At 39.2% G+C, this 288,358-nt stretch overlaps 5 protein-coding genes and 2 long non-coding RNA genes across 41 annotated transcripts; 5 read left to right on the top strand and 2 right to left on the bottom strand.

The window, feature by feature from the left end:
* Nucleotides 81,284-115,307, top strand: ZCCHC6 (zinc finger CCHC-type containing 6). Of its 6 annotated transcripts, none has more exons than XM_021380450.1 (29): nt 81,284-81,419; nt 83,688-84,214; nt 88,531-88,709; nt 89,251-89,367; nt 90,355-90,532; nt 90,945-91,033; nt 91,721-91,772; nt 93,576-93,645; nt 95,099-95,225; nt 95,978-96,097; nt 97,027-97,158; nt 97,942-98,122; nt 98,487-99,613; nt 99,739-99,889; nt 100,543-100,629; nt 101,861-101,961; nt 104,208-104,265; nt 105,004-105,107; nt 106,183-106,272; nt 106,362-106,475; nt 106,584-106,661; nt 107,264-107,441; nt 108,282-108,329; nt 108,441-108,532; nt 108,984-109,099; nt 110,778-111,100; nt 112,786-112,859; nt 113,024-113,087; nt 114,244-115,307. In XM_021380450.1, exons 2-29 carry the CDS (start codon nt 83,719-83,721, stop codon nt 114,309-114,311), a joined length of 4,614 nt encoding a protein of 1,537 aa, XP_021236125.1. In that variant the 5' UTR covers nt 81,284-81,419; nt 83,688-83,718; the 3' UTR covers nt 114,312-115,307. The 6 variants fall into 6 exon arrangements, 5 of the variants coding, with proteins under 5 accessions (XP_021236125.1, XP_021236126.1, XP_021236124.1 ...); XM_021380451.1 differs by having other exon boundaries at nt 113,442-115,307; XM_021380449.1 differs by having other exon boundaries at nt 113,024-115,307.
* Nucleotides 118,135-125,050, top strand: ISCA1 (iron-sulfur cluster assembly 1). Its single transcript, XM_021380882.1, has 4 exons — nt 118,135-118,298; nt 118,983-119,036; nt 120,688-120,793; nt 122,620-125,050. The coding sequence occupies exons 1-4, from the start codon at nt 118,218-118,220 to the stop codon at nt 122,766-122,768; spliced, it is 390 nt and encodes a 129-aa protein (XP_021236557.1). The 5' UTR covers nt 118,135-118,217; the 3' UTR covers nt 122,769-125,050.
* On the top strand, nt 127,886-140,968 carry LOC110389865. 4 transcript variants are annotated; one of them, XR_002433416.1, is made up of 4 exons: nt 127,886-129,193; nt 129,584-129,669; nt 131,443-131,965; nt 133,550-140,968. It is a non-coding gene; the product is annotated as an uncharacterized LOC110389865 (long non-coding RNA). The 4 variants fall into 4 exon arrangements; XR_002433414.1 differs by having other exon boundaries at nt 127,886-129,481; XR_002433415.1 differs by having other exon boundaries at nt 127,886-129,506.
* Nucleotides 144,514-182,363, top strand: GOLM1 (golgi membrane protein 1). 12 transcript variants are annotated; one of them, XM_021380399.1, is made up of 12 exons: nt 144,514-144,714; nt 154,457-154,522; nt 154,636-154,757; nt 155,683-155,776; nt 157,190-157,369; nt 168,785-168,839; nt 169,944-170,046; nt 170,771-170,909; nt 175,208-175,334; nt 176,574-176,861; nt 179,027-179,140; nt 179,448-182,363. In XM_021380399.1, exons 3-12 carry the CDS (start codon nt 154,744-154,746, stop codon nt 179,471-179,473), a joined length of 1,140 nt encoding a protein of 379 aa, XP_021236074.1. In that variant the 5' UTR covers nt 144,514-144,714; nt 154,457-154,522; nt 154,636-154,743; the 3' UTR covers nt 179,474-182,363. The 12 variants fall into 12 exon arrangements, with proteins under 12 accessions (XP_021236074.1, XP_021236076.1, XP_021236080.1 ...); XM_021380401.1 differs by lacking the exon at nt 144,514-144,714 and adding an exon at nt 150,050-150,192; XM_021380404.1 differs by lacking the exon at nt 144,514-144,714 and adding an exon at nt 150,245-150,263.
* On the bottom strand, nt 185,323-212,652 carry NAA35 (N(alpha)-acetyltransferase 35, NatC auxiliary subunit). Of its 5 annotated transcripts, none has more exons than XM_021379542.1 (24): nt 212,528-212,652; nt 212,157-212,216; nt 211,208-211,341; nt 210,104-210,137; nt 207,517-207,631; nt 206,504-206,578; nt 205,097-205,264; nt 204,286-204,352; nt 203,188-203,231; nt 202,527-202,577; nt 201,703-201,786; nt 200,006-200,120; nt 199,359-199,537; nt 198,265-198,324; nt 197,058-197,164; nt 196,769-196,835; nt 196,008-196,106; nt 193,392-193,570; nt 191,761-191,897; nt 189,420-189,487; nt 189,043-189,183; nt 187,408-187,530; nt 186,227-186,307; nt 185,606-185,665 (listed from the first exon to the last, which is right to left on the bottom strand). In XM_021379542.1, exons 3-24 carry the CDS (start codon nt 211,329-211,331, stop codon nt 185,606-185,608), a joined length of 2,178 nt encoding a protein of 725 aa, XP_021235217.1. In that variant the 5' UTR covers nt 211,332-211,341; nt 212,157-212,216; nt 212,528-212,652. The 5 variants fall into 5 exon arrangements, 4 of the variants coding, with proteins under 4 accessions (XP_021235219.1, XP_021235217.1, XP_021235218.1 ...); XM_021379543.1 differs by lacking the exon at nt 212,528-212,652 and adding an exon at nt 212,354-212,509; XM_021379545.1 differs by lacking the exon at nt 212,157-212,216 and having other exon boundaries at nt 212,528-212,645.
* On the top strand, nt 212,609-281,222 carry AGTPBP1 (ATP/GTP binding protein 1). 12 transcript variants are annotated; one of them, XM_021379538.1, is made up of 28 exons: nt 212,617-212,696; nt 213,750-213,831; nt 230,382-230,511; nt 231,519-231,589; nt 232,912-233,042; nt 234,784-234,851; nt 235,242-235,305; nt 235,652-235,798; nt 236,085-236,216; nt 237,954-238,047; nt 239,493-239,530; nt 241,714-241,922; nt 242,192-242,369; nt 245,591-245,682; nt 246,721-246,837; nt 247,302-248,011; nt 251,437-251,520; nt 251,685-251,771; nt 251,862-252,010; nt 253,496-253,583; nt 254,297-254,441; nt 255,865-256,018; nt 256,718-256,898; nt 258,372-258,501; nt 258,844-258,975; nt 263,237-263,413; nt 268,671-268,831; nt 277,748-281,222. In XM_021379538.1, exons 4-28 carry the CDS (start codon nt 231,558-231,560, stop codon nt 277,923-277,925), a joined length of 3,678 nt encoding a protein of 1,225 aa, XP_021235213.1. In that variant the 5' UTR covers nt 212,617-212,696; nt 213,750-213,831; nt 230,382-230,511; nt 231,519-231,557; the 3' UTR covers nt 277,926-281,222. The 12 variants fall into 12 exon arrangements, 9 of the variants coding, with proteins under 9 accessions (XP_021235214.1, XP_021235213.1, XP_021235211.1 ...); XM_021379534.1 differs by lacking the exons at nt 212,617-212,696; nt 213,750-213,831 and adding exons at nt 220,932-221,070; nt 221,449-221,547; XM_021379535.1 differs by lacking the exons at nt 212,617-212,696; nt 213,750-213,831 and adding exons at nt 221,142-221,239; nt 221,449-221,547.
* LOC110389327 lies at nt 217,646-220,667 on the bottom strand. The gene is made up of 2 exons (XR_002433147.1): nt 220,541-220,667; nt 217,646-218,398 (listed from the first exon to the last, which is right to left on the bottom strand). It is a non-coding gene; the product is annotated as an uncharacterized LOC110389327 (long non-coding RNA).

Raw genomic sequence — 288,358 nt, 5'->3', positions numbered from 1 at the left:
AGATGCCTCTTGCCAGGATCATCAGAGACTGTTATTCCTCATTAAGGCCCTGAGACCTTGGAAAAACCTGCCTAGCTCATTTTTTGAAAACAAAAACAAATAAGCCCTGCAAGTGCCTAAAGGGAGGATAAGGTTACATACTGTTGCTTAAAAATTCATTTGGTGCCATGTCAAAGCAGCAGTAGGTATATTTTAAAGTGACAGGTCTAAAAAATATTGTTCTTGCTCCCACCTGCCCCTGAACTCTCTTCACTCCAAAAGAAGCATTCTCCGTGGTCCCCAATTAGTGAGCTCAAGTATTTAAAATTCAAACAAGGACCTTCTTCTCCCTCTCCTACTCATTAGCTCACTCCAGCCCTCCTTAGTCAAAGGATTTTCTAAAGAGTCCATTTAGGAGTGCTAATAATAGTAATTAGAGGTCGAGAAACCATCTTGAAACTTGACCCAAATTTTCACCCAAAACTTGAAATGAACACAAACCCTTTCTGAGTTTTGAAGGAGCTAGGAGTTTGTGATTTGGAAAGATTCTTTTTAAAATATTGTTTCATTCCCGCAAACCAAGTCCTTGAAAAATTACCTAAGCAGAAAGGCTGCATTTTAGGAAACTTCTAGAAGTATTCATTCTGCTGATTGCGCTGTTCCTTTGCGCCTGCTTGAAATGCATACAGAATTAGTGAGACTATTGTAAATTGTGGGCCCCTTTTCTCTCTCACTCACATTTATTTTGTGCCAATGGGATGATATTAAATTTCCCCCTGCACCTCCCAGGAGCCCAAGCATTCTTTACACTACCTTCTTCATGTTGCAGATTCCAGGCTGCTCTGGTCTCATGCGTGTAGTGACAGCAGCCCAGTAGCTGCCTTGATACACAGCTTCTTGCTACAACTCAGTCTGCTCCAAACAGCCTAAGCAGTGCATGGCCCAGCCATTAATGCTTCTGCCATGGCAGGATGTTTAGCCACATTGCACCCTCCATGCTCAGGAGGGATGCAGAAAGCCATGCTGCAGCTGCATTCTCGTTCTGTGGCATAAGTGGGGCAAGAGAGAAAAGCAGACAAGTCCAGTGCTTCTAGGGATGGCTCTGCATCCCCTGCATCCATCCCTCTCTTGCATCTGTCTCCAGCTAAACAGGATGTCTGCAGAAGGAGATAACAATCAAGCCCGCAGAGTCTTCTCAGCGCTCAAAGAAAAGTTTGAGCCTTCCTTAACTCGATTTACGTGAGCGTGATTTAGATCTTGAACTACACTTTGACCTTCTACAAATATTATTAATCTGTTTTAGCTATAATGCATACAGTGGGTTTCATTATGACCTTGCACTGCCCGAATACTTTGTCTTATAAATCTTATTTTATGGCTGTTCCTTAAAGCTTCCATAAATTTATAATATATTTTCAATTCTGGCAGATTACTCTGGAACAAAAGGATTCTATATCTTGCAAAGGACTTTTAAAGTTATTGGCAAGAATTCCCTTGTAATTTGGATAAAATAGGAAGTGTTTTGAACCTTCAGCTACAGTTCAAACCTGCAGCAAAACTTCTTTGAGAATCTTAACATCTTGAACAACTTTACATATGGTTCGTTATCAGAAGCAGACTTGGTCCAAAATTAGAATTTCTTACTGCAGGGATATTTTAACATTTGGTTTTGTCCTGAACAGAGACAAAAAGGCAAAACAATGTACAGAATGGAAAGCAGAAAAAATGTTCAGAAATATCAAAACATTTCATTTTGAAAATGTCATTAAAAAATTGTTCTGGAAATGTCTAAATGCTTTATTTAAGAATTTTCCATCCAGATGGAACATTTCAGCATTCTTAAACTCAAATATTTCCAATTTGGCTCGGTTTACCTTGGCCATTTTGTATCAAAGCTTCACTATCAAATGTGATCACTTTACTTGCTGGAAAGAAAGCTGTTGGTTTTAAATGGTGCATGAACTGTGTGTTATTTTTAAAAGATCCTGGTTTTACTTCAATTACATGAGTGTATTTTCTTTCAATATCTAGGCACAAAATGTTTCTATTATTCTCAGAAAAGGTGTGCCTCATGGTAAGCAAGAGAAGTAAAACTGAATCCTACACTGTGTGAAAACTCCAAAAATGCAGCTGTAGCTAGTTTTTGTTTACCAGTGCATATTATTTTAGATATACTGGAATTCCAGCATGACAGTGGTTATATCTGGTGACAGTTTAAAACAGGGAAGTTCTAGAGAGAAACATCCCAGTTTTACACAGGTTTTGCAAAGCATTTCAGTAAACATTACTTTTCACAGCATTAAATATATGCAGATGTGTATTTATGCAGCTTCCCCTCTACTCAGATACCTTGGGCTCTAAAATGTTACTTGTGATAGAGTAAGATTCCATTAAATTGTATTTATATTTCTGTAGCAGTGCACTATGCCTGCATAAATGTTCTTTGAAGATAATGCCTTTTTCTCAGAGACTGAAACATCTTAAAGGAGCTACTCATGTCCCTGTACCTACAAAAATCTGTTAAGATATTGACTTGAAGATATTTGTTTGGACAATGATCTTTTGATTAAAACTTTTCATTAAAAATGTCAATGTCTAGAAAAATAAATGAACTAAGGTAGTCTTCAATTACTGGTCAAGTGCTAATTGTTCAAATATTCTTTGTCAATACAAACACCACCTTCTTCAGCACCAGATAGGAGTGCTTTTAGTCAATAAATTAACTTGCTGCCAGATTTATACCATTCCTCAGGTTTTCAGAGGAAAAAACGGAGCGATTTTGTTCATTGATTGCTCTTTCTATTTGATACCATTTAAAAAAAAAACATACTATAAAGCTGAAGTCGTCTACCTGCATAATAGATGACATGAACATTAAAGCCTGGAATCAGCCACACTTAGTTCAGGTTTTACATGTAATTCAAGCCTTAAATTAATAATATCCAGCCTCAATGTATTACTTCCACTAAAACTAATAGTACTGTTGGATTTAGTGAGACTGCATGCCAGCAAGAATCATGAAAATATTCTGTCTAAGCAAAAATAAAAAAAAAACAAACCCAAAACTCAAAAAGAATTATTCATGGCAGAATACAGCAATTTCATACTTTCCCTACCATTTTGAATAGCTGTGGTACAAAGAAAGACAGGAAGCTTGGTCAATGCAATTTTTATGCAATACTCAAGAAAAGCTGAACATTAAAAAGCCACTTTTCTTCTCAGTTGATTTTCCTCTCATTCATATTAATGCAAACCAAGAACTGCACCACTGAAGTCAGCACCAATAAGAAATCAGAGAAAGGTAAATTCAACTGCAAATGACCCATGCTTTGCAGTGTGCAGTTTTTACATCCTTAAAATCTTTACATAACAGACATTAGTATTTGAAGAGTGTGCTATCAATAAACTAAGCTTTGAGCATGAAATAGCATATCTTTGACCCAGTGTAACTAGCATACTTTCTGATTAGCGGTCTCTCAATGAATCACACAACCCTACTCATGTCGGCCAACAGAAGATGTGGTATTTTTTTCTGCTGTTTTTCCTGTCTCTTTCAGTATGATTGTTACATACTGCTCTGGATAGTCAAAAAGCCGTGTATAAACGCTTTTTATGCACCCATGTAGCCAGTACCACATCACAAATCAAGTTCATAACTACAAGCTACCAAAATCATGACTTCTTGGTCTTTTTTCAGATTTTTTTTTAATCTGTTTGTTTTACAGTGTGTAGTTTAGAGCAGGTAGATGGCCGGTGATGAATGAAGATCAGATGGTAGCTGCCCAAGCCTGTTCCTGCAGGCTTGAACATACTGGGCATGCAGAGGCTTTCATATGCATAGCTGCTGCCATGGGCTAACCCCACTAACTTCACTACAGCCAACAGAAGTCAAAGCATCTCCTGATTCTACAGATTGAGCTCTCTGCCAAAGTGTCTCTATTTGCACGTGGCTCCATGTCTTTATCGGGGGGTTATATAAGAAGCAAAGGGCAGTGTGGCTGCTAGTTGTGTGACCCATGATTCTTGAACCCTGGGGCCGGCATATACAGCTAGCCTGTGACTCCCCTGAGAGCAAGGGCAGATAAAGGCTGACTGTGATACAGTATTAGAAATCCTGCCATATATCCAAGCTCTCTGAGACTCACTAACAATGAGTAAATCAGGGTATTTATTCCAGCAGCTGAGGCGTTGACAATTTGGATGATGTGGGAATGAATTAGCTGAGTAACTCTCAGTCTTACATTTTCACTCCTTCTGAGGTACATATTCTCCCACTCTCCCTACATGCCCATCTGAGACATAATTATCTTCTCTAAAGGTTCATGAGGGCCTGTGTGCAGAAGTGGCAGCAGAGAGGAAATACTGATTGCACAAACAAGAAGCCAAGGCAGTTTTGAACATTTTGAATATGTTAAGGCCAGCAGCATCCTCATTAAACTCTGATTAGCAAGTGGATTTGATCCAGGCTAATTCATGGGTGAATGGGATTTTTCTTTTATTTTTTTTCACTGCCAGTTTATCAGAGGTAGGCAATTAAGAGCTCACACACCTCCAGCTCTTGTAGTTTTTTAGAAGCAACGATCTCATAGGAGCTTTGCAGTAAAGCCTTATTGTCCTTAGGACAATATTCTTCACTAATCTCACTTCTGGCAATTTACTTTTTCTTGCTGAGCAGATTTAGAAACAAAAAAACCTTGAAAGAGCATGGGAGGAGGAATACTCTAGGGCTATCTAATCCTGCCCCCAAAGTGGGATTTTTCCATTCAGCTTCTCTTTTAACGAGCAGTGGATAAATAAACTTTTACTGCAACACTACTTTGATTCAAGAGGCCTATGAGGACCCAATTATGCATCCAGTGGGAGCGGGATGGCGGTCTGGTTTTCAAAGCAAATGCAATGTAGCAACACAGGCCCCTTGTAATTATGGCTTCACTGCAAATTTATAAACCCAGAGGTGAGCTTTGCTTTGGTTGATTGTTTAAATGCAATTATTACCTTTCTTTCACTTTCAACTTGTTAATAAAGCTTTCCTAAATGCAATGCTTGGAGTTATTCTATCCAAGCCCTAGGATCCCAAAGGTTTAACTGGAAACCAATCCTCTGCTTCACTGAATAGGACATAGTCAGCTTTGGTCAAAGATTAGCTGAGGAGCCAAAATGTTTGACAGACACACTGAGGGGACCACATCCTATTTTCCACCTGAGAAAGTGGGAGGGAGCAGGAGACAGAAAAACAAAAGCTAACAAAGGAGGCAGGAGTGGCTCAGAGAATAGAAAGGAAGAAACAGAATGAAACAGCAGCCTGACTCACAGAAATCACCCTATTTGTGTTATCAGTCTCCATTTGCTGTTGACAATATTATATGCACAGCAGTAACATGCGTCTTGCTCCGAAGTGTATAGATTTGTCTACAACCCAGGCCCTGTTTAAAAAGATAAGGGAAACAGGCGCACTTAGTGACACATTTTGCATTTCTGATCTCCCAAAAGCCCAAAGTCAGTGAGACACAAGGGAAATTGCTCCCATCCCACTTGTAGGCTGGCCAGATAGGCATGAGCAGAGAATGAAGTGTGAAGTGTGATTGTGACAGGTAAGTGGAGACACGGTTGTATTCCACTGCATTGTGTCTTGCTTGTGGAAATCAAAAAAGTTACTTCAATCACATGCTTAAGTTTATACAGATAGAAGTACAGCATTATTTATTTATTTATTTATTTATAGACTTATACTAAATTATAATGTGCTTTACATGTGAAACATATATAATCATAGTATGGTTTACTTATCAAAGCTGTATGAAAACATAAATCATATGCATAAGTAGTATGACATGGCCAGCTGTACATAAGCCTGACATATGTAGAGACGAGTTTAAGAAGTGCAGCAAATCATCTATTTGTTGAAAATGCTGTTTGGGAACATGGCAGCTATTCATGACTTAGTACTGGACTTAGACGATCTGTGGGATTTGCACATGTATATTTTTTCAACTGCTGTTGATTTTAATGGAGTTACAGAAATGCTGGGTTGGTGGGCAGTTTTTTGTTTGTTTGCTTTTTTTGTTTGTTTGCTTGAATGCCTCTATCAAGGAGACTTCAGTATACATAACATTGCTCCCAAAACAGATACAGTGAATTCACTGGAATAACAGAAAAGCACAAGGAAGGAGAGGAGAAGTGATCTCCCTTCTGTCTGCAGAGCAATGATTTTGCAAAAGGTAAATCATGAAGTACACACTGTGCTAAGCCTTTGGAAATACAGACAGGTCTCATTCATTCATACAAGGTGCCTCTAGCCAGAAGAAAGGGATGGATAGGCTCAGGGAATGGCTTCACAGTGAGAGAGCAAAAGCAAGTTGAACAAGACAAACTGTGTTTCAGAAAACAAGACATGAGCTGTGCTGAGGACTGCAGTTTGACCTCATCACAAATAATGTTTCAGAGCAGCAAGGGAACTGGAAAGGGAAAATTAAGGAAAGCTTAGAATTATAGTGAATCAAAGAAATTGATGCAAAGAGACTTAACAGCAAAAGTTTAATTACTATTAAGCAGGTATTCTTATTGGCAGCACTGGATGTATGGGAGTAATCTTCCTATCATGCATAGTTTACACAAAGGATCTTCAGTTTATATTCCTTGCTTGTGTTACATATACAGAAGTTTCCCAGAAGTATGTTACATATTCAGTGACCAATTCCAAGCAGGACTTCCTATTTCCTTGGTACAAAGACTCAGCAGAACTTCCTTCTCTCCTTGGTTCAGACACACAGCTCTTTCTGTTATCTAAACAAAAATTGCAGGGCAGCGGTATTCATCAATGTACACTAGCAAGCTTAATTATATTGTTATAACTGATATCATGTTTATAATATTACCATGTCTTGCAACATGCCTCCCCATCTACAATGCTTCATCACAATTATCATCCATAACATCTAAAGGCTACTAGGGTGTTGCAAGCAAGCATTATTGATATTATGCAACAATTAAGCAGCCATGCTTATGAGGATATATTAACAGAATACTTTGTGTAGTTCTTCAAATCAGTCGAATCATAGAATCATGTTATGTATGCAGGTGCATATATTCTATGATATGAAGGACATTTTTTTCAGAAATGCTTTGCAAAACCTTTGTGTATGCATATATGTGTTCATGTGTATCTCATAGGGGTTTAAAATATGATGGAGGATTTTGTGAAGGGTGTGCTCAGGCTGTGTCAGAGTTTGGGTATTCAGTGTTTGTTAGTAAGACAGCAAGCTGGACTTTAATTCACAGCTCCCAGGAAATTAGGCTCTGTAGAGGACTTGTGTCCACAGGCATGTTTGTAGAGACCCTAACTAGGATACGATCCTGGACTCATTTCAGACTTCTGGTTCTTAAAGCATATTGGCACCTAACAGATGTGGAAGCTGAGCACAAAACCAGTGATTATCTGAAGAACAGTGGCACTTGTACTAGCTCTGCAGCAGTGCAGTTTATGCTGAATGACTTTGTCTCTTGAGAAAAGAAGGAAAAAAAAAGAGAGAAAGAAAAGAAAAAGGAAGTAATTTGGAAACAATTATTTCAAATCTACAAAACATTTCATTTTGGGAGTTCACATGGAGATACAGACCAAAGTCACAGCACTACAGAAGGAAAGCCGCTCACAGTGTATTCACATGAGGTGATTCACATCCCTTCTTACTGACTTGCAAGCAAGACATCATTTTCAAGAACAAGCTGCAGCCTTATCCTAATACTGGATTCCTTCACTAACTGCATGAAAGATGCCTCTCTCTCCAGTCAGATTTCTAGGCACCCATGCGTGGTGTCATTCTTTGTTTCTCTTCCTAATGGATTAACAATGGCATGAGAAGAGCCTGAGGTTAAAAGCAGTTTCCTGCTCGTCACCTTTAGATGAACGCTGGGAATAGCAGCAGCTTGTTTTCTAACGTGTTTTCTTTGTTTCTAACAGCAAGCGGTAAAATCCCTCGAGAGCTGCAAGTTCGCCTGAAGTTAATAGCTGTAAACAGTGGAGCTGGGGCACAGGCATCCTTTCCTGAAACTCAGGTTGGTTTCTGGATGAGTGAAATCGTCAGTCTGAATCCAACACAAGGTGCTCACAAGTGCAATCAAGTGATAGGAAATTTCCACTGAGCCGCTACTGAAAATCCAGGACACTAGGCTAACTCAGTGTGCGGCTGCGTGAATGTGAAGCTTCTCCAGGCTGGAAAACAGCCGTTTCAGAACGCTGAGCTGGACATCCATCTCAGAAGGACTTGCCTCCTTTCTCAGGTTTTACTCGATAGAAAACTGCGCAACACTACTATGAGCTATTATAATCTGGAAAATCTTTAGTTTTTCAAAACTCTGAAAGGGGGAAACTATATGTATCTAGCTTGGTCTTTTTTCAAAACTGTCAGAAGAGACCACAAAGTCCTGGTTTGTAGTCCACTGACCATCCAAGTTTCCTTTGTGAATCCAGAGTAAGCTTTATAGCCTCTCTGCCATGTTATTAAAAAAAAAATCCAGCAAATGCTTTGCACTGAAGCATTCCTTCAAGAATAAGATCTTCAAGGATTTGCCAAGTTCGGATTTTAATCAAGTGTAAAGTGACAAACTAAGAACTATCAGATGAGAGCTGTTTCTCATATCTTCTCCTGCTGAAAGAGTTCACAAACATCAGCCATGGGCTTGTCAAGAGAGATGCGCATCTAGTGACTGGAACAGAGCAAGCTCATAGTTCCTGACTGCTAAAGTGCGTGCTTATGGCAAGATAGCTGATCTCTCACTGCTTTCACTGAGATGTTCTCCATTTTTGGTAGGTACCTAACAGCAGAGTGATCACCTTGTTCCTGCCCAGGCTGAGAATACAGAGTATCAAAGCTCAGCCTGTCCTTCAGCTAGTGCTGCTGTCATACTGACCTCTTTTCCAGTGCTCTCTTTTTAGCTTCCAGAAGGATGTTCTCTGAATCAAATGATCCTTCCACACACCCAGACACAAGCTTACTTTAAAAAACATGAACACATAAATAAAACAGCCTATCTACAGCTCAGTTAGATAGAATATCAGTATTCCCTACTTACTTTACTTTTGCTTAACTGCTTTCCCATTGTCCCCAGTAGACTTCCTGAATCATGACACAAAGGAGTGTATCATTTGCCAGCATCCAGTCTGACAATTTTACCATCCCACTTGACGTGAAACTCTGACTTCATTAACCAGGACACAGGAAGGCAGAGGTACGTACATGCAGTAACAGTAACACAATGCGTGCTATGTCCAGCATGTTCCATCATCACATCCTGGTTTTCACCCACTTTTGAAATGAGCTTGATCTTTAAAATGCAGACAAGAGTGTCTGCAGCCTGCCCTGTTGCATGGGTCAATTTGCTGGGAAGCTGCTGGACTGGAAATTAAATCACTGTGGAATGAAGTCTGGGGCTGAATGTGCCCCCTGCTCCCTGGTGGTAGATGGGCAAATAACATAGGCCTTGTAAACCTGAGGCAGTTTTATATTTGAAGGTATCTTAAAGTAATGAAAAAAAAGAGAGACAGAGAGGTTGTGGATGTCCTGTCCCTGGAGGTGTTCAAGGCTGGGCTAGAAGGAGTGAAAATATATTGAAATCATTTTTTTTTAAAAAAAAAGTCTTTCCAAGCACAGTATGCTTCAGGAGTTAGAAGACCTTTAATAATAAATCCTCTCAGAATGAGAACCTGTTTCTTTAAGAAAAATGATTGAGAAAATACACCTCTTCCGAATTTTTATCCAATTCAAATTTGTGATAGTGGCCATATTTTTATTTAAATGTTCTGACTTAAACCATCAGATTTCACTCCCCAAGTATAAAAGTACAAAGGCTGATGTGCCCCATGATCACCAAAAGCAGTTCATTATGTAATACGATTTTGAGTGACACTGAGTCTTAGCAATTCCAGTTATGTCAGCAGGACAGAATGGATGTTTTGTGGTTGTGAAATTCAGTCTTATACTTTATAGTATTTTAAAGGCATATCTCCAATTATAATTTCACCTGGTTCTAAAAATTGCGAATAATACATTTCCTCACCAAAGTAAAACAAACATTTTGAATGACTCAAATGAGCCAATTTAATTTTTTTTTTTTTACTGTTTATTTAGTGTTTACCATTCCACTGGGACCTAGCTATTTAATTACCCAATTTTGGTTTTGAGTTATGTAATGACAAGATCAGAAGTAATGCATACAACACAGGAAAATCTGGACCTCAGTTTTTTATTTTTATTTTTTAACATACATTTTCACCGTATTATGGAAAGGGGAAGAAAGAATTTTGTTGCTCTCATGCTCTGTTAAGCTTTTTTCTTGAAACGCTAATTTTGAGAGATTTCCCTTTCATTTGATGCAATGCAATGAAAACTCTATCACAGCAAGCTTAAAGCGTTAAAGTTCCTTTTATGTCCTGAAGCATGCAATGAGCATCAAAAAGATACTGTAGGGAAAAGGAAGGCAGTGAAGAGAGAAATCAGCCAGACATCACAACCCAAAGGGTAGCTTGAAGTAAACCAGAACTAACAAAAAAAAGTAGGTTTCTTTCTGCTACCTCTTCTAGGATGCCTATTTCTTTCTTCGTATAATCATCGATTAGCTTCACATTGGAAGAAGAGACAGCTGAAAAAACTACAATCAAAAGATAAAAAAATATGATGGAGCTTTGATAGCCATAGGAGAACAGTCTAAAACAAGCTGAGTTTATTCAGAGAATTCTTCAGGCCTTGTTCACAGAAAGAGTTATGCTCCATTAACATAATATTTCATAGAATACTCTCCAATAAATACATCGTGAGCACTGCAGTTTCCCGTTGAGTGCAGGCTCCTAATCCTGAAGGCAGGAACAGTGCAGCAATTACACAGAGAAGGCACAACTACTTGACCATAGTGAAAATAATATAGCATTATAGAGAGACTAGGCAAACCTGGGTATCTGTCTGAAATAGAGCATAGTAAATAAGCAAAAAGAATAGTAGCTATAGAAATGTGCTGCCTTGAATTCAGCCAGCTACATAAATGCTCTTCAATGCCATCCTATAACATAGCTTCAATTTAAAATTATATTACCAAGAGCAGAAAGGACTGCTTCTGTTCTAAATCTTTTAGGCCAAATTATAGCTGGTGTAACAGATATGTTCATGGGCTTCTGCACTTTCAGTGTGCACAGATCTTTCCTAATATTCCAAAGTAATAGGCACTGTGAGGTTGGTGTTGATGTTAGAGTGTTGCCAAGGCAAAGTAACACTACTAGCAAGCATGGAGCCTAGAAGTCCTTGTACCAAAACAGATTGTATGTCAATAACACGATGAGCCAAAACTGCACAGTTTTGTCCCAAACCAAGATGGCTCTACTGAGTCCCATAGATATTTACCATGAAGTCACCAAAAACAGACTTTCAAAATGTCAGTACCTTATCTACATCCAGCATTGCTGCCATGCAAAGCATGGTTTGTCTCATCGGTACTAGTGTGGACCTGCTCTTGTGATTTCTACCTGCCCTGAGGGCTGGCTGGACGCCAACCAGCTCCATTAGACTGTAGTTCCAAAACTCCTAACTGCTTAGCACAGAGCCATGCTTGTCTCTTATTCTAGCAAATATTAATCACAGATGAGCTGCTGAGTGGGAGGTACTTTCTTTGTTTTAGTCTCTGTGTGGCTCCTCTTGTTGAATGTATTGGACTCTGCATCAAACATTTGACCTGCCACTAACCAATTTATTAACCTTAGATATGATCTCAAAAACACATAAGGACATTGTATAAAAAAGAGAGAAGGAATATACATATATACCTATAAGGCATGTGTATCTATAAGAGTATGCATACTCATATAAACCTACGTAAGCTAGAATCCTAGGTCTGACAGAGTTACTGAAAGATGAGAATTGAGCAAAAGCAGAATAGTAATTTCCCTGCCAAAATGCAGCTCCCAGCTTCCTGCAATTTAGAATGATTCTAAACCAAAGGCTGTATGTGCATTTTGATATTTTGTAGACCCTGAGGATTTTTCCTTCCCAAGTAGCCATCTCACCCCTCTTTGAATCCACTTGTACTTTTGGCCTTTGCAACACTCTGTGACAAAGAATTCCACTGTTTAATTGAGTATCATGTAAAAAACAGTGTTGCCTTTTGTTTTCTCACTTTATTTCTGCCTAATAACTGGAGAGCCTTTATCCCAATTTAGTCATAAACATGCTGTGTGATTTTGGACAGCACTTGTAATCTATGCTTCAATTCTCTAGCTGCAGAGCATAACAAAACGCATTTCCTCAGTCAGACTCCCACTGAAATCAAATGACAGAAAATACCACTTCAGCCACATATATTCTGCTATTACTTTAGCAGTTCAGCTTAACTGATAAAAATATTTGGTAGAAAGAACTTTTGTGAGAGTATGGTCAGGGAAAGACGAATGAAGACAGTGTAAGAACTTCAGGATTTGACATAAGAAATGCAGCAGGAGGTTGTGGATTGAAAACAAGGAGGTTTCCACCTTTAACTTGAGAGAATAAAAAGCTCCTGCTCAGTGTATGGACTTGTAGATGAGGAGCTCTGTATGGCATTGGCAATCCTTGCCTTCCAGTACCATGAGAGTGTGCACTTTCCATTTGGGTTCTTCTCAGTGAGGCACAGACACCAAACTCCAATCAGAGTTTCTGAAAAATGGCATTTTAAAGAGAGCCAAAGAAAAGAGAGACTGGTTTGAGGCTTTTTGTGTGTTCTGAATTTCTCTCAGCTTTTGCTTTCTTTGAACTCCTGAAGGTGAGATGGAGGTAGATCCATGGCTCCATGCTGAAAGGAGAGAAATGACTTGTTTCCCATCTTCAGCCTCCTACTCAGCTCTCTCCCATACATGCTCAAAATCAACTCTGTCATAGACAAGGGAGGAAACTGACAAGGGAAGTTCTTCAGGAGCCAATTGCTACCTCTGTTGGGGCAGTTGCAGGAAGGCCCATCAGTGCCTTCAGGCCATGGCAAGCAACTTGTTTTGGCTCCTGCCTCATGCTGAGGCCTACTAGTGTTTGCAGGCCCCTGATCCACGCTTACTATGCCCAGGTGCTTCTCTCCCTACGTGCAAGATACGAGAGCACATTTATGGGAAGAACCCGACACCCAAACACCATTTCTTGCCAGTTAGTTCTTAATAAACCAGAGACTTAGCCAGTGTGCTCGGAGCACACTGGGTGTCCTTTGCATACTAGTATTTTGAGTGTTTCTAGATGGTTTGGGCTTGGCTTAGCATAGTTTTATTTTTCCTTAAAAGTCCTCTGAAAGGCAGAGGTCACTGTGAATTTATCTGCAAATGTATCAACCAAATGGCAAGGACATGGAAGGACAGATGCAACTCCTGTGAAAGAGGAGGCATGAAACTCAGACACCTACCTAAAGGAGGAGTTGCCTGAGTCAAGACAACCTTCAGCTGGCAACCTGCAGAGGTGAACTCTCCAAATTTGAGATTTTTCTCTAGGGTGTGCCAATATGGATGCACGCATGTTGTCTACGACAACGTAATAAGGCTTCCCTTCCGTCCGCACCTCTGCGTGCGGGGCATACGGGACGCACACACAGTGTGTAACACCGAAATACCAATTTAATGCTGCACAACAAGGCTATTTATACCCGTACACGTGACCGCCCCAGATACTCGTGACCCTAGACCCCTCCCCGGGTGCACGCAGGCACTGCCCATTTTATCCCACACACGCATATGCTGGCCAAGAGCATTAGGTATTGAGGTTACTGTGCTTCAATCCCAGAACATGCTTTTACAAAAAATAGCAATCACACCAAGTAGTATCTGCTTAAGAGAGATTTTTTTTTTTTTAATTTTTAAATGAGCTGAATCATTCTCAGATTCAACAGATATCTCATCAAATGCCCATACTGTGGGTATAGGAAGAAGGAAAATCTACTTGTTTGCTAGGATTTCAGCAGACATGAAAATGAATGAGCAGTTTCAATGCTGTTGCCAGCTCCAGTGATGCCAATGGGAAGATTACTTCTGACCTTAAAAAACATGAAATTTCACTCTGAAATGGATGTTCTCTCACTTTAAATTATGAGTGTCCATTTCTCCTTCTGTTAAAAAATATTGCCCTTGCACACTACAGGAGTCACAGTTACTCTGTGCCATTCATATTATCAATAGCAGGGAAACTTAACTCACTGGAGCTTTACAAGCAGGTTTGAGCAACGTCTCAGGGCAATCTATCTTAACTCCCTCTAAAGTCAAGGTATATTCAGCTCATGAAGACGCAGTGCATTTTAACTTTGCTGATGCTCTTTGTTTGCAAAACATTTACATGTGTGGTAAAGAAACAGCCCTTTCTTTCAGACCAGTTTTCAAGACCTGCAGCTAAGGGTATACACAGACAGAGTACCCCAGCTCCCACATTATTGACTGTAAGGACTTCTGTTTTTCCCTTGTTAAAAGATGTATATACAAGTTTCCACAGTCTTTAAAGCCATTTGACTGTAAATGTATTGAAAGCACTGATACACATGTCAGTAATGTAGCTGTAGATAAGGACCAGATCCACCTCCAGAGCAGTTTTTGACAGTATGCAGACCGTGCTATTGAAATGCAGGCAGTTGCTGAATGTGGGAAAGGCTAAAGCAATGCTGCTTGGCTCAGAGCCCAGGACTGAGAGATTTGGATTCACTTTTCCAGCTGAAAAATGTAATGGACTTTCTCTCAGGACTTCAAGGGGTCACATACTCAGCTGGGGAGAATGGGGGTAACTGCAATGAAGTCAATGGAAATGCAAGCATAAATTGTAGCTGCTGATCTGACATGTATTTTCTCTTAGTAAGCAGTTAGCTTAAAACTCATTAAAGACAGATCAGACAACAATCACTAGCAAGGAGAAGAAACATTTTTCTTTGTTGTTCTTACATTAATCTGCATCGAATCTTTTTTACCCTTATGATCAGCTCCCTCTGTGAATTGTATAGAGATAACCTCACTGTTAGTGCTCAGAAATTCCACGGGAAATCTAGACAAAGAAATTGTTGGTGTGGAAATCCTTTACTCAGTTATTTGAGATACCACTGCTCCTACTTGCCTTGGATTTTTCTCAGTTTATAAAGTCAGCCTCTCAGTCAACGTTTTTCAGAACTATTACATTGAATTCAATACATTGAGCTACTGGGAAATAACCAGAATTTTACAACTAAAAAAGTAAAAGTATTTGTAATAAGCACAGTTATATATATGTAGCTCATTTTCTCATCAAGTATTTTATTTCACTAATGGCCTCAGCCATGCAGAAGATGGGTGTGTAGCGTAGCACTTAGATGAGCAAATCCTTGCTGTTTCATGTCTCTTCTTTCCATCTTACATGTTTTTTGGACAGAAATCAGCTCCCACTGCCCAAATGTGCAGCCCTAGGGCATTATGTGAACAGATCAGGTATCTCAGGTTCTTCTGTTAATCCAGGTCAGCAACCATCCCAGACACAAGCTTTATCCTGCAAGTCTCTACGAGGATGTATAGCAGGAAATGCTATGTTATTCTTTTACAGCTCTGAGTGAAAACTACACAAGGATGCAATAAAGTTAATTACTAGGCGTTGTCTTTCACTTAGAGGTAAATCTGTGGCTTCCTTGGGCTTGCTTTTTTACTCAAAGGAAAAAGTAAAGAGAAGGATTATTAGACACTAAGTGTATCTGTCAAAAAAAAAAACCAACTTACATTCATACTCTTTTAAACTTTCTGCCCACAATTACACAAGAATTACTTGACAAAGCAGAGAGTCTTCTAGCACACAAGATTTCTGAATGGTCTTCTGAACTTCATCTGAAGCGTTTCATTTATGTAAAACGCTTTATAGGACCATAGGATTATTGATGTTGGAAATTCAACTCCATGCTTGAAGCAGGTATTGGAGGGCTTTTAAAAAGTCCTCATGAAGCCTCTTCTTCCTTCCCCTTCTTTCTTAACAACCCCATTTTTGCACTGGCCTTAGCTTTGTTGTAAGTTCTCTTGTTACAGATCTCCTTGTTATTTCTGATGTAGACAGTAGATGGTACAGATCAGGTGTGCCAGTCTTTGAAGACCCCAAGGGCCTGTGTGCTCTCCAAGATCAGTGGGATTGCTTAAGCAGGAGGGTTTTCCTCAGTCCTGGGAAGTAATCCAGTGCCAACCAAACAATGTTTCTACAGCATGACTAGTTTTGCCAGGTTGTGTCCTTTTCTTAATGCAGTATTTTCACATAGGAGAAGAAAAGAACAGGCCTAGTACACCCATTCTTTCTTCTCTGCTGCTTAAGCAGAAGGTTGAGTGCAAAAAGCTCTCATGGATGTTGCTTTGTGGATGTCATGGATGAAAAGACCAGTGTCATCTCACTCTGGCCAAGACATGCACCCACTTCATTGCGATAAACATCCAAAGAGTCTAGAGAAAGGAATCTAGACAAGAAAGTAAGATGTGCAGCTTAATTATCATTTATCAGATGTGGAATTGGAAGGGGAAAAGGGGAAGGGGATTGGGAGAGCTGCTTTTACCACATAGAGTCAGTGTCAGTCACAGGCTACCATTCTCAGCAGGGTTTGGACCATAGGCTGGACCTCTTAAAGAGCTGGTAATGGACTACAAAATCTTCTTCCTGTAGGCCATTTCAGTCTTTCCTAGTTGCAACCACTGATGATCAATATCTAGGTTTCTTGCAGATTTTACTAAGAGACTAGTTAGAAAGCACTTTCTGAACATTGAAAATTTCTCAAGTATTGCAGTTTAATGGATTTTGCAGGTCTTTGAAAATGGTTGGCACTAACTTGGCAGGAAATACTCCTGAAATTGTTTTTCTTCTTATCCGTTAGAACTGGAATTTTCAAGTCTGTATAGCCATGGAAAGCACCTCCTTGAGCTTCTCTTCTGCAAAGCTGCTAAGTGCATGACTTAGCTGGCTAAGTGTTGTGTTTTAACCTGGCAGGTAGCTCAGTACCACACAGCTGCTCACTCAATCCCCCTCTTCCCAGTGGGATGGGGGAGAGAATCAAAAAAAAAGACAAAGTAGAACTTGTAGGTTGATATAAAACTATTTATTAAGATAGAAAAAAAGAAAAGAATAACAATTGTGACAAATATATATATATATATATGAATGTGTATAACAAGTGATGCAAGTCACCACACCCTGAGCACTGCCCATCTAGTTCCCAAAGCAGCAAAAGAGGGATGAACTCCTATACCCTTCAAAACTTCTTCCACATGATGTCATATGGTATGGAATACCCTTTTGGCCAGTTTAAGTCAGCTGTCCTAATTCTGCACCCTCCCAGTTCCTTGAGCCCTTCACTGCAAATGGCCTTGGCACTGTACAACACTGCTTAGCAGCAACTATAAACAGTGATGTGTTATCAACATTGTTTTTCTCCTAGAACCAAAACACAGCATCATACCAGGCACTCTGAAGAAAATAGTTTCTTCACAGTTGAAACTAAGACACTGAGTTACAAGCTAACCTCCTTTAATTCCTCTTACAGTCAATATAGAGAAGGAAGTATTCCTAGAACAATAAACAAGTACTTAAGCCAAACAAGTTAATGAAAGCTATCTCAGTATCAACTAGAAATAATTATGATGCTATTGCTGCTTAGTGACCTACATGAAATGACAATGAATAATGACAAGTTATATTAGAAAAACATCTTCCATGTTGTTATTTTAGTTCTTGTTCCTGTTGACACACTCACCAGAGAGGCCAAAGTCTGCCTAATTCTAAAACATCAGTAGAGTTCTGTTAACTATCCTAGGCCTTTTTGCACTTATTTCAATATCTACAAAGCAGACTAATTAGAACATTTTTGTCTAATTGGTGGAAAAGTAAAGGAAAATATGATGTGATGTGTAGCATCGATTTTACCGAAAAGGAAGTATTTGGATATTATTATTGAGGCAATAAGGCAACAAAGTGTTAGGGTATATTAGGGTGTATTAGAGTGAAATGTGTTTAAACCAAATACTGAGGATTATTAAAAAAAAGTCACACTGTTCTTTCCCCCAAAAATACAATCAGATATTTGTAAGATCACTGGAATCAGAATAATGTTGGTAGTACATTTATTTCTTACTCAGCATGGTAAATAAACAAGTATAACATTACTTAGTGTTCAGTTGCTCCACCATTATATTTTCTTTGACAAATTAACATATATGTAATATTTTCATAAATACAACATAAATCCAAACATTTATGAGCATGAAATAATAGATAATACTAATGTCCTTTATGTCAAGTTTAAGTCAATCATTGTACAAGGACATTACTAAAATAAAATGTTTATATGCTTACCCCAGGAGTCATAAATGGAAAGAGCTGTCAAATTCTAACTCAAAGAATCGTTTTAACTATCACACTTGCACTGTTCATGTTGATATGCTGAATAGCCATGGATCAGAAAAAAGACCCTAGCATCTAATTATTAATTAAAAGTAATTTGAGATCAGTCAAAGAGCACTGTATTTATTCTGGGCAAACATAATATCACATGAACTCTTCACAGACAAGCTGGTAATGAGTCACAAACACTGGGCAATAGGTTAAAATAATACCTCTGTTCTGATCTACCAAAAAGGGGGAGCAGTGTTGGTTGGTGTCATTTGTCTTTTGCACATAACTGCCCCCAGGGTGATTTGCAAATTTACCTGTGTTTTTTTTCTCTCTCTTTTTCTTTTTTTTTTTTTCCAAAATAACTTGTTGTTAGATGCCTCCAGCCCTGAAGCTACGTGAAAAGGAAAGTCTTATGTGGGATATATATGCTTTTCTCATCAATGTAGAGACACCAAGAGCAGCACTTCCTCCATTCAAAGGGCAGATGTTGTAGAAGCTCAGTCTCAGCCACATGAGGGACATAAACACTTAAAAATGACACAGAAAAAGAAAATATGACAAGAATGGGAGAGAAACAGAGGGTCAGCTTCATTCAGCTGTTACAGAAGAGGCTGAGAAACTGAAGGTGGATATCTGTCCCCACCTCTGTGGCCTCAGGCAAGTAATTTAATCCCTCCTACCTCTCTGTTGAATAGTTCACCCGGGAGAGGCCCAGTGAGTAATATGGGTCTGCACAGCTACTGTCACAAATGGCCTTGATTTCACTTGTTCACCTGAAGATACATCTAAGTTGTGCAGCCATATAAAGAATCAGAGCAAAACATGCTGTGGCTTTTCCTGCCACGTGCCCAGGATAAATTTAAGACATACTTTATTCACTCTTAAAATTAGGTTAATGCTCACATCTCTACTCAAATTAAAGAACAGGATGTTCTGATATTTGTTCTCCTCAGTTTCTGTTTTTTTCCATTCCCGATTACTCTGTGTATTTCCTCAACCTGTACAAGCCTTAAAAAATAGAAGTCCTTGTTGGGAGGAAAAAGCAAACAAACAAACAAACAAACTAGAATGTTGACAGTTTTCTGAAGCGGTGTGTTAAAAAAAAGTGTAACTCAGTAGGTTTTCGTTAGTTTGTTTGCTTGTAAAATTTAAAGTTTATTAGAATAAAGCAAATGCTGAATGAGGTCTATCTGTGATGTCTTATGGTTAACTTTGCTTGTGCAGCATACTAGACAAATACTAGGTCATAAAGATTTCCATGTGAAGTTTCATTCTAGTGCAGGATTGCTATTCCTTTAAGAAATCTGAATTTAAAAAAAAATCATGAGGTTGGCTTACAGAATATGAGGTTTAATGAGGGAAATACATTTTGGTACACTTTCACATTTTGTTTTTTCTCTACAAAGTGCACAGGTAACATTTTTTATCTTTTCTCTGAAACTATAAAGACTAGAAATCTATACTCAAAAGAGTGAAATCTGAGCTTCTTGCCTCTTAAAACATCTCTGGGATTTGGATTTTAAGAAAGAGCAGTAGAGACCAAGACCGAGGACAAAACCGTGAGAGTTTGCCAGGCTGCCTGTACTGAGCCAGCCTGGGTATTTTTTTTGTTTTGTTTTGTTTTGTTTTGTAGAAGTCATCTAGCAGAATAAACACTGTTGAAAGAGCTAAATAAAATAGTATTTGAATACTAAAAGCATAAAGATGGAAACATGATAATGTGGGGGGTGGGGTGTTTGTGATTTAAGCACTTGCTAGGGAAGTCTAATGGGAAGCAATGAGAAGGAAAGTTGGGGGGAGTGGAGCAAAAAGTTGTGGAATGAGTGAACCAACTCTTGTTAAGTTTATAGCCAATTAATGTTTGCCATACTTGGAAATCAAAAGTTTAGCAAGAGTTTCTCTATATTAAAGGCAGTTCTTTGAACAATAGAGGCCTTTTTCTGCAATTCACAGCTGTCAGAGATCATTTCACTCCCTATATAATTCAAAAAATTGATGCCTTTAATTGGTAACATAAACACTGCTGGGCTAGTGTGTACTGAGCTTGATTTAGATGCTCAGTGTATGGCACAGTTTGCATCTGTCAGGATTTGTAAGGAAAAGTTGCATAAATAACTCTAGGCTCACATTTGAAAACCAGAAGGAAAAAATAGGATTCTAAAATATCACATACACTGGCTTTAAAATGACATAAACCAGGAAAGGAAGAGTTAAATGTGAAACTCTATGCCAAAGACCCATTTAGAACAGTCACTTCCCGTGTGAAGTGCCCCTATATGTAGCATGGCTAGCATAAGGTGGAATGGCACCTTAGCCCAGCAGTTCCTGCTCTTTTTGAGTTTATTTTGCCTTTAATATTTTAACACAGTCTAAATTTAATATACTAATTGAGTTGCTGGTTTGCTTGTTTGTTTGATTTTACTGCTTCTATAAAACAATCTAGATATCAGTTCAAGAAGCACAGGCTTCTGTTACTGCTTCCATGCTATTTTGAATTGTATTTATTCAGCGTATTAGTGAAACTGGAGGTATATCTGGTCCATTCAGTCCATGAGAATTTTGCAACGCAGGCTCAAAAACAGTTAGTAAAAGAGCATGGAGTGATCAAACACATGGTGCCTGCAAATGGCCTCCAGCCCAGGTGAGGTTCAAACAATATTTGAGCAGAACTTGGAATTCAACAGATAGCAAAATGCTGAGAATACCATGAAATCCCTGAAGGAGAGAACTAGATTTTACTCTGAGTATAGTTTATAAAACAAGCTATATTTTAGTTAGGAGGACATTTTCAAAATTAGCAATGGCATTTAATTTAAGGAACAAACCTTCTGTGTTGCTTGGAACTGTGTTACAAGCACCACTGCCTGCTTTGGCATAGATCAATAAGTCAAGGTAAAAGTCCACTAAACAAAGACACTTTACCTCAGAGAATAAACGTGTTCATTAATCCAACAATGTCACAGGCGCTTTTGTAAGCTGTAACTGTCATCTATCAAAATCAAAATACTCAGCAACAGGTTTGGTGCTTTGCCTTCTCAAGTTTCCATGTTCGTCTTTTTCTCCTCTCCTCTGTTTCAACTTGCAGTATCATTAATTGGCTGATATCACTCTATCAGTTCATATCCAGTATCTCCTCCATCTTCTCTACCTCAATTCAAGGCATAATGTCCCAATGAACACATTTTTAGTAGAAAACCCTCATTTTTTCCACGTATTGGTGATATACAGTAACAAAAATTTCATAAAACTTGGATAAAATGGAATATTCTGAAATGAGACTCTCCTAAAGTGAGTTTTATCCGTGGAAATGGATCAGCTTTGACTTTGTTGTCCCAGAATAGCATTTAGAGCTGAAACACTACATCTCTTATTGAAACAGTAATACAAGCTGCAAAATTTTAGCTCCTGTTGCAGGAGTTCAAAATTCAGTGACACAGAGAGGTCATCAGTGAGCAGTGAAGGGAAGATCTGTATGATACTACAAAGTTTGTGACAAGCATCGAGTAGTTCCAAGCGACATTCAAAAATGAATCAAATGAGGCTTTTATGTAGAATTATGTTTGGGAAAGTTTCATGGTACATAGGAGCCACAAAGAAGAAAGCATGGAGATTTTTTTTAATGGGTGGACCAGTGGAACTTGAGGATATTTGAGTGGAGGCAAGAGAGAACAAAATATTAATTATAGAGTACTGAGAAAATGTAAAAGGAAAGCATGTGATGACATCAGATGGAGAGATGGAAGGACTCAAAACTTGCATTGATAGGCAAATATAATATTGTTAGTAAGTTTGTAAAAGAATGGGGAAAATCGGCCTAATGATAATGATATAGTTATTTTAGGCTTTGGAAAGACTAAGAGGATGATGATGTCCTTTGTGTAGAGGACAGAATGGCTCAAGACACTTCATATTTCTTGCATCTCTGGTATTCTTGGGTCTCTTATGTCTTGTACTCCCTTAGCAAGGATCCTATATAACAGGCACATAGTGTCACCACAGCACTGCCGTATCCCAGTGTGTCTCAATAGATGGGCTCTCTTAGTCTGTGAAACTGAGTTCCCAACTTGTGGAAAACCCAAACTATTTCAGTCCAAGCTTTCCTCATGAAGTAAAATCAAATAAAACAAAAAAACCAATGTATTTCCTGAGATCAAATGCTTGGGGGAAAAAAAATAGCTCAGAAATGTAATCCAGGAAAGACTGGATTTGATAAAGTGAGACTTTGGTATTTAATTTCAATTATCAGTTTAAGTAGCAACATTTGTTGGGATCTGGCAGCAATTTGAAGAACATTCCCAAATGAATCAATGGTTTGAATCTAACCTGAAATGGGAACATGTTTTAGGAAACACTGTCCCCTTCTTCAGTTATGCTACACTTATCTCTGCAGCGTCCCATATGCCTGAGATTTACATTGGCATGAAAGCCCAGTAAGTAAGTGCTCAAGCCAGCCTGGAAGTATCAGTTGTGAGCACAGTTCATGTCATTTTGAAACAGAACCTGTATTGCGTGGGCAGTGGTGAGACATTCATTGTTTACAGGCACATTCTTGATGTCAGGCCATCAGGCTGTTTTACAGGGAGTAGTCAGGATTGTACCATGTGAGTAGAAAATCCCATATGATTACAGAGCCTCTCTTTCAAAAGTAAAAATGTATTCCTAAAAGTGAGACATTCTGAAATGTTTGTAGGTTAATATGCAGTTCTAACCATTTCCTATTGGAGAAAATTTTACCCTTTCATTCAATTGCTATTTTCAAGAAGTTGATCACACAGAGGAAGTGCACTGAACACTGGAACCTTTGTTCATCCAGAAGTGAAGCTGTGAAGTGCAGAAGTGAACAGGTACCTGAACCTGGAATCTATTAACTGGGGTAGGAGATGCATGTCAGCTCAGTCTCCCCAAAGAGCTAAAGATCTCCTGACAGATGTTCAATAATGTTTGTGCAATTTGAAATAGGTGTTCAGTATCTCACAGAAGCAAGCAAAAGGAGTCCAATCTTATTCTCCTGAAATTAAAATGGAATTTTGCCTTCAGAAGGTTCTGAAGTTTGTGTAAACATACAGAAGTACTGGTAATCACTTTTCAAAAGAAAGTGAGTCAATTTAGCCTTAACTATGCAAAGTGAAGTCAAACTAACTGCACCAGCATAGTCCTCACATGATGGAACTCAGAACAATTCTATTCTTGCAAGCTGATCGGTCTTGCTGTACCTTTATCATGGTGTGAAATATGAGGGAACTTTATTATGCTTTATAGACCTTGCTATCAATTATACTGAGGTCAGTACATGAGAGTCCCTTTGTTATCAGTGACCTCAGCCCAGAGTTCCAAGGGTGAGTCTGGGAGTAGCATGGGCCCTATGCCTATGATCTTGTTGTTTTGTACTTTCTAGAGTCAAGAATGACAGAGGCAGATTCCTGGAATTACTTCACAGGTGATGTTAAATGGCCATTAGCAGACTACAGGCATGGCTTTAAAGTGATTCCTTGTTCAAAGGAATGGCTTCAAAATAAATAACTGTCAAGGAAGTATAGTACCTTGTGTGCCACAGAATAATGTGATGGGGAATAAAAGCAACCTTTATATATATACACATACACAAATATACATTTAATTATAGCATGCATAAAAAGAATTAGCACAACCTCCACAGCACAAATTTGCAGCTACAGGGTTTCTTAAGTTTGCCACCTCAGTTATTTTTCCTTAATTTCTTGGCAAAAATAAGTAGAAAATATTTGGCTATATTCTTTCAAACTTTCTGTCAAACAGGTCAATAAGTTGTCTGATTCCCATGCTAACAAACTGCAGAAAAATTCTTATATTTACTTGGCTCTGAAACCCAAGCAATCTCACAAATGACATCATGATGGTAAAAAAGCTTCATGAAAATGTCTGACTTCCCAATATCCCTCAGTGTCTCATTTGGCAGCTTCTTTTGCTACACCACATATCAAACAGGTGGAATCATGCGAAGAAGAGTTTTGCTTTGATGGGGCTGAATAAACCTTTCTCACAACACTGAAGTCTTCCTAAACAAAGGATTAGGAACAAGTGGAAAGGAAATGCAGTCTTGTGCTGGCAGTCATCATTCTTGCCAACGGAAGAGAGTTGGCTTACTTAGCTAAGCTTCTTGTTGCATGTAATTTTCTTAAATATGTTTAGCATCATCCAGGCTTTTCTAATTACAGCAATCTCAGAATTCTGTGCCCACTATCTGTTTCCTATGAGCTTTCTCCTCTCTTTTTTTTTTTTTCCCTTTACAGAGTGAAGAATAATATTCTGGTATGGTGAAAAAAAAAAAACAGACATAAAATTTTACATCGATAAGGAAAATCAATATTAGGTTGTGTCACAAAATTGTGTAGATACCTGTCTGCCAGCTTTCAAACTGGCCCCTAACCTGTAGCCTTGAAGGAAATGGGCATCTCACTAATCCCAGGTCTCAGTCTCGGTGAGCAAAGCTCCTAAAGTCAGTGGTGCCAACAGAGCTAACCCAGGGCCTTCTGAATCCTTTGGTGCCTTCGGCTTTGCTTAAACTTTGCAGAGTTGGGCTTTCTTTGCTTTTATCACTGGACAACATGGTTCCAATAGTATTACTTTATTTTTGTAATACACCCTTAATTGGCAGTTTCTGAAGGCAGCTGTGTTTCATCCAAGCTCTCTGGCTTCAGGAAGATGATTGTTTTCTGCTGTCAGGCATGATGCATGATGAAAACATGAAGCTCCCAGAATCTTTCCCTTCTTCAGGAGTACAAGTGTTAAAGATACATTTGCAGCTTCACATGTAAAGTAGGTACATAATTCTGGTAGAGTTCCACAGAGCAGTAATGAAATCCCATGGAAGGAGAAAGGAGATAGTGTACACCTTTACTTTTAAATCTGTTTTTAATCAAAGGATGCCTTACCCTTTCAGAAGGAAAGAGTCTGTACCCTGTGTCCTCCTTGTCTTGTAGCAGCTGGGTCAGAGGGGATATAGAATTCAATAAGGAGTTTAACATTTAAGCATGTGGAATACTGTTTTTTTTGTTGTTGTTGTTGTTGTTGTTGTTGTTTTTGCAAAACTGCAATCTAGTATTTCATGGATCAGAAAGAGAATGTGATTTGAGGGGATGATTCAGCACTCTTCTTTCTCAATCGCCACTGAACCAATGTCCCACCACAATATTATTTCCAGAAAGAAGAATGATGCAGCAGGAAGAATTTTTCAATCAAAAATTAAAAGGATACTCACTGCAGTTAAAATGTTACTAAAATATCCCCAGAAGGTTTATGCTTTGTAAAATTGTAAATAATTATGTTCTTAAGAAATTCAGGGGCCAGTATAGCTTTTTTCTGTGCTGCTCTTTAGGTCATCCTGGAGTGCAGGATGCAGCAGGGCATAGCCTAGGCATAGCAAAAGCTCAGTGCGAATCATCTGAGAGCCTGAACAGGGCAGGACAGTGATGAAGCCCTATTGTTTGTGAAGGTCACAATAGGCACCGGGAATTGGCAGATTAAGACACCCAAGACCAACAATATCACTTTTTCTATGTTCAAAGTAGGGATGGTTTTGCTGTCAGGAAAAAAAAGAGTTTTTCTCATTCCTAAAGTCTCATATTTGCTGACAAATGGGTAGATACAATATCATTTGTCTTTCTGGTGCCACAGTAATCCAGCTGGCATCCCCTGTGTCATATAGCATCAGTCCACATGCAGACTGTACCCTGAGTACACAAGGAAAAGTCAGAACCCCCATAATTGCTTTTTCCATGCACAGAGGGCTAGTAACATCACAACATCCTGACACCACACACCACACTGAAGCACAGAAAGAGGTTCATTTTCTCAACAGAAGGTTCTGCTCATATTCCTTGCTGTGGGGAGGTTTGTGGCCCAGATTTCCAGGATATTTTGCACCAAGAGCATTGCCCTGATGTGTTGCCGGGGACTAGCTGCCTCCGTGTGGCCAAATGGCTCATGGCCATCACACTGGACATGGGTTTTGGACCTAAGATTTGGACACCAAACAGTTGAAAATAAATGTATATTTCTTTTCTGGTTTTACCAGTCATGTTCAGAAATTGCAGGAAAGTTCTTCTTTATTAACAATATAATCTGCCTCTTAGTTTTCTGTTATTATCATTATGGGCTTTAGCCTGAACTGCTGAGCATCCCTTTTGACTTTCTATTTTCTTGATTTATTCAGGTCTCATTCAGTCCCTCCATCACCCTTATTCCAACCAAACTCATGATTCTTGAATGTAATTTTTCAGAAGACTAAGTTGTAATATTTATTCTGTACTGACTTATTTTACTTTTCATGCTGCTTCCTGAAATTCAGAAGTCAGTAAGGACAAAGAAGTTGTATTTAGAAGTAACACCAGTTTGAGAGTGAGTCAGATGTTCCCTTTGTTAAAATAATCTAATGATAACAATGTGTTCCTTTCCTACCACAGTGCAGAAGATTCCAACTCTTACAAGAACTCCTTCATGGTTATCTGACCTCTTGCAGTGGATTTGCTCCTCAGCTACAGCGCAAGTATCAAATTTTTGCAGGAGGGCAAGAGAATGTATCCTCGAGAAAAAAGAGTTCCCAAGATGTGATATCATCTTCTCACTCAGATAAGCAAGAGAATCAGAGCACAGCTTTGATGTTGTCACCTTTGGCTTCATTCCTTTAATCGCTTCTGAAGACGATCCAACTTCCTCTGGATCACATTGGGCATGGGTTTTGGACCTACGATTTGGACACCAAATGTTATTTAATTTGGAAGATGTTAGACGCTGCTCTCTGTGCAGTATTGGAGTAAAACAGAGTCCAAGAAAATTTTCCATATAGTTCTCAGTAACAGGGAGGTCTGAAAAGGTTCCAGGACTTGTGTACAAGGTTTAAACCACTTTTACGTAGTTTCTCTCCAAGATACTCTCCAAGATCCACCTTTTCTCAGAAATGCGTACGTACAATTTGCCCTGTTGCTAGGTGTTCACCAGCACATATAGCAAATTAGAACTGTTTTGGATTCTAGGTTGTCCTTCTCTAGCAGAGTGAAATATTGCTAAGAACAAAAATAAGATGGCCTATGTTCTATAAATAATCTCTGGACTAGCTGCAACCCTGCTAGAAGCCTTTCTAAAACTTGTATACAGTTTGGACTTTCATTGCTAGGAAGTTCGAATGATGCAGGGAAGTCTAAGAGCTTAACTAGCTGGACGGTGTTTTTAGTGGAATTCCACTGAAATTGATATCATTTTACAAGATACAAAAAATGCAGACATCAAATATATACAACAAACAGAATCCTTCTTAGCTTTTTGATATTTATAATTATTTCCTCATATATTATTTTGGTGTTATCAATTTGCTCCAGTAAAATCCTTGGGAAGCAGTTACGATTCATGTCTGTGAGGCTGAATTAACTTGAAAAACTTCCCATGGTTTCAGTAGCATTATACCAATTTGCTCCAGCTGAAATATCAACACATCCTTTGGAAATTTCACCAATAAAATAACATGTTCAAGAGAAATAAGTCCAAGCCACAAGGTTTGATCTCTCCTTTTACTGCAGCCTCCTTAAAATATAAATTTGTTTGGATCTTGAAATTTGGCTAATGCCAGGATAGAACTGTGGTGCAGCAGCAAACCTCAGATTTGTACCTCTATAACATTCACAATTCGTAATGCTAGAATTTGGCTCCATCTCCCAGTGTTTCAATGTTTCAATGTTTCTGTGTGCTCAGGTTGCACAACGTAAAGAAAAAGTCATATAAAACAATCTCTGAAAAGCCTGAGCCATTTAAGTGCAAATCCAATGTATTTAAAAGTAGCTTGGGACTGATTTTTCTCTCCCTTATCCTGGTTTTACACTGATGTTCTCTTGAATTCAGTGTAGTTCTTTTGGGGTTACATTAGTGTAAGGGAGAATAGAGTAAGGTTAATTTATTTAGCTACATGCCTTCCCAAAGGACACTTTAAGTTTTAGAGTGTATTCTTCCTTGACTTTTTTCCCTTTAATCCTTCCCAAAGCTCAAAACATCCAAGAAGGATGAACAGAGAAAGTTTGTGTAACTGGTGATCTTTCTTTAAATATCTTATCACAAATTCAGTGGGAGTTTTTCACTCCTTCTACCCTGTCAGTAGAAACTGGCTCCAAGATACAAGAGATTAATCGAGTTTTAATGACAAAGAAACACAAACCAAAAAGAATTGAAAGAAAACAAGAACCTTTACCCAGATCACACTGATGTTAATTTTCTCCCTTCTCCATTTTTGTTACAAACAAACCTCCTAAAAGCATGTATTGAAGAGGTTCTTGAGTGGATCTGATCTGCTGTGCAGTTAAGTCACTTTTCAAGATCTTCTACCTTATATTAGCTTCTTAAAAGTGTTTTTAGAACCACTTTGTTTCTTGATAGCTAAAATAAGATATCAGAGACAAGTTGTTGCTGTTTTCAAAGATGAACCATAAGGTAAGAGCATTGGAGCTAGCCCTTTGTAGTCAGCAGAAGTTGCTTGCAAAGACACCTGGAGTTAAAATTTCCAACTATTACTCAGTTAATCAGGCCATTGCTTTTGTACTCGCAGAGCTCAGGTAGTGTTTCTGACCGCAACATAATTTAAATTACTGGAACACAGTACGTCTCACACCAAAACAATGCATCTGAAAATACAGCTCAAAACAGCTGCGGAGTTGCCTCATTAAACAGCCTTTTGACAGAAAGCAGCCAGCCGGATGCTAGCACTCACCCTGGCAGGCTGTCACAGCTCTGCATAGCCATGGTACTTGAGCTCAGAAACCTTTCAGAAATGTTAACTCAAGTTAAGAAGCAGAAGTCACCTTTGAACTGCAACAAGTGCCTTGTTGTTTGATGGTCTCCGATGTGATAGTGAGCTGTCCTGAGGGAATGCTGGTGATACTGCCACCAAGCTGTGTGTGAAAATTAGGAAACGCTTGTGGATCCCAACACTTGCAATGGTGAACACAAATGACTATATCAATTTTAATACTGTTGTCCAGTCAGGAAAAAGAGACATACTATGTGGCAGGACTACACATGACCACATGATCTATTTCAAAATAAAAAATGAATGAAAAAGGGCTGACAAACATAGTTCAGACTTCAAAAGCTGAGGAACCTCTAGGAACAGTTTCTAAATCATGAGAGTAAGAATGATCTATAGGAGTTACCATTTAAGTATTAAACAATTTTCAAGACTCAGAATGTAGATGAGCATTTAAATAACCATTATTTGAGTAACTCAGCATTTGTTGACAGTTGATAACAACCTTCCTTCTGACAAAAAAAGATTTTCCTGATCATGATCCAGCTCAAGTAAGACTGTATGCACTACAGAGTAACAAAAAGTAGAAGATAGCTCTGAAGAAGCCTCTAGAGGCCAAGTAGTAGCTTTCTTCATCTCCTGGTGGAGGCAGCACAGGTACCATGCCCGGAGTTTCTGGAGCAGTTATACAGCTCCAGGAAAACAAACTCACATTCAAAAAAGTCATGACACAAACTCCTAGTTGTTGTAACTCCCCTTCTTGTCCGGCAAGATCCAGTGCTGCCCACAGAAGTCATTTTAGTGGTAACTAGCAGGGAAGGTTAACTCCTAAGGCTTCCTTGAGATAGGCAGCCTGAGCAGCACAGAATAAAAAGACTGCCACATCTCTCATGAACCCTCACCCTTGACACTGCACAGACAGTCCTCTGGGTCCTCCCAGCAAGCCACCCCATTCAGTGGGAAGGCCATCCATGAGAAGGCACAGGCTTGAGCAGAGGCACTGGTGAAATCCCAAGGCCATAAACTCATCCAGACTACACAGTTACCACAGGAGCTGCAGAGGCCAGCCCCATATGTTGCACCTTACTGACAGGATTGCCCTACTGAGTCCCTGCTGTGGCCTTTGGAGGAAGGGGAACTCCCAGCCAAGGACAGCAGAGTCTTATTTGTAACTGAGGCCACCACATCAACAAGGAAAGGCTTGAAAACCTCTGAACCAAGGGAACAACTACTCTGGAGATGACAGGCAAAATATTTCTCTATAGATGCTGCAGCAGAGAGGACCAACAACTTAACACTGTCTGGGTCTTTTGCCTTGGGAAAGAAATGCCAGTACAAAAAGTGATGCAAAATTACCTTTCAGACCATCTGGATGAGCAGACTAAACCCTTACAAGCTTATTGGTTAAAGCCAAGAAATGCCTCTCTCTGAAGTTGTGAGAATATCCACATCTTCCAGCATCCATGGACATGACAGGGACTAGCATGGGAGCCTGGTGCCTCATGGGGACAGCCCAGCACTGCTGCATTCAGGGGCATCACAGCTCTGCTGGGCTCAGTATGCATCTCACAGGCAGGAAAACACCAAAGCAATCTTGAAGATTGTGGCATTTCATTGCATGAGATCATTTAAGCTATTTTTTCCCCCTCCTAAAGGGTGTCCCAGCCATCAAGACAGCTTGGAGGTTAATCATGAGTGTAAGAAAGTACTTTAATTGTTTGCAAAGGTCCAAACACTCAAGGGATAAGACACACTATTCATTCCAGGAACATTTTAGCAACTGTTGACTAGTAGAAAGTAAACAGATTTCAAAAAGTGTCAGCATGCCATACCGCTGCATGCCATTCCAAGATGAACATTGTTCCTAAATATATTTCTTGTGAGTGGAGGAGGAAAGCAAATCTAATTTTAAAGAAATAAAACCAAACCAGATGTGCATGAGTAAATGTTCGTAGTTTTTTTAGTTTTCTTCCAGTAAAGCTTTTCTTTACTTTAGAGGTATTGAGTTAATAAATGTAATTTGAGATCTGGCATGGCATTCATTACCACCCCTGTGGTTTAGTAACCCTGCTGTCCTGTATAGCTGCACCCATTTGTCAGTTTCTCAGAGCATATAACTGAGTGTGGGAATGCAGCAAATACTCAAAACCACTTGTGCTTTCATGATTGGGCAAGGTGTGATGTTGAGCATTGGCATATTATGAAAAATAGTTGATGGTACACACAACTTATTATACTATTGCCAAGAACCATGTGCTAAATGTATTCTGTATTGAAGGCCATCTGTCTGCTCAGTTCACTGCTAATGGACATTTCTGTAGTGTTTTTATCTGGAATTAAAACTCCTGATTGACAGATCTCATGTGGGCTGATGGCCAATGCCCTTATACAAACTGCTCTATCACATCCAGAACAGGAATATGAATGTCTCTAAGTCTGAAAGTACCATTACTGCACTCTGACTGGAAATCAAAGACTTCTTTTAAACAGGAAGAAGCTTCAGGAGAGTGTGAATGCTTGTGCAAATTCCTTTTTTTCTCACAAGTGTTAACAAACATGTCAGTTCATGCAGATTGTCTCCATTCCTTGCTATTCACCTTCCCAGACTAAGGCTTTCGGGGTAGGGTACTGTGATGCTGTGGTTACTCTTCCCAGAGGAGATTTTACTTGATTTTCCAGCAGCCAAAGACTGGTCAAATTGGACTACATGACACAAAGGGGGAATTTCCAGGTGCTAGCACAAAAACAGGTATAGTGAGAAATGAAAGGGAAAAAAAAAAAAAAAAAAAGGGAACTGCAGAGTAATTCTATTGCTGACCCTCCGTAACAGCTATACAATACTTGTTTGTGATTTGGACTTCCTTTCTGCGAGACAGATCATACAGCTTCAGGGCAGACATGTCCACATGCACACATACATCATTAGCATTACCATGTTTGTACATTCGGTCTTAATGATTGCCCAGACAAATGATCACATGTACTTAAAAGGCATATGTGAAGTGCAATTTTGCACTCACTTCTGGCAAATATGTGCAAATTACAGAAACATACATTTATGAAATTTTTACTATCTGTACGTCCACTTCAGTTGAAGATCAGGCTATGAGAGTGGAATATGGAAATTCCTATTTAAGACTCTTGTCTCTAGTAATAGCCAATAGTGAAGAAACATTACAGATGGTGTTATATGGGCATTCTGATTAGTGTTACAGAAGGAAGAGAAGCCAAGAAAGTTTTATTATGGTAGTACCAGAGCAGACAGAGATGTGAATTCCAAAGAACTTAACCCTGTTAGCACAAGCCCATAATTTCTTTAATGTGAGAAGAACACTCCCAATAAAGTATATGGTGACCATAAAGCTGGTGATGCTGTAGTCCTTAGCCAAAAGGTCAAGAATCTACTAGCAGATGCTACTGCAGAAAGCTGTAGGGCTGGTAGCTGTGGGATGCAGCAGCCCTGGAGAGCCTTGCAAATGACACGGGGCATCTGATAAGAAGCAGGCTCTGCAGCTTCTAATCCCACCTCTTGTCATGGGTAACGTAACTTTGCTATTGATTAATGCTTACCAGGGCTTGGCTCATGCCAGGTGGTAGTGGATCAATAACTTTCTGGCTTTTATTGTGGCAGCTAAACTCCTCCTTGGGATTTGCACAGACAGCCACTAGAAACAAGTTCCTGCTCCTGTGCTCCTGTTTTATTCCTTTTGAGGGGTATGTTACCAAGTCCTGACCTCCACTGTGTCTTTAATTACAGATGGCAGGATATAATTCCTCGCTATTAGACAGGCAGCGTACTGTAGCCATTTAACAATCACTTTGCCCTGCCCGAGCTTTTCACTCTAGCACACAAGAAGTACTTAACACTGAACCAGAAGGTCATTTCTCCCTTCCCACCCATTTCACTCTCCTTCTCCCTCCCACTAAATTGTACAATTTAAGGTGAGGAAGAAGGCTGTTATCCTTCCATGAACAAACAAATAAAACCTAATTCAAGCCAGCAGCTTGATAGTGGGAGGCACTGAGCACTGAGACTTTTTTCTTCACCTGTCCAGTAAATGAGTCCAAGAACAAGTGGAGAAACAGCGATATCTTCCTTAAAAGGAAAACTATACAAAGTGCCAACAAAGAGTTAAGCAAATTTGCATTACTGTACTTATGTGCAAGCTTAATGTGACTGCAGGCTGCCTTGAGCTGTGCTTGGGTGGTCCTCTACAAATTCGTATGCAGCAATCTATTACTGGTATCTAGCAGTGATTTACGCAGCTGTCAAGCTGCCTTCATCAGCACAAGTGAATTGTGGGCACCATCAACTAATGCGAACTCCTTCATAGTATCTAAAGTAAACGAGGGCCAAATTAAAAGAAAAACAGCTCAAGGTACCACCCACTCATCTTCTCAGTTCTTTAATGACAAGTTCCCTCTACAGAAAAAACATACAGCTGCTCATATGAGACCACACTTACAGAGACCCCACTGTCTAATCACAGACAGCTTGTGAAAGTCAGCTTTCAGGGGTTTGGTTGGAGCAAGGAGAACAGGAAAATTTGGCAGAGTTCCACCAAAAACTAACACACTATTGATGGCAAATAAAATTGACATGGGACCAAATTGGTTAGTTTTCATAATAAATATTGATGCATTATTTTGTCAGGAAATAACATGAACCATCTGATGATATAATGTACCTTTGTAGTGTGTGTCTGTATCTTTGCTTTCAATAGCAACCAGCGCCGAAGCGTACCTTGGTCATGCCACAAATGCTGGTCTATGCTGGAAGGTGATCCAGGCCAACGACCTTGGTTTTGTCACTCTTGGTGCTCAAACACACCGCTGCTTTGCAAATGGTGGGGACAAAACAGCATCCCTGGGTAATGTATGAGTGAAATGGCAGTCCTCACCATCATTTTTAATGAGTTTATGTGAAAATGGAATGATAAATACTTCTTGCCCGGAATACTATCAATGAACAAATGGCTTGTAAGAGCAGGTATGGGCATAGGGCTTTCCCTCTTGTTGGAAAAGTTGCTTACCTTTGCTTCCAAACTGAGAAAGTAAGTGCTGCTGGCAAGACTGATACCTCAACCAATCTGAGAAATAACTAATCTTCACTGATTCTAAAGTTACAAAAAATATTTTCTGCATTATAATACAGCCTTTCTTAATCATAACTGTCGATGTACTTTAAAGAGCTTTACATTCTCTTGAGGAAGCAGAATGTAAGGAGCTTGTGATAATACAGACTGCTTGTGGCTCAGTCTTACAGATTACCTTTTTAATATTGCACTTATTGAGAAGGCAGAATGAAGGAATTACTCATAGAGATTGGCAGGGCAAAGAGCTGTCCATAACCAAAATGTCCACAGCAGCCCTGTTCTGCACAAAATGATCTAAGTCTAGACAAAGTCTGGCCAAAGTCTGGCCTGTGCTTGACTAAAATAAATGCATCAAACCTTAGCAATTCCAGCTGGACCTTCAGCAGACTTTAGCACCTCCCAAACCACAGACATTTAAGATGCTACCCTCCTAGAACTCAAACAGACACTGAGTTGCTCTTGTCCTCAATCTTCATAACAAGTTATTCCCATGTGGAGTGGAGGAGCAACTTATCATGATAATTTGCAGCATCCATCCCAAGGCAGTTGGCATCACAAGGGCCAGCACAGGATGCTGGAATGAGGAAAACAGCACTTGAGCCAAAGTCTAGCGCTAGACAGATGAAAACAGATGGATACAGTTGTCTTCACATTCTTTTCAGCAGCACTGAATTTGCTGTGCTGCCAGAGGCAGGAGTTAAATTCAAATTGAGAATTCTTAAATTAAATATTAAAATAATTTTCTTAATTTTCGCATCATGATTTTGAGTGTTTTTTGCCTACCAGATTCGGACTGCAAAAGTTTTTGCTGGCATATACAAATGACCTTAAAGGTCTGTACCAAGTGCTAATACTCCTTTCTTCAAGACATTTTCTTTATCTCTGGCACTGAACATGGTGTGAACAGCTGCAGGGGCTGTTAAAGCGATTGTGGCCAGCTTTCCCTTTTGTGATTCCCCTCTTCTTTTCATTATTGTTCAGTCCTGAATTACTGAGCTTTGTCCTAGGCTGAAAATTGCAAGTATTTGTCTACTCTCTCTGACAGGTCTCAGAAATAGCAGCACAAAAGAAATCTCCAAGCCATCCAAATTTTAGAAGGCACTCATTTGCTGGACAGTTCCCCAGTGACACATCACAGAGAGCAAAAAGGAATTGGGAAAGGCAATTTCTGATGTTTTGAAGCAGGCAGAAGCACTGAAGTGTCCCTTTTTGATGCATTTAGTGTGCTGCTAGAGAGTGAGGGGGACAGAGGCATATGCAAACACACATAGCTGAGGTATCGCAGAGTGCAGCCCACGTTACTAAGACTGGTCAAATCTGAGCAACGGAAAACTGTTTTGTTTTGTTTGTTTGTTTGTTTGTTTGTTTGCTTGTTTGCTTGTTTTGCCACTGAACTTAAACATCAAACAATTTATTCAAGTAAAAGGAATTCCAGTAGACAGGCCCTTTGTTTTAGTGTTGGTTTTGCTTTATATATTATCAAAGTATTTATTATGATTCATGAACTGAAGATACAACACATTGTCCTGCCATGATGGAGAAACTCCCAGTGTGAACAAATATGGGTGGCTTCTACATCAAAATAAAGGACAAGGTACCTGTGAGCTCAGTCTTGCAGGATGATAAGCACTCTACCCACAGCTCTGCAATGAAATAATTAGGAGCATAAGTTGCTGACTAAGTGGTGTTGAAGTAGAAGAGACTGTGTCTAGTTAGACATGGTGGCTTCTTTTTTAGGCTGTCTCATGCACTCATCAACATCCAACGCAAGTCAACTTGTCACTAAGCATCTTTTCCAGACACCATCTAAAACATATTGATGACATAGTTATACAGAGGACCAATTAAATCAGCAAAATCTACTTTCCCCATGGCTAAAGTTTGTTAAATTCATTTTGATACACTGGAGCAATTACAGAGAAACCAAACTGTTATCTACCATGCTATTTTCATTTTCCAGCCACCACTGTTTTTATAAAGCCCTAATAAATCATACTTCAAGAAGAGGAATTTTACTGAAATCAGACTGGCTTTTGACTAGACTATTGCAGGCAGAAGCCAACATGAAGTGGCCAGAGTTGCTGCAGGACCCTGCTGTATCTTAGGGACATGTCCTGGGCAGCACTTTTCCATTGCTATATATAACAAAGAAGAAGGATGTTATTAAAACCTACTGAGATTTACTGTCTCCTGGGACATCCACAAAGGTCCTCTGTTAGAGAAGATGAAAAAAGTTAGTTTGCATGGTGCTTGCAGCACCACACATATGTGCGTCTATTTACATGGTTTGGCAAGAGAAGCTGAGGTGACAAATTGTAGGATTTATTGTTCATACCTGCAGATCTGCACTGCAGCACAGATTTAGGAATATGTTCAGGAACATGACCCACACTATGGAAGATGAAGACACATATTAACTTAATTTTGTATTTCTTGGAGAGCTACATTAGTTTTCACAATTGTATTTATTCAGATGTTCATTCTTCCCCATAGAAAGAGAAAGAGTTGCCTTATGTAGGTGCAGCAAGTGTTATAAATTGCATTTTGGTGAGTTTTAAGTGTATTCTTAAATATCTTGCCAGGTCAGGATCCTTAGAAACAAAGATTCAAATTTAAATGGCAAGCCCAACTTTTATGTCTGAAGAAAATTCATAAAATGTGTGCATGTGCATGTGCATGTGTATGTACAGGTGTGTGTGTGAAGGAGGGACTAAAAGTTCAGGAGAGTGTCCACACTAAACAGCAGAGATCAACACAGAGATCCCTTGAGTACCATTAGTGTCTTGATATCCAAGACCAAAGAGCATAGCTGTGCCAGCATAGAGCCATGCTTGGGCTACTCAACCCAACAAGGTAAGACTGTCTAGTATGGGTATGAAACCGTGCTAAGGTACCAGCACTGCATAAAAGATAGTTCAAGCATGTTTGGAAGAATTTCACAGATCTTCACCGTGGCTGCACTGGGTCATGTGATGACTTAGAGCTGTTAGACAACATTCACAGCAGAGTGAATGCATATGTCCCAACAAGGAAAATTTGTGTTAGAGCTCAGAAAAAGGGGATTAGAGTCAGTTAGGGTAAAACTATGAGTCCACCTGAAATCTCAACTGGAACATTAAATGGTACTAATGATCCAAGGCAGATATGATTGAGATAATGTAGTTAACAGAAAGTAGATGAACTTAAGTATGGAGATACACTAGAAGGACCTTAAATGGGTGGAGATGCCAAAAAGAAAAGAATTTACAAGGGGTGTGTTGAGTAAGAGAGGAAGAAGAAGTAAAAAAAAAAAGAATTTAGAGCACAGAAGGTAAAGTCTTACTCTTGGAAGAAGATAAGACTGTCAATAAAAACAAGGATAATGTCTGAAAGTCTAAGTGACCCTGTTGAAAAAATCAGCAGCAACAAAATGAAAGGAGAAATTAAGAGGGTTGAGTTCAGTATGAAGTATGTTTTCAGGGGATATAAAAAAGATGTCTAATAAGAAAAGTAAGGCCAGAAAAGTTTGTCAGAGTTTCCACACCAAACAATTTGTTCAGCCAGCAGAACTGTAAATCAGAGACTATTTTATTTTTGGCACAGATATAAATGAAAACTTCTGGTCAGGAAAATATTTTTCATTGTGTGCTGTATAACCTCCCATCAGTAGAGGCATGCTTTATCCAGGGCTGAAAACCTGTCTAGAATGTTCCGTAAAACAATCTAATTTTACTAGCAGTTCTATTGATATATCATCTTCCCCAGCTTCTCTTGCTCATGTTTATTTCCCACATCATCACACTGAAATGGGACTGAAGGTTCTGACATCTTTCCAGTAAAAGAGGTCCATAAAAACGTATTTCACATTACTTAAAAATGGTTTACACTGTCCTACTTAAAGCAGACATGCAAATAAATTATTTAATCTGTTAAAAGGGCAGAAATAAGCTTGAAGTTGTGAATTTGCATCTGAATACAGCATAGTTTCTTCTAAGAGCTAATTATACCTCTAAAGACATATAAAATGAAAAGAGTCTCCCATGAAACTCCCCTCATGATTTATGAGTGGATTCCAGAGCAGCAGTAGGATGAGAATACCAAAAACAGTCAGAGCTCCAAATACTTTGTTATGAGGCATTTTAAGTCTTCAATATGTTTATTATTTACATCACACCACACTCTCATGAAATAAACAGGCAGTCCGTAATACAAAGCTTTTTTCTTATTGGAGCAGCAACAGTAGCTCTGATCAATGTAAATACATGCATATATATTTCTCCAACAACACTACCCACATCTTGACAAAAATATCAGATTTTGATTAAACTCCAAATTTCTTCCCATGCAATATTATTTTGCATGCTTCATGACTCCTACTCACAAGGATTTAAGACTGGATTTTGGGCTGTTTATGCCGGAGACACTGAACGCTAGATAATACCACCCCTACCAGTTTCTTTTGCAGTCCACCTCAAGCATTTTCAGGAGACTGCAATCACAGAATCACAAAATCATTTGAGTTGGAAGGGACCAGTGAAGGTCAGACAGTCCAACTCCCCTGCAGTGAACAGGGACACCTACAGCTAGATTGGATTGCTCAGAGCCTGATCCAGCCTCACCTTGAATGTGTCAAAGGACACATCTGTGTCATCAACCACATCTCTGGGCAACTTTTTCGAGTGTCTCACCACACATATTGTAAAAAATTTCTTCCTTATATCCAATTTAAATCTCCCTTCCTTTAATTTGAAACCATTTCCCCTTCTTCTGTCAGAGCAGACTCGGCTAAAAAGTCTTCTTTCCTGTAGCTCCCCTTTAGATACTGAAAGGCTGTTGTCAGGTCACCTCAGAGCCTTCTCTTCTCCAGGCTGAACAGCCCCAGCTCTCTCAGCCTGTCATCGTAGGGGAGATGTTCCATCCTTTGCATCGTTTTTGTGGCCCTCCTCTGAACATGCTCCAACAGGTCTGTACCTCACCCTTTACAGAGGACTCCACATCTGGACACAGTACTCCACGTGAGGTCTCACCAGAACAGAGCAGAGGGGCAGGATCATTTCCTTCTATTTGCTGGTCATGCTTCTTTTGATGCAACCCATAATATGGTTGGCTTTCTGGGCTGTGAGGGCACATTGCTGGCTCATGTCCAGCTTTCCATCCACCAGAGCCTCCAAGTCCTTTTTGGCAGGGCTGTGCTCCATCCTTTCATCCCCTGTCTCGTACTGATAGCAGGGGTTGCCACGACTGAGGTGAAAGACACTGCACTTGGCTTTGTTGAACTTCATGAAGTTCTCCTGGACCCACTACTCGAGTTTGTCTGAACACCATCACCTCCCTCATGCATGTCAACCACACCTCACAGGAGCTTGGTATCATTAATACAATACAGCCCCTGATCTCAGATGTGCCACCTAGCTGGAGCTCAGTTCCCCACCAAGCTGTGGTAGCAAAGATCTTCTTGGGTTGCAGACTGTGCTGCTTCCTTGTACTGTTGTGTGGTGTGCCAGCTGTGGTCCCAACCCATCCTCCTATGCCAAGAGCTGTAGCAAATGGGAAGCTTGAGAACCTGGTGCTTATGGAGTGAGTTTCATTTCCATTTCATCTCCTCAGTGGTACACTAGGAACAATGTTCCACCATCTTCCCCAAAAGTGGACATGGCAGCCCCTTAGGGTTTCTGTGGTACTCTCACGCTCTCTCATGCAGTAGCACAGAACCACTTCATGCCAAATAGGTCCCAACAGTAGTCTGAAGGATTTGCCAGTACATGTTTATAACACACCCTAAGCAAGTCTCATCTCTCTGTTGTTTTATTTCCTCAGGAGTGGAACCACTTTCCTAACACCAGTAGATACCAAAATGCCTGAAAAGATAAAGTTACATTGACCAAAAACACCTTCTTGGACTTAAAGAAAGCATTTCACTCAGCATAGTTTGTTCTTGAGTGAAGTTGGTTTAAGCTGTGAAAGAAAATCTCTGCTAGCATCATAGAGGTTTCTGCTTACCTCTTTTTTATTAATGACAGTTTACTCTGTATTTAAATCACATTCTTTACTAAAGGCCTAGATGGAAACCTACATTCCTAGTGTGAGTAACTGTAGGAAAGGGCAAGGGGAGCAAAATCTAGCAAAGTTTGAGGACTGTTTTGAAATGGGAGTTACCTTCCCTGCGAGGTCTTCAGCTCCATGATGCAGTGGTGGTATGCTCCTCTGACCAGGTCAAAGGCTGAGTACACGTGGGCAGCTCATGTGTGTCATGTAGGGTAGATTACTCAGGGCTGTGTCTAGCCAGGTTTTGAATATCCACAAGGATGGCAACACCACAGCTTCTCTAGGTAACCTGTGCCATTATTCAAACACTTTCAATAAAAAAGCCTTTTCTACGTTTCAATAGAATCTCCTGTACATGACTTGTCCTGTCACTGGACACCTCTAAGAGCCTTGCATCTATCTTCTTTGCACTCTCCCATTCATAAACATGGATGAGATCCCAGTCTCCCACTGAGCCTTCTCTTCTCCAGTTGAACAGACACAGCTCTCTCGGCCTCCCCTTGCACGAAAGATGCTGCAGCCCCTCACACTCCTTCAAGGCCCTCCACGGGAGTTGCTCCAACATGCCCGTGTCTCACTTGTACATGGGAGCTCAGAACCAGGCCTAGCTCTCCAAATGTGTCTCATTAGTCCTGAGTAGAGGGGAAGGAACACTTCCTTCAACCTGCTGGCAATGCACTTCCAAGGAAACAGTTGGCCTTCTTTGGCAGGAGGGCACATCATCTACTCATGGTCAATTTGGTGTCCCCTGGCAAGATCTTTCTCTGCAGAACTGCTTTCCAGCCAGTAGGTCCTCAGTGTGTGCCCAGGCTTACTCCTCCCCATGGCCAGGTATTTGCATTTCTCTGCATAAGGCCCATTTCTCCAGCCTGTCTGAGTGCCCCTGAATGACAGCACAACCATCTGGTTTGCTAGTCACTCCTCCCAGCTCTCTATCACCTGCACACTGAAGATGCACCCTGTCCCAGTGTCCGGGTTATTTATGAAGATGTTAACCAGCACTTGGTCCAATATCAGTGCCTGGCGTGTACTACTAGAGACTGAACTGCAATTGGACTTTGTGTCACTGATTAAAACCCTCAGAGCAAAGGGTGCAGCTAGATTTCAGTCCACCTCATCTGGTCTGCTTATCTAGTCCATATCTCATTAACTAGGCTTGGAAGATGTTACAGGAGATATCACTGAAAGTCTTACTGAAGATTAACATCACTCATTGCTCTTCCTTTGTCCACTGAGCCAGTCACTTAATTGTAGTAAGCTAGCCATTTTGTCAGCATTATTCCTGTTTCCCAAGCCCATGCTCCCAGTCATCTTGACCCTAATATAAATGGTACTTACTATTTGCATTAAGATTAATTACTGAATAATATTAGTAGTCAAATACCTGACTACCACGAATTGAAAGTTAACCAGAAACTTGCTGAATCAACAATCAGTGTCAAAAATCTTAAATGGTCTCAAAAGAACTGTATTAGATTGCTCAGAGAATCCAAGTATGTGCTACACTTAATGATTTTTGCTATGTGGTAGTTCAAGTCTGTATAATTTGTCAAGTTCGTTTCAGTTTCTTTAGATGATCACAAATTTTGTTCTAACATCCATTCTTTATGCTTATCATGGGCTTTCTCTCCTGGATAATTTGGACTACTTTTTGTCTTATTGTTCATCTCTATCTAGAGGACTGGAAAGTGTCCCTATGGAATTCTTGCCTCCAGTGGGTTGAGAAAGCAATGTATCCTTACTGACATACCTTCAAAATCTTCAGGAAGAAAATGTAATCTGCTTCAAAGTCTCCCATCTCTTGAGGAGTGATCTAGGTAGACTATTACGTAAAAGGCAACAGGATCTACTCTTTATCTCCAATTTTAACACGTAAATACATTTATTTTAATATGAAACCATGTCTACCACTGTCTCTGTTAAAAGTTTTGTTGTGGAAGGTCAGATATTTTCTGCAAATGCTTTACAAAATTACACATCTTTGGTAACTACAGGAAGGATCTCATGGATTAAGGATGGGTTTTGCTATTTATGTTGTGAGCTGTTTATCACTGTCATGTCAGAAATGCATGTGAATGTTCACCAATGCAAGATGTTGTGTGCCATGGGCACTACAACAGTATCAAGGGCAAAGGATTTTTAGGTATCTCTATGTTGTGCTGTAACTGTCAGGAAGTTTTGGGGCTGAACTGGTTACCTCAGCTGTAGTTCAAGCACCATAATCCATTTTGATATGATCTGATACGTGCTGTTGTCTGTCCCTGCCACCAACAGGAAGACACACTTGGATGTAAATAAGAACTAAAATAGGCTCTTGATATATTCTGTGCTTCTGTGTATTCTTTATCGGAAAAAAAAAAAGTGTTTTTTTCTTTGTATATAAGAAATCCAAAGAAATGCTTGGTTAATGAAGGGTCCAAATTATTATTTTTAAAAAACTGCAGGCACAACATGCAAAGCTTTATTTCTTAAAAAATTCATGCAGCTAGAGGTCCTTTCATTTATTCCAAAGGATCTGGCTCTGCTGCTAAATACTGCACTTGTCATACCTTTCATGCCAGACATCATTCCTGTGAGAGAGTAGATCTGGTGCTGTTCTCTGACTGTAACTAGGACAAATTAATGCTCTGTTTCTTATCAGAGTGCTGTTATCTGTTTCTCCTTTCAGAGAGCTTGTCCAGCTGGCCTATGGTTCTCATGGCTGAGCCAAGAGGCTAGGTGGAAGAGGATTAGCCCTATAGTTTCTGTACATTACACACATTCATCAGCCTCTTGACTTCTACACTCAAGTTCTTGCCTTTTATGGCAGACCAGGGAAAATGATATAAGGGCATGCCATTCAGCATATGTATGCATAGAGAGCTGGGGATATAATTCATATTTCTTTACAGGTCTTGTTCTGCACACTTTTCTAGGGGATTTTTGAATTTATGGTCTGAAAAGCCATTTCACTACAAAGTGTAACTAGATCTCTATCATAAGCTACATACAGCATAAGAGCAAAAGAAAGCAAAGGTGTGGGTTACTGAATGAAGCCCTCATCCACATGCAAGTGTGCATGCACAGTCCATAAAATTCTGTCTTTGAAAGTCAGTAGTAAAATTCCTACTAGAGAATTCTGTGCTAGAAAATGAATTTGCATAGCTGTTATTGTTTCACAAAGCAACAACCAAAAGAAAGAGTGGTTTTTGAATGAAATGATAGTAGAAAGACATCATTGTCTTCATGTGGAGTGGGCTGTTGTTAAAGAAACTTGCTAAATTAAATCCTTAGCACTGTTTCCAGGTTTCAATGTGAGTTTTGGGAGGAATGGGAGATATGTTCCAACAAGCGTTCAGCTTACTTTTGTATTATGGAGGTATAATCATTTGGCTTTCTCCATAGGGCTTCAATGGGGCATCTCCAATTCCTGCTAAATATGGAGCCAAACAGGTGGAGTTAGACAAAACAACAGCAAACTGGGGATAATCATGCCTAAGTACGTGGGCACCTGGAATCTCGTCCAAATGAATCCAAAGAAGAAGCTGTATAGGCCTGATTCTCACCTCACCCTTCTTCTGTCACCAAGTTATGCTGTTATAAATCAATAGGGGGTGATTTATTTCATTGCTAACTTCTTGCTAGCATGCATACTAGCAACCAAATGCCTTAAACACTTCCATTTTATGCTTCTTCTACCAAACAGCTATAGGAACAGCACCCCCCCACAAACTCTGAGTACCACATCTTTAAAACTGTATTGCAGAAAAAGTAGAGTAAAAGCAAGGCTTATTTGCTGTGTCCTAACTTGATTTGCTAATTGTCTTTGATCCCATACAGCAATTTAAGAGGATAAAAATATTTTAAGTGGTTAAGAAAAACTGTTACCCAACTGATCAATAAATGAGGAAGTTCCAGGTAATATAACATAAACCTCTTGAGAATGGATTAAGAATGTATAACAGGTGAGTTGCTGACAGCCTTTGCCACATAAGTCATCCAAACATAGTATGGGCAACTTAGCTTTCTGAAACTGATTAACAGGAGTTAATGGCTGAAATTAGCAGTTTTTAAGGTTTTTCCCACCATAATCTTCCATAATTCTTCTTCAAACTACACTGTTCATTATGGACTATATCCTATGTAAGGTGAACTTATGCAAACATCCATAGAACTACTGATTTTTGACCTTTGCTTTGGATTCTTTGAGTGAGGAGAAGCTGGATTTGCTCAAATCCGTACATTTCTACACTTTAGGACCTGCAAATTCGCATAAATGGTTTATGACAAAAAGCTGGCAAGCATGTGCTGGTAAAAATAAGAATGGCTCACACAGTTCCATCATAAAACCATGCTTTTTCACCCCAATAAGTAAAATTTCCATTATCTCTCCTTCAGTCTGAAAGGTGGCTAAAAACAAAAATTCATTTTAAGCCAGGTTAGCTTAGAACAGTCATCCCTTGCTAAATCTGCCTGATTTTTTTCACCAATATATTTTAGCCTGATTTGATAGACTCTAGAAATGCTGATTGAAACGGATATCTGGACATCATTGTGTCCAATCTCAAGCTCAAAGCAGGACTACTGACAGCACTAGACCAAGTTTGCCCTCTTCCTGTATTGCTGTTATTTTTCTGGGAAGTCAGATTATCCCACTGTGGTACCTTATAGCCAGAAATAAAGTAGAAGAAGAAGAGACCCACTGAAAACACTCAAAGACAGAAGAGAAATACTTTGGGCTGGCTTTTAAGAATTTCTTATTCCCTATTATCAAGAGTCTCTGTGTTCAGTGATATCTACTTAGGGAACAGACAGGTCAAAATTGCTTCACAAGGCTGGTGAGAGAAAAGTAATATGTGTCCCCTGCAGAGAGGACCAGAAAAAAAACCAGTTAAAGTACATCACAACTTCCAGTTACTAGGTCAGTAGAAAAACAGCCCTCCTCAAAGATTTATACCCTGTGTCTGTAGTTCACTGCTCTTTTAGAAGAAATGTTCTAAACCAGCACAGAAAAGCCTATGAGAACAAGCTATCACTTGCAAACGCTAACAGAAACATTAAGAATGAAAAACTGTAGGAAATATCATTTTTTTAAAACTTCAAATGAGCAGAGTCATCTTATTAAAGGGCAGGTAAAAAGAATTCTGATTGGAATTCCAAAATCATGATGGGTAGCATCTGAAGGATGACAGATTCCCTGTGACAGTCCTTAGAGATGGCTGGCACTGCCATGCAGGTTATTGTGTGCTAGCAGGACACTGGGATGTGTCGTAAGTATGGCCTAAACCACCATCTCGATCCCACAGAGTCTGTGTGTCTCAAAAAAGTGAAAAAATAAAGCAGACTTGGAACTTCCATGGTAAAAAACTCAGCCCTTCCAGAGGAAGTAGCAGGAGTCTGATCAGCAGAGCTTTGCTGAACCTCCTTGGATGCCAGGAGCCTGTTCCGTGAAAGTGCCCTTCACCCCAGGTGACTCCTTCTTCAGCAGAAGCTTTGCATAGATTTTGGATCACCTCTGCCCCTTTGGATCATCTGTTACCATCTCACTCATCTCCCTGCAGTGACACAGGGAGGATTTGAGTACAGGTCAATCCACTACTTCCACTGCTCTGTCAGAAAGCGGATCTGCAAGGGGCTCCCAAGGAGAGTTTCTGTTTCGTGGGAAGAGGACAGAGCAACACTGGTAGGAAGTTTTGGGTGCACCAGTGTCATGAAGAATGTCTTGTCTCTGAATCATTCAAAGTTTGGTTTTGGGTTCTTTTAGTCATAAATGATTGCAGTAGACCATCTGTCTTTATAATATAGAGAGACCAAAACTGCAGGAAAAAAAATAGGGATTTGTACTTCAGAAATTTTGCAGATTTACTGTATTTTGGACATAAAATCCACAAGCATATAACTTCCATGCAATCACTCAATATATTTGTACCTAGTCTTCCAGTACTTTCTCATCTGTTCCCCAAAAGTTCTTAAAGTACTTTATACATACACTCAGCTTCTAGGGATTAGTAGTGGGATATAATTGAGACATATTGAATTCAAGGATGTTAGAGACATCTGGGAGTTCCTGTGAGTTCATGATGTTAAAGTTCACAGTTCATGCATGAAGCATGTGAATCCCATTTTAGTGAGGGGTGCCGCAAGACAAAGGGCTTGTCACACATGCTGAATCATTGGAAACACGATCACATGAGGTTAGAATAGTCATCATAACTGATGTTAGGGTCATATCTTGTTTCTGATGAGTTTCAGCTGGTCCTGTTCTGAAAATATGGAGCAGCTGTTTTTTAAAGTTTTGTGAAATGCCTTCATATTTGCAACATAGATGGAATTTTAGACTAATTTCACCTCGAAGTTCTTTTAAGCTTCAAAATTAACCATAGATCCCCTTTGGTTATATTTCTGCCATGTTCATGTGGCCAACAGAAAGAGCCTGACACCTAATAGGAGTATTAGGATCACACAGGATTACCTTTTTCAAGCCAGAAAAGCCTTACCTAGTATTTTCTGCACTGAGATTGTAATTTCTATTTGAGTTTAAAGCATATCTTTCAGAACAAATACCCACTTATGACTTAAAAGCATTAGGTGCGTGAAAATGCACCACAACCATATCCAACTCACTTCAAAGACTATGCAGTTTCCCTTTTAAAAATTTGTGCCTCATTTTTCATCTGTTTGTCTCACTCCAGCCTTCAACAATTTGATCTCAATATTATTTTTTTCTGGTAAATCGGAGTCTGCCATAATCTGAAATATTTTTCCACATAAGCACTTTTGGGCTGGACTTAATTCACTTCTACATCTTGGTCTGAATAAATAAAATAGACTAACATTCTTAAACCTTAATCTGTCAGGTCTGTTTTACAGACACTGAGTTGTGCTTATAAACCTTTTCTGAATATACTCCAGTTTTTCAGTGATCTTTCTGAAGTAGGAACATGAGGTCTATGCTCTCATAATACCTCTTTTCTGTTTTCATTACCTGTTCCTTCTGCAATCAAGGATGGTACTCAACAGTTTTGTTGCTATGCTGCCACAGGACCATACACCTTGTAGGCTGCCCCATACGACTTCTACATAGGGCAAGTTCTATATTTTATGAAGATATTCTATCCCTCGTGTTTTTATAATACCATAGTCCAGCACTGGTATATTGCTGTCCTTTTCCAAGTTTTTCTAGCAGTGCTTTCCTATGTTTGTGCTGCTCAGTGAAAAATTTATTGAGCATCACTTGGCCAAAATCAGGCCTCTGAGAATTATTATTATTATAACAGCACACTGTTTCTTCATTTTCAGTTACCTGCGAGCAACTTTAAATGTATGTTTATTATTTTCAGTGCTAAGTCTGGAATGTGTTTCTTTTATCTGCACATCAAATGGGTCTAAGTGAACCATTCTGCTGTTTCATTCTTGTTGTGCAACATTAACAATTAAAAGCTCATGTATATTATGCAGCGTCCTAACCATGCTTACTGACTGCAGGACACAGACATACCAGATCTGTATCTTTTGGGCTTTGATCACTCTGCAGGGAGCCATTGCTTTCTGCATTGAAAGACATTAGACCATAGATCGGTTGACATGCTACCAAAGTTTAAACAGCTTCTGCCAGTTCTCACATATTTCACTTACACATGTCGTAGTAGAGCAAAGAGTAGCCCCTAGGGCTGTTTTGGGCAATTATGATGAGAGACAATGATGATGATGATGATAATCTAGCAGCACTGTTATCGCTATCAAACATCAAATTTCCTCAGAAAAGACACCCAGATTATGTAATGAAGCATGTTACATAAAAGCTATCCTAAATGATCTGCTATAGCAACCTTCCTGCAACTTCACCAAACACCTATGCAATGCCTCCCACTGACACACATATTGTAATCATCCTGCATTTTTTTTTTCAAATATAGTCATAAAATCAGAATTTTCATTCCTCCACTGCTCTCTCAGGTACTGTTTCAAAGAAAATCAGCATTAATTATTGGAAAATTTCTCTTCAGCAAGACAACTGTTAACATCATCCATTCTACATGTTCTAAATTACTATTTCACAACTGCTGTGAGATTTTTTTTTAGTTACTCCCTTTAGCCTAATCTTTTTACTCTTTTTTTTTTTTTAACTAACACTTTTAGCCTACAATAACAGTTTCCAACTTCTGATTATTCATGAATATCACAGGTGATTTCCGTAACATTTTTTTGTTTGGACCAAGTAATTTATTTGTCATTATGGTATAATAATAACAAATTTGCCAAACAAAAATAAAGGGTTTATTTTAGTAAAGAGCTGCCAGTAGGACTCAGTAAGGAGGCTCCTGCAATTCTAAAAGAATGCCACAGGTGTCAGTGCCTGAACCCTCACATCACAACAGTTTAACCTGAGGACAGATGGTGGGGGGATGGCATGTCATGTCCCATGTATCACAGTGCTCTCACGTCAGGCTGAGGGAGAGCCCCAGCACAGAGCTGTAGATGTAACTTGTCTCTCAGGCACGACCCTTCCTGCAGGCTTTGCTGTCGTCAGTCAATCTGATCACATGCCACCCATAATCTAATCTTCACTTACTTTGGATGAACACCCTGCAATCCAAGAGCTTAACTAACCCAGTTCACACAAAGCTGTATCCACCCGTGCCAAGCTGGTGAATGATGCACCACAGATCTGTGCTTCCTCCATCCATAATAGAAATGCCAACAAATGCCATGGAGTCTCAGCTATGCTGTGCCTGAGTCCAGGCAGGAAATGCCAGCATGAAAAGAACCACAAAAAACAGGTAGGAAGGCATAAGCACAAATCCTTTTTTGCATGAATTAATTCTATTCAAGCCACTTCGCTTATTTCTACCTCTTTACATAGTTTTGAGCTTTTATTTAGTCCATTGGTAACAAAGCACCAGTTGTGCCTTCATATCATAGGTTCAGCCAAAATTTGGAAGTCTCCAGTAACCTTGAAACTGAATCAGAAGGGCCAAATAACATACCTAATGCGCAGTCCTAGTGAACTGTATCAGAAAACTGTACAATTTCATGGGCCAGCTTGCCATTTTTTCACCCACGGGGACTGTCAAATCCCTTAAGAGATGGGTGGTAGATCAAACACGTGGTAAAGGATTCAGCAAAGCTGAGGTTACCTCTGATATTCTTTGCTACTCAGATGCTCCATTTAATATATCAGTTGATTTGGTTAGATATTCTAGAGGTAATTATCTTAAATCAGTTCAAGTAAAAAATACAAAGATTAAGATATATATAGCATGAATATTTAACCAGTTGCAACGCAGTTTTGTGGCATTAAGTTGTATTATTAATTAGGATTGATGATCAAAAATATTTTTCTTCAGCTAGAGGCACCAGATAAAGTTTAGTATGTGATATCATGGAGAGAGTCCACTGTTTCAACTGTACAGTACAGGTTATTAAAATCACCCATCTGTGATGTAACTGCACCTCTTCTACACAGACAATTCTACCAGTTGTTGGTAAGTATCCATTATGTTTAAAGTTTTGCAAAGGATCTGATTTCTTGACATTAAAAAACATATCTTCCCAGACTTAAGGTAATACCATAGTAAAATGCAGTACAGAGTTCACTGCATCTCTTTCTGTATATTACCCTGGGTTGTAAGATAAGCATCGTGTCTAGACAAACAGTGCATTACTGAATGCATAATGTGCCATAAATAGTAAGTTTAATTTACTGGATTAAAGAACTTCTTGTAAGTATCAAGGAGCAGAAGGTAAAATAATTGGTTTTGTTTACTTAAATAAGTTGAGCTGTTTTATTTAGGAACTAGTCTTAGGCAATAGTTTCCTTTTCCCAAATACCAAGCTGATTACATGATTTTGCAAGCATTGAACAGAACTGAAAATTAAATTTTTCCCTCGGGGAACTTGCGTAAAATATTTCAGTATGTTGAACCAGAGATAAATGCTACACTTGGGAGCAGCTTGACAGCAAACTGTGGCCGAACTCTGCAGCTTTTAGCAAATTGTGTTTCAGTTATATGATGCATTTGCTCCTTTGAGATTGGGTTGTATTACCTATTATATACCATAATAAGACTGATCCCTCGTGATACATTACAGAGGGATTTTATCCATTCTGCATTCCACCAAGACATCTGGACAGATGGGGGAGCACATGTAGCAGCTGAACAACAATTTCCATAAAGAGTCACAGCCATGTAGGATTTTTTAATATTGGATGGGGCAAAAAGGTAACATTTCCCACTGGGGATGTAATAAAAAATTCCTTTTTATTAAAAATGTTTTGATATTTCCAAACTGAAAGAGCTGCATCCACCTACATGCTCACATTTTCAGGTTCAGGACAAAAATCTTGCTCAAAGAACACTCTTCACAACTTTAATTAATATCATTAAAAATAATCATCTTTACTAAAAAGGATTCTAATTCTGAAAAATCCTAGTTCTGAAAAAGAATTCACTTTCTAATATTCAATCTACATTTGTTCTACTGTAAAATCTGGAATGGTTGAAGACTCTGGAAAGAATTACTCCAGCCTAGAGTCAATGTATTTTACCAGCCAGAGTGGATACTGGGTTGGTCCCATCCATCCTTACCAGTTCATCCACATTGAAAGTTTAAGAAATAAAAGTATCTGGTCCAGTATGGATAGAGCTTAGAAGTTTGATAGTGAGGTGAAAGCCAAAATTTATCCTCATTATTTATCAGCAGAAAACTTCCATTAAAAATGCATGATATCTATCTTTTCTTCCCCCAAAAAATAGTGGGAAAAAAAAGCAGTATTTTTCACACACTCATGAAGACATGACCTTCACCAGAATAATTTCAGACCACCAGAAACAGTCCACAGGCCACACACTGAGATTTCCATTGCAGTGCACCTAGACAAGTTTTAGGCCTACCACAAAGCAGGGGATCTCGTTTTTCTTCCACAGAAACTTCAGGTCTGTGCCAGGCAAGTACCAGGGCCAGGACTGAGTGGTGCTGACCCACAGCTCCTGCTGCAAGCCTTCACCCCAATCCTCCTCAGCACAGCTCCTCCCAAGCAGTGAGCCTCAGCTGGGGTGCAGGTCCTGACACTCGCCTTCACTCTCTGAACTCTTTCGCCAGTCATCAGAGGCCTCTTCCGATTAGAGATTTGCAAGAGTGGCTGCAGTTTGCATAGCTGAACTACCACGGTCCAAATTAGGGATTATGTGCATTACTGTAAGCCACAAAGTGAGAAGAGAGGGTCTTAAGTTCTGGGTATTTTGTTTAAAATCTGTATATAGTAAGCAAACATGCAAATTTCTGAAGGAAGCTTATGAGAGACTGGCTTGGTCAAGACTATTGTTTTTTGGTTTCCTAAGACTGACCTGCTGCTGTTACTTAGCTGCCTTGAGACTTCACCAGAATGATTATGCGCAGCGCCTTCCTGCCAGAAGCAGATCTTGAAGCTGCTATGGGAAGAAAGAAGACTATGCCTTCGCAGGAGCTGCCCAGAACAGCAGAGAAGTGTGATGGAAAACACTGTCTGTTCATTACAGGCACAAAAGCTGGGAACAGGCTTTGTGCTGTAGCCACCATGGTGCAAGCTCTGCTTTTCTCCTTCCATCTCTGCATCCAGTTCTGGGCTCCTCAGTTCAAGAAAAATAGGATACTACTGGAGAGAATCCAGCAGAGGGCCACAAAGATGTGTACTGGAGCATTTCCCTTATGAGGAAAGGCTGAGAGACCAAGGGCTGTTCAGCCTGGAGAAGAGAAGACGGAGGAGTATCTTATCAATACCAATAAGCATGTAACTGAATAGAGTCAAGTGGATGCAGCCAGGACCTTTTCAACAGAACAAGGGCAATGGGCAAAAAACTGGAACAAAGGAAGTTCCATAAAACATGAGAAAAATCTTCTTTACTTTGAGAGTGACAGAGCACTGGACCAGGCTGCCCAGGGGAGCTGTGGAATCTCCTTCTATGAGATATTCAAGACCCACCTGTAAACTTTTCTATGCAACCTACTGTAGGGAACCTCCTTCAGCAGGGGTGTTAGACCCCTCTGGATAATCTCCAGAGGTCCCTTCCAACCCCTATGATTCCGTAATTCAGTGATCTCACCACACCTCCCACAACCTGCCTACAGCATGGTTTCCATTTGCTGCTTCTAGAGCCAGCAGGGAGTTTCCCATTGGCTTTAATGTGAGCTGAGTCAGAGCAAAGGGATCCTTTCAGCAGTGTCGGGGCTGCATGATCATGATCTGTACAAAACTGCACTAGACCATCATTCTGCTTTTCCTGAAGTAGGAATGAGAAATGTCAGAAGTAATTGTCTCACACTGTGTTAATCACCTATCTAGAGGGCATTAGCATTGCACAGGCAATCCTTCTTGTCTGCATCTGTCTGGACACAGTCAAGTGGAATGATTGTGTATGTTCTGAACCCTTAGGCTCTCTCTGATTTTGAAGTACACATGTGGTACTGCACCAAAATCAAAGATTGGGGAAGAATCATTGGCTAATGGCTCAAAACACTTTGTTAGTTAGTTCTCTATTCTTTGCATGAAGGGACTTCTTGTGCTAAACTAGGCCTTCCAAACAAATAAATAAGATCTATTTCACTGCTGGTATTCACTTAAGAGTTTTAAAGCAACTGAAAAGAAATGAGGCAGCAGAAGCTTACAGTTTTCTCATAAAGCCTCGTTCTTTTGAGAAAGAATGTAGAGTCCTCTCTTTTTATTGAAGCATGCAGACCTAGGCTTACCAAAAGCGAGATGAGCAATGTTTTTATTCCTTCTTTCAGTGATGTTAGTTCTTCTAACTCAATTTTACAATGCAATGAAATGCCTTCTGTGTGAGAATTGGCAGCTCCTGCAGTCTCACCTTCTCCTTAATGCATCCTCATGTCTTCTTTGCAGAGACCTGGAAAGAAGCCTGTAGCACAGCACAAACCTCAGAGAACGCATGAATACCTGCATCACCATCCATCCCTTCCTACATCATGTGGTGATACAAACAGCACTGGGATAGAGATTTCCATGCCCATTGAGACTGTATTTGTCATTGTGACACAGAAGTGAAAGATTAATAAACTACCCCAATATTTCCATCTAAATGACAGTGTGATGCCAAGAGGCTCATTTCAAAGACTCCTTCCCTGTTTGCAAGTGTTTGTTTGGAACAAGATGTATGCAAAGGGACAATGGAGAATACAAAGTGCATATTCTCAAGATAAAACGTTACAAATGAAATATTCCTAAAATGACTGCTCATTAAGCTATCATTTTTTTAACATAACGCACTGTGGCAATAGCTGGTCTGAGGAAAAGGCTTGAAGGAAAAGCCACTTGAAGCAGAGCTAGGAGTACTTCATAATTCGTGGCTGGGATGGTGCAGAGAAATCTCTGTGACAAATAGACACCAATCAGTGTTCAAGCTCTACTTCTGCACAGAGCAGACTGAAGCATTTTTGGTTTTGTCTATAGCATTCCTTAGTGCAAGAGCAGCAGATGCAGTTAAAGCATTTTCATAATACCAAAATAACACATTTCAATTGTTCTGCTTAAAATAATTCCCTGAGTAAAAATATATTTCATATTTAACTTTATTTCAAGACGCTGTAATCTTTCTAAAAGAGATCAAATGAAAATATCTAATTCCACAAAATACATACAAATTTTACCCTTTCCAGCTCCCTAAAAATCTTCACAGTTGAAAACATTTTTTCATATTTCTACACCAGTCACAAATTAAGGAGCTAATTAACTGGAGGAGATACAACAGCAAAAGGCACCATCAAACAAGCTGGAGTGCAAAACACACACACTTGAGTGCAAGGTGTGCCAATGCAATGGAGTAAAGTACCATGCAAACACACACAAGGAAGCTGTGAAGGAAGCATAAAGCCTACCCAGTCCAAGTGGAGCAGGGATAGGTGACAAGAAATGTCATGGAGCCATTAGGACTACACAGCTTCCGACCTCCAATTCAACCCATTCTGAGGACAGGGTGAGAGGAAAACTGATAGCAGGTTGTCTCTGTGCAGGTGATGTGACCCACTGGTGTCAGTATCCCGAGTCCAGTGAGAGGGGAACTGCACCAGCATATTAGTCAAAGGTTGGAGGAAACATAAACTGTTCACAATAATCTGGGCAGGAACATGCATGCAGTCTTCTCATAGCTGCTCACTGGTTAATCCTGCATTTTTTTATAGAGCCTAGGAAACTATGGGAAGACATTAGTTATCTGGGTGCAAAAAAAACTCTTGAAATCTTTATGAGAAACTTCTCACCTTACAAATACATGTGCTTCAATGCCATACTTTCCTCCAGAAGAGTAACAATAATTTCAGGAGATATAAATTCCTATGAAAACAGCAATAAAATTAGCTTGTAGTATATAACTATGGGATTTGTGAGAACTTTGAGAGGACTAGGTGCTTCGGGCACGTCCAGAAATCCATTTTCAATGGAGTAATGCTCAGACAAATGTTGCCTCAATAACAAGTTACACAGAATTACTATGAAGTGCTGGAGACTTGCCATGGTGAATAAGTAAAAATTGAAAAGGTGTATTTGCTCGAAGTTTGCATTTGCATATTTTCAAGTTTAGGTTAAAGCATATGCCAGTGAGTATGTGTACGGGACTGAGATCACTGTCTGGAATAGGAGACTGAATGGCTTCTGAATTGGAAAATACAGATTCCTTTGTCCTACTTCCAGCTTTTCACATCATTCTTCCTCTAATAGTCTCTTTCCATCAAAATTCTGTCAGAAAATTTTCCAAATATTTCAAGACAAAATATCTTCACAGGAGTATTTTTGCACAGTTCTAGCCAAAATGCACATTTCCCAGTGAAATTTTGCACTTTTAAAGCCCTGTCCAGTCATCAAACCATGAAGGAGTTAATTCCAGACCTGTTTCTGTTTCTTAATTCCATTTCAGAGAAAATGTTAATCCTTTAATTATATAGCATGTTCAACTGACAAAATGACTTTCCTGTTGTTGAAAAGTACCTTGTTATAATGAAGGCTTTTTGATAAAATGTGACCACAGGGAAAAATGATAGATTTGCTATTGAGATGATTTTTTTATATTAAAATTCAAGGGAATATGCAATCCTTTTTAAAGAGATTATTATGTGGCCACAGTGGTTTCCCACTACACAGAGCCAGCTTCCTGTATTCCTGGAACTGTAAAGCCTAATGTTAAGCAAACTCTGCCCTCACAGCTACAAAGGGGAATTTTCAATTGTGCACAAGGAATTTAGCTTTATGTCCCTTGTGCATCTCTTAGAAAATGACCTCCTCCCTCCTGATGGCCAGGTTACACAGGGCTTCCAGCACTTGTGAAGACAGCATGGAGTATGCTGCAAAAGGCATAGCAGGAAATAAGCTCAAATCCTGATTCTGTAACAGCACTTCCGAGACAACCATGGCAAGCAGCAAAATCAGATCATGTGCAGCACATGGTGAAAATTTCCAATTACCACTCCAGGGCTTCAGGAATAGTCAGCTATGGGTATTTTTTCTTTCATTACAAAGGGTTACAAATGGCAACAGTTGGCGACACGAAATACGGTCTCCAGTAGAAACTGGAGTTGCCTGCCCACCATTTCTTAATGCTGTATGCAGGGTAATCAGATCAGACCTTTCCTATCCCAGAATTTTACTGAGTCCTGCTCAGTAAAGTTGTCCAACCATTAAAGCTTTATTATCCTCCTTGAGCTAACAGCCCAGACTTGGCTGGAGCAGCACAAAAATGTAAAGCACAATGAGTATTGCTTCATGACTAGTCAGTTTTGTGAAAAATAATGGTGACTTTCCTACTGCGTGTGAACAGGTATTCAGTTTCTAGTCTGCTAGATCTCATCATGTGTTCTAACTGGTGGAAAACTGATTAAAAATTAGCACTGAGTTAAGCTCCTACTGTCTAATCCTATTACGTAAGGTTGATTGTGTTTCACACTAATAAGCTAAAAGGTTAGGACATTAATCTACTATAAATGAAATGCTCCTATGAAATGTGATGGAAGAGACAATATGGAACTTACTTTACTGCACAGCAGCTGACTTACTGTATTGTGTGCTCTGCTGTTGACAAAGACGATGTTACAGCCCGTGTTATTTGTGCTTTGAAGTTGTTACTGATTTTGTAATTTTCCTTCAAAACTTAGGGACAAATCCCTGAGAATACTAACAAAGTCATTAAAAATAATACAACTTGCAACATGTTTGTGTTATTTATAAGTTCATGACCTATCAGAGAGACATGTTTTGACAAATGACAGCAGTGGAGAGGGAATAAAGGTGACACAACAGGGTGGTTTGGGGCTTGTCTTCTGGCAGCATGGATGTTTGATTGCTACTGAGTTATCTATCATAGCTGGTATTGAATTTGATCTGAATTTGTTAGTTATACACATATGTGTGCAGGAAAACACAAGAATTAATTTCCCTTCTGCTTCAAAAGCAGCACCTTTTATTTCAGGCTTTTTGGAATTAATAGTTGATTGCCTCGTGGGTAAAGATTGGAGGTAAGCTGAGCAGGATCATTAGCATTCAGTTCTTTGCAGACTTGAGAGCAATTTAAAAACTGGGATTTGCTCATCTAGATGTTGCTTGGGACAGTGGTGCTAGAAGGCCAAATTAATGCTGGCAAAGCTCTTTGTGTGAGGATCACTCTGCAGGTGCATAAATACAACTACTGATCCCATCTGAAACTATTTTAACAAGTCTCTATAACATCACTGTGAGAAATAACCATAGGATTTAAATGACAGGTGCAGTGAAAAGAACATAATTTTCAACTAAACCAAGCAGGCAGTATTGTTCTCAAGTTTCTGATGCTGCTTTATTCATTGGGAAGATTTTGTGTGTTACCAACATATAGCTCACCTAACTACCTCTGCTGCCATTAAAAAAAAAAAAAAAAGATTCTTCATTCTCGTAAATTATGCAGCTAGAGGCATACTGGACATGATTCAGATTGACTAAAGTCACAGAAAAACTAGAAATTAGACAAGTGCTTCTTGTTCTCAAAAACAAGAATTCACAACATGGATGTTGAGTCCTGAAACATGGACCAAAAGCGAGTCTCCAGATGTCATGACAGTATATTGCACAACTTGGTCCACACCAAACATCCAGAGCCAGAGCTGCAGCCTCTCTGAGATCCTCTTCAGTGTGCCCAGAAGAGCAAGGAGAACTCAGAGCTGATGCCCAAAGGAGCCTCCTCCATGCCTCTGATGAAGCAGAATTCCTCAGCAGCGCTGAGCTTTCCATCCTCTGCTTCCCACCCCGTGTAAGGGCAGGAAGAAGCTCCTGGGGCAGAAGCTGGAGCCTGGGCTGAGACCATGTGCTGGGTGCCCAGGGAAGGCAGCTGTCCTTGGAGGTTCTGCTCATGGTCCAAAACAGGGATGGCAGAAAAGGTCTCTGTGTTAGCAAAGGAGTTGTGCTGGCCCCTATCCAGGCAGGGTTAGCAGAGGTACAAGGGCTGCCTTGTCTTCACTGCTGGTCACAGCAGCCGGACCTACCGCACATGGCACGGCATGGAATTACCCTTCTGCGTTAGGACTCTCTGAGCTAATGCTCAGGCGCATTTTGAGGACATGTTCTGGTGCTCATCAACCACAACCAGTGGTATAAGGAGAAATCGAGGGTTCACAGCTGGGGTGGGCAAAGGGGGGAGGGGAAGAAGAAGAAAAAAAGACACCCTTCTGACTTGTGCCTTAAAATCAAATCCACTTTAGTGGATTTAGCTCATACCAACATTCTTTTAGCACGCCTCTGGAGTGGGTGCCGGGGTTCCAGCTGTTTTATGTGGTGTTCATTATATCAGGCTACAGCCTGATTTTTATTGCTTTGAAAACATGTAAACCTCTTCTCAGTACATAGGTAAGCAAATCCTGGATGATATTACCCAGAGTGAGGGGAAGGGAATGGCTTAGTGGCTAACCTTAGCACGGAGCTGAAAGGCTGCGGTGCAGAGCAAACAATCTCAGTGGTCGGGGTCTGTCAGTCAAATTCCTCGTGGACAACCAGCCCTTAAGATGTGATTCCTGTCCCGGAATAGCCCACACTTATGCTCTTAAGAGTTCATAAAAACTTGCGGCTGACGACTTGCCGCGGTGGCGCGGGCCCCCCGGCGCGGCGGCGTTGAGTGAGTGCTGCCTGCCCCCTAGCGGAGTGCCCGCACCTCGCGCCTGCCGCCGCGCTACTCCAGCTCTCTGGTACGGGAGGGCCGCCTCCCAAACGGCAGGGGCAGCCCTGGCGAGCGGGCACCGGGCCGGCAGCAGAAGCATTCTCATCACCAGAGAGTTTATGACCCTCGTCGTAGACGGTTACGTTTACAAGAAACACGCAGCCCATAGGGGTCATTGAAACAAGCTATGCTCTCAGGGAGATTGTTTCATGCCCTTTTCCCTGTGCACCACCAGTCCAAGATGTCTGTTCACAGCAAAGGAAATCACGGGGCTGGTTTCACAAGGCACCCAGATGCGTTTCTGGCGAGGAAACCAAGCTCATGACTTGCATTCAGCAGCAGCAACTAAGAAGCTTGAGGGGAGCTGGGAGCTAGTTTTCCTGCTAGTTAACAGGAGTGTTAGCAAGGACCCTCAGCTCATTAAGTTTGCTGATGACACCAAGCTGAGTAGTGCAGCTGATACAAAAGAAGGAAGGGATGACCTCTGAAGGGACCCGGACAGGCTCAAAATCAGGCCCATGAGAATCTAAAGAAGTTCAACAAGGCCAAGTGAAAGATTTTACACTTGAGTTGGGGCAATCCTGGAAACGAGTATAGTCTGGGAGAAGATCTCATTGATAGCAATCTTGAGGAGAAGGACTTGGGTGTCCTGGTGGACAAAAAGCTGGACATGAGCCAGCAGTGTGCTCTTGCAGCCCTGAAGGCCAGCAGTATCCTGGGCTGCATCAAAAGAGGGGTGGCCAGCAGGGAGAGGGAGGAGATTGTCCCCCTCTGCTCTGCCCCTCATGAGGCCCCATCTGGAGTACTGTGCCCAGGCCTGGGGCCCCCAGCACAAGAAAGATGCAGAACTGTTGGAGCGGGTCCAGAGGGGGGCACTAAGATGATCAGATGACTGGAGAACCTCTCTTAAGAAGAAAGGTTGAGAAAGTTGGGCTTTTGGCCTGGAGAAGAGAAGGTTCTGGCGTGAACTCATTGCAGCCTTCCAGTGCTTGAAGGGAGCTTACAATCAGGAAGGGAGTGACTTTTTACACAGTCTAACAGTGACAGGACAAGAGGGAATGGCTTTAAACTAGAAGAAGGGAAATTTAGGTTAGATGTTGGAAGAAATTCTTTACTTAGAGGGTGGTGAGGCTCTGGAATATACTGCCCAAAGAAGCTGTGGATGCCCCATCCCTGGAGATGTTCAAGGCCAGGCTGGATGATCAGGGCGAGGCTGCCCTGGGCAGACTGATCTGCTGATTGGCAACTATGCCCACTGCAGTGGGGTTGGAGATAATTTAAGGTCCCTTCCAACCTAAGCCATTCTATGATTCTGTGATTCTGTGAGTAGTTCCAGGGCTCCCACAGTGCTCCTGATTTGTTTCCAGACCTACATGCAAATCCACCATGGTGGAAGATGCGCCTGGACCTCCTGCCTCCTAGATGAGGTGGTGGTGATAAGAAGATTTAAATCCCAGAAGGCAGAGCCTCTGCAGAGGGGGTACCCTCATCTGCAGTTGTTCTGGCCAGCTACATGCAGTTTAAATAACAACTGACCCCTGGCACATAAAGCACATGGGTGTTAAACTGAGATAACCAGCTGGCAGCTGTGGTGGGATGAGGGGCTGGTGGTGGAAGGAAGTTAGCCATGTTTGGCCATGCAAGACAGGGCATGACCACAAGCTTGAAACGGGGCCAAGGGGCTTAGAAAGGCAGTGAGGGTGAGGAGCTGGGGCTGTGCAGGTTTGGAGACCAAGCAGAGGAGTTTGTACTGCCTGCGTGCAGGCTGTGATGGAGGCTGCCACCAAGATGGGATGGCCTGGGCAAGGAGTCTGGGGCTAGAATAAAAGAAGACTGAGGAAAACTGAGCAGAAAACCAGCTCGTGGGCTTGGTAAGGAGAGGATCCTCTGAGAGCTTCCCTTCTAGAGCAGCTGTTGGTGTCCCAGAGCTCCTTCAGCCACCAGCACAGTGCAGCACCAACCAGGTCCTGCATACCTCTCCTGCCAGCCAGCCATCAGGCAGGGACATTGTGAGGCCCAGGGATGGCAGGAGCCCAGGAACTGCACAAGGCCCAAAGAGAGCACAAAGCCTAGGTGACCACAAGAGACCCAGGGGACAGCATGAGGCCCAGAGGCCCTCTCAGAGTCCACGTAGGGAGGACAGCTCATTGCTGCCAGCTGTTAGCAGAGTTGGCAGAGCCCCTCAGGAACACAGGCCTTTTAACCAGAAAGATCTTTCCACTTTGTAACAGAGCTTTGTGGTCTGCAGTTAGTCTCCACAAATGGCTCCAAAGGTAAAGACCTCATTTCTTAGCACTGTAAGTATGTGCTATTTGGGAGAACTCTGAAGCAAAGGGTGAAGCTGGTCTTGTTTTAGTCTTAAGCATCACACAGGAGCTAATTCACCTCAGGTCAGGACTCATGCTGCTGAGTAACAGCTGGATTTGACATCCAGGAAAGGGGACACTGCTTTATACATGAGGGACTTCATTAAAAGTATGAGGTTAGATACAAAGGATGTAAAACCCCCAAATATAATATTGACCTGCAGTGTGGCTACTGAGTCTGTAAAATGTTTGCAGCAGTACACACAAAAGGAAACCAGAGAGGTAAGAGATGTATCAATTTAACCAGATAGCAGCAGGGTTCTTTGAGGCAAAGAGAAAGTTTTCAGAGCTCAGAAATTTTATACAGATCCAGTTAATAAACAAGAACACAGAGTACAGTGTAAGAGAGACAAGGACTGAGGTGGATTTTGCAAAGTAAAAAGCATACGGTTTTAAAACAAGCAACATCAGATCATCTAGATGTATCTGAACCAGGGAACCTGTGAAAGAAGTGGGAGAGGTCTGATGATTAGACATGCTATGAAGAGTAATTAAGGGAGATAAAGATATTGATGAGAAGTTGCACAATTTCCCTGCATTACTCTTCATTACTATAATATTGGCATGGCTGTTAGCTAGCAATAACAATGAAATATCAGCAAAGAGAGAGAGAGATCAGAAGAAGATTTATCATGGAAGTAAATTTGTCATATGTCTTAGGTTTATGGAGGAGATAAGGAATGAAGTAGTTAAACAGGGAACAGAAATAACAGTTACTGACCGAGAAGTTGGAGAGTACATAGTGTATCAGTATTTAGGCCATAAATAACAAAATAACTTAATCCTAGTCATAAACATTTGCATTATATCACTACTAGCATGGAGGAGATGGTTTGTTTCTTTCTCTGTGCATTTAAAAGCCTGAATCTGGATTTCTACTCAGTGCAGCCATAATCCTGATTTATGGACACGATAGGGTGACTTTATAGAGACAGGTCTTCCCAGGGGGGAGAATCACTCTCCTAGGCTGAATGTTCCTGGAGCACTTCACCCTAAACCTTTGAGTCTCCTCGTCTTCCTGCAGAAAAAAAACAAAGGGCATTCTTCCTTAAAATTATGAAAGATAGAAAGCTTCTAAAAAACTCTCCTCTACACCTTTGGATTCCACTGTTGTTGTATTAAGCTTTTTCGCCCCTTCCACCATTCTCAACTCCTCTGTAAACCCAAGTGGTTTTATTCTTACTTAGTGTTTTATTTTCATTTTTTATATCTTCATTTCCCCTTTTGTCTCTGCCTGTCTTTCTCTCTACTTCCAGCCTATGCAAAATAAAAAAAATTACCTAAAATGTAGGGAGATCCAAGTTTATATTCATATGCTAGGGATTATATATTTAAAACCCTGGATATTAGCCAGATATTATTAATGTATATCCTGGAATTATATGCTGCAGCATAGTTCTGAGATTAGTAAAACTATCAGGCATAAAATTTTATGATCATGGATTCCGTTTTCTTACATTCCATACAACAATATTGCTGGGGTTTTTTGTTTGTTTGTTTTGTTCACATGCATTTTTGAAGTTTAAATCCAGAGTAATTTCTTTTTCATTGTGAAAGAAATAGATGCAGACTTCTCTTTCCAAAGAATTAAAAAGTGTTTAAAGAAAATTGATTTCAAACACAGCAGACTGGTCTCCTGCAACTGAATTTTACTCTCCTTCCTTCTGCAATCAACCAACAGCATTTTTTTTCCTTCTTCTGCAGATCTGCCATGTATCTAGTGTTGACAGATGCCACACTCTGATGTGAAGTTCCGTACCTGGTGAGTGAATCTCACCCAAATCCCCCAGCTCACTTTTTGATGGTATTAAATTGAAGTTCAGCTGGAGCAGGAAATATTTCCATAAATGAGATTATTTTTCCCTCTGCAAATTCTGCTATAGTAATGAACAGATAATTGATATAACATCCAGCTTCTGGTGTCCTTGTCTGGATCTGTAAGCATCCCACACATGTGATTCATACAGAGGGTCAGGTCGCATTGCTGGCTCTTCTCGCTTTCTGCCTCTGTCCTTCCCTAGGGCAGTGATCTTCAGCTGGCTCTCAGACTGCACCCCCACACCTCACCCCAGGTCCTGGCCAGCTGAAGGATCACATGCCTCATATAGCCCTGTGGTGTCCCCACACTCTCCATGCCATGAGCTCTCCATAAACCTACACACAGAGTCTAATGCTGCTACCAAAAAAACTTTGTTCATTCAAAACAAAGCCACCTGATACAACAGTTCCAAGTGTTTCGTGGCCAGTTCTCATTTGTTCTGATGGCCTTATCTGCATGGGCCTCCTGCATCCTGCAGCAGGATGAGGCAGCAGCCAGCAGCAACAATGGCCACTGGGTGTAGGCAGCAGGCTGGAGTGCTCCCTCCTCTGCCTTTAACCAGTACAACCAGCCTACAGAGGCCTGGGCACAGCACTCTGAGTTTCACTGCAGCCATGTTTTGCAGAAGCCGCCCTCTGATCACCAGCACTGAAGCCTAGGGCTCCGTTCTACAGGCTTTGGGGGAATTTGTCATCACACCCACATAAAATCCCAAGATGTCAGAGGAACAAAAGGACACAAACTGCGAGTGAGTTCTCATGCCTCCATTCCAAGCATGCAGTTAGCATTCACATTTCTGGATCTGAAAGCTCCCTGGCAAACGTCCCTTTCACATTTTACACCCACTGATGATGGATGTAGGCGTGTGTGTGTTACTGCTAATACCCAGAGAGAGCCCATTTTTGTTGTATGAGAGAATTCTGCTGAACACATATTTTGGAAGTCAGCTTGCCAAACGCTAACATTATTTTTCTTCACCTACATTCTGCTGGGAGCCAGGGAGTGAGATGCTGCCTGCCCCCTCCATCACACCACAGGCTGGCACCTTGGTGCTCACAGCTGACTACCTGCCTCATCTAGCTCCCATAATTAATGCCAGTGTCTCAGGGTCATATTGAGACTTCAGTCTCCTTGGAGTCTTTAATTTATTTGCTGAATTAGACATATATTCCTGTCTAGAAGGAAGTGCATCAGCTTAGCGTGAAATCTGTAAGAATCATAGAATCACAGAATCATAGAATTGCTCGGGTTGGAAAGGACCGTCAAGATCAAGTCCAACCACAACCTAACCATACTACTCTAACTCTAACGACCCACCACTAAATCATGTCCCCAAGCACCTCATGCTTATTTCAAGGTAAAGGTTTTCATCAAAAATTGGAATAATATCAACAGCTTTATCCAGTGTGCTTTCTACACACAAATTAAATTTATGATATGTTTTTATTTTCTACTTTTACTTCAGTCAAGTGTATTCTGAGTTGTCAAGGTCACACAGGACTCCCTGTCCTTTCCGCAGTACTGTTAACTGATGTTAGTTAATTACTGAGAGCATCCGTAGCTTCCACCTATTGTTCTCTCTCCTTTTACCTAACCAAATGTTTGAATAACAAACAGACTAAGCTATTTTCCTCAGTTACTGATGCATGTAGCTCACCTGTTGTTTGTATTCCTGGGATGGTTCTGTTGTTGTTTTGCTCCTGGTTAAGATATTTACAAAAATTAGACAACAGGAAGAAATTTAGCTAGGTTTATCCCAAGAGCTCAAAGACTGGACCACAGCTTTTTAAAGGCCTTAGAAAGAGAATTCCTACATATCAATCATCCTGACACTTCTCTCTAGCAGAGAGCTTTAATAGCCCATAAGGTTCCAATTTGTTGTTAATTTTTTTAAAATTCTTATTTAGAAAGCCAACTTGGTTAATTTGGAAATAATTGTGGGTAGTACTAAGCAACATTTCCAAAAGGACATCTTACCTAAGACAACCAAATGAAAATGTGAACAGGAGAAAAAAATTATTTCAATCTTCTCTTCCTTAGCTGTGCATTTTAGAAAGCAGAAACATGTAATCCCCAACTGCTGTCACTGATAAATGAGGTATGAAACAGCTGGCCAGCATATTTTGGGAGCGATTTCTCTGCACACTTTTGCAGCCCTGGGCCAAGCCCTGAGAAGATACGGTCAACCAGAGCCTCCACATGTATACATAGGCCTGTTTCCAGTCAAATCACCAAAGCTGTACCATGACACTCAAAAAAGACCTGGTTCATCATAAACATATATTTCAAATGAGTGCTTTTTGTGCTTGGAGTTCTGAAGGACAGAGAGGAATGTCTTTAAAGAAAAAAGGAATTGTAGTAAACAATGAAAATATCTCCCAAACTCCCAGGTTTAAGCTCCATCTCTCCAGGCTGGACTTCCACATCTTACACCTCCCCAATCCAATCAGAACAGGGCAGCCATGTCAGTGCCATTTCTGAAGAACCCTCCTGGGGCCACTTGGCTGCTTCTGCAAAACAGAACTGTGCAAGTGAGGGGCAGCTCTGTACTGCAGTCCCAGCAGTGCAGTTTCATTGACTTTCAAAGAGCTGCTTTAGGTCTACACAGGATTAGGGTGACCGGGATGGAAGCATTCCAAGAATGGTCAATATTATTTAAATTTGTTGATGTTATTGTTGTTGTAATGCTGTTTAAAATGAGCTATTTCTGTACTGAAGCTCTGCTCCAGGGCAAATTATCTACAAATGTTATTTAGCCTTCCTTGGCAGTGAGGCAGACGAGTCTGCCAGTTGGGAGCAGGTCAGGAGCAGGGCAGATCATCACACAGATCCGAGCCTGCAGTCACTGCCTGCTCCTTGCAGCCTACAGCCAGGAGATGAAGGAGACAGAAGTAGCCCAGGGGGCATCAGAATCGGTCCCAGGGATTTAGAAGCCAAGGTGTAATCTAGCAAGCATGCTGCTTCAACCAAGTCCCATACACTTTTTCATTGTTTTCCTTTTGCCAAATCAGCTTATCAGCCATTTTTCTTTTCCATTTAGATCTATCATATTCTGAAGCCCTTGGAAAGGATTCTATTGGTTTCTCAAAGGCTTGGATCATGCCTTTAACAATCCACCTGTGGAAAAAAAAAGAGGATAAAAAGAAAGCAGATGTTGTTTCTTTCCTTCCTTTCAGATTTGTATTTAAAAAGAAAACCAAAGTTGATTTTTTTTTTCTCTTTTCTAAGCTAGAGTTCTTAGACAGAGCTCTTAGAAAAGATCAGTGCCAGCATCCCACTATGGTGGTGCCTACACTTCAAAATCCTTCCCTAGCAGACAGGATGCCAAAGGACACTTTTGGGTTTCTTCTTTGGTGTTTTGGGTGGACAGTGGCGCATATATTTATGACTGACACAGTGAGAAATGTTTTCACAAGTAATGGCTGAGAGCTGGAAGAGGCTGTTCATCTATCTGCACTGTTCCTTTGCCATGTGTGTGTTTAAGAGAGCACATTTTCTTTGGTAACAAGTTCAACACAAGTCTAGAGGAGAGGTGCTTTCTTCTCCCAGCACAGGCACAATGGACATCTTCATGTGTCATACAACTTACAGCAATAAGATACTCCAGGGCAAGTCACCTTCTTGATCATCGATTCTCAGGACAGCATTGTTACCCATGGAGCAGCTAACCATAGTGCCTTGATGTTCACTCAGTGTGGTCTTGTAGGTGGATGTGAATACCACATCCAGGCTAAGTGAGGGACCCTGGACACACAGAAGCTATAGTTACTCTCTGTTATATAATAATATTTGTATTTACAGGATGAACAGCAGGCCCAAGCATCTGTGTGTGATTTACTGATTACTGACCTGTTAAATATTTGTTGCTAGGAAATGCAGCAATTGTGATTTCACACAATGGAAGTGCCCTGGTTGTAAAAATCACCTTTGTACTACTTATAGTGCAAGGAATGTCATAGTTTCTAAATCCACTTAACCATCTAAGTAATATTCTTTAACATGAGAATCCAATTCATTTTGCATTTTAATAGGTAAATGCAGTGAAAATTTGAGACATAGCAACAGGCATTGCATTTGTGGCTAATTAAGGAAAACTGGATTGAGCCCAGATGTGGATTATGCAAAGTGATTACTGGTATTCCTTAGAAGCTGATAATTTTGAAAGCATTTCCTTGTGTTTGTTCACTTTTTCAGTATGCCAAGATAAAAAAGCTTCTGAAGGGGAGAAAATAGGCTTCTACAGAGTAAAGCTATCAATGGCAATTATTTCCATCATTTCAAATTGATGTGTATGGTAGTTAATGATTGCATTGCAGCCATTCTTTAAAGCAAAACCTGCCACTGACATTTTCAAAGTGAGCGCAACAAATAGTTTTCAGCAACTGAGTGTTAATAAATGTAGAGCTTGGCACCCATTCCAATTCCCACTGGAACAATTTGTGACATAATGATATTTCATTTTTGTTCTGGAAAGAAAGACAACATAATACATGTTAATTGTTAAAGACAAGACTGTGCTATGTCTAATGCCACCAAATAGCAGAGTAGTCCACCTGCGGAAAGGAGGCAGAATCTGGCTTCCTAGAAGCAAAAGAATGGTAGCACTATGTTAGGATCTTTAATACAGCATTAAGAGATAGAAAAATCTTACTATGTAAATAAGCAACAAAAAAGTTTTAAATTTATTTTTTACAAAAAACTGATTTTAATATTTTTGATAGGTTATCAAATATCCATCAGAAAACTGGGGGAAGAAACTGCCAAAAAAATATAAGCAGCTTGAAGCTTGAAGCTTGAATTTATGCCGATTTTGTGGTGGGAAACTTGCCCAAGTGTTTGATTTTACAAAGCTGATTAATGGTTTGGCAGTATCCATAGAAGCTTCTGCTTTCTCATTTCATTTTCCTTTTTTTTTTCTTTTTTAATTTGTATTGATCTTGCTGTTAAATGCTAATGATTCTGCATAACTCAGCCTTAGACACTTTCCAAGTAAAAATATTGCCATTCTGCAATGCAACCATTATAAATTTATATGATCTTTAAACACAGCATGCCCCTCCTGGGTCTTTGTAATCAGTTGTTGAATTATTCTACTCTTTTTATTATGATTATGTTGACAAACATTGCAGCATACAAAATAAATTTTGGTAGTGAAACAGAACAGACAAAATTTTCCATTTCCATTCTGTTTTGTTTGCACTAAATTGGACTCTCTTATATTTTTTGTTTCTGTTTCTAAAAAATATTTACGATGTTTACTATCGTGCAAGCAAAAGGGAAATTTTTCACTCTGCACTTTTTCATGTCCCTCACGCACAGCTCTCACTTATCAGTCATGTTCAGCCCACAAATGCTGAGATGTCAAAGCAAACGTGAAGGGGTAGATACACCCACACAGCTCAGTGCAACAGGGACAGCGCTGCCCAGTCAGCCTCTGCCTGGAAAACTTTGCAGCCAAGGAAATAGGCAGGAAAGGAGATGCAGACAGTGAGTGCAGCACAGCACATCTCAGTGTCCCAGAAGCTTAACTGCTATCAGCTTTTTGGATGCACTAGGGAAAAGGATGGTCTTGAAAGAAAACAAGAATGTTTTGGAGCTGTTTCCCACAATTCTTCTTGAATGAGAGAATGATATCAAAGAGAAAGCTCGAAGGCACTTGTTGGTCATTTAGGAAAGTGTTGAAATCCTAGTCATCTGGGAAATTTTCAGCTAGTCTGGACAAGATAAATGTGTGGTAAGACAGGATCATAGGGAAGAAGGTTGTTGGATGTTGGTAACTGCTTCCTTTAGTTATTTTATTAAAAAGGGACAGCAGTGGACACAAATGATTCAAGTTGCACACTACATATATTTGTTAAGATTCAGAGCAAAATCATGCCGCATAAAAGATGTGTTAGCAACACGGATTTCGTTATATCAACTGAAACCCAGAGGCATTTGCAAGAAAAAAAAATGTAGTGACAGGATAGTAAATAATTTTTGCACACAGGCGTGACCTATGTTTAATCAAAATGAGTGAGGATGAAAACACTGCAGCCTTAAAGAACTGTATTTCATCGGTGAACCTAACTATTTTCCTGACTTTGCTGGACTCACAGAACTGTACTTACAAAATATTCATCATTAAACAGGGAAATTATGCACTGCATTCAGTAGCCTGATATGGAGCTATTACCTTATACACAGACATATGCTTTTTTTCTGTGTACTTAGAAAACATCTGCTCTTTTCTTTGCTTAAATTTTGGCCTCATGAGAAAGCAGCTTTTACTTTCTCAGAAAAATACTCCCAAACATAACAATAAATATGGGAAAATATCTTGCTATCTGTGTGCATGCAATGAAGAAATAAACCTGTCTATAAATGTAATATTTTCTTCCAGCTCTATTATTAAAGCCTTGACTGTAAATTTTCTGGCCTATTTTTCAGTTCTTATGGTGTTGGAATTTTTAAAATCAATTAGCAGCAAAGACTATTAAAGGTAAAGTTGATTTTAAACCTTTCCAGTTTCAGTAACCTACAGAATTATTAATAGCTCAGCTAAAGATGTTTCTAGGAGCACACAAGAAAAAGTACTGTTCTGCTGTCCGTCCCAGCAATTCCAGAATTTAAATTCTGATTTCTGTTTTGATAGCATCTCTGGAGTCTGAGGCTGCAGCATCAACAAGTTTCCTAGATACAGCTCTTAAAAACATCTGTACCTGTTAACGCTGATTTCCAGCATTATTATTGCAGGACACCAAAGCAAATATCCTTCACAGGATTTGGCCTTTTCAAAGATTTCTGTGGACATGATATCATCACAGATGGTAAGTGTTTCTTAACAGTCTTTCACTTTCTTAGTCAAAATGATCTCTGTAAGTAAAACAAAGCTGTGCTTTCCCTCTGGCTTCAAGGATATCAACAAAAGTCCTATGGAACACAACATAGTGTGGGTGCAGTTCTGAAGAATTTGTGGCTTCCTAACTTTTACTCTCCAATGTGTACTGGAAGCACCTGTAAAGGAAGAGTGGAATGCTCTATGAGGGCCATGATGGGAGCCCCCCAGCCTCTCCAGCAGTGCATGTTATCTGCATTTCAGAGGTTGTGTCCCCTCACTGACTTCAATACAACTTCTCACTACAGCACACCACATTAGGAGACCCACCAGCACTGTGTTCACTGTCGCAGCTCCAGTGCTTCTCCCAGTGCCCATCTCTCACCTGCTGGGCGCCACTGAGACTTCTCCCCAGGCCTTGCTAAACTGTGATTTTGAATGGTTTCATCTCAAAACCAGGAATGTTACCAGATTTGTTTGAAAATGGGACCAGTTTCATTCAAACCATGTCATAAACTTCAACAGAGTCTGGGTTTTGACTTTCTTGTGAAACTTGAAACCACATGTGTTCCACATGGTTTAGGTTTTTGTTGTGAATATCTTACACAGCTCTCTGGGAATAACCTTTTCTTGTGGGTTTTTAGCATTTCCTATCCCAGCCAGAACCATAAAAAGCAGAGACTGGAAAATATGAAAACTACAATTATGTGGGAAAAAATAGGACTTAACGTTTTAAGCCGCAGACAAAGTTTGTGTTCATTTAGAGCTCAGAGTAAAGTTTTGAATTAATTCATGTTTTATTTAAACTGTTAGCCTTAATTAGGTGCACTCACGAGAAATCACTTCCGCTCTAATACAAAATCATGGAGCTTGCAACACATGGAAATTATAAACACTTTGGAGTGATTTGAGAGATGGGTGTTGGCTCCGCAGCAGCAGAAGAGCAAATATTTACAGTACACTAGGATTTGCTTCGCTCCTAAATTATTATCTTCCCCTCTGGAATAATCTATTTTAAAAAGGCAGATTGCTACTAATGCCACTCCCCTCCCCATGAGTTCTGTGGCAAGCAATTCTTTTTCCTTTATTTCTATATTGAACTTTCTTGCTCTAGCTCTCCACAGAGTGAAGTGAGAACTAAGGAAATTCTTAATTTGCTGTCTCTTTTGTCCTTGAATCACACTTTGGCCTCTGGCCAATTATTGTACTCCTCTGAGCTTCAAGTTTCTCTTTTTCAAAATAAAGATACCAATATTTAACCTCCTAACAGAGGTGTTAATTCATATCCATAAGAGGACTTTAAAATAGAAAGTGATATATAATGTTAATTAGTGGTATTATGATTGCTTATTCCAAAAGCCGAAAGAAGCTGTTACTTTACAGATTACTTAAGTTAGTGTTAAAATATTCCCATCTTTGGTCTCACAGGACTCAGCTATGGAAAGTTAAATACAATGAAATCAATACTATGGCGTAATGGGGAAGAAATAATTACACATAGCATTTTTATTCCCCTGTTATAAACCTGCAGTGCATGATATGCTGTTAGGTTCTGCAGTAAATGTACAGCAACCTGGCTTTGCGCTCACAATAGCTAAAACCATCTGTGTACGTGTAAAACCTTTGCTGGCAGATTTCCAAGTGTGGTTCACGCATTCCTTTGCCTGTGCAATTTGAAGCTGTCAAAAACTAATTAAATAATTATGTGGTTGTTACTGCAGCTGTGTGTATTCTTCATTATGCTATAAGGCTGCGGTTTGAGGCACTCTCCTGCTCTGGGTTTCAAAATATTAGTAATGGAAGGTGTGTTGTTGGTGCATGTCCTGCTGCTGCCAGAAAAAGCAGAGAGGGAAGGGAACCATCTTTAATATCAGTTTGTCACTGCACTTTATACTGTACATTCCTGGTACACAACACAGACGTGGAAATAAAAGTTAGCTCTTTCCGGCAGGCAGAATTCGCATGGCCTGCCCTGCATGCAGGATCTCAGGAAATCCCCACAGGGCCTCTCTGGCAGGTGTGTGACCAAAGAGCAGCTCTGCAGCACTGCCAGGCCTGCAGAGGTGGACTGTGGGTTGACAGCAGGAGGGTAAGACCACAGAAGGGACACATGCTCACCTCCTAGACCAGGCCTAGGCCACTCTTGGCCCCGCTCCTGACTCAGCCGCAAGGCCCCACCCTCCCTGTCACTGAATCAGGGGTGATACTGTATCACCTCCTCCAATAACAAATTGAGTGGGTTTAATAGCAATTGTAATTGATCTCAGGCAGAGGATGCTGTACAGATGCAACACAGCATTGCTTAATTTAGTCTTTGGCCAAATTATGACACTGCTGCTCACCAACATTAGTTTTCCATTGAATAACAAGAAACTGTCTCTGCAGTAAAATAATTCCTGGCTCCCCTACCCAGTGGAAATAACCCTTGTAATGATGAAAACTTTGTCATTTACGTTGACTAAAACAGCATAATTGGGCAGCAGAAGGACAGAGTCAGTGCAATGGACATAACCCTGCCTTGCGTCTGTTGACCATGCAACAGAAGAAGGGGAAGCAGCCCACTGGGAAGGCATGTGAGATCTCCTCACCAGGGAAGGTACTTCTCAGGACTACTTAATGAAGTTGCTGAGTCAGTCTATATGCAGATAGAGCTGCTATTTCCGTACCAAAGTAGCAGATATCAGAGATATTTTCCACTGCTGCGGAAGAAATGCCCTGTGGAAGAAATGCCACATGCAGTGGCATTTTAGAAACGGCACAGCTATTGGAGTAACAGCAGCAGCAGCAAAGCTGACTATTAGAGAATGTTTCCAATTTATTATATTTATGGAGCAACTTTATTTTTAATAAGATTTTCCTCTAATTTGTGGAACTATCTCATCACATCTACAGTTGTCTGCTTGGCTAAATGTTCAAAAATACTAAAAATGGGAAAATTCCAGGTGCTGACTTTTTTAAAAGATATTTTTCTTTTATGCATGCACAGTATAATATACCAGGGTAGATCCTTTCCTCCTCAAGTTTTCACATGATTTATAACTATCGGCCTAGAACATACACAGTCTTTCTCTGTGTGCTCAGCAATCATTCATTACCTAAAGCAGATTGTTTGGTAAGAGCCCTTCTCAGATTTTCCCACAAAAAGCTTGGAGGTGAGTAGTAAAAAATTCCTGAAAACTAAAGGTAGGAGACAAAAAAGCTGCTTTCAGAAAATCCAGGCTGGAAGCTAACGGCTTTGAGCAGTGTATGCCTCTGGGTCCCCCTCGTGGCCCGGCACCAACAAGCTCTGTTGCTAACCCCTGTACACAGTCCACCACACCGACACACAGGCAAATCCCACGCACAGGAAGGACAAACATGCTGGTAATCTGCGTGAGAGCTGACCCAAACCCGTTTCTCATTAATCTTGCAGCTATTGAAATTCCAGGGAAATACCACATAGTGCCAAATGGCATAACTTCATTTTCGTGTTAACTCCACATGGTCATATAAACGTAATGAAACTACTGCAGATTACTATCCAACATGCTTAAAGGGTTTCAGGACATGATTGCGTTTCACATAGCTTCCAGATCTATATTTGGGGTTTTATATTCAGTATTTCTGTACATTCCAGACTTGTGTGTTGTATTCTTAACAATTTGAAGACAGTCCTCTTCCTAAGCACAGTCAAAGCATACTTTGACTGGGGCAATGTACATTTGTTTTCTGGGGAAAAGCTTCAGGCAAGCAGGCAATAGTCTGAAATTGCAAATTTGTGCAAGACAGAGGGAATATGAAGAACTGACAAAATATCTTTAAAAATAGATTGCTCTGGCCAAAGTATCAAGGGGCTTTTGGCACCTGCCTCTGTCCAAGCAGTAAGAGCTGACACCAGAAAAGCAAGTGCTGTGCCAGCATGTGTTGGATTCTGCTGACCAGGTGTTTCAAGGGCAACAGAAATAATAGAATAATAGAATAATAGAATAATAGAATAATAGAATCATAGAATCATAGAATCATAGAATCATAGAATCATAGAATCATAGAATCATAGAATCATAGAATCATAGAATCATAGAATCATAGAATGGCCTGGGTTGAAAAGAACCTCAAAGATCATCTAGTTTCAACCTCCTGATGCATGCAGGGTCGCCAACCACTAGACCAGGCTGCCCAGGGCCACGTCCAGCCTGGCCTTGAATGCCTTCAGGGATGGGGCATCCACAACCTCCTTAGGTAACCTGTTCCAATGCGTCATCACCCTCTGTGTGAAAAACTTCCTCTTAACATCTAACCTAAACCTCCTGTCTTAGTTTAAAACCATTCCCCCTTGTCCAATCACTATCCACCCTCATAAACAGCCATTCCTCCTCCTGTATATACACTCCCTTCAAGTACTGGAAGGCCACAATGAGGTCTCCTCGGAGTCTTCTCCAAGCTAAACAAGCCCAGCTCCCTCAACCTTTCTTTGTAGAAGAGGTGCTCCAGCCCTCTGATCATCTTGGTGGCCCTCCCTGGGACCCATTCCAGGAGCTCCACGTCTTTCTTGTGCTGGGTGCCCCAGGCCTCGATGCAGTACTCCACATGGGGCCACACAAGAGCTGAGTAGAGGGGGACAATCACCTCCCTCTCCCTGCTGGCCACTCCTCTTTTAATGCAGCAAGCACACACTGCTGGCTCATGTCCAGCTTCTCGTCCACCAGGACCCCCAATTCCTTCTTCGCAGGGCTGCTCTCAAGGAGTTCTTCCCCCAGTTTGTATAAATACCTGGGACTGCCCCAGCCCAAGTGCAGCACCTTGCACTTAGCCTTGTTGAACCTCATTAGGTTTACATGGACCCACTTCTCCAGCCTGTCCAGGTTCCTCTGGATCGCTTCCCTTCCTTCCAGTGTATCGACTGCACCACTCAGCTTGGTGTCGTCTGCAAAGAAACTTTCTCCTCAGTCCAGCTGCTCTCACTAATGCTGAAGATGCTCATTGGGCATGAAAGAGCCAAGCAGATACAAAACAGAAGCTGAGCAAAAAGACCAGTGCAGCATCCAATGCTGCAAAAGTTAGCAACATGCAGGGGAGTATGTGCCAATGATGGAGGGTCATCGGAAAAAAAAGGCTACTATAGGCAGCCCTCACTTCACCATCATCCAGCTGCCAGCACCAGCTATGAATACACTAACCTCTGCTAACCAGAAGAAAGGGAACTGTGGCAACCTCACGTCCTTCTTACTGCCTGAGGGCCCATCTTCACAGGGCCTTGGAGAGCTCTTCATTCTCTCAGATATAACTCTGAGTAATTTTGGTTGTGATCCTCAAGAAATTGTACTGAAATGTCACTTGCCCCACCTTCCACCTCCAAGAGGTCCCTGAGCTGCCAGTGACTCTTCTGTGCCACTTTCTCCTACCCCCAACTGATTCCTCCCAACTTTCTTCTCCTACCTATATCCCCTTCCTCAGCAGCAGCTCTACCACTTCCAAAAAATCATTTTTTTGCTCTATTTTGCTGTCAGCAAGTAGAGAAGCAAAATTCTATTTCATCTATGCTATGAAGAAGCCTTAAGCCACTCCAACTTTATTTACAGCATTGGCTTGCTGTACTTATGGCAAAGAAATTGACAAAGGCAGAATTATATGCTTGAGACCGAGGGCAAATATACTGGTACATTCATCAAACAGGCAGCATCATGTGTAACAACTTACATCTCCAAGTTTGGCAACAAGACTTTGTACATGATTTCTTGGAAACTATAAATAACAAAAAATATCAAAATGTCTAGACAAAACCTCATTGTTTCTTTCCAAATAATCTATAATCCAAATATCTAATGACACACCAGCAAGAAGGCAATCTAGAGCTTTTGGCTTAAGAGCGTCCACTTTGTTTGTTTACCCATTTCAGAAATATTTACCTCTTCTTACATTCCTCATATACTCAAGGGTCTTTTTAAATCTGCCTAAGTGCAAATAACCTGACTCGTGTGAAAAGATAATATAAGTTATTTCTAACACTGATTCTTCTAAAAGGCCTATTTGGGAAGAAAAGCAAAAAACAGCAGAATTTGCTTTATTCTCATGTATAACTGTTGTTCTGCTTCCTTCAGAAGGAGGGCAGACCTTTTCCATACAGAGATAACATGTCTCTACTAATTGGAAAAGATCCCATAACAATGCTAACAATTCCCTAACTGCCTAACTTCCCTAACTGTAGTAAAAGCTGACTGGAGCTAAACCTAAACTTCCTCATTCCAGCTGTTCCCTTAAGGATACATAGACTAGCAAGAGAAAACAATCCAAATGTGTCTGTATTCAGTAGTTCCCTTTACAGCTTTTTGTAACCTCCAAAAATAGCTCTTTGATTTTCCAAAGGTACATCCCCTTTTACACCCTGAGGTCTATTTCCAGGGAGATTCCCAGGACTTTGGATATTGATATTAGATTTTCAGGCATCCAACAGCTTAGGCAGGGAAGCACTGCTTGTTCCAAGTGTGTTTCAGGACACCTGAAAATCCTGCACACACCTATCAAGCACAAGCAGACCATCAGGCATCTGGCCTCAAAGCCATTTTCAGTGGAAGTGCTTCCCTTTTTATTGAAAGCTGATGGAGAAAGAAGCTGCAGCTGCAGGGACATGGAGAATATGCTGTCCTACCACAGGGGCTGGTGCCACAGGCCAAAATGCAGGTCTTGACATGAGCCAGTGGAGACCATATCCAACACAGCTCTGTTCACCTACTCCAGAGATATGTACAGGAGATACCGCTTGAGAGCAGAATGATTTTCTGGGTCCTCCTTTTGTGTAGATGTGGATTATTAATGCTCCAGAGTGTTTTCTGGAGGAAAAACAAAGGAAATGATGAAAAAAAGAACAATATTACATAACATAATTCTTCATCTGTCTGTACTGTCTCACTAATAACGCAAAAGCACTTTAAAACATAAACAAACATTTTCAATGTAAATAGCTGATGATAACATGCAGATCTTACATAACTAGTCTGATTTTTAGAGGTACTAAACACCACCATGTAAAGCAGAACGGACTGACTCTGAGGAAGACCAGTACTCAAGGCTATACATAGTGCATGACTTAAATTTAACAGCCCAGTTGTTATGGATGACCATTTTAAGAAAATCTAGCTGTAAAAGGATCCATGCTTTTTCCTGAATTATGGTTATTTTCATTTTCTGAAGTCAAAAGAAATATATCAGTTCCTGTGAACTGAGTATTCAGCCCCTCATATTTACACGTTCACATACAAACAGATGTATATATCTAGCTGTGTGTATGTGGGCTGTGTTTAATGAAAGTATTTCATTTAATTCCTTTTACAAAGTAATATTTATTACAAACAGTGAATTAGTAAAGTTAATACTATTTATGTACTTCTTGAAACAAGAAATTTTCACACTGAACAACTTGTCAAGTTCTGTACTTCTAATTTATGATGATGTTCAGAAATTCAGTCAACCTGGGAACTAAAAAACATGTGGGTGTTGTAAAACTATCCACTGTAATAAAACAGTTGCAACATTTTTAGCCAGCTGAGGAACTGGGAATTAAGTTGATGGAAGGGATTATTGCTTAATATTTTCCGTAACATCAGCAATCTTGTCAAAATCCCCTAGCTGCTCTGAGAGAAGGAGACGTCTGTTTTATGGGGTGAGCACATATCCTGGAATGTCTGCCATGAAAAAGCGTCACAGCCAGGCTTCATTACCCCTTCACACATTAAGCATGGTTTACACTTCAGAGTGCCATGGAAAAATCACACCTTTGGTTAACACACTTATGCCAGAAAAAACCTCATTGTAGATAGTTCTGCAGATTTACAAATCCTCTTGCCAGTATCATGTAGTTCAGGTTGAGAATGACTACAGGCTGTACCAGCAGGCAAATCATTTTGCCATTTACACTGCACTGTCTAAGCTTCTGCTAGAAGGATCTCCCTGTATAGCTGTCTCTTACCTTTCAGCTCTAGGATTGTAATTGAGGGCACAAAGTCCAGTTGGAGGCCAGTCTCTAGTGGTGTGCCCTAAGGGTTGATATTGGGACTAAATATACTTAACATTTTCACAAATAATCTGGACACTGGTATGGGGTGCATCCTCACCAAGCCTACAGAAAATACAGAACCATGAAGAGAGACTGACACAGCAGATGCTGTGCTGTCATCTGAGCTGGAGAAATGGTCTGAGTGGAACCTCCTGAAATTCAATGAACTGAATTGTTCTTTAAAGAATTGAATTGTTCTGCATCTGGGGAGGAATAACCCCATGCACCAGTACATTCCTAGAGTTGAAGGGGCTGAAAAGTAGCTCTACCAAGAACAGCCAGAGGGTACTGGTGGATGCCAAATTGACAATGAGCCTGCAGCGTGCCCTCCAGGCAAAGACGGCCAACAGCTAACAGCACATTGCTCCAGGTTGAGGGAGGTGATCCTTCACTCTGCTCAGCACTGGTGAGTCACAGCTGGAGAGCTGGGCCTGTTCTGAGCTCCCCAGCACAAGACAGACATGGGCATATTGAAGCAATTCCTTCAGGGGGGCATGAATATGATATGGAGATTGCAGTTTCTTTCATACGTGGAATGGCTGAGATGGCTGTGCCTGTTCAGCCTGTAGAAGAGAAGGTTCTGCAGGAGATCTTTACAGTGTGTATAAATATGTGATGAGAGAACATAAAGAAGAGGGAGGCAGACTCTTCTCAGTACTGCTTACTGATAGAACAAGAGGAAGTGGGCACAAACTAAAACATAATGAACTCCAATAGAACATGAGGAAACACTTTGTTACTGTGAAGGTGGTCAAACTGGCACAGGTTGCCCAGAGAGGCTGCAGCATCTCCATCTTTGGAGATACTCAAAACCCTACTGGACAGTCCTGTGTAACTTGCTTGATATTAGAGCATTGATCTTAAGACGATGATCTCAAGAAATCCCTTTCAGCCTCAGCTGTTCTGTGATCCATTGATTCTGTGACAGTGGTATTCACAAACCTTCAGGTCCTGTGTACTGAGAAGTTTAAAGATCTGAGTCCCTGGAAAGACAACTTCTTCTAACTCCATCTTTATTAGTGGAAAGGGTTATGCTTCGCATTTACGGTATTTTTCCTGAGGCTTTTTATTTTTTAAATGATCAGTTTTATAAAAGTTATAAGCATTCTGCATGCCGGAGCCTAACTGAGACCATTCTCAAGATAAGATATAGTGGTCATCTAGTGATTTGTTAAAATAATGCTGATTGTTAGCTAAATGCATTTTACTTACCTCATTTTTACAGCCTCTGTGTTTCAGAGAAAATATTCAAGTGAAACTGAGGGAGAATAAGAAAGGCTTCCAAAGAGCGCGATCTATTCTGAAATATTCCCTTAGACAATGTTGACATGGAGAACAAATACTTGGAGGTGGTACTGGGAGGCATAGACTTGCTAGCTTTAATCTAGTGAGTGTGGGGAATGGCAGACACATCAGCAGGAACACAAGCCTGAGAGTGCTGGCAAAGTATGACTCTACTTGCCAGACCAAGCTGAAGCCTGTGCTGACATTTTTCCCCCACTGTTGTCCTTTCCCAGACTACCTAAATTTGTAATCACATGTTGTTATCACACTTTTATTTTGCTGCATGAGAATGTTTTTAAGCCTTGATTTCACTGACAGTTCATTTGAGTCACAGCTTTTCAGCAATTCTTTTGAATCTGCTGCCATCTACTGAACAAAAATCAAGATGTAATTTATGGCTTTTGTGGTCAGCAGTGTATTTTGAGTTTCTAAGACATTCTGGATTTTGTCCCACTCCCCTTCCACTTCAAGGTGCAGCTTACAGTGTGGTAAGTTTTGCATGCATTTTCCTACTAGGTTGCCAGATGTAAAAGTTTAACTGATAAAAGGCTACCTCTGAGTTATACCACATACCCTCTCTGTCCAAGTCTAAATCACTTTATTTTCAGCACCTGGAGGTTTTCATTAGATTGCTCTCCACAGGTAGATAAATTTATGCTTGAATATCTCAGTCAAAACAAAATAATTCTTAAAAGTTGTGAGCATCTAGAACTTTGACTGGGCCAAGATGTCTACACAGAATTACATTAGTCAGCTTCAATGTCTTCAGGAAAATCTCATTGTAAAATATGTAGCTGACAGGTTTCTGACTTATTTGGAAGTGGTGCAGTCTTTCATTCACATGGACAAGCAGCAACATTTTCAATACTTCTTAGCAGCTTTTGAAGCTGGGAGTGATGCAACAGCGAAATGTAGAGGTGAGAGACTGCAGATGAGGGACGAGGCTCCAAGAGATGGCTGATAGTCAAAACACATGCTTTGCTTCCTGCCACTCCTGTTCTCAGGCAACTCCATCCCCTTTAGTACCAGTATGACAGGTTTCTGACTGGCTTAGTTCAATTTAGCTTACAAAACCAGAGTAAACCTTGTTTGTTGTTTTGTCATTTGTTTTCTTTTTTTTTCTTGCTGGGGAAAGCTTTCCTAATAGAAAATATTATGCTTCACAACACAAAAACACTATTTAAAAAAATGTACTAAATACTTGTTTGAGCATCCTTATTGTGGCTGAGATAATAGCTGGTATGTTCCGTGTTTTGGATTTTCAATGAAAATAGTGGTGCTAACACACCAATATTTTCAGTTGTTGTTGTTAAACAGTGCATACAAAAAGCCAAGGACTTTTCAGTTTCTCATGCTGTTCTGCCAGTGAGGAGGGTGGAAGTGTGTAGGCAGCTTGGATGGGACACAGCCATGACTGCCAGCACAAACTGGCCAGAGGGATTTTCCGTACCCATACCACATCAAGTTCAACCGTAGAACTGGGGAAAATTGGCTGGGGCATTTGCCTGGGGGCTGGCTGGGCATAACCCCTCTGGAGGTGAGCAACAGTGTTCTGCATCAGTTGGTGGGGCTTTTTCTGTTGTTGTTATTGTAGTTTTTTGGTGTGTGTGTGGGAGGGGGTGTCTTTTGTTTTCCTGTCCTTCTTAGCTATTCTGTCCCTACGTCAACCTGTGAGAGCTCACACTTTTTTCCAATTCATTTCCTAAAGAAAGAAGAAAGGGCAGGTGAGGAATGGTTGTGAATGAATATTTAAAAGGTGCTTAGCTGTCCACTGGGTTAAAGCACAATATGGAGCTAAGTATATGTAATTATGGAGAAACTGGAAACATAATGATTGGCTTAAGCTGGAGCAAAAAGTCTGTGGCAGATTCAACATCAGTGCTGAAGTAATCCACAAACTAGATGTCTTTAAAAATAAAACGTGGTTCTGTGATAGCTAGCAGTCTGACTTACACGCGTCTGGCTCATCATTGTGAGATTTGGTGTTCTAGTATTTTATTTATTTATTTCAGGTGAATTTAACAAGCTCTGCTAATTCTCTTTCCCACCCACTTATGACAGAGCACCTTTCTTACCATTACTATTCTTCTGTTTGTCTGACAGTCATTTGTCTCCCCAGCCCTCCTGAAAGGACATGGGGATACTAGTGGATGGTAAGGTGGACATGCGCCAGCAATGTGCCCTCGCAGCCCAGAAAGCCAACGGTATCCTGGGCTGCATCAAAAGAAGCGTGGCCAGCAGGCTGAGGGAGGTGATCCTGCCCCTCTACTCTGTGCTAGTGAGGCCTCACCTGGAGTACTGCATCCAGATGTGGGGAGAAATGTCTCCCCCTCGATGTGCGAACGGCATTGCATTCGGTGACTATTCTCCACATTACTTATACTGTGCTGTTTTCGTGACTGTTCATACTGACGCATTTACTCTTTTCTTATCGGGATAACGACCAAAGTATCGCAATCTCTTTTCAGGTTAGCTGCGCTGACCTTGTCGAGGCTGGCTGTGACACTGCCCGTTTGCGGCAAGGTGCCTGCTCTGCGACCGACATTAGAAACGCCGTGATCCCCCAATGCCGGCCCGCTGCACCGCGGGCTGCCCGGGCCCTGCGCGAGCGCAGGCACCGCCCGGCGAGCGGGAGGCGGGGTCGGGCTGCCGGAAGAGCCGCGCGGACGGCGGCGTAAAGGGACCGGCAGCGCTTCCGCCGCGGCGTAATGGCGGGGAGGCGGTAGGGGACGGAGCGTCGGCGGCCGGTGAGTGCCCTTCTCTCGGCGAGTGGCGGCCAGGAGAGGCCTCCCGCCGGATCCCCAGGCGCCCTGTCGCTGTGTGTGTCCTCCCGACCGAGTTCCTGCGCTTCCGGGGGCCCGGGCCGTGGCTCTTACTCCTTCCTTCCCTTCCTCCCTCCCTCCTCTCAGCGCCGGAGTGGTTGCTGTGGGGGCCGAGCGGGGAGGGAGGAGGCGGGCCGGAGCCGTGCGTGTGCCGCGAGGAGGGCTGGAGGAGGGGGCTGCGGGGTTAAGCAGGGTCCCGAGCCTCGCAGCGTGTCGCCTGTGTGGCGGTGACGGCGTCCTGCCCGGCAGCACCCGGCCGGTGGCTTGGCGGCGGTGCCCGCTCCTCCCGAGCCCGCGGGGGGTGCCTCCCGCCCCGCTGGCGTTGCTGCCGACCCCTGGCCGCCCGAGCGCCGCGCCCTGCATGGTGTCAGCGGCGGGGTGAGGCCGGGGCACGGCTCCCTCCCGGCGAGCGTCCCGCCCGACCTGTGCCTGGGCGTTGGCTGGGCGCTCGAGATGACTGCGGAGTGACCTGTCTGTGGGCCGTTCCGAGATACAGACTTGAAGGCGGCTTCTTTCCTAACATAAGAAGCAAGTCCACTTTGTACTTGTTAAACTTTATTGTTATTGGCTCCTAGCTAGAATAGTTGCACCTCTGCAGTAATGTGCAACTGACTGAGTTCAGGTCTTCGGACAGTGACCCTAGAGTTGTCACTTGTGAAAGAGCCAAACTCTGCTTATGTGGGGGTTAAACTCTGAAAGCTTCAGGCTGGTAGAAAGCAAGCACCAAGGTGTATAACAGTGCCTTTGAGGCCTGCAGAACTTTTTTTATATGTATGTCTATGCACACATGTATGTGTATGTACATACACATGTGAGTGTGTATATATATATATAGGTATCTATAAAAGCAAGTGTCCTGCTCCCATACTGAAGACTGCAGAAGTGAATTATCTACAGCTTAAGTAGTTCTGTAGCTTTCTCTGCAGCCTTAAGCACGTACATCTTTTTTGAAAGAGAAAAAAATTCCGGTTTGGTTGCATGTGGCTGTATTTCAATCATGCAGTATACAGTGTAGTTGCAGGGACTGCTGTTTGTTTATTTGGGTTTAACATCTCTTCCAGATAACACTCCTTTCACAGTCTCCCAGGTTTAAGTTAGCACCTGAATTACAGTTCTCTGAAAGCCTTTTACAATAAGAACACAAATGTGGCCAAGTCTGGGGGGCAAATTGGCAACCCAAATTTTTTACACAATACTGAAGTAGTATGAAATATGCACGTTTACTACCCAGTAATATGAAACCTCTTGAGTGTTGGAAGAGGTAAAAAGTGCAAAGTGCATTGGGCAGCACAGGCTTTTTTCTTAACCACTGGATGATGTTTGCCTCACAGACCGATTGTTGCTCAATGCCTGTACCTCTGATCACAATTTTAATTCTTAACAAGGTGAACAGTGTCTGCAGTGGTGGTGGGGGGGAGGATATTTGGATTATGATTTTAAATGGCTTTTCATTGAATCATAGAATGGCTTGGGTTGGAAGAAACTCCAAGGGTCAAGTTCCAGCCCTCTGCCACAGGGCGGGCCACCAGCCTCCAGATCTGGTACTAGACCATGTTGTCCAAGGCCCCATCCAACCTGGTCTGGAGCACCTCCAGGGATGGAGCATCCACAGCCTCTCTGGGCAGCCCATTCCAGCACCTCACCACTCAGTAAAGAATCTCTCCCTGTCATCTAATCTAAACCTTCCCTCCTTGAGTTTAAAACCATTCCCCCTTGTCCTATTACTGTCTACCCTTGTAAAAAGTTGATTTCCCCCCCATTTATAATCCCCTTTTGGAGCATTCACTTTATTGCCTCTTAAGTATTCCACATGTAGCAGAGTTTCTTTCGTGACTCTTCAAAAGGTTTTCTGTACTGAGCTGAGACTGATGAGGATTCTTAAAGACTTCATCTTTTCCAAAGGCACCTAGAGTTTCATATTAAAAAAAAAAAAAACAACCATGGACTATCAGTTCATCTTGTACACCACCCCTAGGCTTTAGACATTTCAAGAGGAGAAGATTATATTAATTTTGAAGTGCATTTTATTTGATTGGTGGAAAATGAAATTTTATTCCAAGATGTTCTTGCCTTTACAGTATTACAGAGCCAGGGCTTTTATTGTTGAGATTTTCATAACAAATAATAACCAGTACATCTGTATTTATTGGTTGATTATTTTTAAAATACTGCTTTTAACTTTTTATTTTCTAGGTGTGAACCACAAAATTGAACAGCAATAACCATGGGAGATACTGCAAAGCCTTCCATTACGAAACAAAGTAAGGAAGCAGAAATGTTATTTGAAGAAGAATTCAAAGGAGGTCTCTTACGGAAAGACTACCAAGTGATGGATGAATATGGAAATGGCCATAGCAATAAAATAGATATCAGCCTGCAGAAGAAGAAGGGAACACCAGGTCATTATGGAGGTAGTCCCAGACTAGGACCACGTAATGTTTTCAGTAGCCCAAATTCTCTTAAAAATACAACTCACAGTCAAGGGTCAAAGTTGAGTGATACCCAAAAAGACCAAATAAAGAAGTGGATATCTGATGACCACCGTGGTACTTCTGACAGCTGGAGAGACTACAGATGTGGAGCGTGGATTCCCACACATAACAGGACAAGAAAGGACTCTTTTCACGATGTTGAAGGTGCAGGAAACAGAAATGTAAGACGACAACTTCAGAAAGACTTAGCAGATGAAGACATGCCAGACATGCAGAGAGGAAGCTCTGGTAATCAAGATGTTTGTTATTTTACATAGCTATCTGGTAGCTTTCTGTACGTTACTGAAAAGTAAAATTTCTACAATCGCTGTTAAATCAAAAAAATGTTTTTGTTCTGTCATACAATGCAAATTTACTGTACTACATTGTAGCACTTTAAACAAGTTGTTACAGTGTGTGGTGTAGAACTTGTTTTATAAATTGTGTTGGCTTGGTAAATTAGCTTTTAAGTGGTAGTACAAAAATTACAACAACTGTGTGTTGTCCCTGTTTGCAATTTTCCAGGTATGGTTTGATTTAATCTGTTAAGGCTGATGGAGATGTTTCAGTTAGGTTGGTACAGGATAAGCTTTTAGAGCTGCCAATGAAGTCCATAAAAATATGTCTTAATGAAGACTGAAAACTGTGTGCCAGAGATGTTGTGAGAACTTAATGCTAGCAAGTAGTACAATAAGAACAAATAACTTATTTCCCATGTGCATTAAACTTTTCTGGGGCTAGTTGATAATAATATTGAAATGCAGGGGATGAAGACATCAGTATAATCAGATCTTCAGTGAGTGTGAGTATGAAAAGGAAGTGTAAGTGGACCAAAGCAGTGAGAAGCATCATAGAGTCATTAAGGTTGGAAAAGACCACTAAGACCATCTGTTCCAACCATCAACCCATCCGCACCATGCCCACCAAGCATGTCTCTCAGTGCCACATCCACACAGTTCTTGAACACCACCAGGGACCGTGACTCAACCACTTCCCTGGGCATCCTGTTCCAATGCCTCACCACTCTTTTGGAGAAGAAATTTTTCCTAATATCCAACCTGAATGTCCACTGGTGCAACCTAAGGCCAATACCTCTCATCCTATCCTTAAAAAACAGGTTATAGTTAGGTAAAATGAGAGAGGTTATGGCCCAGCTGAGGTGCTGCTAGCAGGGATCAGCTGCCCAGTAACTAGACGTATTTTATTTTAGCTGAGACTATGTATTGGTCTGCCCCTTTCCTAAGGAGGACAGGCATTGCTAGTTGATATATAGAAGTCCAATCATTTACTGTCCTTTCCCATGACATCAGTTGCAAGAGGGTGAACTGTGAGCAGGTGCCCAGTGTCTCTCACTGTTAGAAGTCAGTTGCAAAGTTAAGCTCAGTCACACAAGGAAAGAGCAGAGCATAATTTACTCAGGTAAATTGAGTTAGTGGCATGTATGAAAGGGCAAGCATCTCTTTGCATATCATTTTAATTTCAGTTTTAACTTTAATTTTGGGAATCCATTGTGGAACAAATAAGGTAACCTATTGTTGTTATCTGCAAGATAGCAAAGAGACGAGTAGCAGTAAATGTGGATGTGCTGAGAAGAAAGTATGAAGTCTTTGTAATTTATTTCTTAAAAATGACAACAGGGAGAAGGATAAATACTGTTAGTAGTATTCTCAACACTTGCGTGATAGTCCCAGAATAAGTAAACTATAGGAAAATTCTCTGGATGAAATTAGTACAATAAAGTTGCAGAGCTACAGAAAGTACCAGTGATCATGTTAAAACAATAGGAAGCACTCACCAAACTTCTGCAAGAGCTCTGCTTTTTTGAATGTTTATTACGCTGTTCTGATGGTGAGTGAAGACAGTGTTCTTATTAATATATATGTGCTACAGAGCTGGTAGGAACTAAATGCAGGAATGCAGGAAGAAGAATTAAAGTTATTTTGCAAAATTGAAGAATTGACCTACATACAGGATGAAATTGTAGAATCATAGAATAGCCTGGGTCGAAAAGGACCATAATGATCATCTGGTTTCAACCCCCCAAATACCAAATGAATACATGCAAACACTGTTATTTAAGTTTGAATGCACAAATGAAGAAGAAAGAGCTATTAAGTAGCATTTCTTCAGAGAAGTATCTGGGATCATAGTGAATAGGAAGATGAAATGAGTAGTCAGCATCAAGGTGTTGTGAAGTGTATGAATTCAAAATTGTACCTTGAAGTACTCTTTTTCTTGTATGTCTTCGGCAAACTTAGTTGCAGTGTTGTTTCTAGTTTCAACAGCCTTCTTGAATAAATAAAGCAGGAACAGTCCAAAACAATGAGATTGCCAGGACACCTAGGAAACATCAACTAGCACAGGGTAAACCTTTCTTCTATACGCTGGTGGGGAACAGGCATGATAATAATTTTGAGCTATCTAGAAAGTTATTAAAAATATGGTAATCTTGTTTGAATCTTTTCCGTAGATGAAACAAAAAGTAGTGGGCCTAAAATTCAACAGGAAAGATTCAGATGAAGAGTACAGGGAAAGTTTCTCTATGCGAAGCTGGTGAAGTACTTGGAATGTTGTCTTGGCAACTCATGCAGTCTTTGTGAAGGCCTTTGAGAATAGGTTGCATGAGCATCACTTAGCACTGACAAAGTTCATCCTGCTATGAAGCACAGGCATGGCGTAGCTCACCTCTTGAGGTTCCTGCATAAACTAATTGTATGTCAGATAGCAAACAGTTATTAATAATGGGTTTTTTTGATATTTCCTTTTATTTGACATCTGTGCAGTTGTCTCTTCCCTTTAGCTTCATGCCTTTTTACTGTTGCTCACACAGAGGGAGTTTACCAAATCTGAGGCACTGATTTTTCTGCATAATCTTTAACTTGAACACACCTTTAGTAATTTATTTACTTGCTAGCCTACAGTTGGATTGTCACTACTGCAACTTATAAATAATACTAGAAGTATTAACTTACTTCTATTCAGAAGTTACTTAGTACTTACGAAGGTAAATGATAAGTAGGTGCTTGTCACACGCCTTCCTTCAAAGACATTTATTTAAAACATAGTTTCTCCAAGTTCCACCTGCATTCATCAGAAAAAAAGTGGTCAAACAACTGTTGCAGGTCTTAGGATTCTTAGCAGGAGAGGCAGTATGGAAAATGGAAAGGATATGTAAAGATGAGGCTAAGACTTCTGTCTCTGTTCTTTGGAACTTCCTCTGGAGTACTATCCGTATTAAAACAGTTCTCTTTATTCCAGCATACGCTTGTGCTGCTGCTGCTGAGAGGAGTTACATTACCATTCTTGTCCTGTTCCTGTTTACAACACCAGCACAAACATGCTATTCAGTGAATGCAATCAGACAACTGGTTGAAAATTCACAACCAGCTTGTTTTGCTTTGCCAATTATTGGAGATAAAAAATGCGATTGCTGGGACAAAACCTTACAAATGTATTTGGTAGAGCAGGTGTCTTTTTTTTTTCTGACTATTACAAATAAACTTCATGGTATGACAAGAGTTTTGGAGTCTAAGGAAGTTACAATAAATTTGTCAGGAGCAGGCAGATGTTGAAACTCCATGCATCTGGACATCCTGTGTAACTGTTCAAGTAAAAATTAATCTAAAGTCCTACATGAAAATCCAGCCTATGTGTTTTCATTCTTGAGGTAAGCTTTATACATCTTCTTTGGACTAGTAGTAATTCCTCCTTCAAAATGACACCAGGCCTTGCTTAAAAGAAGTGGTATTTGGAGTCCTTGCTGTAAGAACTTGCTGTAAAAAGCCTTCTAAGCATGTTTATTTTGCAAGTTATATAGATTTATTAAGCAGTGTGTACGAATAGTTAGCCAGCTCTTTATTTATTGTTGTGGAGCCAAAAGGTGGTGGTACTTTTTTTTCACTTGTTTTTTTAATAATGCGAAAGCAGTAATGATCCATGTGTTCATTTAATTTAAAGGCAAGTACATACTAACAGGCAGTTACTACTGATGATTTTTATTTGTTTTGTGTCAGCTAACCCATAACTGCTCAGTCATAGTGCTGTTAGCTCTTATGAATGATTCAGATTAGCCTACAGTCCATTATTCAGTATAGTCTTTAGTGACCTGTGTGTTGCTTTGCTTTATTATTTGTTCATGTACCTAAGCTTCATTAAACATCATCAATCTTAATCAAGCATCATAATCACCAAGTATCACCAATCCTTGGGCATGTTCTATCTTTTCTTCGTAGTGTTATACTGGTATGTCTCAAGTAGTCACTGTAATCTTTTGCATTTAATTTTTTTCTTCCTACTTCAGCAAAACTAAATAAGGATCCCAGTTGTTTTCAGTGAGACAGCAAGTATTTCATAGTCATTTGTAACTAAAGATAGTCTAGGTTCTTCATAGATACACACTCTTGCTATTATCAGACTTGCACGAAACAGGTTATGATACCATGCCAAGTAGATGATTCTTTGACTTGCACGTAAGTAGAATGGAAATTAAAGAAGAAACAAAATCCAGAATTTTGTGTGGTACTTGGAATTTATTTGATGTGTTTGCTCTCATAATTCTTTCTAAGAAATGAAGAAGCTCAGGAAAACAAGGAGATCAAGAAGAAGTAGAAAAGATGAGTATGATCAAGATGATGAAGTGGATGGCCCAGTCATAGATGAATCTGTGCTTTCAGCAAAAGAGCTTCTAGGGTTACAGCAAGCTGAAGAACGATTGAAGCGAGACTTCATTTATAGACTGAAGAAGGTGCCACTGTTTTTAATTATGTAGTCCTCCCCTGTATTTTTAATCTTTGATTAAGATGTAGGGGGTGCATATTGAGCAATTTCTCTGACTATAGCTAGAAAGTCGTTATTGATGTAACTGACAGAGTGGATGAATTGTCAAGAGAAGGCAAGATATCCTTTGGTTTTTGTTATATTAAGTCTTTATGTGGCAGCAAGATAATTACAAAAAAGACTTCCGTTAGCTCTTCAATTAACATCAGTTCACTAGAGGTTGGGGCAGGAAATCAGAAAAATTTAATTGTACCTTCAGTTAATATATTCTACAATGGTTTGGGGGTACTGGACAACAAGGTACTGGACTTAATTGCCCAGCAACACTCTTCTTCTGGCATTATATTTGAAGTTTGAACTTTTTGATTGTAAATATAGAGTTTGGAAAGCTGGAGTGAGCATTTCTAGATTTCAGAGTTAGAGTCTTCATATTAGCAAGGGTACTGAACGAAATTAAGTTAGTAATATTCTTTATTTTATGGTGGTTTTTTTCTCTGTCTTTGTTTTAGCAACCTCGAAGCTACCCATCAGCAAAATATGCCTGCAAATTATGTGATGTTTTGATTGAATCTGTGACTTTTGCTCACAAGCATATTAAGGAGAAAAGGCACAAAAAAAGCATAAAGGTGAGTTAAGAACAGTAGAGGAAGTATAAAAGGCAGGCTTATGAAACTGTCCTCCCTTGCCAGTAACTATGAAACTGTGCTGTATCAAAAATCATTCTTCATGTATTTTTTGCTGTATTTAAAGCTCCTTGAAAATGATTACATATTGAGGCTCTTAAAAAGAGTAAACTTAATACCTGGACTTTATTTCCACCCTCAGCTTTGGAATTTAATTTATACTTTTTAATTAAGTCCTCATTTAATTTGTCACTCAGTAGTATTTGGTACTGGTGGTTCAAGTATAACAAAAAAAAAAATGTTTCAACTGACTTCTACTGTTCTATAACTATTCTAATAGAGTAGTTATGTGTATTCCTCTTGGTGTATATTTGATGTATCTCATCAGTTAAGTTTTCTGATAAAGTTCAGAGCAGTGAGGTGTAATAATAAGCAAAGATAATTGGTATAGCTTAATTGAAAATCATTAGCTATATATCTGGATGAAGCTTGCCATTCACAATGCTGTAAATGAAATTAAGTGCCTGTGGAGTATTGCAGGCCTATTTATATGTAAAGGAAATATGTTTGATCATGTTCAGAACAAACTTCAAAGTAACTTCCAGCACAACTTCAGTGTTACTATTCTTAATTTTTTTTCCTGTTCATTCTGCTTTCTCAGCTTGAAGTAGACAATAATTGTCTTGATTGTGTTTTCTGTTTCTTCCTCATTAACTTCTAGCCTTTATTCATAGATTTTTGGAAGAGTTGGTGACTTTGTTTACATTCCAGATGCATACATGTACACCCATACATACCCCTGCACGTTACTGAAGCTTCCTGGAATATGTTAATGTTTTATACCTGTTCAGTTTCTCTCTTGTTGTTCTTTCTTCCAATTATCTTCGCTGTCTTGAAAAGCTGTGGTTACATTAATTGAGATGAGTTGCATGCATTCATTCTAGCACATTAAGCAACAGAGCAGTATCATTAGTCTTCTTATCTTCAAAGGAAAAGCAAGAGGAACAGCTACTGAGTGCCCTGCCTCCTCCAACACCTTCACAGATTAAAGCTATTGGTTTTGCCATTGAAAATGTAGTACAGGAGTTTGGCTTAAGCAATGCTGATTTACAAGAAAGGCTCAAGATTAGAACAATAATGGAAGACTTACTGCATCAAAAATTGCCAGGTATTATTTGCAATTTGTTCTAATTGCTAGATATGTCAATTTTTATAAGTTCACAAAGGTGGAAACTTGTTTAAAAATTTGGCTAGTTGGATACTAAAATACTGTATTTATACTATATTCAGTTACTAGTCTCTTTAAGCAATATGATATGGCAATATCAGAATTAAATTACAATGATGCTCAAGTAAAAAGTAAGGATGAACAGGATGTGGGGAGTATTTTACCTTCATCATAAGCTTTTGCTATCTAAAGAGTGGAAGGTAGGATTTGCTGAATAAGCACTATGCTGTTGGAAGATCCTTCTTGAGTTTTTGTGGCCATCAAATCTGGCATTAGGTGTAAGATACATTGCCAGTGTTGTAAAGTAGCTACAGTTATGTATAAAATAAAAGGAACATTCTTTCCATTGCAGAGTGTACCTTAAGGTTGTATGGATCCTCCTTTAGCAGATTTGGTTTCAAAACTTCAGACATAAACATAGACATCCAGTTTCCTGCCAGTGTAAGTAAGACCATTTTATTAAATATGTTACAGTGGTTATTATTTGTCTTCTACTACAGCTGGATCAAATTGCATTTCCATGATCTTGCTTCTGCACTCATCTGTGCTTCAGAGTTTCTGATTGCTATGTCATTTTTGAGCCATTAAACCATCTTATATCATTTGTGTGTGAATTTATTTATTATGCTAGTAGGTGTTTTTATGTTGTTGTGCTTGAGACATTGCAAAAAAAAATGCAGGACTGTGAAAAGCTTCTGTTTCCACGGTTAAAGTTATTCCTGGTTTGACATTCTCATAGCAAAAATCTGACATCTCCTCAGATGAATATTGAAGTGTAATGGGGAGAAGAATGATCTGTATTCATAAAATACTTACAGTAAAAACTGTGATTCCAATCTTTGATGTGCAACAGATCCACTGCTTTCAGGAGGCAATCTGATTAAACAGACTGAAAAAGTGTTTTTCAGTGTTTTTGATAGAGGTAAAAAATATATTAACTTGCAATTGCTCCAGGATGTTTTCCATCCATGTTCCTCCTGATGCAGCCTTGCTCTCTGTTTGCCTCTTGTTGTCTCTGGAAGAAAAACAGAATTGACCTAGAGGCATCGTTTAAAAAAAAAAAAAAAGTGATGTGGGAAATCACCTTTTTCACTGCAGTGAAAACAACTTGATTATTTTTATTTACAGATGAGTCAGCCAGATGTTCTCTTACTTGTTCAAGAAAGTCTACAGAACAGTGGTAAGAAACAATTGCTTCCTATTCAATTCCATTAAACAATTACTGATATTGAATTCCATCTCTGTTGAACATGTAAAACGTATGATTACAAAGGTTTTTTAATTAATTTAAACCTGAAAATTATTTCAGAAAATAATAAACTGGTAAAGGCAGAAATTACTCTTGTTTTTATAGTCAGTTTTACGACTTCTGGAGTTGCTGTTTCAATTGATGTGAGAAATTCCTAATGGGATGTTTTCTTCTATGTCACAAGTGAAGAAGACAGAATGTGGTGCATTTCTTTCCCCATCTGCTATATGAACCATGTATAGTACCTAAAGTAAGCTGAGCATTTCTAACTTGATCAGACTGCTTTGACTGTGGTCTGTTTTCTTGTAACTGTATGCGCTTGTCTGTTAATGCAGTGAGCTCATGTACAATTGGCTGCATACAGACAGGTTTTTTCAGGCAATGAATACAACTGTGTGTACTAATGCATAGTCATACAATATCACTTTCCTAAATGGCATTTCACATCTTAAATGTACTCAAGCCAGCTAGAGCATATCCAGGCTAAATAAATAAATAAATGGGAAAGAAACTCTATTCTTTTAAATGCAAATTTTGAGAAGTAAATTTTTTACGTTTTACCTTGCTTTATGTTCACAGGTGAGAATTCAGACTGTATAGTTCCAGGCAAATACATTAAACTTGCATGTATTTTCTGGTCTAGACTTTCTCATCCCATCCTTCTTCCCTCTATCTCTTCCCTTCCATTGTATGTGTATGGTCTTGTCTGATCAAATGACTGTTACAGTCTTTGAGGATAGTAGTATTTACTACCCAACGAGAGTTGAGAAATGGATGCCCAGATCCCATAAGAACTTGGAATCTGTGTTTTGAAAGCATACAATTTTTTCTTTAACATCTTGTGCAAAGCCTTTTTGGATGAGTCTGGAGATGCAAGGAACAGAGTGTTAGGCATTTGAGGTACCTCAGTGGCAAAGGCAAAGTGGTTGGTTGTCTCAGTGGCTACAGTGTAACAGGAGAACTTCTGTTTCACAGTCTTTGAGTTGGATATCTAACATCATTTCATAGTTTTCTCTGCGCCTAATATAGTGAAACAGTGAGGCATCAAGTTTGGATCAATACACTCCAATTGGAAGAGAGGCTGCAGTAGCGTGTATACTTCTTGGTGCTAATGAAAAAAAAAAAGAGAATCTGAATTAAATGTGGAGAATAAGATGGGGGAAAAATAAAGCCTAGCAGGAAGACATTACCTCTTGTGAGCAAGCCTAATATTTGCATAGAGCATTTCTAGATTACAAGGGAAAATTAAATGAATTACCTTATTTCCACCTATTACAGAGATAAAGTTTCTATGTCTTTAATCTTCCATAGTACCATTGTTTTATGGATGTCATTGGTCTGCCTGTATGCCTGCGGTACTGAAGTTGTTCTAGAGTTTCATCTACCTACATTAAAGTTAGCACAACCAAAATATCCCTACTTAAGTATTTTTACTATGTGTATGAATTTTGTAAAGTTCATATTGTCTTAAGTATTTTCTTTAATAATAACTCTTATCATGCAGTATAGACCACTCTCTTCCTATCACATGTGAAAAACTTGCATTAAAAGACTGATGGCGTTGATTTATCAGATCTAATGTACAGCATCCTTGGCTGAATTAATAAAATAACTAATTTTGAAATAATCAAGAAATTGTGAGAATATAGCTGAACTCCTCTAGTTTCATCCAGTTCAAAATATTTTCTGTCAATACCATACTTAATGTGCCTTTTTCTCTTTTCTCCCCCCTAGAATCTTTTACTGGAGTTGATGCAGATTTCCATACTAGAATTCCAGTGGTGGTATGCAGAGAAAAGCAAAGGTCTCAGTTGTCACTTTGCGTGTTCTAATAGTATATAGCAATGTAAATTATATGTACCAACATCTGAAAAATGATGTTTCTTTACTAAATTGTTACAGTTCCATGGATCTTGAAACACAAACTAACATTCATGGGCAAGTCATTCCTAGCCTAGAATAAGAGGGTAAGGGTTGTTCTGTCCTCAGCTGCATATTCCCCAGTCCTTTCAACCACTGTGGCTTCCAGCATGTGCCTTTACCCTTCCATTTGGGATAAATGCTTAAGAGGAAACTCCCTTTGCTTCCTTATAGATAACATAGATGCCATATTAAATTAAAGATTTCTCTAAGGGCAAGATCAGCTTGCTTAGCCTCACTACTATTTCATGCACAAGTTAAAGACATTTTGTTTTGCCCATTTAATGGATATCACTTAAGATTCATGAAACATTCTATAAATACTTTCTGGTACAGGAATATTACTAGTTGTTTGCTGCTACCTTATTCTTACACTGTTTGAAAATGTTTCTTGTTATGTGGAAACAGCATAGAAACTGTTTTGGGTGTGACATGGGAAAATATTTTTGATACATAAGGGAAATCAGGATTGAGGTTTTACAGTTCAATGATTTAATAGAATTGAACACATTAGAAACAATTCAGAATGTTAGAAAAACTAAAAATTAGAAAAAATTCAGAATGTATTTGAACACACTTCTACAGAAAATTACAAGGCGTGCTCCCAAAAGTAATGTCCCCTATTTATTATGTTGGCCCACAAAGTCAGAGGCATGTATTGGTGATATGGCAGTAGAGGCTGAACTTTCCCAGCAAGACTTTGTTGCATTTTGTTGCCATGCGCCAGATGGCAGCAGTCTGTATGAGGTAAAGATGTGGAATTTAATTCCCTAATGTGGAAAAAATTGCATCCACTGACACTCTTCAATGCTTGCGGAACTTTTATGGAGACCAAGCAATGGACATGAGCACACTGAGGCAATGGGTAGTACCTTTCAGCGGTGGCGACAGCCATGTGCAGGACAAGCCGCATTCTGGACAGCCATGCACATATGTCATCTCTGCTGGTGCAGATTTTTACAAGACCAGTGTGCTGACTCTTACCAATGAAGATGCATAGGTGATGGTGCTGATTCTGTTAAGAAGTAGTATTTTATAGCTGAGAATTTGCTCTATCAAGTAGTGTTATTGTGGTCTTTCTATCTGTTGTAGTTTCCATGGAAATAAATAGAAGACATTACTTTCAGAGCAACCTATGTATAATGCATTCATTTTCAATTTTATCATATATCAAATTGGTTTTCATGCTTCTTTTAATATAGATACGCTGTCTTGGAAAGGCTGTTCAATCTTCCCTTACAGCTGCCTTCTACACTGTTTTGTGAAATGTATTCTGGCCTCTGTCTCTTTTTACAAGGCCTCCGAGATCTTTTACTTTGTTTCTCTTTGGTTTTTAGTGGCCTTATTTGTAAAGTAAGTGCGGGGAATGAGAATGCTTATCTGACAACAAACCATTTGGCTACCATTGGAAAACTAGAGCCTACTGTTGCATCTTTAGTGATTGCCTTCAGGTACTGGGCAAAGGTAAGAGTTATTTTTATTCCCCCATTTGTGAAAATATTTAATGAATATTGGTACTGAATATTGAATACTGATGAGACTGCAGATATGATGTAGAAAACCATTGTGAAACTGTTTTAGAGAGAGTACTGGAAAAATGATATAATTTTTTTTAAGTTATAAACTGTATAAATTATATAACTATCATTCGTTGCCCTATCGCATTCCATTAAATTTTAGAAGTGGAATTTTCAGATTGATTCAGTGGGTAGCATGCAGAGATCTAAATGTTGTGTTCTTTTATATTACCAAACAAATCAGAAAAATGTCTATGAAATGCAGTTAACATAAACTTAATCCAGCATGATAAAGACTGGAAATAAACAGTTTTTCTTTCATATGTAGATACGACTTCTTTTTGAATTAAAAAAAAAAAAAACTTGTTCAAAGACTTTGTGTGCATGCAATTAAAATACATTGTTATGAAGAACATAGAAAAACATTTGAACCTTGGTTACATCTATGTAAAATGAATCATCATTTAGCAAATCTGCAGTATGCTCTCTGTTTCGCCAGTTTGTGTACTCTGACTCTGCAGTATATTTGCAGCAGGACTCTTAACAGACCTTGATAACAAAATCAGTCTCACAAGAGGGGCTCAAAGATACCTGAATTTCTCTCACTATATACAGTGGCAGATTTTTTTAACAGGAAGTAAAAGAATATTTTGTACTGTATCTCTTGAAACTGCAATTTCTGCTCAATTTATTTTACAGCTGTGCTGTGTTGATCGTCCTGAAGAAGGAGGTTTGTCACCTTATGTGTTTGCATTAATGGTTATCTTCTTTCTGCAACAGAGGAAAGAGCCTTTTCTACCTGTCTATTTGGGATCATGGGTACGTATATTAGTAAACAGAGTACTGTGAGTGAGTGAGTGAGTTAGTGAGTGAGTGGAGGATCCATCTTTTCACTTGTGGTGTAATCTGACAGCTTCTTGCTATGCTGCTAAAGCTGTAAGCTGCTCACTTCTGCAGGAATTCAGAGAGAAAATGAATTCAGCCAAGGTATGCTTAACCTTTATATAAGTATTTGCCTGTAAGAATGAAATTTGCGATCATAGTCACAGAATTAAGAGCTGCTGCTGGCCCTTTAATGAGTAAGGTAATTGAATAATGCAGTGCATAACAGTCTACTTTCTTATTTCTTCAGCTTTTCTTCCATACTCTTGATAACTCTGAATATAGCTATATCACAAAACAGTGTCTTGATATCTGGTTTTCTGGTGATGAAAATGTGGACTACAGCTCAGGAGCACATTTGGGCATTGGGATCAGACTATCGTGGATAGAATCTAGTTCTCTAGGACGCTATTCAGGTTTTATACCCATGGCATGTATTTGTGTTCATACAGTCACTTGTTTACATTTAATGAAGATGTTTCAGTTTCCATAACTAATTACAAAGGCCTTGCAGTTAACGATTTCCTTTGCTACTTGACTGACTCTTTCCCAGAGTCTCTTCACTCTCTGCACTGAATGTGAGAAAAAGTTCTATACAGTATGACTGTATAATTAAAACACGTATACTTATGCTTGCGCAGTATGCTAAGCAAGGTTCAGTGAAATGTGGACACCCTTTCAAACACACTGCTCCTCAAGAGCTTTTTGTAGAGGAATTTAGGGAGAAGAGAGAAGGAGGTTGTGATATCTTCTAGGGCCTGAAAAAGCCGATTTTAAACTTTGTTCTAGTTTGGCTTACTATCCTGGGAAGAATGCTTTAAACTTCGCGTAATGTTAATTTTTGTTTCTTTTCCTATCTCCTTTAGATTGAAGGCTTCTCATTAAACAAATTAACTAATTTTCATCTTAAAGAAGTTGAGAGTGATGTTGTGGTTTGGGAACATAACCCTGTTGATGATGCTGATTTGCCACAAGAAACTTCTCCTAAAAGAGACAAGGTGTGAAACATCTAACATTCCTTCTGTAGTAGTGTAGTAGTTTTTACCGTTCTTGGGGAAAAAAAAATTCTTCTATTTTTGCTTTGGTTTTGATGTTGCAAAACCATAAGAGGAAATGGAATATTACATAACTGCTTCATACAAAGCTTGCTGTGCTTATCTCTTGGTACTCAGAAGCTGACAGGTATTACTTCGAGTCTCTTTGATAAGGCCTTGGGTTTTAATCTGTTAAGGGAGAAAATAGAGTTTATAGACTTAAAGCAACTTCATTTCAGAATTAAGTCAAGCATATGGATAATATTTCTTCTTAGTTTTAAACTATTCTTACACATCATTTATTTTATAACCGCTGTGCAACCCATAGTGTTACTGTATAATTACATGTGCAGCAGTTAACAATAAAATTTAGAATCTGTAATCTATTTTTGTCTTGTAAGATTTTGTGGTGTTTTCTTGGTAATTTGTAAATTATAACAAAGATACTTATATAATCAGTTGCTGTTAATCATTGACACTATTCTTCAACTACTGCTGCAGCCTTTTATTTTGAAGACTTATAATAAGAGCTTATGATATCTCATCCTTTTTTTTGCAGCTATTGTTGCAATTGCTGTTTCGTATATAATTATAAATTTCATAGCATTACTTTACAAATGGAATACAAAGAAATCAAACTATATGGCATTGTTTGCAAATGCATGTTCTAGATCAGCAGATGTTTTTTAACTAGCTGAATATCTACATATGCATTAAATATTAAGGTTTTTTTTCTGTAATTGACAGGTTCCCTTAGTATTTGATTCAGTACAGCAATGTTCAGCACCTGTAGGGCAGCTCTGGGTAGAACTGCTTCGTTTCTATGCCTTGGAGTTCAATATGGCTGATTTGGTTATTAGCATACGACTAAAAGAAATAGTGTCGCGTGAATTGAAGGACTGGCCTAAGAAGCGCATAGCTGTGGAAGGTAGGTTGTATCAACAGACTTTAAAGAACTGTTACCATTAACTTTCTAGGCTATTTTCTTTGCTGTTGAGATAACATGCAATACCTTTGAATTTTTTAGCTTTGGACTGTTATTCCCAGCAGTGTTACAGAATGTTTTAAAAAAATCAGCATGGGGCATTTTTTCAGTGCTATCAGAAGTAATGTAGATGATGTAGATGGTCTTTAAAAAAAAATAAATTGTCTTCAGTACGATTCATACATCTATATTCCTAGACATTTTAGTGTAATTAACAATAGTATATTTGAATTTTTTAAGTATGTAAGTATATTATTTTTAAAAAAGTTAATTCCTGCACTGCTGGCTCACTTTTTCTTTCTACTAGACCCATATTCAGTCAAAAGGAATGTTGCAAGAACTCTGAACAGCCAGCTAATGTATGAATATATTCTTCACTGCCTGAGAGCAACTTACAAGTATTTTGCTTTACCTCACAAAAAAACTGTGAGATTGAGAAAAAAGTCCCATCCAAATGCCAGCGAGGAGAAATCCCAAAAGCTGGACAGTGGAAATGATACTGTAAAGCATGAGAATTCTGAGTTGCAAAACGTCAGTGGTAGAATTAACACAGCAGTAGTGGAAGATCATGTATTTGAAACTACAGATATTCCTGAGGTACATGGAACTTTTCATTCTAAGGTGTGTGATGGCTCAGAGAGCGTGACAGAAGAAGAACTGGCTGATGATACAAGTCATTTGGGAATTGCTCATGAAGATTCAGACTGCATAGTTGAAGAGGTTATTTCTGGAGATAATGAGGGCTTTAAACCAAGTTGTGAAGAGATGGAGAGCGGAAATGAAGAGGAGGAAGAAGAGGAAGAACAAGAGCAAGAAACAAGATGGAATAATATCTTGTCTACTGAGCAGGGAATAGATGAAGACAGTGATGGTGGAGATGTCCCTGTAGCAATGACTGATCATGATATAGAGACATGCAGTACTTCTGACCTGGAAGGTTTTCAAAACACAGCACTTACAGAGAGTGATGAGTTTGGCTTAGAGTGCACTGGTATAATGGATAACAAGATTGATGTTGATGAGGAGAGTACTGAAGGTACTGATGAACTGGATGAATCCCCCCAAAAATTCATACATTCAGCACAGAATCAACTACCTGAAGTGATTAACTCGGAGGAGGAAGAGGAGGAAGAATTGAGTCTTCCAAACCAGACAGCATGTGGTGGTATCATAAGAGCCAAAGGTAAACTAGACAATACGTACCCTGGATCTGGAGATGAGAATGCTCTGTCTGAGGAAGATGATGATTTGTCCACCAATAAATATGAAGAGAAGTGTTTCAAAGACAATGTGCATGGTTCTCTGAGGATCAGTTTCAGTCAAGAGGATCTCACTGAGAAGGGAGGTCTTTTTGAAGAGGACACAGCATTAGGAAAGTGTTTAGAATCTGAACTCTTTTATGAATTTAGTAAACAAGCTTTTACAAAAGGCAAGGTAAGCAAGCTTTAACAGAACATAAACATGTTGTTTATGTTCTCTGATCAGTTATTTGAAAGTACTGCGCAAATTCGTTAAGGGGTTACGCTTTTTAAAACCAGTTTTGCCTTCTGTTCATGCAGTCTCCTACAGTGGTGTGTAGCTTGTGCAAACGGGAAGGTCACTTAAAGCGCGATTGTCCAGAAGACTTCAAGAAAATTGAGCTAGATCCACTGCCACCACTGACACCCAAATTTTCAGTTATTCTAGATCAAGTTTGTGTCCAGTGTTACCGTAAGTTTTTCTCCTTTTTGTTTTATTGTGGGGAAGAAAACAACTGCAAAAAACAATGAAATAACCAAAAGCTATTGTTATATAGGTGGCTAGTTTATTTGCCACACTAGCTACAGTATGGCTACACTTTATAAGATATATAAGACTACAGTAGGACTGTGTCTAGAGTTAATATCTTGAGAAATAAAAAGTAGTTAGGTTTGCCTATGTGGCAATGACTGCCTGACTACTAGTTTAGGTATCTTAATATAAATCTAAGAGTTTGTGTTGGGGTGGTCTTTTGAGTGATGCTTTTACATGAAACATTCAAGTAATGATTCTCAGCAAGACTTCAATGTTCTAGAAAAACTAGAATCAGAATACTGTTTTATAATACTTTTCCACTTTTGTTCTTTTCAGAGTGACCCAACTTTCCTCCTTTCTCTCTCGCCATTTCTGACCAGACAAAATGCATTATTTGTCTAATTAATGTTTTTCTTTGAACAGGTATTTCCCTTCTACTTCATCCTTGTTATCTTTCCTTCACATTTGAATCTTCTCTTGCTTTTCTCTCCCCCTTGCTGTGCACCCCTCCCTTTTTCATTTGAATCTTTGTTGTTGACTCTTTTCTACAGATCAGTTTACCTTAACTGTTTGTTTGTTCATTTTTTAAGAGGATTTTGCTCCAAATGTTGTAGAGGATCAGGCTCGGGAACATATACGACAAAACCTGGAAAACTTCATTAGACTGGAATTCCCAGGTAATGAAGTTCTGGGTTTATATTCATGCTCTGATGTGTTCATACTTGAGTGTTTTCCAAGAAAACAAGTCATGTCAGCATAATAAACATTTTAGTTTTGAGCATTTAATCTATATTGTTGGTTATTGTATGTCTTCTGTTACAATAGACATATTATTAACACATCTAAATGTCTCAATCTTATGTATGATGCTCTGGTCTTCCTTCTTGTTGATGTGAATTTCATTTCTTTTAACAAAGAAGGAAGACTTGAAAACTATGTCGGTTGTGTGGTTTGTTTGCTTAAAGAAAGGAATAAAAGCAACAGCCTCCCCACAGATTTTATTTTAACCCTTCTGTGACTTAATCATGCATAACAATGCATCTATATAAAGGAACAAAGGCACATTGAAGAGAAAATAAAAGCAGTAGTAGGACAGCTTCAAGATAGCTGTTTTACCGTAATTCATTAACCAGGCTTCTTATTATATCTGCTCTTAAAAAAAAAAAAAAAAAAAAAAAAAAGCTTTTTTTTGGTTTTTAAGAACCAAAATAGTAGGGGTCTTGATTCCAAGGTTAAGGAACAATATTTTAGTTTATATGCATGTTTCTGTTTTTTTTCCATCACTCCTCTTTGATTTTATACTTAGTAAGACGTGGAAAAGTTGGTTATGTCTCAAAGTCTGTCTGACTGTCCATATATATGTGCACTTGCATTTGTATACTAGTCTGTGTGTGTGTATATATATATTATTTATTTAAATTTCTTGTAAGAACAAAAGAGTTTGATCCATATTGTTCCTACTACACATTATCAGTTTTGAAATATTTTTAAATTCTGTCTATTTCTCAGATCCTGGCTGTTTGAAACTGTTGTTTTCTTTCTGGATTCTTTGATCAGTAGGACTTGGCCTTCAGTTCACAAAAATTCAGATTTTTTTTTTTTTTTTTGCTAGTGTGTAGTCACATCTCCCTTATCTCGAAGATTTCTTGTAGGAAGCAATCATACCTTAATCAGTTTTCAATCCAGGCCTGCTGATAATTTGACTACGGGAGCACCAAATTTGTTTCTGGATCTGTCAGACTTCTCATTTGAGCCAATAAAACCAGAGATTGTTATGAGTTTGATAGGAACAAAGTTTTGAAGTACCATAAAAACCAATAGTGTTTTCATGCCTGTATTAAAAAGCATGTGGTGGTTTGAAGCTATTGTTTGACTACATGTGATTATAACTCATCACATCTCTTACAGGAACAAAGCTGAATTTGTTTGGCTCCTCAAAAAATGGCTTTGGTTTCAAACAAAGTGACCTAGATATCTGTATGACGATGGATGGGTTGGAAACTGCTGAGGTAGTTTGACAAGACTTTTTTTTCCAGTGAATGCAAACTTTGCACTGTATGTATGTTGTAGTTTTATGAAAGCTGTTCAGATAGAGGAAAACACAAGTAGGTGCCAAAAAAGCAGGTGGTTTTTTTGTTATAGATCTGTGTGTGAATTTAAGAACTTCAAGTCTTGGTAGACAGTTTTCTTCTGAATTAGCGCACTAGCATAATTTCTAGTATTACCCGTACAGATAAATAACATTCTTTGTAGCATGAACAACTATGAGTGGGAAACAGTGGAAATCACAGTATCAAGGAATTGCAGGGGCTAGAAAGGACCTCTAGAGATCATTGAGTCCAACCCCCCTGCCAAAGCAGGCTCTCTAGACCAGGTTGCACAGGTAGGCATCCAGGCAGATCTTGAACATCTCCAGAGAAGGAGACTCCACAGCCCCCCTGGGCAGCCTGTTCCAGTGCTCCGTCACCCTTACTGTGAAGAAGGTCTTACTCACGTTTGTGCAGAACTTTCTATGCTTCAGTTTATGGCCATTTTGCCTTGTCCTATCGCCGCACACAGCTGAAAAGAGTCTGGCCTCCTCAGTTTGCCTCCCACACCTGAGCCATTTAGAGACATTGATCAGATCCCCTCTGAGTCGTCTTTTCTCAAGGATGAACAGACCCAGGTCACTCAGCCTTTCCTCATAAGAGGGGTGCTCCTGGCCCCTTATCATTTTTGTGCTGGACCCTCTCCAGGAGATCCCTGTCTTTTTTATACTGGGGAGCCCAGAACTGGACATAATACTCCAGGTGAGGCCTCACCAGGGCAGAGTAAAGGGGGAGGATCCTTGACCTGCTGCCACTCTCTTTTTAATGCACCCCAGGATACCATTGGCCTTCTTGGCCACCAGGACACACTGCTGGCTCGTGGCCAACATGTTGTCTGCGAGGACACCCAGGTCCCTCTCTGCAGAGCTCCTCTCCAGCAGGTTGTCCCCCAGCCTGGTGCATGCAGTTATTCCTCCCTAGATGCAACACTCCACACTTGCTCTTGTTAAACCTCATCTGGTTCCTCTCTGCCCAACTCTCCAGCCTATCCAGCTCTCACTGAATGGCAGCACAGCCTTTCGGTGTGTCGGCCATTCCTCCCAGCTTTGTATCATCAGCAAACTTGCTGAGAGTGGACATTATCCCCTCATCAAGGTCATTAATGAAGATGCTGAACAAGACCATACCCAGCACCAACCGCTGAGAAACACTGCTAAATACAGGTCTCCAACTGGACTCTGCACCACTGATCGCAACCCTCTGAGATCTGCCAGTCAGCCACTGCTCAGCCCACCTCACTGTCCGCTTACCTATTCCACAGTTCCTCAGCTTCGTTGTAAGGATGTTGTGGGAGACATTATCAAATGCCTTGCTGAAATCAAGGTAGACTACATCCACTGCTCTCCCTCCATCCACCCAGCGAGTGCTGACATCATAGAAGGCTACCAGGTTGGTCGAGCATGACCTCCCCCTGGTGAATCCATGCTGACTACTCCTGATAACCTTCTTCTCTTCCCATTGCCTAGAGATGGCATCCAGAACAAGCTGTTCCGTCACCTTTCCAGAGACAGAGGTGAGGCTGACTGGCTTGCAGTTCTCTGGATCCTCCTTCTTCCCCTTTTTGAAGACTGGAGTGACATTGGCTATCCTCCAGTCTTCAGGCATCTCTCCCATTCTCCAGGACCTCTCAAAGATGATAGAGAGCAGTTCAGCAATCACCTTTGCCAGCTCCCTCAGCACATGTGGATGCATCCCATTGGGACCCGTGGATTTATGTACATTGTTGTTGCCTAGACGCTCTCAGACCTCACCAAAGGGAAGCCTTCTGTTCCGCAGACTCTCTCACCAGGGTCCAAGATTCCCAAGGGGGAGTCTTTGCAGTGAAGACAGAAGCAGAGAAGGTGTTCAGAATCTTCACCTTCATGGCATCTCCCTTTACCAGAACACCCCCCTCATTTAGTAGGGGACCCATGTTTTCCCTAGTCAAAAAGGAAAAGGAAATAAAACTTTCATGCATAAAACAAAACTTTAAAAAAGCCTGAGTTGAGGTACTGTCTGGTGTTGAGGTTATGAGTGATATTTTGAAACAATTTCTGATATACATGTAATTCTTTTATATGAAACTCAGCTATACAACTTTAAACTTAAATGGCAACTAATAAAAGATTTGTCTGAAACATTTGTAGCAGATATTATTTGGGTTTTGACTTTTTTTCTTACTATCTTAGGGACTTGATTGCATCAAAATTATTGAAGATTTAGCGAAAGTTCTCAAGAAACAGTCAGGTAACTCTTTAATATTGAAATAATTATATGAAATATATATGAAATAATTATTCTGTTTAGGACTTCAGTTGATATGAGAAAATTTTGGGCCCTGTGGATGGAAAAATGTAAAATTGTTTTGTGAACTTAATATTGATCACTAAGGGAGTCTGTTGTGGACATTTGGATTTATTTGTACATGTAGGTTTCTGAGTTACAATGTTATAAGACTGCATCTGAATTAGGCAAATGGTAGACCCTTATCCTTAACGTGTAAAAACAAGCCTTAAGTTGAAGTTTGAGGCTTCGTGTTAGTAGCTGTATTGTATTTGTGTGTTTCGTGCCTAGTGAGGTAATGGTAAAAGGTAGCCTAATACAAGCTTGCAGTAGTCTTGCTTAAACTACAAGAAATACAGTTTTACAGTGCTTGTTTTGGTTTATATCACATTACTTTCATATAAATAGAATGAACAGTTAATAACCTCGTAAGTTTATTTTGCTGTTACATTTAGACTGATCTTTGTTTTACTGGGGGGAAGAGGATGCCTATAGTTGTATATGTAATATGTAGTATTCATAATTCATAGTGTTTGACAAATGTCTAAAATCATTTAATAATGACATATTACTGATACGGTTTTGGTATCAACTAAGATTTTGTTGTGTAGCATTCTTACTACAGTTTGGGGTTATTTGTAGAGTATGCCATACTGTTATGGCTATAACACAGACATTTAGTAATGAAATATTTCCTCCTAGGTCTACGAAATGTCTTGCCTATAACAACTGCTAAAGTCCCAATTGTCAAATTTTTCCATGTCAGAAGTGGTCTTGAAGTAGATATCAGTTTATATAACACTCTGGTAAGGTTATCTGTTTTTTAAACAATAAAATGTGGGGCTGCTTCTTGAGGATGAAATGATTGCTTTGTCTAGGTTCAATAATAACTGATTCCAGTTATCTACTCCAGTTTTATGTTTCCAAGCACAAATGGGTTATTTTTGACTGGGTGGAATCAATTGCGCAATCAAGACTTTAGTGTTATTACCTCTGTTAGACAGTATAGTGGTTCTTCGGTAGTAGTAAGTGATAGTTTTTAATTCTTTCTGTAAATCAGACAAAATAATATAACTTCAACTTTCCCATCCCTCAGTTCCCATCACAATTCTTGCTTAGCCTTTGAGACCTGGGATAGTAATTTAGAATCCAGCTTGCCTGAACTGGAACACAACACAACTTAGAAAAAAATCATTGGCCAAATATTTTAAAAACAAGTCTAATTTGGTTTTTTTTTTCCAATGTTTTGAACATCAGTAGCCAGTTGCAACATCAAAGGAAAGTAAGTTTTAGAACCAAGCATTAAGCTTTCTGAAGCTTCTGTATGAGCCTGAGGGGAGACCAGGTAGAGAAAGATACCTCAACTACAAAATCTGAAGCTGTGTACTTGAAGTTTTGCATTCACAAGGGTAATTTGACAGCTCTTAACTTTTCTGGAATGAAATCTCTTAATTCAAGAATTAACCCCTCACCAAATATTTTGCAAATGCAGTAGTAGATGAATACTTCACTTTCTGAAGTACTGTTCTGTGAATTCTGCTTTATAGCACCTCTGAGAAGCATGAGTTGTTTGTCAGGTTTTCAGCAGAGTAGTAGGTGATGACCTCATTGCTGAATGTTTCCTTCCTCAATATACGTTTTACCATGCAGGGCTTATTTCTTGCGCTCACAACTCTGCAGGCTGTTAAAACAAACTCACTATAATTATTAAATAGATTAAAATTGAAAAAGTATGTATGTGTACTTGTGAACTCTTGAGTCTACCGTGCTCTGAATCATTCATTGTCTTCTCTTAACTAAAAACATTTTCTGTATTTTCAACTCATTCCCTCACTTCTTCAGAGCTCCTGTATTTTATATATGGGTTTCTTATTTTCATAGGCCTTGCATAATACAAGACTTCTTTCATCATATGCAGCCATTGATCCTCGAGTAAAATATCTGTGCTACACGATGAAAGTTTTTACAAAGGTGAGTTTATTTCAGACATTCAGGAGGCAGTAGAACCTGCACCATGAGGTGATAATCATAAAAAATGTAATTTGTGTTTCTTTATGTAGATGTGCGACATTGGAGATGCATCTCGTGGTAGTCTTTCTTCATATGCATATACTCTTATGGTGCTTTATTTTCTTCAACAGAGAAATCCACCTGTCCTCCCTGTTCTTCAAGAGGTACAGTATATCAAAAAAGAAATTAGTTTCTGTAGACAGTATTGATCAGAAGAATGTTAGCGGTTAGTCTTAAAGGCTCTTCTACTGATTTTAATACTGTGTTTTCAGATCTACAAAGAACCAAAAAAGCCTGAAATTTTAGTTGATGGTTGGAACGTTTATTTCTTTGATAAGATAGAAGAGTTGGTGAGTAATGGTGAAATGGTATACCTCTGCAAATGAAAAAGAATTCATTTTAAGAGACATCCTCAGATGTGTTGATTGAACGCAGTGGTGGAACTAAAGTAGCTGGTGCTTTAAAAATCCAGATGTGAAGCTTTAAGAACACAGTTGTTCTATCAACTCAGCAATGCAAGCATCTGTACATTTAAAAACAAACAAAAAAAATCCTCTGCATAACCTGAAAAAAATGGTTTTAAAATAATTTGCTTTAAGATGTTAATGATGATAGTAAAACATAGTGTGTGCATCACGTTACTGAGCAGAGAATTCCTTTAAAATATTAGTTACCTATATGGCCATAGTTGGTTAAACTTATTGAAAAATTTTGTATTAAGTGAGTTTTTACAGTGAATTAATAAAGGCAAAACCTGATAGTAGAAGTATTATTAATTCCCCACTTCAGTTAAAGTTTAAAAGACATGCTAGTATAAAATCAACATTGGGTTCTTAGTGGCAGTTTAGAAAGAAAGTATCCTGGAGTAACTGGATCATGTTCAAGTTGGATGTTATAAAGTTATTCTCCCTAGTGTAAGTACAGGAAATAAAAATATTTCTGTCATTTTCAGCCAGTTGTTTGGCCTGAGTGTGGCAAAAACACTGAATCTGTAGGGCAACTGTGGCTGGGACTTCTTCGTTTTTACACAGAAGAATTTGATTTTAAAGAGCATGTCATCTGCATTAGGAGAAAGAACCTGCTTACAACTTTCAAGAAGCAGTGGACCTCCAAATACATTGTAATTGAAGGTAAAAGCATATAATGTACTTCCATATATAGAATTTCTTTAATGTCCACATTAAAAACTTGGTCATTCCACATTGGTTTACTTAGTTTTCTGTTAATAGATTACAAGTTGCTATTTCTTCATGTTTTAAATCCTTGTAAAATTCCCATTGAGTTTCAGTGGAGCTAAAAATTATTCTGTTTTTTTTTTCCACCTGCAAAAAAGCTGCGAAGCAGAAATCATACTTGTGAGATTTTACCACTAATACTAAGTTTAGCAGAGTTCACATTTGAATGACCAGTTTAATGCTGTATATGTATTACACTGTTAATGCTAAGATCTCTATCAGGAAAATGCAATGATACATTTTAGAAGTGTTCTGTAAGTCCCTCATGAGGAAGCTGTCGGTCGCCATGAGGCCTCTCTTCTGTCTCTTCTTCTCTAGACTGAAGAATCAAAGGGACCTTAGTCACTTCTCATACACCTTGCCCACCAGGCCCTTCACCACCTTTGTAGCTCTCCTTTTGACATTCCCTTATAGCTTCATGTCCTTATATTGTGATGCACAAACCTGCACAGAGTGATTGAGGTGACGCTGCAAAAGTACAGAGCGGAGCAGAACAATTCCTTCCCTCAACTCTCAATCTGTTCTCTGCCTAATGCACTTAAGGCTACATCTTTCACTTTTCATCTGCAATAATGTGATCTTTTGTCCATGAAGTTAATTTATTTTCCAGAAATTCACAAACAGTTTAATTTTGATGTATTAATTCTGTGTTCAAAATAATTGTCTTGGGTTGTTTTTGTGTGTCTGTGTGTATATATAAATATTTGAGTCATGTCTCTAATGCTTTCTATACAGACCCTTTTGATTTGAACCACAATCTTGGAGCTGGATTATCAAGAAAAAGTAAGTTTCCTGTTGAAAAACTTGGGTACAAAGTGATAATCCTTGTTTTACTGGGTTGTTTGATGTTCACATGATGCTTTCTCTCCTTTTTTTTTTTTTTTGTTTCCCTAGTGACAAACTTTATAATGAAGGCTTTTATAAATGGCAGAAGAGTATTTGGTACTCCTGTAAAAATATTTCCTAAAGAATATCCATCAAAAATGGTAAGCTGCTCCTAAGGGCAGTATATGCATGTTTTTCATTGCGTAACTTATCACTTGTAAGAATATGGTTATGGTCTCTTAATGCTTTTCTTTTCTAAATTTCAACAATGCTGTAATCGATCCTTAACTGTTATTACTGAGTATTCCTTTGATATTGTTTCCCTTTAAAATGTGGTGGCACAGAAAATATTAACCAAGTGAGATATTCATTGTACAGACTTAGAGATAGTTCAGCCCCTATGAAAAAAAGTTTAGGGTCTTTAAGACTGGTTTAATAAAGAACGTGCAGACCTGGTAGTCAGCAGGCTGCCTGTGAAGAAGAGGAAGCAGTGGACGATTTTATCTCGTCAGATCTTTCAGGACTGTACATAAGCAAAATTTCAACAGCTTGCTTATCTGTTTTGACTGCCAAGTGTATGAATCTGCGATTTATATGCGTCTTTTTTTTCAGGAGTACTTCTTTGATCCAGAGGTATTGACAGAAGGAGAATTGGCACCAAATGATAGATGCTGCAGAATTTGTGGTAAAATTGGCCATTTCATGAAAGATTGTCCCATGAGAAGAAAGTGAGTATAGTTCTGGGATCAGTGTGGCAGATTTCCTTAGAAGGAAGATTAGAATAGCAACGCTAAAGCTGTGCATTCTCAGCTATATTCCATACAGCATTAGAGCTGAAGTCAATGGAATTTTGCATCTATGAAAATATCTGGGATAAGACCACTAATGTATCTCACAGTCCTTTGTCCAGCCATTGCAATAGGAGATGCTGTTTATGAAGGGTGTAGTAGTTGGCTGTCTTCTGGGGATCTCTTCTCTTGCATTCCCCCACCATGTCCAATTGCTGAATAAGAAATGTTTGAGTGCATACCTGCTCTGGCAGTACTCATTTGTAAACTGGACTTTTGTATGATGTTATCTTTTTTTCAGTTGTTTTGAACTTGATTCTCCTGTTTTCCATAACAATCATCTATGGTAATCAGTTCCAGAGGTACACTGACTGCTGTGTAAAGTAGTACTTTCTTTTCTCTGGTTTAAACCAGACTCAATTTTACTTTCATAAGCATTTCGTAGGTGGATTTAGTGAGTAATGATAATGCCTAGATGAGATTTTAAGCCATGATTGTGTTTGCCTTGTAACTTCTTGCCAAGTTAGTGTCTGTGCCCTTTTTAGTAATTGCTCTTTACACAATTGCTCCTTTCATTTTACCTGCCTTTCTCTGTACATTCCATGATTGTACTACTTCCTTCTTAAAGTATTGACACTAGGCCAACACAAAGTACATGGATGTAGGCACTCCATGGTTTTACATAGCGCGAAAAAGAAGTCCCTTCTGTATTGTTCTTTATATTTTATTTGATGATACCGATATTCTGGTAAACTTCTTGGCTACTACGTTTAGTCAGTTTTTCTTGTTTGTTTTGAGGTGGAGTTTTGGGGGTTTTTTTTGTTTGTTTGTTTGTTTTGAGAATTCTTTAAAATTTTTCCACGATGTTTTTCCTTAGGTCTAATTGCCAGCTTTCATCTGAATATTGCATAGACATGGTTTAGATTATTTTTACCTGGATGCATTATTTACAGTTTATCTATGGTGAAGCTCATCTGCCATCATTTTGTCAGTTTATTGAGTTTATTGAGTTTCTTCAGGTTTCTTGCTGTTTGTGCTGCATCTGACTGAGCAAAGGAGCCTATTATCATCATCAGACACTGATTGTTCCTTCTCCAGTTCATGAATAAAGAAGTAAAATGAAACCAGCTCAGTAATGGCATCTGGGTCCTCACTGATACATCTTTAAGTCACTATGAATGTTAGAAGCTTCGTCCTTTATACATGATTTCTAGAGATAGTCAATATACACCATTTTGGAAGGAAGGTAGATCTCTCCTGGAATTGTACAAGTAAGAAGTAGAATGAGAGCTCTATTTTCTTCTACTGTTAGCGTTTAATTTGGTGTCTCTTTTCTTCCACTGTTCTTGCAGCTCCAGACCAAGATCTTCACATTGATGCATTCATATTTTAGAGAAAAAAAATATTAGAATTTCAGCTGTACTGTAATCTAATTGTAAAGTTAAATTATTAATATATATTATATCAGTGTAGTACTGTTTCTTAAGAGAGTCAAGGGCATTTAACTTTATTTAACCTGCTGAAGAAATACATGGAGTTATTGTCTACATGCAGTGTTTGTGTTTTTATCTTCTGTGTATATATGATGTATGAACTCTGCAGCCTTTTTCTCTTGCAGACTAAGACGACGACGTGATTATGAAGATAGTAAAAGCCAGAGGTACACAGAAAACAAAGAGAAAAGCAAAGAGGACAAAGAAATCCAGAATAGAACAACAGAAAAAGAAAGCTGTGTCAGGGAGGGGAAGTTGCATCTGTTTACACCTCAGAAGAGCAAAGTAGCAAGGGGAATAGTGGAAACTGGAAAAGAAAAGTCTCCCAGGCAATCAACAGAGAAGTGGAAGCGGCTAGAAGACAGAGAGTTAAAAGAAAAACGTTGTTTTATCTGTGGAAGAGAAGGTCACATTAAAAAGGAATGCCCACAGTATAAAGTAGCTGCAGGTATGAAACTGATCAAGCTGAGTAGTTTAAGCTGAATTTATGGTTTCAGGGTTGACTGATGGGTAAAGATTTTTCTTTTGAACTCACATAAATGCTGACTGGCTTTTTTAAAATCGTCAGACATGGTCAGTTTTCCCTTTATTTTCACCTACCTTTCAAAACTGTTGTGTCCTGAGAATTGACATGGTTTTTCTTAGCAGATAAGATGGTAATAATAGAAAGCGTAGAGTGCCTACTGTGTTGAAATTGCTTCTGTTGTCTTCACTACTTAAGTTTGCTAATGTTTCAAATTACAGCTTCTATTTCAGCATATTGTAATAGCAGTAAAAGTTTTCCTGTAACTCCTTCCCATCATGTAAAATAGACCTCTTTCATAAGGACCCCAAGGTCACTAAAAGTTAATTGCTCAGATAAAATATTGCAAATGGGAAGAAATAAATAATGTCTCTCCTAATTCAGTAAACAGGTGGATAAAATAATCTGTCTTATTTTTCTTGGAGTCAATTTGCAACTTGGAGTTAAATAAAAATTAAAAAACATAAAACTACAAAAATTGCCTAAACATAGAACTTGACTGACAGACTTGAACAAAACAGTGAACTGCTAAGCAGTATCTAAGTCATCCTTCACACTAGAACTCTAGTTGTCTTTGTTGTAAGAAAATCACTAATAAAAATGAAACTTCTTGGGTTGGTGCATGGTACTTTCAGCTAGCTTACAAAGGAACATAGTATTACAGTTTTCCCCTAAGTAAATCTAGAAGGATTGATATACATACTGTAGAAAAATGCTGTATGGTCATACTGTTTGCTCATTACTTGAGATGTCAAAATAAAATACTGGAATCCATTGCATACACAATTTCAAACAATCTCTTCTCTACTAGAAAAATGTTCCTTCTGGCTCAGATAAGGAAACTCTTCTAATGGGTGCATTTGATAGAATAAGACATAAGACTGTGCTACCAGAATACTGGAAGTGATAGGAAAACGGTTGCAAAAGTATTCAGAATTTTATGGATATTTGCAAGTGTTCTTAATTGATTACTAATAGAATTGGATGGATGAAAAAGATCTTGATAAAGTGAAGACACATTTTATTAGGTTTCTGACAGTTTGAAGATGCATGTTAACTCTAAACTTAACATTTGAGTTTATCTTCGAGCATTTTTTGCAAACATTCCATTTGCCATTATACTGAGTTTGCTGAGTTGAAAAGGAGTATACCTGACTGTTTTGTAGTTGCTGATGGAAATTATGGGTATTTTGGGATTTAATGTATTTGTAGAGATCTAGGATGGACTTTACCTTTTTTGCTTGTCTAGTGCCTGAAGTGTTCTCTGTAATTCTCTGGACCTAAGAGATCCGGTTTTGTTACTTACCATGCTATAAACACTTCATGGAACTTCGGACAATTCACTGAACCCAATATCATCATTCATTTTCTGAAGGTTCCAATCTCCTTGTGTAGATTTGGGAAGGGAGATTTCTAGCTTAAATGCATAATTATAGATGCATCTCATTTCATTGTGCCCATTTTTCCATATTACAAAAAAGCAGAAAATAGCAATGTCCTAAGTTCTCTGTGCTATGAATGCAAGAATCTTTGTATTTTTGTATCTTAAATACCTGAGATGCAAACTAGTTTCAAATTAGTAAGTCTTTGCAACATTATGACTTTTTCAGGAGGTTCAAAACCAGAAGCCTTGTGTGGATCCCCTTTACCTCCAGCTGCCAAACATGCTGGCCGATTAAATCAGGTAAACATTAAGTGTTCTTTTTCCTGGATCTCTTTAAATATTCTGAAACCCTTGTAAAGGAACTTAAAAATAGTTTTACTTAAGCTTTCAGGGAGAACATGTGTGTATGTGTGATTCGGTAATTAAGTTTTGTAGGTTCATCAGTATGTATGTGTTGTTTACAGGGAACGCTTATACATGAAGAAAAAAAGAAACAAAAAGGAAAAGTACTTTTGAGTCCCCAGTCAGGTTTGTATCTCTTAATTTCAATACAGACATTTGATGTAAAAGCATGCATTTTCAACTTGCTTTCTCTATCAGTCCTTATGGAAACTCAGCCTAATTTGTTGAACACAGCAGCACTCCTAACAGATTAGTAGATAATTCTGAAGTGAAGCCACCTTTTTTTTTTTTAAAGCTGGAAAAGTGCATTTTTTCATTTGTGTTTTGGAAACAAAACTTATAAGGCATGTCAATTCTGTCAGCCATTTATTCTTTATTTCACTCTGATAGATTTATTTTGCAGAAGGATATGGTGTTTTATCAATCTCTCTCTTCTCTCCCTCTGTTTTGGCATACATGGGGTTCTGTGTTTCTCTTCAGGGACGACATGTGGAGCACTTTCTTGTGAGGCTTCCTCAGAATAATCGTCTAGAATTCCACATGATCAGCTTACTTAAGAGAGACTATGAAAGCACATCCTTTGTCTGAGCTGCCAAAATGCGAGAAAGTTAAAATTACACTTACAAGTAGCAGACAGATGATGACATAAAGGCCTTTATATATGCTCTCTGGATCAGAGATGTTTTATGCATTATGTTAGATGCGTGGTTGCCACTGCAGCTTCCTTACAGAAATTTCACACATTTAACTTACTAACTGGCACAACGAAGATTTTTCAAGTAACTGCTTTTTTTTTTTTTTTTTTTTAATTACTTTGAGTTTTGTGTGCAACTGCAAACCATCTAGCAGCTTGGGTTTTTCCATGGAATACATAAATCTATCTTGGGGCATCTGAAGGGAGACTTGAGAAGTCTTTGCAAACTGGCATTAAATATCTCTCTAGATTCTCGGTTTTATGTGGGGTGGGGAAAAAGTCATTGCTTCTTTAAAGCTGAGTTGGGGGAATTAAAACACAAAGCAATTTGCCCACAGACATTTAATTGAAAAAAGTTACCTTTATTATCTTTTAAGATTTCCTAATGTCCTCTAGCAGCTGATATTATAAAGTTGATCTGTGTGTGCTTTCATTGTAGTTTGACTTCATAGTAGTTTCCTCCTGATTGTTTCAGTTCGTTTTTTTGTTTGTTTCTGTTTTTGTTGGTGGTGGTGATTATTGGGGTTTTTTGGGGGGAAACCTTTAAGCTTTTAAAGTATGATGCTTTTTTTTCCCCCCTGATCTCAGGCAGCCTTTCCAATAGATATATGACTCAGGGAAAAGCCTCACAGAAGAGGACCCAACAAGAATCATGAGGGATGTGAAGCACTGTTAAATTGCAATACAGTTGCAATTTATTTCATTCACTTAAAAACTTACTTTGGCTAAAGCATCTGGATTCACAGGACAGCAGCATAAACAACCTTCAACTTAAAATACCCATGTTTCTTTAACCTTACTTTAGATTGCTAATACAGGATTTTAATATGGTCTCATACCATAGACCCCTTGCTCCTAAATAGATTGTTTGAGCATTTTAATAGAAAGCCATGATGTTTTGTATTTGTTTACTAGGTAAATCATATAGATAAATGCAGGTACTAAAAAATGGACCAAGGTTTTGTCATTCAGCCTGACCATTTTAAAATGCACTAAAATTGTGTGCAAGCCAAATAAATGTATTTTCTTCAAAATTTGATTTTTTGAAGGAGCAAATATTATTTATATATGTTGATTGTTACTGAATCATTGTGTAAGTGTTTGAAATGCTTGTAGACTGTGCTTGCAAACAGTTTTTTGTGATGTTTTTATTTTCCCCATGTAGAGGACTGAAAACACAGACACTAGTAAGCATATGTTAAACTGTCTCTGCGGTAAAGCAGTACCATTGAGATTTTTAGGTTTTTGCCCCTTCTGTGATTTTATGAAATTTAATTTGCTGCTGTGGTTGTGTACAAGAGAGAAGGGAAAAAAAAATAATAATAAAAAAAAGACGACTAAGAAACAGGTCAGTCCTGTTTGATGCTGCTAAGAATATTTTTCATTACCTTGGGGATACAGACATAACTGCTTTATGGAATAGAGAAATGATATATGGCGTCTGGGGAAAACACATGTGCATTTTCATAAAATGTGAATGGGATCCTTGGACCAGCCATGAATTTAAGTAGGTTTATCAACTTGAGCTTTACTTGAAGTCCTTCCAGAGCTGGTAATGTACTCTCTGTCTTGTTCAGGAAATAATTACATGGTAAAATTGAAACCACTGTTATTTATGACTTTGAAATAAATAAAATCAAAATCTAGACTTACGTTTCTGTATTTCTTCTTAAGTTGTAGCTTTCAGTATTCCTGACTGAAATGTGGAATTAATGATTAACTTAGAATGATCTGTTTTATAATATGTCGTGTTTAATTTTTTTCCCTTACCTATCTGTTTTTCACTAAAGGTGAAGGCTTGAATTTCCAAAGTGACCTTAGGAAGCTGGGATCCTAACTCCTATTGTTTTTCCTCCACCTGTAACCAGCTATCTGTATATTTCTAGATGTTCATCTTTCCCCCGAAAGACATTGTTTTTCTTTACCTATTTTCAGTCTCAGCCAGAACCACAAATGGAAAACAGTTCCAATTTTGTTCTCTATAGCATATTATTCATATAATTTGAAGCCTTTTTTTTTCCCTGAGATTTTTTTCTGTACTTCTTCATTCATACCCAAAAAGTTCACATGCAGGGCATTTACATGCCTCATGTATAGTTTATTTAGCCTTCTGTTTATACTTTGTGTTTTGTTGATGAGAACAAAATGTATAAACCTTTAAGAGGCTATTGCACAATGTTACAGATAGAAGATATTTTTAAAACTGAATAAATCATATTTAGGCATACTCAGCACCTTCCCATTGTGATATTTTGTAGTTTAACAGTGAAGCTTTCAATTGTGAGATTTCTAAACTCGCATCTATATCCTACAGATTATAATTCCAACCTCCAGCCAGCTCTGAAGGTAATACCTCTTATTTCCCTGGAAACTACAACAGATACAAAGAGTACAATAACATTGTTTGATGGATCAAATTCTCAGCTACAAAATGCTATTTTTTCAAAAGTCAGTGCCATTAGCTGTGCATTTTCACCAGTGATGAAAAGCCTGCTTGTCACACTCATAAAAATTTGCACCAGCAGAGGTGACCCACTGTCGCCACTGCTGAAACGCACCACCTACTGCCTCACTGTGCTCACATCCACTGCTTGGTCTCCAGAAACATTCAGCAAGTGCCAATGAATGTCAGTGGGTACATTTTTTCTGTATGGAGGATTTCAGTGACACACCTTTATACAAGAAGTTTATACAAGAAGACAGTACTGACAGAGAAACAAGTTGCGTTTGCACACATACTTCCAGCTTGTACTTACGGGCATTGCTGACTAAGGCCTCAGGCTCATAGCGCATCTAAGGCCTTCCACTTGTCCGTGGGTATGTTTCAGATGAGGATACATGCACCTGTTGTGTGCTAAATGCTTTGTGTAACCAAGGACAGTGAAATGTTCTTATACACTTGGTATCTACTTTCCTATTTGAGGTAGGACTGTGTCTTACACAGAGCGTTGAAGAGTACAGGCACAATCACATACGTAAAAAATAGTAAATGCTGTAATTTAAAACTCTGAAGCAGGGCTGTGGCACAGGCTGGAGACAGGCAGCCTGGATAGAGGGCATGAACTGTACTTGAGAGCACACAGTGATGAATGTGTGTGGCCCACACCCTGTGTTGCAGGTCACCATTCTATTTTTCTGCATACTTTCATAGAATCATTAAGGTTGGAAAAGACCTCTGAGATCACCAACTCCAACCATCAACCCATCAGCAGCATGCCCAATAACCATGTCCTGTCTTAGATTCAGCTAGGACTGAACTGTTTTCTTCAGAGTGCCTGGTATGATGCTATGTTTTGGTTCTAGGAGAAAAACATGCACACTGCTGTTTATAATTTCTGCTAAGCAGTGTTGCACAGCGCCAAGGCCATTTGCAGTGAAGGGACCAAGGAGCTGGGAGGGAGGAGAATTAGAACAGCTGACTCAAACTGGCCAGAAGGTTATTCTGTACTGTATGACATCATGCAGAAGGAGTTTTGAAGGGTACAGAAGTTCCTCGCTTCTTTTGCTGCTCGGGAGTCTAGCTGGGCGTATGTTGGGGGGCAGCCAGCAATTGCTTGTGCAGCATTTGTTATATATGTTCATATATATTTACATATATAGTCATATATATATATTTTTCTCTATCTTAGTAAACAGTTTTATCTCAACCTACTTTATTTTCTTCCGATTCTCTCTATCATACTGGGAAGGAGGGAGTGAGCACACGAATGTCTGGTGCTCAGCCATCCACTGGTTTAAAGCACAACACCATCAGTACCACATCCACAGGTTTCTTCAGCAACCCCAGGGACGGTGACTCCACCCCCCACCCCGGGTAGTCCATTTCAATTCTTCACCACTCTTTCAGAGAAGAAATATCCAACCTGAACCTCCCCTGGTGCAACTTGAGGTCGTTCCCTCTCATCCTGTTGCTACTACCTGGGAGAAAATGCTGACCTGTGCCTTACCACTATCTCCTCTCAAGGAGCTCTTCTCAGAGCCCAGCTGACTTATTCCACACATTTGCATGCGGCTGTATATCTCATGCTGGATATTTGGAAACATTTCATCTCAGAAGGAGTGGTCAGGCACTGGCACAGGCTGCCCAGAGAGGTGGGGGAGTCACTGGCCCGGGAGGTGTTCAAGAACTGCACAGATGCACTGAAGGACGTGGTTAGAAGGCATGGCACTGATGTATTGGTGGATGGAGTCGGTGATCTCAGAGGTCTTCTCCGATCTTAGCGACTCTACGGATCTGCAGAGACGCCTATCCTTGTTTCCATCAGACAGTATCTGCATTATTTGGCTGTGGTTCCTGTAGACAGGGACGGTGTGCCCCGCGGGCAGGGCCGGGCCCCGCATGTCGCTTATCTCGGCGCACAAGGCGCGGAGCCTCCGCCCGAAACACACGGCACGGGCCCGCACAGCTGGGTGCAGAGCAGCGGGGCGGGGCGGGCCGCCTGCCCATCACTCTCAGCTGCCCAATGAGAGCCGGCAGCGGAAGCGCGTCGGGCGGGGCGGTGTCGCGGTGTGACGTCTGTGGTGCCCATGGCAGAGGGCAGAGGACGGGGACGTGGGGTGTGATGGCATCGTCGGTGGTGCGGGCGACGGTGCGGGCCGTCAGCAAGAGGAAGATCCAGGCTACCCGCGCCGCCCTCACCCTGGTCAGTGCCGCGGGCGAGGCGCGCTCGGCTCCGGTTTGCGCCCCGCGGCAGCGCTGTCGGGGCCGGGCCGGGCGGTGGGGCCTGCTACCGCGGCAGGCGGCCTCGGGGTGACAGCGGCCGTGGGGGCGGCGGGCGGGGCGAGGCCGAGCGCTGTTGGGCCTCTGGGACTGGAAGAGCGAGCGAGGGTCTGGGTATAGGCTCGGGCGGGGGGACAGCGCCTGGGGGCCCGCGGGCAGCCGGCTGCGGAGCGGGGCACCGCCGTGCGAGGTGCGTGCGTGCCTACAGACAAATGGCAGTGCGTCGTATGCGGAAAGTGAGGGGCGGGCTCTGTGCAAGTAGACTGTCTAAAAATGAAAATCTAATCCAGAAGAATTAGGTTCTCGAGCTGCTGTCTGCTGGCGGTGGGGAGGAGGCAGGTACTGTGTTCTGCAGTCATAACGCACGGCCAGAGGTCAGGCAGCGGGTCAGCAGGAGGTGGGCTGGCGGTGTGACGGATGGCTGTGCCACAGGTGGCCGTGCAGATGAGGGGCCAGACTGAAGCGTCAACGTAACTACGTTGCACAAAGTCAGAATAGGACTTTGTGTAGTACAGTTCTTTTAAACACTTCTTAATGTGTGCAAGCATTCACTGCAAATAAGCAAGAAGTAATGATTTGAAATAAGGTGTGTATTTTTGTTTTTCAGACCCCATCAGCCGTCCAGAAGATAAAACAACTTCTTAAAGATCAGCCTGAGCATGTAAGTGTACCAGGGCTGTTGTGCTGCGCAGCTGATGGTTACAAAGCACTTCTGGCTAACCTAGAAGTCTGAAGTAAATGCTCAGTAGTTTAGAGACATTGGGGACTTTTTTGGAGGGGGGTGTTTATTAAGCATTGTTTCTCTATAGAATGAAATGCTGGAAATAGCTTGCCATAATGATGTGTCACTGTACCGTTACTTCTGAGATGGAAAAAATGTGAAAAGAAGTTGAGTTTCAAACTATTTTTAAGTTATATTTTAATGAAGTCTTCTAATATGGCATACTGGTGACTTCTTTTAAGGCCTTCAGCTGTTGCTTTAAGACATTAATAATTAGTTTTTGTAGAAATTATTGCTGTGAGGTATAAAATTGTAATGCTTGGTTATTATCTATTGGGAAAACATACAATACTTACAAAACTCGACAAAAAGTACATTCTTGTAAGTAATCATTTCACCAAATAACTGAGCTTTTCATAGGAAAGCACAGTCTTCCTTTCACTATAAAAACACTGTTTTTATTTTGCTTTACGGCAAGAACTATTTCAAGAGGAATATTTCTCTCCTAACTTCAGTACAATGCCCATTGTTCCTTTTTCTTCCTGTACATCTGTAAATAACCGCACTTTTTGTTCAAAACGCAAACGATCGTAAGGAAGCCCAAAGCCTACAGCTCTGCTGATCAGTCACCCTTGTGTTATAAATGGTATTCCTGTTTTCCAGCATGCTGCATTGTATCTAGTGTTTCCTGCAGAGAGGTGCTTAGTCTGAGCAGATGACACGCAGTTTGTCTGAGGTCCCACTTGACGACATTTGATAATGTTTTGATAGAATTTTATTGTAACATTGATTACACAGGTATACAGCGTGCTTCTATTTAATTATGAAACAGTGGTTTGCTGAAAATAGAGATATTTTTGAAAGATTATTGTACACAGATGGTTTTCTGATTCTGTACCACTTTTTCTTAGTTCCTCACTTACATGGCTGCTCTTTTTCTGTTGAGCATGGAAGATGGTGGTGGGAAGCTGTGAATGATTACAAACATAATGCCCCGGTTGGGTTTAACATGGATTAACATAGTAAGCAAATAGATATACTTGGTGTAAGGAAGGGCTTGAGTTTTATGGGCAAAAGGCAATAGGAGTATTGAAGAAATCAAAGTAGATTCTTTCAGAACTTTGAATTGAAGTAGTTTTTTGATGGTCATTAGAGAAAGAGTGTAAAAATCTAGCAATTGCCCTTGGCCTGCCCTCACAGCTTCATAATTATAATAATCTTAAAATAGTACCTGAATTAACATCTGAATAAAGTTTAAATTGAAGTCACAACATTTTGAAATGTTACTGTCTTTATGAGTCTGGGCTCCTAAAGAAGTAATAATAGTTTATTATCACTTCAAAACTTCTTTTTAAGCTTATTTCAAGCTAGGTCCAAAGTAGCAAATATCTGATGCTTACTGTTACCTTGATAATCAAACTTGTAAAAGGAAGAAAATCCACTAAGCTAGTTCACTCCTGTTCTAGTGCTGGCTTTTGGGTAGTTAAGAATAAATGTCATCATTTTGTTGTTCTGCCTACTTTTATATCTAAGTGTTGAAGAACAGGTTTAAAAAAAAGTCATGTATGTTTGTGGGTTTTTTTTTTTTCAGGTAGGTGTGAAAGTAGGTGTTCGTACAAGGGGATGCAATGGACTTTCTTATACATTAGAGTATACAAAGTCTAAAGGAGACTCTGATGAAGAAGTAGTTCAAGATGGTGAGTTTCTGCTGCAGTAGAGCAATTTTATGTGATGGGTTAGAAATTGGTTTGACTAGTAACTTATAGCAAGAGGTACTAGTTTTCTGATACTGAAATTACCGTTGCATTATTTTCTGTTCTGAAGTTACCATTTGAAACATGCCGCTTTGCAGTTTGTGGTTCAGAGGGTACTGCACAGAATAAGTAATGTAGCCAATTGTTCGTGGTTTTGGAGGTGGTTAATCTTAGGTATTTAGAGAAGAAAATAGAAAAATGCATATAGAAAGGGATCAGCATACCTAAAACTAGACTTGGAAAATAAGGATTTTATTTTTGAAAAGTCTTCTCTAACTTGTCTTCTGCTTCACTGATCTGTAATTTGTTTTTAACGTCTTTGTGCTTTTGATCTTTAAATTGTTTTGTAACAATCGTTTCTACAATTTTAATTAAGCCTTGCTTTGAAAATTGTTTTCATATGCTGATGCTTAAGCTTGCTGCCTGATGATATTGTTGAGAGCCCCATAACAGGTGTATCGCTAAAATATTGAAAATTCTGTAGCTTTTTCTAGTGTTCAGAAGAATTTATTTGTGGTCCTTCTGTCAAATAGGGGTTTTCACAGGATCAAAATGATGTTTGTTTTTGAGAAGTTTCTAAAACATTCCTCTGGTTTTTGTTTCGTTTTGTTTTAAGAATTACTGAGTTCTCTTGTATTTACATTCAGAAAAATTAATCTAGCAGTGAAGTAGGAGATATGAATGAATGGGATATGACAATTATCTCCTTATAAATAGAATGCTGCTGGGCAGAGCCCATCTTCCAGCTGTGTTGTAAATATCTATGACCAGCTAGTACAATTCATTCTCTTACAAAAAGAATTAGTTGGAACAGCAAATGACTAAATTGAACTGGAGTGCGTGAGATTGAGACTGCCACGTAATTCTGCAGGTGCCTCTTGATTTCAAACTTAACTTGGTTCTGGAGTTATCTCTTCTGCTTGACTTAGAGCTACTGTGGCTTTATAGAGCTGAAAACACATTTTTTGGTTTGGATCTTAAGGAAGATAAAAGCAGTTTCTGTTTCCCTCAGTCAAGAGAGAGACTTTAAACTTCAAAGACAGACAGCATTTCAGATGTCTCTGCTTTCTGTTTTGTTTGGCTGCTTCTAGACAGATTTCCACTAAAGGCTTTGACTTTTATATAGCTCTGTACTCACTGAGCTGGTGGCTTTGGATGCCAGCCCAAATTTTCTGGCTTTTAGGTAGCAAGTGACTGCTTCAGGAACCAGGTCTGTAAAATTTTGCATTAGGTTTAGTCTTCTGTGTCAATTGCTAGCCAAATTTGCCCTGAAAATCTGTTTGGGGAAAGTTCAACTTAGTTGCCTGCAGACTTATGTTGTTATAGCAATATGTTTTATCTCAGTTTTGACTGTAGTAGAACAGCTTTCTAGCAGTTGCTTATGTAACTTAACTGGTTCTTGCTGCTGTTAACTGATGTTATTTCTGTTATCTCATACTCTATAGACAGCTAAAGCAATCTACTCACAGCTTTATATCAAGATTTCACTTTGCATGCCTTAGAAAAGAGGTCTGTTTCTGGTTCATAAGATGAACTACTACTAAGACTGTTATTCAGATTTTATATTAGGATAAAAAAATGCAATTAAAGTGTCACAGATTAGTTGAGGAAAAAGAAGTTGCATTAACGGTCTTCAAATTTTGCTTCCAGTTTTTTTATCAGTGTTGAAACTGAAAGTCTACCATTTCCATTTTATTTGAAATACAATTAGAAGTAAATGATGAATGATTTTGCTCTACGTAAATTTGTTTTTCTTTGTTGTATTCAAGGCGTTAGAGTGTTTATTGAGAAGAAAGCGCAGCTGACACTTCTAGGAACTGAAATGGACTATGTAGAAGATAAATTGTCCAGTGAATTTGTCTTCAATAATCCAAACATTAAAGGAACATGTGGCTGTGGAGAAAGCTTTAACATCTGAAATCTCAGGACTACTACTTTGACTTGAAACATCACAAAACACTTGCTATTTGGCTTTCAGAAGCAGATCAATTTTCTTCAGGTTCTAGGGTGTGCAAAGTCTGGACACCACTAAGGAAAATAAAGTTAAGTCATGTTGAATATGTAAATTGTGTGTTAAGTTCCAGCACTGATGCAGTTATGCTGTAATTAACTTGTGATGAGTTGGAATCCAGAAGGTAAGAACAAAGTGCTATCACAATGTCACTGTACTTCTACATGCCAACAAAATAAAACTCTGCTGTTCTTTTCCTTTGCAATTTTCTTTGTCCACTCTACTCATTCCCCGTCCAAAACTGATGCAATTTGCAAAAGTATATTGCCCATGTATTCTGGTTTGATTTAGGGAAGGGGGAAAAAAAATCACCGTTTATAGGTGTTCTCTTATATACACAGACGTGTGGTCTTCAGCTTCAAAGTTCACTGATTGTGTAAATGCTTACCTTCTTTTCTTAGGTTTCTGATACTTTCATATTTTTATGTGTAGGTTTTCTGGTAGCCTACTTTCCTCTAAATCCTGAGAAGTCCAAAAAGAAGTTTGTGTCTTAGTATAGTGGTAGGCTCTTATAGGACTGCTTGAAGAAATACTTAAAAATGTGCTAACCGGCTTTTAATCCTGTTCCTTGCCTTGTTGAAGGCACAGCCTATGTTGTACTTATTTTGTTTTTGAAAATCACTATGTTCAGGTAATGGAGTGCTAAAGCAGGATACAGGCCTTGTTCCTCGTGTTTCTGTTGTTTATCTTTCTTGACTTACATTGCAATGGTGTTAAAACTTCTCAAAAATTTAATTCTGTGTTCACAGAATATGTTTGTATTCTCATTATGCTATCTGTCTACCAAAGCCACAAGCTGTCTTTTGGGGGAGAAAAATCTTTAACTTTTTTTAACTGTACATGCTACTCATTCTGTTAGAACTTGAACTCTGCATAGTGACTTTGTGGCACTAGGATTTTTCATTTTAAAAGCTCACAGTAACTTCTATGTAACTGCTAACCAGTTAGTTTAGTAACAGGAAACCATTTATCATTTGAAAAGAAGAAAAACTTTCATTGGATAATTGTTTTAAAAAGAATTCTGTCAGTAATTAAAAAATATATACATAGAATGCTATTTTTTTTCTTTGGAGTTTAAGCTTACTTTCTCCTAATCAAATTATTCCCTTTTTAAGGCAGCGTTTTTCAAGCTGATGGTCTTCCACTGGAAATCAGGCAGAAGTGTAAACATTTCTCCAGGCTTTCCCAAAGATGATAGGAGAAAAGTACGGTTCCATCCTTTTATCTCTAATTTCCTTGATTGTCTGCAAAGGATACTGTGCAGCTAAGTTACTCCCTTGTGTAGACAAGACAGTAACTTGTTAATCTGGCAAACTAACCTGAACACTTAGTCAAAAGGGTGGAAATAGAAAGCAGAGGATGCTGGGGAATAGGCTCTTAGCATCATATACGCTTGCCTGTGAACAACTTCGCAGTAGTGACGTGCTAAAGATATGGAATTGCTGCCAGTTAGATCTGGCTTGAGAAAAGATGTAGAGGCAAGAATAAAAATGAAAAATCATTCTTGGTGTGTATTGCATAGGAACAGAAGGCCAGAATTTCCGGAGCTATAATTCAATATTAGGTGCTTGAGTTTTAGTTGTATACCAGGTCACCTTTTGATATAAAAACACTTTTTCCTTCAACAGTCAATTGTTGTACACAGTTACTTTATTTTATACAGTAATTCAGGAGTAGCTGGTATAACATTGTTTACGTGAATTTATAGTATCGCAAACCCTTTCATCTTGCCAAACAAAAATCCAGTTAATGTGATAGTATGTCTAAAACTCCAAGCTAAGGGCATTTCTTCAGATTGCGTTTCTGTGCTCCTTGCTAGCAGATGAGACTATGAATGTAGTAGCACTGGTGTTTGCTAAGAGTGCTTTGACTTTACCTGTTTCACTTGTTTCAGTGTGCATTTGGTTTTGGGGATTTTTTTGTACCTGTGCACACACAGTAATCTTTTTCATGTGTTTTGTGTATATGCCTTGAATGGAAGTTTGCATTTTCATACTCTCCTGAAACAATCTTCTAAAACATGTTAATTTACTGACACATAACGCACAGTCTGTTAAAGTAAGCTTCTGCTTAAATACTGTTTACTGTTCTGTAGACACATGGTTTTGTCAGTTGATACAATTTTGTGCAATACTGTATGTAGAATTCTGAGTTATATTAATAAATATTGCCTGTTGGTAAATGAGAAAGATTCCTATCTTGAAATGATTCTGTTTACAATAGTAAATATGGGGCAGAAGGCATGGGAGAAAATTAGGCTTGCATGCATGGAATGAGAAATAGATACAATGTTAATGTTACCTGAATTAATAATTCTAAGAAATATTAACAGATTCTGAGAAAATGATGGAGGTTGTTGATACAGCTGTATATTCATGATGCTGGAGAGAAATAACCAAATCTTTCGTACAGTCAGGACGCTGGAAATGCAGCAACTGTCTTTCTGCTGGAGTTCTTACAGAACTTGGGGGAAAAAAAGCAAAACCCTAGAACAAACAGAAAAACTTCTTTCACACCAGCAACTCACTCCTGATCCACTCCTTTTTGTAGCTCTTTTTGGATGTCTCAAGAAGGAGGACAACTTGTTTAGGAAACCTTAGATAGCTCAGTATGCAAATCATTCTGGCAACAGATGATGGCACAAAATGAATTTGAGCTGAAAAAATACGATACAGGTGATGTGACTGTAAAAATTAATGTCAAATAATTATTGTTCTGTGTGTGTTGAATCCTATCTGCCAGGCTGTTTCTGTTGTTTATTCCTCACTGTAATTATTATTCTCCCCATTTATTTAAATTAGCTTCTTCACTAGCAGAAAAATTCCCTAACTATACTTCTTTAGTGCTAACATTTGGTTTTCTTGGCATTAAGCAGATAATTCTTTTATGATGCTACAGTTCTGCAGTCTCTCTTGACAGAATTCTGTAGTTGTCTCATGTGGCAAAGTATGTATCTGTGTATTTGACCCAGAAGAGCTCTGAAAAGATTACTTGAAAAATTAATTTTCAGCATGACTAGCTTTTTATCTGTAGAGTCATCAGCCACACAGTGAGAACTCTGGCCTTCTCTTTTTTTTTTTACTGTTCTTTTAAGATATGTGAGGAATGCTGCTTTGTAAAGGTGAGCTAAAGTACAAGGACTTAGCAGAGCTCCACATGCATTTGGGTTTGAGCGGCATTAATTGTAATTGCTTTCAGCAGGAGCTGGCATTTTCGTTAAAGATACATTAAGGGAATTTGCTGAATTGAAGCAAGCTCTTTGCCAACATCTCTTATTGTCCCTTTCAGTAGTTCATTTGTTTAACCTGTGTGTACCTTCACTGGTAGCTGCGCTCCTCAAACTGTGGAGCCTGTGTTGGTAGATCAGATCTAGGAGCACTAGCTGCAGTGTCCTAACCCCTGCTTCTTTTCATAGACTCACAGCCTTAGTTCATGAGAACAGATAGCTACTGCCACAGGGTGGCAGCAAGTTTACAGTACCATTCAGAATTAGAATTGCCTCTGCCTGGTTCCCATGTTCTGTTTCCTCTTGTATTTCATGGAGTACTTTTGGTCATATTGGTGGAAATGATTGTTGTGGTGTTCACCCTTCTTTGTATTCTGCTCTGTTTTTCCTGTCTGTTTCTGAAGGATACAGATGGGTGCAGGTAAGCAGTATGCCAAATCATTTTAAGACCTCCTGATGCAAAGAGTAACAAAGAGCAGAGCGTTTAGTTTGCCAGTGAGCTTTTTCTATTGATTTTCTTTCCATTCTTCTCCCTGCTAGTAGTGTGCTAATGTACTTCAGTAATGTTATATCTAACTACAAATTACTGCGGATGTATTCTGATTGTTAGCTTTAACCTCCAGATGTTGGGATCGTCTGATCCAACAGGATGAAGAATCTCATGTAATAGCAAAGTCTCCATTCACAACAGCACTCTCATCCTCTACACCTTACTTATCTGGATTTTAGCCACTGCACGGTGATTTTATTACACATGATTTTAATGAAAAGTTCCTTCTTTATCTTACCGAAACTAAATCTAGACAGTGAGAATAAGTTCCCCTGGCTAATGAAATGAGAGAAAAAATTGAAATAACTTAAATAGCAGAATTCATTTCACAGAGATTTTCCAGCCAGGCGCTTCTTTTTTTTTTTTTTTTTTTGACCATGTGTTTTAACCTTTAATTTGTTCATAGTGAGTCATCCATGTAGACCTTTAATTCCTAATCACAATATTCTGAATCAATACTAAATCATTGTATGGAGTAGCAAAACTGTTTAAATTAGAATGCTTTGCTGTTAATTATACTCATTATTTTTCATTGCACTTGTTTCATATGAAAAGCTTAAATGCAATTAAGTATTCAAATAAGGAGAAAAAGCCAGGTTCTAACAAACTTAATGTTGTAGGATCTCAGGAAGTACACAGGTAGTAGGGAATGGGAAATAGTCCCTCCTTGTCATCCTTCATTTTCACAATAAATCTGTGGAGTGTGATCCTCCCGTTTACAAATTAGAGCTGGCTGAAGTATGAAGTCAAAATTTGCTTTCTAGTGAATATCTAATGAATAATGCCCTCTCACCAAGTAAATAAATAGAAAATCCAGTACTTGGATGTGAATAGTGATAATGTAAAACTGCTGTTTGGAAACTTTGTTGAGAATGTAAGTCATACTACTTCTCCTTGAGATGTATCTTCTGAATGTCGTCCTTTGCCATTCAAGCTATGAATGGAAATTCAACCAACTTGGCCAGCTCTAGCAGAGTTTGCTGAAGTTCTTTTAGGAATTACCAGTATGCTTGTGTCTTCCGTTTGAGGCTGCTACCCCTACAGCAAGTTTGTGAAACAAGTGACTGAACATCAGCTGGTGAGGCTGAATTTGCGTTAACATGTTGCATTTTGCCTGTCAGTGCTTCAGGAGAGTAACTCATGTTCCCTTGCTGAAATATGGGAAAACCACAACACATTAATAAGCAGAGATAAAGTGATAGCCAGAGATATCTGCCCATGTCCCAGGGAGCCTGCAACAAGGTAAGCTACTTCCTATCACGTTCTGTTCACGAACAACCTCTGTTTTCCACAATTAATCCAGTACTTCAGAGTGTTTGTGCAATTCTTAAATCATAACGCTGTTACACGTTTAAGAAGAACTTTGCCATCCTCATGGATGTGGTCCAGAACTGTGAAGCAGTATACAAAGACTCAAAACAACTGTCGTGAACTCCAGGTTTTGACCATTTCAAGGAAAACTATTCACATTAAATCTGAACATGTGCCTTCCTTTGTCTTAATGAAATTTGTGCTGCCAGGGCTGTCATAAAGCTGGCTAGAACAGCCTTGTGCTGTAATTAGGCCCATATGTCTCAGTAAAGAGGCTTTGCATGTAGCACTTCTGAAAGCAGTACTCTTGGTTTAGTATTAAATTGAAATATATTTCCTGGAAAATAGCAATCTGGTGGGAAGCTGTCTGAGGTGTGCTTTGCACAGAGGATGTTCTGTGGAACTGCAAAGGTGGCAGCTTTGTTTCTGCTCAGCTGATACCCCCAGACCCACTGGCTGAAGAAACTCACCTACAATGGATCACTGGCTGTGGGAAGAAAGTCTGCAACTCTCCACTGCGCTCCTAATTTCCCAAAGTGGCCTTTGGGGCAGGAGGAGGGAGGCGAGTGAGGCAGACAGAAAAATGCATTTTTTTTCACTGCAGTGAAGGAGAAGGTGTCCTTGCAAAATAAAATTTGGGAAGAACAAAAGAAAGATAGGGTGTCTCTGCAAAACAAGATAAAGAAGCTGAGTAGAAAAGTTTCAGTCACAAGGATCTGGTTAAACAAACTTAGCTTGCGAGTATATGTCAGGAGATGTTGGCTTAGCACCTGCATTTAAATCTGGTTTGCTGGACAGAACAAAGTGATTGACTTCACGGGATACAAAGATGGTTCTAGTTGGGCAAAGCAACAAACTCGGAACCCAGATTACAAAGTATGTATAAAGAAAGGAAATGTGTGTGGGGGTACCTACTGAGTGGGATGGCTGATTGGCAAATTGAGAAGAATGTGAACCCCGAGTACCTCAGCCAAGGGGGAAAGGGGGGTACCCCCACTAGCATCGGGGTTCAGGGATAAAAGAGGGGCTGTGTCTCCCACTACTTCGAGAGATCCCACAGGAGTTTGCCCCAGGGGACTCTTCCTTGACTCGACCATAGAAAGCAGCTGCATCTGCCGCAGGGCGGGGCTCTGTGTGGCCGCAGGCGCTCTCAGCGGTGACCGCAGCGGGAGGGGCGGGCGGCTATTTTGCTCGGCGCCGCGCTCCCGACTTGTCGAGTGGCAGGATGGCGGCGGTTGATGTGCGGTGTGTGAGTGGGCCGAGGCGGCCGGCAGGCGGAGAGGGCCTGGGCTGCTACCTGAGGAGGCCTCTGCTGCCCGGGCATGGGCAGCAGGCGAGCGGGAGTCTTGTCTGTGGCAGGAAAAGGGAAACCAAGGGAAAAATAATTGAGCCAGCGAAGGAAAAAACAGCGTTTTAGGGCGGGTTTGCAAAGACTGTGAAAAGTGCTGCCCTATGTGAGGTTTTAAGTTGGTGAGCAGAGTACCATTGTGCATGATGCAGGAACATCATTGTTACTTCACAGGCTGCTGGGAAGTAAGGGGCTGACTTACTCTTGGGTGTTTGTATTTCCCTGTCAGTCTTTTCCCCACTTTCATATCTTTTAATTTCTAATGAAAATTGCTTTACTTTTTTCAGCAGAGTGAAGGCAAATGGATCAGACTGGGGGTGGTACGCTGCCAGAAGATACAGAGCAGAAGCAATCATCCTCTGTGGGATGGAAAGTGAGAACTCTAACAGTATAAAAACCATTTGTAGGCTTTCTGTGCCCACCTCCCTTGTCCTCAGGGTTGTTTTGCTGTGCTTTTTTTCCCTTGTTTATGTTTTGTTTGTTTTTCCCTAAAAAATTGCCTAGGTACCTCTACAGTACCAACTTATTTTATATTATTATACCAAAATGCTCTTTGGTATATGCAGTGGGCCTGCCAGAATGAGAAGATATGCTAGGCCTTAATGGAATGATGCTTTCCAAGAAAATACAGAGAATTTTTTTTTTAAGCATCACATTTGTGCTGAATTTTTGTAGCAAAAAGAAAAAAAAATAGTACCAGAGTCTGTAGTAGTTGAACATTTCATGATCAGTATTTAGCATATGAGCAATGTTTTAATTACTATCCTTTGTTCCCATTCTTGAAAAGAAAGAGGCATTTGTTCATGCTGTAAATCAAAATGATTTTGTTTGTTTCTCATTTGTCCTGTACGTATCAGTACATTTGATGAGAATATTGGTAAGAGCCAGGTGTCTTAATCTGCTTTGTCCTTTACATTATGTGTTCTTTAATACATGTTTATCGTAATGGAAGCAGCTTGCTTTCTTCTGTAAATTCTGAGTGGTGTTTAATGAATAAAACAGAAAGCCACTGCAATCCCAACAATAGGCATTTTGCCTCAAGTAGTTTTTATTCTAAGTGATGCTACTTACTTCTCTGCAGAAATTATTGGCGTCTCTGAGTTTTCGGTAAAATGGAATGACTCAACGCATAATATTTGAATCCAGTGCCTGTTAATATATGACAGCAAACAAACAGCACATCTTCTTCATGATTTGGTGCATCATCTTTGCAACTTCCTACATAATAAACTGACTGGCCTTAGGTGCTGGACATAAGTTGCAGGATGCAAAAGGTTACAGATTCCCTAGGCTCATTTTCTCACTCTTAGTAATCTGTTTTATACATATAGCCTATGTAGTGGAACACATTGTTCCAGTCAAGCTACATTTCAAAAACAGTTTTGGACAGGTTTATTTATCCAGGCATGAAGTGGAAAAATTAGAGAATTTCTCATGTTGTCCTCTACAGTCCATTCCAAACAGTAGGAAAGAAACTTCTATGCATATTCATACAAATCAGTCCAAAGAGAACTGTCATCATTATAAAGTGCTGGGAATGCCATTTGTTGTGGCTCACATGGTCATCTTGCTTTTATCTTCATCTATAGTCAATGAATACGTGGGCTATGAGGAAAAAGGGGACAGACTCCTTAGCAGGGTCTGATGTGATAGGACAAGGGAAACGATTTCAAACTGATAGTGGAGACATTGAATGGACATAAGGAAGAAGTTTTTTACAACACAGCTGATAAGACACAGGTTGCCCAGAGAGGTGGTGGATGCCCTGTCCTTTAAGACATTCAAGGTCAGGCTGGACCAGGCTCTGAGCAACCTGATCTAGCTGTAGGTGTTTCTGTTCAGTGCAGGGGAGTTGGACTAGATGACCTTTAGAGGTCCCTTTCAACTCAGATGATTCTATGAATACTTTTTATTGTATGCTTATGTTGTAAGATTTTTGTAGGAAGGATGATTTGTTTGAATTGTATGAAGATCACCAGCTACCAAACCATGACTCATATCAAAACTTGTAGTCTTTAAAAAATAGAAGTAATAATAATAGTATTAATGAAACAAAACATCCTAATCCTCAGCAGAACCAATTTTTATGGTTTTGAGCATTTTCATTAATGTGGAATGTTTCCCTGTTTTTGTTTTTTTTTTCCAGGTGTCAGAGTTGTTGTTATCTCTCACAAATATTGAAAATGAGCGGCAAAAGTACCTGTCACTTCTGGAGCAAACACACATCTCTTTCTTCCATACCATGCAGTTAGCAGTAAGATCTAATAACTGGGATGCTGCAGCATGTAGCAAATGCAGCTTTCTTTGTAAGAAGTCTATTCATAGCAGTTTTTCACAAGTAGGTATTGCAAAGGAAAATGCTGAGTCATTAAGAATAGGAATGATAATCACAGACAGCTCGATATCTGAAGATGTCAAACAGCTGTCTAAATCCGAGCCAAAAATATATTTTGCTGGAGGACACAAAAAATACTATGCTAGTGACTCACTGCATAAATATATTCTCCCTTATGTGTTTTTGATCAAAAATTGCCTTCCTATGCCGCTTTCTTTGATCCAAGACAAATGTTTCAGTGGAGAGATATTATGCAAAATACAATATTTAAGGAAAGAGAAAAGGCTCAAGACAACTTCAGAGACTCCTGTTTCCAAATTAGGCAATTCTGAAGGTGTGTAGTCTGTACTGGTACTAACTCATATATAGCTCAGAATAGCTCAAATGGGAATACCTGACAACCGTGGAAGAAAAAAAAATTGAAAAAGGAAAATAATTGAGACTGAATTTCAAGATTCAGCTCGTGAATGTAAAAATTCAGATATATGCTCTGAAATCATTTCCAAATAATAGAAGCATGAATATCTGGAACTTGAAAAAAAATGTTTGCCAAGCAAAAGCAGGCAGTCTGCTACCTTTATTTACACCAAACAGTTATTTATTCAGGAGAGCATGGAACAAATATCAGAAAGTTATTAAAAAAAATGGCAAGGAGTTCCTTGTGCACATTTGGTAATGTTAGTGTTTGGTCCTCAGGCACAGAGGTGGTTAATTCTTACCGGCTTTCTAGTTGCTCCTGATGTTGAAATGAATTCAGTGGGAATTCTGGCTTCGATTTTGGTGAAAGTTGAGTTCTTGCAAACAATTTTCTCCTCATTTAAGCACAGCAGTAGATTTTTCTAAGTAACAGCTTCAATAGCTCTTGAATGACTTTTTTTAACACCTGCTCTGAAGTATAATAACAAACTTTTTATGGATCTGCTACATCTAATGGCTTGCATACACGGTAACCATCCTGCCTGGCAAGTCTCACACCAGAGTACCTTTGCTCCCACTCACGCAGCAGAATACAAGATGTGTGCCAAGTTAACGTTGTTCACATATCCCACCCCTTCTCCCCATCCTCATAACTTCAATGTACTTCATGGCCTCATACCAATTTTTCCTATCTTTATGTGCATTTCTCTCTGGAAAACACTAGTTAATGATACTTCCTAGATAACTAAGGAGAAGTTAAATCCATCTTTATATCTTCTGGATTCACAGATAATAACCTCAAGTCTCCAAGAAACAACTTGGAGGAGATAATATGGTTTCCACTGTTAAATTTTTTCTAGGTGTATCAGTTTGGAGCTGGAGTCTGTCAGAGCATCCACCTCCTTATGGCCCTCAAGAAGCAGACAGGTGTTCAAGCTAGTTTGAGTTGGTTCTTATGTTTTATCTGTCGAGATGTTCCTCAAAGGCCAGCAGTGACAAAATTTATGCCTAGATGGCCAAGGACAATTTAATGCGGAAAAACATGAAACTGTTTTGTTCAGTTCAAACAATAGGTGCAACCTCGGCAGCATTAGTACAAGCATGTCTTCACTAATCTGCCCGCAACTCACATCTGTGAGAGCGTGCAGCTGTTAAGTGCTGACATCTAGTCATTTTTGGCCTCGTGAATGTGGCTGGCAACATGGGTGCCAACCAGTGATGATGATATGTGAAATTATTTCCCTCTCAACTTGGTAATCTTTAAGAATCCCTCTATGCATATAAGTGGAAGCAGGACAAGGCTTATGCATTTTGTTAGGTTTTGCTTTAAAATAACAACAAAACCAAGCAATATAGGCATTGGTCAGTTGGGTCCTGGAACTCAGCTTAAATTACAGCATGCAGATGTCAGTGTTTATGCCTTGTTGCAGTGTACTCCTACTTATTTTAGAGAAAAGGTTGTTTTACATGTATGTTAACATAATGCATACCTTATTGCCAGTGCCAGAAATACCATATGTCATCTTCCACAACCTGAGGGAACTGCAATGGAAACTGTATAAAGGCACTGTGAGGAGGAAGGAGTCTAGCCGAATTTTTTGGAGAGAAGCAAATTACGGAACTTCTGCAATGCTAGATGGAACACCTGCGAAGACACACTACAACCTCCCTTTGATTTTTAAAGATTCAGTAATTTTGTCAGTTTATCCTGCATATCCTGTTCTACATCTTCAATTTAAAAGGGAGTAACTGCAGCTCAGAAGAGGAAGCAAATAAAACTGCAAGTGCCTTAGGCAATTGAAAAGTTATTATTTCTAGTGATTCTTCAGTCTGTAGTAGTAGCTTGAACTTGGGCCTGGAGGATAACCTTCTCACACTGTACAAACACAATACGATAAACTGACTTTTCCCCCCAAAGATTTCATTGTTCCACGGATGTGGTCAGCCTTCATGAAAACAAAGTTCACTTATTTCTCTGTCTGTCCAGGAACATAATAAGTTGCTGTTTATATAAAAACATTATGTCTTTTCCTATAAAGTGTAATTCTCAGTCTAGGGAGTCTGGCTCAGTTAACTGCTTTTCAAGATACTCCTGGTGAGGGTAATCCCAGGAATAGAAATGTTCTAGGTCAATCAGCTCACTAACCTAAATGGGTCATGCCCAGCCCAAATTAAAGAACTCAAATCTGTCCTTTCTTTCTCTCTCTGCCTTTTATATCTCTCTCCCTCTGCTCCTTTTTTTATTTTTATTTTTATTTTTATTCATCACTTCTCTACCTTTTCTTCAAATCACACTAAGGCTTTGGAACTTTAATCACCTTTTCTGTCAATGGCTCTTCTTGTCAGTCATAAATACCATAAATGACTGGGGACAGTCCCTCTTTCAGTTTGTTTTGCTTTGGGATGAACCTCCCAGTTGTATTCTTTCCCCCTCTTCCACTCTCCTTCGACCCATCAGACTCCTCTCTTTTAGGTCCAAATTCACACAATTCTGATTACAAAAGAGATTGGTCTGCCACACCAACAACCCAGTCTCCAAGTGTTGGCAATACCTTCTACTTTCCTGGTTGCCACTGCTAATGAATTTGTCCAATTTTGGTGTTGCCTTTCCAAAATGACCCCTTTCTTCTAGATGTCCCAAACAGCTCTTCTCCTCAAGCTGTTCTGAGGTTTCCACTGATGGTAGCTGCCTAACTGCACTCTTCCATCTTCTCTTCTGCAAGCAAGTTATTCCCTGGAGATACAGGTGACTGCTGACATTGTATTTAACAGAAGATGAAAACAGACATTTCTTCATGAGTGAGATACTAAGCATGGAAACCCTGCTGCTGCACCAGATGGTGTTTACAAAGATACCTACAGAAATGGGTGCAGTTGCCTTAGCTACCCAGCCGTAGTCATTCTCATGGAAATCCCACTATGTGAGAGCTAGGTGAGGATTTCAGATTTACTCTAAAGCTGTAAATTATTCCTCTCAGCTGCATAAGTGTTGTGAGACAGAGCTGACTGAAATACCCAGCTTGGTTCTACTTTGCACAGCTTTTGTTGTATCCTCACCTAGAGGCCGGCAGCCAAGTGGTGGTTCACTACTCTATGTTTCTTTTTTAAAGATCTGATCTGAAACCCATCAAAGTTTATGAAAACCCACGGGCTTCGGTGAACTTTGGACTAGGAATATGAACCATGAAATGGATTTCTTCTGACGTTTGAAAGATAACTATTCAGTGAGTTTCCTGGCTATTTTCTGATAATAGCTGTCCCTGCTTTTGAGTTGCAGCTGAAAGGACACATAACTTGATTCCCCAGACACACGGTGCTGGGAGAAGGCATAACTTTGGAAAAAGGGCATGCAAAAGGGTTCTAGGTGAGGGAGGATAATAGAAATTTGATATTTTGTTTAAAAAGAAGGGCTACACTGCCCAAAATCAAGACTATGTCTTAGCTGCTGGAAAATCTTACCTTGCATGCTTGGTGGTGGTATCACACTGGAGACATGTCATCCCTTCAGAAAGTGATTGACAAGATGATAGCAGGTGCTATACTTCTGATTCCCAAGTAACACACTCAAAATGTGTTTTTGATTTCATACGATTGGAACAGGACTTGTATCACAAATTAAAGCTTGTGTAGCTCTCAGAACAAGTGCTTTTAAAACAAAACGAAACAGCACTTATTGTGCCATTGCTTCAGTTTCAGTGCTGTCATAATGGCTTATTGTTTGTAATTTGCAGGGAGGACAGATTTCCCAGTACACAACAAACATTTCCTAATGTTAAGGAGGTCTGCTTAGGTTGTCTTTATTATGATGATTAAAATTCTTGGATGAGCTAAAACAAGTAAAATTTTTTGGAAGAGTTTTTGAAAAATTACTGGAGAGAAAAGAAATGAGGAACGCAATCTTACCTACATTTTGTATCAATGCTTTTATTGTTGTAATAGTTTTTACAGTGAGGAAGTTGGTACGAGTTATTCTAATATCACTACTGAAACTGAGTAACCAAAAGCTACCTGGGGGAAATGCTATACGTTTGTTAATGCTTTCAACATCTTCTACATCTTTTGAGGAGTAATAGGCAGGAGCTGCTACGCCTCATCTTTGTTATGCCTATTAGAAGTTGTGATCCAGCTATCAATGATGGTTGTGACGCTGGATGTTTAATTCTGAAGTGCTCCATTCCACTTAAGGTGCTGAAACCGGCTTGTCTCACTCTGCTTGTGCACTGAATGGGGAGCCTTGCAGTCTAACGTGCGCCTTTGAATTCTGCTATGCAGCAAGATAATTAGAAGTTAATTCTTTAAAGCTGATCTTAAACCTCTCCTATTCTCACTCTGCCCCTCAGGTCACTTTAATCAAGTTTCTTTAGCTTTCTGCCATTTCAGGCTGAAAAGGACAGTGTGGGCTCTCACGAAGCATGTAGAACACTTTAAACAAAAGGCACGGGGAGTTTTGTACTTTTAAGGCTGCCCCTGTCTGACCTAACAATATGGCAACACCAGCTCTCTTTGATCCGAGATCAGTACTGTAACAGGTTGCTTAGTTAGGAATGGCTGTGCTGCCCTGGTGGTGGTGGTTTTCTTTTTTTTTTTCTCTCATCTGGAGCACAGCTTCACCATACAATAATGTCATGGAGGTAACAGAACGCAAGGCTTTTTCTGAATTGCGTATAAAATGTAAAGCCAAGGACATTACTCACCTTAGAAAGAAGTTGCCCATTCCATCAGAACTTCATAATTGTCACCGAAATCTTGCTTTATCAAGCGAGAGTAACATGCAGTAGTGGCATGATGCAGCAGAAGTTTCCTTCTGTTATGCAGTGAAATAGTGACTCACCTTACACAGATTTGCTAAAATATCTAAAATGTTACAGTATGTACCAATTTGTTCTGACGTGTAGCAAGTTTCCATAGATTTTTCTCTAATTGCTTTGGTAATGTTTGACAGTGATGCTGTTTTACATTCGTGCACTTGCTTAGAAATTGCAGTGGGGCTTTCACTGGTTATTCTCAGGTGTGTAGTGACTCAAACTGTGACAGTGAACAGGGGAGCGTTTAAAAGCAGAATGTTTCAAAAACCTTTATGAAGTTATTTCAGTTTTTATTATTTTCCCAGTGAACAAGTATATATTCTTGTCTTGCGAGTTTAGCTTGATATTTTCTTCTGTTTTGTTTGACATAGTAGCTCATAATTTCTGTTGTGTTACATGTTTGGTGCACATAAACACGCTGGACAACTACTGAAATCACCAGCTAAAAGGCATGCATGAGAACTTAAAAACATGAATGGGTGTACGTGCAAAAGATTGTCACACTTCACAGTTATGAATCCTATGCACTGCAGATGTAAGGCTCTGTCTTGTTTTCTGGGGGAACTACGAAGTGTAGGAACAAGAGATTGCCAGCTCTTAAAAAAAGTGCTACAGCCTGAAACATAAGCTGGAGATGTGGCAGAAATCACAACAGATACACTGAGATTCACAAAAGAAGAACTGCCCAGATTTTCTTCCAAATGCTTCATTGAATTGTCTTCTGTACTGGGGGGCAAGGGGTCATTACATCTGAATGTAGACATCTGAAGATGTCTTGGATCCTCTTTCTCACCTGCAATGGCAGTTACTCAGACAGGAGGTATAGGAAAGTGTTACAGATGTAGCTAAGAAACCCTTGGAGTGAATGGGACACAGATCATATCGAACAGTAGGCTTGCAGACTTGGAGTACTGCTGGGCCACCACTGAAAAATAAGTGAGAACATTTGCTCTCTCCCACATCCTAGAAGATTCTGGGGCAGGCACAAGTCTGTTGGCAGCAGTAGCTTGGGTCTGTAACTGTTTTTACTTGAGCTTATCCCAGACTCGTAGAAAGTCTTATGTTCATACAGTCAGGGATGAAAAATAATCAATGCAATTCGTCCCCACTTACTGCTCCTCAGGCACTGAGTGAGACAGTTTGCACTGAGCTATGCTTCAAAGGGCTGTTGCATTCTTGTCTTGAGTGTATTATTTCAAATGCATTATTTTTAGAGCCTTCAAGTCTACAGAAGCCTATGAATGTTGGATTAAGGCCAACTTTGGCTCCATTTCTACAAGGGGTGGCCACAAGTTGCTGTTCAGGGTGGTGCAGGGGATGACATGCAGATCAGATGAGCTCTGAGACTATTTTGGGTCATATGTGCTTTTCTGTGCTAAAGGGCAGCCAGCTTACGAAAAGTGCTTGAGTGCAGATTATCATCAGAACTAAGGCAGTCCATGGGTGTGCAAAAGCGTATGAATTGATTTCAGGAGATAGTCTTAACAGGCCACAAGCAGGCAAAATAGCAGAGCCTCGACCATAGCTGTGCTTCAACTGCATGGCTCCTTCCAACACTGAGCAACAGGACTACATCTTTTGTTGTGCGTCATAGCCTCATCATTGTTGCTCTGAATAGTCTTTTGCCTGCTGCTTCCTATACAAATTCAATGATAGGATTAGCACTGCAAGCATTTTTCTTTCTACCACTGCTATCTTGTGTATCAGCAGCCTCATTAAAGTAATCTAATCTAGGAGAAAATCAGTACATAATATTGAACAATATTTCTTCTCAATGGTAACTGTAGCCACTGTTAAAGAAGACAGGTGCATACGTGCCTTAATTTCTGTCATGATGAAGACAGCAGAAAAAAGAGCAAGGAGTTATATTATAAGAAAGTCTGTGTCTTTCCTACTTCTGCAATAATAATAAATGTTCAAAAAACAATAAAACAATCCAGAGAGAGCATTATTTAACGTGGAGGTCTGATGGGATCTTATCATACATATATCCACTGCAGCTCTACCTGCTGCCACTACAGTGTCAAGGGAAGAGCTAGAGATGAGGCCCAAGAAGGCAGTGGAGTCAAGAAGAACTTGGAGACAGCCAACATGGAGCAGTTTGCCTCCAGATACAGAAACCAAAACAGTGTTGATGTGGTTTTTTTTAACATACTTTGTAAACAGAGTGATCCAAAGTGATATCTCATAGTTCTGCTGCAAAATGTCAATGATTCAGAAGCACAGGTCAATTGGCAAGCAAAGTAGTAGGTCTATCCTTATGCAGAACTGGAAGAGGTACAATGAACTCCTCGAAATCTAGCATTTTCTCTCCTGTCAGTATCTCAACTCTCAAGCTAGGAAGCTCTAGAAAAAAAAAAAACAATAATTCTTATGGTGATGATGGCACTGGGTTTGAATGCTGGCAGGACTTCTGACATAGATTTTTTCGCCTGACAGTGATGAGCCATGCGGATGTGAGCTTTTGAGTTTCACCTAGAAAGAAACGGTCCCAGAGGAACCAGAGGAAGCTCCCAGAAAACTTGTTGCACTCTCTTTTATACTCTCACTCAGTTTCCTGAAGATGACATTCTGGTGCTTGGGGAGATCGTAGCTGTCGGTTATCTGATGCATTTTTTTGTAGCTGTGTAAATCAGAGTCAGTTGAAATGTGAGAACTATAATATCAGATTAGAATCTGTGTGTTTATATATAGAGGGCAATATTCGTGGTAAGTGGATATTTGGACTAGGTGATCTTTGATGTCTTTTCCAACCTTAATGATTCTATGACTCTATTTATTTTTCATTGGGACAGGGCAGATTTTTAGGTTTGTCTAGAACAGTCTGGAGATCTCAGTCTCACCATTGCTATAATGAGCAGCAGATATTAAGATAGAGTACTGGATGAATATCCTCAAAACTTTCAGTGTGCACTATCGATATTTTCATGCACAAGATCTCAGACAAAGAGTTTAGTAAGCACCACAGGCTTTTTGTCTTAAGACTGAAAAGCAAATCTGACAATACAGCAACGAGTCCACTGAATAGTACTTCTAACTGTACTGCTTATTTTTGCAAACATCCTAATTTGGTATCACCTGTTCGCCAGAAGGAACAAAAAGTGTGTGTTCTGCTAACAGGAGCAGTGACTGTGGAGAATGTTTCTCACTGGGGTTTTGGGTGTAGAAGTATTTGAGCAGTTGCTCACAATTTATGTAGTATTGTATAGTTCATCTTGTTCACATGTAAAAACAAGAGTGAATGTTAACAACTTCAGGAAATCCAGTGTAAAGAAAATTCAGTAGAAGTCCATACTATATGGTTAATACCACCTGGTGGTAATCTCCACACACTACAGTTTTTGTTCTCAGGTTAGTTTCATCCCTTCAAATAATAGTGATGCAGAATCAATGGATGTATTTAACCCTGTTGTACAGTACCAATTCTTACAGGTTTGCAGAACTAACAGACTACTGTAAGGACTATGTTTAGTCTGAATCTTCAGATTTTGCTCTGGTACCCAGGTTTTTACAGCTCAGAAACTACAATAATGTTGTGTCACATTCCAAGGGTAATACTTCCTTACTCCTGCTGCTGTGTTGGGTGTGCAGTAACGTCATTCTCTTAGTTTCAGTGGCATTCTGTACATACCATTTTTGAACTGCTGATAGCAAAAAGAGGTTAGACTTAGGTAGCCAGTGAATTAATTTTGGCAGCAGCATCAGCACAAGGGTGGACAATTAGCTAGCAGCCCTAGTGGAAATAAATGTTTTGCTTTGTCTTGGTGCTAAATCACTTGTAAAGCTGTCATTCTCCATTACCTTGCTGTTGTGAGCCATGAGATGACAAATTAGACACTGATGTCTCACAGGCACTAGTTCCACAAAACGAAGCACTGACTTCACAAAAGCAGCTACCATGTGAAACTTGTGATTTGAACCTCTGTGAATTTAATAGAAAATACTTTTCATCTTTCTAGTAGTCCTACTCATAGACCTCTCAGCTGCTATTTCACAAGTACAGCCAAGTCATGCCTGACAAATTTGGTGGTCTTTTATGATGGAGTTACAGCATCAGTGGATAAAGGAAGAGCAACTGATGGCTTTAAACTGGAGGAGGTTAGATTTAGACTAGATATTAGGAAGAAATTCTTTACTGTAAGAGTGGTGAGACACTGGAACAGGCTGCCCAGTGAGGTTGTGAATGCCCCTTCCCTGGAAGCATTCAAGGCCAGGCTGGATGGGACTTTGAGCAACCTCATCTAGAGGGAGGTGTCCCTGCCTACAGCAGAGCTGTTGGAACTAGATGATCTTAAAGGTCCCTTTCAACCCAAACCATTCTATGATTTTATGATTCTACTTCTAAAAATACCCTCATGACTGCTTTACTTTTCTCCATATAACTGCATGTGCAGTACATACATTATGTACAAGGCAGTACAGAATTTGTATAAAGAGCTGTAAATCAGCCTGTACTTTCTATAAGCCAGACACCTGTATCAGTGTGCACTGTTAGAGCAAACTACTGTGGGTGACACACATACTGTATGATAGATTACCATATCCTGCTGCCACAGTGTGAACCCTGGCACGAAGAAATGATAAAGTGATCTATGTATGATTTTCCTTCCTGTTAGTTGAGGCATATGTTACCCCAAATTGCACATAACTACCATGCTAGATACCACTATAGTTCCTTGCAGAATTGCAGCTTTGTGTCACTAATCTTTTTTTCTAGAAAATACAGACTGAGACCATTGTTGCCTGAGTGGACACTGAAGATCTGGGGAGAGGTTTTGAAATCTTTAACCTATTTTATGTATATTGGACTACCCATGTGCTACCTGTAAAAAAAGTACGCTTGTCTGTGACTTCATTAGGTGGGTGAAGCATCATCATTCCCACTTTGTTAAGGCATACTACCTTGATTTCAGTCAAATAGGACAGAGTTTTGCAAATGACAGTCCATGTTGTAGGAAAAAGCAAGTTCACTTATGACCTGTGCGTATGACAACATGCTTATGCACAAAGTTGCAGCAAGTGCCACCAAATCTGGCATCCTCTATAATATATGCAGTCAGTACCATGGAAATCTACTTATGTGTGTAACATGCAGAAAACTGTGTTGTATTCATCTTGCTCTCTTATGCCTATGAAAGATAAAAGGGTTGAAAAAGAGAGACTGATGTTATAATACGTATTTTAGCGCTAGTGGTGTGACTTCTTCTTTTAGTCTTTCATATATTGTTTTGAAAGAGAAAAGACAGATTAATTCTGGCTATATTGGTAACCCAAGTGAATTATCAAGAACGAATATAGAGTTTGCCTTCCCAAGAAAATGGCAGCAACCAGTAATGACAAGCAACATTAATCAATGGCTTTTAGAGAATTTTATGAATGAAAACCTTGTTTTGCAAAGCAGGACTGGGAAGCTAGACACCAAATAGAATAGACAAAGAAGGAAGCTGAACAGACAAAAATAACATGGTGAAGCTCACAGGTAATCTCGTGAGGATCATGGACAGAGAGAGCCAGCTCTCAAAGCCAAAATGTTCTTTGCTAAGTTGTTTTCTATTACTGCATCTACTGAGTAGATGTTGATTTTGTTCTAGAAAGACAACACTGTTTAAATGTAACTCTTACAGTTAGCCCAGATTTCCTCTGAAGAAGTGAATAGAAGAATATTTTCATTTTAGAACATATTGGGCATTTTTTGCTAGATGATGCTGTGCAATTAAGCAGGGGAGCTGACACTTTGAGGCAAAATCCCTAGAGCTGCAGAAGCCAGAATGATGCTGTGGAACCCAGAATGATGCTGCAGAAGCGATGACCAGGGCCAGCATCCAGGGTTACTCAGAAAGAGCGTAGTGAGATGGGAATGGCATAGAAAGCCTTTTGTCATCTATCTGTAATGTGCTACATGTTTGTGCTTCAGTAATGCAAAGCTGCAGTAAGATTTCAGCTGACAGCTCTTTTGAACAGTTGTAGTGGGAAATGAACTGCTCCCTGATTCCTGTTTGTTTTGTTTGTGCATGATTTCTTTTGTTTTTATCAAGACAAAGAGACTACCTAAATCAAAGGTTTCTGTCTTTGTAAAGACAGAGGTATGCTGGAATGCAGATGAAGCACTCAGGATTTATTTTACAATGGAAGTAGAAAGTGCTACCCAATACTAATTCCTATATAAGAACATAATTACTCCTATTTCCAATTAGCAACTGAATTCCAGCTCAATACAGAGGTCTGTACATAAATCCAGCTCTAATGAGTAAATGAATTAAAACATGCCGAATATTATGCATGCCATTTCCAGTATATATACTAGAAAATTCTCACTTGAAAAATGAACTTCTAAACTTTCATCATGTAGATTGTTTTGTGAAAATGTTATTTTTTTATTCAGTGTTTCAGCCTGCATCAGTTTTAGCTGAAGAACTGGTGGAGGTGTATTTTCAAGGCCAAATTAGAACATTAAGTTTATGCCCTGCAAAATGTAGGCCATGGAAAGGCATACAGTGACTGGAAAGCCCTTAAGTTTTTTTTATATAAAAACAGACCCTGAGTGTGCACATCAGTCAGTAAGAACTTACCACAAGAAGGACGCTTAGAGTGCAAATTTTCATTTCCACGTGCAAAATCAGATGTTAACAAGGATCAGACCTTTAAAGGTAGGATCCTCAAAGAGATGAGACTAGCAGGAGGGAACAGAGATGTCTGGCAACTTATGCTGATGGCATATGGGAAAAAGGGAACGTCTTTAACTTCATTGGATGCTCTGTGGAGTTACACTCCTGTCGTTTGGGATCACTGGGAGTAATAGTTTGGTAAAACGACTGAACCTACTCTCACCTAAATATGGCTAACGTCTTTCTCCGATAGCTTGAAACTTTGTGGCTCTGCTGGTTGATAGCAACCTGACATTACTCTGATAATGTGTCTCTGGAGGATGATCTCATGACTGGTTTTGAAGTTCTTGTTCTACCAGAAGGTTTTCAGAAATGAAAGAAGCAGAATGATGCTTTCAGTTCCTCTATTTTAATCTGTTTTTCTTTTTAATAAAAAGATAAAAATGGTTGGTTTGTTTTAGCTTGTCATTTGGCAGAAAAAGAATATTAGCAAATAAACAGATGGTTCAAGTAAACCTATTGCTCTCCAAAGTCTTTAGAGTTGTTTTTTCTCTATCACATAATAGGAAATGTAAAATAGTATTAAGAAAAAAGAAAAAAGATATTTGAAGATGAAGCAGAAATGAAACTGGGATGTAAGACTGCCACAAGGAAGTCTGAAGAAGTCAGATCTATTTCAGTTGCTATTAGACAGTAGTAAACTTCTTAGTTAAGACATGCATAGATCTAGACTGTTTTGTTGATTTTAAATCCTCCTTTCTCAGTTTGATTTGGAAAGGAAGAAGAGAAGAGCATAGCAAGTCTGTTGATGTCAGAAAATGAAATCTGCATCCCTAGTGCAGTGAAGCATTGTTTTTTATTCTTCGTCTTTTTCCCATTGACCCTTCTGAAGATGTTTTGATTAGAAAGAACACAAGATAAAATCTTAGACTTTAACACATGAGAGACCAAATTCTTTTGGCAATGGAAGGGATTTAGTTTACCTGAAGGAAAAGTGAGCCCAGCTGACATCATAATTCAACGGTTTCAGTTAAATTCCAGAATCCCAGTGTAAGTTTAGGATCTACTTCAACAGATTTTCCTTGCGCTCTTCTCCTCTCTGCCTAAAGCCTTTTTCATTGTGGTTGTTTTGTTTTGGAGTATTTTTTTCTTTTTCGGAGGGGAGAGGAGCAGGAGGAGGATTATGCTTAGACTGCATTCAACCTGGACTTGCAGAATAAGCCCATAGTAGTGATCCTCTCTGTGCGACCAAAAAAGTGAGTCAAAAGTGAATAATGCTCTAAGATTTTCTTTGCTTCATCTAGGCCTGAAACTGGAGTTATGCTTACAGTTCTTCAGCATTTATAACTACAAGACACTGTATTTTTTCATTAGCTGTTGTGGCATATATATTTTATATGTACTTATTGTGTTTTCATAATGAGAAATAATACCAATTTTCAATTACTGATAAAAACTTCCATAAAAAGCTTTCGATAAAAACTGCCCACAAGAAAAATAAATCCTTTTCAATCCTTTTGTTGCAGTAAGGATGTAAGATATCATCTGAAATACTGCCAGTTCAAGGGTTTGTAAAATGTAGGGTACACATTCCGTACACAGTACTATTAGAAATGGTTAAAATGACACATATGATTTTTAATTTCATTTAAAAAATATCAAGGTCCACTTGTAATATACACAAAAGAAAAGTGAATGCCCAAACATACTCTGCACCACATCTACATCTTTTCCCTGGCTAAGAAATGGATACTCATTTTCAAACCTAGGATTTTAAATGACATGCCAAGGGCTCCACAGAAATTAATGGCAGGGATACGATTAGAATCAGAGTTCTTAAAATTTGTTATCTCTCTCTAGACTAATGCTTTCTTGCCTCACTAATGCTGTTGGAACAACTCTTTAAATATTTTTTTTAATAAAAGGAGGTAGAACTTCTGGCAGTGTTGGAGAAATGACCTGAGAAATGCAGCTCATGTCTAACACTTTGTGGAAGAGATAAATTCATAGAATCATTGAATCATAGAATCATAAAATGGCTTGGATTGGAAGGTACCTCAAAGATCATCCACTTCCAACCCCCTGCCATGGGCAGTGCTGTCACCCAACAGCTCAGGCTGCCCAGGGCCCCATCCAGCCTGTTACTGAACACTTCCAGGGATGGGGCATCCACAGCTTCTCTGGGCTGCCTGTGCTAGTGCCTCATTGCCTTCTGAGTGAAGAATTTCTTCCTAACAGCTAACTGAAGCCTCTCCTCTTTCTGTTTAAATCCATTCCCCCTTGTCCTATCACTATGTACTTGCATAAAATGTTGGTCCCCTGCCTGCCTGTAAGCTCCTTTCATGTATTGGAAGATTGCAATGAGTTCTCCCAGCAGCCTTCTCTTCTCCAAGCTAAACCATCTCAATTTCCTCAACCTTTTATCTGTATCCTTCCTCCTGATCAAACAGGAATGCTGTAGTGTTCATGGGGAAATGCGTTCACAGCAGTTATGTATTATTACCTGTGTACTTGTAGGTATGTACACATGATCATAATGAAGGGGTCAGGGTCAAAGGTAGACAAATTTGTGAGTGAACCTTTTGGGGTCAAGGGCATTAGTATACTCTTTTTCCAAGGAGTATCTGCAAAGCTATGTGACTCAAAAATAACTGCTCCCTCTCAAATAGGCAGAAACCTCTGGAAATTGAACCAAGGTCTACATCTTCATCTCTCACACATGTTAAACACTGTAGATCAAAACAGAAGATCAACTACGTGCTTGGTGAACAGATCTTGCAAGCAATCACTACATGAAGCACAGGCACATCACACTGTGCTGGTCATATCTGAGAATCATGGGCTGTACATGCCAGACAGTTATACTTCACTCCCTCCTTGTTATATTGGTACTTCTACACTTCAGAACAGTCTTCCCACATGAATTAATTATCCAAAAGTTTAAGAAAGACTGGATGTACGATCTCCATAGCATCAGCTGCCAAGTACTTTGTACCTGAGGTGTTTTATTTTTAGGGAAATTTTAACATCTATCAAAACCCACTGTTTTTGGTAAAGTTTCCATGCAGAGTTCTAGCAACGTGAGAAAACTTATATAATAAATTAATAAATAATAAACTTATACAATTAAGGCTTGTAATTCTGTTATCCCTTGGCTTTAATGTTTATGGCATGGATAAAGCAATGTTATTTTACCATTTACTGATTTGCTGGCTTTCCCTTTTCCGTGTGATTGTGTCATGGTTTTGTGATTTTCGGTTATTGGTATTCCACATCATAACATCATGTAGTGGATATACCTGGTTCTCAGAAGAGAAGGACTACTACAGTCCCCACGGTACTTTGCTCCTCTGTTACCATTTCCAGCCAGAGGGAAAAGATAAAAGCTCGCAGCATAAAAACTTGCAGATCACGAGACCTCATCCTTTTTTTTTCCGCCCGTCTCTCGTCTTGGCAGCACCTCGCTCTCCAGCCATCTTATCGTCGGTAGTAGAGTAAGGCCTACCTTGATTTTGGGACATTCTCTCTCTCTCTGTATTGGATTTATCAGCTTAAATTGTAATTATATTGTACTATAGTGTGTTGTTTTGCATTTCGATATCTTATTTAGTAAATTAGTTTGTTTCTCCTCAGATTGTTGCCACTGTTCTTTGCTCTCAGGGCCATCTCCCTACCCTTTTCCCCTTTCCCCTTTTCCCGGGATGTGGGCCCTTGGGTCCCCCGTCCCCTTTGTCATGGAATCGGGCCTAACGCCCGTAAACCGTTGACAGATTGCATCCTGTTTTCAGTGATATGCCAGTCATACACACAGTGATGTCAATGATGACACATCTACTGCTGTGTTTCAACTTAATTTCATGACATAACAATTATAATACAGATTTGGGTCCTTTTAATCCCTCCGTCTCAAAGGATATCTAATTTTCTTCAGTTTAATGACCAGATTTTATTTTCACAAGGGGATATTATCTACTAAATTCGACAAGACCAAGTGCTGGGTCCTGCACTTTGGCCACAACAATCCCAGGCAACACTACAGGCTTGGGGCAGAGAGGCTAGAAGACTGTGTGGAAGAAACAGACCTGGGGGTATTGGTTGATGCTTGGCTGAACTAGAGCCAGCAGTGTGCACAGGCTGCCAAGAAAGCCAACAACATCCTGGCTTGTATCAGAAAGCAGGAACAGGGTAGTGATCATCCCCCTGCAGTTGGCACTGGTGACGCTGCACCTCAAGTACTGTGTTCTGTTTTGGGCCGCTCACGACAAAAAAGACATCGAGGCCCTGAAGTGAGTCCAGAGACGGGCAACAAAACTGGCGAGGGGTCTGGAGCACAAGTCTTAGGGGGAGCGGCTGAGGGAGCTGGGATTGTTCAGTCTGGAGAAGAGGAGGCTCAGGGGAGACCTCATTGCTCTCTACAAATGCCTGAAAGAAGGTTGTGGTGAGGTGGTGGGTCAGCCCTTTCTCCCAGCTAACAGTGATAGGACAAGAAGGAATGGCCTCAAGCTGTGCCAGTGGAGGTTCAGGTTGGGTATTAGGAAACATTTCTTCTCCTAAGGAGTGGTCAGGCCCTGGTACAGACTGCTCAGGGAGGTGGTTGAGTCACCATCCCTAGAGGTGTTCAAGAAACATTTAGATGTTGAATTGAGGGATGTGGTTTAGTGTGGAAATATTGGTGGCAGGTGGATGGTCGGACTAGATGATTTTGAGGTCTTTTCCAACCTTGGCGATTCTAGCATCTTATGATTCTATACACAGGCGATATACCTCCAGCACATTTCTGCAAATTACTTTACTTCCAGACAATGCTTTTCACAGACACAATATTGGAGTGGCAGAAAGTCACTAGCACTCATTTCCAGGATATCGTGTTTTCAGGTACAAATCTGGCTCCATTCTCAGCTCAGGTTCTGTCCTAGGCTGGTAGTTGTGCTTTCCTGTGAGGCGCATATAAGTGGACCTTCATTGAATTTATTTCTTCTAGTACTGGTCCCAGGAGATCTTGATGAGTTACTGAACTCCTCCGCAGTTTAATGTATGTTGAAGTGCATTACTGTTGCCTTCAAAGAAGGGTTGGTATACAGTTCTGAAAGACCACAGAGGTATTGTGCATATATTGCAATCAGGAAACCATGTTGACCTCTCTGCTGCTATATCCCATCCATTTTATTCTTCCTGACCATAAAATGGATGAGATATAGCAGCAGAGAGGTTTTCTTTCAAGAACTCTTTGCTTTACCACACTTAAACTTACAGGCAAGACTTCCCTTCTTCTCAGTTTCCTGTTAAAATGCATGCCTATTCATTTTAAAAATGATCAGTTTTTACTAATGTTGAATGTTCAACCAATTTTTATGCAACACTGGTTATAGTTGTAGCCTAAGCATTAGTTAACAGAGAAAGTAAAGAAGACCATCAGTAGACAGAATGAATAAATAGAACAGGGTTTATTATGACGATCTATTTTTACAAAAAAGCCATTGCTCTGCAGCTTCCAAGATATCCACAGTCTCCTCTCTGGCAGTACCAGTTACTGATACTTCCTAAAACACCAGCAGGTGATGAGTACTGATAAATATTTTGAACTAGTTCTGCCACTGTCATTGTCCTTCAATGTCCTTAGGACCACTTTGTGCTGACTGCATTGTGTTGCAACTTCTGAACTCAAGTAATTTATTCCCTTTAGATCCATACTGCAGACAGTGCTGGACTTACAACCTACAACCTTACTGCTGAAGACAGCTTTTTGTCAATGAGCTCTCATGACACAACAGCCATTTCTGTGTCTGAGAGACGCTGTATTTGCAATCTTTGGGCAGAGCTGCTGGTCATCAAGACAGTCTCCCTGAGGCAGGGAGGTAATGGAGTTATGTCTGCAGAGCTTATGGCTGTAAGCAAGGAGGGCAAAATTAAACAGTGCTCCCAGCTGCAGGTAGCCTTTCTATTTTCTGCTTGCACAACAATTCCTGGTGTTTTTATTGGTGTTTATTTTTACCATCTTTCTGCTCTGACTGACAAAGGCAAATGAGCTACTTTCTTACTGTCATTGTACTTCTATAAATCAAATTACTGCACCCAGCCCATTAAAGGAATTTATCTCAGAGTAGTAACTTCTGCTGAAGATGCAGAAGTTCTCCCGCACAGTCCGTGAACCACAGTTGCTGCAGCTCTGTGCTCTTCTCTCGCTCAGCTGAGTATGCTCCCTCAGTGAAGCCAACTGTCAGAAGCAGTGTTCAGAACCAGACGGTGGAAAGCGTTCAGCTGAGTGACAAACCATGGAATAGACACGTCCCCCAGCCATTTTACCTTCAACGTTTTCGTACCAAGAAAACACCAACTTAATTCCTTGGCTTCGTAAACGGGTATTAGAACAGCCCTGCCGGGTTCCACCTCGCTCCGATTTCGGCTTTCCCCACATGACACGCCAGCACCTGCGGTCACGACCGGGCGGTAGCAGGGAGCCGCTGACCACCGCCTGCATCGCGCGGCCTCCCGAAGCCGTCCCCCCGCCCGGCACAGCCCCCGTTCTGCGGCGCTGGATGAGGAACGCCCCCCGCCCGCTGCCTCGGCTGCGCCGCTGCCCGCCAGACTTCCTCCTCCCCCCGCTCCCAACTTCCTGCCCCCCGCCCGGCCGCCAGCACCGCCCTCCCTGCGGGAGGCGCCGGGGGGTGCGGGGGGCGCGGCAGCAGCCGCCTTCCTGCTTCGGCCGAGCCAGCCCGGCGGCAGAGCGCGGCGAGGTGAGCTTCGGCTGCGGGCAGCCGGCGGGGCCGGGCCGGACTGGGGCTTCGCGGGATGGGCCGTGCCGGCGGTGAGAGCAGGTGCTGGGGGTGGCTGTGCCCGCGGGCTCCCTCCGCCGGACCCCTCCGGCCCGGGGCGGGAGGCGAGCGGGGTCTGCCCCGGACGGGTCCGGGGGTGGCGGCCCGCTTTGCTTCGTGCCCGCAGCCTCTGTGCCCCGGGCGCTCCGGACCTGGAGTAGCTTCGCGTACCTCAGCGGGATATGGATAACGTTATACGCTGGAATGAGGGGGCAGTGGCGGGTTCCGGCCGCTTGAACCGCCGGAGCCCGGCGGCAGAGCCTGGAGGTGCCGTCCTGCGGCGCGGACTGCCCGCCCCTGGGCTGGCTCGGGGTGCTGCTCAGACTGCCAGTGAGCTCCGCTCTGCCCATCAAAGCATGTCTTAATCGCTCTGTGCTTGATGAACGGTTGCTTGTAATTTGGTGGTTTTCTCCTTTGTTTATTTTCTAACTAACTGTTTTTTTTCTAGTGTGGAGTTGTGTGTTTTACAGTGAGACTGTACTCGTGGTTTTACAGGGGTGGAGCGGATGATGTGATATTGTGGTTTCCGTGCTGTACATATAAACGTACTCTATTCTTTTTCCTTTTATTATTTTTTAAGAGCAAGTAGGGGTCTTTTCAGTTTTGTATGGAAAAAGTGCCTAAGACAAACCATATCCTGAAAAAGAAGTGAGAAATCTGGCTAACAGCGAACTGTTCTCATGTATAACTTTTTTTTTCTCAGTGTTGTTCTCATATGGAAGTGTTCTGGATGCCACAGCTGGTGAGCAGCTTGAGAGCCATGTGGAGGTGTCACAAGCCACAGCTCTGCTGGGGACCCCTCCTTTAGATTAATCGAGTAAGGGGCAGCACATGGTGGGCCCTGATCCAAAAAATAGCCAGTGGGGTGGTGGTAGCCATCAGCCTCTCCCATAGCAGGAGTTTTCTCCATCTTTTCATGTTCTTCTGATCTGTTTTTTCTGTCTACAAGTACACTGGGAAAGGAAGACCTGAGGTCCAGTGTGGGCCTTGAGTGGTGTTTTTTCCTGAGAACGATGAACATGCAGTTGCAGAACCTGTTGGCCAAGAGCTGCGCCTCTTCCTGGGGAGTGTGTAATGTGATAATTTGGACAAACAGTGACTCAGGGGCCTCTCAAGGTTTCCTATCTGAGGCCTGTGGGCAGGACATGGCTCTCTGGGTAAGACGGTGGCATGTGGCCTGGCCCACTCTGACTTGGGGATGGCTCCCCCAGGGCTGTGTCTCTGTTGGCAGTCCTCAGGGAGACTGCTGGGTCCCAGCTGCTGGGGGGCCATGTGCTGCAGCTGGCAGTACAGCAGCACAAGAAGTGGGAGGTGTTAGCTGGCTCAAGCATCCTCTGCCTTCCTCAAGGAGCACCACTGGGCTGGTGTCAGAAGGCCGAAACGCTCAGTGGTCAGCAGCTCTGTGCCCTACCAAGTGTAGAACATGATGTATGTGGCAGAGCATCTCATTCCACAGCTGTAGTAAACATTGGTGAGAGATGGTTTCCTTCATTTTCAGTAAAATCACATTCTTACACGTAAAATCACATTCTTACACATAAAATCAGAAACATATTTTCTTTTCAACTTAAATAGCTGTCCCAAGCCAGATATTTCCTGGAAGACAGCATGCACAAATATATTTCCATATCAATGTATTCCCTAAGATGATTTGCATGTCTTTCCTCCAGGATGCATGTCTCCCCAGGAGAAAGCCACACAGTTTTTGTTTCTAAGCTGTAGAGGAAGGAAGTGCCAGTATTGCAGCTGGGGTTGTGCCCTGGGTCAGATTGGATGGATGGAAGGTGCTCCTGGGTGTCCTATCTCTTCACTCCTCCTTCTTCCTCTCCTTCTAGTGACTATAAAACTTAGTCCCAATTAACATAAATCACCTAAAGGCAAACAGCGCTGGATTTTCTAGAGGGAAAAATGCATGGAAGTCAAGTGAGGAATGCTTCAGTGAGATCAGTGCTTGCTTACTCACTTATTTCTACAGGGGCAGCTCGGGCCACATGACACTGGGGTATCCACAGTCCTGCAGCACTGTGCTGCAGGCAGGACAGTCACTTGTGTTTGTGCAGCTGCTTCACCTCCACAACTTTCTGAGCTAAGCGGTGAACCCAGTAGTTAACTTCCCAGCAAGTCTCTGAAGCTGGTGAGATGGGTGCTTTCTGTTGGAGCGATTGGTTGGATGCTGAGTAGATGCTTTGCAGAAGAGGTTCAGGTTAGATATTTAGGAAAAAATTATTCCCAGAAAGAGTGGTGAGTCATTGGAACAGGCTGGAGTCACCGTCCCTGGAGGTGTCTGAAAACCATGTGGATGAGGCACTGAGGGACGTGGTTAGTGGGCGTGGTGGGGATAGGTTGACAATTGAGGTAGATGATCTTGGAGGTCTTTTCCAGCTGTAATGATTCTATGATTCTATGTACTTCTTACTGCCAGGAGGAAAATACGACATATTTTATTCAAGCAGCACTTGAAATGATGCACTGTGTCTTGCAATTTATGTTTAGTAACTTTTCCATGTTTTCAGTAATGCCAACTAATACCATTACAGCAAACAGAATGCAAATGACTTCAGACAGATTTTGTTGTACATTTTTTGAAATGTGATATTTCATTTTGGTAAGCACAAGTAAATAAATTATCTTGTACATAGCTGATGTGGTTGTCCCTGTTTCATAGAATCCTGGAATCACAGAATGGCTTGAGTTGGAAGGGACCTTAAAGATCATCTAATTCCAATCCCCTGCTACGAGCAGGATTGCCAACCCTGCCAACCCCAACTAAATCCAGTATTTCCTGCATTTCGATTTTATCTCTAGAGTTCCATGGTTCTAGGTTTGCAGGGAATCTGCTCTGTAAATCTCAGGTGTTCCTCTTCGTGTGTCACAGCAGGAAGGTGATCTGCACAGCAGTGTGTGCATTTCCATAACCTGTACCTTTGTGCTGGAAACCTGTGTGTATCTGTCTGTGCATGTGTGATGCAGGTGGTGGAGCCGTGCTACCGAGGGAGAGTGACAAGGGGTTGTATCTGGCACCCAGTCTGGAGGAAGTGTTCCAATGTGGGTTTTACTCTGGATGCATGTGCGCATGAAATATATATGCACTGTTGAAGGACTTAAGCCCTGCGCATAGAGTAATACCAACATCTCTGTTTCCCGCTAGCGGCTGGAATCGTCGCCTTCCCTGTGATCATGGTATATCCCCATGCAAAACCCTTTGAGGATTGCTACCATTTATTAACTTACAAATACATTACAACCTGTGAGTGGGCATCCACAGGGAAAAATAAGTTGTACTTAAGAGCATGCACCTTGAGAGGTTGCACAACGTATTAGTAGTAAATGCACCCATTTTACCTCGAATTAGTGTCTTGCAGTGCATTGGTGTTTGCTGTTTGATTTTGTGACTATTTTTGCTAGCTTTTGTCTGCAGTAGTGCAAAAAGGAAACAAAAGGTTGGTCTCAGTTGGCAGGAGAGCAATCTGTATTGCCAACTGTGGCCAGGGTTCCTGGTGGAGTTGGAGGATTCGATGAGCTAAGTGCTGTTGCACTCATTAAGACCAGATTTTATCATCTCATAGGATGATTATGGCCTATTGTAAACAGAATGGCAGCTGCCCTTTGCCCTCACATTATGTTAAAATGGGCTACTTCAGAGGGTGAAACAAGGCTCAGGAGCAAGCGACATCTTCGACATCTTCGGTATTGCTCACTTGCTAAACCTCACTCATTAAGGCAAGTTATTTATTTTTGTTAAGAGCAGCAGAAAGCTGAGGATCAAAAGAAACAGCACTTCATATGATTTCCCACTGAAATCAACAGCGTGTTTGCTTGCTTATTTATTTATTTATTTAGGTTACCCTTTAAGTATTTATGTACTTACCTGTTAACTAACTAGCCTGGAACCAAAGCATTAGATTCATATCACCAGCTGAAAGCAAGGTGTAAATAACTTCTGGAATAATGAGACTAAGATTCAGTACTGACTAAGTGGGATGACAGGGAATCTGTCCTCTTACCTCTAGACCAGTGCTGTCTAATTAGCTCGTTGTATGGAATATATGATAGCAGGATGGCTGATGTATTCTGTCGGTTTTGGGTTTTCATTGCATTGTTAGGAATATTCCCCATTTTCCTGCAAAGCTGATGTGAGGCTTTCTGTAGCAGCTAATATTACAGTGTGTTTTTTTTCTTCCTCCAGGTGGAAATACCTGCCCTCCATGCTTGGTGGAGTCCAGCTGAGAGCTGCTGCATTACTGCAGTGAAGGTTTGATTGTGTTCATATAGTAATCTAAGTGGGGGTGCAAAATAACACACATAGTTTAATTTGCAATTTCCGTACTCTTGTGGTTCTGTTTTTCACTGTTTTTGACATGGTAGAGCTTGGGAACAGCTGCCGAGGAATGAAGTCTCCACCTCTTCTCGTGGCCTCGCTCCTGGCATGCATCATTGTTTTGGGTTTCAATTACTGGATTGCAAGCTCTCGCAATGTGGATCTGCAGGTAACGTTCCTATTGCTCTGCATGTGGTCGTACGCATCTGCAGTTGGCAAAGGTAATTCACAGCAAGCAGGATGCTTCTGCTAGATGTGATGAGCTAGGAACTTCAGCTTGCTTTAGGGATTTTCACAAATACTATAGCCGATGCTTATCAGTAGAGGGAGGAAGGGGAGGTCAGGGGGACCCAAAAGCCTAAGACCTGAGTATGGTACCTCTAACATATGCAAACATTCAGTTGTTTTGTTCTGCTTCAGTTTTTTCCTCAGAGTACACTGAACTTGCAGTCCATTTTAACATCTGAATGAGTCTCCGAAATTTGCTCATTTTCCTAAATTATTTTCCCATATTGCCATTCCAGTGACTTCTGTTGCTCAGTATAAAGAAATTCAGTATGTGTTGGATAAGTAAAATGTACCTTCCCACTGAGGGCAAGGAAAGCTAGCTTGTTCAGAAAGTTTCTAAAAATCTGGATTGGTATTTCTTATAAACTGTTCCTAAAGAAGGCACCCAACTTACGTGGAATAATGACTATTTTGTAACTGTATTTTCTGTGACTATCCATCTTGGGTTTGTAAAATTTACTGTACTGCACATTCTGAAGTTGAGGAGTACATGAACAAAGCTGCTAGTTTGTGATTCCGTGTGCAGGGTTTGTTTATTTTAAACAAACAAAAAAGCCCTAAAGCTGAAGGACTAGTCATTAAACATGGCTGATGAGAGCCGCTGCTAAATTTTTCTACTGAATTATGTTTTCTTTGTAAGTGTAGTGACTTTAAACACTGAGCTGTTGACTGTAGAAACTGGACTCATGTTTCACCCCAGTTTTCATACTCTTCAGGCAGGTTGCATGTCTGGGGCCATGCAGCTGAGGGAATGTCTTAGTCTTCCTGTGGTAGGAGGGTCTGATGTCATGTCTCCTGGGGTCCAGGTCACCTTCCTCAGGGTGGTGGCCTCCAGCCCTTAGTAGCTGTGTCTGCACCACTGAGGCTTTGCTGCATGTTCATGGAGCAGCTGAGAGGAAGGTAAGATACCAGAAGGCAGCCATACCAACTTGTCTTGGTCACAGGAGCCTACAGGCATAAGGTCCTGTTTACTGTTATTTATTACTCTACTATCTTGTACCTTGTCCACAAAATACCAGATCTGAAAATACTTTTACTTCTGTGTTCTCAAGCACTCTGAGTAACATAAAGGAATAGCCAGAGGTACAAATCAAGCTTCTGAACTATGTCAGCCTATCCATTTGTTCACATGATTTTGTTGCTGTTACGACTAAATGGAAAAAATGCTTTTTGTTGATCTTCCAGCCAAACTAGAAACAATTTTTCTCTATTTTTCCCCACTTCTCCATTCTCTCACTCTCTCTGGCAATGAAGAAGAGTAGGCAGGCAGTAATACGCAGCATATTACGATGTAAGAAGACTTGATCAATTTTCTGACAGTCTTGGCAGATGCGCAGTTCTTACTATATTCATTTCTAATCCTCCTGGAACCCAGGTCTTTCTACCTGGGTAAATACTGTCTTTTTTTTTTTTTTCCCTCTCTCTGTCTTTGTACTCTTTCTTACTACCCATGAGGCATTTAATACAAAACGTTTAGAGAGAATGACCTGCAAAACTAAATGAGTTCTTAAAAAAAAAATAGCCTTGACAGCATCTGGCTTGATTCCTTTACCTTGTTTTTGTGTGCAGTATTTGGTGGTCTTGAGTTTTCATCTTGTCACTGCTTTTTGATTGGTCAAGAATAATTTTCTGCTTATAAATAAGCATTGTATCTTTGTGCAACAGCTGTATGCCAGTTATTGAAGTGTAAGCTGGACAGTGTTGTCCTTCCTCCCCTTTTTCCCTGGTCTTCCAGTAAAACTTATTGATGATTTTGGAGTTGAATTTTCTCTCTGTGTAAGGTTAGGATCAACACTGGAAAGCGTGATGTCAGAATTGTCTGGATGTCATTTGAATAACGTTTTGACCTTGTACTTCAGAGAGATCATGAATTGTGATTATTATTATTTTTTAAGATTCGTGTTTTGGTGTGGATTTCTTATTTATTTATTTTAGCCTAGGGCTTTGTACTTTTTTCATAATCTTTAAATGAAATTTTGATGGCCTGTACAGAATATGATGTTTCAAAAGAAAGACTGGTGTAAGACTGGTGTGTGTGTGTGTGTGTGTGTGTGTGTGTGCATGCACATGCCAGTGTCTGGAAGACATCACCAGCTGAGGAAATACTGTGATGAGATTAGTATTGTTAGTCTATTGTTTTCTTTGTGGTTAGGTATTCTTTGAAGGTATTGGAAAAAAGTCCAGCAAGAGGGAAAGTGGATTCCCGTGTTACTTATTTTAGTTCTGCTTATGTGAAGTTTGAAAGCATGACCCTTTTAAACAGTCTCAGAGAGAGAGCATTTCTCTTTCTTCTGCTATTGTACTCTTCCTCAGAGTTGGATCATAGAGCTGGAAGGCAAGGTTCGCAGGGCAGCAGCGGAGAGAGGCGCCGTGGAGCTCAAGAAGAATGAATTCCAGGGACAGTTGCAGAAGCAGCGAGAGCAGATTGATAAAATCCAATCCTTGCATAGCTTCCAGATGGAAAATGCCAACAGAGCACATTGGGAAGAGAAGGTAGGAGCCTATTAGCTGCACTGTGCCATGAGATTGTGGTTTACCATCACGCCTTCTGCAACAGGGTAAGGTTGTTCAAATCGTCCAGCTAATGGGGTTACAGTCAGTCTATGTGTGACAAAATGTTTAATGTATAAATTATTATCATGTTTAGGAAACAAACACTGAATGCAGCTTAAAGCCCTCAAAGTGATAAAAGACTTGCTCAGGTGTTTGAAATGGAGAAGAGCTTTAATAGAAGTGTGTTATGGGGAGGGAAAGAAAGAAACACAGAAGTAAGCTGAAGTCTAGATTTTTCTTATTGCACTGCATCAGCTTTTAATTGTGAAATATTAGAAGCTACAAGTGATAGCACTTCTGAATAATACCTCTGCCTCCTATATTGTTAGAGCTACCTTGGATTGACTTCTGGCTTTCTTTCCTGTACACTAACATTTTAAAACTGCTGGAAAAGAGGAAGCTGCACTGACAGATATGCTTGCATTCCTTTCCCAAATAGGCATAAACAGTTGATATTTGTTTCTAAAGGCATTGTAAATTTTGTTGCATCTTCTACCTCCAGAACTCAGTAGAAGTGGGAGACATGTTTGAAAAAAAGTAGGCAAGTTATGGTTTGGTTGTTTATATTTTAATGTGTATATGTGTTGAAAAGATACCCTAGGACATTCAGGCAACATTCAAGCGAAGAGAATTGTAGAATTGTTTGTGTTAGAAGGGACCTTTAAAGATCACCTGTTCCAACTCTCCTGCAATGAACAGGGACATCTGCAGCTAAATCAGGTTGCTCAGAGCCTGGTGCAGCCAGCCTGACCTTGAATGTCTCCAAGGAAGGGACATCGACCCCCCCTCTGGGCAGTCCCCAGTCAGTGGGAACTTTACCTGACTGCCATGATTTATCCAATATGATGGAGAGTGGCTTGGCAATTAGGTTAGCCAGTTCCTCAGTACCTTGGGTAGTACCTCATCAGGTCACAGAATCACAGAATCACAGAATTGTAGGGGTTGAAAGGGACCCCTGGAGATCAGCTAGTCCTTGGAACCTGCTAAAGCAGATTCCCTACAGTACACCACACAGGAAAGTGTCCAGATGGGTTTTGAATATCTCCAGAGAAGGAGACTCTGCGGCTTCTCTGGGCAGCCTGTTCCAGTGCTCTGTCACCCTTATAGTAAAGAAGTTTTTCCTCATGTTTGTAGGAAATTTCTTATGTTCCACTTTGTGCTTATTGCCCCCTGTTCTGTCACTGAGCACTGTTTAAAAGAGCCTGGCCCCATCCACTTGACTCCCACCCATTAGATATTTATAAACATTAATAAGATCCCCCCTCAGTCTTCTCTTCTCCAAGCTGAACAACCCCATGTCTCACAGCCTTTCCTCATGAGGGAGATGCTCCAGGCCCCTCATCATCTTTGTGGCCCATCTCTGGACTCTTTCTAGGAGATCCCTGTCTTTCTTGAGCTGGGGAGCCCAGAACTGGACCCAGCACTCCAGATGTGGCCTCACCAGGGTAGAACAGAGGGGCAGGATCACCTCCCTCGACCTGCTGGCCAAACTCTTCTGTATGCATCCCAGGATACCGTTGGACTTTTTGGCCACAAGAGCACACTGATGGCTCATAGTTGACCTGTTGGCTACCAGGACACCCAGGCCCTTCTCTGCAGAGCTCCTTCCAGTAGGTCAGCCCCTAAACTGATGTGTGCAGTAATTCATCCCCAGGTGTAGGCCTCTGTACTTGCCCTTGCTGAACCTCGTAGGGCTCCTCTCCACCCAACTCTCCAGCCTGTCCAGGTCTCACAGAATGGCAGCACAATCATCTGGTGTGTCAGCCACCCCTCCCAGTTTTGTATCATCAGCGTACTTGCTGAAGGTGCGTTCTATTCCTTCATCCACGCCACCAGTGAAGATCTTGGAAAAGACTGGACCCAGCTCTGACCCCTGGAGAACACTGCTAGCTACAGGCTGCCAACTAGACTTTGTGCCACTGATCACAACTCTCTAAGCTCTGCCAGTCAGTCAGTTCTCAATCCACCTCACTGTCTACTCACCTGTCCCACACGTCCTAAGCTTACCTACGAGGTTGTTATGGGAGACAGTGTCAAAAGCTTTGCTTTTTGCTCAAGGTACACAGCATCCACTGCTCTTCTCATCAACCTAGCTGGTCATGACGTCGTAGAAGACCATCAGATCAGTGGTTTCCCCTTGGAGAATCCACACTGTCTACTCCTGATTATCTCCTTCTCTTCCACTTGCTTGGAGATGACATCCAAAATAAGCTGCTTCATCACCTTCCCAGGGACAGAGGTGAGGCTGACTGGCCTGTAGTTTCCCAGTTCCTCCTTCTTGCCCTTTTTGAAGATTGGAGTGACATTGGTTTTCCTCCAGACCTCAGGCACTTTTCCTGTTCTCCGTGTCCTTTCAAAGATGATTGAGAGTGGCTTGACAATTACTTCTGTGAGCTCCCTGAGCGCTCATGGATGTATCCCATGGGGACCCTGGGTTTGTGCGTACTGAGTTTGTTTAGACAATCTCTGACCAGATCCTCCTCAACCAAGGGAAAGTCTTCCTTTCCCCAGGCTCCCCACCCTTCTCATTCAGCAGTGGGCCCACATTTTCCATTGTCATCATTTTCCTATTTACATACTGAAGCCTTTCTTGTTGTCTTCGACCTCCTTCACCAGATTTAATTCGTAGTAGGCCTTAGCCACCTTTGTTGCATCCCTGCATGCCCTGATGATGTTCCTGTGTTCCTCTGTAGTGGGCAGACCTCTTTTCCACATGCCATAGACTTTGATTTGATTTTCTTCATGAGCTCCTTGCTCATCCATGCACGACTTCTGCCACATTTGCCTGATTTCTTACTCTCAGGGATGCACTGATACTGGGCTTGGAAGAAATTGTGCATGGACTTGTGTACATTCAGCTTCCTCAGGTGATTTCTAACAGAGTCTTATCCTATGATGGAATGGACTTCTTTCACGCAGGCTGTTTTGAGGTTTGGAGATGTGGGAGGTCTGAGAGGATTGATCACTAGTGAAAACTGATGCAAAAAAAAATGCTGAGTCTCAGCTTTATCCATGTCAGTCATCACTAGATCTCCTGACTTGTCTAGCAAGGGGGGTACATTTTCTTTGCTTTTCCTTTTCCAACTATTGTTCTTTTTTTCACATCCCTCAGCAGGTTCAATTCAGCTGTGCATTGATGTTCCTAATCCCATCCCTCCATGCTCAGACAGCATTCCTAAATTGTTCCCAAGATGTGAGCCAGTCCCTGCTTCCACTGCCCACGCATTTTCTTCTTGCTTCTCAGCCATAAGATGTTTATAGACCCATGCTGGTCCTGTGTCATCTTTGCCTGATTTCTTTCACTTGGATATCAAGAGCTCTTGTGCTTGAAGAAAAGCATCCTTAAAGAGCTGCCAGCACTCTTCTGCTCCGTTGACACAGAGGGCAGTTTCCCAGGGGTTTGATTGACAAGTTCCTAAAACAGGTGAAAGTTTGCTTTTGCAAAGGTCTTCACTTTGCTCTTTGCCCAGCCTGTGTACTTTGTGGTCATGAATTCTATCAGGGCATGATCACTGCAACAAAGGCTGCCACCTAACACCAGGAGAGGTTCAGGCTGGATATTAGGAAACATTTCTTCTCTGGAAGAGTGGTCAGGTACTAGAATGAGCTGCCCAGGAAGGTGGTTGAGACACCATCCCTGAAGGTGTTGAAGAAACTTTTAGATGTTGCACTAAGGGACATGGTTTAGTGGGGAAATACTGGTGATAATGAGATTCAGTGGGCCTGTTGCTCACTAACACAGATGAACTCCTCCTCTGGTTGCAGTATTTATCATCTGGATTAAGAAAATTGTCCTCTAAGTCACCTGGACTGCTTGCTGAGCTTCTTTTCCAGCAGATGTCAATGTGGTTGACATCCCCCACCAGAACAGAGCTGTGATCGCGGTGTTTCCTGTAGCTGAGGAGAACAATTGCTTGATGTTCTCCTTGTGATCAGATGGCGTGTAGTTAACACCAACCATGACGTTTCCTTTGTTGTCTTGGCCTCTAACTCTCAGTCATAAGCTCTCAACCTGCTTATTGCCATTTTTCAAAGACAGCTGTATGCATTCAATCCTTTGTTTTACAGAGAGCACAACTTCAGTCTTGTTGTCATTTCTCAGTCTTCTTAATCATTTATCAATATTCAAACTTGGTCACTTCTCCCTTCTAGTAGCAGGCATTGCTACTGCATGTTCTGGGAATTGTTCAGTTTTGCTGTCCTCTGTGGAAGTACCATTGTTTGCATCTCAGAGTTTAATTTGTCATTCAGTGGCGTTTGTTGAAACCCTTCATTCTGTTTTGGCATGCTTTTGCATTCCACATCTGTCCTGCAAGTAGCAGAGCACATTTATGAGGAAAAAAAAAAAAAGAAAAAGAATCTTTTTCAAAAGGAAAATGCATTTTCTGCTTCTTTTTCATTAGTAGAATGTTGTTTACCAAGGTAGGAGAATTTTTAGATGTCACTGGAATTGTCAGTATGTTGGTAGACTAGCATGATGGGCAAATATCAAGAGCTAGTGACAAGAACTCACCCAAGAGTCCTAAGAAAGCTCCACAGTTGGAAAAGTGCTTTCGTTTGCCAAGTGCAGTGTGCACTTTTTCCTTTAAATTACTATGGTACTAGTCAGTTGCAACTACCACCACACAGTCATTCTTTCTTGTGGCAGAGTTGCTGTTTTTCTTTGAGTTTAGAGGAACTATCATCCATCAAATCTTGCATGTTTGCCAGGAAAAGTCATAGGAAATATTAAAAAAAAAAATCAATCTTGCTATGTGACATAGGATGAAAATGTTATTTTGGAGAAGGCTTAGAAAAGCTTATGAAAAAATCTTGCCTTTGGTGTATTTAGGAACTTCTGTCTGAAAGAGTCATTACAAAGAAGAGAGATACTAATTAGTGTATTCACACTTTGAACTGGAAGTGGCTGTACACTCACTATCAGAGCAATTGTGCGGCTGTGTGAGATGATATTGTTATAACAGGGCTGAATGGTCTGGTAAAAATTGCAAAATGGCTTAGAAAACAGCAGTTCTGAATGGATGGAAGAGCTGCTCCTCAGGCTGCAAACATATTACATCTGCAGTGCCTGATTACATTGCGTCAGTGATGACTACAATCACCTGCCCTCTGCCCAGAGAGGATGTGTTCTGGCTCCAAATGTTCCGAAGCCAGAAATAGTTGCTGCTGGAAAACACTGTGCTTTGTGGTGCCTTTATGTTCCTTTGGTAGCTGCTGTTGAAAGACAGGATGCTGGGCAAGGTGGGGCCGAGACTGGTCTAGCACAGCTGATCTTAACCTCTTATATGCGTCGTCTTCCATCATCCTAAAATGCAGGTGGTCTTCAGTTATGGAATAGTCAATGAAGTTTGCTGTTGGAAACCCAGGAGCTGATGGTGTAGGAAGCATTAGGTATAAGTGATGCAATGGACTCATTTCCTGTTCTGTTTCTTGTGACTGGGAAAGAGCAAGTCTTGGGAGGCTGAAGACTGGAAAGAGCACGTGTGTGTTTGTGTACTTCCTCTTATTTTGACACATGAACAGACATCCCAAACAGATATTGTTTGCTTCCCAGGTCTGCAATTTAAGAGTATGGAGAGGTGTTTCACTGGAAAACTGTATTTGTAAAAATAACGCCATCAAGCAAGTTGGCATGGATTCATCCACTCTAAATTGCAAGCAGTCCTGATTTGGCTGTCATGGTGGAGGAGGGGAGCTTAGTTTTCCTCACTAAGGACCTTAATCTGAGGAAGCTCTCCAGGATCAGAGATATATGATAATGGGATGTGAAATACAGGAAAAAGCCGTTTCTAAGCTTTTTCTGTGTTTGTCTGTATATATCTATGTATAAATGTCTGTGTTCCAAATTCACCTGTGTGTACATGAATGTGTACATAAACATATTCTTGGTTTTTGGCTCAGTGGATTCCAGTGGAAACCAGGATTCCTGGGAGGCAAGTAGTGAATTCAACCTTTCTGCTTATACCAAATTCATTTCTTGAGCTGAACTCTATATTCCCCCTTTCTTGAGATTACCAGGGAGTGTTCACCCAGTCACCCAGAATGAATGCAAATCCAAACCCTCGGTGTCTCAACTCTCTTTCCAAGTTAACACACACTGTCTAAATGTAACTAAACAGATCTTTGCATGAGTTTGTTTAATTTTCATTGTTTTCCGTAAATAAGAAAAATGAGAAGGCCATTAGCTGATTTGTAGAAGTGAACGATGTGTGTCAGAAAACTTACTCTACTCTGGGGAGAAGTTATAGAGCCTCTGGATATAGAAGAGCACTTCTTACTGAAAGTCACTCTCAAAGTAGATTTGAGACCCATCTTAATTGCACTTCATCTCTGGTCACTGCACCTTATTACTTCGATTATAATATGGATAAGGATATGGTCATAATGCTGATAATATGATAATTATGCCACTAATTTAGTTTAATACACCAGTAATTAAAGTAATTGTTGGAGACAATGTGACAATCACTGTGAGTTATATCTGCCTTCTTTTCTAGTTAAATTGCCCCTCTGCTACTTTAAGAACAAGGGCACAGAAGGGAGGAGGTTTTTGGAGCATGAAATACCCCATGGTCTCACCATCCATTGAGGCAAAGTAATTCTGGGTAATTGCTCTCGTAATTGTAGAACTGTAGAATCATTATGGTTGGAAAAGACCTTTGAGACTATCTAGTCCTACCACCAACCCATCCCCACCATGCCCACTAACCATGTCCCCCGGTGCCACATCCACATGGTTATTGAGCACCTCTGGGGACGGTGACTCCACCATGTCCCCGGACAGCCCATTCCGATGCTTCACAACTCCTTTGGGGAAGAAAAAATGTTTATCTCATGTCTGAGTATGTATAAAACACTTCTGTCAGCAGTCTCCTTTTAAAAAATCTGTTTGAGTTACTGAGGATTAACGTAGATTTAGCCAACGGCTTCTGGAAATCCATACAGAAGTAGACTGAGGAGATCAAGAGACCTTACGGGAACTCTCAGTAGCAGCAGACAAGGAATCAGGAGTGCAGAGGGGCTGTTTCTGATCCATAAACAATTTTCTGAAGCAGAACATTATCCTGCATGGTTGTTATTTAGAACTTGTAGCTTCTGGCTTGCGCACACCCACAGTAGTTTTTTGAAGAGTGGAGCAGCAGAACAATACTTGTAATCTGTTTCATGTTTAATTCTTAGAATGTACTTTTGCAGTTTGGATTTCTGTAATTCTTCCCAAGCACTCATCTTGCTTTTTCGAGGAGGGTCAGCAAGCTTTGTTTGCTGTACGTGAAGTGGCTGGCACTGTTGCTTAGTGTCTTTTTACCACTGTTCACAGCTGCTCTCATTGCTCCTCTGGGAAGATCTCAGCCCCCAGCTCAGCCTTCTGAGACAAAACACCTGCTGGTGTGCGGAGAGCGGGCTCTGCTCAGAAGGAGTGGCAGCAGCCAGAGGGAGAGAGAAAAAAGCCTGCTGTGGAAATGAGGACCTGCCTATGTGCGCTTGTTTTAAAGCAAACAGTGTTGCACCCAACAGCTCTGAATTCTAGTCTGTTTATGCTGCCAGCTGTTGTTGGGGTTCTAATTAAACATAGCAATGGGAACAGAAGTACTATAGCCTCAAGAGGAGTGTTGTCTCCAATCCACCTGCTGCTGCCCTGCAGGTCCAAACGTTATTTCTTCTTCAGACTTTTGGCTTCCTTTCCTGCTGAGAATGTAAGGAAGAAACAGTCTGTAATTTCTTGATGGAACTAATTTCAGTGGGAAATACGTTTAAATGAAGAATATCTGTTCCACTCGAGCTTGAGATTTGTTTCAGGCTTCTTCAACTGGGGCACTTTCACTGAAGTATTTATGAGCGTACTGCACAGGGACCAGCCTAAAAGAAATATTTTCTTAGGAAATCATTTTTATGAACTCTTTTTTCCTTGCATGCTGACATGTGCTTAGCCATTAATCTGATGCCCTGGAATGAAAAAGGTTCTTTGTGGCTGGTTTAAATAGTTGCCGCTTTTTCAAAAATTATTCCAAAGCAATGAAAAAGAAGAATACAAAGAGACAAGAACTGAAAATAGATAGTGCCAAGAACGTGGTGGTAGTAGAGACGGTGTCTTTGCAGAAACAGAGAAAGGCATTTTGAGGTATCATTAAGATATGAACAAGCCGTCATTTGGACTATCTTGGAAGTGTGCATGATAGAACCTTTTGTCTGCCATGGGGACATAGGTCAGCTTGAGTTGGTCATGACATAGCCACCCATCTTCTCGGTGGTTATTACAAGTACTGGTTTCTGCGTGTTTCTGCATGTGTAAGCCTCACCCTGCAGCTTGCTGTGTTCCTGGCTTTGTTTGGGAAGCTGGGGCACTTGAAATCTGCTTCTATCCTCAGTGCTTGGATTAGTGACACTGCTGCTTGCCTTTCTCTCCTCTTGAGAGCTGTGCCTTGTGAGTGTCAAGCGCCTTCCTGCTGCTTTTAGCTCTGAAACAAATGGCTACTCTTGTCAGCTGCTTTGCCTTGCTATTCCTTTTTCTGTCACAGTCTCTCATTATTAGATACGCTATGCTTGGTTAGTGTTGGAAAACACATACATCAGGACAGTGCGCTGGGCCTGGCTGGTTTTATGGTGGTATCAGAAGCCATACACAGCCATGCTGAAGGAGCTGGTCTAGTAGTTCCTCCCAAGAGGGTGATTAAGGAGGCTGCTGTGTAAGGCATTGATCTGATGAAATGCATGTATGTAGCTCAGAATATGTGTTCAAAATACATGTGCTTTGGAATGATTTATCTCAGTGCCACCACACAGGTATTTCTGTTTGTGTTCTTTTAAACCAATACCTTGAACGTTTGTGCTTCTTAAGTGGAATATGACTTACGTAGATCTTCTTCGGTAAATGATACATACCTCTGGCGGTTGTCATTAAAATATTTGCTGTCCAGCTGGAGCAAGATCTTTCTTATCACTGCTGATGGCCTTGTGGGTTTTGGTTTGGTTTTTGAAGACCTGCTGTCCACAGCACTGACCCCGGTCAGGAGACTGTTCCTGCCTGGTAGTGACAAGGACTTCTGCGCACGGTGTACTGCAAGCACAACAGGCTGGTTCTACGTACAGAGTTACTCCCATGCTCTCAGAAATCATTTTGAGATGGTGAGATACTGAATTTACCAAAACTGAATAATCACTGTCAGGGATTATAGATATTGTCGTTGCTGAACAGGATTTAAAATGTAAATTTCCTCCTAGGTCTGAATTTCAGCTTGTGTTTGCTGACTGCTTCCCTGCAGTTTGAAAAAATATAATAAAATAATACCCACCTAATTCCCAGGTATGAGGCAAAGATTAGTTAATGTTTGTATGGCAGGAGGAAGAATGGAAAGCCTGAAGCTATTGATTCAGTTAGGCAGGGAGGTGGCAGTTGGAACACTGCCCTGTAAATTACTGAACAACATTTCCTTCTCACGTTAAACGCGTGGCTGGACTTTCATGATTCCTTCCTGGATTCTTATCTTCAAATTCAGGGAGATAGGTGTGGCACTGTCAAAAGGAATTTTCATACAATGTGATTTATGTGGTCCAAAAGATTAAGATCTATACATTTTTGTTTTCCTTTATACCTTACGGGAACTTTTTCTGCTTTTCTGCATGTCAGCTAATCACAGTCCTAAGGTGCTGAACATCCAGCGCTTGTTTGCTTCACAGTCAAAATGAAATAAATGGTTCTAGTGTCAGGGGGGTTCATTAAAGAACAGTAAACAAACAAATGAACAGAAATCCGTGTGAACATAAAATGGCTGTGTCAAACTGTAGTACTTGTTCTTCTGTTCCATTGGCAGCTTCTGGTAATGGCCATGGTTGACTAATCCCAATAAGGGAAATCCTGAAGGTGATTATCACAGAGCAGCCTCGTTAGGCTAAGCAGGCAGTAGCAACACTTCACGTTTCCATTGAAACATAAACTTCCGTTCTCCAATAAAGCAGGGAAAACAGATCCAGAACCTTTCTTACCCTGTCCTTTGAGAAAGGAGGAGAGGAGTTGATTGATCCTAAGTGTGTTGTTTTCCATATTGTTACTCTTTCCTTCTTTTCAATGAAGGGTCAAGACCTTTGCTCTTGATATTTCACATCAGCATTCGTGGACTGACAGTCCGTATGGAATGGTGTAGGAATATTTCTTTCATTGGGTTGAAAAAACTGCCTGTTCATTAAGACGTGAGCGACCACTTCTTTGGAATGGGACTTCTTAAAAGGTAGAGAAAAGACAAATCTACTCCTCTGCTCTGTATACATTTGGATTGATTGAGCACCTCCCTTTTCATCAACTGGTACTTATTACTGTAGACTCCAAGAAAATAGTTGCTGTCAGTGTCTCAGTATGACGTGGGAAGACAGAATGAATGCAAGTATTTCTTTGTCTTTGAAGTGATGTGAGCATGAATGTGCGTCACTACTTGAGTAGCAGCATTGGGAAGCCAGGGCTTTGGTGTATCCTGACCTCAGACCCCTGTAGAGTACACACGTTTCCTGAGAGAACGGAAGCTGGAGAACTAGAAAACCGTAGTGAAGCATACGAAAGATGCTCCTGAGTGGATCTCATCTTTAGGAATACTCCTGCACCAGGCTTTCTGAGTGTTAAGATTAGTCTGAATTATGTTGACATTTGACTCAGAAGAATTATTTTCATTTAGGCTTACTTTATTTCTGCTAATATTCAGGTGTTTGGGGGCACTTGTACTTATGATTTGGTAGAGGGTGAGATAGGGAAAAAATGGACAAATCATAGTCATGTTGACTGCTTCTTCAGAGTGAGAATGAGCACAGTATTAGAGAATGGAGGAGCATTACTCGGGGCTTTCTTATCAAAGCAAAGGTCTGGCTAGTGAGAAATGTGACATAAGGAAGGGGCTTCATGCTACTTGTGGAGTTTGCCTATTCTCTTTCCATGGCTAATGCTATCTGGCTCATCCTTGTGTTCCTGGTGCTGGTGAGCAGGAGCTAGCAGTGAGCTGTTCTGCACTGTATTTTCCTTCAAGGGATAAATACAGTGGATCTGACCATTACTGTAATCATGAGATTAAACCAGGATAAAGCAGCAAATAATTTTAGTAGTGGACTCTTTACATTCCTCCTGCTTTTGTTTAAGTGTGGTGATATCTACTTTTATCCTGTGCACGCTGGGAAATCTGGGTTAAAATAACTCTTTGTTGGTTTTAATAATAAATCTCTAGAACAGCTAATAAAGTTTTTATTTTCAGCTGTAACTCCAGCACTTCTCCAACTAAAAGTCCTATTACAAGTGCTTTGATTGGTGTTATTTATAATGTTAATGGTAACTCAAGCCCTTTGCAAGTAAAGCATTGTTTTCTGTTTCGCTCCTTCCAGGCAGTGCTGATGAATAACATCACAACAAATGAACGATTGATCCAGAGTCTACAAGGTAGGACATAATACCTCGCTGTATCGCTTTTTTTTTTTTTTTTTTTTTTTTAACTCCCCTGTTTTTAAGACGTGCTATTCCAGTGTCTTCTGCAAATGCTGCCCTTTCTCCGGACTGTGGGGAATGTGCAGGAGCTGCTGTGATTTCAATTCCGCATCTGTGCAGCTCTGGTTCAGTGAACTGTCAGTCTGCATATGCCTCAATGCCAGAGGAATTTGTCCGTATGGTGCTTGATGTAGACTCCTGACCCTTATCTGCTAATGATATAAAAACAATGCAAAATAAAACTAGCTTGTGTATTGTTAAATGCTTTTAATTCCACCTTTCATCTCATATGCTTGCATTCCTCCCTGAGGTGTTTGGGTCATGCGTTTTAGCACCAAGAGAATTAGCAAACTTGTATTAAACAAGAAAACTTAGTCTGATTCATTTCGATCCATGTTGGTGTTCCAAAAGTGTTGTTAACAATGTATGCCCCAGTAATCCAGGAAACAAATCTAAAGTTCTATAAACAAGCAAATTTATTGCCAGTTCTTCTGATGACTTCACAGAAAGCTTTCTGTCAGGAGGTATTTGTAATGCTATAGCATGACAACGATGCTTCTGACATTAAAAAAAAATACAGAATTCCAAGTCATAAATTCCTCTATTTTTGAGGAATGTAAAAGTAAACTGTATGTTACTCAGGAAAGAATTGTAATTTCTTCATCCTCTGATAGCTAATTAATATGAATGCTATTTCATACTACGTTCTGATAAGTCTCCCCTAGACCTGAAGCTTTCTGGGACTGAAACCTAGCAGACAAAGAGTTTGTAAACAAGCTAGAATATTCCTTATGAAGAAAAGGAGATCAAAATCTACATTATGTGGCTTTTGTTAGTCTGTTCATCCAAGAGGATATTTAATCTTACTGAGTCTTGTGCATCTTTCATGCGTCAATTTAGCAATTGCCTGTGCATCTGCATGCAAAATGTAATGAACATGAAAAATGGATAGAGCTAGTGTGCTTGCAATCAGGTTTGTTGTCTGATATATATGTTCTAATATATGGAGGTAAATATGTGTGTGTATTTTAATATATATTTTAATCTTGTTATGATCAGAACACATGAAAGAGTTACAGACAGAGTATGGAAAGCTGCAGCTGGATGTTTACCGGTTTCAGAAGAACCAGACTAACCTTCAGAGAAAGTTCTCATACGACCTGTAAGTATGTTCTTCCTAAACAATGGCTTCTGGAGTTGTAATTGACTTGGTTATCTTGTCATAGCTGTAGCACTGTCAGTTGATGTACAGTTTTAAGATGGAATTGCTCAGGATTGATCTTGGAGAAGAGCACACACCTTGCAGTGACCAGCATCTCAATATCCGTAGATTTATTCCACAATTCTGGATGTTCCTTCCATTGCAGGAGGAGAAGGGTAGCTATATTCTCATTTCAGAGCTGTACATCACATTTTTAGTCAATTGGCTGTTGTGCTGTAGAAGACAATGATAAAATTTGTTGTGCATGTGTAATGCCTAAGAACAAAATTTAACATAGGAGGTACAAAAAACGTATGTTTTTCTCAGGTTTCATCATAGCAGATTGTTTTAGAGTGAGCCTCATGTTTTCAGTTCAACAGGCAGCAGAAAGCTGAGTGAGCTTGCTGGTATCAGGCAGAAGGAGGACTACTCAAGTTCCATCCTTTGCCTATGCTTTTCTTCCCCTGTGTCACATGGTATCCCACACAGCTGGCTCATCTGCTTTGCTAGTCACTAGGTCTCAGAAGGGAGTAGAGGAGTGTAAGGTAGTAAAACTAAGAAGATAATGAAGTGTGGGGGGGGAGCAAAAGAACAAGGAAAATAATTTTACAAAATAAAATTTTAGAAGAGAGTTGTGAACGTGGATGGAAGTACACAACTACTCACTTGTTCATGTTTTCTCCAGGTCACAGTGCATAAACCAGATGAAGGAATTAAAAGAACAATGTGAAGAAAGGGTAAATGAGATCTCAAAAAAAGGCAGTGATGTACCGCAGGTCAAAGAAAATAAAGACTTCTTAAAAGATTCAAAAAGAAGTGCCCAGGTATGATAGGAGTAGTTTATTGTAAATCTTCTTCCCTGTAATTCTTAAGAAGTTCTCCTCCTTGTCACTATCTCCAGCTAACATTATTGTATCTCATTAAATTTTTTAGTACTTTCATTTGCATCTGTTGAACGCTTCTGATTTATGTGAAATTGAGTGAATCTGGGGATAGAACAAGGTAGAGATCCTGGAGGGGGCTTTATTGTTCTCCAGATTACTGTGTCTCAAGCAGACAAGCAGAATTGGAGAGGTGAGAATGAGAGTGGTGAGAAGCCATTTCAAGAATATTTGTGCTGCTGAGCTTTGGTCCACAGCTCCTTTTGACTTTGTTAAAGGACTTAATTGCATTGTGTATTGAAGTTGTATGTTTAAGGATGAGGATAAATTTACTGTCAATCGCTTCAGAGTAGTAGTAAGCCTCAAGTATGATACTGTAGACCACAGCTCTTTACCTGGGACTTTTGGGTTCATCTGTTTATCACAGTACCATGAGTTTCCACAGGAATACGGATTTCAACCTTTTACAGCAGGAGTGAGAGTTTTGTTTTTTTTCTGAGTCAAAGAGCTGCAAAAAGCGTTGCTGTACGTAGCACAAACAGTCTCAGTGGAATAGCATGGACTTGCCAAACAGGGTGGCCCTGTGCCAGAAGGGGTGGCTCTGTGCCTGCCCACTCTTTCTTCCTGACCTGTGGAGGGTGGAAAGAATGCTGAGAAAAAGAAATTTCATAGGATCATGTTGTCTTAGCATGTAAATTATTGATACTTCTTCAATAAAGTAGGATTAGATCAGGGATAGGACTTGAGTTGTTAAGGTTGTTACAGATGGCCCTGGAAACAGGCAGTGAAACCCCTAGATAAAGAGGCAACTAATATATTGTATATATAATAATTTAATTTAATGCGTCCTTTCTTCAAGACCACAAGCACCTGTGACAGAAATTTTAACACGTGATTGCAATTGAGTCTATTTGAGTGGCCAACTCTCATTGCAAAGACAAAGCAGTCTTGGTAGTATCTACCTTATGTTGTATGAGAGAGCTGCAAGAAGAATGAAGCATTAGAGACAGTAAATGCTATTCTTCTATCCCTGCAGAAGAAAGGGAGAAGTTTTTGTTTGAGTAATTTTTGTCAAGTGTCAGATAAACGAGAAAATAACAAGCCTATCGTCTGGACACAGGCAGGGAGACTTTATAGAACAAATGTGTCTTGCTTGATTGAATGATGGAAAATACAAACTATTTGTAAACTTCACATAGGGAAGCGCATACTAGAGAGGTGGTCAACTGAATTTCTGGTATTGCCTTGTAGCAGATTTTCATTAACATGACTCATACCAGATGAGGTCTGTTTACCAATTCAGAAGCTAGGAAGTTTGGCTGAAGTCCCTCTGCAGGACACTTACAGTCTTCTCCAGCAAGTCCCATATCTGAAGTTAATGTTTTCTCAAAGTAGGCGGTAGGTTACATACCCTTCTTTTAATCTGTGGATGGGTTGGTCCCAGCTCAGAGAACTACTAATAGAGCTTCAGGCAAAATAGTTACCTTATGTTCCCTAATGTCTATGACATTAGTCATAGTCATGTTGTCAAGTTGTAACTTCCATGTAGTCATTGTCAAATTGTAACTTTCTCAGTTATTTGTTTGTCCAATGATTGCAACATTTGCATATGCAAAGGATGAGTTATTTATCACCACATATGTTTTTAGCTGGAATAATTCCCATTTTTACAGATCACAGTGGCTCAGCTACTGTGATTTCTTTTTTTCATGCTGAGTTTCTGAAATGTACGTGCTTATGTAATAGAAGGGTCAAAGTTAAAATAAATCAGAGAATGAAAATAGGTTGTTGGTTAGTTAATAAATATACAGCTATTCTTATAGTTCTGTCTTTTGAATACTGATGTATATTCCTAGGTTGAGAATATAAATTGTGCATATTAATTTCTCTTTAACGTGCTTCAGTTATTATCTTTTCAGACAAGACCAACCACTTCAACTTGTTGCATACATGCTCTTTTATTTGACATTATCATTAAAAATTACTGACTTGGACATTTAAGATAATACAGGTTAAGGCCTATTGCATGTCTAATTAAGAGCTGAATTGTTGCCATTAATTTCAGGCTTGGTATTTTCACAGAAGTATGTGTGCCCCAGCATAAACTGGAAAGTAGTCTTATCTTCAGTCTCTGGTGATTTGTACTGCGGAGACACTTATGTATAAAAAAAGAGGAATATTTAAATATAGTATCTTTATGTTTTAATGACTGAAGAAAGACACACTTCTGAATACCCTTATTGCAGTAACACTACCAGATCTTTGATGGTAGTCATTGCTTCTCAATCTGAGATGTTAAATTGTTTATTGTTGATGTTGGACTCAGTGTGTTGATCGAAGGTCTTTAGTTCTGCCTGGCTTTAACTGAGCTTAAACAATTTCAAAATAGCCAAGTAATCAGTGACCTACACATCCTTTTCAGCTTTAGTTTCTTGGTTATTTAATCACTTAGTTCTGCAGACATTTTACCAGATGACCAGATGAAGATTAGGCAACCTAGTCATTTGTTGACCTGCTTAGAACAATAGGCAGTTACAGTTCACCAGTAGTTGGAACAGGAATATTTTTGTGGACTGTATGACTTTCTACACCATAAAGCTTCTTACTGATTTGTGTAGTGCCAGCTATTAAAAAAGTCTCTCTCTTTATGTCTGTGCACTTTTCTCTCAGCATCTTTAAAAGGATGAACACATAGAATCATCATAGAATCACAAAATGGCCTTAAAGATCACCCAGTTCCAATTCCCCCTGCTATAGACACTCACCACATCAGGGCTGCCACCCACCAGATCAGGTTTTCCAGGATCCCATCCAGCCTGGCCTTGAATGCTTCCAGGAATTGGACATCCTCAGCTTCTCTGGGCAGCCTGTGCTAGGACCTCACTGCCCTCTGAGTAAAGAATTTCTTTCTAACATCTCACCTAAATCTCCCCTCTTTTAGTTTAAAGCCATTCCCCCTTGTCCTCCCACTACAAGATTGTTCAAAAAGTTGGTCTCTTTTCTACTTGTAAGCTCCCTTCAAGTACTGGAAGACTGCACTGAGGTCTCCCTGGAGCCTTCTCTTCTCCAAGCTAAACAAGCCCAGCTCCCTCAACCTTTCTTTGTAGAAGAGGTGCTCCAGCCCTCTGATCATCTTAGTGGCCCTTTCCTACAGCTCCACATCTTTCTTGTGCTGGAGGCCCCAGGCCTGGATGCAGTAATCCAAGTGAGGCCTCACAAGGGCAGAGCAGAGGGGAAAAGTCCCCTCCCTCTCCCTGCTGGTCACCTCTCTTTTGATACAGCCCAGGATACTGTTGGCCTTCTGGGCTGCAGGTGCACACTACTGGCTTGCATCCAGCTTTTCATCCTATTGCAACCTGGCCACATGCTCAAAAAATTAATCAAACTGGGCACATATACACTGAACAGACTGTTTCATTGCAGTCTGTTTTTTTGGGGGTTTTTTTTGTGCTGGTATAGTGCAACATGGGCTCCAGGCACATCTCATGTTCAGTTTTTATGTGAACTGAATTAACATAGCAATTAAATTCTAATATGAGTAAAAACTGTATAGAGATTGTAATTGTTTAGTTGGAAGATCTTCAGCTTGGTGGACAATGATTCTATGATTCTACAACAACGTAGCCATTAATCAGATCTTATAGGTCAGAGTCTGAGACCAGTCTAGTACCAGTATTCAGTACATCCTTAAGTGAGGTCTACCTAATACAGTTGTCTAGTTGTTGATGTTTTGTTTTTTTTTCCTTCTCGTAAGCCTACATTCAACATAGTTTTAGTCCAGTTCTGTACAGAGTTGATTAGCGGATTACACCAAACTCAGTGATTATGCCCAAACTCAGTTTACCTGTTCCTGCACTAGCAGTAGTTAATGCCATCTTTTTATTGCTCTGCTGGCCCTGGTGTGGTATCAGGGCTACAGTGGAGAAATGTGTGGTGCTACAGTTCTGTGACCCTTGCAGAATAACAGGAAACTCTAACAAGAACAGTAATCTCAGCTGCGATTAGACAGAAGAAAGGGTGTTTGTTAGATACTTGTGATGTATTTATTATGTGCTGTTATATAGAAACATTGCTGCGTATTCAGGATTGTATGGTACTTCCATCACAAGTAAAAATTTCAGTTCAGTTATTTGAGTGCATTTAGATTTCTTTCCCCCCACTGAATTCTGACCAAACTTCAGCTTCCAAATCCAGAACTGGGTGTTCAAACCAATGCATGTCTGTGTGCATTCACTTTGCAGGCTGATGGTCAGCTGCCAGCTTCGAAGCAACCTGAGTTCAAGCAGACTGACTTGGAACAGCAGAGAGCCAAAGATGTGCCAAAAGCAGTGCCTACAGTAAAAAGGACAGATGCTCTGCAGCCTAATGGTGAGATAAAATCACTGATATCTTAGCAACTTGAATAAGAAAGTTTGCAATTTAACTGAACACTAAAAATATTTTTGTATTCAAGAAGGAAAAAAGTGACAGCAGTGGACTGAATTATAATAAATTGTCCTTTAGCTGCAGAGAGGTGTAATTAGTAGTTTGTCCAAGTGTTATTATTGCTACTGTTTCTGCTAGTTCAGCTATATTGAAATTGGTGTGTTGCTTCTAAGGCAAAATAAAAGCACTTGTAATTCTGTAGTCATACCACTCGTTTGCTGTTGAGAAAATATTTTGCTTTTGCATGCAAAAGTTTCTAAGTATGTTTTAAATTTGCTTGTTTACTAAGTTTGGTACATCTAGCCCACTGCCTCTCCCTACGAAATAGCTGGAAGTTTGGCTTTAGGCAAACACACTCCTGTGCTTTCTGTGTGTTCTCAGGGCAAAATGACAGTAAGGCAAATCAGAGATCAGATCAGGTAAGCTGTGGTTGCTTTTGGCATTCAACTCTCACAAGCTATTGACTTGAATGGATGTCCCAGTGCACTAGTCTTATGCAGTACTGTGCATGTGAGAAATCTAAACTCTTATTAAATTACTCTTTTGTGCTATCTTAAATAACAGCCTTAGGAGTAATTTTAGAGCTAGCAATTCTCAGCAACAACTCTGTTTAGTTTATTCAGGTAAGCTTTATCCTGGCATATGTTAGCTAAAAATAGAGATACATGATGTGGTAATGCCTACTGAAAGCAGCAGCCCGCCTCTGCTTTCTCTCCATACCTAAAAAGGAGAACAGCCTTCATTTACTTGAAAGTCTGCCCATGTATCCACTGTGTCCCGAGCTACCTTTGAACACCTGATCTGTTATATTGTTAATAGCAAAGCACAACGCTCAGAAACCTGACGCTTACATAGCACACTGGAAGTTCTAATAGAGCACATGGCTCTATTTCACCTGCCTAATTTATTTAGTTTTTTTAACTCCACATACAAACATTTAAGTAGGTAGCGGTGTGTATCTGTTGATGGTGGACACTGGACTTCACAGGTTTTATCCTTTAGCTTTCCCTGGTCTGAAAAGTATGGACTGTCTTCTGTCTTTCTCTTTGAATCTGATGTGATTGAAAGAAGAATTAAGAATTGAATGTGAAAAATGAAGCAACATTTATTCAAGGTTTTTAACTTGTGCTGCCACTGAAAGACTTTTTTTTTTTAATTTGGGATCATTGATATAATTCACAGAAAGATTAAATGGCCTCACTGCCATCAGAAAAGAGGACTCCAAAGCAGAGGAGGAGCAGCTCTCTGTTGAACTGAAACACCCACAGGGTTTGGCCATGGCTGGCACAGGTCGTAAGGAGGTGCCCCCGGCGTCAGAGAAAGAACTGAATCCAGTGGAAGATGGAAAAAACATAGCCGAGCAAGAGGCACCACAGCCAGCTGCAGAACAGATTGCTGACGAGGAGGTGGAGAGGGAGCAGCTCCTCAATTACGATGCTAAGCAGAGTGACTCGCCTCCTGGACAGGCTGGTTGGTAACTAACACCTTGCACACTGCAAGAAAGGGAATGAAAATGCAGAATGGGGCTTGATTTCTGAAATGGTGGTGGAAGTTGGCCAGACTTAGTATAAGGCTTTGCAAGTGTTAGTGCGAGAGGCTAAAGATCAATCCTCAGCACTCCTTTACAGTCACTGGGTGAAGATGAAGGCTTCTGTTTGTGCAACATGGAGCTGCTAGGCTGGATTCCTGTGTCACTGTTCTAGCTGCTCTGTCCTTCTCTCCATTGTCTGCACAAGGCATATGGGGACTTCAGTCTTAGAAACCTTTCAGTATTGAGACTTAGTAACAATATGACACATTTGGAAAGGATGTGACATACTGTCCATACAAAGCATTGATGGGTAGCATCTTTTGCAGTTAGTCTGTTTGTAGCTACCCATTTCAAAATATGTTGGCATGAGTAAACCTTTGCTTGAGACTTCAGGTATCTGAAGTTCATTATTGTGAGTCTGCAAAACTGCAAATTGGAAGTTGTCAGCAAAGGTGCCAGTTTTTGGTTCTACTGTGTGTGACCACATGTCTACACCATGCTGAGTATTGATGTCATGTCTAAGCCTGACCAGAATCTGGACGAGACATCTTTCTGTCTATCTTGAGCAACTCCGTCTTAGGCGGACTTTAATTCATGCATGCAGGATGGTGCTCCTAAAATTGTGGTCATCAGCAACTTTTTCACAGAACAAAGTAGTATTTTCTGATGCAGTAGAAGCTTGCAGCATTATGAAGGATTGGTTCTTTGCTTTTCCTGTACTCATTCCAGCCTGCGTCTTCTATCTTCCACTAGATTATCCTAATTACCTCACTACCAGCTCTTCTGAATGGGGAAATTTTCACCCTTCCTCGTGTACTAATGCAAAACAGAATCAGTAGTCCAGACAGTAAAGAAGTGGTGCTGTTTATGTTCTTTAATCCAGTGATGCATTAATATAATGCATTATGATATGGTATTAGTATAGTAGATAATTTGGCAAGGATAAATAATCTGTCTCATCTGCATTGCTAAAATAACACTTTTCCAACTGCACCAAAAAGATACTTACCAGAGGAAGCAGTTCTCCAATGAGATGTGACTATATAAGTCAACTGTTTCCATTTTAACTGAGGTATAGAAAAATCAGGTAGCAAGATCATGCAACAACTGGCGCAAGAGAAAGCCCTGCAGTGTAGCCTGTGGAAGGTCGGATTTCTCTGAATGCAGGAACAGCACAGTATTCTTCAGGCTTGATTGTTCAGCAAAAATAATGTACCTTATGTTGTGGATTCCTTTGGCTGCGAGGAAGCAGAAGTGGATTTCTTCTACATTCTCTGAGCTTTCTCTGTTTTTCATTTAAAGCTTTTTTTAAAAGCTTGAGACCTTTAGGTCTATTACTGAAAAGTATTTTTGATGTTCTAAACATGTACAATATAATGCTAAAATCTTTCAAGCTTTGTTCTCATCAGTTGCTGTATAAGTTTGGCTTTTCCTTCCTCTTGAGAACCAGAGACTTCTCTCTTTCTCTTAACTGGTCGTTATGGTTTCTCTGGCTAACTGAAAAAATAAAGGTAGGGTTCTTGCAGTCAGAAGTAATTTACTTCTGAACAATCTGTATTAAGAAATTTTAAGGTAGTGAAATTTGCTCAAGATGAAAACATATGGAGCAGGATGGTGACAGAGTGAAGAAAATCTTTTATAGAAAACCACTTTTGAGCCAAGTTAGCACATTGTAAAACACTGATTTAATGCCATCTTCAGAGCTTTCTCCTTTGGTGGACAAGCCAAAATGAGGGTGGAATCTGAGATACCTTTCCAAGGAAGTGCTAATGCATTTAAAAGCAACACTCATCAGGTTTTCAGTATAATATTCAGGTTTTACTCTTTCTTAGACTGTCACTTAATGTATTCTGAAATTGCCTAATGCTTTTCTTTTGTCCAGTTGCATGCTGGCTGAATTTTGTTATGCTTCCAAATCCCCAAAGGTTGTTATCTAGCTCTTTGTACAACATTGACAGCAAAGGTTTTCCATTCTAAAGGAAAAATATTAAAATGCACTCTTTAAACAGCAACTCATTCAACAGCAAAATAAATTCTATCATAGATTTTTTTGCAGTACCTATCTTGTGCAGCATAAAACAAATTAACTGTAATGTTTTTCCAGACCAACAAGCACGTGAAGTATTGAATCAGGACAAGGATGTTGACTACAATTTAGATGAGAATGAAGCTGAATCAGAAACAGACAAGCAAGCAGCACTTGCAGGCATTGAAACTGGTAAATAAATAAAGAATATTTGACTCGAAGTACTATATGCTGAAAAGTACTATGATGATATTTTGAATGTTATCCTTCAGTAGATACAGATAGGTAATTCTTCTTTGTTCCCCAGATTTCCCTACTTTCGAGTATGAGGTGTTTTTATGTAGCATTACTGAAGCTACTTTTTAGTAAATGGTGGAGATGGGGAGTATGTGCAGCTTTACTATTCAGCACTAACAGTCCTTTCAAAATTTTCTGGATGAAGACCTATCACTCCTGAATCTTAAAGAGATTTCTGTACCTTTTTCTTTCTTCCTATTAGTTCAAAACTCTAAAGAAAAAATATGAAGAACAACTTACTTGACCAAACTGGAACACAACAGAGGCTGTGAACAAGGGAAATTCATGATGCATCTTAGTCAACATTTCCTATAAACACAGCAATGACAAGAGGAAAGTGATTTAGGAATGTTTGATTATCTTCTCAAGGCTATGATAAAGGCTCAAATGAAGTAGTTTGTTGTTTAGTTTTACTACTGTTTCAGGGGTGAAAAAATTACATCTCTCGAGGTTTGTTTTAAAGCAGTGTGACCTCTGCAATAAGACCTTTCTTCATACTTATTATGAAATGGAAACCAGCTAACAACTACTATAGTAACTTTGAAGTCAGCTGACTTGTACAGTCATGCTACAATAACATTATACTTGGACTGTTAGTAGATGGGAAGGAGTCCTCTGGCAAAGATGGAATTTTCCCCTGAGCAGTGCAGTAGAGAAATCCCCAACCTAGTTTTAAGAGAGATGAGCTAACTTACTTTGACAAAACATGGGAAACATGAAAAATGTCCCATGCTACAGTCTGCCCTCGTGCCAGTTCTGACACCATTTTACTGCAATGTGAATAGACTCAGAAAGCATGATTGTAGTTCTCAGATATGACATGGCAATATATATTTTCCTTGATCTCATGAATGAAACTTCTACTTACATGATCTGTACCAGGAATGAATTGCTGTCTTGGTGTTATTCCTAGCTTTTGGGTTAAAAATAGATTCTAGTAATAGAATATTCTTAAGAGATTACCAGGAGTGTTTCCTGAAAGCCTTGTTGGACATCTCTCCACAAAATCAGAAGTGCCGCTAGCTTACACAGATATCAGTCAGACTGACACCTGAACTTGTGATGTGAGAGGCCTTCTGCAATGGTGTGCTACTTCTGCCCTTCCCTCTACTGAAACAATATCTTCCACTAAAGAGTAGAAAGGAAGTGCCTGCCTCATGGAACAGCAGATTCAGCTGTGGAAAAGTGTCTTCTCTGCTGGACTTTTGAAGGATGCGGACCAGGTTGTGCATTTACCAGACATTTCATCACTACCCACAGGTGAAACAATAGTTGATGTGAAGTGCTGTGTTACACACCTTTATCACATGGTTGATATTCTATAGTCTTTGCATTTTCTGCGACTTGTTGATCTAGTTTACTTGGGAGAGCCTAGAATACCCATGGCTGCCACTAAAACCTTTTAACTTTAAGTCTCAACTTTGTTGTTTGTAGCCAGCTGAAGATTGTATTTATGTCTGTTTTTAAGACCAAGACCCAGGTTTGGAGCATTCTCTATGAATATGAACCAACAGCCACCAAGACAGTATGGGAGAAGATAGACATGAATAACTTTCCAACCAACAGTTTCATTTAAGAATATAGAAATTTGTCATGGCTTTCTTTTAATGCACTTCATATCATAACTGTTACAGTTTATCATTTTTAATGTACTAGTTAACTATTCCTGTACCTTAAGTTGCCTGAATGTGCAAATAGAGGGGTGGTTCTTTTGTGTGTGAAAAGAGTTGTCATTCAGTAAAAGAAGCAGGAACCATCAAATGGTGCCTGGTCCACATACGTCCACAAATGGTTCACTGACAGACTTGCGAAGTGCAACCTGAATTATTTTGAGAGAAGAACTATGCTCGGTTACTGAGTCATTTGCTACTGTGTATTATCACCATTTAAGTCAGATTTTACTGTGCTGGACTATTGCAGTCAGTAGTAACAGAGAAAGCAAATACTTTTAAGAAGTAGAGAAGAGGATGTACGAGCATTTCTTCCAAATGACAGATGTTGGAAAACTTGGGGATATTTCTGTACTGCTGGTTCTTTTGCTTTATCTTTTGTAAAACATGGTATGCTTTGACATCAAAATGTTTACATGTATTCAGAGTAGAGTGAGCATTATCTTAGGACTTAATCTGTAAACAGTTATTTAGCTCAGATGACGTTACTCAATTTCTGATTACAGAACTGTACATTTTAACACTATGAAATGTACAGTGAAATGCTGTATTCAAGTTGAATGAATGATTTTAACTTGAAGCGCCTAAAATCCTGAACAAAACCCACAATTCCTTAACATAATTAATATGTTGCCAGATAATTCTTTTAGAATTAGAATAGTCCAACTGCCTGACCACCTTAGGGCTAACAAAAAGTTAAAGCATATTACTGAGGGCATCAACAACTTGTCTAGGAAGACTGTGGCAGTGTCTGACCACCCTCAGGGGAAGGAAATTGACAACTGCACTTCTGTGCAGTACCTAAAACCTGACTAGGCTTCTTGCTAGCCAGGTAGGTGGTGTCCTTCTGTAAACATGACCTCCTTTATGCAAAGTACAATTGCTGTACCTCTGACTGAAGGTGGAAGGCTGAAAACCTGTGTAAAAGCAATGTTCAAAATAGTAACAGAATGCTATCTTACTCTCAATAGCTTCAAGCGCTACAAGAATGTACCTGGGGTGATAAATTTCTAATAGTCAAGGGACTGTTGTGTCTACTATATGGAACTTTAAAGGACTTAATTTAGTTGAACAAAACAAGATTCACTTAGAACTGAGATTAATGTAATGTTTTTCATTAAATTTTTTACTTGCATGAGGGAGGGGAAGCTTCTTGTCTAATCTTCCTGGGCTTAAATTAACACTTGTCCCCATTGTTTTTTAAAAACAAAGTCTGATCTATTTAAATAAGCATTTTAAAATAAAAAATAATCTTTTCTATTGTCTATTACCTTATTCTGTACTGTTGATCCACTTGTAATGTTAATGGAAATGGAGAAGATGATTGTTATTGAGTTCTGTGAATGATGTAGAACTTGGTCTCTCTCTTATTTGTTGCTTCTTCTGGAGAAATACAGAAGGCTTTCCTTGAGCCACTGGTATGTGATTAAAGATTTTGAAGCCTGGAAGGATTTCTATAATTGCTTACAACAAGGCAGCAAAAGGCAGATGAATGTCTAGTGGCGCACAGTACCACCAGTTTGCCATTTTTGCAACTGTATCTTCCAGGATTTTCATTCCTCTGGCAACAATGCAGGAGCATTCAAATACATAAATCAAGATGGTAAGCAAACATGAAGTAGTATCCAATCTCCTTAGCACTGACATGAGAAAAACCATGTAGTGAGGGTTGCTTTTATTCCACAAAGATTCAAATTGTGGACAGAGATGTGGGGGTGTTCCGGGTCAATGTTTGTTGTTTTTTTCCTGTTCTAGCTTACCAGTGCTGTTGCTTAGGTGATGGTGTTACTACTCCATGGTACAAAGTAGCTCAGGTAGAACTGGACTGGCAACATAAGGGTGAACTATTTCTAGCTTGGGCCCCTGATCATAGAATTATAGAATCATAGAAGGCTTTGGGTTGGAAGGGACCTTTAAGATCACCTAGTTCCAACCCCCCTGCCATAGGCAGGGACACCTTCTAGACCAGGTTGCTCAAAGCCCCATCCAGCCTGGCCTTGAATCCTTCCAGGAACGGGCCATTCACAACCTCACTGGACAAAACGTTCCAGTGTTTCACCACCCTCACAATAAATAACTTGTTTCCAATATCTAGTCTAAATCTAATGTCCTCCAGTTTAAAGCAATTTCCTCTTGTCCTGTCACTATCTGCCCTTATAGAAAATCCCTCCCCATCTTTCCTGTAGGCCCCCTTCAGGTGCTGGAAGGCCGCTAAAAGGTCTCCTCGGAGCCTTCTCTTCTCCAGGCTGAAGAGCCCCAGCTCTCTCCGCCTGTCCTCATAGGAGAGTTGCTCCAGCCCTCTGGTTATCTTTGTGACCCTCCTCTTGGCCCACTCCAGCAATTCCATATCCTTCTTGTGTTGGGGGCTCCAGAACTGGCGGCAGTACTCCAGATGGGATCTCACAAGAGCAGAGTAGAGGAGCAGTGTCATGGTTTTATGATTTTTGTTATTGGTATTCCACATCATAACATCATGTAGTGCACTGCGAGTTTAAAGAGTTAATGCTCCAGTACCATGGATTGTCACTATTTCCAGGTACCTGGTTCTCAGAAGAGATGAAGAACTACATTTCCCAGAGGACTTTGTGTTTTTGTTTTCTGTTCAGAGGGAAAGATAAAACTGTTTGCAGGTCATGAGATGTCCCCTTTTTTTCACTTCCTGCTCGTCTGCGATTGTGTGCTCCCTAACAGTCTCACCTTCAGCATTAGAGTAAGGCCTTCCATTTCTGGACACTCTCTCTCATTTTATTTGACTGATTAGCCTCAATTCCAATAGTATTATATTGTGTTATCTTGCATTCCAATATTATGTTTAGTAAATTAGCTTTCCTCCTCAGATCATTGCCATTGTTTTGTTTTTAGGCCCCTCTCCCTGCCCTTTCCCCCTTCCCTGGAGTGTGGTTCCCCATGTCCCATTAGTCACAGAATCGGGCTGAACCAGCCCGTAAAACACTGACAGGCAGAATAACCTCCCTCGACCTGCTGGTCACTTCTCTTGATGCAACCCAGGATAGGGTTGGCTTTCTGGGCTGCAGGTGCACACTGTCAGCTCATGTGGAATCTTTCATCAACCAACACTCCCAAATCCTTCTTCTCAGGGCTTTTTTCAAGCCATTCTCCACCCAACCTGTATCTGTGCTTGAGGCCACCCCAACCCCCGTGCGGGACATTACACTTGGCCTTGTTGAGCTTTACAAAGTTGGCATGGGGCCACCTCTCAAGCCTGTCCAGGTCCCTCTGGAAGGCATCCCTTCCCTCTAGCATGTCAACTGCACCACTCCGCTTGGTGTCATCTGCACAATTCCTGAGGGTGCACTCGATCCTGATGTCCATGTTGCCTACAGAGATGTTAAATAACACCAGTTCCAACAATGATCCCCAAGGAACACCACTCATCACCAGTCTCCACTTGGACATTGAGACACTGACCACAACTGAGTGCAACCATTCCAACTCCTTATCCAGCAACTGGTCCATCCATCAAATCCATTTTTCCTCCGATTTAGCAACCAGGATGTCATGGGGGATACATCAGGCCATCAAGGAAGAATTGCAACATACAGATGGGCTTGGGATCAAGGGGTGGAGTTGACCATGGACACTACTGCACAGGTTATCCATGAATGTGAGACAAGCACTGCCCTTAAGCAAGCCAAATAGATAAAGCCTCTTTGGTACAGAGGACAATGGCTAAGATTTAAACTTACAGAGGCCCGGCAGGTGGATTATATCACACTCCAATAAAGCTAACATGGCACTTGCCATGAGCTTATAATGGTGGAAGCAACCAATGGCTGGCTGAAAACATCCTGTGCCCCGTGCCACTGCCTGAAATACTATCCTGGGTGTTGGAAAGCAGGTCTTGTGATGACATGGCACCCCAGAAAGAATTAGGTCAGACAAAAGGACTAATTTCCAAAATAATCTCATATGTACATGTAATTATCATTACTATTATTTTTGCCCTTCCTCTTCTGTCTTAGCGAATAGTTTTCACCTCAACTCATGAGTTCTACTCCATTGTTTCTTCTTCCCCGTCTTCAAGGGCACCTCCTCCATTTGAGGCAAAATAGCTCCAAGACAACTGACAAAATTAAAACAAAATCATTGAATTCAGTGCAGTAGGAGCTAAATGAAACAGTCTAGTTTTCATCTGCTTTTAATTTCTATAATGATTTTTTTAGTTTACTGGACTTGGCAAGAAAAGAATTCAGCCATTCTACTTGTAAAACGACTAAACAGTGCAGTTCAGGCAAAAGTACGGAAACTGTTTCTCCAAGTGGCTTTTCTAAGTAAGCATAACTGCAGCAGCTCAGCTGTGCCTATCATCAGACATGATGCTCTACAGCAATATTTTTATTCAGCAATGAGCGTTATTCAGTCTTCAAACACCATTTTCTGTCAGGGTTCATTCATAGAAGTGTTTTTTTGATTAAATCTTTATTTAAATCAAAGAAGGTACAACATTTTTCAACAACAGTTGATTAAAATCAGCTTTACCTTTGTAACATTGTAAAACACCACTTTAAAACAGCAGTTGTCATTCAGTTCATATAAAGAAGGCAGTCTAGAGATAGTCCATAAATCAGTACTTTTATCCCAGAGATCTCACTCAGTTGGTACATTACTAGATATTCCATCCTACCACTGGTATCTGATAATGCTTCAGGTATCCTAATAGTCTCATCTTTCAAACAAGCTTCACAACTGGAAAATATTTATGAGGGGAGAAGTCAAATTCTGGAGGAACCTAGATGGGAAACATTTAAAATATTACACTGAAGCAACAGCAGGAAATGATAGAAAAAATAATCCCAGCTCTCTTCTATCTGAAAAATGTGCCAGCCTAGTTCTGGATATTCCAGTAATTTTTCCAGTGGTCAGAGGTACAAAATTCTGAAGTGCTGGTGTGCACTCCTTCAGCATCATCTTTCCCTCTTCTGTGCCTACCCTTCAGCAGGAGGTATGAAGGCCCTCTCCTCCCTCTGATCCACTGATCCTGAAAGCCAGTCACTCTCCTTGCTGTGTTCACACAAATTGCTGGCACACTGTTATCAGCTACTCCTTCCTGCTCCTGAAGACTAATTTTGCATGTCATCCCACACACACTTTCCAATTTTGTTTCAAAGACATTTAAAACACAAGTTTTCTTTATTTAAATAATTACAACAAACTTATTTCCAAGGGAAAATGAATTGTTACTTCCCAGTTCTTTTGACAGAGTAACTATGGCCTGAATCTGCTAATTCAGCTGTGGTATCACTGCATATACTAATATATTTCACATAAATTTCACCTGGCATTTTCTTACCTTAGAGTCTTTCTTGTGACCTCCTGCCAGAAGCTTCATGACCACAATATTGGGTTTAGCAACTTTTAGAATTCGATTGACCTATTCAGAAAAGAGCAAGAAGTTTTTAGTTGAAAGCGTATGACTTCAAAATCATTTCAAGGATAATACACACACTTACATACTCTAGTAATACTACAGTCCTCTTACAGTATCAGTATATTACACCAGACATCAAAGCATTCTGAATTTGCTCAGAATTATATTACGTGGATTAATGGCATTTAATAAAGAGGATCTTTTTTTGTTCAACAGATGTAAGACTACTGTCTTCCCTGCTTATGTACAAGGACTGTTAAAACTATGGCAAATTCTGAGGCACTTGTCCAAAAACCATGCTTAGACAGACTCTAGGTATCTACCCTATACACTGATCCAAACTTGAAGAAGCAACTTAAGTACCCAACAGGTGTCTTTTTGCATCAAAGTGTTCTGGGCACATTCAGACTACACCTAACTACTCTGTGAGTCTCAACCAACTCATTTATGTGTAAGTACCACCAGGACACAGAAAAGGGGCAGGAATTCCTAAATTTGCAGGAGAACCTTATCCCACAACTGTTCTTAACCTGCTCAGATGTGACAGAGTAAGCATCCCTCTTGCCCCAGAATACAGCCACAGAAACTCAGTTTTTAGGCTGTGGACAAAGAGGGAGGAATTCCTACTAGTGTCTGCAAACTAGTACTGAAAAAACTGCTCCAGGAAACAAATGCCAGATTCAAATCTACTTTCCAGCCATTCAAACCAATTTGTCCCATCTCTAAGGGAAAATTATCAGGCTCTAGGTAAGCAAGGAATGTGTAGATGTTAACTTCCTGGTAAAACTCATATGTTTTTCAAGAGACACCAGTAGGTATCATACAAGAAAGAACTATGTTGCTACCTGTCATTTAAGATACTCAGCAGAGAGAGGCCTTGGAAGGGTGAGCACAATCCAGATTCCATTATTGTAAGTAATGAAATGAACTGCTGTGTAAGATGCCACCACTCTCCTCTGACCACTCCTTAAGAAAAACATTCAGCTTTACTTAGCATTTTGGAAGAGTACCTGTAAGGCACCCTGGATTTCAAGCAAACTCAGCTTAAAACAAACATATTCTATTATTAGCAACCACTAATTTTCCCAGTATTTCAGTCTTACCTCATGGTCTGGATTAGGAATATTCTCAAGAATCATTTTAGCTTGCTGGAAGTGTTTGCTAGCTGCCATGTAGAGATCTGCTGATTGAGGAGGGGGGCTGTACTTATTTAAATCAGACATTTCCTAGCATGTTAAAGAAATATATAAATGCACATTAAGATCAGTTGCCAAAAAGTTGTATTTTTATTACCCTGACTGAAAATAAATTGTGTTGAAAAAGATAAATTTTAAGAAAAAGCAGTGAAGTTAAAAACATTAATTTTAAAAGGCAAATATTAAACAGCAATACACTGTTCAATCATCATTTTATACTGCTACAAAATATTTCTGCAAAATGATACCTGTTCTCAACAACTTGCCATTCATTTGGTTATTTAGTCCTGTGCAGCAGGGAATAAAATTATAGGAAAAAAAAAAGAGAAAAAAATACAAAACCAGATGGATGTAATAGTAATGATGTTAAGACTCACACTACTCAAATCTTCATTTTATACAATTTTGATGCTTCAACTCATTTTTTTTAGTTAGATATAAAAATATCAGTAAGAGGGAATAAATCATGTCTTAATTTCCACAATAACTATTCATGATAATAAATTAGGGAGTGTGGCTGGCATACAATATATTACAGCTTCAGTACCAGATAGACCTGTAGAAGCTTAAAGACTGGCCAACAGATATCTAAGTTCAACATGAAATTTCAAAACTGCTAAATCTGAAGCAGAATAACTCCACGTTTCACTAGAGTCTAGTCACCTACTGGAGAAGAAGCACTGTTACAGTGAACGCTAAATTGAATACACGCCAACAGGGTTCTCTTATGCTCCTTCTTAATGACAGACTAATGGGGGAGAAGACCATAAATCGCAGCTTGGGAGACTGTACGTGAGAAGAAAATGCAAATACTGCAGCCCTGAATCATGTTATCCACAGACTCACTGGAACAGAAAAAGTAACAGAATCATGTTTTCCAAAGCTGTTAGAGAACCTATATCCTTGGATTTTTTCTGAGAACCTATATCCTTGGATTTTTTCTGGACTTGACTAGACACAGATACAGGTGGTCTGATCTGTAACACTACTTCAAGAATAAGACTGGACAAGACAAACCTTCACATATCACTCCCAACTAGCACTTCCATGATTTAAAATTGAAATCTAATTTTATCCTTGTCTCCTTTTCCTAATTATTGCAGTAATAAAAACATTCTACTAGACAAACTACAACAAAAAAGTTTGTCAATGGACTTTCAATGTACTTCAATTTCACGCAAACCAACACAAGCATTTTAAACTGTGAGAGCAGACCAATTTTTAAGTATTTAAGAGTCTTACTAAGAATTTAAAACAAGTTTCCTTGCATACAACTGAAGCTAGAACTTCCTGCGGTTTTGACTTACAGAATCATAGAATGCTTTGAGTTGGAAGAAACCCTGAAGACCACAGAGCCATTCTATGACACTCTACTCTCAAACCCCTGTCAAGGCCAAGAACACCTTTCACTAGCTGAGGATGCCCAGGTATGCCTTAATAAAAATTCTGAGATCTTAAGAGCTCTTTTTATAATGGCAACACTGTCTAAATAAATGATTTTTTACAAAAGCATGAGTAGTGCTGCATTTTAAAATTACTCACCTTAAATTGCAAGTAGTGAACTGGGGGTGGTGTGATAACACTGTTGAATGGAGCAAACCTGTGCTCATATCGCACTTGTTCACTATCCAATTCAAACTTAGGCTTTCTTACTTTGCCATCCATGTCAAATGCGATCATTGTCTAAAAAGAACAGAGTAGAGTGAGAAGTGTTAGCTTTATGTTGTCTTTTGCACAAGCAAGATGGAAGCTATAGCTCTAGTTGGATAGAGACAGAACAAATACAGAATTTACTATACCACATTAAAAACCTGAAATTAATTTTCAGTCTCATTAAAAACAAAGAGAGCACGCAATGTATACTTGATTCTCATTAAAAAAGAAAAGAAGCCACTGATGAGGAAGTGTGTAAAAATTACCTTGTACATCCCAGCACACATATTTTGGTATGCTTGGCTCATAGTGATCTCTCTGCTGAGAGGGCGAACTGAAAATTTTACATAAAGAATTTTTTAATTCCACGTAAGCAAGAGAACTTATTTCAGATCAAAATATTTGCTTGATATTTTCAGAAAATGATGTAATTCTCAAATACAGAATCACAGAATATCCCAAGTTGGAAGGGACTCACAAAGTATCATTGAGTCTAACTCCTGGCTCCACAAAGGACTACCCAAAAGGACTACCCAGCAATATGACTAGAGCGAACAGCCTCAAGTTGCGGCAGGGGAGGTTCAGGTTGGATGTTAGGACACATTTCTTCTGCCCAGGCTGCCCATGGAGGTGGCTGAGTCACTGTCCCTGGAGGTGTTCGAGAAATGTCTACATGTGGTACTAAGGGACATAATTTAGGGGGAAAATACTGGTGATAGGTGGACGATTAGACTAAATGATTTTGGAGGTCTTTTCCAACCTCGGTGATTCTATGACTCTATGAAATTGAACTCATATTTCCAAGAGCACTGTCCAAACATGACATGCTTTGTTGTATTATATAACTAGCTAAAATGCTTCTGTAAATTACTCATTTTCATTGAACTAGCTTATTACAATACACTGCCTGTTGTATTGCACGTATTCTAGGAATGTTGTTTCTAACACATTTCTCACTTTTTCAAGTAAGTCTTTTCTTTCCTCTTGAAGTATTTGTGAGCTTCCATGCAATTACCAAATGTAACTGTACTTCCAAGAAAATAACTGAAGAAATTTCACTTATGATGTCAATCATTGGCATCTGTTTCTTCCTAATAAGTACAGATAAGCCTAAGTACTGAAATGTGTCCAAAAGTTCTAAGTATGAATTGTTGGTATTCAAAAATTTTATACAAAATTGAACACTAAAACACAGCAATAACTTACCTATATAGCAGAAATCAATACTTACACCAATCTCTTGCATCTCACTGCTCACGTTCATAAGAAGGTGAGATTTTTTTATGGACTCATTTAGCACTCATTTTAAGACCAGGAATTAGCTTCCCTTTCCATCTGCTCTGTGCATTAGGGTAGTGTTCTGCACTGACTTCAGCTTAATAGTTTCAATAGCATACTGTGCTGAAGTTAAAGATGCAAGCTAGCTGGCTATTCAGTGAAAGACTACACCTTCTGCGTTGTAAATAATGAAAGACAACAGGAGCATGAAGAGCATGAACACTTTTTCTGCTCACCCAGCTCCTGATTACACAAAATATCACAAGACATACTTAATTACAATCACATGAATGTTGTATTGACTTCAACGAAATAAATTGATTCAAACAGTCAATAGAATGTTAAAGCTTTTTTTTTTTTTTTTTAACAAGAAAGACTTTTTACTCAAATAATATTCTTTGAACTTCCCCTATAGCTTCCACTGTATAACTAGTGTCAACTGGCCCTATATTCGGCACCTTTTTAGAAAGTAAGTAAAATATGGTAGCAATTTTTTGAAATTTCCAGAGCAAAGAAAATTCAGTTGAAAGAAGCTGTTCACTTCTAACTGTTCTCCCTGACTAGAAGACAAGGATATACATACACAGAAAAGAAGGAACAGCAGAGAAGTAGATTGTCTGCACAGCGTTTAATTACAAGGTTAATGCTAAGGTAACACCAATTTACTACAATCTTACTAGCCACTCAGGCATGGCAAAGCTGTATTAAATACTACTTAGTGGTTTGGCTGCCTCTTTAGCAGGCACGCTCTGACTAGAGAGTTGGTCTGCTATGGTATCGAAAGAGAAATTCTCACTGTCTCTTATACATCAAACAATGACCGAGTTTCTAAATGAGATTTTGCAGAATATTGCTACCACTGAATTTAAACAGGGCAACTCAACATTTTAAAATTAAGAAACATTCTGAAGACAAAGAGAAATTACAGAAATATACTAAAAATCTGGTCTTTGAATCTAGCTACAGAATCTAGTCACAAAAAGCATACCTTTACAGTCTGTAATTCCGTTCGAAAGGCAGTATTTTTCAAAGACAATTGCTCTGGGCCTGTTAACTATATCTCACAGCACCTAACATATAACACAACTGGTGAAGCTATGAATACAAATGAGTTTGGGTTTTTTTTGAAAAACTTTTTTAAAAAATAAATGGAAAATTCTTACGTAGAAATTGATTATTTTAGTTAAAATATTTTGCTTTTGGCCTTCATAAACTTGAGGACATTTTTCTCACTCACATAAGTTCAGACTCAATTTTTAATTTCAGTTCAACATGGCCACAGGAAGAGGAGAAAAAACAAATCTAAGTTACACTTTACATCCCAGATACCTTTTTTCTTCTTCTTAGTTTTCTTGCTACTACGGCCTTTCTGTTGTTCTTCCATTATTCTCTCTTCTGCCATTTGAGAGCTGTCAGCACGGCTCAGTGTTGACATCAACCAAGCATAGAGGAACTCTGATAGGTACCTGTGAAAAAAACAGAATATTGTTGTAAAGTACTACAGCGCAAAACTTAATGCATGGTTTCTAACCAAATGCTAAGTGATTTACTCAAAGACCTACTCATAGGGACAAATTTTAGGGCAGTTAAATCCATCCAAATCCATCGAAAAGCATGTACAGCTGAAAACAACAAATTATTCAGTGTTTTTATTAAGCTTCAAGCTTTAAAAATCCATGCATTATCACACAAAAGTCCCAAGTCCACACTACATACATGTGAAATTCTTTAAGAGAAATTTTAAAGAATTCTTTTAGAGAAATTTCCTCAAGTGTTAGGAAGTCCAATAAATCTCATTTCAGAATAAAAGGTATTAAAGAAAAACAATAGAAGTTATAGATCTAGACCACATAAAGAAAAAATAACGCTTTGTAAGAATTTGTAACTCAGAAGAAAAATAACTCTGTCATTTACAGGCTTTCTCTCCTTTTTTTCTTTTCTCAACTTGGAAGTAAAACAGCTGATGCGATAGTTCTGACTACGAGTGACTTCATCAAAAAGGGCAAAGGGGGAAATAAGGCAGGTAAACATACAGAGTGACAGGAAGCCTGGTATTACTTGTTAAGGTAATACAAGCATATTGCCAACTTCTGGTAACTATCAGCAGTATTACTTTTCCCACTTAATGTGGGGAAAACCATCAACAAAACAATGCAGAAACATAATGAAATGCACTGAAGTTCAAGTCACCTTAACCTGTCTAATCGCTCAGAAAAAAAAGGATGACAGCTTACTTAACAGTTCACTGGTAGCTTCACAAAAAGAAGAAAACAACAAATTCAATCCTCAAAAATCTCCACTAAAGTCCAGAAGTACTTCACAGTAGATAGGATCAACATTAAATTTTTATTGTTGTATTGAAAAACTGAACCATTTAAAATCTTTTCTCATTTGGAACAAGCCATCTAGTATGAAAAGTAACTTCATGTGAATAAAGCATAGTGGGGGAAAAAGAAGTATTTTGACTTCACATAGGGCGATCATTTTCAGTAAAGGCAGGTAACTCAACAAATATGTTCAAAGAATCAGATATTATTTTTACATAATCATCTTTCTGACCACAGTCTTAAAACACTGAATTTTTTAAAAAATGCTAAGGTGGCCAACAAAATAACTGGTCTTGGTAGGACAAAGACAGAAAAGAAAACAGGAAATTGCCTTCCTTCTGCATTATTCTGTCAATCAGTGTATTTTCCATCCATTTCCATTAGAAGACACTGTTTTAAACAGTTAAATGAAAGCAAATTACTATTTCAGTGAAAATGAAGTACAATAATTGTAGGACTACAAAAGAGACCAATAGATTTTTCTTGTCCATTTTTAACTTAATGAATAAGAAAATAGTGTTTTGAACAAGCTTGAGATTAAAAGAAAGTTGAAATCTGTTTTTTAAATGTTTGTTTTTAAAACACAGTAGTAGCAGCCCTCCCCCAAGAACTGTCAAGAAAGCATTCTCTTACCAATATATATAGTAATATTCATGCATACTGTAAAGTTCCAACTCAAATCCACTCAGAAGATACTGTATCATAATACGGAGGTTATGATATAAGACCCAGGTGCCCAAGCATGCCAAATGTTGTCTTTGTGGTTCCTGCTTCAGCAACATACTATGAAGTGCTGCATCTACTTTTTCTGCCTACCAAAAAAAGGAAAACAAAGGCAAGCTATAAAGTAAGAGACAGGAGGAAGAACAAAAGACTGAAAGTGTATTGAAGTTCTCCCAGAGATAAAATCTTAAAGAAATCAGAATACAAACGTTGTCAACAAAGTTATGCTCCAAATTTAAAACAGAAATGTTTTTCCAGATACTGTTATGTCTATGATCTAGAACTGTCAGAAATTAGAAACATTTTTCACATGAGTATAAGGAAATTCTACTGAATGGAAAAAAAAAACGTGTAATACAATAATACAGGAAGACAAGTTTGTTAACCAACAATACCTCTGCTCTTATTAAAATTTTAAATTTTAAAATTATTAACAGTCATGTGAGCACTGGAACTCAGAAAACGCAACAAACTATTACTTGTTTTTCTATATTTGCAGTCACTGCTTCATTTTTATTTTTATTTTTTTAAACCTGGTTGCAATGAAATGTTGTATTTCTAAGCTTGGTCTGCAAATGTGCTTACACTGTGCCCCACCAGAGAAACTACAACACCAGTAAGACCTATTCAGTCTTAAAACGTAGTTGTATAGAAGATGTGAAGTCTCTCACAGTTGGAATATTATCAGAAGTCCTGAACAAATCACTCAGTTATACACATTAGAGAAAAAAAGAGTCTCAAAATGGATGCATTTGCTACAGTACTGTAGTAAACTCTCAAACAAATCACCTTCAGAAATGCTAGAATACACAAATTTCTCCCCAGCTCCAAATGACTGTTCTCCTTAGCATGAAGGTCCTGGAAAATACTTTTTTGCATTACCTCTGACTACCAAAGAAAACATTCCCAGCAGAAAACTTAACTTTCCCTGTGGCCTTTTACTGTCCACTCTGGAGAAAAATCTCAAACAAGCACATATTTTAAATAATTATTGTTTACTTCACATGTGTTTTTTAAAACTTAACAAAAAGAAAGCCATTTTCTACTCTACAGAGCTATAAATCTGAATTTCCAGAAGTGTCTTGCAAAGATGTCTCAGAGAATCACAAAACAGCTCCATTGGGAAAGGACCTCCAAAGACCATATGGTCCAACCTTTAATGGAAAATGGGGCCCAGATGAAACTGTACAGCATCCTGTCCAATAGCATCTTGAAAACCTACAGTGATAGGGATTTTATCACATTCCTGGTTGTTGCAGTAATGATTGTTCTCACTGTAAGAAAAGTGTTTTCTTATATCAAGGCAAAACCTCTCCTAGTGTAGCTTGTATCTTTTGACACTTGTTTTCCTGCACTGATTGTAGGTTAAGATTTGTACTGTTACAGCTATTTAATCCTGTGACTTGGGCTCCAGTTATGCTGGTAAAGACACAGGTAAAGAAGGTAATGAGAACCTCCACCTTGTCATAATTATTAACAAGCAGCTTCGCTGTTTCTGTTTATCAGTGGGCATATACCTTCCCTATGTGCTTCTGCTTTGCTCACGTAACTAAAGAAACCTTTCTCATTTCTGTCATCTTAGGCCATTTTCAATCTTAGTTGATCCGTAGCTTCCCTGATGGCAACTTTGCATGCCGTAACAACATTTCTGTAGTCCTTGATGCATAGTGGGCCACTTTTCCATAGATCATATGCTCCTTTTTTGCTTTAAGCACACCCAGAAGCTCATCATTTAGAAAGAGTGGTCTCCTGTTCTGCCTTCTCCCTTTCCCTTTGTAGGGGATGGAGACTGTTGTTGTAATTCCAGAAGATCGTTACTGAGTAATTCCCAGCACTTACAAGCTCTTTTGACCTCCAGGGATGCCTACCAAGAAATCCCTCATAGCTGGGTGCTAAGCATAATGAAGTTGGCTCTTCTAAAATCTAGTTTTTTTTGTTTTATTACTTGCCTTCAGTATATTGTACCAAACCCCGAACGCCACAGTGTTATGATCATTGTATCTAAGGCCAGCACTGGTAGTTAGGCTAAGTATGCCTTCTCAGTTTGCCAGTGGTAAATTCAGCAGTGTGTTGCTCCTACTAGGCATGCTGAGGATCTGTAGCCAGAAGTGGTCCTCAATGCATTTCAGGAACCTGATGGACTTCTGTCTCATCCATCTCTCCCTGCTTACAAGCTTGCAGACCAGCAGTTACAAAACGGACAGAAGTTACAGACATAACAGTAGGTTTCCCCAAAGTCTACTTACAGGACAAAGTTAATTAAAAAAAAAAAAACAACCAGAAACCCAAACAAACAAAAACCCAAAAACTCAGTATCTTTTGGTTCAACAAATCTAACAAAAAGTATTTGGATTGATCCTACACGCTTCTTGGGCTGAATTTTAGGAGTCCTAGTTTTAAGGTTGTCATAAAGACAGGAGGACAGAGGAGTTGACTCTTTTACACATAATCTAATACCATACACTCCAATCTGGCAGGAATATACCTGGAAAGAAAGGTTTGCTGGGCTGCTACCTAAGACATTACCTCATCCTGAAGGGTGGCAAATTCCTCTAGAATGTGACCCAGTTTATCTCTCTGACGAGCTCTGTTGTGTCCATGGATTTGAATGAGACTACAGAATGGCTGAAAGAAACAAAGCATAGTTTTAATTTTTCAACACAACTTTGTGGAGGAGTACTCTGATGTCCACCTAGGCATGCTTTATACATCTCTTATTAGAAGATAGGGTCCTTCAGATTCCCTAGGAAGCCTGCAAGCTAACAGGCAAGCAATCAATCTGTAGCAATGCAACTGCCCACTTCTCTGTATCTAAGTCAACGAGGTATTAGGTGAGCATCTTTGAGGAACCTCATAAGAGACTGCTTGTAGGGAGATTTAAGAAATATATTTTCTGATATTTTCGTTGCTCTGTCATAGCAATACTAAGAATCTTTTCAGACTTTTTTTTTTAAAGCAGAGAGAAGGTAAAAATAATTCAGTTTTTACTATGCACTTTCTGTGGAATGAAGCTACCCTGTGAAGAGGAAGTTGGTGCAGATTTCTTGTAACATCAAATGTTAATGAAAGTGAAAAATCTGGAAATATAATACATGCACCAAAAAAACCCACAACAGTTCTCTGACTTTCTAAGTGTTACCATTTTAAGATGGTCAAGTTTTCCAATTCTGCCTTCGCATCAGTTACCAAAGTCATTTTCAAAGGTAAGTTATCATTTTCAAAGTTAAGTTTAATCTTGAAAGTACTCATATATGAATTCATTTGCTGTAATTGGAATGAACACTTACCCGAACACAATGTGTCACAAAGGAATCAATGTAGTCCTTAGCCTGGTGATTGTTATAAAGACAACATCTAGAAGGGAAATATCCACATAAGGACATATGAATTTAAAATGTCACCACTCTATGTAGCACGAAATTCAACAAGAAATGTAAGTACTGCAACAGTAACTAATATTTTCACACATTAAGCACAAATAAACACAAAATGTTCTTCATACGTCTGTCTTTGTAAGAAGAAATACTTTTCATCATATTATGTAAACACATGCAAGTCAATTCAAGACACACTTACTTTGGAGAAAGTACTGGAGGACTGACAAAGGATCTTAAAGCATCTTTTATCATGTCTTGCATGAGGTGTGTACCAAACACCTTCTTATTATCTACCAGAAAAGTTGTCTGAAAATGAAAATGTACTTTTAGGAACATGCTTTAAGTTAAAAGTAATGCTTCAGAAATTACAAACAGGAAGCTCTTATGATACTTAACCGTATCAAAATTGCTTTAAATATTAAGATAGTCTGGTTAGTTGACAATCTTAAAAACAGGGGCATATTGAGATCAGTCATTGGTACCAAATTCACATAACACAAAATATGGCTCTCCTAGTTATTTAAGATGGGACATGTAACATTATTTCATTTCTTTCTCTTCAAACATGATTAATCAGACAGACATTTCCAAAGATTAATAGAAAACAATGTGCACAGCTTTCCTGGAGGCAAAAAAAAGTCAAATCTGAAAAGAACAGGACCAATGCAGAACTTTTTCTATCCTACAGACACTACTACTTTCATTGGTCATGTTTGCTGCTCATTCCACTTTCATCCATGAGCGCTGGGCCCCTTTTCTACATGGCTCTCCAGCAGTCGGAGAAAAATCTCTGCCACCAGGCATGCACAGGGACTGCACAAACACATATAGTGGAAAGTCAGAACACAGATATGTTTTGAAGATGTTTTACTTGGCAACAGTTATTCTCCATCAATTTTACACATGGTTTAATTAGGATCAAAGGGAAAGAAGTTCTCACATCCAGGGACACCCAACGCAGATCAAAACCTCCCATAAGGAAGCGTGTTTTACTATGAGTTAAGGAATACATAGTGCTTTTTCATGGTAAGTAAAGCAGCAAGTAGAAAACTCTGTTGTGCTCTGACCATCAGTTACTCTTGTAGCAATAGGAGTAGTCTATATATGACTAGTCCCAGACTAAAGTCAGCACATGCAGAACAGCAGAAAAATGCCTGTAGAGGGCCAATATTAAGGCAAAGAAAAAAAGTTCAACACACTGTGTTTTAATCAGCAGATACTAACACGGTCTAAATAATCTTTCAAAATGTTTTAAAACAATGAGATCCGAACTTAAGTAGCTACAGAAAATTTTTACAACCTGTATAATACTAAGCGGTATGCAAATAATGTAAATATTTAAAGCAAGAGGATGAATCCATATTTATCATGAAAGCTAATTACTTTGCTCAAAGACTGGAACTTACCTGTAACAGAGATCTTGAAAGAACACATGGTGATTGCTCACTAAATTCACAGAAAAAATCCTAATTTGTATTAAGGAAAAAGCAAAACACAGGTTAGTTTAATATGACAACTCTTATATATAGTTGCATTTTTTTATGTACACATTGTATGCACACACACACCACTGTGTAAATATACACAGAAAAACATGTACACAGACATGCAGATAGCATAGCACAGACTAACTGTAAGAAAGAAAGAACAAAAACTTTTTATGAAGTTAAAATCTATTTCTTCTGTAATTATCAATTACTGAACAGAAGGTTTTAAATTTATTTTTCTTGATGCAACACTGAGATATTACTAAAGAAAAAAAGATACTATGAAGCTGTTAATGACTCACCAATATTGAACCAAGTCTGTAATAAAACTGTAGGGTTTAACTGGTAGCAGATGTTTCATGCAAACACTGCTTTAATTCATGTAACAGGAAATAGGAAGACAAAGCATTTTCGCATGGTCTTTGAACTATGCCTGACTTAACTGTGGCTCCTCTGTCAGTGAAAATGTGCACGTTAGAGAAGCATTTAAATCTCTTATAACAAATGCAGGCAGCAACTGAGGGCAGCATCTCTTATTCAGGAAAGAACATACACAGATGCTTAGCTTTATTTCTATTCAAGGAATAACTTGCTTAAACAAAAATGTATTGTGCTCCTGTGTTATAGAAATATGTACAAAAAGGAATATGGCAACGGAAGATGATCTGCTACTGCAGACACAGTTTTTCAGACAAAGAGAAGACATTACAAAGAAATTAACTTCCTTGTGTTCTGCTACTGTGATGCATAATTATTATTTAATACATTATGGAAAAATGAGAAGTTTGAGAAGAAAAAAGGCCGTAATCCAATAATTAAATAAATAAGATGAAGTATCAGGAAAGATAGCAGATGCTGAACTGTACACAGCAATAGAAAATACCAAAAGATTGATTCAAATACATACCGCAGAAAAAAAATGCTAACACCAATGCATATATGGCATGATTTTTTTCATAAGTCAGATTGTAAGATTTTATATTTGGCTATAAACATGAAATATTCATACTTACCAATATACAGTGCAAATTAGTTAAGTTGACCACTTCACATACAGTTTTTATTCGGTCTATTAGTTTGGAAAAATAATTGACCATTTCTTCCCTTTTAATTATTTTTGCATATCGAGGGAAAGTTGGAGGCAGCAACCTCTGATTAACAAGAGGTTCAAAGCCCATCATAATAGGGTGATCTAACAAGAGAGGAGGGAGAGAAAAGCTGCATATAAACCAACTTTTCAGAACTCACTTTACACTCAAAGGTATGATATTAATGATTCAATTAGCCTAAATGAACTTTTTAACTGATATTAACTTCTGGTGACACTAACTATGCAACTGAGATAATGATTACTATTATAAAACCCTTAACACTTCAGCAGTTACCTGAACAGACAATGAGGTGTTGCTTCCTGCTCTGAAATGGCATAGGCAGTGATTTGAAATGCAATGCAGGCTATTCAGTGTTCACATAACTTCTGACTTCAAAGTGACATTACTGCTTTCAGAAGAAGCAGCACTTAAGAGCTCTAACAGTTTGTATAACAAGTAGTACAAGCTCAAAGATTTTTTTTTAAATATGCTTAAATATTGAAGCTTATATTATATGTATTATATTATATAAATACATACATATTTAAGAAACAAAAAAAAATACTTACCTCCTTTAGTGGTATCATTCTGTGCCTGTATACCATGATGTAATGAATTATGGATGGCAGACAGCAAGTCAACTGCCTGAGTCATCAGTTTCTGAGCTTCTGCAACTGCACTTGTCTGAAAAGCACAGAACATTTACTCACATTTTGAACCAACATATTTTCACTATAGAATTCATCTTAGTGTTGGAGAAGTATGGCATCAAAATTCAAATGTTTGAACATAACAGCTCTGAAGAGACAAATTTTTGTGCAAAAAAGTGTTGTTCATATTTTACATGTACACATATGTATGGTTTTGCATTTTACAAAGTATTTTTCAAGTAAGGTAAGCCTTAACAATAATTACAGCTGAAAATCTAGTACACACTACATGCAAGTGATCCACTCGTGATTTTGTATATCTGGAGAAAACAAAAAAAGCCTCTTTTCTGCCAAATGAAGTATTCCAAAGATGAAAAAAAATCACCTATCATTAAAAAATGCAGAACTCTTAACAGTATAGATGGAACAAAAACTTTCAAGCAAAATGAAATCACTGCATAACATTGGAAAATCCCACATTTTCATTAGAAATATTCATCCATGACCTGCTGAGTAGCTGAATTTTCTGACATTCTATGAAACAAAATGTTAGCAAAAAGAATATCATTTTAAACAGCTTTCTCCAAAAACAGAATTTTGTTTTAAAAGTACTAGGATAACGGTCCTTGAGGAAGCTTCAGACAGTTGATATCTAACATCAGATTGAAATACAACTTCCTTTGGAAAAAAGTTTAAAACTCCCCAAAGAGCTAAGAGAAGCTGAACAATATCCACAGGTCTGCATAATATCCTCTTAAAGTTCTACTACGTGAATAAGCAGCTAAGCAGATCTAAAATCAAATCAAAGTAGGCTAGGAAGTAAATAGTGTACACATAACTCATAGCAGGTAATACATGCAGAATTTGCTTGCAGATCACTTCCACATCATAGTTTGATTTCTACTCTACAAATGGTTATACACAGAATGCAGTTGCTCTCAGCTACTTATTTTTCTTCATCCCTGGTGTTTATCAGTATTATTTGGATTTGATTGCTTTAAATTTTAATTTAAATCAAGGACTTTAAAACTATCCAGTACGCAACTGTTCCAACAGCAAAACTGGCAGGAGCACAACTCCATGCCACTAAACAAAAAACTTTATGAAAATGGAAATAACAAGCAATATACAGTTACCTACCCTTCTATAAAGTCATTCAAACAGAAAGCTTTGTCTTATGTGACAAGCAATTCTAACTCTTTACCCTAAAACAAGCAGTTTCCTTTCAACAGCTAAGAAATCTTATATTTAAAAAGAAACTGATCAACTGTATGGAAAGCTGTTACTTTCCACTTCTCGGATTGAAAGTTTAGATATAAATGCAACACCCACATGGAAGGAAAAGCTAATGATTCTCTAGAGATGAACAAAATACAGCCCAGCACCAGGTAACTTTACAAGCTCATTTACATTTTCTTTAAGTGTTTTCTGGAAGGCTATACTAATATCAGCTACTGTACTTTCACTCATTTTTGTAAAAACTGAAAGGAAATGCAGCAATAGCTACTACCAGGGCTTACTTAATCCTGCAGGAACATCAATTCAGATTTACAGAATATTTGTACTATCTTACAGAAAGGAACATAATGCAAACACAAAAATAACTAAGGACATACCTCTTTTTTGGTAAATGCTATTAAAACGGTCAGTAGTACTCGGGTAAACTTCACTCTGCTGAATACAGCTAAACACTGTTGATGCTGTAATTAAAAAAACAGTGCAAATTACTAAGCAATATACATTAGATCCTGAAACTTATTAAAATAATTATAGATTTATTGAATTATACTCCCTAGTCTTAAAAAGATACAAAGATACTTTGGAAAAACATAGCCACTGGCTATAGCTCCTATGCAAATGCCATTTCAGTTTCAGTTTAGGTGAACAGCCACAAGCTATTGAAAGAAACTGCTTTTCTCTCTTTTTTTTTCCCCACTGAAAATCCTATCCTAATTACTTTCTGAAGAAAATACATTACTTGGAAAGAGAACCCACACCCTTCCATATCATCCACATCAAATACATTAATTACCATCCTTTCTAGAAGGAGCTACGCTGCTTCCACCTTCTGCTCCTAAATTCTCCCTTAATGGAGAGGCTACCAACAGGAGTAAAAGCTGTTGGAAGGAACCAAGTTGAGAAGGCACAAGATTGGTAAGACCTTCTAATTTGCTAATCATTTTTTCTACAGAGGTAGGCAGAACAATGGCAGCACTGCAGCAGCACTATTCTGCCATCAGGACCAATCTGGAACTCGTTCAGAGCTTAAAAGTCAAGACACTAGATGGAGCTATGCTAAGGGCCATTCATAAAGAGTAGTTTATATACAACTGGTATAGCAACAAGGGTGACACACACTCCTCACAAGCTGAACTACTCATTTAAGTAACAATGTACTAATTCATTAAACTGAAAGTAAAAAAGTAAACCAATTCATTACTTCAAGTTCAACTTCAGGATCTCTCTCTTCCCCTTGTCGACTTCGAGTGCTCTAAAAGGTTAAGGAATTTCAAATAATTAATCAAAAATTGTGATGGAAAGTTACTGATAAAAGCCCTTTATCCTCTCTAGAACACCCACCGATTACATAACACTAAAAAAACATTTTTAAGGTCACAACTCCATAGCATATAATCTAGATTCTTAAGTAATCTACAGTAAACATATCTGCCTCAGTATAATCTGAAAATAGTGCATTTACCCTCCTTATAGAAATTCTAAAAACATTTTATATGGTAAACTTCAACAAAGGAAGACTGATTCTTAGTATCACAAAGAGTACTTGCATAAAAGCCAGAAATTAAACAGCATGTTCTCTGTCACAGCCCAGTGTCACCCTCTAAATCACTACTCCATTTATTTCTAATAACTACTAATGAATTTAGAAGTCTTATGAGTTCAGCATCGTTAGAAGGTAAAGTACCAGCATTTTACACAATCCACTATAGCAATCCTTCTGAACAAAACACACAAAAGAAAAAAAAAACCCTACAACCAGCATTTACTAACAGAATTTTGCTCTTCATAATCCAGCTCCCTCTCTAAGACCTATGTTAAGCACACTTCAAGTATAATCAGCAAAGCAAATGTAAAAGGAGTACCTTCACTCGTCTTTGCATGTCATCTTCCACATCTTTTAGCATACCTAGAAAAGGGAAAAACCAACTAAAAGCAGAGAAGTGTTCTTAAGTGCACCTACATCACTTAAATCAAGAAGTATTTATGAGGAAATAAAGACTAATGGAAAGCCTCAAGCATACTTAAATAATAGTGCCTAGAAAGACTATTGTACATACGTATGCATACAGTGACAACGTTTATATCCATGGCTTTAGAACTACAAGAGAGCTTTTTCCTCACAAGCAATCTGTTTAGATGAGAATAAGTTGCAAAGCAGAGAAGCAGAATGCAAGAAGAGTATCTTCCAGTGGCTTGTAGCTGTCCTAGTACTAGATGATCCTGGGTTAGACATTTGCCTGGCACCCAGAATCATAGACTGACTTGGGTTGGAAGGACCTCAAAGATCATCTAGTTCCTCATCCTCAGCCAGGGGCAGGGCTGCCATCTGCTAGATCAAGTACTAGATCAGGTTGCCCAGGGCCCCATCCAGTCTAGCTTTGAATACATCCAGGTATGAGGAATCCACAATCTCTCTGGGCAGCCTGTTCTATCACCTCTCTGAAAGACTTCCTCTGCCATCTAATCTAAACTGCCCCTTCCTTAGTTTAAAGACATTCCCACTTGTCCTATTACTATCTACCTGTGTAAAAAGCTCATATCCCTCCTGTTTATAATCTCCCTTTAAATACTGAAAGGCTGTATAATGAGTTCTCCCTGAAGCCTTCTCCTGGTAGAACACGCCCAGCTCCCTCAGCCTGTCTTCGTAGATGTGCTCCAGCCTTCCAATCATCTTCGGGGCCTCATTTGGACCCTCTCCAAAAGCTCCACATCTTTCCTGTTTGGGGGCCCAAGACCTGGATGCACTCCAGATATTAAAGCACCTCTTTTTAGGCATTTGACAAATAAACAGCTGAATCATTTCTTCAAGAAAAAGAATAACTAGTCTCTCTTTTTACCCAATCATCACTTTACACAAGACTAGTACAGAACTCAACATACGACATTCCTACCAATTCATTAGATTCAGCTGAAAAGTAACTGACATGCTTAAATACAACTAATAGAAGTAGAAATTGTACCTGTAACTCTAAGGTCTGTCACACTGTTGGCCATTTTAAATCCATATGTCATTGACTGAAAATCTTCCTAAAATATTAAAAATGGCAGAAGCATGAGTAGTGGAATATACACAGTTACAGTTTTAAGCTTGTTTTTTGTTGGTATTGTTTAACTACACCAAGTAGTAAAGTAAAAGTTTGGTTTTATTCTACACAGTGGAATACACCCCCAGTTATGGGTGACATTCCTGCTCAAATTCTGCATAAATCTTTAACACTAGTACGTCTTTCCTAACTCTTACCAAACATCATCCTAACAATGTTTCAAAAACTATGGATGCTCAGTACTATGTAATCAATTTTAAGACTAGTTAGTAAAAAGTGACTTTTCCAAGCTCTGAGAAAACAAAGGATTTCTCCAATACAAGGGCACAGAAAGGACCACCGTCACGAAAAAACAGATTCTCGTTCCACTAATACACAGATATTTCAGACAAACACAGTTACCTGAAGTAGAGAACCAACAATTAAACAGAAAGAAAACCACAAGTAAATTTGATTTCAAGTGGCCAGACACGATGATTTGCATTGTTTCCTGAACAAAATATTTATGTGGCTCAAATACTCAAGCAAAATATAGAAAAGAGCATTCAGTATCACTTTTAAAGAACATTGCACTGTAAAGAAGTGTAATACTTTCAGGAGCACAAACTGCTTCTCCTGTGGCACCCTTCAATTAAACAGTAATAAATTTCTCTAGAACTGTTTTCCTTGTGTTAAAGAGCCTACAAACAATGTTACATACTTAAGGATAGCATATCCTAAAACATACCTCCTCAAAAACAGCTGCTTTGTTGACTTTTTCTCTGGCAATATCACAGATTTTTAGGATCCCCAGAGCAAAAGCCTTCATAGCAGGATCTTCTATGAAGTCCGGATTATGAATGTAAAGGCAAGTGAACACTGTCTGTGCCAAGGAATGTCCCTCTAACCATGTTATCTATGGAAATGAAAATTAAATGTTTTACTCATGACAGCCCAGTCCTCGTTTTTACACCCCCACTCTTTTTGCACGTTACTGTGCTTCAGTGAGTCATTAAGGAAGTCCATATCATCACAAATTTCCACCTAACAAAAAGAGATGGAGAAGGTCTTTCAACCTTTAGCCACTGCCCTTCAGCTAAATTCTGGTGTGGGGTAAACTTCTTAGAAGTTCAGCTCTGATCTCTGCGTCTTGGACATAACATTAAGTTAAGAGACCATCAAACAATGAAATTTCTCTTTACACAAATCCAAAATGAAAAACGAAATTAGCTTTGAAACTGTTCAGCAATATTCTGCATAGCTTCTTCTCACAATCCACCCTCTCTACTACTTTTGTGCTTTTAAACTAGAGAGAAAGCTTCAGTAATTTAGAGCGTGATTTCTATCTTGAAATATCATGAAATACAGTATGGTAAGATTTCTAAAATGACCACAGTTACCTTCTCTAAAATAAAAGGAAAAAAGAAAAAAATGTCAGCCTATGAAGTGGGAAGGAGAAGAGGAATCATGTTACACCACATCAAATACATAGTGACCTTAACTGACTTTATGTGAATAAATGACTTTTTGTGAATAAAATGAATAAAATGAAGTAATTTTATTGACATCATTTTAAAGAATATCTAAAAATATTGTGAATCATTTACAGAGCAGGTTTATACGTATATTTTTTCCTATATATATACATATATATACACACAGGAAAACAGTCACAACTAGCAAATAAAATAATTCATATCTCCTTTTAAAACCCATTTAGATTATTTCCTTTCCACTCTGAAAATGCTGACGAAAGCTTGAAGTCTATGTTGGCTCTAAAAAAACAAGCAATACATTGCTATAGATTACTGTGCGCTCACTTCCTACACAGTAAACACTAATATACAATAGGCAATTAGATATACACAAAAAAAAATCATAATTCCCAAATCTTTTTACATTATTCAAAATGCTACCAGTTCTCTTCTGTAATGATTTCTTAGAATAAAAAACAAACACACAAAAAAATCAAACATATGGCCTGTTACATTATCCAATGCAAATATCTCAATGGAAATCAAAATGCAAATTATCTATTTTCTGCTCAGTGGATCATTTTTCTTGAGTTTTACTCCTTTTCCTTTTTTCAATATGGATTGAGGGATTACATTTTGAAAGCAAGAACATTAAATGCTAATAGCAGAGAAATCCTTACCAAACAACAAAAGCACGTATCCATTATTCCTATCAGCTCAGGTGAAGTGAGATCCTTTATTTTAATGGTGCCATCCTTAAAAAAAAAGCAAGCAACAAACATTAAGAATTTGGAAGTCTATAATCAAAAAGCAACTTATTATTTGTGCAAGCAAAAAGGAAATCACAAATTGGTTAAGACTTCTGAATATTTGTATTATTTACTGATCAGCTTCATAATGTTTCAAGAATTCTCAAAAAGTTTACTTTCCATCATTGTGGTCAACTTCGACCAAACACAGAGCTTTGCAAAGAAAGCGATAGAATACAACTTCTGATCTATAAATATCCAATAACAGCTTAAAACTAATCAACAGGCAACACTTACAAACAGAATGTAAAGTCACAGTAATGACCGAACAAGGAATACTATGCAGGACTTATTCTCTGAATGCTGCTTTTTACATTGCAGATACTCGCACAGAATTTTACTGCTCTGAAGGACCAACGAAGCAGAGACCCCATTTATTTGTTCAATGTATGTAAATCTGAATTAAGAGTTAGATTGCTGTTATTTCACACAGGTTTCTCCCTTAGTCCATTCAAAGCAGTCATGTAAAAAAAAAAAATTCTCCTCTACACGTGCATTATTTCTTCCAAAGCAACAGTCTTTCAGCATAGTTTCATAAATGTTGACCATGCATCAGAAGTTAATCATCACTGTAAACACTGCTAAATTTGACAGGTTCTGTTCATGCTAATGAACTGAACTGACAGTCACAAAAAGTGCACAGAAGCTGGCTTCCCTTCAGCTATCTTCATATAAAAGATAAGAGATGCATGGGATGACTTACAAAACTACTTCCAAAATGTATTTATTTGAGATATTAACATTTAACAATTTTAAAGTAATTTTCACTGGAAGAATTATTATCACTATAGCAATGTAAACAACAAAAAAGGCAAGCACCACAAGCTACTCACATAATTCTTTTACAGACAGTAAGAAGGCAAAAACAGGAAACACCCACAAACCTTAATAGCTTGCTCAAAGTTAAGAACTTTTCTATTAACTTGGTTTCCAATCATACCAGCATCCATCTTGGGATCCATCATTTCAATGGCAGACATTGCTTCAAAAAGACCAAAACTAAGGACACCAAAACAAAAATGTTCCAAATTTAATTTTTATATCAAACAGTCTTTGCAAACCAGTGTAAAAGAACTTACGATGACAAACTGAGTACACTATATTCTGACTGCTGACAATAAGCTACATGAACGCTACGATCGATCTTGAGAGAGCATGGTTTTCATGAGTTTGAGGACTGCTTAATAAGTACGTCAGAAAAGAGATGCCTAAAAGTAAAAGAAAAGGCTTAGTCTTTATTGAGCTGAAGAACAGAACAACACTCCTCAGCCAAACATCCCATTTCTAACCCTATGCAAGTGTAGAAAAAGGCTTAATGTGTCTTGGGTTATTGCGTGTTCTAATTCTGAAAGGCACTTACATATAAAATTATGCCTTGTGCTTTGATTCTACTGAGGAGACATCTTTGGACATAATTTTAAGTCATTAAATAGAATGTTCCTTCCTGTCTTCTGAGTCATTGGTCTTCAGAAAGAACTTTTTTCCTTCTTTAAAAGAACAGACCTACATACCTTAATAATGTAAGTTTTCTTTAAAATATTTTAATCTCACTTTATTCTTTTAAAAATCCAGCGGGATCTTAGCACATATTTCTTGTTGAAGTATATTTTTTCTTCATGTATAGAGCTCCCAGTTTCCACTTCGGCATGGCATTTTAGAATTACTCTAAAGCACATAGCATGTTTATCTAAACATGCTAATGCTAATAGTATCTGAGGTAACTTTATTAAGAAACTTGAAACTTTTTCTGGTCTTTTTGCATAAAAGTATGTCTATGTAAAATAGTTCAGTAGGTTTACTAGTTTCAACATTACTGACAATAACTTCTAATGTTAGCACTAAATCTATTAAGTGAAAATGTAATATGAAATGCCATATTTGAGAAGTCATGGCTGCCAGGCGAAGTCCTCAGGGACTGGAAACATCACTCCCGTTTACAAGACAGGGAGAAAGGAGAACCCAGGGAACTACAGGCCGGTGAGCCTCACCTCTGTGCCTGGGAAGATCATGGAACAGATCCTCCTTGATGACATGCTAAGGCACATGAGGTACAAGTGGGTGATCCGAGACAGTCAGCATGGCTTCACCAACGGAAGGTCATGCCTGACCAATTTGGTGGCCTTCTATGATGGAGCGATGGCATTAGTGGACAAAGGGAACATGTACCTGGACTTCTGCAAGGCCTTTGACATGGTATACCACCACACTCTTATCTCTAAATTGGTGAGATATGGATTTGTAGAGTGGACCATCTGGTGGAAAACGAACTGGTTGGAAAGTCGCAACCAGAGGGTTGTAGCCAATGGCTCTATGTCCAGGTGGAGGCTGGTAATGAGTGGTATCCCCCCAGGGTACATCTTGGGTCTGGTACTCTTTAACACCTTGAACAATCATACAGATGATGGGATTGAGTACCCTCAGCAAGTTTGCTGATGACACCAACCTGAGTAGTGTGATTGATATAGCAGAAGGCAGGGATGCCATCCAAAGGGACCTTGATAAACTTGAAAGGAGGGCCCTTGTGAACCTAACAAGGTTCTACAAAGCAAAGTGCAAGGTTTTGCACTTGGGTCAAGGTAATCCAGGTATATATACAAACTGCGAGAAGAACAGCCCTGCTGAGAAGGACTTAGGGGTCTTGGTTGATGAAAAGCTTAACATGTGCCAGCAGTGTGCACTAGCACCTCAGAAGGCCGGTGATATCCTAGATTCCATCAGAAGAGGGGTGATTGTCCCCTCTATGCCGCCCCTGTAAGACCTCTGAGTCTGGGGCCCCAAGACAGGAAAGATGTGGGGCTGCTGGAGAGGGTCCAGAGGACGGCCACAAAGATGATCCTTTTCCTATGAAGACAGGCTGGAGGAACTATGCTTGTTCAGCCTGGAACAGAGAAAGCTGAGGGGAGACCTCATTGCGGCCTTCCAATATTTGAAGGGAGTTTGTAAACAGGAGGGAAATCAACGTTTTACATGGGTAGACAGTGACAGGACAAGGGGAAATGGTTTTAAACTAAAGGAGGAAAGATTTAGATTAGATGCCAGGAAATATTTTTACTGAGAGAGTGGTGAGGTGCTGAAACAGGCTGCCAAGAGAGGCTGTGGATCTTCCACTTCTGGAGGTGTTCAAGGCAAGGCTGGATGGGGCCCTGGGAAAACTGATCTAGTACTTGACCTAACAACTGGCAACTCTGCCTGTAGCAGGGGTGCTGAAACTTGACCATTCTTGAGGTCCCTTCCAACCTAAGGCATTCTATGACTATACTGGCAATAAGAGAAATGTTCAGCCTTCATATAGGTGCATCATATACGTTCTGATGAGGATTAATAATACTCCAAGTATTTCAACTACTTTAACTAAAGTAAAAATTTTAAAAAACTTAGCCGATACTACATGACTTACTCATTATTAGGCATTAACACAGGGGCACTAATTCTATTTAAAAAAAAACAGGACTATCCAAAAGGCATACTTACAGTTTGTCATGAAGCAGTTCTCCTAACTTTAGTTCTACAAAGGAGGAGAGCACAATAAATAATTACAATCATTCCTTGAATACAGCTCTTCCAGCACAGCTGTATTATTTTAAAACTGTATAATCTAAAAGAGAATAAAGTGTGAAAAGCAAACCAGGTCCTTCTACTCTACCATTACTTGCTTTTATTTAGCACTTTTACAACTGCAAGGCTAAAAATCATTCTTCATAATTTTTCTGAATCATTCTCTGTGACACCAGCACTTGAATCACCAAATTGTAACATCTGAATAGCATGAAAAATAGGACAGCAGTATTCCGTGCTCCTTTAGGCAGATGTCTAATTTTCCAGGGGATTTGTTTACTGAAAGGCTTGGTTTTCCTCATTATTTTTAACAAAGTCTTTAGACATACCTGATTGCATATAAACCATACATCATTAATAAAAGAGAATTATTTAGTGGTATAAGAAAATTGTCTATCATTGTGTAACTTATTGTGTCTCATAAGCTGCAGTTTTACATTTTTCCATATGGTCATCATAAAATCCATTTAAGAAATCATAAAATCTGCTGTCACAGCAAACTAATAGCTAACTGCAATAAAGACTTTTTTAAAATGAAAGCAACTGTCTCCCCGTGACTGAGGTGTACTACATCGCCTCTACTTGAGCCTTACTTCAAAGATGAAAAACAACACACTGACCAATTAAATGAACAAATATTCAGATCATGTAGATTGAAAAATATATAGAGGAAACAGTGTTAATTCCGTAACTCAGCAGGACACAGAAAGAATTCTTTGCAAAAAAATAAAAAAAACCACCAACAGAAAACAGATGCAAAAATGCATACAACAAAAAAAAGTACAACAAAAAACAATATTTATGCAATCTAGAAGAAGCAAGAAGACAAGGTTCTTCTAATATTTGCAGACTTGAAGTGAGTTAAACACAGGAAAATACACAATTAAACAAAAAAACACACAATCATTGTGGTCTCTGTCTGGAGCTTGAATGTGGGTCAAACTATTTATTGAAGCAAAGAACTATCCTCAGTTCTCCAAGGATTCCAACTTTTCTCAGAACATGAGCACGATAACCCACCTCTACAAGCTTCTTCAAAATCCTGGGTTATATCTATCCAGTCTGTATTACTCTTTTCCATCTTGTCAGGCATACCAAGTTCCCATCCCGAATCATCATCTTCTACTGAAGCTTTCATAACCATGATACTGCTCCTTTAAAACCATATCAGACACACCGCACATTAGGCACAAATTACAGAAAGCGCTTAATGGAACTTAACTTTTTTTCTGCAGTAATCACAGAATACAGGGAGACTAACCTAATTTCATTAAATGGCTACCATCACATATAACCAGCTCGAAAAGATCATTCATAAAAGTGTCTTTGTACTCGGTCTCCCTATCACTCACTTACAGGCTATGAACCCTCTAAAGCTAAGAATACCAGAACTTTATCAGTACAGAGCCATAATAAAGTTTGTACTGTCAAATTGGAAATAAAACGGACCCATGAGAAAAACCTCCTTAATGGAGGGTGTAGACAGCACAGTTTTAACTTCTGGTGTTTTACACTGCTAGGAACAGAAATGCCCTCCCACTGCAACGCAAAAGGTGTTGTTATGCATCAGAACATATTTGTGGGAATTTCCTCTGCTTTCCACAGCATAAAGGGATTCCAAGATCACTGTCTTAAGCAGCCTCAGACTTGAACATAATTTCGGAACATCAGTGACCAACAGTTTCGAGCTGGTGCTGTGCTCCCACGCGTGGGGCGCCCCGAGGAGCGCTGCACACACACTGCTTTCAGCATGCGGTACCCTTCCCCTGTTCTGCGGCGGATGTCAGCAGAGCTGTCAGGGAGCCCCGCGCAGCCTGGCGGCGGCAGAAACTTCCAACAAAGGCCTCCGTGACAACAAATCTCCCGGGCGCCAGCGATTAACAAACAGCGGCAGTGACCCCCACGGCTTCCGAGCAGCGCTCGGGGAGGGAACCCCGGCACCAGGCCGAGCCGTCCCTCAGGTCAGTACCTCGCCGGCTCTCAGGAGGCCACAAACAACGGGGCTGTGCGAGTCTGGATGAGAGGACACCTGCAGACACCGAACAAGAGACCGAGATGGCGTTAGGGCCGCTAACGCCAAGGCCCCTCGCTGCCCGCTGCCCTCAGGGCTCCCGGCCCCGCAGCCGGACAGGCCTCCCCCAGCCCATCTCCCCGCACCGCGCACACCGAGCGCTGCCTTCGCCGCCCCCGCCGACTGAAGGGCCCGTGCCCTGGCGGAGCTCATCGCGGCGGGAGTACGTAGCGCCGTCCCCAGCTCCGCGCGGGGCGAGGGGTACGAGCGAAGGGTACACGCGCGAGAGGCGCAACCGCGGCCTCACCCGCCGCCCCTAACCAGCCTACCTGAACCGCCGCCGCCAACCTCAGATCCCGGCCTTGGTAGCAGAACGCATGCGCGCACCTCTCCCTTCTCCCCTCCTCAGCGCATGCGCACGGCCTCCCTACCAGCGACAGGAGCACATCGCAAGAAGGGCCGCTGCGCTGCTGTTGTCTGCGCTGTCATATGCCCTCGGTGAGGGGCGGGGCCGGGAGGGGCTCGTCGAGAGCAGGCGGGTGCGGTGGTTTTGAGGCGCTCTGGCGTAAGGTGTGAGGCCTAGCTGTGGGGAAGAAGGCTGAGCGAGAGCCCGGCCGGGCACCGGTTTTGTCTCCGCGGTTTTGTCCTTAGGCGTTATGGAACTTCTTCTGAGAGCAGTGTTGGTTTTCTCTAGGGAAACGACCTGACATGTCTGAGGGACCTACACCTTCAGAGCTGTTTACAGTGAATTTAATCTTTAAATGCAATGACTGAATGCTTCCCGTGTTTAAGGCAAACATCACAATTATAGAAGTCAGCTCTTAACGTGCTTTGGTAAACAAAAATAGATAACCCTGGAGGCTTTTGCCCCTATGCGTATGAAGAAGTACTTAGATTTAAAATGGAAAAGCTAACTTTGAAATTCACTCTTCCTATTCAACACACTCCAAGCACAGAGCAACTGTACCTGGAGCAAGGCAAAGGGAGAAAAATCTGCGCCGACTGTTAGATCCTTGATAACACCCACTGTGTCAGAAAGGGCCATCCTTTTTCATTCAGTGGCTTCAGGGATGTCTTGAGGGGTCATACCATGCTGCAGCCCAATGTTCTGGGAGGATGCACTGCTCTGTGTGGTAGATGCCCTGTATCAATCATGTTATGATTGCAAAGAACAGAGCTTTGATACTGAATATGATGCTGGCTAAGCATCTGTAAATAAAAACTAGATACATCTACTTCCCTGAAGCATAGAATATGATGCCTGAACCATAACTCTGTAGAAAGAGTGCTGAATTTCTGGGGAATTCTATGTATAAATTTCAAGATAAAAGAACTTCTCAGATTATTGTTACAGACATTAATATTATATAGGTATGACATTAATTTTAAAACCTGCAGTGTTTAATGTAAATTAATTTCCAAAAGGGTTGTATGTTTGAAGTTTGTTGCCAATACTTCCATTAGCACACAACTATTTATGTTTCTATGCAGGCTGAATGGTAAGAATTATGACTTAGCTTCTGTGACATGATTGTGGTGATCTCATTCCAGTTCTCAGTAGACCATTGGATGTATCATAACTGACTTCAAGTGCTTCTCTTGGCAAAAAATAACAGGAGTGAAAGATGAGCAGGTTGGTTTTGTTTGCGTGAAATGCCCATAGCAGTTTAAAAAGTTACTTTGTGTTCACCACTGTAACCAGTAAGCTGAGGTTCTTTGTTTTGCAATAATAAAAGCATGTTATCTTCCTATGATACAATGAAGTGCATTGGTAGAGCAGAGCAATGGACCAATCTATGCAGTACTTGCATGGGGACATCCAAGGAAATAACATTTTTTAATTTATTTTTTTATTTCCATGCACACTTATTTTACTAGTTACTAATACTTGAAATGCTTTGGTGTTTAATACAAAAATATCCTTCTGTTTGGATGTTGAGGTCCACAAGATAGTTGGTACTAAGCAAAAAGTGTTGGGGGAGAGGGGGAGGGAAAGGCAAACTGCATATAGTGACTGTATCCAGAACATGCGGTCTTTCTTCTTGGTGGAGTGGGAGTAGATTAAATGTAAGAATAACAAGGAACTTGCTTAATTATGGAGTACCTTTGTTCCTGTGATGCAGTAAGAACACATCACCATATACTTGATGTAAGTAGGCTGCTTTGTTTAAGGAAACTACAGCTAACTATGCACTGACATAGACTGTAGTCAGTTGACTGCCTGCTCTTTTTGTCTTTCCAAAATAATATTAATTTTGAAAGTACTGATGTATTTTGTATGAGTTTGTAATACAGAGGCTATTTTTACACTATAGGAACTGGTACTAAAACATTATGAATTTTTAAAGGATTCTGACAAAGAGATATGAGCAGACTTGTTTTGTACTATTCAGTGTAAAGGAAAAAAAAAAATCCTGTAACATAAATTTTGATTTGCAGAAAGAGAGAAAAGTCATCTGCAGCCTTTGAAATACTATACCCAAATGTCTATCAAGTTAAATTGACAAACATAACTTACCTCTAAGTCTTCTCTATTTATAACATATTCTCATACTCTGGGGGCTGCTATTAAAACATGCTAAATAAATGGAAACAGATTTAAGAGATGTTTGCTCTAGGAATCAAGAATCATAAGTGTGTATATTTAAAATATACATCTGTTTGTCATTTTTGAGAGTTGGACAGAGAACTCTCCCTTCAAGTATCATCTTAAGTCCATCATAGCAAGAGAGGCTACCTGCTGCAAGCTATTTTGTTAGCTTTCTCTGAAGAAGGAAGTATCTCATCATCATTTTTCAATTTTTGAAAAACTGATTTGCTCAAAGAACAGTGGAAATTTTTCAAGAACTTATAATTTCTTTGTATGCCCTGCCAAAGGAAATAATTCATGCAGGGAGAGGGGGAAAATGGAGATGTGTGAAAGCATACAGATACTTCCGTAAATAGAAAGTGAGCTTCAGCTGGGCCAAAGTCTATATTAATTGTTACTTTTCTTTAATATGCTTGTATATGGAAGAATTTACCACAGGCTTTTCCTGATTAGTGGCCTATTTAAAAACAACAACAAAACCAACTGCCCCCAGTTTGCAGCTTTGCAGTACCTGTGTTACTACTAAGCTGTCAGCTATCAAATTCTAGTGCACTCATATAGATAGAAATACCTATGATAATATACAAGATATGAAAGGATAGCAAAATACTGCCCTGAGTGCACAAGTAAGTTAAACTAAATGATGTGCATAAATTCTTCCCCTTCTAAAAAACAAACAAACAAAAAACCCAAAACTGATAATGAAAGTTCTTGTTTGACTGAAACACAGGAGAGTCACTTGTTCTTGTTTTTTCTTCATTTGTTTGTTTTGTTTTCTTTTGTTGTTTTTAATGTCTTGCATGTATAGCTATAATTTGTTTATCAGTAGATGTGTGATAAAAGTGTCTGACTTAGTACAAGTCTCAGTACAAGCATGGTGTGTCACTTTTGAAATTCTTTCCTACTTGTCCTGTTTTCAGCTGGTTCCTTCATGGTGGCTGGTATGATACTGTGCTGCTCTGATGCTTTAGCTGTTACTGAGCAGTGCTTATGCTAAGTCAAGGACTTTTCATCTTCTCACACTGCCCTTGCCAGAGAGAAACTGGGTGTGTAGACAGAGGTGGGAGGCAACAGGACTGTAACAGCCGACCTAAACCGAGCAAAGGGATGTGCTATACCTTTATGGCATCATGCTGAATAATAAAACTGGGGGACTTAGCAGGGAGGGCTGCCACTGCTCAGGGCCTGGCTGGGCATCAGTCACTTGGTAGAGAGCAGTGCATTATGCATCACTTATTTTGTATATTTGCATATATTTATTATCATTTCCCTCTCCCCCCCCCCCCCCCCTTTTTTTTTTGTCCTATTTAACCATTTTTATCTCAGCCCACAAATTTTACCTTTCTCTGATTCTCTCCCCCATCATGCTGTGGGACTGGAGATGGGGGAACAGCTGTGTAGTGCTGAGCTGCCTGTGAGGTTAAACCACACCACCACACTCAAAGCACTCTTCCCCCTAATACTTAGATGAAAGTATCCACTAGGATACAAATCTATACTTTCTGAATTAGTCTGTGCAAAGAATATTATACAAAAGAATATATTCTTTTGTAGTATTATAAAAGCAAGAATAGCTGAATGAGCCACGGATGTGAGGTTGAACTGAATTGCTTTTGTGTGTGTTGAAACATATACATAGCAGAGCACAAAAGATCTTCTCAAAGGTGAAAAAGAACAGCAGCTGTGTTGGAAAAGTACCAAGTATTCTAATGTTTAGAGAGGAATTACATATCTAAGAGATAAAGAAACAAAAACAAATTCTCCAGTGTGTATGCAGAGACAAGTGCTGGCTCAAATAAGGGACTGATTATTTTTCACAGTTAAGGAGAGCTGGTACCTGTTTATCATCCAGAACTGACTGGATTTATTCAGTATACAGGGGTATAGAATCAGGCAAGGCAGATTGAACTAGTACAGATAAAGATTTACTAGTAAATGAGGGAGTGTCAACGGTTTACGGGCGTTAGGCCCGATTCCATGACAAAGGGGACGGGGGACCCAAGGGCCCACGTCCCGGGAAAAGGGGAAAGGGGAAAAGAGTAGGGAGATGGCCCTGAGAGCAAAGAACAGCGGCAACAATCTGAGGAGAAACAAACTAATTTACTAAATAAAATATCGGAATGCAAAACAACACACTATAATACAATATAATTACAATTTAAGCTGATAAGTCCAACACAGAGAGAGAGAATGTCCCAAAGTCAAGGTAGGCCTTACTCTACTACCGACGATAAGACGGCTGGAGAGCGAGGTGCTGCCAAGACGAGAGACAGCGGAAAAAGGGACGAGGTTTTGTGATCTGCAAGTTTTTATACTGCGAGCTTCTATCTTTTCCCTCCGGCTGGAAAATGGTAACAGAGGAGCAAAGTACCGTGGAGAATGTAGTAGTCCTTCTCTTCTGAGAACCAGGTACATTCACTACATGATGTTATGATGTGGAATACCAATAACCGAAAATCATAAAACCATGACAGGGAGTAACCAGGTGATAGGGATACTGAGGATGGGAGAGGGTAGAATCAAATAATGCTTACGTATTGTTACTGTTAGAGTATTTGAAGAACTTATTCTTATACTCCTTGTTCTTCCTGCTTCCACAGGGGATAATTATTAACTTTAAAAATTATCTGAGATTATTTCAGTTATATCTGCAGATTTTGGAAGACATGGTGCTGCCTATGTATTGGTAAATGTTGAGATAATGGACTGCAAGCACGCAGCTGGGGGTGGCAGCCTTTCTTTGTCTGCATCTTTTGCCTTTGCATAACCTTCAGTGAAGTGTTGGAGTCACTGCTTTTATTACCTTGCCAAAAATAGTAAATGAATGCAATGTGATTTGTGTAAACATACAAACTACTTTTTTTTTTTTTTTTTTTTTTTTTTAATGTTGCTGGACGTAGATTGTCTCAGGGACTTGCTTTTCCACACTGAGCGCAGATCAATACACATTTGTTACTTTTTTGTAAGTACTTGGATTGTCCTATTAGCATATAGGCATATACTTGTGACCAAATTTTGTCTAAATAGCAAAATCAGAGGCTTAGTCTTGTATGGGACCAGTTCTGCTCTGCAAGGCAATACTGCTGTAGCTGTTATTTTCGGAAGACAGTGCCTGGGTCTTGTCCAGCTTTTGCTTAATGGCAGTAATATTGTTTGTCATCATCTTATTTTCAAAACACCACAGCTTTATGTTTTTTTTCTGGCTAAATAAAAAGTTATTTGTTTCCAGTAAAGATTTCATTTGAAATGTTGAAAGTTGTGCAAAATGAAATTAATAATAAACTATTATATTAGTTTCATAGTATCTGACAAATATTTAGAATTGTATTCTAAGTGTGATTTTTCAAGTATATCTTTACAAAGGATTCAAACCATTCACGTTTCACTGGAATGTGTTTGAAAACAAAACTAGGGCAAGTTATTGCAGTCTCTTGTAACTAAATTCCATCAAAACAGTGAAAATTCTTTGACAGTTAAGAACAATATTGGTCTGTTACTATGACTGTGCATTTGTTCTTAAGGCAAACTGTTGTATTAGGTGAATAACGAAGTTCGGTAACAGCAAACTTGTCTTCTGTAGAAATAAGTCCTAAATGTGGAATCACTTTATCTGCAAAAGAAAAAATAATAAATGTAGGTTCATGAATGACCTTCATCTCCCACAGGCAGATGTTCTGCTAGGAAAATATGAGAGTTACTCGAACAATCTTTTGGGTGAAATAACTAACATAAATTTTCATTTTGTGTTTGGGCCGCGTTTATCTTCTACATTCTTTGATAATATTCACAAAGTGAGAAGTCAGTGGATTTCAGTTATGAAGTATTTGTATTAGCAGTGTTACTATCACTCTTTTTTTTTTTAAACTCTAGTGAAATTTTTGCCAGTCTTAAATACATTTGATCTAATGCCATGTCTTCTTTCTCTAGCAGAGAATGCTTATGTTTTTTTCTGATTTGTTTTGTCATGTGCCAGGACACACACACACACACAAAGCTATTTAAAAGTATTCTTTTCTGAACTAACTCAACTGCCTCTTTGTTCAGATTTAAAAAAAAAAAAAGAAAGAAAAAGAGATTTTTATTTATATTCCTCTTATTTGCTTTTTACTTGCCAATGCCTGCCTGATACTATTTTTGTCTTTGACTGAGTCGTACTTGAGTTTATTGTACATCTTCTAATGCCCTGACATCGCTTTACAGAGTGTTATATGTTTGAAATCATTCTGTGAATAGAACTTCACAGAAAACTTGCACCATTTTCTGCTTTAAAGGATTCTCTGCTAACAGTTGTCAAATGTGACTGCTGTTTTGGAACAAGTGAGACTGTTCCTGCCCAGTGCCAATATGCTGTTAAATTCCTGCATTCTGATCCTCTGTGTTCCACTTATTCAAGCTAGATGACTGAAGAATGTTTTAGACAGGAGAGGGGAAAGTTCCATCCAAACCTGTGTGTTTTCTGATTGTTCACGAGATCTAGGAAGTGTGATCAATGTTTAAGTATTTGCTGGATAAAGACCAAGTAAGTAAAGTCAAGGATAACTGGTTATATGTCTTAACCGCTCCTATCCATTCATTTTAATATGGTGGGAAGGGGAATTCAGAAAACATAGCCAACGTTTATGCATAAATGACATGAAGATGTAATTAAGAATCTGTTGTATCACCTTAAACTTAAATTAACTCCACCAAAACAGGAGCTGACTTCTCTGATCTACTGGGCAGAAATTGGCTGACACTAACAGCCAGGTCAACACTGTATTTCACCAGAGCCATGGAGGAGGGCTGGTATCTACCTGTACTCTATCACAAGTGTGCAGAAATGGTCCCCTGCTCCCAACTGTCAAGTTTCCACTGACTTGTCACTAAAGCAGTTTTTTTGCATGTTCAGAAGATATAGATGTATATGCTCTCTACACAGATCATGTGTGGATTGCTGCATGGATGGTAAGCACAACTTACCTAACACCATAACATCATAACATAATTAAAGCATTAACAAGCAGTAATTGTGAACTCTTCTTCAAGCAGATCAACCCCAAGGAAGAGGTGACAATCGTCACCCAAAATGAATAGCTGTTTGTTAGACAAAGTCTTGGAAAAAATCTTTGTTCCAGTCCTTGGGGTTACAATAAACCACAGCACGTAAGGCAGTAGTTGCAGATACTGTAGCTGGATGGATAAGGCGCATGCATTTTGAAAGGCAAGATGCATAAAAGTGTGTACAATTTAAAATCTACATTTTGCTGTATGAGAAGCAGGATAGGTAGTTCTGTAGTTACCCAATGTTACTGGGAAACAGGCACTGCATATTTCTATTAGGGATTATGCCCTCATCGGAACCATTAGCTATAATTATTAGTATAAATGAGATTTTGAATGGATTTTGGTTTACCAGCCTTAACGAAAAGGCTGCTTCTCCTTTGTGAATTTTCTAGGTCATCGTTAATCTTACATGAAATATGTAACTTTCTCCAGTTGAGGAACTTCATGAAATGTTATTTGTTGGTTGTTACGGATGAGAGTGTATCAGGGAGCTATGCAGCAGACTTCTAGAAGTCATCAGTGAGCTGAGCAGCTCAGACCTGGGTACCACAGAGGTTATTTTACTATAAAATCTAATCACTTGGGCTGTCTGTTTCTTTGTTTGGGGCTTTTATAAATCTCCAATCTGAGTTTTCTTTTGCACTTCAGTGCTTCCTCAGCACGCTGGGTAGCAGAGATCTCTGTTCCACCTGCAGCTGCGAGCACTTACCTCTCAGGAAAAATGGGGTGTCACAGCGCCCGTGGGCTGGGGCAGAGAGGGCTCGTGTGAGAGCGGACTGTGTGACGCTACAGGACTGCCGCAGGGGAGGCTAGTTCACGCGACTCGTCACACTGATCTGCAGCCATATGATTCTCACACGCCTCTCGGTTCGTGCAGCCGCCTCAGGCGGCCCGCTCCCTCTCTCCCACCCGGCCGCGACCGCGGCGCCTCAGAGCCCGCAGGGAGGGCCCGCGGCAGCAGCGCGGCAGGTGAGGAGGCCGGCGGCAGTGATCTCGCCGTGACAGGCGGAGCCCTTCAGCCCGGGCAAGCGGCGTGAGCCGAGCAGGCCGGCACCGAGCCCGCGCGGGGCGCCTGCGCAGGGCCGGGGCGCGGCGGGCGAGTCCGTGACGCGCTGTGTGCCGGCCGGTTCCTGCCGCCGCGCGGATGAGATCGGCGGACCGCGACCCGGCGCCCCCGCCTCAGCGCCGCGGGGCGAGGGTCACGTTCTGCCGCCGCGCCCGCGTCCCGCCACGGCCGAGGTGAAGCCCTGGGACGGGCCGCAGGGGCCGGGCGGGGCAGCGCGCGCTGCGGGGAGGGGCCGGGGCCGCGACCGCGGCAGAGGCGGAATGAGGCTGCGGCGCCCGCCCGGCCCTGCGGCGCCCGGAATCCAGCGATACACGCTGCCTGCAGAGACTGCCTGGCCCCGCGGTAGGCGCTGTGCTTGGCTCCCTCCGCGCCGCTCCGCTGGCCTGCCCGGGGCGGTGGGTAGTGCGGGTGTGGGTGCGGCGGGGCCTGGCCCGGTCAGCGCTGCGTGACCCGGCGTGGGCACGGCGCGGGGCCGCGGCTGCATCTTCTTTCATGTGCTGCTTTGCTTCTCTTCATCGCTCATGGGAATTTGGCATCGCTATATGCTGCAGGTGTCGTTGCGAACACTTGGGAGAGAAGCTGAGCAATGAACAGCGCGCTGCAGTAGGGAAGCGGTGTTTTTCCTCAGTGCCGGCTGTTATTTCAGACACGTGAGTGAGCCTGTCACCGCCAGCTGTAAGAGTTGGGGCAGAAGTGAGATTCTGTGTACCGTGTGAGGCACAAACACTGAAATTTGTAGATAGGGTTGTGGTCCAAAAGCATGCGTTGTGTGTTTATGTGTCCGTTGCGAGGAAGTCAGCTACCAGCTAGGAGAGTTTCCCAGCAGCGATGCTCCGATAGACCGGCGGCGCGCGAGCTGCCCTGTGGTGGGTGGAAGGCCGCCTGCTGAGACTGGCAGCGCAGCGCTGCGTGTCACTGCCGCACGGTGACAGGGCACGGTGACAGCGCAGCCACTGTCCTGACCATCAGGAGGTCCTGAAGGCTCTGCGGGACGGAGCACCTCAGGATCCGCTTATGAGCATGTGCAGGTCTGCGCTGGGTTCTGTTATTGCTATTTGAGTCTGTGGTGGAGTAGCAAAGCAGTCTCCTTTTCTGAAGACCTTACTATGTAACATCAGGGACATTTTGTCACATACCCCTATTTCAACAGAACAAACTTTTAACACTTTATTTCTAATGTCTTAGCTCACTGCTGTGGGTTTATTTTTATGCCAACGTAAGTTAAGGAGTCTTTTTTTTTTTTTTTTTTGAGCTTTACTTTTATTCTTCCACTATGCAAGGGAAGGGTGGCAGGGCAAGGAGTACTCTGTGTGGGTGTTTATGTGAAGTGACACCCAACCACGGGGGGGGGGGCAGTGCTCATGCTGAGATGGTCCAATTTGAGGAACTTAAAAATTGTCTTCCACAGTGTCTAGCTTATGGACAGAAAAAAAGCATACAGTTTTCTTGGTAGAAGATGGTAGCAAGCATTTGCCTGATTTTTGTTACAGTTAGTTTACCCCCCTGCTGAAGCAGCTTTCCAAAATTAAGCATAAGAACCTCCAACTAGAGCAGGGAGGCCTGAGGGAGGGTTGAAACCCTCTGGGCTGCTAGGACAGCTTGCTGTTTCACTCTGTGTTTGGGTTTCAGCCTAGAGAAGATGTTCAGCTTGCACTGGCCCAAGAACTTGTCAGCAGCACATCTCATGATGGCTCACGATGAGAGGCAGGTTCTGGACATGGTTGTACTCTGCTGAATGTGTCTGGCAGCCACCTGCTCTTTTGCTCTTGACATGCATCAGATGAAAGTTTTCTCACGTTTCCAGCATCTGTGAGCTCCTTGCTCTTAGGAGGTTGCCCCTGTGATACAGGTTGCTGATGTTTGAAGGAGCTGAGTGCTATTCAAGTCACGCTCTGGAGTAATGACTGCAGTAACTGAAGCATTTAAACTCCTTAAGGAACTTAGAGAGGAAGTCAGGTTTCTTGGAATGGGTGTGAGAGTGCCGAGCAAGGCAGCTGCTTGTGACAGTGCTTAGGAGGGATTTGTAATGGCAGTGTGTCTCTGGGCCTGTTTTCAAGCCCTACCACTATGCTCAACTTTACAGTCTGGCATCCTGTGCTAAGCATCAAGGAGATTATGAGCTGTTCAGTGTGTGTGTGTCCTGGATACAGGGACAATTCTGCGTGACTGATGTGTGGATAGTTTTGTAACAGCTCCACACAGGCTGGAAGTTGTGGGTGAGGGTGCTTCCTTTCTTTTGCAATAGCTGTGGAGATGAATTCTGAAGCTGTTATACCGAAAACTTAATGCACTCACAGATGCTTGTGAGAGTTTTGCTGAATGTTTAAAGTATTGTACAGTTTTGGAGAAGTGTTGTCCAGTGTTGTGTGTACTGGAGGGAGGCATTACTGTTATAATTTTCACCTACAGTTAACAGGCCAAGTGGTACAAATGGTACAATTGAGAGTGAGAATGGTTGCTGAGAGATTTTATGGATTGTGACATGATTTTATTTCTGCTTACTAATGAACGGAATCATCTTAAAAGTTAAAGAGCTGGAAATGTGTTTCAGCTTATAATTCTGCTACATGGAGCCACTGGTTGCTTTTTTTTTTTCTCCTCTCCATTGGGGTTCAAAGGCTTGACAGTTTGCCATAGCTCAGCTGGTGAAATTACAAGTGTGAGTGCTTGGTGTCTTTGTGGACCTACCTGATTTACTCCGCCAGTGTGATCCAGAGGACGGATCACTGAGTTTGATGTTGGCAAGCCCCTCTGAGGTGTAGCACTGCGCTGTTGAGGCATCGCCAAGAAATCAGGAAAATTGCTGGTGTTTCCCCTTCTGGTTCAGAACTTGGTGGAGGGAAGTGCTTAATTTCTGCCACAGTTGTCCTTCTCCTCCTGGCTATTTTTACTGCTCCCAGCTCCCTCCCCCTGCCCTGTACCATTCATCTTCTGCCTGATGAAGGGGTTATATTATCTGTGCAAGAAGCAGCTGACTTTCACAATTTTTCTGTCAACTTAAATCCAGCAAGTTTTGAATGTGATACTCTGAGCATGACGATGGCAAGTTCCTCATGTCTTGAGGAGTAAGGTTATAGAGTGCTGGTAACTTTCTAGGAGTGTCTTTGTATGCAAGAAGTTAAGTGAAGTTTTCTTATTTTCCTCTTTTCTTGCTGAGTGACTTTGTGCGTTAGTTTTGATTGTTGCTGTTCATTTTTTAAAGGGCGATGACTTAGATATTTACAGCTTTTAAGGCAGCATATATCAGGCTTGTTTTTTATAGCTGGTGGTAATAGGCTGCATGACATAGTTGGCAGGCTGCTGCACAGAGCTTTGCTGCTTCAGTCTCCTGTGAAGCTTAATGTGCATTGTTTTGAATGTCTGAGTATATACTGCAGTTTATCTAGTCACGTTGGAAAGTCAGCACTTTGTTACAGTGCAGCAGTGGTTAAACTAATCAGCTGACTTTGTTTTCTAATATAAATATTTATAGCAGTGGATACAAGGAAAAGGTAGTAGCTGATCTTTATTTGAAGTTGTGCTCAAACAGACTTTTTCAGTGTCTTAGAAAGGAAGGAGTATTTTGATCCATAAACAGCTTCTGAGACTCTGGTATGTGAAATGCTGTGCTATCAAAGGCCTATTTGCTTCTGTTTTAAGCTCTGCTGGGGAGGGGGTCACATGCCCTTATGTGAGTGGTAGGACTGTCCTTTGGAAGCACACTTAGGAATACAATCAATCACCTGAGCCATTGACAGGTTTTAGTAGAGCTCTAACTTCACAACTTTTTGCTGCCTAGCATTTACAAAGTTCTAAATCATTACATTGTTTCTTATTTCATATCTGTTTTTTCAATATTTTAAATTTATTGTTGATACTATTTTATCCTCTTGAATTTGTATTCTTTCTAGTGACTTTCACATGTTAGTATTTTTATGATTGTAACATTTACAGTGATTTTGCTCAGCTGCTTGCTTCTGCTATGTGGTAAGTAGCAAAGAAATAATTTTGTTCTGCACTTGTTGGGCTTATCTTAAATATAGGATAAACCTATTTTTTAAATGCAAAGCAAAACAAGGAAATGTATGTAGAGATAAAATAATTTGAAAGATTTTACAGATTTGATGAGCCAGATTTACTGAAATTGAAGCTTTGTTTTGTCTCCTCGTATGATTTGAAATCTGATAGTTAAAACACATTTATTGTGATAAAATGGACTTTTGAAATATTGAACAGACTCAATGAAGAATAGGCCTTTCTTAAAATATAAACTTGTTAAGAAAAAGAGTTTCTGGCAAAAAGAAACACGGAAAGCTAAATATCCTATAAGAAGAGCAAACTGAAGAATATCAATAATCTGTGCATGTCTATTCTCATTTTTGATTTTTCCAGTTGATTTGATGAGAAGATCTAGTGAACTGTCCTGAGAATGTAATTTCAGAGCACTTTGCAGGAAACTCAGTATTAACTAGAGTTAATTTCAGAAGTATTTTTTGTTGTTCTTATTTTTTTAAGGACTTCTTTTTTTGCTTAAAGAAAATTAAAAGGTATTTTAATGTTTTTAATTACATTTATCCTTCCATGAACAGCATTCCTATGTTAAAATACTTTGGTCAATTAATGTATATGAATTTAGCTTATATAAACTCAAAATGTCTTCCAATGTTGGTAGGAAGCAGATTATCTTTAAAAGAAAGTTTTAATAACAGGATTCTAGCACGAAAGCTTTGGGGCTTTTTCAGCCCCCAGACGGTTCACGCATTGGCTTCATCTGGCATGTTTTATACGTGCCACTTCTCAGCACTTCTGCTTTTGTGGCAGTTGCTTTGCCCCAGCTGACCAGCTCTGCTCACTTTGGTCACCACTAGAATGTGTATGCTGGTAGGTTTCTCTTCCACTGCAGGAAAACAGGCTTGATAGCAAGACAGTCTAGTATAAATTCCCAATAATGTATGTATCAAAAACTTCAAATTTCAGTGGCAAATAATGAGGGGAAAAATTCTGAAATGTGAAAGCAGGGCTGCTGTTGCATGAACTAAACATTCTGAGCCTCAGATGTGAGGTTGCTGTATGTAATGAATGAGAATTTTTCAGATATGATGTTGATAATATCTGATATGATGTCAGATATGATAAGAAAATGGTAGTAAAAAATGCGCAGTACTGACTTGTATTGACTGTACAATTGTGATTATGCATTTTTGCTTTATATGGAAGTTAGTGTAAGGTTTGTATTTGGTTTAGTGTTGGCCTTTTAGATGCCCATTAACAACTGATGGGAGATAAGAGAGGAAAAAAAATGCAATGAATGCATTTAACTGTAAGTTCTTGTACAGCTGAGGCATGTACATTACTGCATTGAGTTTAATTTGCTATGTTCAATTTTATTTTAAAATGACTTTTCAGAGCACTTAGAAAATTTTGTTCTGAAATATGTGTTGATTTAAGTATCAGAATCTTAAAGATGATTCAAGAAAGCCTCTGTGACCACGCATATGAAGTATTAGGATTTACGTAAAAAAATTTTTTTTAATTACCACTTTCCATTTGTAGGCAGGTGATGAGAACTAACTGACTGGGCAGAGCTCAGAGAGTTGTGACTGGCAGCACAGAATATAGTTGGAGGCTTGTAGCTAGCAGTGTTCCCCAGAGGTTAGCACTGAGTCTGGTCTTGTTTAATGTCTTCGTCAGTGACCTGAGTGAAAGAATAGAGTGCTTGCTCAGAAAGTTTGCTGAGGCTTGGAGGAGAGGCTGACCCACCAGATGGCTGTGCTGCCATGCAGTGAGACCTGGGCAGGCTGGAAAGCTGGGCAGAGAGAAACGTTAGGAGGTTCAACAAGAGCAAGTGTACAGTCTTGCACCTGGGGAGAAATTATGCATCAGTACAGGTTAGGGGTTGACCTGCTGGAAGGGAGCTCTGCAGAGAAGGACCTGGGAGTTCTGGTGGGCAACAGGTTGACCATGAGCCAGCAGTGTGCCCTTGTGGCCAAGAAGGCCAATGATATCCTGGGGTGTATCAAGAAGAGTGTGACCAGCAGGTCGAGAGAGGTGACCCTCCCCATCTACTCTGCCATGGTGAGGCCACATCTGGAGTACTGGGTCCAGTTCTGGGCTTCTGTTTTGCCAGTAATTGGGGTCAGCACGAAGAACACAGGCACCAAGTTAAGTAAGTGAGTTTATCTTTACTTAAATTAAAAAAATAAAATAAAAAGTGAAATAGTACGGCAAGAATAAAACAAAATAAGGTGAAAGGATACAGAAAGAATGTAACAGAACAGTGTGATGTTTTTGTTACTACACAAAATTAACTAGTGATTAAGAAAGATACATCACCAATCGCCCAAATACTTTACCATCATCCAGATCTGCAATTGCTGGGGAACTCTGGTTGCAGCGAGGATTTGGACAGCCTTTCCCGGCAACTAGGAGGTCCTATGCAATGTGTCCACTTGTAGGTGAGGTCTCTGAACTCACTACAACGGGGTAGTACAACAATTTTACATTGTTGAATAAGCAAGCTTGCACAACTTCAAGTGCAGAAACTTCTGGTGTCATCCTCCTGTTGGATTCCACCCAAAGTCTGGCCAGGGCTCAAGGAGGAACCAAGGGAGTGTCTCTATCTATTTGGGCTTTTACCACATATTTCTCAACAAGGTCAGATGTCTGATCTCACTGCTCACAAGGTTTTACTGCCTTGTAAACATGCCTCTAAATAAGGAAAAATCTCCTATTGGTTAGTGTTGCACAATAGGTGTTACAAAAGATCTTTATAAATTGGCATCAAAATATATATTCACGTTAAAACAGCACAAAAGATAAATATTGCATTGCATGTGTGGTATAGCGTTTGGTTGTGAGGTTCATTTATAGGTCAGCTTTGGTTCAGAGCCGATTGTTCAGCCCTAAGTACTTCAGCTCCCCAGTTCAAAAAAGGCATGGATCTCTTAGGAAGTGTCCAGTGGAGAGTGACAAAGTTGATGAGGGACCTGGAGCATCACCTGTATGAGGAAAGACTGAGAGACGTGGGACTGTTCAGTCTGGGGTTGAGAAGGCTGAGCAGGGATCTCATCATTGTTTGTAAACCTCTAAAGTGCTGGAGCGAAGTCAGTGAGGGCTGGCTCTTTTTGATGCAAGCAACAGAGAAGGGGCAATGAGTAGAAACTGTAACACAGGAAGTTCCATACTAAGGCAAGGAGGAACTTCTTCACTGTGAGAATGACATAGCACTGGAACAGACTGCGCGGAGAGGTTGTGGAGTTTCCTTCTGTGCAGATATTCAGGACCCATCTGGATGCCTGCTAGGGAATCTGCTTTAGCAGAGAGGTTGGACTTGATGATCTCCAGAGGTCCCTTCCAGACCCTACAGTTCTGTGATTCTGTGATGGTGGATGGTAAAGTTGATGATTTTGTTGGTTTCTAATGCACTCTGGTATTCCTGATATTTGTGTGAAGAAGTATGTAAGACAAACAAGAGGAGTGACCTGATTTTAGTGAGGAGTTGTCTTGTTTATTTGCTTATTTTTTGAAACACCGTATTTTAGGTGCCACTTTCCCCAAGCCAGTGCATTTAGGATCACAAAAGTATCAGGAACAAATTTTATCTGTGCATCAGATGTGGATGAGTGAAACCAAGGAAAAAGCTGGTGTTCCTGATGAAGGTTTTGGACAGCAAATAACATGAGTACTTGATCTGTGATCTTGGGAGATCATAGAAATGGGAATTGTCAAACCTGACAGTCAAACAGAGAAAAGCTTAAATCTGTAAATTTTTTTATTGACGCAAAAAGAAGTGGATTTGAGGTTTTTTATAAAGGAAGATAGTAACACCTGGATTCTGTCACCTGAGTCATCATCCTTCTACATTTTCTCACAGAAATTCTGAGGTCAAGTCCTCTGCAGTGGTGGAATGGAATTAATACCCAATAGCAAGAGCACTGTGCCAGAATTACTACTTGCCCTTTCCCCCTCCGCACAGTTGCTACCTAACTCACGTCAGTAATATTTCCTGTGAATCCTGTCTCAATGTCTGACCAGAGCTATTGCTGCCTTGGAGATGCTGAGCATCTTGGTGTTGATCTAATGTAGAAATCAAGTTAGCATTGAGGTAGATGGTGTCCTTATATGTCTCAGTAGTCTAGCAGGCACTCCCAGCAGACAGCCCTGGATGTAAGGTGTAAATGAAGTGGTGGCTGTTAAATCTTTAGCTGTTATTCTGAACAAAAGAAAATAATTCTGTAATAGTGCTTCTCAATTTATGTAATAGCTTTGTGGTTGTTTGTCTAGCAAGCAGGAATGTAGGTTCCATGTTACGCTTGCATTTCAGTGCATTCTGAAACTTATGAGAAAGCTTATGAGAAATACTGAGTGTATCCTCTGCCCTTTTACTTAGGCTTCGCCCATGGGTTTCATAGGACTGGAAAGATTAGTGAAGCAGAGTTGGTGGCTCAGTGACAAAAAATTCACTTGGGAGGAAGGCAAATACATGTCACATCAGGCATATTGTTACTTTTAGGGGGGAGTGGGTAAGGTGAAAATAAAGACTAACTTCTTGTAGTCCATTTCATGTCTTAGCATTGCACTGTTATGTAAGTGCAGCTTCTGATTTGGAACTTTACCTGCCTGAAGAAATTTACTATGAGGAATTTGCCATGGGATAGTGTTCCACAGGCAGTATGAAATGACCGTGGGAGATTCCACAGAATCCAGCATATATCAACTTGAAATTTAACTACTCATCACCCTCTACGCCATGCTGGTTCACTGTTTTGTTTTTTTTTTTTTTTCCTTTTGGTTGTTCTTCCTAGTGTGCAATAACTGCTGGTAATTTACTCTCTTCTATGCTATAACTGGCAGAAAAGTGGCGTTAGCTGTGCCCCAGGTACTTGTTGTCTTTACCTTTCTAGGAATCCTTTATTCAAATTAAGCATAACATTTAAAGCTATAATAACACTTCGTGATTTCTTGCATCATCTATTAGAATGTTAGAAAGATAATTAGTTACTTTACTATCTATAACTATTCCACCACAACCCTCTGCATTGCTGCTGTTTAGTGTGTATATTCTTTCCTCCCTGATCCTTTTTGCTTTGTGTTGTGTGTGTGTGTAGGAGTTCTTTTTTTTTTATTTTAACCTGCTTGACCTGCTCTGTTTGTACCTTATTGCTCACTGATGTTCAATATTTTGTATGGAATTTAGAGTCAAGAAGATTAAGACCTTGCGGTTCAGGACAGTTCAGCTGTGTTGCTGGCTCCACTTGTAAGGCATTTCTGTGCACTATAATATGTGACGCTGTTGGCACTGTCAGACTGTTCATCATCTGCTGTCAGACAGCAGGTCAGCACTGCAAACTAAACAGCACTTGGCTACTTGAATTCAAGAATCTAATATATTCCCCCCAGTAAGACCTGCAGTCTGGATTGAATAATCCCAGCTTTATATTTTGTCATATTGTCTGCTTTGTGGTGAACACAGCTATTCTCCTTTAACTATTCATTTTCTTTAAAGGAAGTCAAGATAGTGTGCAGCTGAAGGTTACTTGAACTTATCTAGGACAGCTGTTCACTTGAGTGAAGCTGGAATTCTTGAAAAGCTAAGCAATTGCTTACTGGTTTTTGAGAAAAGATTCTGTTTTCAGGTAAGCTTTGAAAAAACGTCCTTCATGCTTCAACTGCTTTAGACTTTTAGCAGCTGCCAAATGGAATATGCCAATAATCAAAAACTGGTTATTATATATGCTGAACAAAATTTTTTGGAAAGTCTTACGAATTTCTCTATGGGGTGTGCATATTTCTTGCCACCATTTCCCAAGAGAATAAGTGTGTTGTCTTCTCACCACCTGTATCTTTGAATATCTTTTTTTTTTCTTTTCTCTGTTTATCCTGTCATCTATCTTAAAACTTACTCTGTGCCCTTTTGAGAACACCATCGTGATTTTGGTGTTATGTTTCTGGTTTTTTTGTTGTTACAGTAGAGTATTTATTATTCATATTAGACCTCAAATGGAAGTACTGAGGTTCAGTTAATGGTCCTGTAGACTGCAACCTTAATTGCTCGGAGGCACTGTTTGAGGAAACAGTGTACCCTGAGGACACTATGTCCTTAAAAGGATAGGAAAATTGAGTCCTTAGCACAGTATGGTTTCTGTCCAAGAAATGCATTCAGGTCTTGCTTAAATAAGAGCAACAAACACTCCATGTTTCTTGCTGTGCCACTGTTCCTTGTTATTCTAGATGTGTAGACCAGTAGTCAGAAATAAGTATTTTGTGGTATCTCACATTATCCAGAAAGTTTTTAAAAGTGCTTTTCATCAAAGAAGCTTTGTTTGGTGACTTATAGTTATGGAGATGAAAATATGAGCTGTTAAATCTCTTGACATCAATTTCTGTTTTATTATAATCAAACTCTGAGCTTGGTAGGACTAAATTATAATGTGGAACCACAGCCCATATTTACAATACAATACTTTACTTCAAAAGTGATGTCAAATAGATTGAAGAGAGGAAGAACTTTAGTGGAGAAGTGTGATCAGTGTGAATTAACTTACTTAGCATTTCTAGTGCAGAGACATTCAATATAGTGATAACATGTCATCAGTAAATAGCAGTAGATATTGACAATTTGTGATTATTTAATATCTTCCAGGTTATTGGAGATGGTGATTTGACAAATAAGATTTCCGATATGAACAAAGTAAAAACATCATCTGAAAAAAGGTGAGTTTAGTGACTTCTCAGCATCAAGACATTTGAGATTTATGAAGAAGCAATCGTTACGTTAAATAAAATATTGTTTGTCTCTTACGGTAGCGTGAATTGATGTTCTGAAACACTGAGGAAGTTTTCACTGATTAGCGTAAAGTAACTTCACTTTTAATGAATAATTGTCCACACTTAAAATTTTCCAGCATTTATTCTCAGATGTATCCATGTGTAGTTTCATATGCATTCAGTTTCACTGAAAGAAATACCAATTACTTTCACGCAGATTCTGGTGAAACAACAAAGGTTTTTACTGAAGGAATTAAAGGATAAATTTCTAACACTGCACAGGAAGTCACAAAATGTATGTAATTATACAGCAATTCTACAATCCAACAATACAAGCAAATTAAATTACAGAAGAGTTTGTTATTTTTGTGATAGCTCATCTTAACAAATATTTGAAAAATCTATATGATTAACTGTGGAAGGCAACGTCACAGTAGACATAAGGAACTGCTGAAGGACTTAAAGTTTTATTCTTTTCTTGAACTAGTTGAACCACTTTGTTTCATCAAACCATCTGATCTGATGTTTTAGAAAAATTCTCAGTGCAGCAAAATAGGCTGTTGTGGCTTCAATTCTAGTTCTCTGAAATTCCAGATCTTTTCTAAATGAGTGAATGGATATATCTTGGGATGGATTTATAATTTGTAAGAAGGTTATATCCCAATTTAAATGAAAACATTTAAATTTGTCTTAATTTGCACCAGTGGAGGTGACCCACTGTTGGTTCTGTCACTGCTGATACACACCACTCACCCCTTCACTTGCTCACATCCACTAGTTTGTCTCCACAGATGTTCAGCAAACATTGATGAATGTCAACAGGTGCTGTGTTTTCTACATGTATTACACACCTTTGCTTCATAGTCACTTCTGTGTCAGGCGCCATTTTGTCAGACTGCCACTCTGTTGCAACTGGCTGCACAGCTACAAAATGTAATATAATATTGGTGGCATTATTCAACTTCTATTGCCATACCAACTTCTACCTCTTAGGTCATGGAACAGCATAATAAATAGGGGGCTTTTGGAGCAACCCTTGTATGAAGAATTGCGCTTGTTTTCCAATCAAGATGAACTACAGAAGTGAAATAGCTGTTCTGTGTACTATTCTCGTGGGACTTCTGGGACTTCCGCTTTTAGTGTTTGGGTTTTTCTGTTGTTGTTGTGGGTATTTGGTTTTGTTTTGTTTTTATTTTTTTTTCTAATCTAGTATTTGATATCCTGCTTAATGTAAATATCTAAATGAAGGTAAAAATTATTTCTTTTAGTGTTTCTACCAGTTCTCGGACTATGTCTTTGCTGTCACAGCTGGAGAAGATTAATTTGGACTCTGTTTTGGGAGAAGCAGATAATGCCAGATATGTTACTGCAAAGATCCTTCATTTGGTCCAGAGTCAGGGTAAACAACTGGGTTTTTTCTTTCTAATAGTTTTCCTTTTGAGCCTTCCTCCCTCAGTTTCTTTCTTGCTGGACTTTTAATTTTTGCTTCTACTTGCAAAGCTTTATTATCTGTCTGTTTCTCTAATGGTTTGTTAAAGGCACCTGTCTAAGACCATGTTTAATGTTATCTGGTATAGTATTGGTTACACTGAATGCATTTTGTATTGTCAATACAACATATTTTTTATTATTTATATTATACATAAACTTTTTACTTAAAAAAAACTGCATATGTATATTATACTTAATCTGTAAGGATACCTACTGTGATACTGTCATATTTGATGCATTGTAAAATATGTAACTGCTCCAGTTAAATTAATATAAAAGGAAGCATTCTTCTTTTAATAAATCATAGAATCATTAAAGTTGGAAGAAGACATCAAAAATCATCTAGTTAAACTGTCTACGTATTACCAGCATACCCACTAATCACGTTCCTAAGTGCCATATGTACATGTTTCCTTAACACCTCCAGGGATGGTGACTCCACCACATCTCTGAGCAGCCTGTTTCAATACCTTACCACTCCTTCTCAGAATAAATTCTTCCTAATATCCAACCTGAACCTCTCCTAGTGTAACTTAAAGCCGTTACCTTTTGTCCTGCTACTGGTTACCTGGGAGAAGACTGACCCCCACCTCCTTTCAACCTCCTTTCAACCTCCTTTCAGGTCATTGTAGAGAGTGATAAGGTTTCCTCTGAGCCTCATCTTCTCCAGACTGAACAATTCCAGCTCCCTCAGCCGCTCCCCATAAGGCTTATGCTTTAGACCTTTCACAGCTTTGTTGCCCTTCTCTGGACGTGCTCCAGGGCCTTGATGTCTTTCTTGTAATGAGAGGAACAAAACTGATACTTGGAAAAATACCTTCATATGAAGAATAAGCTGTTTACTGTTAAAACAGTTCATTTTTAGTTTTAATGCTGCTCAGAAGTGACATGTTACTACAGTAGACTAGTATACTGTAGCTGCTTCAAAAGTAATGCCTCGTATTTATTTCCATGGAAACTACAACGGATATAAAGAGCACAGTAACACCATTTGATAGAGCAAATTCCCAGCTACAAAACACTATTTCTCAGCATTTTTGCCAGCAATGAACAATGGCCTGCATGCCATACTCATAAAAATCTGCACCATTAGAGATGTTTTGCTGTCACTACTGCTGGAACACACCACCCACTGTAATCACATCCCCTGTTTGGTCTCCATAAATACTCAGTGAGTGTCTGTGTTATTTTTTCCACACAGAGGAATTCAGTGACACTCCTTTGTTTCATACACGCTTCCATGTCAGACACCATTTTGTCAGACTGCCCCTCTGCTGCCATCTGTCACACAGCAACAGAATGTAACAGAATATTGGTGGGAAGGTTCAGCCTCTACTGCCATAACATCAGAATCCACTTTTGATGTTGTGGGCCCACATTACGAATAGGAGACATTACTTTTGGAGCACACATCGTAAATGAGTCTATGACTTGAACTCATAAATATATTGAATTACAGCTGCTTTTGCTCTACTTCTTACCCTCTCTTTCAAATGTTGTTTATTGCTAGCCCTGTTCAGGCTATCTTCACTTTTCAGACTGTTTTAAAATTTATGTTCAAACTGAAGGCAAGAATGTCTAATAATATAATACTAAACACTACAGTAGCTAATACATTAAAACAAAAACAACTTATTTCTCACCAACAGAAAAAACCAGGAAGGAGATGACTTCTAAGGGTTCCAGTGCAATAGAAGTTATCCTATCAACCCTAGAGGTAAAACCTTCTAATCTCTGTGCTTTTGTGGACATTGCAAGTTTTCATATTGTCCTTGGGTTTGGTATTATTAAATATGTAGCTATCCTTCCTTATCTCTAAAACTTGATTTTGTCAAAGAATTGTAATGATTAGGTAGGGTCTGGAAGCATTGCGCTTAATTATTTCTCTCCCTTTTTTCCAAATATTTCCATTAATATTTCATACTAAGAACTAGATTTTAATGGGTTTTATGGTGAACTCAGGCTGCCTGATGGGATGGTTAGATGGACAGTAACATCTTAAGTTCTGTTTGATTTTTGTGGTGGAAATTTTCTTTGAGCTTTAAATATCTAAGATGATACTGGATTTCTAAATTAAGCAAAGTAATATCTCTATTTTTTATTGCAGAATACAAGAGATCCTCAAACTATTCTAAATATATTGAGTATTCTCATTGAATTAGTCTCAGTTGGTAAGTGTTTATTAACGAATGGTGATTATACTCTTATATTCTTCTGCAGACTTTTTATTTATTTATTTATTTTCCCCTGAAGTTTGCTAAGGTTTATATGCATTCTGTGCTTCGGAAGCATCAAAAGATCATAAAGACTGAAGTGACTTTTCAAATAATCTTTCATACATTAATAATTTATGTTGCTATAAATCTAAGACAAGCATGCCTTTACTGTTGTGCAGTCACATTTGAAGAAAATATTGCTATAAGCATTACTATTTGAAGCCTTTCTTTCTGGTTATTATAGTTTAGATATTTAACTGCTCTTCAGCTATGACAGTCTCAACTGAGTTTTGATTACTAGGTGGCGGTCGGAGAGCAAGCATCTTGGTCACCAAAGGAGGGACGCAGATCTTGTTGCAGCTGCTTTTGAATGCAAGCAAAGAATCTCCACCAAATGAAGAATTAATGGTGCTTCTTCATACCCTTCTTGCAAAAATTGGTCCAAAAGGTGATAGTGAACATATTTTAGAAACTTTGAGGTTTTGTAGTTGAAACCTAGTAAAATTTTTCCCTTTTTTACTGTCCAAGCATCCATGCACTTCAGAAGTGGTAGAGGAAAAAAAAAAAGGAGGACTAGATTAGAGGGGAGGGAAAATTTGTAAAAATAGACATGCAGAGTTAACGTATCACTTGAAAGAATTCACAGTTTATTTCACTTTCATATTTTAATGATAATATCAAAACTGATTTGATTGATCAAATTTGATTGATTTGACTTTTTTTGTGTGTGTCAGACAAAAAGATTGGCATGAAAGCAAGAATTAATGGTGCCCTGAACATATCACTGAATTTAGTGAAGCAGAATTTGCAGAACCATAGGCTAATATTACCATGTCTTCAAGTATTAAGAGTTTATTCAACTAACTGTAAGTATTGCAGATCATTCTTTTCTTTCCCATGTGATTCCATTTTTTTTTATACAGATGTGGTTAAAATATAGCATCTAAATATTTGTTTAATGTTAAATGGTTAGTCACTATGGTTACTTGATAATTTGATTTTTATTTTGTCAGATTGCTTAAAAGTCTAGTAAAATCTGTGAAGTGTATGTATTCTTCTTGCATATCTTTGGGTTTTTGTTCAGTGTATGGTTGGAGTTGTTTAACTAATGTAATTAATTATATACAACTTGAGGGCATCTCATTTGCATAAGTGCTGGTACTTTATGATCTAAACCAGGAATGCTGACATTGTACTTGCAAAAACACTTCTATACGTGCTCATGAGTTTTTGCTTTTTACTGTATTTTTATTCTAATTCATAGCTCCTAAGTTAAAACGTAGCTCACACAGGTATTATTAATAATTCAGTGTTTGTGTGGATAGTAGGAAATGGTGAAAATAGTGTGGTTCTCACTGTACTTCTCTTGATGAGTGCTAAAGATTTTTCTATTGAACTAAAAATGGCAATTTAGCCTTCTAAATACATGTCTGAAGGTGAAAACATAATCACATTCTTCTGAGAGAACTGACTTAATATCCTCTATGATTAGTGGACATTTTTTGAGGACATTCAGGTAAGCATGTAGAATTTGTAAAGTCCCAGTGCTTTGTGCGGAAGCTTTGTTTCCTTTGAGCTGTATGATAATGAGGTAAAATACTTTTAAATGGGAGAAGTTAATAGAGCTAGTCACGTAGCTTAGCTAAAAACTTACTTCAGCCTGAACATGAGAGTCTCTATTTCGGATTCTGCTTAGATCACGTCTGTCTTTCTGTATTTCCCACTCTTTACAAACAGAAAAAATTGTAGTTTATTTCAGTTTGCTGGGTAGCATTACTTACAGTTTCTTTCCATTTGCTACTAGAATAGAGTGCTAATTTTCATTAACTTACACTATTGTAATAGTGCTGCTAATCATGACAACTTTGGAACTTGGGTTTAAGAATTGAATTCTACTAATGCGGCATTTATTATGTTGAAGTTCACACTGCTTAGTTGCTGTCTTCTGTTTTGCTAGGACTGTGTCTTGCTGAGCTTAGTTGGCAGTTGAATTCCTGTGTTTGTATGAGCTATACAGTGTGCATTCCTTGAACAACAGTCTTACCACTATTTCTCCTAATTTGTACCTTTCTCTCTGTATTATTATTTTTTATTTTCTGAAAATCTGCATGCATAACATTTGGTTCAGGAAAGGTTAAATGGGGCAATGCTGATTGGCATTTTTATACTTTACAGCAAATGATTGACTTTCAGATACTGGCAAGTAAACCTATCTATCCTGGTGCTGAAGGATAATATCAAATCATAGATCCTGATAGCCTCAAAATTTTAGATACGATGCTGTCTCAAACTGTGAGCTTTATGGCAAAATCATTTTAATAATTTATCTTAGTAACAAAGGAATCAGAAGCATGCATTAGAAGTAGTGTTTGATTTTATCTGTGAAGCAGTAATATTTTGTGTATTTTGTTTTTTTTCTTTTGCAAGTTTTACAAGGATTGGATTTATACAACGATTATGTGAACAATAGTGTCAGCTTGTCATAATCATTCTGTTTTTCAGAATGTACTTGCCTGGATTTTAGTTTGAGAGTACTGATTTTCTTTTGCCTTTCTAGTTATACCATATTAAAATGGCTTTAATTTTTTTTTTATCTCTTCCAGCTGTAAATGCCGTGTCCTTAGGAAAGAATGGAGTAGTAGAACTGATGTTTAAGATCATTGGACCTTTTAGTAAGAAGAACACTAGCCTTATGAAGTAAGTAATGTCTATTTGGAGAGTATTTGGAGTATTTGGAGCAAACTTTACATGTGTTTCAATTTTTTTTTTTAATGAATAGGAGTATTAGAGATATCAAATGTAGCTTACATTTGTAAGTTAAAGAGATGTGGGTGGGAGAGCTACAAATCTGATAATTTTACCCAGTAGAGTAACACTGGGTAGAATAAGTAGAATATTTCAATGCCCAGTTACAATCCATGTAAAAGAGTACAAATGTTATTTTTTACCACCAGTATTCCTGCAAGCAAGCTGTACATATGCTACCCGCTATCCCCATATAAGGGCAAACTGATCGGTACAATGCTATCAATTTTTGTCTGTTGAATAATCTTCCAAATCTTCTTTGTGATTTCAGAGTGACATTAGTGTAAGAGAATTTTCTTTGTGTCCTACATCAAAGCAATTAGGAAGCACCAACAATACCAGTCTAGCTAACTATAGTGTAAAACCAAATTTCTTTGGGTACTTTAAACTAGTGGCGTTAGGTATTTTATTATATTTAGGTGTGTGGGGGGGTATTTTTTTTTTTGCAAGGGAGGGCGGGTGCAGAGAAGTTAGGATAAAAAAGAGCAAGTGTATCTTACTGAAAATAGCCTTTTCGTTACACACTACTAACGTTTCTAAATGCATACCTGTGGGAAACCAATTTTTTTGCCTGCTTAACAAAATAATAATTTTGTTTGCTTCATATTCTAGCTATGTTATGTTATGTTATCTAAAACAGACGATACTTGTGGTCAGTGGAGTATGTTTTAAAAAACAAGCACTGCCCCTTTAAGTCCCAGCTAAAATTAAACACATGAACTTACTATTCCGTGATGTGAGTAATCTTGATATCCTTGTTTATGGCCTGAGATCAGATGTGTGAAGTCTATCCTTACAAAGAGGGTAAAAATAAGTATGTAAGTTTTCTAGTTGTACTTCTTGACTTAGTTGAGACAAGATATTTATGTGCAAAAAATCTTGTATGATCTTGAATTATAGTACACATTGATGAGCATTACTCCCCTATATTCATAAACTGCTCATTTTGACTTATGGTTTTCTAAAACAGTGTATTTTGTTTTACAGAAGTACTTGCTCTACTGCTAAGATAAAAACATGGGTGTTAGAAATATCCACTGAATATAGTTCATAAACTTTGCATTGCCACTTAATGCTGTTTCTTGCAGAGTGAGAATTTATATAGCATTTATGTTTTTAAATTTCACCATCAGATTTCAGATATAAAAGAGATGCATGGTATTTTAATAAAACCAAATTTTTAGGGCCAAGTCTGTGATATAGTGCAACCAGGAAAACAGTTAGGGTAGATGCTAAAGAAATCTGCTAGCTCTACTTTTTTTTTTTAATAGCTTTACAATGTTGTAGATGAAGTTCACTAGTTGTTTGTTGTTTGACTATTCTTGTTATGTTGACAGGGTTGCTTTAGACACACTTGCTGCATTGCTAAAATCAAGTAAGTTTTTGACTACAAGAAACTATTTGTCTAGTTGAGATAAATATGTGTGTGTATAAACATATAAATGTGTGTTTATGTAGAAAAAAGAGTAGAACTAGTGCTAAGTCTGTGGCCAAAACAAAATAATGGACAAGTTGTTTAAAAATAAAGTTACAGTTCTGTCTGCAGTCTCTGGTACTTCAATTTTTCTGTGGTACATATACATAATAATTAGTTACTGTTTCTTCAGTTCTGCAGCAGAAAGGTTGCACAGCTTCCGCAGAATTGGTGTGGAACCAAGGTGGAGAGATAACCTTTTATATTCATTCATCTCAGCTCTTCAGACAAGATATCTGTAGCTTCTCTCATATACATCTTCTTCGTACAAATACCTGAAAATATCTATTGGATGTCGCGGAAAATAGGCAGTTCCTTTGGGTACCTTTCTGATGAACAGGTTGTTAAAGACAAGACTGCTGGTGATGCCCATGAAGTGCTACCAGGGGTAACAAAACAATGACCTGTTCTCAGACATTGGCTGTGTCAGCTGATGGCAGTGGATAACTGACAAATGCCATCGGTGTTGATTTTGCACTAAGATTATAACTGACAAGAGAGAAAAAATTCATTCTCTCTAAACAGTTGCATAAAAGCTACAGCATTCCTAGTAGTTCTCATAGAGTTTGGTAAGAGCTGAGGCATATTTATATTTTCAGAAAACTATTTCAGATGTACAAGAGGAAAAGTCTTTGCTGCTTATTACACAGTGCTGAGTTCTCTCAGATTTGAACAGGACTGATACTTTGGTGTTATGGATTTGTGTTTTTACTAATGTGGGGGTTTCTCCCTGGGAAATTCAGGGAGGGAAATATTTATGAATTGTTATTGGTATTCTGTTCTGTGAACTTGCTGTCAAGTTTGGTATTCAGGAAAGAAATCAAATGTTGAAAAGGTACGTATTTGAAAAAGGAAGTCTTGTGCATTTATTTGAGATGAGTCTTATTTAGTCATGAGGGATCTTGACATTGTAACTTTCTACATTTCATGTAAGTAAATCTTTTCATAAAAATATTAATTTCTGTGTGTAGAGTGCAGCTGGCATACTGATTACCCAACTCGTGTAGTGTTTGGAGTTCAAGTATTTTGTGTGAGTGACTGTTGCTGCAATACCATATGGGTTACAAACAGCAGGAAAGTTTATTTCAAATCCTGTGCTTACGCTGTGTTTTGATAGTGATATATATATTTTTTTAATTTGCTATCTGACATTGTCTTACAGTTACCTTTTAGTGGTAATCCACATTGTTCTTCTGGTAAAATGAAGAAACTACATGCAGTGTTACTCTGAAGAACTAAGTATAGAGTATTGGAGTTGATCATTTAGTCACTTTTCATGGGAGTAGTATTTCCTATGCTTGCTCTTTAAAATGATACTTATTCATATAATTTTGTATAGGGCAAGCGAAGAATGTCACTGGTCAATAAATTAACGCAAAATAGAAAATCAAATGGTGTTGATTTTGAAAATTGCAGTAGTAATTTACAGCATTTGTACACTTATACACTTGCCATTTATTACATGCATTAATTATATTGTGTTCTAGTTAAATTTTTTTTTCTAGTACTCATTTTTCTAAACTTGCTCATGTTCGAATTGGGATTTTAATTAAAAGAATAGTAGTGCGAAAACCATCAACTTTATTTCCATCTTGGAGCAAGAATAACTAGATACTAGATTCTAGATACTAGATTCATTTTAACAAGGTGGAAATATGTACAGAAATTCTGCTAATCACTTTTATATTCATAATATTTTGCCTATTAGATATTGTATTATAGACTTTGATATGTATACTTCCCAACTGTAAAAAGTAGTTAAATGAAAAATTCACTTCCACAACTGATGTATGTGTGGCTTAGAATGAGTTAGTTAAAAGTTTGGCAATACTGACTCACAGGGAGGAAATAGGGCTTTTAAGAAATGTCTTGAAAATAAGGAAACAGACTTGCTACAGTTTTGATTATTACTTTGATGTAATGCACTGCCAAGTGTGGCTGAAGTAATACCTTCAATGAAGTAGTTCAGTAACTTGTGTAAAAAATCATTTTAAAATAGATATGAAAGTAATACTGAAGACATTACAATATTGAAGTAATTGCTGAATTTTTAATTTACTTTCCTAATTTTTTTTTTAATAAAGAAACAAATGCCAGGAGAGCAGTAGATAGAGGATACGTACACATGCTTTTAACAATTTATGTTGATTGGCACCGTCACGATAGTCGACACAGATATATGCTGATACGTAAAGGAGTTTTACAGTGCATTAAAAGTGTAACAAACATCAAATTGGGAAGAAAAGCATTCATTGATGCAAATGGGATGAAAATTCTTTACAACACTTCACAAGTAAGTTTCTCTTTTCTGTTGATGTTGTTCTTTTTGTCTCTTAAGAGTTAGAAACATATTCTGTCATCAAATTTCGTTTTTAAGTCTGTGTTTTAAAAAGATGAATTTGAGTTGTCAGAAGTTCTCCATCAAAGGAGACATGTTGGTATTTTCAAGTTAATTTCTAATAAAATATTTTAGCTGTTAGTAGTGAATTTTGGAAACTAATGCAGTTTGGCTACTGGTTTGAGAGATGCTCTTTTCTTGTCTTCATTATTTTTCTGTCATAGGAGTGCCTTGCAGTAAGAACTCTTGATCCGCTTGTCAACACATCCAGCTTAATAATGAGAAAATGTTTTCCTAAAAATCGTCTTCCTTTACCAACTATTAAAAGTGCTTTTCACTTCCAACTCCCAGTTATTCCTGCCAGTGGTCCTGTGGCTCAAATGTACAATTTGCCTCCTGATGGTATGGTAATTTTATAATGTTTTTCCTTTGAAAATGTCTAACACTACTGTTTGCATGGTGTAGTCAGCTGAAGTTATTTGTGATTTTCTCTACTAAAACCTAGGCTCTGGTGAGATTCTTTTCTGCTAGCAAATGTTCTCTGGCTGTTAATGTGGAGCAACAATTTCTAATATTAACCTTTAACTGATGACAGTTTAATCTTTAACTGAAGACAGTTTTGGTTATGAATATGTGGTTATGTTTCTGGAGATATATAAAAAATAGGAAATAAAATGTGATCATAATCTAAAATGTTCATCAAGCTTTGAAGTATAAAACATAAACTCTACGTATTCATCTCTAAACTTATATAGATTCTCTTTTTAAGTCATCATATATATTCTTCTATGCAAAATGTAATACAGTGTGCATCCTGTTTTGCAGAAATGCGTATGCTTTAATTTCTCTGTTATTCTGATAAACGGAATGTACAGAATTTAGATTAACATGTAACATTTGAAGTATAGATTTTAAATCATTGTGGTTCTCCCTTCTTTTACGTGATGAGAAAAGTAAAGCTGCTTTCTTGGACTGCTGCAGTCTTCTAGGCATTGTATCATAGAATCATAGAATGGCCTGGTTGAAAAGGTCCTCAAAGATCATCGAATTTCAGCCCCCCTGCCTTGGGTAGCCAACCACTAAACCAGGCTGCCCAGAGCCACATCCAGCCTGGCCTTGAATGCCTCCAGGGATGGGGCATCCACAACCTCTCTGGGCAACCTGTTCCAGCACATCACCACCCTCTGAGTGAAAAATTTCCTCCCAGTGTCTAACCTAAATCTCCCCTGTCTCAGTTTAAAACCATTCCCCCTTGTCCTATCGCTATCCACCCTCACAAACAATCGTTCCCCCTCCTGTTTATGCGCTCCCTTCAAGTACTGGAAGGCCACAATGAGGTCTCCCTGGAGCCTTCTCTTCTCCAAGCTAAACAAGACCAGTTCCCTCAACCTTCCTTCATAGGAGAGGTGGTCCAGCCCTCTGATCATCTTGGTGGCCCTCCTCTGGACCTGTTCCAAGGGCTTCACATCTTTCTTGTGCTGGGGGCCCCAGGCCTAGACGCAGTACTCTAGATAGGGCCGCACAAGAGCTGAGTAGAGGGGGACCACCACCTCCCTCTCCCTGCTGACCACTCCTCTTTTAATGCAGCCCAGAACATAGTTGGCCTTCCAGGCTGCCAGCGCACACTGCTGGCTCATGTCCAGCTTCTTGTCCACCAGGACCCCCAAGTCGTTCTCGGCAGGGCTGCTCTCAAGGACTTCTTCCCCCAGTCTGTATAAATACCTGGGATTGCCCCAGCCCAAGTGTAGCGCCCTGCATTTGGCCTTGTTGAATCTCATTAGGTTCACATGGGCCCACTTCTTCAGCCTGTCCAGGTCCTTCTGGATGGCTTCCCTTTCTGCTACTGTATCAACGGCAGCATTCAGCTTGGTGTCATCTGTAGACTTGCTGAGGGTGCACTCGATTCCATTGTCTATGTCATTGATGAAGATGCTGAAGAGATCACTTGTCTGCAAAGTGTTTGCTTGGTGCCTTGAAGAAAATAGGTTCACCCCGTTTAACTACCCCAAAATAATAAGAGATACGCGAATGTTTAGTGCATTTTCAGACATGGGGAAACCATTTAGTATCTGAGTAAGCAAATAATGAAGTTACTGTGGGGAAGTTATTCCAAAACAAAGAGATGAAGTTAGCTTTTTTAGTATCTTCGTATTCACAGTATTTTCTGAAACAAAGTGTGATAACAATGTGAAAGAAGATTGATACCTGTTCAGGGTTTGTATAGGAATGACTCAAACTGCAAGTGTTTAGAGTTTTGCTTTCAGAGTAGAAAGAGATCCAGAATCATTGTAAAATCCACAGAAGTTATATCTCTATTTAAGTACAGTGTTTTGATACATGTAATACTTCTCTTGAAGCTCCTTTTTCTGTTGCAGTGGACTTGATATTTTACTTTACAGACTTGAAATCTTTAAACAAAGAACTGGAAAAACTTTTAGGATACATAGAGTTATTATTTCTTCTTTTTTTTTAATAAAACTTCTGTGTTAAAGAATGCTTTACATTCTTTATGTTTACATGCATTAAATAATGTATTACAGAATGTTGGGGGGTATGGCTCTGAGTTTACCAAAAATATAATTTTGTATAGTCAGCATTGTAAAAGCAATACATTGCCTTATTAAATCAATGTAATTTCTAAACCTCTAAGTGAGCTTTTTACTGACAATCAGCAAATTTCCTACATGGAAAGCACTCTTAAAAAAAAAACAACCACCCACAAAATGTCTAGGAAAAGATGAAATTCACCTCTTGTAAGCAGCACATCTGTGAGTATAACCAGGTAATGTTAGCCTGATGCTCTTTTGTCATGTGTAAACAATTATGTTGCTTCCCTTGTTTTCTTTAGTTTATGAGGGATGAAGTCCTAGGTCCTTCAGTGACTAGATCCTTTAGTCTCTAACTGAGATAGAAATTGATAATTAGCATATAAATAATTTCACGTCTAGAAAGCAACATCTTGCTCTATTTTTAGGGGGTAAAGTTTAGTTCCCAGGCTTTGTTAAGCAGGTGCAGTGATCACTCACCTCCAGTATTTTCCTTGCTCATTTCCTGTGATAAGTTTTTGACTCTTTTCTAGCTACTATTAGACTCCCTTAGGGCTTGTCAAAAATTGTGTAAAGAGCGCTTTGTCCCACACTTCACTGGCTAGTATGAACCAATATGACTGATAGGTGCTAAGAACTGCAGATTTTTTTGGACATGCCTGTAAGTACTGGGAAAAGGCTTCAGAGCCATCTCGTTTTGTGCTGAGCTCGAGTCATGCTGTATGTCTGCACTGTAAAGTATTCCTAAGGGTCATGTACTGTTTAATGGTTTTTTGGGGGGCGTCTTTTTTGGTTTTGTTTTGTTTTAAGCCAAAGATCTTTGTTCTGCTTAAACTGGATAGAAATGTCATAAATTGAGTCTGCGGAATTATCATACAAACATTTTGTTGGTGTTGTCGTTTTTTTTTCTTGTTTTTTAAATCTGGTAATAATGATTAATATTTGCAAGGCTTTATGGGACTTGACTTTTTTTTATCAACTAATAAGTGGAAAGGAAATGAACTGAGGACATATTTTTTGAGCTCATCTATTGGTATAAATGCACAGTCTGCCTTACAAAACCTTTTCATATTGTAGTGGATGATGTAGTAGATGAAAGTGATGACAACGATGATGCTGAAACTGAATCAGAAATTGAAACTGAAGATGACAAGGACCAGAATTTTACGGTTGGTATGAGACAAAACTGAAGGGCAAAATGCAGGCATAACATTTTTTTTTTAATTATTATTATTATTTAAATTTCTTGAATTGTATGTACAGCCATAGATTTACATATGAAAATAATATTGAGAAGGTTTTCAGGGCAATTTCTAAAACTAAAATATATGCTGAAACTTAACGTTTCCTTGGAAATGCCAACCTTTGTTGTTCAGTTTGCCTCAAGATTTTTTTTTTTAAAACTTATTTCATCCACACTTACTGTGACTGGAGTACAGCAGAGAAAACCACTGCAGAAAGTGTATGCAAGCCTTTTTGCAGCATTCTGTTCACAACTTGTTTATCTCTTAGCCCTCACTTCCCAATTACATACACAATGTAATTTATAAGAGATGCTCTAAGTTTTTCCCTTATTCTGGGTTGAGATTGACTAAGTCAGTGCTTCAGTAAGGTAACCCTGAAGTTCAGCCAACTGTAGAGGTAGAGATTGGATCTCACACCATTTTATGCTTTTGGAAGGGCTTTTTCTTCTCCCCACCTTCCAATGAGGACATGAAAGGATGCTTATTTAGACCTGCCTTATTCTATATTTTCATGTTATGTATATTCAGGAGTTGGATGAATCATCTGTCCATGGGCTGCAATGACAGCTTCTATTCAAAGCACTCATGAGACATTGCAAGGAGTGTTTTCCTCCATTTACACATTTGTCATTGCAAGTCGGATGAAATCTCCACGTTTTTCAGGTTGAGATGGTCAGATTATGTATAGATATCATGTAAAGTGTAGTCTGCTATCTGTGCATAATACATTTGGATGAAAGCAAGAAAATTTTTTGTTTGTGATGTTTCTGTTGAAATAGAGTTTTAGACATAAAATGAAGCTGCTTTTAAAGCCTCATGATGAAATGTGCAGTTCAACTAATTTTAAAATATTGATATTACACTCTTAAAGTATGGCCACAAAAGAAGTAAAAGCTGAATAACACTATTTTGGAAGTTCATTAATCCTGGAGGGAAGATTAATTTGTTCTCTTTGTTTTTCAGAATGATGATATTGAAACTGATATTAACAAACTGAAATCTAGACAGGAATTGGGACGACCCTTAGAAGAACTGAAAATGTATGAGCAATTTTTCCCAGAACTTACTGAAAACTTTCAGGTAAAGTGCATGATTCCCAGTGCAGTCCTCATTGTGAGAGACTTGAATCTGGAATGGATTTTGGTGGTTATTTTTTGAGAAGATAGCTGCTCCAACTAAAAAAAGGGAGACGATTTGTAGTTCTAGAGCTAGAGTTCTAGAGGGGGGCTATATAGTGAGTTATTTATGTTATAGTGAGTTATGTTGTGTGTGACTTTATTCTGACTGAGAAAGGGATAGTGGGCAGATATAAAACTGTTTATCCAATGTCTGACTATTGCACGCAGCAGAAAGTAAAATAGGAAGAAAGGACATGAGATATTGCTGATGAAGATTAATTATGTCTTGTATGTGCTTAATGTACTGTGCACCTATTGAAATTGGCTAGTTGTAGTATCTGGTGAATGGTATTGACTTGATAATTTGTTTTTGATAAGCTACTTGTTTATTGTTTTAACACACATTTTTTTCCTTTATATTTTAAGGAATGTGATTTAGTTTCCAAGGAACCAAAGCCTTCTGTACCTGATGCAAATCTGGGTGGACCTATTGTTGTTCCAACAGCAGGAGAGGAGTTCTCAGCTGAAACAAATCCATCAGTGACAGGAATTTCTTTGAAGGAGAGCAATCCATCATTGACAGAGGAATACAATAGAAGACCAGCTTTTCTGGTACTACCAAAGAAAGATGGTGTCAGAGACAGTAGCTTACTTCAGCAAAATGTTCAAAGGGATCTGCTTTCATCATGCCAGTGTATAAGCCAAGAAATTGTGACAGCCTTAGACAGAATCAGTCTGCAAAACACTGCAAACAATGATCAGTATTATGCTACAGGGTGTGTTATTAAAAAAGAAAACAAAACTAGCCTTACCCAACTTGCTTGTAGTAAAACTTGTGAACACGTTTCACCCTGTGGAAATAGCCTTTTTGAAGGATCATCTGTCCATCTGGGGAAATTCTGCTGCACTGGAGTGGAATCAGAGGAGGAGGATTCTAGATCTAATTCATCAGGGGAACAAGCGGTGCTTGAGGTTTCTGAGGTATCCCCAGTTCATGACTGTGATCTTTATATTGAAATGGTGAAAACCACAAAATCTATTCCTGAATATTCAGAAGTGGCCTATCCTGATTATTTTGGCCATATTCCACCCCCGTTTAAGGAGCCTATCTTGGAAAGGCCTTATGGAGTGCAAAGGTGAGTTACTGTACTTCTTTTGTTGTTATTGTCTTACTTGAAAAAATAATCTTTAGGCTCAGATTAACAGGTATGTATACAATTTTCACTTTTGTATCTGAAAATACTTTTGGTGGAAAAAAAGTTGAAGGTAAGTAAGTAGACATTAATCAGTGGAAAGTCCTGAACAAAATCAGAATCTTCAATTCATAATTCTAATTCAATAGTTACAATTCCTGAATACTAAGTTTACTTTGTAATATTGCTTTCCAAACCCCTTCCACCCTCTCATCCAGATCTTGTAGTTTGTATTTAAAAACAATTAAAACAAACAAAAAAAGCCCCAAACCCAAAAAATTCCACAACAGTTTAACACTTCAAAATCAGAAGATGAACACTAGAGATGTGATGCTTTCTACCTTATGTTTAACTACATAATATCATACTTAGCAAGAAACTATGGCCTATTTTAAAAATAAACCAAGAACTCTGTCAGCTTGTAAGCATGAAGGTGTATTGTCAGTATTACCTCTTGATGCTTTTTCTTGAAGGCTTTTCTGTGTTGTCTGTAAGTTAAGTACAGATTCTAATGTATGTGAATGGAATTCCTTCTGTTTTTCATCCTTTTGGAGGAGCTGGAGAAAGCACTGAAATAACCATACCCTAACCTGCTGGTGTGTTCAGGATTAGTATTTTTGAATAGAGATGCCTGAGTGTTCCCTTCAGGTCTTAGCAAATACAGGCCATTTAATAGTTGAAAGATACTGCAGTTCTTTTTCTTGTGCTAAAAAACCTTTTTTTTTGTTTTTTTGTTTTTTTTTTTAAGCAAACTGCAGTGGGAAAATTGTTAAATTAATACATTTAAGTATTTGTTTTTAATGTTTGCAATATTACAGAATTTAGTGCTGATGATGCAGTTTTGTTAGATCTGCAGAAAGACAATAAACACGTCAGCACAACTATGATGAATGTGACTGGTAAGAACAATTTGCAGAGATAGTATGAAGAGCTGGCTTATATGCATAGGACTATGTTACTATGAAGCTGTATGAGCATTTTTGCAGAACATGTAATAGTAGATCTTGCCACTTGATTAATTATTAGGTTGAAAGCTTTTAGCTTTTTACCTGCAAATTTAACCATTTAGATGAGACTCACTGTATTTACATTTATCAATTGATGAAGATGATAAAGTGATTAAGTGCATTTAAAACTACGCTATATAATTAAAATAATTTATCTGATTTTTAGGCATGTTGTGAAATTGATCTTTGTAGTAAAATGACCAAGAAACTTGAAACTCTGATGGCATAATATATATACTGTTAAAGAAAGTACTGTTCCATGTAAGGAAAAAATCTTCTCTGTGTGCTTATCTTTAAGCTAGATTGAGCTGATCTGGAATCAAGATAGCTAATTTCTGACTCAAGATTAAGAAATGCATTTTAGAAAATCGTGTAAATTTTCACATAGTTTTTTTATACTTAATCATTCTGAATTTTTCTGAGCAACCCTATATTGACTGAAATCTCTAAAATCAAATAAAATGTGTCATTCCACTGCTCATTCTTCTTAGAAATAAATTTCTATGTTAAACTCTGTCTTTTAACCTACAGACCTTCTTGTATGGTTGTACAAGCTGATCTCTAAACCATGAGGGTAGTTGTGGACTATATTTTATTTTTTCTTTAAAGTGCTTTATTTTTGTTGAATTGTATTATCTATGTTGAATGTATACCTACAGCTCACGTATAGAACAAAAAAAGAAATTTAATATAATGATGCTAATCTTTAATCAAAAATCTTGTGTCAGCCTTTTCAGGTATGCTGTTCTAAGAATTCAGTTTTCTACAAATGACTCAGTCTTGTTATTGCAATGTAACAAATTTCTTAGAAGGGAAGCTGTTCAAAAAGGGCCTAATCTTTTTAGGAATTCATAGTTTATAGGAAGCTGTTGACATTGAGTTTGGAAGAGGACACAGAAGCTTTAAAATCTTCTGCAATGTTTTGTTCAAATACTTCTGGCATTCAGTTTTATTTATGTTCTTTTTACTATAAGCAGTTAGTTACTGCTTATCAGCTAAGTCTTTAGAAAACAGTGGGTTGCCATAATTCAGTTCTCTATGAATTAGAGATTAAATACCTACTTTTTTTTTTTTATTCCTTAAAGTTTTAGGGCTTTTTGCTGAACACTACTGTTTTCTAATCATTTGACTCTTAGAAGGTAAATCAGGATCAACAGAGGACTGACCTATAAACACAGAGGTTTGATTTGCATATTTTTTTCCTTTAACTATTTTTAAATAGCTTCTCTTCTGACTTTTTGGTACCTATGAGTCTTCCTTTTAGTATGTGTCTTGGATACCATTTCTTCCTTCTTTTTGGTATTTGAATGTCTGCTGTTCATTAATGGATTTTATTCTGGCAAAACTCCTGTGATAGTAGGAATCCTTATCGACTCTTTAAAAGTGAAGCATGTTGAGAGCTAACTATTTGTGTAAGAACAAAAATTTGTATTTCTGCCCTGAACTGAACCTGGTGTAATAGATTGTGGTGAGTCAGCATTTTTGCCATTATGACAGTACATTGGACTTGTGACTTGCTTACTTTTCCAGTTACTCTTAATTTAGTGAGGTGCAGGAGTTCTGCACTTACCTTTTTTTTTAACTTATGTCAACAATATTTATTTTAATTAAATGGAGAATTTCCGACCTGAACATACTTTACAGCTCTGCTCCTGTATTCTTCATTGTTAATCTGACTCCTTTTCTTCTTATTGCAGGTGCTGTGCAAGCTTTCCCACACAGCTCTGCCACTATATTTCATTCTTGAACTGCAAAACATTATTACTTTTCCAAGCCACGACCTAGATACTGCCAGTTGTGCAATGGTTTTATGATCTGGATAAACATACACCTGACATTTGGTTGACATCACCAAATTCATTGTTATTTGTTACCTAGTCGATAAATGAACATAGATCTCCAGAGGTGAAAAGCTAGTGCACTAACACACTCACTGCACGACATACTATATAAAACTAAATTTTAGTTATGGTAGGACTCAAGTAAGTTACTAATATTATGAAGTGTTGTCCTAGATTAAAGCATTAACATAAATAATGTTTGAGTAATTCCTGCTTCTACCATAAATTATGAAGAGGTGCATTTTTTTCAAAAGATAAAATTCAGTGGGTTGTGTGCATGAAAACTCAGTTGTCTCACATACAAATATTAAAATCAGTCAGCTGTGAATGCAGGTGTTTAAAATTAAGAACACCTACAGCTTGTGCACATAAATGGGAATGAGTCTGAGGTCTCTTAGGAAATCTGTCTCACTGTCTTCATGTTAATTTCTTTCAGTTTTCTTTGTTGTACGAGGTAGTTTCTCTTTTGTAATTGGAACAGTATATGACAATTTAAATGAGAATTCTCCTTTTACCTTAGGACAAAAATATCTCAAGACATTGAAAGACTAATTCATCAAAATGACATTATAGACAGAGTTGTGTATGACCTCGATAATTCCAGGTAGGTTTTTACCCTGCTGAAAACAATGCTTGTGGAAAAACAGTATTTATGGAAAGATTCAAAATAATTTTTTAATTATCAAGTGTGGACTAAAAATTAACTTTGAGTTTGTTTTAGTAAATTTGTTTTATTTATTTTGGTCCCTTTTCTTTTTGTACCCTTAGTTGTTCAGTACCTGAAGAAGTGGATGTTTTGAAGTTTAATTCCAAATTTGAGTCTGGAAACCTGCGCAAAGTAATTCAGATCAGAAAGTAAGATATTTATTCTTTTCTTTTTATGTGCAAGACCTTTCATTTTTGATTTTTTTAAAAAAATATTTATTTGTTTTTGTTAATCTTTAGAAACGAGTATGATCTAATTCTGAACTCAGATATAAATAGCAATCATTATCATCAGTGGTTTTACTTTGAAGTCAGTGGAATGAAAACAGGCATTGGTTACCGGTTTAACATCATCAACTGTGAAAAGTCAAACAGTCAGTTTAACTACGGTAAGATATATTTCCCATACTTTGAGAAGAAGCATGTAGAAAAATATCCGTACTAGACAGCTCAGCTGCTCCCTTCCTCCTTTCCCCTCAACCCTCCTGGGAACTGGTACATTCATGTTTTCTTACAAATCAGATTTTTTAAACAGAATTATTGGAGAATGTTTTGACAAATTTCCATTAAAAAGAAAGAAAAGGTATCTTAAAACACCATCCATCTTTTTCTAAAGTAACTTTTTGTTGTGAGTGAAGCCAAAACAAAAGAATTCTACTGGTGGCTGCAACTACAACATGTCTTAAAACCCTTGTGGGGATGACACCACTGATGCCTGTTGACTAGCACAGGTGGAGGAGAATGACAGCTAATGTATTAACACCACCTGAACAGAGGTGTATTTTCAGAAGTGAAAGTAGATGAAGACCAATTCAGAGGTGTCTAATTGATAAGAAGAGAGGCACACTGCTGAGAAGGAAAGACAAGTCTTCTTTGAACTACTGGGTCTCATATGTGACTCCTGTAATCTCTAGCTCTCGGTGCTTCATGCCTATTCCAAAAGTTTGCTTGATACGCCTTTATTTCTTTTTTTCTGTGCAAGGGAGGCTGTCGTTCAGTGTAAAAACTCTTATTTTGTATTTTTTTTTCCTTCTGGATATTCTGAAGTTATTCCTTTTAATACTTTAATACTTAAAGAAGGATGATGTTCTCCCACACACCCTCAAACTCTTGGAATAGATTAACACAATATTCTTTGTCATAATTTACAATTCACATTGATAAGGGCTCCAAGAATGTCCAGGTAGTTAGAACAGTAGCAAAATGTTTTTAAATTACTTACTAATCTTCACCAGTTACCTTAGATATTCATTCATATGTTGCATACACATACTTGATAGTTACTTCTGCTTTTTATTAAGTACAATGAATCAGTCAATATATCTATATCAATAATTAACTAAGAAATAAAAACTGTTATTTAGAGTTTTCTACTACAGCTTGATGTTAGGTATTCAATTTAACTATACTCTCCAAAAAATATAAACTGTTACTTTAAAAAAAAAAAAAGGTATTATAGTTCTGAAACGAGAAGTCACTTTTACAGCTATCCATGTGAATGGATGATAGTCTCTGTTCTTTGTACTCTCTTCGAAGCCTTTTTGTAGTGCTGAGTTGAATGGAGTGGAACCCAAGATTCTCATAGTTTACTGTTTGTGCTAACCATGGTTTTCCTTTACTCGTTTCATTTTCATCTTGTGTAGGTCTGTTTTTTTTTTTAATTTGCTATTTTGTGAAACGTAGTAAGTGATGAGGAAGGACAGTCTCATCACCTACTTTAAAGAGTGTATAATATCTAAATATTCATGTGAATATACTCTCTTAATAAATGAGCGTATCTAGTTTGTAGACATGTAAAAATGCTGATGTGGTCTGTTACTGGTAAGATCTTGTTTAAGGTTAAGCATTAAAATGAAATGCATTTTTCCTTTAAGGTATGCAGCCACTTATGTATTCTGTTCAGGAAGCACTAAATTCTCGACCCTCTTGGACTCGTGTTGGGGCAGATATTTGTTATTATAAGTAAGTACACCCATCAAACATACAGTAAAGCTTCTACTTCAGAGATTAGTATAGCCAGAATGTCTGAGGAAAAATGTTTGCTTCTAACTTTTGATAATTATATTTTAGCAGTTTGGTTTTGAATACATTTTTCTTTCGAAGTTACTGTGGAGAATAACAGAAGTGAACAGAATATATTGAATCTTGTTTTTTTTTTTTTTTTTTTTATAGCACACAGCTGATGCTTAAGTAGTTCATCTTTCATCAGATATTGCCAACTATTGTAGAGAACCTGTTAATGAAATGCACACATACAAGCTTACTTAAAACATTAATGGTGGTTTCCAGTAGTATTAACTAAGTGGTACTTGTGTTTTGTCTTTTGTTTTACATGGTGCAATCATTGTAGAGCAATCCTAAAAAACATAGGATGAGAAGACAAGCATTTACTTGTGCAACCTTCCTTGGTCAAAAGTTGTTTGCTTCTTTTGTTTGTTTGTTTGTTTGTGTACTCATAGCTTCCTAATATTATACATGTGTATTCCTGCTCTCCTTAAGTTTCTTTACAGTTTGTGGGAACCAGAGGATTTAACCTAGATAAGCAAGGGAGAGAAATACAATCCCTAAAAATTTTATTCCTCTTATAATGTGTGATCAGAAATAATCAATGATAATGAATAGTATACTAGTGTGTTTATTATCTTAATTTTATTATCTTAATTTTTTAAACTTAGGAATCATTTTTCAAGAAGTTCTATTGCTGCTGGGGGTCAGAAAGGAAAATCTTATTACACAATTACATTCACTGTGACTTTTCAACATAAAGATGATGTCTGCTACTTTGCTTACCATTATCCATATACGTACTCAACGTTAAAGGTGAGAAGATTATGATGTATTACATAAATACTTGTATTTTTGGACATTGTGATACATGAGCATTCATTAGTGAATTTCTACTTCTTTCTGTAATGTTCAAAATGCTGAGAGTTTAAAATTGAGAACATTAATAAAATATTAGTATTTACACTGGCAGGGAGTGAGGGTTATCCTAAGGAACAGGATGAGGGAATTAATCCTGCTCCTGTACTCAGCATTGGTGAGGCCCCACCTTGAGTACTGTGTTCAGTTTTGGGCACCTCAGTACAGAAAGGACATTGGACCTGCTGGAGCAGGTCCGAAGAAGGGCAACAAGGCTTGTAAAGGGCTTGGAGAATATGTCCTACGAGGAGACTCTAAAGGAACTGGGGCTGTTTAGTCTGGGGAAGAGGAGGCTGAGGGGAGGCCTTATTGCTCTCTTCAAATGCCTGAAAGGTGATTGCAGTGAGAGGGGGTTGTCCTGTCACCTTCTCACTGGTGACAGGTGACAGGACAAGGGGAAATGGCCTCAAGTTGCGCCAGGGGAGGTTTAGGTTGGAAATCAGGAAAAACTTCTTTCCAGAAAGGGTTGTTAAGCACTGGAACAGGCTCCCCGGGGAGGTGGTTGAGTCACCATCCCTGAATGTGTTTAAAAACCATCTGGATGTGGTGCTCAGGGACATGACTTAGTGATGGGCTGTTAGAGTTAGGGTAGAATGGTTAGGTTGCAGTTGGACTTGATGATTTTGAAGGTCTTTTCCAACCTGAGCAATTCTATGATTCTATGATTTTAAGGAACAGTAGCTGGGAAAGATATATATATATATATACTTGTTATATATATATATATATATATATATATATATAGTATATATATATATATATACTTTCAGACTAAAAGGTTTTCCTGAGAATAATAAATCATAATTGACTGGAAAACTATACAGAACCCAGCTGAGGGACTCAAGCATCTCTGTCCCAGGTTGACAGATTTGGCTGCAGCTTTCCTGTTTGCACATTCAGTCAGTAATATCAAGGCTGAGTGTGTAATCACAAGAGAGACAGACACTCACCCACCCAGCAGCATGGAAGAGACTGGCACTCACATATAACATTCTACCAGAACTTTTGTAAACCCCTAGTGTGGACACCCAAGGTAACTTAAAGGAAGCAGAGGTGCTCACTTTCCATGTACCCTTATAGTGTCATCTAGAAGAAAATGAAGAAGCTTACTCTCTGTGCCTTCTTCCTCAAAGCAGTTGTAACATAATTATTCAGTTTGTTAGATATACAGAGAGTGGTATTTGATGTTCAAAGTTATGATGGAAACTTTAACACTGTTTACAAAGACAAAAATAAAAAGGGATTAAACAGGACATGGAGTAGGCTGTCATAAATTATTGCAAAAGAGTTGATGTATTTTTTCATTATTTTCGTGGTGAAGATGCATCTTCAGAAGTTGGAATCTATGCACAACCCTCAACAGATATATTTTCGACAAGATGCTCTCTGTGAGACTCTGGCTGGCAACCCTTGTCCCTTAGTCACTATTACAGCCATGCCGGAATCAAATTACTATGAACATATCTGTCAATTCAGTAAGTGTGATTTTTCTTTCTCAGCAACTGAAAATAATGTAGAAAATGTGTGAAAAACATGGAGTATTAACTATTGTGCCTTGTAAAAATAGTAATGTTAAAAAAAAACAGTTAATGGATCACATAAGATTAAAAGGGGGTTAATATCCAACATTTATTTTATATTTAAAAATGGTTGTGGTAGTCCAATAAGAATATTTATAAGTGACTTCTTTCAAGAATTAAATCAGTTGATAGATATTTTTTGCATGCGACGTTTTGCAGGCAACCCTCCTTAGAAGGGAGTATATCACTTCTGAGTTACTTTTTTCTCCAAAAGTTCAGAATATTTGCTTGTCAAAAAGAAAATCTCTCCTGGAGCCAAATGTATAGCCATATCTAAGCTATTTTTGATTTGAACTGCACTTGCTCACCATTCCTCAATTTTTTATTTCATATTAAAAAAAAAAAAGACATCAAACTCATCGTAATCACTGGGTCACGCTAGTAAAGCTGTATTGTGAGAATTCAATAATTAGCAGTCCTTTTGGCAATGTGCTGGTAAGCTATATTAAGCATTCCCCATTTATTTGTATATTCTGAAAAAGAGCTCACAAATAATGTATTTTACACTAATAAATGAAGCAGGCTATTGCCTGTTTTCAGTTAGTAGGCTGCTTAATTATCTTATTTTGCAACTTCTTTGCATGCTTCTTTTAGGAAATCGTCCTTATATTTTCCTATCTGCTCGTGTACATCCTGGAGAAACTAACGCAAGCTGGGTTATGAAAGGAACACTGGAATATCTTATGAGCAATAACCCAAGTGCCCAAAGTTTACGAGAATCTTATATTTTCAAAATTATTCCCATGCTCAATCCAGATGGTGTCATCAATGGGAAGTAAGCATAAGTTTTTACTCACAAATATTTAACCAGTAATACTTAGTCTTTGCATCTGTAATTTATTAGAAAAATATCTAAATTAATCCCCAAACCGTGCAATATTTAATTACAAGGAAATCACTTACAAGATTGCTAGACCTTACTGTTCTTTTTTTTCCGCTTTTTTGGCCTTCGAGGCAGATGCACTTGTTTCATGAATCCAGAAATTTTAAAAAGTATTGTCAGTTAATTATGAGTGATAGTCATCTGTTAATAATTTGAAATTATTTTAATCATCTCTCTAAACTACAAAAAAGTTACTATTACGCACAATATTTGATAAATTTAGAGTGTTATGTGAAAGCTCAGCTGTTTTTAGAAAATGCATATCTATTTCAAGGTTCTTATGAAAAAGAAACCCTTGTATCTGATGCACCTTTTTACATTGTTTTTTCCCCTTTTTTTTTCTTGTAGTTTTTAGAATGATGTTATGTAAGTGGCTGTATTGTCGTATGTTATTAAGGGTAAAAATGTATTATGTTTGTAAGAGAAGGGGTAAGAGGGTAAAAGAGTATCCTGATTAATTTAAGCCTAATAGCAGTATTTTTACTTACTACTACTTTTCTGAATAAAATTAAGGATTACTTCATATAAGGGATATTGATAGTTCTTTTAGTAAGCATTCAGCAGTTTTTATTGATTACATGGAATTCTCATGGAATCAAAATCTTGGGACAGTGAATCTGCAATTCCTTGTTTCTAGTTATTGGTAGTTTTTCAGAATTAAAAAAAAAAAGAGTAAAAATGCTCAAACATTATAAATTTGAATACAACCCTGACTTTATATAGGAAAAAGTATGAATATAACTGAACATTTGAAGTTAAATAATTCAGACTATCACTGAAAATTTAGCTAAGAAATCTGTCCTATCAGACATAGTGTGAAGACAAATATACCTTAGATAACTGTAGAAATATAAATATCTGCTATCTTAGAAGTTCTTGGTGAAAGTTTGCTGAATGCAGAGATGATCTTTGCTACTTTTTTGTTTTCTTCTTGTTCTCCTAATAGCTAGTTGTTTCCTAATCACTTCATGTTTCAAGTCTTAGATTTCTGATTTAGTTTTTGTTACAGAAGTCAATGAACCTGAGCTGTAAAGATTTTTGAAATTAATTATTTTGAACTAGCATTTAAGTAGAATCACAAGGCTTCGGTTTCAACAACATGTTGGCAAGATTACAATAGACTACATTTAGAAGTGATTTATTTTTACATTTTCTGTAACACAACTTGAAAGGAAAAACAAAAATACCTCAAACTTTTCTATTAATTGCAATGTTAGAAAACTGAAAATTGTTTCTTACCAAACTCTTCCAGAGAAGTTAGTAGTGACAAGGAAAACTTGAGGTAAGAAGAGAGTCTTACTGAAAAGTAACAAGGTAATACAAATACAGTACAACTTGTGTTTTTCATCCCCCACCCCGTAATAGCCACCGTTGCTCTTTAAGTGGAGAAGATTTAAACAGACAGTGGCAAAATCCAAATCCAGATCTGCATCCCACAATTTACCATGCTAAAGGCTTACTGCAATATCTGGCTGCTGTAAAACGTTTACCTCTGGTGAGTATATCTGTATAATCAATCTCAGAATCTTTCAAACTTTGTCTATATAGCAGTTCTGTTAAATAAACACTTTAATAGGATCTTGTATACTGTATCAAACTTAAAAAATTGACTTAGTGAACTAGTCTACTGAAAACTTTTAAATCTGAATCTGTTTTTGTTGCTAGATGGTCAAACATTTCTTAGAAACCTTTTCTTCACAATGCGTAAGTATATAAGGAGTTTTGTTCCAATTTTTTGACACATTCAACAGTGAAAATATAAATGCAACAGAAGGATAAATAAAGATTTTTAAATTTGATGTTCCTTGACTTTATGTTGACGTATGATTAATTGCAGGTTTACTGTGATTATCATGGTCACTCTCGTAAAAAGAATGTATTCATGTATGGCTGCAGCATCAAAGAGACAATGTGGCACACAAATGTTAATACTGCCTCTTGTGATATAATGGAAGACCCTGGTTACAGAGTAAGTTTGACACTCATACCTTTTTCAGTTGGCATGAATTTGGAATATACTTTCCACATAACTTCCTGATTTTATTCTGATCACACAGTGACTTCATAGCATAATGTCTTATTTAGAATTATCTCTTTTTCTCTTTTTAATCCATTTGTATATGTCAAAATATTTTGGCAGCTTTAAATATAATTTTTATGCTAATACAGTTAGCAAAATACTTCTTTTTTTTTGTTTTGCTTTTAATTAGTGCTGTGTGCTTTTTCTGCTCAATACCTTCCAGCAAATGCATGAAAAATATGCTTTTATATATTTATAATTAGTCAATTAAAAAAAGAATAATTTAAGTGTGGCAAATAATATTACAGCATCAAGAGAATATGCTAAATACAGAGATACTCATTTTTATATAAGGAAAGAGGCAAGATTTGTGTTGAAAACATACAATTAAGGCACGTGCCCCTAAAACATAAACATAATCAACTGCAAGCAACATCTCTTGAATTGTACAAACTTTTAATAATTCCTAAAATAAGATTCAAGAAATTATGTGATAATTTTCTTCTGCATAGCTCCATTGCCTCCTTGTGGCAACTGGAAATCTGTACAACTTAAAGTGTCTAAAACACTTAGGTTTTCTAAGGAGATGCAAATGGTAAAGGACATACGAGTGATGTGAGAGTTGGAAGCTGTCCTGGGCACAGCAATCATGAACTGATAAGAGTTCTAGATTTTCAGTGAAGTAATGAAAGTGATTCCCGGAAGTGCTACACTGGATTTCTGGATGGCAGAGTTTGGCCTAATTTGAGACCTGCTTGCCAAAATCCCTTGGAGAGTAGTACTGAAAGGCAAAGGAGTCCTGGAAGGCTGGTTTTTCTTCAAGAATGAAGTGTTAAAAGCAAGTTCAGTTTAGGGCTCCTTACTACAAGAAGGATATAGAGTTGCTGGAACATATTCAGAGAACAGCAAAACTGTTGAAGGAACTAGAAAACAAAACATACGATGAGTGACTGAGGGCATTGGGGTTGTTCAATCTGAAGAAAAAGGGGAGGAAGGGGGAAGACCTGACCACTCTCTGCAACCTGCCTGAAAGGAGCTTGCAGCAATGTGGGTGTTGGTCTCCTTCCTTAGGTGAAAAGTGATAGGATGCAAGAAAATGGTCTCAAGTTGCACCTGGGTGCACTCAAGCACCAAGGCAGGTTTACACTGGATGCTAGTGTATCCAGTGAAAAACTTCTTCATGGAGGTGGTGGTCAAGCATTGGAACAGACTGCCAAAGGAAGTGGTAGAGTTGCTATCCCTTTTACTTAAGAGACATGTGAATGTGGCAGTAAGGGTAATGGGACTTAGAATTTAGTATTTAGTAATAGGACTTGGTAGGTCAGGCTGATGTTTGGACTTGGTGATCTTTAAAGTCTTTTCCAATCTGTGTGATTCTTTGATTTTCTATATTTGTCCTGTGAACATGAAACAGTGTGAAATCTGAATTATACTTTGTGAACTGTATGGCTTATGTTGTGCACTTAATTTGAGCAAAATTATCTGGGTGAATTAGAAGAGGATGGTGGTCACCTGAAGAATTCACAGTTCTTATGCATGCGATTAACATTTCATTTAGCAATAGGATTAAACAATAGGAAATGGTAAATCTATTGTCATTTTGAACCTTTTGGGTGTGAGCCTTCTTGCTTCAGCTACAAGAAGCATTGTGCTTGCAGGATCTCATCCTGATGAGGGATTTCAACCACCTTGATGTCTTCTGGGAAAGCAATAAAGCATGAAATCCAGGAGACCCATGGAGTTGCTTGAGGGTAACTTCCTGATCCAAGTATTGGAGATACGAACCAGCGTTACTGGACCTGGTGCTCACCAATGCAGAAGAGATCCTTAAAGAGGTTAAGATTTGAGGCAGTGTGGGGTGTAGCAAACATGCCCTGGTTGAATTAGTGATCTTGAGGACTATGGACCTGGCAAAGAGTGAAGTCAGGACCCTGAACTTCAAGAGAGAGAACTTCAGGCTGGTTAAGGAATTGGTGGATGGTATTCCCTGGGAAACTGTTCTTAGGGACACAGGAATGGAGCAGAGCTGGCAGCTCTTTTAAAGACACCTTTCTGAGAGCACGTGAGTTCTCCATCTTCCAGCATAAGAAATCAAGCAGAGGAGGCAGGAAACCAGCATGGCTGAGCAAGGACTTGCTGATCAAATGGAGGGAAAAGGAGGAAAAGTACAGGCAGTGGAAGCAGGGAGAGGTGGCCTGGGAAGAAAACTGGGATGCTGTACGGGCATGCAGAGGTGGGATTTGGAAAGAGAAGGTGGAACTGAACTTGGTGAGGGATGTGAAAAATAACAAAGAGCATTTCTGTAGGTAGATTGGTTAGAAGAGACAGGCCAAAGGGAGTGTTCCTCTCTGATAAATGAGAAGGGAAAGCTAACTACAACAGACTTGGAGAAGGCTGAAGTGCTCAATGAGTTCTTTGCCACAGTCTTCAGTGGCAGCCAGCCTTTTCATGTCTTTCATGTCCCTGAACCTCTAGGTAGGGGTCAGGCGAGCAAAATACCCTCACTGTGAGATCATAGATGGTCAGAGAGTGCCTCATGAGATTGAACATGTGCAAGTCTATGGGGCCTGATGACTTGCATCCCAGGCTCCTGAAGGAACTGTCTGATGTGGTTGCCAAGCCACTCTTCATCATATTTGAAAAGTCATGGCTGTCAGAAGTACTGGGTGACTGAAGAAAGGGAAACATCACTCCTATTCTTAAGAAAGGGAGAAAGAAAGACCCAGAGGACTATAGGCCAGTGAGCCTGTATCTGTGGCTGAGGACATCATGGAGCAGATACTCTTGAAAGCTATGTTAAAGCATGCACAGAATGAAGAGTTGATATGAGACAGCCAGTGTGGCTTTTCCAAGGGCAGATCGTGCCTGACGGATCTGGTGGCCTTCTATGCTGAAGTGATGGCATCAGTAGACAAAGTAAGGGCAACTGGCACTGGGTACCTGGACTTATGCAAGGATTTTGACATGGTTGCGTACCACCTTCTTATATCTGAATTGTAAGGATAAGGACTTGAAGGCTGGACTATTCAGTTGAATTGGTTGGATGGTGACAGCCAGAGAGTTGTGGTAAATGGCTCCATTTTCACATGGAGGGCAGTGATGAGTGGTGTCTTCCAGGGGCCTGTCTTGGGTCCTGTGCTCTTCAGCATCTTAATCAGTGATGTAGGCATTGAGATCAACTGTACTTTCAGCACGTTTGCAAATGAGACCAACCTGAGTTGATACAACAGAAGAAAGGGATACCATCTAAAGGGACCCAGGCAGTTTTGATAGGAGGTTCCATGTGAACCTAATGAAGTTCAGCAAGGCCAAGGGCAAAATGTTGCACTTGAGTCTGGCCAATCCCAGATAGGTATACTGACTGGGAGAAGAACTCATTGAGAGCAGCCCTGTGGAGAAGGATTTGGAGGTTCTGGTGGATGAAGAACTGAACATAAGCCAGCACTGTGTGCTTAAAGCTCGAAAGGCCAACTGTCTTCTGGGCTGCATCAAGAGAGTAGTGGCCAGCAGGGTGAGGGAGGTGATTGCCCCCCTCTGCTCTGCCCTTGTGAGGGCACTTGGAGTATTGAGTCCAGGTGTGGCTCTCCTGGTATAAGAAAGATGTGAAGCTTTTGGATCAGATCAAGAGGAGGCCACAAAGATGATCAGAGGCCTGGAACATCTCTCTTATGAAGATGTGCTGAGGGAGATGGGCTTGTTTAGCTTGGAGAAGAGAAGGCTCTTTAGAGGTTGCATTGCAGCCTTCCAATACTGAAAAAGAGCTTATAAACAGGAGGGAGACCGACTTTGTACATGGTTTAATAGGGGTAGGAGAAGGGAGAATTATTTTAAACTGAAAGATGGGAGGAAATTCTTTACACAGAGTGTAGTGAGGCACAGGAACAAGTCGTTCGGAGAAGCTGTGGATGCCTCCATCCCTGGAGGCCAGATTGGATGTGGCCCTGAGCAGCCTGATCTAGTGGGTGGCAACCCTGCCCATGGTGGGAGAGTTTGAACTGGATGATCTTTAAGGTCCCTTCCCATTCAAGCCATCCTATGAGTCTGTGATATGGTTTTAAAAATTCCAGCCGGTGCAATATTATTATTTGTCTGTTAAATCTAACTACAGCCAGATTTTCTAAAGGCAATTTGCAATTGAATATTCTCCCTTGCCTCCCTTTCATAAATGAAATAAAATAATTATGATCTCTTTCAAATTACCGTCCTGCAGGTACTCCCAAAGATCTTGAGTCAAACTGCCCCAGCGTTCTGTATGGGCAGCTGCAGCTTTGTAGTGGAAAAGTCCAAGGAGTCAACAGCGCGAGTTGTTGTCTGGAGGGAGATAGGAGTACAGAGGAGCTACACAATGGAAAGCACATTGTGTGGATGTGACCAGGGCAAATATAAGGTAAGGAAGTATATAAGTTAAACTGCTCTTGCTTATAATTTCTACCATTTGCATTGTATCTTTTTCTATAAACCTGCTTGCTTGCTTGTTCACCTTAGACTTTTAAAACTCCTCTAAGATCTCTGTACTCTAATGTAAAATTAAATTAAATTACTTGCATTATTGTTGGTTGCATAACAGTCTATGTCTGTCACTTAAAATGTATCATTGTATGCTATGCTTATTGGCTGATTTAACAAGCTTACTCTTACTTATTGCTTATAGCACATATGAATGCATGTAATTGAACAATTTAGATAACTGTTCTTTCTAGTAGATTATTAAGATTAGATGGTGATAAATACTAATAGTAAAATAAGAATTTTTTTTTATATGTAGCAATTTTAGAGTTTGCCGTGCCAGTTCATGGTTCTTCAGCAAGTATTTAGTGAGGTTCCATGCAGAATTTTTCTGTGTGGCTGTAGAAATAAGCTTATAAAATGAAACAATTTCATATTGATTTACTGGCACTACTAAATATCTATCTTCAGGTAAACTCATGATAGTTGTTTCACTTCTCAAATTGGAACTTGTCTTCAAGTTGTGTCCTTCAAAAGAATTAATAGGGCTGCATGTTTGAGAAACAATAGGTGACCCTGGTGGTTGTTTCTCACTAGCAGAGAACTTACTTTGCAAGGAAAATCTTTGTAGAAAAGCAAAAAATAAAGAGGAATAAAGAACCCTCACATCATGTCTTCACTTTCTGTCACTGTGTTAAAGTTAGCTACAAATTGAAGAAAGTTTTTGAAGTGAATGTTCAGAGAAAAAGTCACAATTTCCTCTGCTTCAAAATAGAGATGAAGAACTACCAATTAAGAAAAAATGACCAGAAGTCAAAAATAATGTGCTTGACAAGAAAAGAAACCATAAGGTTAGGACAAGAGAGGGGAAGAAAAAACAGTTTAACAAGGAATTTTAATGTATTAATGTGTAGTCCAACACCCATGCTTATCTCTCCAGACAACAAAAAGACTGATCTTTTGCAATGGATTTTAGTAGGTCTGTAACTACTGAATGAGCAAGTTAATTTTCTCAATTAACAATAGAAGCATTCCTGTTATTGTCAGAATATTCCTTTGTAATTTCAGTTGTTCCTCAGATGATGACACTATGGAGCTTTAAAAAACAACCTATCCAAGTAACTTACTTTGAAACTTCTGGAATATTCATAGAAGCATCAACATTCATGGCCTTTGCAGTATTACAATAGAAAGTTCATAAGAAAGATGAACTGAGATACTTTATGAACAAGCTTTTAAAATTAGGCTTCAAAGCCCTTCTTCTGTAAGGGAGGAAAAAATGATTGTATTCAATGGAAAAATCACTTACTCGGAAGATCCTCCTCCCTTGTCATAAACAAGTTTATGAGATCGAATTGCTCTTCTGTCACTTAGTTCATTTGGAATCGAACAGTTTGTGAGGTCTGGTCATCCTTTGAACATACAAGAAGAACCTTCATTTTTTATTTACTGCTTTGGTTTATTAAGGAAATATATCTGAAAGGCAGAAGCTACTAGACAGAACGAGAAAAGCAACATTTCTTCAAAGAGATGAAGAGACTGGGATTTTTTTCTGCGGAGAGAGAAAGGCCAACAGCTCTGTGAATGAACACGTGGTATAAATAAGTTGACATATTTCATGATATGTTATTTCAAAACACAAAAGGAGTTAAACTGTAGAAATTCCCTTCCCTCCTGCTTGACACCCTGAAGGACATGAATGTTCCAGTCTGATGAATTGAGTATTGTGTAAAAGACTGAAGAACATTTCTCTTCTTCTGGCTTACTGTTATCACAGAATTTTATTAAGCCATGAAGATTACTCAGAAATTGTGTTCTTTTGGAAAGAAATTGTGAGTCTCTGCCAAAGGTGGATATCAATTTTGATTTTTTTTTTTAATTATTTTTCATTTTACTCAGTGGTGATGCTAGACTGTTTCCAGCATGGAAGGAAAGAAGCTGTTTCGCTGAAGTTCTTACCTGAATTTAGGATCATCTGTGACAGAGTTTTCTCTGGAAGCAATCTTGCTTCAACTGCTTGTACGTTGTTCTTGTAATACATTGAGAGTTACTGCTGCAAATATTGCCTGATCATCTCTAATTCAGTATACTATAGCCAAAAGTTGAGGTGAGACAATGCTGAGAGACATATGGATTATAATTAAGATGCCAGATACAAGGAAAATTGCTTCAGTAATTCAAATAACATGAAAGTTGAACATTAACTGAATTAGGAAATCTACACCTTGGAGAGTAATAAGTTTGGTAGTATAACTTAATTTTTAACTTCACTGAGAAGGCTTTGCCATTTGGAAATCTTACGGTGCACAGAAGAGAACTAATTTATCATGATTCTTCCATCTCTAGATTTTGAATTCTCAAAAATGATCAGATCTTTGTAGTCTCTACTGAATGAAAAGAACAACATAACATTTTACTGTCCAAATGACTTCTTCAAGTCTTAGTATGACTATTTTCAATCTTTTAAATACACATTACAGGAAGATACTTCTCAACTTGATGTGGAAGTCTGTTAAGCCTTTGTTTTGCATCTTTGTCCTTATACATCAGAGTTCATTGCTGAGAAGAGCTAGTCAGATGAAGCCATTTGCACGACATACTTAGTAACAGACTTCAGCTGGCAGTATGAAATATTACTGTCTAAAAGGATGACAATTGTGTAAAATATAAAGAAAGAAGAATGAAATTCTATGTGAATTAAAAAAAAAAGCTACCTTCAGATGGCTAAGTTTGTGCTTAAAAGCAGTGTGTGTAACACTTAAGGCACATTGTTAGGCCACAGTTGAAGATATTAGAGTAGTAGTCAAATGTATTCATAAGATCAAGAAGAGTATGAACAAGGCTTCAGTGAAAGTGAACTTCATCTCAGTTCCTTAGTGGAATTGTTTGTCATTTCCTGGAACAAACTTTGAGTACCTTGTTCATGGAAAGTAAGAGAACTGTCTCATGGTACATCAAGAATGGATTAACTTTTATTTTTGGCAGCTCTATCAATGCATTCTCCATTATTTAAAAAAATGACAAAAGCAAATCCAGTCTCTGGCTTAGGCTTTTACTTCAATTCAGATTGCTGTACAAGTGCTTTACAGACACATATATCTCATCTGATCCATTTTAGGTCTCTCTTTAGTTATATCCTGTTTCTATTGTGCTGAAAATAGCAGCCATGAAACACGCACACGCTGTTTATCTTTCTAACAATTGTCTTTGCACTTTATTTCGTACTGTGCTCTTGTCCTTCTTCAACTTGGAGTCACTCCTCTTATATTGTCTATAAGGAGCCTGCCAACTAACTGTACATTCTTTGGCAACAGATAGACAATGATTGGAAAAGTTTCTCAACATCAAGTTGTGCACCTTAGTAATCTGTGTAACAGTGAGATTGCTGTTACCCTTCTCCTTCCTCTTCTGCATACTTGTTGCCTCTTGTCCTTAATGTTATTTTAATCTCTTTGGGGCAGGGACTGTGTCTTCCTGTGATTAGCGTAGTGGAGCCCCAGCTATGGGGGCTTCGAATGTTACTGATGTGCAAACAAATACAAAACAAAAACAAAAATTTGGCCTCTGTGGATAAGGTACTGCACTGGGAGTGAGGAGAACTGATTTCTGTTCCCAGCGGGGTCAGTGAGATGCTGTGAGACACTGTGCAAATCGCTTCAACCCTCTCTGCCTCCATTTCTCCATCAGTAAAATGAGGATAATTCTTCCTTTATTAATAAAGTGCTTTGAAACCTACAGCACAAAAGCATTATAAAAGAGGTAAGTAGTATTACTATTAACAATAATACTTAGTATCCAACTCTTGTTCACTGCTTTCAGGTTTCTGTGCCATTTGACTGGAGGATGACTTTTTATAGAATTATAGTATTGCTTTAGTTTTCTTGCTAGTAAAAAGCACTTCATTTACGAAGACTACTGATAAAAAGAGAAGCTGCAAGAAAAGTTAAATCAACTTTTCCATTTATAAAGTTTGCAATTGTTCAAGACAGAAGTATTTGAAGAATGTTCAGAATCTACCAATTAGCAATACAATTCTTTCGAACCTTTCATTTTATAGTATAGCATCAGTGTGGCAATGTGCAAAGCTTCTGTGTGTGTCTATTCTAGCTTTCAGGAAAAAAATATACTCTGTTCTTTGTCTTTCATACATTTTCCTGCTGGACAACTTAGCTTGCCACTGGTTCCTGGTTCTTCTGCTCTTGTGCTTATTTTGTCAAAGCTTGTTTTTAACTACCCTTTTCCTTGAGAGGCTTAGGAGATACAAACTAAACTCTTAAAATTCTCCTGAGATAAAGAAGATGCAAAGGGAAGACTGGGTGAGATTGTGACATTTAATCTGTTATCATATATATGATTCAGTACTGACTAGTTCTGTAATTGTTGAGGGCCACTCTGTAGTATCATTGTCTTTTCATAAAAGAGTTAAGATCAGAGGTACTCTTTGTTACATAATGCACTGTTCAACAAGTTAAATGTATATAATCTGATGCCAGACTTTGTCACGTATGTAATATTGGAGAACAATACATAAATTCTACTTCTTAAATACTTCTCACTCTTGACTTGCTATCTCATTCAAGTTAGAAACCAGCTATGACTTTTGATAGTTCTTTTATATGTTTATATTCTTAGTTACTAATTCTGTGAATAAATTCTTTCAAAATTAACATATGCAACCCTTACCTTATAGGAGGAGAAGAGAGACTTGTTCATTTCAAGGAGAACAGTATTGTTTTAAATTGTCTTATTTATTTTTTAGAACATATTGATGAAATTGCTCACAGATGCAGTATGAATTTGAATTTGTTTTTAAAGGACTTTCTGATGAAGAATCTTGTATTTAGCATTTTAGTATTTGAAATTCCTTTTTTAAATTCTGTCTCAGGTTTTACAAATAATTTAGACTTGTAAACTTGGACATGATCTCTGATCTCTCCTCTTACTGCTGGGTAAAGTTCTGTGAATATTGATGTGCTAGAAATGTTAAACAGGAGGGTTTGAAGAAATATGGAAGTGTCCAGAAATGACTACTCTCCCTTAGGAGACTCGATTTGTTATCCTTTGTTCTGTTTTGTTTCTTGCTAGGCATTTATGCTGCAGTTCTTAAATGTATTGTGAATAGTAATTCTGCTGTATATATGTGTCCATCTGCATAAAAAATAAGTTCAAGGCCTTTTTAATTCTTATTTTTAAATTAGGGATTGCAAATAGGGACAAGAGAACTGGAGGAAATGGGAGCCAAGTTCTGTGTTGGCTTACTGCGTTTAAAAAGAATGGCTTCACCTTTGGAATACAATTTGCCTTCTGGTCTGTTGGATATTGAAAATGAGCTGATTGAGTCAAGCTGCAAAGTGACAAGGTAGTACACATTTACTATATTTTAAATTTTTTCAGGAAAAAAGAAGTTTCTCAAATGAAGTGAAGATTCTCTCAAAAATGTTCTTCCACTCTTCAGAAAGAATGTTGATGTGCTGTGACATGATAGTTTTCCAGTGTACTCACACTGCTGTTACACTATCTTGTTAATTCATCTGCTTTAAACTTCTGAAGAAAGCAGTAATACACAGCTAGATTACTTGTTACATTTGTTGCTGGTATAACTTTTAATGTAATCAAGGAGTCATTAAATACAGTGAAACCCTAAGTCTCAACTGTCTCTTCCTGACAGCACATTTTTGTATTTCTGGCTACAGTATTAAAAATATTTTTAGACAGACTTGATCTATATAGGTTGAATGTCGCCTTAAGAACTGACAGTTTTCCTTCTAATTTTTTTTCCCCTCTGATACAAATACATAAACATTTGAAGAATTTAAAATGTGAAATAATGTTTGGGTCATCAAAAAAAAAAAAAAGGATTGTACCCGTTCAGCAGCCAGCTTATTAAGTTACAAAATTATTAAAGCTCTAGATTGACTTACAAAATATGCATACTATTTCATACTTCCATATATGTAATCATTTACTATCTATTTGTGCGTGTAATTCACTATACACAGTAAACAAGTGATTTCAAAAGTACAAACATATCTTTCTTAAAATATGGTTAGGAATTAAATAAAATGGAGTTACAGATATCAGAAAAGCATTAAGTTAGATTATAAAAAGGCAAGTTTTACGTGCTATAATATGTTGTCCCTATAAATCAGCTTCGATTCAGCAAGAGGAAAGAGTCATAGAATCATAGAATGGTTTTGGGTTAGAAGGGACCTTTAAGATCATCTAGTTCCAATGCCCTTGCTATAGGCAGGGACACCTCCTACTAGACCAGGTTGCTCAAAGCCCCATCCAGCCTGGCCTTCAATACCTTCAGGGGGATGCATCCACAACCTCTCTGGGCAACCTGTTCCAGTGTCTCACCACCCTCACAGTAAAGGATTTTTTCCCAATATCTTGTCTAAAACTACCTTCTTCCAGTGTAAAGCCATTTCCCCTCATCCTGTCTCTACCTGCCCTTATAAATAGTCCCTCCTCAGCTTTCCTGTAGACTCCCTTCAGATAATGGAACGTCCTTCTCTTCTCCAGGCTGAAGAGCCCCAACTTTCTCAGCCTATCTGTGTAGGGGAGGTGCTCCAGCCCTCTGATCATCTTTGTGGCCCTCCTCTGGACTTACTCTAACAGCTCAATGTCCTTCTTGTGTTGGGGGCCCCAGAACTGGAGACAAAGTCATGCTTGACCAACCTGATAACCTTCCGATAACCTTCCATGTTGAAATGACTGGCCAGGTAGATGAGGTAAGAACAGTGGATATTGTCTGCCTGAACTTCAGTACAGTTTTTGACACAGACTCATATAAAATCCTCATAGATAAGCTGATGAAGTATGGGCTGGATGAGCAGACCATGAGTTAGATTGAAAAATGGCTGAAAGGCCTTGCATAGAAGGTGATGACCAGAGTGGTCTACAGTCTAGTTGAAGGCCATTAGTTAGCACTGTACTGCAGGGGTTAGTAGTGGATCCTGTTCAGCATCTTCATTCATGGTCTGGATAATAGGGCAGAGCGTACCCTCAGCAAGTTCTCTGATGAGTCAAAACTGGGAAGAGTGGCTGACATGGCAGAGAGAGGGACCCTGACAGGCTGGAGAAATGGATAGAGACAAAGCTCAGCAAAGGGAAGTGCAGTGTCTTGTGCTTGGGGAGAAACAACTCCATGCACCAGTATATGCTGAGGGCCACCAAGCTGGAGAGCGGCTCAGCAGCAGAGCACCTGGGGGTCCTGGTAGATCTAAACCAAGCTAGACATGAACAAGCAATGCGCCTTTGCTGAAAGGATGAATAATGGTGTCTTGGGCTGCCTGAGGAGGAATGTTGCCAGCAGCTTCAGAGAAGTGATCCTTTCTCTCTGCTCAACATTGGGAAGCCCACAGATTGAATTTGTATCCAGGTCTGGGACCTTCTTTACAGAAGACAAAATACTATACTCGGAGAGAGACCAACAAAAGTTCCCTAAGATGAGTAAGGGACTGGTGTGTCTCCCACAGGAAGAAAGGCTGAAAGAGTCAGGACAGTTCAGCCTAGGGAGTGCTCAGGGGCGGATCTTGCAGTTCAGGTGTCCAAATATCTGAAGGGAACCTGTAAGGAAAACAAAGCCAGGCTGTTTCCTGTGGTGTCCAATGACAGGACAGGAGACAATGAACAAAGACTGAAACAGAGGAAATTCTGTTTAAGCAAAAAAAAAACCCTTCTTGCTGTGAGGAAGAACACTGGAATAGGTTTTCCTTGGGAGTTGTGAAGTTTCCATTCCTGGAAATATTCAAAAGTCATCATTCAGAATAACATGTTTGTGGGCAGCCAGCTCTAGGTAGCCCAGCTTGAGCAGAGGAGTTGGACAACTTGGTCTCCAGGGCTTCTTTCTAACTTCAACCATTCTGTGACTGTGAAATTGAGAGACTGTTTTTAAGTCTACTCTCAAAAAATACTGAGTGCTGGTGTTTTTGGCAGCTTTAAATTAGAGTCCTAATTGGAGTAATTGGAATACAAGGTTTCTTCTGTCCATTACGGCAGGATGCTGAACTTCAAAATTTAATACAGACAAGTTATGCTTATTCAGTCACTTTCTCATATATTGCCCTGAGCACATATTTTCAAGAATAGTTTTTGTTTCATTTGCAGCTAATATTAAATGTTAAAAAGGCTACACAATATTTTCCCATCCAGAAGTACTATATAACTGTCAGTTTTATTAGAACTAAGCTTCAATATAGATGCATCTCTTTGAAATGTTCAACCTCAAATTGCAGTATTTTGAATTAAGATGTGTTTATGAGTGAGTAATTATTAGGGTGGCACTGAAGAACAGCCCCAGATTTCCACACAGCTTTGTTTCAACTGGTGCCTCAGATTCAGAATCTATATATTATAATGTCTCTGTCGAGAAGCTAATGTGCCAGTTCACAGATAGCTTGTTGTGGTGTTTTGGAAAAAAAATATATATGTATGTGCTGGATTTCTCAGTCTGTTAATGTTATGTGTGGTTGAGTGGCATTGAAACAGCACTTGTTGAATTGAGGAATGTCACACATGAGTCACTCCCTGCAGTTTCTGGCAGAGAGCTAAAGAAACATCAGAAATGCATTAGCATCAGGTTTGAATTAAAAAAAGGGACAAGTCATGTACCAGCCAGCCTCATAACATACTACTTTATATAAACGCATGCACAAAAAATCCAGCTGTAATGTTATTTGAAGGAAGTGAATAAAGAAGTAACTAGTGCTTGACATTATTTCCAGAGTGGGTGGCAGCAGTGGTGCTCAGGGGGACTGTGGGGAGGACAGTTCAGCTGTGTGTTACCATTCCAGTCTTTTAAGTGATCCTCAGTAGAAAAGATTAGACTAAATGGAATACTAATCTTGCAGTATGAATTATATTTATTATGCTGAGGGATTTGGTAGGGTCTGTGCAATGAAACGAAAACACATGACTGCATGTTAGGACTTACTGGAATATTTTTTGCTGAATAACCTGACCTCTTTTGGAAATTCTAGCCCTTCCATTAGTTGTGTTGACGCTCACTGGTGTGTTCTAGAACATTTTGTATTTTTGTTAATTTGATTTAATTATAGTAGAGAAGCGGACAGCACTTTTCTGAATGCTTTTGGGTATCTATGAAATGGTAGAAAAAGCAGACTGCTAAAAGGAGCTGTGTGAAAGGGGAAAAAAACAGCTGCAAAATCCTTTTTTCTGCACTTACACTCTTAGACTTGAGAAAATACATCAGTGTGGTAGGCGCAAGGAGTGTGGGGCTCATGCAGGAGAATGTGACAATGATCCTCTTGCAAAAATGTCCTACTTTTAGGCTGCCATAAGGAAACCAAATTTGACCTACTTTCTTTCTTTCCATCTTAATAACTTGTAAGCATTGCCTGGACAGAATCATGGTACAAGAGAGACATGGAGGTACCAGGAAGAGTCCAGCGAGGGCCACAGAGATGATCATATTATAGAATGACTTGAGTTGGAAGGAACCATAAAGATCGTCTAGTTTCTACACCCCTGCCATGGGCAGCCATCCACCAGATCAGGCTACCCAGGACCGCATCCAGTCTGGCCTTGAACTCCTCCTGGTATGGGGCATCTGCAACATCTCTGAGCAACCTGTTCAGTGTCTCACCACTGTCTGAGTTAGGACTTTCGCCCTAGCATCTGATCTGCACACCAGGCAGCACTGCAGTGCTGTGCGGGTGACAGAGCACTGGCACAGCTGCCCAGAGGCTGTGTGGTCTTCTCCTTGGAGATCTTCAGAAGCCTCTTGGACGTGTTCCTGGGCACCCTGCTCTGGGTGTCCCTGCTTGGGCAGGGGGTGGAGCTGATGGACACAGAGGTCCCTGCCAACCTAGGGCATTCTGTGATGCTGTGATACCACTTTTCATGCTTTTCTTCCATTTGTGGTAATACGATCCAAATACTAGTGTGTAAAATACTACAGTTAATGATTTTTTAATCCAACTAATTAATCCAGTTTTGAGTTTTACAAAATATATTTCAGGATGATACCACAAAATGTTAAGGTAACTTTTGACTAAGCTGTGGAATGAAATTATGTGACACTGAAAATGGGAATATTTAAAATCAAGATTTAAGTGGAAATTGAATACACAGCTTCTTATGGTTTGAAAAGGAGTTGGACGCATAGTTTTTCTCTGTAGAGTTGGAAGTTCTAAATTTAGTATTTAGAGATACTTTCTACTTTGGGTAAGCAAACAGACGAAGAGCTCCTTAAGGGGACAGCACATGGAGCTGCATCTGTGACATTGCCTACTGTCGCAGCTTTGCTGATTCCTGTAAAAGAATATAGATCCTAAAGGTAAATCAAATGTACACGTATGTACATGTGATTCCTTTGTGGTACTTCCTGACTCTTGCTCTTTCAAAATTTTCCCTTCCCTTCCACTGCAGTTTTAAAAGAAATCATTAGTTCTTAGATTTTCTCTCCTTCCTTTCCCAGCTCCCCAGGCAGCTGCAGCTTTCCATGGTTTGGCAGGGAATATTTCTTACTTTCTCTACAGAAGCTTTTAAATGTGTACACTTCCCTCGTAGTCTCAGAAAGTCACTCATCTCCACGAGCCTGAAATTGGTTGTGATTGTGTCTGACTTGTGGATTAATGTATCTGTAATTGAGTCTTACAGATAATGAAAAATCCAAGTACGTCTTTGAGGAACAAATAAAGTCTTAGCTTGAAAAACATATAGTGTTAGTGAACAGGTTTATTTTTGAATAAGTTTGAAGCTTTACTTTATATAAGAAAAAGCATAGTAAGGTATTGTAATTAAAAAATAATAATATATGCTTTAGGGAGAGGTTGTCTTCATTCCTAAATTCTGTGTATTTGATGGCAGGTGTTGTAGAAAATAGTTTACAAAATTAAAGCAACATTCTTAAAGTTCTTCATAAATGTGAGGAGCACAAAATTGTATCAAGTGTATTACTTCACAGTGATGAATTCATCACTTTACCCATAAAATGTTGTTTAAGTAAGTCTTTGCAAAACTTCAAAGAAGGTCTATAACATAAAGCATAGATATGATGCATTGCACTGCTAACTGTAGTTGTATGAGAAACAACTTCTGCTAACTTGAGAAGAATAATGGTTTCCTTTTAATACCAAAAGCAGGAGGTGTAGGGGTAGAGGAAGAGGGAGTACTGAGCAAGTTAATTAGAAGCAGCCCAAGGGAAAAGCTGGGAAATTAAAACCCACAGAGTCAGCATCATGGCAGCTAAAAGTATATTATCACAAGGTATGTTGAGGGTGGGCAGTGGCAGGGAGGCAAATAAAAAATTTGATTAAACAGCAAGAAATTTTTTCAGGTGTTTGGATTTCTATTTATTTATTTATTTTTATTTTCTTTTTTTTTACCAAGCCTCAGTAAAACAGTGCACTGATAATTATACTTCACAGATATATGCTACCCTATAGAATAAAGATTTATGGAAATTTAAATATCTAAGGGTAATTCGCTACATCAGATGCAAACTCACCATGGGAAAGCAAATATGTTTAAGTGGTATGCAAGTTTTTCCTATGAATGTAGAAAGTGCTAGAGTACCATTTTGCAAGGAATGAAGATTCAAGAAAGGGAAAATTAAAAACTGAATAAATACAATCTTAATAATTGTTTTCAGTAATTAAAGAAGTGATGATGCATTGTATTTTGGATGGCAGTAGAAAGCTAAGACTGAGGCAGATTTTGGAGCTGGTTTTTAACTTAAATGCTTATGTAGTTTTGAGAATCAGATCTGCTCTACTGGTAATTGTCTTGAATAGAGAATGTAATTTATAATTTTGATTTTATCAAATGAGAGATGTCAACTAAATGTATCCCTTGAGAATTTTGAATGTATACAGACCAGAGCAAATATCTAAAATGTCTTCCAACAGACATACTGACTTTAAAGACTGTGCACACTTTATGACTTTGTAAAAATTAGGAGTGTGCATGCATATGCAAACAGATGTGAATAACTGCACATAAATATGACAAAAATATGTGTAATACATATTTGTATGTGTTTTGCCATGCAGTGAAAAATAGGACAGTGAAAAATAGGACATATTCTGTGAACTGATGAACTGACAAGCCACGTCTAAAAACTTTGTGGTTTGCTTGTTTGTCCAGCTCTGTGTGTTCTTCTTAGAATAGGCTGTGTTGGTTGCCCCTTTTTTTCTTGTACTGGCATAGCTATGTGAGTTTAATTCCCAAATAATGGCACTTATTTTTTTAAAAAATAAGTTTTTCTTTACTAGTCTACAGAGCATCTTGCTAATATGAATTTTCCTAAGTGCCTATTAACATTCCACTGTCAATGGCTAATGAAGTATTTGTCAATGACACAGACCATTGTACATAGCTTTTAGTTTCAGTATTCAGAGTTATTAGTTAAGATAGGACCAACATTCTGATTTAATGACTCCATTTCCTGTGAATTGCATTACATGGTCTATTCTGCAATTGCAGTGTGGATTCCTTGTATATGAAACCAAATAAATCAACCTCTACGTTAAGTGGTTAGAAGCAGGAGCTGCCAAGAAAGCTGTGCATTTATTGAAATGTGATATAGTTGGTGGTATCTCATTGAATAAATGAAACGTTTCAACTTTTTTTTTCCTTATAGAATACTTGTCAGGTAGTGAATGTCTAAGGCAGAAAACATCACAAGATGAAAGCTCAAAAGCCTGTGTTTCTTTCCTGGTTCTATGACAGGTTATTCATGTGAAGTATGTATATTCTTCCTTATGGTGCCTTGGTTTCCCCACCTGTAAAATTAAGAGGCATCTTAGTAAAGATATAGATTGTTCCCCTCAGTCATTATCTGTCCTAAATGTAATCAATTTTGTTCAAACACCTAGTTCAAACAGCAGCTCTTTAACCAATATAATGAGTTGTTGCCCTAGTTGCAGGCTAAATAATCTTTAGAACAATCTAGTTTTGTGGAGCATTGCTTTCTGTGCTGTTTTACGACCAACAGCTTGTTCAGTTGAACTGTTGTACAGATTGTTTTAAATACAAACCCAGAGGTTTTGAACTGAATTGAATTTTTGATAATTTATTTTCCTACTATTTTAGGTTTTACTTCCATTCTTTAATAAGGTAGGACTATCAATTCATCTCATTTGTTGTTGTTCCAGTGTATAAATTAACTGCCAATAGCACAAAAGGTTATAATGTAGTGTTTTACTGAGACAACGAATAGAAGAAAAGCAGCGTGAAATTTATTTATACTGAATAGAAAAATTGCATTGAAGATTCAGGTGATCTACATAAGCTCTTAATAGACCTCTAGAAAGAAGCAATGATTAATCCTTTTAACTTTAAAGCCACAGCCAAGATAAGTTGAAGTGTGCCTTAAGACAGAATTCATCAAAATTAATAGGCAAGCATTTATGCAAGTACCTGATGATCTCTCTCAATAAGAGTATTCTTTTGTATTAGTTGTGTGTGAGTTCATTATTAGGAAAAATGCATTGAAAACCTTCTTACTACTTTATCTGAATATAAAATTACTTATGAAATATTTAGCAATACTTAGTGCTTTTAAGCAGAAAGTGTTTTATGACCCAAGGGAGAGCAGTAAAACTGGGTCTGGCAAGTGCCTGTAGTTTTGCTTGTTGTTTCATCTATCCTAGGAAGGCGAGATGATCAAAAGTTACTTACTAACTTTGCTCTATTTCACACTAAAGTGATAGTTCCGTTATTCTTGGAGGCCATGAGTTAAAGACATAGACTGCTCTGAAACACTGGTATCAGTCACAGGACATGTGTGAAAACTTATCTTAGATGTAGGCCAAAAAAACCCTCATTCATTTCTGGTGTGTACAGTGCAATTGCTCACAATGCTTTTCAGTAAAATGCGTGTTTAGTTAAATACATAGGTTTTTCCACTCAGATTTTTAGGCTGTGATCTTTTTTTTTTTTTTTTTTAATTTGTTTATAGCAGCTGCTATTTCTATATTTGTGTCCTGTGGCAATGTATGATAGTGCTATAATTATATGAAGTTTGTATGGGTCATTAGTGTAATTTTTTTTAACCACTGAGCTGACTTATCATAGCACATTTTGATAATGAGTTGTGTATGATTAGCTAATTAGTTCAGAGTGTTACAGATGTGTTTTTGTCTCTCAGTTGTCTTACATGCAATTAAAAAATCAGTTTCAGGTAAACTGCCCTTTTCCTGAGGTCATTCTTGGGTTATGTCAGGATAGTGACATGGCACAGTCTGAATGTTGTGTTCAAGGTAGAGCTTTTACCATAATTTATGCAACTTCTTGTTCATTTTAGCCCTACAACGTACGTTTTGGATGAAGATGAGCCTCGCTTCCTTGAAGAAGTTGATTATAGTGCAGAGAGTAATGATGATCAAGACGTTGAATTAGCTGATAATGTGGGTGATTATGAGGCTAGCAATCAAGAAGATGGACTCTCAGACTCAGATTCAACAAGGATACTCCTTTCTTGAAGCGTCTTTGCAGATGATAATAAGAAATGAGGAATCTTGGGTTCTCGTAGTCACATACTTACTCACTCATGTCTACTAAGGGGATAAGCTTAAGGAACCACGGTAACTGGGTCCTTTCAAGCTCAAGGACAATAAATATTTCTGATTTCTCATAAATTGGCACTTGTTTTATTTAAGGAATTCTGTGTTTTCTCTGAGCATGAACTAGATAAATTTCCTTACTGGTTCATTTTCTACTGAATAGCATTGCATGGCTTTTTGTGTCCTTAAAGCCTGTCATCAGAAAAATAGATTATAATTTGTGGTGTGTCAGGATACAGAAATGAATTCTTTGTGGAACAGTTGCTTCCTGAAAAATTCATCTGTACAGATTTTTTAAATTATGTTTGTATGTGTGTGTATATGCGCGTGTGCATACTGAGGTGAAAAGGTTATTTTTCAACATTATGTTAATACAGATACTTGATTGTGTTTGCAATAACGTAGTGCCTGCTCTGAAACCATTCAATAATTACCAAATTAAAAATGAAAAAGTGATGTATGAATTGTTGCTCTTGTTTCTTGCTTCTGAGGATTGTATGGTGTTACCACAGTACTAGCTGAAAATATAACATCTGTTCATAGTTCAAGAGTTCTGCACTCCAACCAATGCAGCCTGTATTCACAAGAACTGCACGCTTGTGTAAAAGTCTTTCCCCCTAAAATATCCATGGTTTAATATGAAAAGAATTTTTCTAAAGTCCACATGACTACAAGAAGTGATTAGATGTGTACATTACATATGTTTAGCTAGCCAATTGCTTGTTTTTTCTTGTTCAATATGCACATAACTAAAGAGTTCAATTTACTACAGACACATTAATGTATACATCCAATTTAAACGCTTAACGAGGGAAGGTCCAATTTTTGTTGAAACATCTTTTAATTGGTCTGAATTCAGTGTTAACCCTCCTCTGAGAAGGAGATTGGACTATGTAGCCTCCTGAGTTCCTTTCCAGCCTGAAAAATTGTGCTGTGATTTTGTACTCTTCATGTTTAAAGCCAAGCTGTCAGACATGAGGTTTTTGCTTTTTTGTCTTCTCCTGTCATTTGCCAGCTCTTGTTGCCTCTTATCTCTGCTTAGTATAAAATCTAATGCAGAAATGAAGTTGCACACTTTTATTTACAGAACTCATATGTTTTGCAATGAAAAATATTTTTCCAAAAGATTTTCACTTGATGTGACCCCACTGCAGCATTCTTTTTCTGCTGCATGTGCAGAGGCTTAAAGAGCATGAAGAATAACACTCATAAGTAGCAGAAGGGTTTAACTGATGAGAACATTGTGTGCATTTACTGTTACAAATGAAACTATATTCCAAAGGGGAAGGGTGCCATTGGCAGAAGGATTAAAATAAATCAGGGAATTAACTGTATTGACTCATTAATGCTAGGAGAGTGTTTTTCAACAGGATCTTCCATTTCAAATGCAGTATTGGTTGGTGATGTCTGTCCATATCATCCTAATTCTGAAACTGGGGAAGGGTTTTGACCCTCTGCTACTGTATTTTTGTTCAGAGATTTACATTTATGTTAATAATCACACACTGTGGAAGTGTGAGACTATAGTGAAATCATATTCTTATCCCTGTGTATGCTTCTGTCTAGTGAAAATGATAATTCCTTGTGTTCTTAGAACTACGTACTGTAAATAAGAAAGATTCTTTAATACCCTGTTGAAGAGTGCAGGGGAATTACCTGCCAAGAAGGAGGATTGACCTTACCACAAAGTTTGGAATATCTCTAAATTAACCCAGTGAAAGCATTGCAGAGTGCTCTTATCACAGTGCCACTTTACTAGGTCTCTGCATGAACAGATTTTCATCCTTATGGATTCATACATCAGTAACTTCAAGAAATAATTTTGGCTTAAAATTTGGAAGGTGCAGGATGCCAAATGTTAGTTAACACAGTTGTGCGTTTTTTTCTTTAGTTTTCTTATGAATTTGTATTAATCATGGAACTTTTTTTGCACGGTACAGGCAAGACTAGAAATCTGCTAGATCCAATTAGAAATAATTCTGGTTTAGTAGTAAAAAAAAATTGTATTTTCATCCAGAGTAAGTACACATCTATGTACTCATGTCTTGTACAGCTTCCAGATAGTGCAAAAAAGAAGTTATGAATGACTTATGTAATGACTCAGGATAACAGGCACTTTTCTAAAATATTGTTCTTTTTATGCATTAGATTCTAAGGTACTTAAAAATTAAATTTCTATATTTGATTAGATGTCAAGCTGTCATTTATGGGTCTGAACTACTTCAGTGCAGGTCCAGTGCAAGAGTGAAACTTTATCCTTACCTTGCACGTTGTGGAAAATGCAAAGCCCATGTGTTTGTTGTGCTTTTCTGCACCTTGTTTGCAGGCATTCTGAAAGGCTCAGTCTCCATTTGTGCCCACAGGGATGCAAGTTCATGGGTGGAGCTGCCACAGCTGTAGACACTTCACCTGTTTATCCCTCCTCTATTACCTGTTGCCACTGTTAACAACATTGTTGGCATTCACACTCCAGTATCCCATTAGCTGTTTGGTGTGAAGTTGGATGGTTTAGCTGAAACTGGAATAGCTGGGGCTTGAGCACATGTGCTGCTCTGTTACAGAGGCATTCACTCCCACTAAATGGGCAGAACAGGAGCAAAGAATGGCAGCTCCTTATATGCCACAGATTAGGCTATCATGGCCTGACCCAGAGAACTCAATGTCTTTGTTTTATGTATTGGCACTTCAATATATTTTTGGTTTTAAATGATGGTCCTTTACTATAAGCGTGACTGATTCTCTACAGGAAAAGGAGTAATGTTTTTTTCCTGTAAGAATAACAAATAAGGTTAAAAACAATAATTAAATTTGTGTTATTTACTGTCTGGCTTCTACGTAATTGCAGGACGATGAATTCCTTTATTCCCTTTCCAGGTATCATTCAAATTGCAGCTAAAATTTCATATTGTGTCTTCACTGGTTACATCACTTGGTGTAATGTAACTACAGCTAAGACTGCAGTTTGTGCCGAAGTCTTCTCTGGTTGTTTTTGGAGGTGGATTGCTTTATCAGTCTGACTTACCAAGGAGAACTGATTTTATTCTCGAGTAAGACTGCAGTAGCAGTAATGACGGTTCCCAAAATGAAAGAATTTCAGGTTTCAGAGAGTTGCCATTGTAATGCTGTGATAGTTACACTTGTTGCAGTGTTATTATGCATGCCTCAAGTAACAGTGCTTATTAATAAAAATATGTAATAAAGAATGAATTACAACCACTTTGCTTTCCTACACATTTTATTGGTTCTAAATTTAAAGGCTTTCTTGTGGTAGAATTTGCTGCTATGAACCTACCTATAGGATATTGGTATGTGCTTAGCATTTCAAAAAGGGTATTGTTTTTGTTCTCTGTCAAAGTCAGCACACTGCAGACTTAGAGTACTATTTGCGCATTAATAGACTGAATTGTAACTCTTAAAAAAAAATTAATACCCTTCTGAACTTCTGAAGATTTTGGATGAATTGCAATGGAGGACATCACAGTGCACACAGAAAAAGGGGTTTTGGTGAGGGTGTTTCTGTCCTGCACAGCAAACAGACTTCTAATCTGATCTGAGAAAGGCCCCAGGTTATTTGTTCACAAGTCAATCCCTATATACTCCAACCCTGGCTGAAACTGAGGACTAGCTCACTTTTGCTATTTGCAGTAGCAATCTTAGTGTTTCAGATTTATTGTTTTTTAAGGAAAAATTGAATATGGGAAGCAGGTCTTTTGGTTGCATGGAACAGTGTGAAAAGAACAAGTGGTTACTAACAGTCATCAGTGTCACTTTCTCAAATACACTTGCAGTTTACAAAGCTACCTGTGTCCTGCTTGATTGAATTGAAAACGTCATTCACAAGCTTTGTCATTCAAACTTCCAGAGTTTAGTAGAGTCATTGTAACTCTGAAATTAGTCTAAGGATATCTTTCTTTGATCTAATTTTTTTTTTAGGTCATCAGGATGTAAAGCATTTGTTTTATGACCTTGCATCTTATTTGCTGAAACCAACTATTTCTTATTGACTGAAGGAATTTCTTCAAAATATGAACTACTAAACAGCTATCAAAGGATATACTATCTTAAGTTATGTATGGCTTGCCTATTTTTAATAGTATTGTATGGAGAATTTGTTTAGCTGCCATAAAGTCGTTCATGAAACATATCCCATTAGTTCTTATGTTACACAAGATGTTAGGTGCAATTCTTTTTTTTTTTTTTCCATTAAGAGAGCATACTATTAGTATAGCTTCTGAAGCAGTTCAGAAAGAGTTGTCTGAAAATTGCAGGTTTAACAAAAAGGAAACCATACACCATGGAATTTGTTAAGCCAAATTACATAGTTAGCAAATGCCAACCAGCTGCATCTTTCTGCTGCCTAGGCAGAATTCTTACCACGAGATGTTTCTGTGTTGTGCATGCCTTTCTTTCTTGGAACGGGGTTATTTGGCATGCATCATTTTTCAGGGTAGACTGGAAGAATGCACACTTAAATGAGCAGTACCAAGTATTATAAAGAACCAGACAAGCAACATTCTACAATTGTACTTCCGTGCATTAAATGTTCCATGCATGAAATGTTGCTGTTAACGTGGAGTGGGAAGATCAGTTTGAAATGACTTAAAAGAGGAGCTGCCTTTGCACTGTCCATCCAAACTTAGCAAGGTAAGACAGTAAATGTGCAAAAGTATCTGCACAACTTAGTAGAAGGAACTTTTACTGCAAACCCTCACCGAGCTTTTGTCCTACTCAGTTTAAAAAAAAAAAATTGCTTGTTGTGTACTTAGAGAACTCACTCAAATTGCTCTAATATTCAAATTATTTTTCAGAATGAAAGAGGAAAATTGAGTCTAAAGATGATGTAATACTATTGTAGATGTCTTCATACAGCTTAACCTGCATACAGTCTTTCAATTTAAGGTGAGTTCTAGGCAGATTAGAAATGCTGAGAATAAGGAGGTTTACTCCAGAACATGGAGGTCCATGGCTCAGGAATGCCCTACTCAGATAGTTATCTTTTATGGAACAACAGTCTTGCTTTCCCTCAAACTTGTGAATGAAACAATGGTGATTTGCCTTCCAGGGAGCTGGGAAAGGTGAAGCACAATCAGCAGATGTTTTACAGTTTGCAGTCTTCTTAAAGACTCACAGGCTTGTGGGGGTTGGAAGGAACCTCTGGAGAATACTTAGTCCAACCCTCTACTAAAGAAGGTTCTCTACAGGAAAGTGTCCAGGCAGATTTTAAATATCTCCTGAGAATGAGACACTACAACCTCTCACAACTTCTTTGTGTAGCTTGTTCCAGCGCTCTGTCACCATCAAAGAAGTTCTTTCTCATGTTTGTATGGAACTTCCTGTGTTCCATTTTGTTCCCATTGCCCCTTGTTCTCTGGCTGGGCACCACCAAAAAGAGCCTGGCATCATCCTCTTGACACCTGCACTTCAGATGTTTATACGCACTGATAAGATCCCCGCTCAGTCTTCTCTTCTCCATGCTGAACAGCCCCAGGTCTCACAGCCTTTCCTCACAAGGGAGATGCTCTGGGCTCCTCACTGACTGATGCTGGATGCTCTCTAGAATACTCCTGTCTGCCTAGAACTGGGGAGCCTGGAATTGAACACATTACTCCAGATATGGCCTCACTGCAGCAGAGTAGAGGTGGGAGGAGAACCTCCCCTGACGTTATGGTTAACCCTAGCAACTGAAACAGCTCCAGGAGGCTGCTTACTGCTCTCCTCAACAGATGCCCCTTCCCCAGAGACATTCAGGGCCAGACTGACAGGGCTCTGAGCAACCTGATCTAGCTGTAGGTGTCTCTCTTCATTGCAGGGGAGTTGGACTACATGACTTTTAATGGTCCCTTCCTACTCAAATGATTCTGTGATTCACTTAGTGTTTAGGGATTAGATTAGAACTATTGTCTTTTCTAGCTAATTAAGTCAACATAAACAACTTGTAGTTAGCAGCGTTGCTTTCAAGCTTGCTTCATCCCCAAGTGAGTATGAACATATTTTAGCATAAGATGTGAAGTACAGGCTAAGGAAGACAGATGATCTTTAATATTTTGTATAATATTTGTTCAACTGCACCATATTTACGTAACTCTCACAAATGATACAAGCAGTCTGGCTAACCCCCTGATTAAAATGCCTCAGTCGTGCATTTTGTGAAGACAAGCTGGAAAAAGGTGTCCTGCACAAATCCTCAGCCAATAGTCTGCTTTAATACTTGGCTTTGATTCAGCATCCCACTTAATTTAATTTACTGCATTACCCTGCCAAACAAAAAGTCCAAAACTGGATCAGATTGTATTCCAAAATAACATATGCCATTTTTTTATTTGTCCTGTTAAGACGGTTGCAAAATGTGCAGATTCTCTGCAACAGTCATCCTGCTGTTGTATAATCACAAAATGGAGCCACAAATCTGATTTATACACATCTAGTACTTGTGCACAAGTACACAAGTTCAACTTCATCCAGTCTAGTCATGCTAGTCCTTAAGCTTAAGTGATAACTCGGTAACATTTCCACCTTCTTTTTGGTTTCACTTCACTGTCAACAAAAGCTTTCTGTTATGAATCATCCTGGCTAGGATTGTTTGAAAACTCTCTTGTTATCAAATGCAAACCTTGATCGTGTTTCAGAACAAAAGAAAGTGCCCCAAAGTATCAGCTTAAATATAGTAGCTCATTACTCAGTATGCCAGGTGGTCGTTACTTTCATCCAAAGCTCCAACATCCAGAAAAGAAAGTCACTGTATTTCAAAACTGTTTTTATCTCTACATTACTGGAATGAGTGAATTGAGGAAGACACTAAGTATAGAAATCCCATTATGCTAACCACCTGGACCCAAGTTTCAGTAGGGGGGTAGATCAAAAGTGATTTGCTGTAGCCTGGTGGCTCCTGGTCAGCTACTTCAGTAAGGAAGGCGAGTCCCTTGCAGCTCTCCCTGTGTCGAGGAAAAAGTATTCTCATTGACAGCAGAGGAAGTTTTCTGCTAAATATCATTCACTTGGTTATATCTTGAAGATTTGCGGTCAGGTTTTTCCTCTGCTTTGAGCTATGCTCTGAAGCAGAGGAAGGCAGAGGGGAGAGTTAATTGTGACTTGCCCATCTTAAGGGCCAAGCAGGCTGGCGCTGAACAGTCACCATGCTTGTCTGACTCGCCAACCAGGACAAGATGGCTCTGGGCTCCTGTTGGCGGTGACAAAAATGAATGATGGACTTGATCTTTATGGATCCCTTCCCTTGACTCACTTGTCAGTACAAAATGAAGCTTCCTGACAATCAGGAAAATCCTGACTATCGCTGTTACATTTAAGTGATTTACACCACAAGGATTTATGGTCACTCTTAGCAGGTGCTAGTGTAAAGGGAACAATATAAATGAAATAGTCAAACAAAACTTTAAAAGCATTTGTCAGATCTGAAGTTGGAAAGAATGTGTCTGAGACTACAGCCTTGTGCAGGAAGACTCACATGCTGTTTGAGCTCTAGGGTTTGCAGGAGGAGATGTTTAAGCCAAATGTATCTGCTGGAGGCTAAGTAACTCTGAGTAAATTTGGAGAGACATTTTCTCTTTCCCAAGTGAAAGGCTCTAAGAGAGCACTTAGAGACATATATGTCTCTAAGTGCTAAGGGTTTAAACAATGCCAAAAGAGGAGAAGATTATGTGATATTGCAAATTGAAGAGATAGCAAAAAGAGATCTCAGTTAGCTTAAAAGTAGTTATTTTCAGTGCTGGAAGGAAGGAAGGAAGGAAGGAAGGAAGGAAGGAAGGAAGGAAGGAAGGAAGGAAGGAAGGNGGAAGGAAGGAAGGAAGGAAGGAAGGAAGGAAGGAAGGAAGGAAGGAAGGAAGGAAGGAAGGAAGGGTCAGTTTAGTCTCAACAAATTCACTGTTATTTCTGAAGTCACTAAAACTCTGAATTTATAACATTCAGGTTTGTAAATGCACTCATTTTTAAAGCGAATTAAACTTTGATATTCTCTTGATAAGAAATACATTTCTATTGGTGTACTGACAGAAGAAGCATCACTGTCTCTTACAGAAGGCCACCTGCCTCTACAGCTGCATACAGAACTAACTCAAGCTCACTCCTTCTTTTTAGTGATGTCCTTCAAAGCTTCATTCATAACGTAGGTCAATACTGTGGAAGAAATGTACCATTTTCCATCTCAAGGTTTGTAAATTGAGGACAGCTATATTACATCATGTAAGTGTATAAAATATTCATTGCTTTATTAAAAGCTTATGAGGACTGGTACTACACCTAGAATGCATTGCCAGATACCATTATGCACGTAAAATATTTGCATCCGCACATGATGCCAGTTAGTAGAAAATTTCCTCGAGAAACCTTGTAAGGAGGTGAAAAAGCAGTCCATGTGGCATTCAGCAGAGTGTAACATTTCAAAGCCGCAAGACTTTTCTGAAGAGAAGAGGTATCTGATTTTTATGTAGAGTTCCAGTTTATGATTTAGTTTTCATTATTTTCACCGCATGCATGTGGCTGTTGGTTAATATCCTACAGGAGAGGTGATCGAGCAGTAGAACGTTGCACATAATAGTTGTGGAAGTGCTGGAGGAGGAAAGCTCCTTGTTTGTGGCCAGAAGATTTTCCAGGCAGCCCTGTAAATGACAGCTGAAGGTCACACTGATAAAGTCTGTCCCTGATGACTGCTGTATTTGCAGGTGTGCTTGTAGTGAAGGGGCAGACTTTGACCTAATGAAGTGGTGAAGGAGAAGTACTTCAGTAGGAATTGACCATGAAATACTACCAGGAATCATTAAAATAATGTTTTCCTGTACCTTTGTCTTATTTCATGGTGAAGATTGCTGTTTTATGTATCGAGCAGACAGTGATTACTCAATAGCCTAAAACATGAGAGTCCAACCTTTGGCTTGCGGGGCTGCATTGAGTGAAGAGGAATTATCTTGGGCCGCATATAAAATATATAATATTGTTGATGTATGCAGGCAACAAAACTTTTTTTTTTTTTAACATTTTTTTAATTAAAAGATTAAAAAATAGCAAAAACACAGAACTCGTGGGATATTTGACCTTGATTTCGTTAAACTAATGCATCAGTCTGGTTGAATGGAAGAGGCTGCAATTCTTAGTGAGCTCTCAAGGTGTTTGTCAGAGATTTTTGATAGAATTTTGTGTTCATCACCTGTGCTTCATCACTGAAAATAATTGTTCATAAACGTGTGTACTGCCAAAAGCAATGACATGAATGAACTGTGATTGTGAAGTGAGGGATATTTCTCCCGTTAGAGAGGGCTTACAAATATCTGGTAAGAGACATGATCAGATTTTTGAGTTGAATATCTGATTGCAGCTCTCCGTATTCCATTTGAAAATTGGCAGGTCATGTATTTACGTCAACTGAAAATGGAGTCATAAATACACCTGCAAACTAATGATATTTTTCAGCAATCTTGAAACCTATGATGAAATTTCTTTATCAAAATGGAAAGCACAGGTACATATTCTTTGCTGTTCACAGGACTGTATTTAGCCAATGAATCTAAATGCACACAGTTATTTGCCATCACTGGAGTTGACACTGCACTGTACTCTCCCCATGCCATGGTTTCAGCCCAGACGATGCCAACTGCATTCTGATGCTTGGTTGTTGTGAGTGATGGGTGCATGCTGGGGCCGGGCCTGGTTGCTTGGTGGGGCAAAGCCATCACCATGACGGTGCATGGCAGGGATGGCTGCAAGGTGCACTGTGCTGGGCTGTATGCAGGCTGAGGGCTGGACAGGTCTGGTCTAAATGATATTAGATTAGCCTATATTAAATTTAAAAAATATACATTGAACAGAAAAGAGCAGAAAATAATAGAACAGAACAGCTCATTTGGAAGGGATCTGCAAAGATCAATTCCAACTGCCTGACCACTTCAGAGCTAACCAGAAATTAAAGCATATTATTGAGGGCATTGTCCAAATGCCTTTTGAACACTGTCAGATATAGGACATCAACCACCTGTCTAGGAAGCCTGTGCCAGTGTTTGACCACCCTCATGGTACAGAAATGTTCCCTAACATCCAGCCTCAGCCTCCCTTTCCATAGCTTTGTTCTGATCCCACATCCTGCCACAGGTTCCCAGGAGCAGAGCCCAGCACCTCGCTCTGCTTCCTCTCCTCAGAGAGCTGCAGAGGGCAGTGTGGTCACCTCTTGGCCTCCTCTTCTCCAGACTGGACAGCCCAAGTGTCCTCAGTCTCTCCTCAGAGGACATGTCTCCCAGCCCTGCTACCGACTGTGCTGCTTTCCTCTGGATGCTTGCAAGGACATTAACATATTTTTTATATTGTGGAGCCCAGAGCTGCATACAGTACTTGAAGGTGAGGCCGCATCA

This window comes from Numida meleagris, chromosome Z, assembly GCF_002078875.1.
Source record: "Numida meleagris isolate 19003 breed g44 Domestic line chromosome Z, NumMel1.0, whole genome shotgun sequence".
NCBI lineage: Eukaryota > Metazoa > Chordata > Aves > Galliformes > Numididae > Numida > Numida meleagris.
This window is presented reverse-complemented; position numbering and strand designations above follow the sequence as displayed.

Excerpts from the sequence above, each read along its gene's own strand:
- ZCCHC6 (XM_021380449.1), top strand. The coding sequence starts at position 83,719 with ATGGGAGATACTGCAAAGCCTTCCATTACGAAACAAAGTAAGGAAGCA. Across the intron at positions 84,215-88,530 it reads CATGCAGAGAGGAAGCTCTG|AAATGAAGAAGCTCAGGAAA; the intron begins GTAATCAAGATG and ends ATTCTTTCTAAG. Across the intron at positions 112,860-113,023 it reads ATGCTGGCCGATTAAATCAG|GGAACGCTTATACATGAAGA; the intron begins GTAAACATTAAG and ends TGTTGTTTACAG.
- ISCA1 (XM_021380882.1), top strand. The coding sequence starts at position 118,218 with ATGGCATCGTCGGTGGTGCGGGCGACGGTGCGGGCCGTCAGCAAGAGG. Across the intron at positions 118,299-118,982 it reads CCCGCGCCGCCCTCACCCTG|ACCCCATCAGCCGTCCAGAA; the intron begins GTCAGTGCCGCG and ends TTTGTTTTTCAG. Across the intron at positions 119,037-120,687 it reads TTAAAGATCAGCCTGAGCAT|GTAGGTGTGAAAGTAGGTGT; the intron begins GTAAGTGTACCA and ends TTTTTTTTTCAG.
- GOLM1 (XM_021380397.1), top strand. The coding sequence starts at position 154,629 with ATGGTAGAGCTTGGGAACAGCTGCCGAGGAATGAAGTCTCCACCTCTT. Across the intron at positions 170,910-175,207 it reads ATTCAAAAAGAAGTGCCCAG|GCTGATGGTCAGCTGCCAGC; the intron begins GTATGATAGGAG and ends TTCACTTTGCAG. Across the intron at positions 175,335-176,573 it reads AGATGCTCTGCAGCCTAATG|AAAGATTAAATGGCCTCACT; the intron begins GTGAGATAAAAT and ends TATAATTCACAG.
- NAA35 (XM_021379542.1), bottom strand. The coding sequence starts at position 211,331 with ATGGTTATGAAAGCTTCAGTAGAAGATGATGATTCGGGATGGGAACTT. Across the intron at positions 210,138-211,207 it reads TTTTGAAGAAGCTTGTAGAG|AACTAAAGTTAGGAGAACTG; the intron begins GTGGGTTATCGT and ends CCTCCTTTGTAG. Across the intron at positions 196,836-197,057 it reads CCTCCAGTACTTTCTCCAAA|ATGTTGTCTTTATAACAATC; the intron begins GTAAGTGTGTCT and ends TTTCCCTTCTAG.
- AGTPBP1 (XM_021379539.1), top strand. The coding sequence starts at position 231,558 with ATGAACAAAGTAAAAACATCATCTGAAAAAAG. Across the intron at positions 254,442-255,864 it reads ATACGTACTCAACGTTAAAG|ATGCATCTTCAGAAGTTGGA; the intron begins GTGAGAAGATTA and ends TTCGTGGTGAAG. Across the intron at positions 258,502-258,843 it reads CTGTAAAACGTTTACCTCTG|GTTTACTGTGATTATCATGG; the intron begins GTGAGTATATCT and ends GATTAATTGCAG.